The 263,632-nt window shown below is 44.7% G+C and overlaps 1 protein-coding gene, 1 non-coding gene and 1 pseudogene across 2 annotated transcripts; 2 read left to right on the top strand and 1 right to left on the bottom strand.

The window, feature by feature from the left end:
• Window positions 1–8,985: 8,985 nt before the first annotated feature.
• On the top strand, window positions 8,986–9,907 carry LOC128096880 (nucleophosmin-like; annotated as a pseudogene).
• A 31,512-nt stretch (window positions 9,908–41,419) lies between these two features.
• Window positions 41,420–225,942, bottom strand: Chd7 (chromodomain helicase DNA binding protein 7). Its single transcript, XM_052715424.1, is given in 39 exon segments — window positions 41,420–43,298; window positions 44,624–44,728; window positions 44,867–45,007; window positions 46,274–46,495; window positions 49,861–50,304; window positions 50,676–50,903; window positions 52,084–52,244; window positions 53,334–54,005; window positions 54,091–54,299; window positions 54,553–54,781; window positions 55,407–55,464; window positions 55,613–55,685; window positions 55,968–56,097; window positions 57,415–57,518; window positions 57,948–58,037; window positions 61,264–61,423; window positions 61,601–61,800; window positions 64,181–64,386; window positions 64,471–64,581; window positions 68,432–68,611; window positions 68,950–69,117; window positions 69,686–69,881; window positions 70,533–70,743; window positions 76,226–76,481; window positions 77,596–77,739; window positions 81,746–81,922; window positions 83,039–83,282; window positions 83,624–83,745; window positions 83,842–83,979; window positions 85,313–85,396; window positions 88,492–88,606; window positions 97,500–97,555; window positions 103,908–103,973; window positions 105,018–105,155; window positions 108,931–109,072; window positions 125,002–125,423; window positions 164,342–164,781; window positions 164,784–166,152; window positions 225,627–225,942. Coding segments are annotated over 38 exon segments (8,955 nt in total). The 5' UTR covers window positions 165,982–166,152; window positions 225,627–225,942; the 3' UTR covers window positions 41,420–42,383.
• A 9,547-nt stretch (window positions 225,943–235,489) lies between these two features.
• LOC128098111 (U1 spliceosomal RNA) lies at window positions 235,490–235,653 on the top strand. The gene has a single exon (XR_008214136.1). It is a non-coding gene; the product is annotated as a U1 spliceosomal RNA (small nuclear RNA).
• The last annotated feature ends 27,979 nt before the right edge of the window (window positions 235,654–263,632 follow it).

Genomic DNA, 263,632 nt, shown 5'->3' with positions numbered 1-263,632 from the left:
CTGAGGTCAGCTGCCCAGCGAGGTAACAGCTGGCACCTGTGTGTGAAATGCAGCGTGCGTTAGCGGCATCATTACTTAGCATTAGAGCATTACAAAGATAATTAGAGAAGCAGGGGACAGAAGGAACTGAAACCGCAGCCTCCTTGGCTTCTCAAACGCCCAGGTTACAAGTGTAATTTCAAGGATTTAGAGGGCCGCCTTGCACAGAGTAGCTGGTCTGTGACTTCAAGAGAACTCCAAAGAGACCCTGCAACCAAGGCCAGCGCTGGTAGAGGAGAGAGGCTTCTTTCCAGGCCTCATCTTGGCTCAAGAGTTAAATTAAGGTCACAGGTAATAGGTCAGAGATCTTTGTACTAGTTTCTAATATCCAAATTAATTCCACCTGGAACACCAGAAATTATTATTATTATTATTATTTTTCCAAGACAGGGTTTCTCCGTGTAGTTTTGGTGCCTGTCCTGGATCTCGCTCTGTAGCTTTTTTTTTTTTATTGCATTTGGTGTCTGATAATTGCCTCAACAGACAGCAGTTGCTACATTTGCACGTGTGGGACTGTGTGGTGGGGTCTTCGCTCAGGCCTTATAGGGTCATGTGACAAACGAGAGCACAGGCTCCCGAAGTCTGGGAAGTGCAACTATGGATTTCTCTGCATTTGTTTCCTTTTTTTTCCCCATCTGACTATTTTTCTTTTGCAGCACTAGAGGTGAACCTAGGGTGGGGCCTAAATTCTACCCCTGAGCCCCATCCCCAGCTCTGCTACCTGCTAGCCCTGGTCTAGTAAAGACTAGCTTCTTCTGTCTGGTGCCTGGAAGTTGAGGAAATGTCACCAAGACCTAAACACTAACAGGACAGCAAGGGGAAGAGAGTGGTGTCTTTTTGTTTTCTGTAGCCTGAGAATTCTGTGAATGCTGGCTTTCCAGACACACATTCTCTCTACGTGCGTGCTCATTTGTGTCAGCTGTGTTAGGTCAGGATGGGGGCAATTTGGAAATAAAAGAAATAGATAGATCCATCCAGAATCAGCATCGATCCTTTAATGAGAACTGAAGGATCTCCCGGAGGCCAGCCTGCAGAGGTGGATCAGGGGAACTAGGGGTTTCCAGGACAGGAAGGGGTGGGGATGGAAGTTCCACCTGCAGGGCAGTCCCTTTGCCTTCTCGGAGTGGTGGATGGCAGCAGAGGCATGCCTCCTGGATCCCCACAGCCACAGGTGTTGTCAGTGAAGTCAGCTTTCCTGTGTAGAGCTTCTCTGTCACCGAGGCTTTTCATCACTAACCTTCAAAATGTAGCTTTCACAAAAGTAAATACTGTTGTTTCAGGAAGATAATTCTGAGCAGTGCTTTCTTTAAGATCAGTATACTAATTTAATACTGAAAAAATTCACAAATTTGATCTGTGAAGTTTGTATGAAGACAATAAGATTTAACAGTAGGGAATTCAAATTAGCTTTAGATTCGAATCCTACCTAAGTCAATAAACTCACTTTCCTGATCCACTTTTCCCCACTTCTGACACTGTAGTAACTGAAATCAGAGATGACATTTAATTCCTGGTGTACACATTGCATTTATATAATGCAATCTGATTATAATGTTATGGTTCATTATTACTAACAAAAATCACTAACACAACTGGGCAAGTGTGTGTGTGTGTCCTGTGTCTTAGGAAATGTTAAGTATTCATTATCTCGTTCAGTCATTACAATGAACGCCCTGGCTTCTACACCTTCCTTTGCTCTGCACAGAAGCCAGGGAACCCTTGTCAAAGTCAACAAGGTCAAGTCTTGCTTAGTCAGCACTTCTGGTGGCCAGTGGTCCTGAGCCTGAGCACCTGCCCCACCAGTCCACAGTTCATCTCTCCAAGTCTGTGTTACTTGTGCAGTCTTGTTCGTCTTTCAAAATGGACCTCAGGGCCTTGGCACATCCTCCGCCTATATACTGTTCCTTCCATCCTTTAATTTAAGCATCTCTACTTCCTTTAAACTTCGTTCTTTTCCTTTAAAGTGCTTCTCATTTTGTCAACTCACTTTATCTTTGTTTGCATCCTGGTTCATTTTACCGTCTACAGCACAACAGCAGGGAGTCGGGGTACACCTTCAGTGCCGCTCCCACTATGTCCTCAGGACCTGAACTTCTGGGGACGTGCAATAATATTTGTTGAATGAATAAATAGATGCTTTCAGAGATAGATACTGCTATTATCCTCACTTTGTAACTGAGGCTCGGGCTAGTCAAGTGGGCCTAGAACGAGGTCATAACTATCTTGAATTGCTACTATTGATTGAAACCAAAAAACCATATGACAAACACATGATCCTGAAGAAATATCCAAATCTCGATTCTGCAGAAGGCCGGGGATATGGCTCAGTGGTAAAGCACATGCCTAACAAGCACAAGGACCTGGTTTCATCCCCAGCATTTAAAGGAAAAAGAGGAAGCAGAGGAGGAGGAAATGATAGTAATGATGATGATGTATTCAATGGAGAGTGAACACATCCTGTGAACCATTTCAGTTCATATCAAGACAGTGTCTCCAGATCTATTAGACTGCCACAGGCACATCTACTCCAGCCACACAGGTACCAGTGACATGTCTGCAGATGCTGGATCTCCTGAGAGTTCAGATTTTTTTTCCTTTGAATGTGTTTCTAAGCATCTGATCATAAACTGTTAGACTTTTCTTCTGGGAATGTAGCTCAGTGGTAGAGCATTTACTTAGCAAGTGCAAGACCAAGAGTTCATTAAGAAACAAAACAAAACAAATATCAGTTCTTTTTAAACAGTGGACAGGAGGCATGCATCCAGTCGTTTCTGCCATTACCTGCAGAACCAGGCAGAAAATGCTTTCTGTAGAGCACAGGAGCCCTCCAAAGCCACAGATGCAGGAAGCTGCTTGCTTCCCTCTGAATGTCGGCATCACTTGTGAGAAGTGCCACAGAGGAGAAGGTAAAATTGAAACAAAAGAAGGGTCACTGTAATCACTATGGTGTCTGCAAAGTCCTGGGAGCCCTGCTTCCCCAGACGCTGTGCAGATGGCGTTTTGGTAGCAAGGAGCTTGTCACTGGGTCTTATCTTGGTGCGGCTTTCACCACTCAGCTAAACCTGCAGGGCCTTATAGGGAAACACAGAAGGGTTTCCAGTAAGGGCTTGGAGGCTGCAGAAGTAGCTTTCCCTGCAGAGAACTAAAGCCTCTCATTTCCTTCCGGCAGGAACCAGAGGAAAATACAGGAATTGATTCACACAGAACACAAACCACCCTCCCCAGGAGGGAGGGGCTTTCCTGAAACACATGAGTGTCTCTGGTTTCACATGACGCTATGTATGGCTTATCCTTCACAAACCACAGGAGGCTGAAACGGTCATTTCCTGGCCCTCCAAAGGTGGTTTTCCAGTGAGGACTGCATTCTGACTAATCAATGTTGCTTTTTCCCCCTGTCTGAGTCTTTCTGCTACACACAGACACAAAGCTGGGTTATGCTTGGGGGTGGGGTGGGGTGGTGGTGAGGGGGGGCAATAGGAAGGTGGCTGCAGAGAGCAACTTTAAGTTGATCTTGGTATCAATCATCTCTGCCTGTTGTGAGAATTCAGGTCGCAAAGCCTCCCCACACAGCCAGTCTGGACAAGCATTCTCCGTGTGTTGTTAGGTATAAAGGAGATAGATTCTTAAGTATACTCAGTGTCCTAAGAAGTTTATAATACACACACTCAGTAGTGGGGACAGCACTCAGTAGAGAGTGTATGTTGTTTCAGTTTCCAATTCTCTTTTCCTCAGTTGACTTACTTTCTTATTCACCAATACACGCCCAATGGCACACATTTGTGTCGGGGGAGTTTTCCAATCTTGAGACCTCCCAACATATCTTTGCTGCGCTTGGAGGCTGACAGTTCAGCAGAGGTGGGCAAAGCAGAATTTCAGTTTGCTTTGCTGTCTAAGACACATCGATCATTTATTTAGGGCTGGAGAGTTGGTTCAGCAGTCAAGAGCACTCGTTGCTCTGGCAGAAGACCCATTTCAGTCCCCAGCACCCACATGGTGACTCACAACCATCCAGTGTCAGGGGATCCAGCACCCTCTTCTGACCTCCTCAGGCACCACGCACAAATGTGGTACACCTACATACATGCATGCAAAACACTCATACACATAAAAATAAGTAAATCTGAGAAACTGTAACTGTCCATTCTTGGAGGCACTAACACTAGTAGAGACCATTGAGACCTCGAAAAGTATCTCCCTGCACCCTGGGAACCCCTAGTGTGCTAGTCATAACCATCCACCTGCGGAAAAGGTGGTTTTAGGAATTGACAACAAGTGAATGGTTTACAGAAGCTGAAGGACCCCAGTTTTGCAAGACGATGGGTGAACATTCTCAGGAAGAAAATCCCGTCACTGAGTGGGCTCTGGTTGACATGGCCGGTAAACGTAAAGAGAGGTGGTCAGCATGGGGACATTGGGAAAGAGAGCTTGACCCCAAAATTGCCACACTCTCTCTCATATTTTGGAGGAGAGGGAAAAGAAGACAGTCCTACCTTGGGCTGAAATTGCTCAATGCTCTGGGATTTGCCTCCTTACAGGAAAGATAAACGCAGGGGATTCCTGAGGACAGACATCAGTAGCCATCAGCATTATACACACACATTGTCAATGGCGTGGTATATTTTACACTAAGAATAAATGAATTAGACTCCTAGTTCCCATGTCAATGTCTTGTGGTTTGGGTTAAGCAAGAGCCAGTGTTAAGCCAAATACCTCCAGGCACCCTAACAAATCATTTCTTGCACAGAAACGGGCTATAGACTCACTTCCCCTGAGAGACCAGACCAACAGGCCGAACAGCCCAGATGATACCCGAAGTTTCTCTCCGTCTGAAGTCAGCCAACCAACAAACTGAAGGAAGCCCCAGAGGGAAAGTGCTTGCTTCTCCCCATACGCATACCTGACTTGTAACACACCACACTGATATTTGGTTTTGATTAGTTGTGCTAATTAAGTTTACAACACAAAGGCCTGATATTTGTTATATAATTAATGAAAAAAGCAGTCTTTTTTTTTTTTCAATATAACCTGAAAGTAGATACCCTAAGTCAAAGTTTCTAAGGATTTTTTTCTCCAGGAATAAGTGTCTAAAGAAGAATAGTTATAGATATACCTGGTTCCAGCAGGACAAGAAGCCTGGACTATTTTCTGACAGAACTGAAGTTTACACCATGCTTATGACTAGGAGAGATGCTCACTAGGGGAGTCCGGTGTCTTAGGAAGTTGAGGAATGAAGAGATGCCTGCATGAATATGGTACCACTCAGAAAATCAGCAAATTCAGCCCTGCATGATTCCTTCATGGAGAATATTTGTTCACTATCCGTGGGATATTTTCTTCAGTGCTGGAAGGAAAGCCAGGCATGGTGTGGTCACATCAAATGACCTGATGACAGTTAACCCACATTTTCAGAGAGCATTCTGGTCCTGTCTAGGCTGGCATTTGCCTCGGAACCTTCCTCATCAGCGGGAGTCACTCAGGTGGTCCTTCAATCCACCTGAAGGCCTTAGACAAGTAATGTAAACCCTGGGAGAACGGGGCTCGTAACGAGATAAGTAACAAAACGCCGCAAGCCTATTAGAGGGGAAAATTGGAAAGGTTGCAGCCAATTATTAATAAGTCACAAGAACATGACATGTCTAGAGAATACCTGGATGATAGAGGAGACATCTCCTGTGTGACGATCAGAGGTGGCTTCCCGCCGCCGCCAGCCTTAGGGACAATTCCAGCCATGGTCCATGTTTGATTGTCCACAGAGACAGGGAAAAAAAAAAACCCAAAACAGTCAAACTAGACTGAATGAAAACAGGATTTAAAAAAAATTATTTAGAAAAACTTGCATTTTTTTTTTACCTTATCTTTCTTGCAGACAAATTAAATTCTTTATTTTAGCTTGAATCCATCAACCTAGGTCAGGAAGAAAATAATAAAATGATCATCTCATCTAAGGCACCAAAAGGCTCTTCGGGAAGTGAAGCCACCCATTCCTAATGGAGAGGCGAGGACTTTGGGTGTGGTGGTGCATGGCTGTCAATGCAGTCCTCCGAAGGCTGAGGCGGGACAGCGTGTCCAGACTACCAGAGCTGAGTGAGTGACAAAAGGCTGGACCTAACAAGAGGCAGCAGGTCCCAGGGTGCAGCATGTAAAAAGGCCTCAAGCTCAGGCTCCTGCTAGTACAGGCACTTGGGAAGGAAGGCCTCCTCAAATTTGATGCTAACCTCGCTCTACCTCAGCATGCTAGTTAAGATGCAGATAAAATAAAGACTCCTTTACTAATCAACATTAATTAAAGAAGTACTGGACTTCCTATTCTTGTTATAGTTTAGATATTTTATATTATACGTAACATATATATTTATATGTTGTATTGCAAGTCCCCTGAATTATAACACCCTGACTACAATGAAGCAGTCAGGCATCTATCTATCCCACAGTACTTCAAGAACAGACTCTCAGCCGGGCGTGCTGGCACACACCTTTAATCCTAGCACTTGGGAGGCAGATCTCTGTGAGTTTGAGGCCAGCCTGGTCTACAAATTGAGTTCCACGACAGCCAGGGCTACACAGAGAAAACCTGTCTCGAAAAACTGAATAATAAAAAAAAAAGAATATACTCTCAGAAGCCTTTAGAAGCTTCTCTCCATATTTCCATCTGTGGTTAATAAAGATACTTCTTGTTACTATTGAAAAGCCATTTCTCATGTTCTATACTTCCTGTAGGTATGGAACAACCAAGTGATGTCTTTACACTGTATATATGTATATATATATATATATATATATATATATATATACACACACACACACACACACACACACACATATATACACACACATACAAAACTATGTATATTATATAGTATATTTACTATATATGTGTAGTATACAAGTAAACATATATGCATGTATTATACTACACACATTATTTATATATAGTATAGTATATTATACTTGTCTAACATGTGCAAAGCCCTGGATTAGATTCTCAGCACAGTAACATATATACATATATGTATGTACTTCTTGCAGTGTTGAGAATCTAACCCAGGGCTTTACACATGCTAGACAAGTACTCAGCTGCTGAGCCTCAGCCCCTGCCCCAGCCTGAACAACGTCTTCTTCCTTTTTTTTTTTTTTTTTTTTTTTTTTCAGACAGGGTTTCTCTGTGTAGCTTTGACTGTTCTGGAACTCACTTTGTAGACCAGGTTGGCCTTGTACTCACAGAGATTTGCTTGCCTCTGCCTCCTGAGTGCTTCAATTAAAGGTGTGTGCCACCACCACCAAGCAAGCAATGTTTTTTTTTTAACCTTTCTTTTCCTGAAAGTATCCTGTGGTCCCCTTTAGTCCTTCTGAACCCCTTTCATCTTCTCTTATCAAACTCATTTCCCGTTAGTCATTAAGATGACTTGTTTCTGGACTTTCCATGAACCATCCACTTTAGAATCTAAGAAACACACGATCTCTACAAAGACCTTTCTTTCAGTAAGAATGGCTTTGGTTTCTGTGGCATTTTTAGGAAAACTACGAGAAACTTTAAGAAAAACACAAAACTTGGTTGTTTGGCCATGAAGCCTTGATTATTGTACTGTTTCAGTAGAGTTGCCAGAGCCTGCCCCTCCCACATAGATCCCCTGACTTCGGATGCTACGGTAGTCCTGCCTGACTATCTAGGCAAACGAGACTGATGGAAAGATCAACAGCTGGCCAGTGGCTGTGGGGTTTTCCATGGCTACACTGCTTAATGGGAACACGTTACAGGGAACACAGCAGACCCAGTGTTCCAGTCTGCTGTTCGCTGGTGTGAGAAACGCTGTATTAGTTGCCTTTCTGTTGCTGCCATAAAACAAGACAACTTATGGTAGAAGAAGAAGTTGATTTGGGCACGTGGTTCCAGAGGGATAAAAGTACGTCAGGGCAGGCAGGCAGGCATGACAGCGAGCGGCAGGCATGGCGGTGGGGGTAGGAGACTGAGTCTTCACTTCTTCAACCACAAGCAGTGAGCAGAGAGCAAAGTGGGAGTGGGGGCAAGCTACGGGCTCTCAAAGCCCACCTTCAACGACATGCTTCTCCCAGCAAAGCTGCACTTCTTAACTGTCCCCAAAGAGCTCATCGCCAAGTTTCCAAAGACTTGAGTCTATGGGGATGCTTGGCGTTCAAATCACTACAAATGCAGGGACCAGAAAGAACTTGAGGGAGAAAGGGTTTATTTCACCTTACATTTCCAGGTAACAGCGCAACACAGAGAAATCAAGGCAGGAATCTGAAGGTGGGAACTGAAGCAGAGATCATGGAGGAATCCTGCTCACTTGCTTGCTTGCTTCCTGGCTTCAGTTTAGCTAGCTTTCCTACACATCCCAGGACCACCTGCCCAGGGACAGCACTGACCCCAGCTGCTGGGCCTCCTATGTCAATTAGCAATCAAGAAAACTGCCAACAGACATAGTGTAAGCCAATCGGATGGAGTCAGAGGAGGGCACGATAAAAACTAACCAGAATTCCCCGTGAGACACACTCTAAGGGGTGTGAGAGTCAAGGGGAGCAAGGATGGAGCAGAAATGGTCCAGGTGGAGGAAAAAGCACACCACACTCAGAAAGACTTGGAGGTTGAGAAGTAGAAAAAGCCATGAGTTAACAGAGGAAGGAGACAGACAGACAGACAGACATTCCCTTTATCTATTGGGAAGTTGCAAGACATTGTGCAGAAGTATGAAACTTCAGATAGTACTTAATCCTTAGAAATTATGTTTTTCCCCTTTATATGAAGACACAGAAAAATGTTTAATTTATAAAATTGACACAGTAAGAGACCAACAACCATAGGTAAAAACAAAGTAGAATGACCTTAATGATATTCTGGAAAGAATGTTATTCAAAACCATGAAATGTCCCTGGCGTGATTCCGTCCTGCGTGTCTGTTCTGAGGAGCAGTAGGCAGTTTCCTCCGTCCGACTTCTCTCACACCGAAGTGCGCACCTCCACCTCATGGAAGACTCAATGGACATGGACATGAGCCCTCTCAGGCCTCGGAACTACCTTTTCGGTTGTGAACTAAAAGCTGACAAGGATTATCACTTTAAGGTGGATAATGATGAGAATGGGCACCAGTTATCACTAAGAACGGTTAGTTTAGGGGCAGGGGCAAAAGACGAATTACACATCGTAGAGGCAGAAGCAATGAACTATGAAGGCAGTCCAATTAAATAACCCTGGCAACTTTGAAAATGTCTGTACAACCAACAGTTTCTCTTGGGGGCTTTGAAATTACACCACCTGTGGTCTTAAGGTTGAAGTGTGGTTCAGGGCCTGTGCACATTAGTGGACAGCACCTAGTAGCTGTAGAGGAAGATGCAGAGTCAGAAGATGAAGATGAGGAGGATGTAAAACTCTTAAGTATGTCTGGAAAACGATCTGCTCCTGGGGGTGGTAACAAGGTTCCGCAGAAAAAAGTAAAACTTGACGAGGATGATGAGGATGACGACGAGGATGATGAGGATGACGACGAAGATGATGAGGATGATGAAGATGATGATGAGGATGATTTTGATGATGAGGAAGCTGAAGAAAAAGTTCCAGTGAAGAAATCGGTGTGAGATACCCCAGCCAAAAATGCACAAAAATCAAACCAAAATGGAAAAGACTTAAAACCATCAACACCAAGATCAAAGGGTCAAGAGTCTTTCAAAAAACAGGAAAAAACTCCTAAAACACCAAAAGGACCTAGTTCTGTAGAAGACATTAAGGCAAAAATGCAAGCAAGTATAGAAAAAGCGCATTGAACAGTCCTGGGCACTACTGGTAAATTAAGCCCAAAGATGGGGAAAGAGGAAAAGGAGAAACAAATATGGTACATACTGAGCACCATCAACAATCCAGACTGAAGTCTTCTATTTTAATCTCAATCCCCTTTCCTGATTGGCCATCCATTCCCCTCTCGCACGCTGGAAGCAATCTCTTATTTTCCTAAAGCATTTTTCTTTCACTCTTGTGATGCAGAGAACTTTACTGCTTTCTACACTTGTGCATATGCCTCATCTCTGACCATGTTTTAATACCTTTGTATCCTTAGCTGCTCAATAAATTTTTGAATGAATCAAAAAAAAAAAAAACTATGAAATGCTTAAGTCTGGAATATTCCAGAAATAAACTTTTGGACCACAGTTGCTAGCAGGTAAATACATTTTGGTAATACAAAACACGGATAAGGGAGACCACTATACACAGCTGTGGCAGCGTGACCTGAAAAGGTCTGAGGATCTGCTGTGGGCTGCTTCTGCTTATGGACACCTATTCTCCTGTCTTCAGGCAGCAGCTGCCAGCTGGCCCCAGGTTTTCTTCCCTCCTCTGATGCCCACTTGCTTATGCAAAAAGCCAGCCAGCCAGCATCATCTACATCCAGGCCTTAATGGCAAGTTCATAGATGGGTGTGTGATGCAATCTGTGTCAGCGAGAGCCAGTGGAGTAGCTTCCAGAACTCCTGCAAAGAGGAGTTCTTCTTGCTGCAGTTAAGAAATCACCAAGGAAGCTACTTGTAAAGAAAGTCAGCTCTAAAGTAAACCAGAGAAAATCAGAGATGAGAAGAAAGTGTAAGTCACCAATGTGAGGCCAATTCATAGACCCCTCTGAACCAGGAGGCCTTGGTATAGGGCAATGGCTGGGCCCTACTTAGATTAGAGGGAATAGCCATCATTCATATTTTCAACATATAAATCTGTGACAATGCATGTTGAAAGAAAGAAGCTTGCCTTTCAGGGAGCTATGAGTAAATGATATACCTCATTGTCATCTACCCTGGTTTGCTTTCTTTTCTGTGATAAAACACTGACCAAAGCCAACTTGGGGAGGAAAGTGTTTGCTTGGCTTACACGCCCTGCTTACAGTCCAACATTGAAGGAAGTCAGGGCAGGAGTCATGGAGGAAAGCTATTTTACTGGCTCCCTCTCCTCAGCTTGCTCAGCCACCTTTCTTATTCAGCCCAGGTAAACGTGTCCAGAAATAGCACCTCCCAAAGTGGGCTGGCCTCTCCTGCATCAATTAGCAATTAAGAAAATGCCTCATTGGATTGTCCAAAGAAGGAGAAATAGAATATATTGTTATGGAGAGGTGGAGGTGGGGGGAGACTGGAGTGGGAGGATTAAATGGAAAGGGGGATGGAAAAGAAGTGAGAGAGGGAATATGGGGAGGGACAACTAACACTACGGCAATTGGAAGGGCCATATGGAAACCTACTGTAGATGCTTCCTAAAATATATACATATATGAAAGGCATCTAAATGGAGTCACCAAATAATGGGGGAGATAATGCTCCAGCTAGACATCTTACACCACCAAGTGAAACCTCCAGTGTCAGGAATGGGTTACATCTTGTTGAGTCACTGGCCAAAGGGACTCCATGGAAACCCCCAAATATCACAAGTTATTGTGAAGGCTCGTGGTCGCCATCCACAAACTGATGGTAAGGCTCTAATGCGGCAGACAACGCCACATATCTCATCGAACATGTAGAAATCAAGCTGGTGCCTAGCTAGAGGCTTCGCCCCCATTGGCTAGTGTTCATGGTACTGGAAAGGTACTCTGCATGCTACAAAAAGTAATCATCAATGCAACTACAAACCCTGCGACTTACAATGGTGACCTACCTGCACTATATGCTGGTACAATGGGACACAAACGTTGTGGGAGTAACCAACCACCACATGATTGGATTGAAGGCCCACAAGGTGGAATCCATGCCTGAATCTGCTAGGGTAGCCAGGAGTCTGAAGCTGGACAGACCAGAGAGCTAGAGGAAAACCAAACACTGTTGTTGTGCTAAAGGAACAGAGCATGAAATGACTCTTAATGACATATTGTTACACCCGTAGATCAGTGCCTCACTCAGCCATCATCAGAGAAGCTGCTGCTGCTTCTTCTTGTAGCAGATCGGAATTAACACAGAGACTCATAATTGGACAATATCCAGAGAGTGAGACTCTGGAACACTTGGTCTTAAATGGGATGTCTTCTTCAAACCCCTCCCCTAAGGGCTCCTGGACCGAAGAGGAGGCAGAAAGATTCTAAGACCAGAGGGGATGATGGATGACTTCAACTACACTATCTTCCAAACACACAGGACTGATTCACATATGAACTCTGTTGGCACCATGCACAGGGCCTGAACAGGTTCAAGTCAGATGGGGTTTCAGGGATGAGAGATGGAAAGTGGACACGGGCTCCCATTCCTAACCAAGAAGCTGTCTAAAACTGATACCTGCTGCAAAGGAAAAGTTAGTTTTCTTCAGTGGAGTCTCAGTGGGTAGATAAACCACACTAGATGGCCAACACAAAACTAATTCAATGGTATTTCTGCAGACTTTTTGTCTCATTTTGCTTTGTTTGGGCATTTTATTTTTGTCATATTTGTCTTTTGCTTGTATATTTTGCTTTCTGTTTGGGAGGGATTGTATGTGTGTTTCTTCTTTTTTGTTGTTTGTTTTTTGTTTTGTTTGTTTGTCTTCTAAAAAGAATGAGCATGGAGTTGGGGATGTGGGGAGGATCTGTGAGGAGTTGGGGGAGGGGAAATCATGATCAGAGTATATTGTATGAAATTTTTTTTCAAATAAAAACAAATAAAAGAAAATGCCAGGTGATTCTAATTTATGTGAAGGTGACAAATACCAACTAGTACGTCATCACAAACAACACTATGGTCATCTTGATCATCACAGATCAGACTCTCAAATACCAACCAGTACATCATCACAAACAACACCATGGCCATCTTGATCATCACAGATCAGGCTCTCAAATACCAACCAGTACATCATCATAAACAACACCATGGTCATCATGACCATCACAGATCAGACTCTCAATACCAACCAGTACATCATCATAAACAAAACCATGGTCATCATCATCACAGATCAGACACCAAAGTAAAGTCCTAAAGTTTCAGAATCATTCTACAAATCAGTTAGGAAGGAGCCACCTGGAGATAGTCTCCCCAGAGTCTAACACATCTACTTTCCCCTCACAGCTGGTCAAGTTGCTGCCTCTCTAGCTCAGAACGAGCCAGTGTGGTTTGTTTAAATAGAGACTTGTGAAAAAGCCATCTCTTTAAAGGCAAGAGTCATTCTAAGGCACATGGGAACTGAGATCTCTCCAGAGAACACCAGACTTCCAACTCTCACCTCTACTTCCTAGAGGTGTTCATAGTGTAGCACTCAAATAGCAATTGCCAAGTAATTTCCATCTGGAACATAGCATCTGCCTGGGTTGTCTTTCCCTCAGCATGTGAGGGAAGCTCTAAGAAGGATTTGGGGATATAAACTCTGTGGTAATTCTAAAACAGCCTTTGATACTTTGAAGTGTAATTGCTTAGCAATGCAAAGATTTGGTGGTCCAAGAAAATAGTGAAATTCAATGATAAAACCAGCAGAGGTAACATTTCCCTATGATCATAGCAAACCTCATAAAATGAGCATTTTCATAACCCTGCCCAAGGGGAAAGAACACCATTACAATTTCCATCATCATGACACAGGAAGGAAAGTGTCCTTGGGACATGGATGAGTCATATCAAGGGAGGGAGCTGGATTCAGTTAGCACCCATTGTGCACACTGACTCCAGATGTGATAAAGATCTGATATGATTGACAGGGTGGAAGAGGACCCAGAAATACAGAGGTCATGGCACAAGGTGGTGTGGGGGTAAATAGGAGAAATAAGGATTAGCAACATTCTATCGACTTGACCCACATGTGCCATTCAGAAAAATTGAGAGTGGGGGGGGGCAGTGAATACAGCCAAGAAACACTCTTGATTAATCAAAAATAATCTGCCAAAAGCCCTGGGGTCCTGTTACCACCTGTCCCAGATCTCCCTCTCCCCCCCGTCTCCCCAAAGCAGGCTATTGCAATATTTCTAGATTGGAGTCACACATATCTATCTTTTGCTTGTCTGATCTTTATTTTTTGAGACAGGGTCTTGCTATGTAGCCCTGACTGCCTCGACCTCATAGCAAACTTCCTGCCTCAGCCTCCAAAGTGCTAGGATTACAGGTGTGAGTCACTACAATCTAATTCAAATCCCAGTTCTCTCAACTGGTAGTTCTGTGCTTCAGGGGTGCACTGTTCTGCTCTCTTTGCCTCAGTTTCCCCAACTCTGCAGGAAAGGCGGCAGGACTGTACTTGTCTGGGAGACTGGTCATGGGCATTAGGAAGAGGCAGAAGGACAAGGAACAGATGTGCAGTCAATACCAGTGGCTGCTGTGCTGTGCTTGCTCATCTGTAATCATTTATGCGGTGCCCGTGATAGTTGTGTGCTTAGATTGTTGAAAAGCTACTCTCCTCTGGGCACCCCAAAGCTGTATAGAATGCTTGGGGTGTCACTTTGATCTTGTATGTGTTTATAGTCAGCAGAAATTAATTTGCTACTAGGTTTGTTGGTTCCCATAGGCTTCTGGGTCTCACTTAGCAAAGACCTTGAGCAAAAGAAGAAAGACACAGTCGATGTCAGTAAGTGAATCTTAATGCTCGCCAGAGTGGGCTCAGATTCAAATGAGGTAGTCTGGTCTAAGCAACTCCTTGGAAAGGCCTGCCTCTGTAATCAGGTAGAGGTTTGACTCTTCACTTTCCAGAAAAGAAGTTGTGAGAACAGAGTTTGCAGGGACTGGAAATTCACACCAGAAAAAGAACACATGGACATCTCTACAACGAACTCCATCATACACAAATGCACCAGGAGGCCAGGCGGTGGTGGCACACGCCTTTAATCCCAGCACTCGGGCGGCAGAGGCAGGCAGATCTCTGTGAGTTCGAGGCCAGCCTGGTCTACAGAGCGAGATCCAGGAAAGGCGCAAAGCTACACAGAGAAACCCTGTCTCAAAAAAACAAAAAACAAACAAACAAACAAAACAAATGCACCGGGAAGCGCCTACTTGTCTTCCAAGTTTACATTTCTTAAAGGATGGTGGGCTTCCCCACACAGCCCTACCCAGGGACTTATTCTTGCTCCAGAATAATAATATAATATAGCAGCATCCTTTGATGATAGGAATATTACATCTATCTTCTGCTGAGCACTCAATAACTGTGATTTGCCAACCGGCAGCTTCAGAGTCATGAAATCATTCACTCATCTTTTGGAAAGTAAGCTGGTTCAGAAAATTGGCTCTGGTAGGATTCAGACAAGATCAGGCACATTCACGGTGATGTAGGCAGAGGTTCTGCTAATATTCAGCACACTTTCAAGCCCCTCCCCCTCTTTTTGCCATTTTCTCAGTCGTAATTAATTTTGTGGCTCAGGCACAGAAAGAGATGTAAAGTGATGTTTTAAAGTGAATTAGCCTCACCTTCATCTTATTTGCAGTTCTCCATTGTGAATACACTCAGTGTGTAATGGAGAGGCAATTTATGAGAGAGTTCTCTAGTGTCCTCGGTTCTGGAACCTCGAGGGGATTTATTATTTCAGTTGTGTTACTCCTCTGGGACAAGAGGACAGACCATATGGCTCCAAAATAGATAGCCGCTCTACCAATTTTTATTTCTTTAATTTTAAATTTTTTTTTTTTCGTTTTTCGAGACAGGGTTTCTCTGTGTAGCTTTGCGCCTTTCCTGGGACTCGCTTGGTAGCCCAGGCTGGCCTCGAACTCACAGAGATCCACCTGGCTCTGCCTCCCGAGTGCTGGGATTAAAGGCGTGCACCACCACCGCCCTAATTTTTAATTGTTTAATTTTATTTTATATGTGTGGGTGCTTTGCTAGTGTGTATTGTATGCCCTGGGATTGGAGTACAAATGGTTGTGAGTCACCATGTGGGTGCTGGGAATTGAACCCTGGTCCTCTGAAAGTGTTCTTAGGTGCTGAGCTATCTCTCCACTACCATCCCCACCCCCACCCCACCCCCACCCCACCCCCACCCCACTCCCACCCCAAACCCATCCATCCCCACCCCACCCCTACAATACACACACAATTTTCCTTTTTTTTTTTTAAGTTGAGGCTAGAGGTATGGCTCAGTGATACAGCCAGTGCTTAGCATGGATGAAGTTCTGAATTCAAACCCTGGCATCAAAAGGAAGACTTGTTCTTTTAACATGCTCTGGGGAGGTTCCACAGTGAGGGTAAACAGGAGCAGGGGGGTGGGGTGCAGCCATCAGTCACTCCTTCCTACACAGGGCTGGTGTGAAGGGCGTTGCAAATGTCATCTGCCTCCAGGTACATGAGGCTGCTTACAGCCCCACCGCCTGGACCACAGCCAGGGAGACCTGCCTCCATTTCTGCTTCTACCCATATCCCACCTTTCAACCTAGAAAATCACATGTTGCCTATGGTCTCCAACTCTCTATGGCCATATCAGCCTAAATGTGCCCAATCTCATCTTACTCATTTTAAAAGCTATGCTGCAGTTTAGATCTTGAATGTCTTCCCAGGATTCATATGTTCAAAGGCTTAGTTTCCAGGATGGTACTATTGGAAGGTGGAGGAAGCTTTGAAAGATGAAGCCAGTGAGATCTTTAGGTCAGTGGTTGTTCTTGCCTAAAAAACCAAAGGAAAGAAATCATATGCTGAGGTTGCTAAAATCTATAGTAAGAATGAATCTTCTGTGCCATCGTGAAAGAAAAAGAAATCCATGTTGGTTTTACTGTTTTACCCCAAACTGCAAGCAGTAAGGTCCCACTACATAGTAAGTCCTTAATTAAGACTGAAAAGATAGGCTGGAGGCATGGTTCAGTTAGGAAAGTGCTTGCCATGCAAGCATGGGGGCCTGACTTTGATCCGTAACCCCCACATAGAAAGATGGGCATGATAGTGATACCTGTAATTGAAGTTCTGAGAGGCAGAGACAGGTGGGTCCTCGGCGCTTGCTGGACAGCCAATCTATCCTAATCAGTAAGTCTCAGGTCCTAGAGAGAGAGCCTGTCTTGCAGTAATGTACACGTACACACACACACACACACACACACACACACACACACACACACACACACACGCACGCACATGCACGCGCACACTGAAAACAAAAAGAAAGGAAACAAGACATTGAATTGTAGTGTTTGGTACTATCCACAGTGGCAGGCACCTGTGGGGTCTTCCAGACATGGAAGTCCACATTTGAGTCAGCTCTGCTCAGTCGTTCCTCATGACATGGTATGCCTGGCTCCATTTCCCCCTCTTCCCTTGTCTCCTTCAGGCTCACTGACAACAGATTTCTGCCATTAGTTTCCTAATCTTGTCCCCGATCTTGCTTGATCTCTTTGTGCAGGACACTCCTCAAGGCCTCCTCCCTGGCACTCTATTTCTGCCAAGACGTCTCTCCTCCTTTTCCTCCACTCCCTGGGCCGTTCTCCTCTCCTTTTCCAGTCACAAACTGAGCTTTGCTGGACCTCAAGCTCTGTTCACGTCACTGTGCCTGTCTTCCCTGGCCGACCACTGTGGCTTTTGAGTCCTTAAAAACCTTCCATAAGCCTGTAAACCTCCACATCCACTGTCTATATTTTCAGGCTGGAGTTCTCTTCTGGCATCTCGACCCAATCTTCCAACGTGAATGCCTTTCATACCCTTAAACTGAGAAAATCCCAAACCAAACAGTGAACTCTCTCTTCTACCTGCTCTTCTTCTGTCAAAAACATTCAAGCTGAGCCACTCCGGAGAGAGTCATTACCATTATCTTAACCTACTCATTCTTTGACTATCTTAACCTGCTAGTTCATATCTGCATCATCACCCATGTAACCAGCACTCTCAGACCAGTCCCATCTGTTATGACAGCCAGGCCTTACATCTGACCCCTGGTGACAATGCCTGACTTTACTGGTTTTACATGTTAGGTTCTGTCAACTTGACACAGACCTAAACATGCCTGGGAAGGGAAAATCTTAGTTAAGAAGTATGCCTTCAGAGGCAAGTCTTAGAGAACTGTCGTGATTAATGCTTGATGTGCACAGGCCCCACCCACTGTAGGTGGTGCCATCCCTAGGCGGGAGGACCTGAAGTGTATGAGAGCAAGCATGAGGAGCAAGCCGTAAGCAGCACTCCTCCATGGCCTCTGCTTCAGTTCCTGCCTTGAATTCATGCTGTGATATGGAAGTGTAAGGGAACTAAACCCTTTCCTCCCCAAGTTGCTTTTGGTCATGTGTTTTATCACAGCAACAGAAACCCTAACTAAGACACTGCTCTTGGACTTTTCACCCTTAAAACCATTTTCCAAGGTGCTCATTGTGAAACAGGGGTTTCACCTGCTTCGTTCTCACTTCAATACTGGCTCCCTCAGAAGATAAGTATCTACTCTAGCCTTGAAGACCTTGAAACCTATTTGTAATCTCCTCCTTCAAGTTTGATTTGTTCTGCTAACTTTGGAAGGCTAGGGGTTTTCTGAATGTGCCACCGAGTTTAATAACTGTTACCATCCACCCGGCACTCTCACCACACACACCATTCCCACCTGTTAATTTTCCAAAACAAGTTGTACTTAGCGTTTAAGATGTGCTACAAGCTGGTCATGGTGGTGCATGCTTTTGATCTCAGCACTCAAGACACATCTCTACATTCAGGTGTGGCCTAGTATATATATTGAAATCTTGTCTCAAAACAAAAACACACAAAAAAGAAAGATGTGATACAAATATCATGCCTTCTAGAAGTCTTTCACAATTATCCCTGTCAGAATTAATCTTTCCATTCCCTGTTATCAGAGTCTTTATAAATATTGCTACTAGCATATGTTATTTATTTCATAGTTGCTGTAGTGTATTTCTCACACGAGAGTCCAACCTCTACAATTTTAGGGAGTTATTGTACTCACTGACCCATCCCTAATGTCCATCGTTACTCAACAAGGATTTCTTGAACTGCTGATCTACAGTGTGATCGGCAGTCTTGGGCTATCCCGACTGTGCTATAGTGGCATGGGGCACTGCTATTAGGGTGTAGTGGGAAGCTTAAGAGGAGGACCCAGCGGGGAATAATTCGGTCAATGGAGGCCCAGCTCTTGAAAGGAATTGATGATGCTCTCTTTCTCTTTTGCCACGTAGATTCTGGGGATTGAACTGAGGTCATCGGGTTTAACAGCAAGTACCTTCACCTGCTGAGCAATCTCATTGGCCCACATGGTATTTTTTAAAATGAGTTTTTATTTTCCCTAGGTCAATGACAGTAACTCTCTGCTGGTTGCAACTAAGAATATTCACAGAAGAGGAAACTGGAGCCAGCAGTAGTTACAAGTAAGAGATCACATAATGAGAAAATATGGCATTGGTTATTAAGCCTGCTTGGAGTGGATTTTTTTTTTTTTTTTTTGTTTTTCGAGACAGGGTTTCTTTGTGTAGCTTTGCGCCTTTCCTGGGACTCACTTGGTAGCCCAGGCTGGCCTCGAACTCACAGAGATCCGCCTGGCTCTGCCTCCCGAGTGCTGGGATTAAAGGCGTGCGCCACCACCGCCCGGCCTTGGAGTGGATTTTAAAAAAATGGAGAGGACATGGCACTCACAGGTCTTGTGGCATGCGAGCAAAATGGTATGCTCCAGGGATGGACATTTACGTGTGGGGTTAATGTTTATTAAGTGGTAAACTACTTAAAGAAAGTTCAAACATGTCCATTATTGGGATCAAAATATAGTCATTAAATTTGAGACTCTTAAAGTCTTTATTTCTTACATTGATAGGTCCGAGGTAAGCAAAGGTGGACTCGGCATTGGATCCTGCAAGATAATTAATTCAGTTTTACTAGATCACATATGTAACATGTAGCATATTGCTTAGAAGTCAAAGCTTTCCAATTCAAATGGCAATTTGGAAGATCCAGTGGATTCTGAGGGCCAGAACATTCTAGCTCCTCAAGTCTTCCCTGTGGCCAAGGAAGCCCGCCTGCCCTGCTCTGGTAGTCTATTGTGTTCCTATGGAAGATTCATTGTTTAAGCAATTTGGTATCATGCTTCATACCTATAGCCCTCTTAGACATCTAATTAGCTCTATAAGTAGGATCAGGCCCCAGGATGTTCTGGAATTGCTAGAGGATTATTATGTGATTAATAACATGGTTGATGGAATCGCCATTATCAAACTGGATATGGTCTCTCTCCACTGAAATAAACCAACTTAGCCATGGTACTTCTACAAAGATTCTTATCTCAAAAGCTTTATTTTCTCCATGATAATAAATAGAAATCATCAAAAGAAGTTTGTTTTGTCTGGCTGGGCACCAGTAACTCTTCATTATATTGTTTTGGGACTCTATGGAACATTGATTAACTCTCTTTCCAAAAGATATCACACTGGATTATTACATTAATAATATCACTGCGATGGGACTCTGTGAGCAAGAAATATTTGCTGCCATGGATATCTTGGTAAGAGACATATAGACTAATTCTTCAGCCACAAAGCCTTTACTCTACATTGTGGGAAGAGCCATGACAACTAGGTACATGTGCTGAGGGCTTGATCCCCTACCCATGGTGCTATGGGAGACGTAGACTCTTTAGGAGGCAGGCTTCATGCAGGGTGGTATCTTTAGATTGCTGGCAGTCTGTCCATTTGTGGGTTACTGGTCTTCTCCTTTTGTCAATGTTCGAGTTTCTGTCTCTTTCCAGTGGCTTTGTTCTTGTCACATTGCTGCTTTGCCATAAGCCCACAAAGCATAAACTGAGACCCCAGAACCCCCAGAACTGTGAACCAAATTAAACCCTTGCTTTTTACCTCTTTATTTTTAATGGCAACAGAAAGCTAATGCCTAGATCTTATTTTCATAGGAATCTGTATGTACCTCTGAGGGCATTGTAAGTTTCCTGGGAGGACCATGGTGTCTGAAGGCACATGTCCTTGAAAGAAAATAACTAGGGGCTGGAGAGATGGCTCAGAGATTAAGATCACTGGCTGCTCTTTCAGAGGACCTGAGTTCAATTCCCAGCACCCACATGGCAGTTCACAACTGTCTGTAACTCCAGTTCCAGGGGATCTGACACCCTTACATAGACACACATGCAGACAAAACACCAATGCATGTAAAAAAAAAAAGGAACTGTTTGTTGATCTAATAGCCCATAAGAAAGAACCTTTCTATGGTTTGGGGACAACATATACCAAATTTGGTAGTGTTGTCCTCTCGTGTCCCATGTGATGAAAAAACCTTTAAGTTGAGTTCCATTACTCTCCAACTGGCTGAGTTGGCAGAAACCATTCTTCTACCCAAACCTGACAAAGGTGTCCAATGGAACCCAAGAGTATCAAATATGATTACCAGTTCTCAAACAACACTGTAGCAGGACATAGACACTGACTATGGCATACAGACTAGGGGTAATTGCTTGGCCATGTGGCAAGGAACTAGTAAAGAATAAGAGTTAATATTTGGTGACCATACTTAGGAGAGACCATGGATTGACTCCTGAGGATAGTGCATAATGATCACCGAAAGTCTCTGATGGTGGAAAAGGCTCTTCTCAATAAGGTGGACATGAAGGTCTGCTCCCTATCACTGAGCCACTGTCTCCAGCACCCCAGCACTTGTTCAGCATGTTCATAAACTAAAATGCTACAGAGTGAGGCAGGGAGGTCATGCACAGCTCGGAAATGTGGACACGCCCTTATCTGACCAAGCCTCCAACTTCCTCACCGCAGTGACCAAGCCTGAAAGTCAACATGGCAGTGTGCCCAGCGGGAGAAGTCATCTTCATGGTAGCTGGCTGATTACATTAGACTCTTCATAATAAAACAAGTGGCAACTTGTTTTTCCTGGAATAAACACTCACTGTGGACCTAGGTTACATCTGCTTCCCTTCTTACCAAGCTTTTTTCCTGAACTGTGTGATCTTTATGGATGTATTATTGATCAGGATGGTACCACACTCACACAAAATGACTTCTACCACTGAGTGAAAGAAATCAGAAAACAGGCTGACTGTGAGATTCACCAATCTTATCATTTAGCCTGTCATGGTTAATACTGACTGTCGACTTGACAGAATCTAGAATTACCTAGGAGATGAACCTCTGGCATGCCTGTGCAGGATGTTCTAGATTGGGCTCACTGAAGTGGGAAGACACACCCTAACTTAGGCAGTACAAGTTCATGGGCATGGTTCCAGACTGAACGGGAAGGAGAAAGCTCTGACCAGCAGCATCCAATGTCTACTTCCTGACTACAGAAGCAATGGGACATCGCTTGATGTTCCTGCCTCCACGCCTTCCCTGCCATGATGGACTGTGGTCATTTGAGCTGTAAAGCAAAATAAACATTTCTTTCCTCTAGTAACCTTCACCAGAGCAATGATAAAGGTAACGTGCAGCTCACTCAGCTTCCCGTGAGAACAACAGAACGCCTGAACGAAGACCCACATCTCACAACAGTGAAAGGAGGCAAAAACCCCCTCAATTTTAAATGAAATCAAATGGTATTGCCCAGAATACTTTTTACCTTAAAAGAAAGGTACTTTTATGGTATTCTGGTGTATATGGAATGTGCTGAACTGGCAATCAGAGCGTGTTGTTTTCCCTGTGAAAAGCGATGGTCAGGGGCGTGGGATGACTCGGTGACAGCTGGCAGCCATTTCCTTTTGTGATCCTGTAGGTCTGGGTTTTGTTTGGAGGTCATAAGAAATGAGGAAGAATATTTCCACGTGGCAAAGGCAGACACTCTTCCATTGCATTGGGGTGTTTCGTGGTCCTCTTGCCCTGGGGAGAAGAGGCCAAAAAATAGGTGTATGGCTGGAGAGGTCAGCAGGTGTGTGGTGAGGAAGAAGTGGATTTGGTGTTCAGTATAGGACAGAGAGATACAAGGGGTTGACTGGTGGAACCCCACCCCCAGTCACCTCATACAGCTGCAGTATTCTTTCTTTAAAATTTTTTTATTCATTTTACATACCAACCACAGATTCCCCTCTCATCCCTCCTCCTTCTCCCCCAACCCCCGGCTAGCCCCACTCCTCATCCCCTCCTCCAAAAGGGTAAGTTCTCCCATTGGGGAACAGCAAAGCATAGTACGTTCAGTTGAGGCAGAACCAAGCCCCTGCCTGCTGCCTCAAGGGTGAGCAAGGCCTCCAACCATAGGTGATGGGATCCAGAAAGCCAGCTCATGCATCAGGGACAGATCCTGATCACACTGCGGGGGCCCCTCAAACGGACCCAGCTACACAACTGTCTTCCATATGCAGAGGACCTAGTCTGGTTCCATGCAGGTTCCACAGCTGTCGGTCTAAAGTTCGTGAGTTCCCAGGAGCTTGGTTCAGTTGTCTCTGTAGATTTCCCCGTCATGATTTGATCCCCCTTGCTCACAAAATCCCTCTTCCCTCTCTCCGACTGGACTCCCAGAGCTTAGCTTGGTGCTTGGTGGTGGGTCTCGCTGCAGTGTTCTTAAAACACAGAATCAGTGAGTTTCCCTGTCTCCTCTTCCTGATTAAAATGTTGACTTAATTTGTGATCAAGAACTCTGACACTTTGGGCTGCATCCTAGGTCTATTGTTACAGGGTGGAAGCAAGAAAACTGCTTCCACTCTACCCCGAGGAGCTGGGAAGAGAACCCAGGGCCTTGGGATGCTAGGCAAGCCCTTCACCACTAAGCCACACCCAGAGCCTTCTCTAAGAGTTCTAATCTGAGTGCTTTCTCCGACACTTCTCTGAAGTTACTTGACAGTCCCAACCCCAGTTTTCATCTATAAAATAGTAATGATAACCACATCCCATCAGAGGGTTTGGGTGGATTAAATGAGATAATCTGTATGCAATGCACACAGGAAGGCTCAATGGCAGCAGCTAACCTTGTTCGTGATCGATGGGAAAATACCCAAAGTTAGTTATTATTTGTGCTGTATCAGCTTCCTTCTTTTCCTCCCCAGGTTACCCTTTTCTTCAAGAGTTACTGTAGCAGCATCTTGCCTGTACAAAGGTCAGAGGAAGTATGCCTTTTTCACTGGTGGGAGGGGGACTGGGTGAGAGTCATTCAACACTGCTAGCGAGGAGCTGTGTGCTGGAGAGGGGAACATCCTGACTGTGATGTGAAGAGCTGGACTCCCTTTCCTTTGTTTTTTTTTGTTTTTGTTTTTTTTTTTTTCTAGACAGGGTTTCTCTGTGTAGCTTTGCGCCTTTCCTGGAACTCACTTGGTAGTCCAGGCTGGCCTCGAACTCACAGAGATCCGCCTGGCTCTGCCTCCCGAGTGCTGGGATTAAAGGCGTGCGCCACCACCGCCCGGCTTTCCTTTGGTTTTTTTCCCAGGGTCGGCATGGCTCAGTGGGCAAAAGTACTTCAGTGTAAGTATGAAGACCCAAGTTCGAATTCTCCAAACACATATGAAAGCCACACATGTAGTGTTAGAGTCTGCAGCCCAGTGTTCCTATGGGGAGATGGAGGTAGATACAGGAGAATCCCCAAAAGCTTACAGGTCTGGCATACAAAGAAGAAAAAACCAAAGAGACCATTTTATATGAGGTAGAAGTTGAGGACTGACATCTGAGTTTAACCTGTGACTTCTACAAGTCCTAATTCATACATGCACACTCACACCTTTCATTTAATTTTACATGTGTGTGTATGTGTGTGTGTGTGTGTGGGCTGTGTGTGTGTGTGTGTGTGTCTGTGTGTGTGTGTATGTGTGTGTGGCTGTGTGTGTGTATCTTTTGTTTGTGTGTATGTGTGTGTGTGTCAACAGAGGCCAGAAGAGGGTTCTGGATCCCCCGGAGCTGGAGTTAACAGTGGTTATGAGCTGCCTCAATGTGGGTGCTGGGAATCAAACTCAGGTTCTCTACAAGGGAACCTGCTCTTACCACTAAACCACCTCTCCAGCCCCCTAAAACATTTTTTAAAACATTGGTTCAAAGGATCAAACCTTCGAAATGAGTTACAAGATGGTAACTACTTAGCTCTACTGTGAGGCAACAGGTGAGCTAAGCTGTGGGGGTACATACTCCCTAGACACCGCAGCCCAGGAACTCTCCCAAGTTTCTTGTTTCCTTTAAGAAGCAGGATCCGACACTGACTGGAAAACCTGAGCCATGCTGCCTTTCATGTGAGAGGAGCTTCTGCTGCATTGAACTGACAGCTTGGGAGCAGGCTGCTGGGAGGTGGGGAGTTATTTCAGACATGATGTTATGGCAAGACATTTTATCATTAGCTCCGAGGAAGCCCTTCTGAATGTCATTCCTCTAACTGAACTTTAACACACTGTGTTTAAAAAGGCACTCAGAGGAGAAAGGCCCAGCAAGAAGGAGATACATGGTAATTTTTAGAAATTTTAACTTACAATCTTCAATTCTTCAGTCATCCTCATGGGTAGCACTGAAGTGGTAGAGAGCAGCCAGTACAAACATTTCCCAGTGTGGTGGTTTGAATGAGAATGGCCCCCATAGGCTCATATATTGGAATATTCATACTTGGTTGAAAGTTGATGGTACTGTTTGGCAAGGACTGGGAGGTGTGGCCTTGTTGGAGGGGGTGTGTCACTGGGAATGGGCTTTGAAGTTTTTTAAAGCCCATGCCATTCTCTCTCTCTCTCTCTCTCTCTCTCTCTCTCTCTCTCTCTCTCTCTCTCACATGGTTGTATCTTAAGATGTGAGCTCTTAGCTACTGCTCCAGCACCATACCCATCACTGCTGCCAATCTCCTCACTATAATCATCATTGAATTCTAACCCTCTGAAACTGTAATTCCCCACAAAATACTTTCTTTTATAAGTTGCTTTGGCCATGGTGTCTCATCACAGCAATAGAAAAGTAACTAACCCACATGTTAAGAAAAGTATAACTGTCTTCACAAAGGACTCTATATTATATAATATGCCTTTCACAGGATTTGGGGATAAATATTCCCTAAAGAAAAAACAAACAAAAAAACCCCCAAAACCTGGAATAGCATGCAGAAGAAAATAGACAATTTACCTAGAAAATGATAACAACAAGAAAGAGTTAGAACTAACTATCAGATCATGGGCCTATGTGTATAACTTACCAGAGAATACCTGCTTTTGTCTGCAAGGTCCTGGGTTCAATCCTCACGACTGAAGAAAGAAAGAAAAAGAAAGAAAGAAAGAAAGAAAGAAAGAAAGGAAGGAAGGAAGGAAGGAAGGAAGGAACTAGTTTTTTAAAGTACTTTAATTCATAATAGTGACAAAATCTATACAACATCTGAATGGACTAGGAACCCTGAAGTCTTCTTTTGGAAACACCAAATTTAATGAATATAGATGTTCTTAAAAATGGGGACATACATTATAGATATAGATATAGATAATTCATGATTTTAATACAAGCATAATCATGATTAGAAATCCAATTTTTTATGAGCCCCCATATGCAAAAATGATATACCTAAATCTACCTTTAAAATAGGAATATTTACAATAGGTAATAATGCATACCATAAGTCTGCAATAATAATGATAATAATAATAATAACAGATAAATGAAATAGTATACTCACCTATTCATAGAGGAACTTCATATAGAATAATTGTGGTATTACAAACCAACAAAGGCCAGAATTCTTAGTAGCTGATAATGGGAAAACTGGCTCACTCCATTTAGAAAAGTAGCATTGCATATTCCTATAATGGCAAATGCAACATTGACATCAGATAGATTGAAAACCCTATGTGAAAGATAAAACAATAAAGTAAAAATAACATAGGATAGAATATTTCACCTATCTATCTATCTATCTATCTATCTATCTATCTATCTATCTATCATCTATTTATTTTGTAGTGTTGAGGACTGAACTCAGGGTCTTGTGTGTGTTGGACAAGCTCTCTACCACTGAGTTTCATCTCCAGCTATGACCTCTTTGACAGAGGTCTAGAGACTGGCTTTTACCATAACATCAATTCATCCAGGAAAATTCATGCAGTAGAAAAATGGGCACAGGAGCTAAATAAGCAGTTTACAAAACCAAAGTAAAACAGGCTAACAACACGAAGAGAGACAAACTCACTGCTAATTAGAGACGTGAGAAATGAAACCCTAACTTTATATCTAGCCACAATGAAAAGGATGAGGCACTGCAAATTCTGGCTGGGAGGTGGAGACAGAACATTCATACTTGGCTTCTGGAAGTTGGGTTAGCCTTCCTGAAGAGCAACCGGTCACCCCCTTGCCACTATATTAGCCAACTCAACACTGTGACAAAATGCAGGAGACCAGCAATTGCCAGGAGAGACGGTTACCTTGGCCTCACAGTTTCTGAGGTTTCTGTCAATGGACAGACAACCTGCACAATCCATTTATGGCCAGAGATGAAGCAGAGTGGCATGATTACAAGGAGACAGTAAGGTGACATTGCTCCTCTCAAGGCAGCAGAGAAGCAGGGCTGAGGAACACCACCACCACATGCCAGGGAACTAGTTTCTCCAACAGGGCCCCACCTCCAGACATCCCATTCTTCAATAACTCTTCAGTAGATTAAGTTAAGGCTGCCACCGCGGCAGCCTCAGTCAGTCCTCACCAGCACTGCCAGCTGCAACCAGGCCTGAAACACACACGCCTTTTGGGGACTCATTGTCTTGTAGCCACAACAATAACTATAACCACACATCCGGGTTGTTCTTACAAATCCATTCCTGGCCACAAGTCCTAAGGAATTTGCACGGGTGTCCATAAGAAGACATCAAACAAGACTCTTCACCGTTGATTACTAGTAATCAGCACTTGGAGGCTGACACAGACGATTGTGGAGTAGCCAGGCATGGTGGCACACAACTTTAATCCCAGCGATGGAGAGGCAGAAGCAGGCAGATCACTGTGAATTTGAGGCCAGCCTGGTCTACAGAGTGAATTTCAGGCCAGCTGGGACTGTATAGTGAGACTGTCTCAATACCAAACAACAAAACCAAACCACGGTGATGCATATTGTAACTGCTAGTTCTTGGGTAGTGGAGGCCTGAAGACCAGGAGTTCAAGGCCAGCCAATGCTACATGAGACACTCAAACACACAAACACAAACAGCTATGAGATAGACTAAAATGATGATGTATATAACAATACCATTTACATAATTAAAGTGTATATACAGAGAAAACAACACACACTTTGTTAAAAAATATAGACATAGACACAAATATGTCTGTAATAAGCACATTAGGAACCATCTTCATGGGCTGAATGAGCAAGAGCTGAGACACTTAGTCTCATAAAAAGTAATGAAACAAGAGACTTGTACAGATAATGATAATGAGAGATCTGCTAAGAAAACATTTGAAAGTTTCTCTTTATTATATCAAAAAATTCCATTAGGTCCACAATATAAATCTCTAGTTTCAACTTAAAGGGGACATTTCAGAAATTTATATAAAACGGATGCAATAAGTCTGCCCCCAAAGAGAGACAAGTTACATGTCAGCACCCTTGGAGGTTGACTTGTGGCTTATGTGTGCCACATCTCTGAAAGTTCTTCTCGACATTTGGCTGGCGGCAGCATGCTCCGGTTCAGCCAGGGCATAATTAGCATGATGTTCGAGCAGCTCGTCAAGCACTCTGTGCAGACCCATTGCACAGATGTTTAAGTACCTTCAAGCTGTGTTTTCATATGCACAACTAATAATGAGTTTCTAGCTGTGTTTCCCTTTGAATAAAGCCAAAAGTAACCAGAAGGTATGCCTAGAAGAAAGGTTTCCTATGTAAAACATCGTTTATGTTTAGTTTATTACAAATGGGGGGGGCAGAAAATAATTAAAAGTGTGTGCTTCCTTCTCTCATGCTATCTTCACTAACTGAACTTCTAACCTGACATAAATCCATTGCATACTGTAACCTGTTTCTCCTGATTATTAACCTTGAGCATGGCAACCTATAAATCATGCTCGAAACAGCTGGCGCTCAGCGGCGCCCCAAAGGTGCATGATTACGATCGTTTTATATATATCTTGGTATGCAGACATGAAAAATTCATTGAAGAGGTTGGGATTGTAAGACTTATTATAATGAATTTTCTCAAAAACATAGATCATGCTTAAAATAGGTGTCTGCTTATTATAATGCAGCCATTTATATCCTACTGAATTACCTTGCCCATAGCTCAGCCATTTTCTTAAAGTCAAACAAGATGAGACCTAAACAGATTTACAGTCCCACTCTGTACTGTTTGAAAGTAGAAGTTGGTGATTCCTCTGCCCCCTTTTCTGTTTTCAGAACTGATAGCTGGAGTCCAAGGATGCAATTTTTGTTTTAAAGAAATCTGGTTGAAAGGCATCCTCCACTTGCTTGGGTTTGTCGGCCATGGGCACATAGAGAAACTCAAGAACTGTTACTTCCTTGTAACTCACCAGGATGTCCCACTGCTTCCTACAAGACGTGCCTCCTCATACCAGTATTCTTAAGAAAACTAATGTGTGGGCCAAGGAGATGCTTGCTCAGTTGGTAAAGTTCTTGCTGCACAAGCAGAGGACCTGACTTCGGTCCCCAGAATCCAGATGAAAAACCAGGGTGTGGTGGTGCATGCCTTAAGCCCAGTGCTGAGGAGAGAGACAGAGGAATCCCTGTAGGCTGACTGGCCCTCCAGCCTAGCTTAATTGTGAGCATCTGGATAAAGGAAGACCCCATCTCAAAAGAAAAAGATGGCTGTTGAGGAATGACCAACACCAGTGGTTGACTTTTGACCGGCACCACAAACATATATGTGCATGCACTCTTGCATACACATGAACACACTCCAGAAAGAATGCAAGGGAGAAAGGAAGAAAAAATTGGAGCAGGAAGCCACCAGCATCACTGAGGCCTGTGCACAGCTGTGTCACTGGCAGTGCAGGTGGTGGCTTTCTCCGTGTGTCTGGAAAGGATAATGTCCCGGGCTTGAACCCGTGTTTTGGGTCCCTAATAACCACATAACCACGTGCACTGTGCTTGTAAGTGCAGGTTCGCGACTCTGTGTGTGGCCTGGTGGAATCTTCACTGCCAGCTCCTGAGATGGTCAGTGAGATCACCACCACCACCATCACCATCATTCCAACTTGCGTCTTAATGTCCAGGGAGGTGAGGTAGCTTGCGCAGGGCACACAGAGCCTGCAGTTGGCTCAACTGTCAGAGTCCATTCTAACCATGGCACAATGCGGCCCTTCACTGCATGTGTGGTTTCTGACTTCCCTTTTCCAAGGTGGTTGGTCAGACTTGTCAACTGTATTAGACATAGGAATTCACGAAAGGCGCAGTGTCTGAACCTGCCAGGGCTGTCCTAGCAGAGCACTCTCGACTGGGCGGCTTCAGCAACAGAAATTTGTGTCCCCATTGTACAATAGGCTGGAAGTCCCAGACCAAAGAGACAGCAAGGTCTCTCCTGGGAGGGTCTGTTCCCCAGTGAAGACATGTTTGTCTTCTCTCGGTATTCCCGTGCTCTTCTCTCTGCCGTCTATGTCCTAACCGCTCCTTCTAAAACATGCCTCGGGTTGGATTGGTGCACTGACCAACTGGACAAGACTTCATCTACTTTTTTTTTTTTTTTTTTAAAGATTTATTTATTTATTATGTATATAGTGTCCTGCCTGCATGTATGCCTGCAGGCCAGAAGAGGGCACCAGATCTCATTACAGATGGTTGTGAGCCACCATATGGTTGCTGGGAATTGAACTCAGGACCTCTGGAAGAGCAGCCAGTGCTCTTAACCTCTGAGCCATCTCTCCAGCCCCGACTTCATCTACTTTTATCGTCTCTTTAGAAACCTCGCCTTTGAGTGCAGTCGTACTCAGAGACACTGAGAGCTACGACTTGGCTGGGTGAAAGGAAGACACAATTCAGCCCACGGTGGGCAGTGGGCCTTTGGTAGATGGAAAAGCTCCCTAGGAAAACATTTGATTAAAAACAAATAGGTCCGGTTGCTATAGGAGTTTATCCCTTTGCTCTCTGGGTTAAGTGTTCTGCTCATAGCCACACTCCCTAGCGCCTAGCCCTTCATTCCTTATCAGAGGTAAGCTGGTAAAACCAGAAGACTCTTTGTCATTGTGTCTCTTCACTTACCTTTTTACATTTATTGATTTAATGTGTGGGGGGTGGGGAATACACGTGACGTGGTGTACGGATGGGGGCCAAAGGATAACTTGCAGTTAGTTCTAACTAGCCTGAGGGTTCTGGGGACCTCGGGTTGTTAGGATTGGCAGCAAACACCCTGACAAGCTGACCGATTTAAACTGGGTTTTAGAGTCAGACATGGTCCGAGCTCTTGGCAGCCTAAGGCAGGAGGATGGAGAAATCAAAGCCAGGAAGGGGTACCTGTGAATGGAGATCCTGCCTCAAAATGATAAATAAATAAGATAAAATGACTGGGTTTGGTGAGTCCAAGTCAGTGCCTGGTGGCAGATGTCTGGGCATGCACTACATTCATCGTCTCTCCTGGAGGCCATAGCCCTCTCAACGCAGCTTGGATCTGCTCCCTCCACTCCATGGTGGCCAAGGGTGCTTCTGCCCTGGCCAGGAGGGGGTCTGGCATTCAGGAGCAAACAGAATGTTAGCATTTAGATCAGAAGGCAAGAATTCAGAGTGTCCAAATGGCAGGCAATTGGGATGGAAAAGCCTCTCTCTTTCACCTCAGCGCCCACACACAGGGAAGGCTAAGGGCAGCTCCCCGGAGCCTATCTTGTTTTGGTTTGGTTCGCTTTTCATACTGAAAGGACGAGTAGGAACAGGAGCTCTGCCCTGAGCATGCCAGGGCGGAGGGAGTGGTGACGTGGCTGTCGGGTGCCATCTGGCAGGGGCGGGCACACCTTGGGCACCTAGGAACCTGTGTTAGCTTGACAGAGCCACCATGCAGCTGCCAGAAGCCAGGCCGGTAAGAAAGGTCTTGTTTGTGTCTTGCAGTTCTGATTGAGTACTGACTGAGGGTAGAGGCTAGAGGCTTATTAGAGTGCTCGAATTTCTCCCAGTCTCAATGAGTGAGGAAAACCGTTCATTCCACCCAAAACAAACACACACTCACAAAGCACTGGACAGACACAATGGGGCAGGGTTCCCTCTGGTGCTGCCACCACACAGGCACGGCAGGCACAACAGTGGACATTGTGTATGTTGTGTGCCAGGGTGCCAAGCAGATCGAGCATGACCTCATTCAGTGCTTGCAGAAGGCTGGCACGTAGGGTGCTTCTGTGGTCCTCACTTTGGGATGGAGAACGAAGGTGTGCTCACTTCTCAGTGACACAATAGAGAACCGAGTCCGCAGCACAGGCGATGCATTTGGAGGGAAACATAGTTTGGCACGGTTTTACTTCTGCAGGACCTGACCGCGCCTCTCTTCCGTTTGTCCGATGACCTTGAAAGCAATCTCCACCACCTCCAAGCCCCTTTGCCAGATTGCTTTATTGTCAATAATACTATTTTGAGACAGGATCTCTCTGTGTAGTAGGCTTGCCTGGAACTCACGCCCTCTTGTCTTGGCCTCCTAGATCACGGTGAAATTACAAGCACGGGCCTCCATGCCTGTCACATCTCCCTCTTAGTGATGCTCTCAGAGAGAGAGGTAACAGACACTTGGAAGGCCAGATCAAGGTAGAAACCCTCTTGCTGTAAATGTACAAACACACAATTGCCCTTCTAAGGTCAGGGGATTTGGAGGCACTAACTTTAAATTTAAGGTAGAGAGCCTAGTTTTATGTGGGATGGTTCTAAGTCCAGGATGCCAATCATCATTACTTGGTCATACATAGTGTAGAGCTGTATGATATCCACTTCTTTATTGTAATAAAGTAGACAAAATGGGAATAGAAAAGCATGTATTAGAGGGAATAATCATATATTTTGTGAACTTTTAGTCATTTTTCATTGTGTGTGTATGTGTATGTGTGTGTGTGTGTGTGTGTGTATGCATGTGTGTGTGTGCATACATATGCTCCAGGGCACATATGTATGTCTGTGTATGTGTGTGTACACATATGCTCCAGGGCACATGTGTAGGTAGGTGTGTGTATGCGCGTGTGTGTGTGTGTGTGTGTGTGTGTGCGCGCGCGAGTGTGTGTGTGTGTGTGCACGTGTGCGTGTACGTGTGTGTGTGTGTGTGTATACATATGCTCTAGGGCACATGTGTATGTCTGTGTATGTGTGTGTACACATATGCTCCAGGGCACATGTGTAGGTAGGGGTGTGTGTGTGTGTGTGTGTGTGTGTGTGTGCTCGCATGTGTGGTACTGAGGACTGACTCCAGGCCCTCATTTACTCCACCACTGAGCTACACTCAGCCTTTTATGAAGCTTGAAAACATTCCTACCTAACTATAAATGTGCATGAGGCCCCAGTTAGCTATCCCTGCCCCTTGCTATGGCATGACAAAGCCTCTAGGCCAGGCTGGCTTCCTTTTCCAGGCTCAGAACTGACTTGGCATCTCAGCAGAGTGCCTGTCTTGCAGGACAGGTACCCATTCTATTTCTTTGAACAATCCTTACAGGTTTGAACACTCAGTCCCGTTTCTCACACCCAGTCCTGTTTCTCACACATTCTCCTGTGCCACTTTGAAGCTCATCAGATGGTGGTGGCTTTGAAGGTACCATTTAGTCAGTGCCAGTTCAGACACGTGACTTTGATAGTCCCATTTCTCATCCACATACCATAACACAAGGGAGGTATGAGCAGAATTCATTTGCTTTTTCCCACTAAACAAATGAGAAAGAGGACTCTGCGATGGGCCAAGTTCCTGTTCCCACTGTGTATAGTAGGAGTCACCTGGTTAGTTATAAGGTAATAGGAAGATAATACATGTGGTTTAGAGTTTTAGGACCAGCCTTCAAGATCCAACCAAGCCCAATACTAACCTTAAAACTGAACCTTAGAATCTTTTTAGTCTGAAAGTAATGAGTATTTTGCTGATTTCAAAGCTGCAAGCCTCAGTTGAGACAGTGCATGCACACATGCTCTCAAACCTCCACTAGCAAACAGGTGAAGCTACAGTCTTTTTCCTTAACCCCTACTTCCCAACATAAATATTTGGCAATATACCACTGCAGAAGGCTAAGAATGCTGCTTATTACCTTATCTGGCACAACATTTTTGGAAAATGTTTCCTTACTAAATACAGAAAAAGTCTTTATAGTATTTATTCCTGAAAAGAATTAATACATGAAGACCCAAAGCAAAATCTAAAAGGCTGCATTTAAATCACCAAAGATGTGTCCAGTTTTCTAGAATTGGGCAGTGGCGTTATTCTCAGTCTATCTCCAACATAGCATATGACCATAGTAATGCAAGATAGGTCAATGTGTAGGTCAATGTGTAAACAATGTGTAAAGTTTTAAACTTTAGTAGTGACTGTTTGGCTTTAATCCCAATCATTTAGGAGCCTCGATGGGCTTGCCTTAAAGCAAACTAGATGAGATCCAATTACAGGAAGCTAAGACCACTGATGAAGCCACAGGTCCCTCCTCAGATCTTTGGGCTTGGGAACTTCTTACGTAATTAAATACATTTAGCCATGACTAACAATCAAGGAGCTAGAGACATTTGCATTTATAACAGCTATTAAAACAGTGTTTGCCGCCGGGCGGTGGTGGCACACGCCTTTAATCCCAGCACTCGGGAGGCAGAGGCCGGCGGATCTCTGTGAGTTCGAGGCCAGCCTGGGCTACCAAGTGAGTTCCAGGAAAGGCGCAAAGCTACACAGAGAAACCCTGTCTCGAAAAACCAAAAAAAAAAAAAAACAAAAAAAAACAAAAAAAAACAAACAGTGTTTGCCTAACCTTCGAGTTCTGGCGGGTTTCAGTGACTCCTTGAGTGTGGCATGGCATCATTGGTAAAGATAAATGTATCACATTCATGAGCATTCTAATTTTCAGGGATATGTCCAGTGTCATGTGGCTTTACAATGGTCCATGTGTTCTTATCCTTTACAACTCTGGCTGCACCAAGCTAGCCAGTAGAATTGTAAATGGCTTTGTGAAACTTCCAGGTAATGTTTTTTGACATTGCATTCTCCCATGCCACTCATCATGGCAAATGGGGCACAGGGGTGCAGGTGGGGTGGGTAGGCTTTGGCTACGGGTGCATTTGAGCTCCAAATGCAAGGAGAAAGCCGTGATTAGCAAGGTGAGTTTTCTCCCCGCATAAAGTCCACACCATGCTTTCTCGGTCCCTTCGGCAAGCCACTGCTGGCTCATCTGGCCTGGTTTAAGTCTTAGAAAATAACTAAAGCTAGGCATGGCATGACACACCAGTAATCCCAGCACTCAGAGTCTAAGGCAGGGGAATTGAGAGTTCAAGGCCAGCCTGGGCCACACAGTGAGACTCTATCTCAAAAACCAAAACAAAAAAAACCCCAAAACAAGACAGAAAACAAGAAGGGAACATACAACATAAACACAAATTATTGTACCCCATGACTCAGGTGTTGGGGTCATGACCCCCAACAAGGGTTTTAATATATAATTAAAAATACATTGCTTTTTACATAGTGTGTTGGCTTGTGCAGGGAAATCGGAGGATAACTCGCAGGAGTTGTTTCTCTCCTTCTGTCATCTGTGTCCTGGGGACTGAACTCCAGTTGGCAGCCTTAGCAGCATCTTTACCCACTGAATCATCTCAAGGGCCTTAGCAAGACATAAACAGGAAAACCGACACCCACGCACTCCTATGGAAGTGTTTTGCCTGGCGTGTAAAAGAGTCCTCAGCTTTAGTTATGCCCCCTCCTTTGGCCACAGTCCTTCAGTCTAGAGTCCTTTACTCAAAGTGGACTAAAGGCAGAGAGTCCAAGCCAACCACTTCATCCCTGAGCTGTTATGACAGGGACAGTGTCCTTCTCAGATCTGACACATTGGCTCTATACAGAAGAGGACACAGATTGTCTATTCCTTTAGAGTTTGGAGAGAGAAGGGCAAAGGAAGACCTCAAGGATGGTTTTACAGGACCTCTTAGGCTACTGTGAGCTGGTCTAGCTGCCCCTCGGGAAGATGAAGGAGCAGACTGGGCAGAATAAGTCCATGGCAAGAGGTAGCAGCTGCCATCATTTTCCAGACCTCTCATGGTAAGGGGGAGAGGCCTGTGGAGTTGTCCTGGAGGGTTCCAGCCCTAGCAGAGGAAACTCCAGATGTGCAAACCATAGTGAGAGCTACAATAGCACAAAGTCATGTGGGAGAAATACAAAGACACAAGACACACCATTCCGGTGGGATGCTTTTCTGTCCTAACCGTGCTCCAGAATTCTCAAGTCAACTACTCTAAATTGGGACTGTTGTATCAACAGGTTAAAGGATAATATTAACTGTCCAGAAATCCTAGGGAGTGTGAGAAGAGGGGTGTGTGTGTGTGTGTGTGTGTGTGTGTGTGTGTGTGTGTGTGTCGGTAACAGTGCTAACCAAGCAAATCTTTCCACCTTTCCTCGAGCAGTACTCAATTCTCAGACCACGAGATATTCACCTGTAATCCCAATACTTCTAAGGGGAGAGAGGAAGTAGAAACAGGACAACCCATCAGCTTATGGGCTAGCTGGCCTGAATTAAGCACTATAACAGCACAAACATGAGAGATCTTAACTCAACAGAGAGAAGCTACTCTGAAGGCTGTGCTGGAAGCTCCAGATGCACCATGGCACTCACACACCTGTACCCACATGTGGGTGCGAGCACATGTGCATGCACACACAAAAATACAATTTTAAGAACTTTAGACTGTTAGTTGCATAGATTATGTCATAAAATAGCAGGAATATTAAGCATACTTGTAATTTCTTGGACACACATACACACATGACTTTGTTAGCCTTCATTAGTCAGTTTTGTCCTGTAGCAGCATATGATTCTAGAAACTTCTTTACAGTCTTCAGAGCTTACCACCAGTGATTAAGGAGTTATAAAAAATGGCTCAATCTATTTTAACTGTTAGTATTTTAAGACCACAGGTTAAATTAGTGTTGATGGTAGGTTTATAATTAAGACAGATGGTCAAGATAGGCATGGGAGATCACATTTCTCAGTCACCATACTTGTCTTACCACTTGGTTTTGGGCAAATGACCCCATTTCTCACACAAAGGGGTAGTAACCACAGCATGGGCCTAACTGACGGGGGTGCGGTGTGGATTAGCTCATGAATACATAGTAACAAACAAAATATGAAACCTACAAAGCAGAGCGTCCTGCCTCCCAGGGAGGCATGGTGAAACATGCTGAGCAGGAGTCATATGCCATTCTCAGATGCACGTGCCTTCCCCAACCCATTAACTGCACAGCCTGCTGAGGTTTCAGCCACCCAGCCCATGTCCAATCCAAAGTTTCTAGAACTGAAACTGACAGTTGTGAGAGAGTTTTGAGTTGCAAAGGATATGATGCCTGTGCATCACCTGGGTCCTGATCCTGTCAGGTTAGAGCATCAGGCTTCGCCAGTAATTCTGGAATTAAGTTTTCAGAGCACAATGTGGAGGGAGTGAAAGGACAGTGGAGGAAGTCATCTAGAATGAATCGTAAATGATGTTCTGAATAGATGCTTCTGTTTTACACATTAGAAATCTTATCAAGTTGTTGCTTAGTTACAACTCCAAATCCACATGATAGATTTCTCTCTGGGCCAGGACGGCCACGGGAAAAAGACTGCCCATAGTAAGCCTGAGGCAGCGAAGGCTCCGCTGCACTCCAGGGGCACACCCATGAGTGCACTGGCATGGGATGCTGCACTCCAGGGGCACACCCATGAGTGCACTGGCATGGGATGCTGCACTCCAGGGGCACACCCAGGAGTGCACTGGCATGGGATGCTGCACTCCAGGGGCACACCTATGAGTGCACTGGCATGGCATCCTGCACTCCAGGGGCACACCCAGGAGTGCACTGGCATGGGATCCTGCACTCCAGGGGCACACCCATGAATGCACTGGCATGGGATCCTGCACTCCAGGGGCACACCTATGAGTGCACTGGCATGGCATCCTGCACTCCAGGGGCACACCCATGAGTGCACTGGCATGGGATGCTGCACTCCAGGGGCACACCCAGGAGTGCACTGGCATGGGATCCTGCACTCCAGGGGCACACCCATGAGTGCACTGGCATGGGATCCTGCACTCCAGGGGCACACCCATGAGTGCACTGGCATGGGATCCTGCCGCTTTCGTTCCTGTGATGAAAGCTTCAGTCTGCTTAGGAGCCAGATAGATCATGCATCTTTAAATAGATGTCAGAAGTGAGGATACCGGAAATGATCACTGTCTTGTTCTATTTCATTTAAACCATACAGTAAAACGATGAAGGAGATCAAATTAAAATTCAGCTCTATGAAGGAAGATCCAAAGCCAGAGCAACAGATCCTTTAGGAGAGTTGGGACCACTGTCCTTAAGACTTAATTGGAATTATTTATGGAGCAGTTTGCTTAAACAGAATGCTTTAGTATTTCCCAAGGCCACTGCTGAGACCTGAGGCTGCTAGATCCACCTCCCAGCTAGAATTCTTCACTCCTTTTTGCAAGCCCTCATTTTTGTGCTACTGTTATGTTGATCTTTTTTTTTTTTTTAATGTACATTGATGTTTTACCTGTATGTATGTCTGTGTGAAGGTATTGGGTCCCCTGGACCAGGAGCTACAGACAGTTGTGAGTTGCCATGTGGTGCTGGGAATTAAACCCGGGTCCTCTGGAAGAGCAGCCAGTGCTCTTAGCCGCCGAGTCATCTCTCCAGGCCCCATATTTTTTTTTTTTTGATGTTGTTCGTTTGTTTTTTCTCGAGGCAGGGTTTCTCTGTGTAGCTTTGGTGCCTATCCTGAATCTTGCTCTGTAGACCAGGCTGGCCTCGAACTCACAGAGATCTGCCTGGCTCTGCCTCCCAAGTACTGGGATTAAAGGCATGTGCCATCCCTGCCCAGCTAAGGTTTTTTTTTTTTTTCTTCCCATATTGATCTTTTAAAGGCATAAATACCTCACTTTCCTGGATAGAGCCTTCCAATGATTTTCTTTAACACTTAGAATGAAACTCAACTGTCCACCAGGACCATCCAGGCCCTGTAAGTTCTGGTCCCAACTCTTCCAAGCAGACTTGCTATACTCCTTCCCTCTCCACAGCAGTCCAACTTTAAGGTGCCCACACCGGTTATTCCTTTTGCCTGGAAGATCGCACAGCCAAGTCCACCTACTGTGTCTCACAGCTCAGGTGAGTTTGGCTGTGTCCTCTGGAGACCTTCATCTTCACCTACGCATCACCTCATTTAAGAAGTCTGCCGAAACTTAACTCCACCAGTCTTTTCCCAACTAGAACGCCAGCACCACGACAGCAGGGGACAGATCTCTTGTTCCTTTTTTCATCGAAGTCCAGCACCAGTGTATGCCTTCTCTTGAGCCGTGGTTTCATTAGCACAGTCAGTGGTTAAGAGCCTGGGATTGGAGGGCAGGCCAAACTTGGTTTCAACACCAGGTTACATCTGGGTCAAGTTCATCTTTCTAAAACTTGGTTTCTTTATACAGTAGAAATACTTGTGGGACAACATACATTTCAAATTTAAACACACTCACTGGGACTCAAGTCTACTTGGTGAGTGTTTAGTTTCCAGCTCTAACTTCACAGGCTTGCTTTCCTGTGCAAGGCACACACCGATGACTCCAGCATTTGGGAGGCTGAGGCAGGAATGAGTGAGTGCATGGCCAGCCTGGGCTGCATACAGAGACCTTGTCTCAAAAAACGAACTTAAGAAAGCATTCCTCTAAGTCTCAGCCTCAACTATAACACGCAGTTGTGAAGAGGAAAATATAAAAATATAGTTAACACCAAAAATGTTAGATCATCCCTCTACCATTTTTCTTTCTGCAACCCAAGAATGCAGTACTTCAGGAGGGCAAGGTGAGCTCGCTCGGTCCAGACCATCCTCCAGAACCTAGTGTGAGCCAATTACTTCCATTAGCCATTTTGTTTCTCAGCTTTCCTCGCCAAGCTGCATGGCAACAACAGCTCGGGGACCTTGGTGCTTCACTTACACTGCAGGAACACTGGCTAGCACAAGCCTGGACCGCGAACATTTTCTAGATAGACTCAAGATGTAGTATCAGCACTTTATTCCATTGGAAGAAAAAAAAATGTATTTCCAATGTGGAAGTTTGAATGACTTTGAGTAATATAAAATGGATGTTGACTTCTAAGTTCAGAGTTCTTACTGCCTCCAAGCAATGGACACCTCTGCTCTGAAGATCCTCATCACTCAACCTTTGATGCTGACAGGGGCAGAGTCATGATCACATCTCCATTTACAGAAGCTAAGAAGAAACTTTCCAATAAATAAGGAATTTTCGGAACAGACCCTTTTATAATGCATTTTATTACACCAGCTCTCCCTATGAAAGCCTTTCAGTTAAATATTGAAGTCCCTCTGTTTTGTGCAGGTCTGGTTTTATTTTCATGTTCAAGAACCCATTTCAGAAGGCATTCCAAGACATTTCCTTCTTGAGCACAGGCTGCTTAACCTCAAGGATCAGCCATAATGGTAGCTTCAAGTTCTTCCTCTTCCAGTCAAGGGACCATACTTCCATCTTGGGCTACACAAGATGGAATCTCACTGTCCAAGAGGAATTTAGATAGGCTGTCCCATCATATGGAGAGGATAACCTGTGTGTGCACTGGTGTGGTGTGGTGTGGTGTGTGTGTGTGTATGTGTAGTGTGTGTATGTGTGTGTGCATGTGCGTGGTGTGTGTGTATGTGGTGTATGTGTGTGTATGTCTGTGTGTGTGTGTATGTATGAATGTATGTGTATGTGTAGTGTGTGTATGTGTGTGTATGTATGTGTGTGTGGTGTGTATATGTGTGTATATATGTATGTGTGTGTATGTCTGTGTGTGTGTGTGTGTGTAGGAAGATAAGAGACACACACAATCCCATCCTCATCACTTCTTTTTCAGATGGAGGGAAACAGGGTTTGCTCAAATGACATAGAAAATAGGTCTTATAATTTAAATTTTATTTTAAAAATAAAAGGTTCAATAAACTAGTAGCCCTTGAGACTGGGTGAATGTGTGTGCGTGCACACACTCACATGCTTAAGTGGGTCCATTTTAGTTCCACGTGTGTTTTTCCACACACCAGCTTCTGGTATCAAGCTCTGGTCGGCAGGACACCAGAATGCCTTTGTGTCCCTTGCTGACACGACGACATTGTGTTTTTCTCCCATTATCCAAGGATAAATGACCTAGATAGTATGCCTATTAAAGCCTCATTTTTCTTCTGCCCCTTTGTCTACAGTGTACCACATTATCACAGGCTGCACACATTTTCAGGATTCTTACTCTCAGATGCCCTTTCAGGGGAGCAATAAGAGGTTTTTGTGTGTGTGTCTGCTGAGATATCTGGTGTGGAATTACATAAAGGTAATTCAAGGTTTTCTCCCCATCTAGTCTTGAAGACAGTTAGTGTGGTACTAACAGCTAATCTAGCATAAGAGGATATAGCAAGCAACTGTACGAAAGCCAGAATGCTGGACTTGCATCTATTGCGGATACAAAAAAAACAGAGTGAACGAACACCAGTTCCCCTACACACTGCATTCTATAACTACATCTCTGCATATCATGAGTCACTTTTATTAAAAGCATCAGTACTACAGTTGGCAGCAATTTACATTTTATCTTACATGATAGCAGTTTTCAGAGAAAAAAATAAAAGGACATCACAACAAAGAAAAACATTTACAAAGTCCTGTCTGTAAACTTCAAGGCTAGTTTAGAGCTGAGGTAATGCTGTTTTAGCTTTGTGGCTAAAGTAACAAAGTCCTTTAATTTAAAAAAAAAAAAAAAAAAGGTACCTGATTCTCACTTCTCACTCTTTTATTTAATCTATTTATTTTGTTTATACCAGTGCATCACAAGACCACAAGCCAATGGAACTGCAGTTGTCTGGCAAGAACCCTCCCAGTAGGTTAATTTTCCAAAGGGACCCTTCACATTCAACAGCTGCCTTATTATTGCTGCACCTCGGGGTAGAGGCGTTCACACTAACGTGGAGATTGTCAGAGTGTATGGATGTGTGTGTATGCGCGATGTGGGAACCCCCATACAGTCAGAAAGGGAAACGAAGGGGCAAGTTATGATATGTATGGTAAATTTCATCTTGACCTTCACAGCAAAAAATTAAAATTAAAAAATTAAATATATAACTTCATACTTCCTTCGAGCAGCACTTCCTTCCACTAGTGCCGCTCTGTTACAAATTGCTCTTTATTATAATACCAGTGGTACCCAAAGAAAAACGCAGAGCATTATGTAAGTTTCCTTAAAAAGACATGATCACCTCTCAAATTTCATCTTTCCTAGGGATAATAAATAATGCACTGCACAATACTTAATGACCAAGATACCTTCGGACACACCTGCATAACATGACTTGGACTTTTTTTCCTTTTTTTTTCTTTTGCTACACTATGTTACAGAACAGCTTATAAAACTAGGTATGAACATTAACTGTGAGTGTAAACAGTAGGACTACCACCTGTCAACAGTTTTCAACACTTTCAGCGGAACTGCTGCTGTCACTCGGCATTTCCGTTGTTCTCCATCTCTTCCCCGCCTTCGAGGGAGTCCAGCTCTTCACCCTGTGCAACCTCGTCTTCCAAGATGGAGGACTCCGCCGTCTTGTCCAGGTTGTCCTCGGCATCGCTGCCTTCCAGGGTCTCTCCGTCTTTACAGGGGCCTCCCTCAGCCTTCTCAGCAGCCTTTTCCTCGCTGGCACCCACGGCGTTCTGGAGTCCCGCCAGGGCTGGGAAGCCAGGCAGTGTCAATCCCCCCAGTCCTGGAGGTAGAAACATGGATGGGTAGAAGAGGCCGGGGGCCATGGTGGACAGGAGGAAAGGGTTGAAGGCCAGCGGGTTGGAGGGCAACGCAGCCGGGGCAGTAGCAGCACCAACAGATCCGTTCGCAGAGTCAGCAGCCGACACGGCGTCTGTGCTTTTCTCAGAGTCTCGATTCTCTTCTCCGTTTCCGTTCCCTTTCTCTTCCGCTTTTGAAGTGCCGTCCTCCGGCTCTCCTTGCGCAGCAGTAGTGGCGTTTCCAGTAGCAGCTGAGAGAGGGTTGTTGAGCAGCCCGCCCAGGCCGAACACGTTGGGCAGGCCTGCCATCCCTGGCAGCATCAGGGGCAGCACGGCGGCAGGGTTCTTCGCGTCGCCTCCGGCGGTGGCAGCTGTGGCCAGTCCTGGAGGGAAGCCCATGAGCCCTGCCAGCTGGAGGGACTGGAGGTTCTGGAGATTCTGAAGGCTTGTCAGGTCCATCCCAGCAAACAGGCTGTTCACCAACAGAGGGTTGATCCCTGAAGTAGAGGCGACAGCAGCCGCCGCGGCGGCTGCTCGGGCGATCTCGCTCTTGGGCCTCCGTCCTCTCCGGCTGGCTCCTTCTCCCCGCACCACAGGTCCAGTGAGAAGACGGTCGAACATTGACTCGGGAACAAAACCCTGGAGGGCAGGGAAAGGCAGACAACAGCTGTAAAGGCCAGTGAAGAGCGATGAGCTTCACACCAACGTTCTAAATGTGTGAGCGATTGTTTCCATTCTAAAGGCTTAATGCAAGAACTTGGGAAAGCACAGGTTCTGTTTTTCACCGCTATGTTAGCTTGCTGAATTGTGCTGAGTTGCAGGGAAAAAGAAAAAAATTCAAGGCTACTCTAGCACTGAAGTAAATGCCCAGGTAGCCCGAATCCATAATTAACTTAAGGATCAACACACCAGCTAGCAGCTGATTGACCGTAATCAGTACCTGATGTGTACATGTGCATCACATGCCTCAAGTACAAACAACTTTTCATCTGTCAATTAATTGCCAGATAACTATCTGTCAATTTAAAAAGGGTTTATATGGAAGAAATATGATAAAATAGTTATCATGAAAGAGCATGCAAGACCACAAGCTATTCTATACACTGTGTGTACTGGATATTTCAACTATAGATAAGTGTAACAATGTGGGAAATTTAATAAGTTAGACTCACATGTTAGTATATACCCCAGAAAAATGAGAAGTTACACCAAAACCTGCATGTATATGTTTACTGCAGTTTTACTAATGGTTTCACAAATGTGGAAATCCCGGAGGTCTTTCCATGGGTGAAGGAACAACACGAGGTGGCCAAGCATGCAACAGCATGCTGTGCAGCAGCAAAGAGCAGATCTGGATACATACTCTAGCCTAGGCGACTGGGAAATACTCAGGGAAAGCCACAGTCTCAGCCAACATAGTTCTACTTCTACTTTATGCAGCTCCGAAAGACAAGACATTAGGAAGGGAGACTAGGTCAGCAGTCGGCAGGGATACAGAGGTGGACTCGGAAGTACAAGGACCCTACCACAGGAGATCAGGCAGGTACCAGTCCATAAAAACGGTTCATTACCACACAATGGCTAGAACGCTCCATCATGAGTCAATTTTAATTGTATTATTAAACAAACAAACCCAATAAGCATGCTATTAATCTGTCTTGAAAAGAAACTAATACTGATAAATTTTTATGCAGAATTGCTGTCTGTTTTAAAACTGGAAATCGCAGCTAATAATCTTACTGCTCCCAACCAATACACATTGCATCGCCCAGATGATGCTAACTAGGCTTATCTGGAACAAGTCCACCTCCAGGCCGGGAGTGGGTATGTCCACACAATATTTTTACATCAGAGCTGACCAATCAGTTCATTTGATGCCCTGACTCTGCTAAGATTAAGTTTCAACTGAGTAACTAATAGCCAAGAGGACAATAAACAGTTTGATATGTATCTCCAGTACTTACAGACTGCTTGACTATATCGGTCCAGTCTGGAGCAACTGCAAACTCAGGATTCTCCTCCAACCACCTGGGCAGGTCCTTCATTGGAGGGGCCATGGCTCCACCCATCTGGGAAAATGAATATAGTGAACTTCTGAACACTGCAGAGGCCTCCTTTCCTACTTCCCTCATCTCCCTCTTCCCAAACACACAGGTTCTAGAAGAAATGCAATTCTTCATCGTCACCAGCTCCTCCCTGGCATTTACCTTCTTCCCGTTCCGTTTGTTAACAACTGGGACCCTTTCCTCTCCTGTCAAAGTGTTTATATCCAACTTATTAGGATTCCGACACCTATGTCGCTTCTGTTTCGGTTTCTGAAACGAGGAAAACAGCACATCTGCATTCTTCTGCAAAAGAAAAGGGTTTATTTAATAAGGCTATATTTAGTACTGGCCCCTTCCTATAAATGCCTAAGAGAAGAGGTTCAAGCATTGTGGCGTTTTAACAGAAACTGTCTTTTCTGTGAAAGGATCTCCCAGCATTGACTGGCCCATCAAATAGGTACCGAGAATCTACTTAAAAATTTTTTTTAAGATTCATTTTTTTTTTTTATGCATGAGTATTTTTGTGGGTACCTGAGTTTAATTTAATCCTTGGCACCAAGAACAAAACAGGAGGAGGGTGAATATCTCCAAATATTTATGTAAATCATGCCATTTTAAAAGAGACTTCCTGTAGTACCTTTACTCATTTCTAGTCAATGACATAAATGAATCTAGAGATGATACCCTAAATAACTGGATGAGATTTTTGTCTTTGAGGTGTGATGGGTGGGGGCACTATTAGTAGCAGGAGATGAGATTGCCTGAACTTGGTTAAAAAAACAAAAAACAAAAAAACAAAAACATAACCATTAAGGCTACACAAAGAAACCCTGTCTCAAAAAAAGAAAAAGAATCACAAAAGCATAGAAGTAAGAGGTTTGTGTTGCCAGCCAGAAAGTGGACTACAGGACGCATCACAAGGAGCTACTGACTGAATGATGTGCAGTATAAAACAGAAGGGTTAGCGGCTTAAAAAGAAACCTCTGGAGACAAGAGCTTAATAGCTCTGAGTTGGTCACTTTGTCTGAAGCCCAAGGAAATGCACTCATGACTGTCAAGCCTAGACACCTAGCCCATGTGAGGAGAGCATGCTGGGGAGGAGCCGGGAGGAGCGGGGAGGAGCGGGGAGGAGCGGGGAGGAGCGGGGAGGAGCCGGGAGGAGAGGAACAGACGTCTTCAGGTAACGGTGAGGGCGTCCTTCAGTAGGACACACTGAACCAGTTTCTCCAATGTACAAGTTACAGCAGAAAACTGGGGCACGTGTGAACCTGGAGACACTCAAGCCAAAGGCAGAGGGTGCAGCTTGCTGTCAAAAACTCCCTCAGATGAGAAGCAATCAGGCAGGCCCAGCAAGGCTTCACAATCTCAGGTGGGAGCCAGAGGCAGGCGGATCTCTGAGTTTGAGGCCAGTCTGGTGTACAGAGTGAGTTCCAGGACAGCCAGAGCTACACAGAAAAACCCTGTCTTAAAGAAAAAAGAAAAAAAAAAAAAAAAAAAGGAAACCCCCAACCAACCAACCAACCAACCAACCAACCAACCAACCAACCAACCAGACCCTGCATTACTTACTGGTACATAACTGGGCATATCAACAGTGTAAGTAGGATGCAGCTTCAACCAGTCAACCAAGTCCTTGTTTTTAGGAGCGTCTTCTCCCACCAGCCTTGTCCCATCTTCAAGGTTTGTCACAGGGATCCGTGTGTCAGGGTCCAGCTGTCCAGGAGAAGGAATGTTTCGTATTGGTGGGGTCTCTATATCTTCTTCAAAAGCTTTGGTCACCTCAGCATCCTCCTACAGGAAGTGGACAGTGATCTGAATTGTTGAATGATGAGATTCTGAGGATGTTCTACCCCAGGAAAATCCTCTCCCAGCCCAATGACCTTTCATCAAAAAGGGAGAAGCTATCTGAAACAATGTCAGTTTTAGGATGACTTTTGAATTACAAGATGACACTTTTAGATTCCTCACATGGTAGGAATAGTACTTCTGTAGGAAATTCAAAGCCTAAGGGCCAAGCAAGCCATTAGGACTACACCAGCATGCTATGTGGCAGCCTGAGCTAGAGGTGTGAAAGGTGGGCTCACAGGGATCCTTGGATACCACTCCAACGAGCATCAGTTTATAAGTAACCAACTTATCGGCACTCTGATATAACTTGCGGTATAACTTCGTTGGCAGAGCACCATTTTGTGTTAGGCAGGTGTGGAAACACCAGAAATTAACACTCCACCCTCATTCTACCACTGGTCCTTAAATACTGTCCTTTCAACATTTAAACACCATCCTCATCCCCAGGGCTCCCCTTTCCCCCTGTATTATTACAACTTTCCTTGCTCTAGGTCCTAACACTCTTTAGTCCAATCTCCATGCTGCTATACCATACCGGGTTTTCTAAAATGAGTAATCTCTGCCTGGTCAAAAGCTGCCATTCAGTCATTCCCTTAGTGAGGCTACTTCAATAATTGGCTCCCTAATGCCTTCAGGACATCCCCGTGTTCTTCCACTTGGCACTCTGGGCTTTCCATAATCTGCACCTCATTTTATCACCATGGCCACATCTTCATAACTTCCTCATTGTGTTCACGCAAAATTCTCATGTCTCCAAGTCAGGCATGAGAAGAGCTCTCTTGCCCTGGAACTTCAGCTCCAACAAGATCTCCGAAACTTAACGACAGACAATATCTTCAGGAAAACGCCTATATGGGTTCCCCAATCTCCTTCTTGCACTCCAAGCCCTCCTTTGGGGCACCGCAAGCGTGCTGTGGTCCCAGCACACATACATAACTATGACAGATCACTGAAGTTTGGTCTCCTTACCCAAAAATACCTAAAACCAGGATGTACTGAATTTTGTATTTTTGAATATTTGTATAAACACTATCAGATATAATGGGGCTGGGATTCAAGTCTAAACATGAATTCATTTTGTTTATATACATCCTTACCACATAGCCTTAAGCAGTTTTTATGCAATTTGGGGGCGAGGGGTGAGGTGGTGTTTTGAGACAGAGTTTCTCTGCGTAGCCTTAGCTGTCCTTGGCTATCCTGGAACTAGCAGGCTGGCCTGGAACTCACAGAATTCCACCTGTCTCTGCCTCTCGAGTTCTGGAATTAAAAGCATGCACAACCACCACCACTTGGCTTCATGCAGTATTTTCAATATAACTATGTTTTTAACTTTTCCATTGATTCTATGTGTGCATGCATGGTTGATATGTGTGTGTGTGTGTGTGTGTGTGTGTGTGTGTGTGCGCAAATGTGCACATGTATGTACGATATGTATGTGGAAGTTAAAGGACAGCTTTGAGGAACTGCCTCTGTTCTTCCATCTATATGTACTTCTCTTACAGAATCAAAATGACGTCACCAGACTTGGGTGGCAAGTGCCTTTACCCACTGAGTCATTTTTCCTGCTCTACAGCTATGATTTGACTGTACCCTTCATTTGAAGTCAATTGTGGAATTTTCTATTAGTGTGTTCTGTTGGTGCCCAAAAGTTTGAGAATTTGGAGCACTTTGGATGTTTCAATTGGGGGACACTCAAAGCTACTTTTCTGTTATCTGACACCACCACTGACTTTTCTCTGAATGTCACATCAGTGCTTTTCTGACACAGCAAACAGCCAGCATTGGCGATGCCATGGGGCACCCTCCTCTCCTGGGACAGCAGTGGGAGCTGGAATGTGGAGACGAAACTGTGTTCGGTACACTGTACACTGATGATCTCCACACCCACGCCAACTCAGCCTTTTCCTTGTATTTTATTCATATATAAACCAGCCTCCATAATGAGGGAAATCCCAAACTTACAGAATCTAACAGTTAAAAATGTCTTTAAAAATATATTTTCTAACATTGATTGAGAGTTCCTGATGGGTGGTGATGGCACACATCTTTAATACTAGTCCTAGGGAGGCAGAGACAGGCAGATTTCTGAGTTCTAGACCAGCCTGTTCTATAGAGCAGGTTCCAGGACAGCCAGGGCTACTACACAGAAAAATTCTGTCTAAAAAACACAACACAACACAACAAAAAAGAGTTCTCTTAGATTTGAGTTGACATTAACGTTAGCTTTTAACCCACACGGACCCTTCCATTTATACCCCACTGCAGCTAAAACTTTTCAATGACTGCTGTTTTGTAACTTTTTCAAGCATGCCATTTCCTCCTTTTAAATTAGTAAGCCCCTCTCTAGGTCAAGTAACTAGGGCTGGGCATTGTGGCGCATGCCGTTAATCCCAGCACTCAGGGCAGCAGAAGCAGGTGATCTCTGTTGGGGCCAGCCTGGGATACAGTGAGATACTGTTTTACAGAAGGGGGTGGTGGTACAAATAACAGAGATGGAAGAAGAAAGCCAAGCCAGAAAGAACAACCAGTGCCTCTTATTTCAAATCACAGCTTTTTCAAAACTGCCCCACTGCCCATGGAAAGGCTCACAGTGGCCCAGCACAATGTGGCTTTACTGATTAGAGTTTCAAATCAATAGCTCAGGATATGAAGTCCTCAACCCTTCAAGGAGCACATGTAATGGAGTTCTTCAGGGTAAAATCCTTGTCATCAGAGAGTCAGAGGCCCCATTTTGGGATGATGTGGTTGAGAAAGTTTGGAGAAGAGAATTTATTATACTGCCCTTTATATCCTTCTAATTAAAAATCTACTGACTTGTCCTCCGACTAGCAATGATGTGTCTCAAATTTCTAAAACAACTAGTTACAGGGTGTGAGAGAGCACTCCAAGCCACTAGTTAGGCATATGAGTACATATCTAAGGCCTGGCACTAAGCATTTATACTAGTCTAACTGATGCCGGCCCCAACATCAGAATTTCTAAGAGCAGAACCTTCGCCTCCTCCTCAAGAACTCAGAAATAACAACTGTGTGCTCAGAAAAATATGTTTCTGCTTTGTGCTAATCTTTCTATAGCAATCAATATGTCAGAACCTCGGGAAGAACAAGTCCTCCTGCCGCCCTTGGCTCAGCCTGAATGATCTGCACCAGGAGCAACACAGTTTTCTGGCTCAGAACCACAGCTCCATCCACTGTAATTCTGTTTCTCTGGTGGAAGAAGCCATCTCCAACGTAATGTTGCTGAGAGAAGTGGGGTCAGCAGCCCAGGGCAGAAGGGGTACACACAGTGGGAGTCAACACCCAACTTACTGCACTGAACGCTGTCCGTTTGTGGCTCATGAAAAACAGGTCGAGGCCCTCCACGTTTTTCCTCCTGCCCCGTCTCCTCTTCATGGGGGGCTCTCCATCCATCAGGGAGCCATTGAGTAGATGCCTTGTGGGTGTGCGCGAAAGGCCTGCTTGTAGCAGTTCCATCTGAGTCTTAAAGGCATCAGACACTGGTGTAGACACGCTAGGCAAGATAAACTTTGAAGTAAGAGATGAAAACTTTGAGGTAGAACTTGTTGCCTCTCTTGAGGCCTTTGATAAGTCCACAACTTTTTCCTGTCCATTCTCTGAGGCCACCTGAGACTCTCGAAGCTGGGCGACCATCTCCATAAGATTTCGCCTCTTGGCGGCTCTTTCAGCCTCTATTTCAACTTTCCTCCTTCGCCGCCGCCGCTGGCGAGGGACAGACAGGTTAAGGGCATCATCCTATTGAAAGATTCCAACAGAACAGAGTTGCAATGAGCCAAACCTTTATCTGCTACAGGGGCTAACATCAGAAAAATTCGAGAGCACCAAAGAACTGGACATTCTGTACTGGAAGCTACAGCTATGGAAACAGCAATCATCTTGTTTTGAAGTCTGACTAGTCAGCTGGGTGTGGTAATGTGTGCCTGTGACTTCAGCTACTCAAGAGGCTGGGGCAGAAAGGCTGTTTGAGCCCAGGAATTTGGGGCTAATATGGCAACACAGTTAAACAGATACACAAAACCAAGCCAGACTAGTGCACACAAGCTCCCCAATCAGTTAAAATTCACAGACATTTCCTTTCAACACACAAGCAAACTGCTGTGGCTTACCTTGGACAGCTGAGGAGAAGTGGTGATGTCCTCACTCCCACTGATGCTGGCCTGGCTGACCATGGAGAGCTCGGCACAACCCCTCTTCTGCAGGGGACTATCCATGGTGGAAGGCGTGTAACCAGGGATGAGGCCCTGGAAATCAAACATCTGGCGCCGATTTACTGGCCATTTGCCCTTCAGTACAGCTTCACAGATGTTGTCTAATCGGTTTATCATTACTCTGTCCTGAAGGGGGAAGAGTCACAGGAAATTTCCAACAAAGACCTATTAAAAATTACTGGATAAATATGTCCTCCAAGATGCTGAAGAGCACAGAATGCTTAAAGGTCAATTACTGGGACTGAAGTAAAGAAGAAGTAAACCCACAAAATCCATCAAAATGGTTTGGTTCTGATGGAATGTTCTAACTGCTCTAAGAAAGAAAAAGAACTATTTTCAACTATGCACATTGGGGCACAAAACAGGAGGCACATCAAGTAAACAGCACCTTCAAAACAACCTCAAACTGTAACTCTTTCAAGAACCTCAGTGAGGGACAATGGAGCCTCTCACTTAGCATTTCAGTGGTCTGGCCCTTCAGATCCACAGGCCAGAGTGCAGGGTGTCCCAGGAAGGGGGACATCATTAGCGTCACTATTAATAAAGTTCAGCATTATGGAGTGGGCACCAACCTAGGAACACCTAATGAATGTCAATCTGTATTTCCCACCTATTATCGCTCCAAATTTCATTGAAGCGTGCACATTAAAATTTTCTAATTACAGCTCCTTAGACCACGTTTCCACAGATTCCATCACAGTACATATGGTGATTACTTCCTGCCTTAAGAAACACAGGCCCAAATGACACGGAGAACATTTTAAAGAATTATGCTTCCTAGCCAAAGATCAATTTTCCTTTGCCTTGAGTTATAGATAACTACATCTGGGATGACCTCATGATGAACGGGAGCAAAGGGGTCCACTACCACCCCTTCTCTGGAGTTAAGAACATAGAGGGTTTTCAAATACATTATTTCAAATCTAAAAGCATTACTTAATCTTTAAAAAGTTAAGAACATGGTTTCAAAGTTCTACACTTTTCATTTTGTCAAATCTACTGAAAAACCCACAGCTTCTATGACACAACACGACAGACTGAGGAGCCCTAAGGAGCGAAGAGGACCAGTGATTCTTATTCTACCACACAAGCTTTTTTTTTTTAAATCTTATTACAAAAATATTCTAAATGCTTCTTCATTTAGGTTCTTCCCAGTCATTCTTTTTAAAAAAAGGAAAATTTTGCAATTTTCATATGCTCGACAATGTTTACCTCAAATTACTTGAAAAAAATCAAGCTACAAAGGTTTTCTTCCTGCTCTTTTGTTCAGTCAACAAAGCAATCACAGTAAGAAAACTCTGCCAACCTTGGGCCAGAACGAAAAGGCGAACGTGCGTTCGTGAAGGAGCTGAGCCACCGAAGGATCTCCGTCCTCCATGTAGAATCCGTCTCGGGTTTCATCCCTGGCGGTGCTCATGGAAGCATTGCTTTCCTCATCAAAATTCTTTCCTCTAGAGACGGCCCCTGCTGAGAGAGGAGTTACGTGCAGCACTCACGGCCAGGACACTGAAGCTCACGCTTGGAAAGGACAGTGCCGAAAACAGGAGTGCCACCTGGCTCCGTTCTACTGAGTGCCTACTATACATCTAGAAAGACACGGGGTGCTTTTCAAGTCTGTGCTGTCCAAAGCTTACAACAGTCCATTAATGTATATGGTGCTCCTAGCCTGTCAGTGAAGCAGCCATGAAAATCTTCTCTTTGTGGTCACAGAGACAGGGTCTCATGTAGCTCAAGAGGTCCTCAGACTCACTATACAGTTGAGGCTGGGCTTGAACTTGTGATCCTTCTTGTTTTCCTACTCCCAGGTGCTAAAATTATGAGCATGCACCACTACAACGGGTAAATGTTATAGGTGCTGAAGACTAACCATGCTTCTGACCCAAGGGCTGCTGTTCTGTGACACAGGACAAGGCTGGGGTATCATCTGATAAGGAAGGGTCACTACAGAACCAAAGTCCAATGTGGTGCCTTGTTTCTACTTTGTGCTGGTTATAGCAATCTGTAACATGGAAAATGTGATAACCAATCATTTATTTTGAAATAATTCATATTTGCTAGTAACTCTCTTCTCTCACATTCATTTGTCCAAACTTACCATTACATGGAATTCTTAGCACACTTGACTATGAAGTTAACTTGTGTCTGTAAACCAGAAGTGAACTGATGTGTGCACAGCCACTGTGAATTTACCACTCTTTGAAATGTGTATACAGGTATAAACTACAAGGACAAACACATGTAACCGTAATTGGAACTATTCCTTCACAGACGAGCAGGGTCTCCTTGTGTACTTCTGGAGCTGAGTAAGCAGAACAAGCTGACACCATCTCCAAATGCTAGAAATAAAAGCGCAGGTACCACGCCTGGCCATCAATGACTTTTAAAAAATAAAGTGCTTGAAGCATCAGCATGGTGGCGCACGCTTTTAACCGCCGCCCCCTGGAAGCAGAAGCAGGTGAATCTCTGCAAGTGAGAGCCTAGATTTCACACCAAGGCTGTGCTCCACTGTTAGCAAGCTGCTGTGGGATCAGGGCAGTGGCAGGAGCCAGGCATTACCTTCTGGCTGCGACGACTCCTCCGACTTATCATCGTCCTCTAGCTTTTCTTCATCATCCTCTTCCGAGCCTTTCTCCGAGACGGACTTGGACCCAGGGTCTGCACTGCCTTCCACCCCTTTGAGTTCACTCTTCAGAGAGCCGGCCTCAGCCTCACAGTCCTGCTTGCTGTCCTTGGCCCCACCGCCAGCTTCTTCCTCCTCCTCTTTCCCATCCGACCTCTCTCTGGCCGGTGAGGGTTCAGACTCCTCTGCCTTGCCCTCGGCCTGCTCAATTACCTTCTCTTCGTGAGCATGAGCAGAGGAGATGGCTGCAGGAGCCTGGCCGAAGCCCACAGCCAGAGCATTCAAAGAAGAGACAGTACCGGCCCCACGGTTCTGAGCAAAGCTTTTATGCGCATCTAGGAAGGACAACTCGGGGTCATTGAGGATGTGGTAGTCTGTCCGGCTGACCCCGTGCTTAGCAGCGCCCACCAACAGGTCCCTGTCGTGCCGTCCACATTCCCACCACTCAGGCAGGTCTAGGCTGGGTTGGCAGAGCTTCAGCCTGTCACTCAGCTGCGGGTGGTGGAGGACTTGCTCTCGGATCTTGCGCAGCAGCTCAATGCGGTACAGGGTCCTAGATGCTCGTTCCTCGGTGATGGGCTCAATGAGGGAGGCCAGGTCAGGTGGTTCTACAACATGAAGCATGCTGGTTACTTGGGCAGGCCCCAGACCCACCCTGACCTGCTTGCATGGCCCTGACCGCCCAGTACCTACCATCCTCAGGTTTGGCGGGCATTCGACACACCCGCCTGCACATGGCCACAAAGCAGCTGAAGTACTTCTCCAAACTCTCATCAGATTTTTTGTCCAGTCTGGCAAAGGCGCGGAATTGGTTCCAGTCAAACTGCTGCTTCACAGGGTCAAAAATGACCCCAAAGGTGGATACCACACGGTAAAAGTCAGCTTCCTCTCTTCTAGTCCACCTGTGGGAAAGGAGACCTGGCTCACACCACGCTCGAGGAGGCGGGCATACAAGACACTGTCTTTTCTCTGCCCCCAGAGCATGTTTCCAGGACTTATTTAGGGTTGAGGGACAGACACCTTCCAGGCACAAAGCCTTTCTCTGTGGCCACTGTCTGGAGTGATCACTGCTTACTGTGGGCCTAGTAGAGAGGAGAAGAGAAGGCACCAGGGCTGGGGGGTGGTGATGTGCTGCAAGAGAGGTGAAGAACTCACTTTTGCCTTTTCTCAGATATAATAGCCTCCCTTTCCGCCTCCAGCGCTCTCACTTCCTCCCGAGGTCTCCGTCTGCGCCGGTCCGTCTTCATTAGGGCCTCTTGCCTCATTTGTTGCCTTTTATAGCTGCGCTGATAGGCAGTAATGAGCCGGCGCAGACGCGTCGTCAGGGTTGACGTGTTCGGCCAGTAAAGTTGACCTAACTCAGCATTGCTCTCGCTGTGCTTGCCTGGGGAAGTGGGAAAAGGAGTCTGCAACGTGTCCTGCATCCTCACAACACAGACAACTTCCCAACAAAAACAGATGACTCCTTAGCCTTCTGAGGATGGGTGGGAGAGGCCATCCTGGCACCCTCAGATTTTAAAACATAAACAGGCAGTAATAGCTGTAAAGAATTTATAAACGATTTACTTTTAACTCCTTCGAGGGAGGGGGGGAAAGTTTATCAGTCTTACACAAAGAAAACCAGTCTCCCCTATAAACGTACTTACAATGGTAATCTTGAACATAACAAGCATGTAATTATTGTCTCGTCATTTCATACTGGGTAGAGGGTCAATAGTCCACACAAATATTTCAGATTAAAACAAGTGCCTCCTCTCAATAAAAATGTTTTAAGGACTTTAAATTTTCCACTAACAATGACGATAAGCTGGTTAATTATCTTAACCAAAAAGTTCTATCCAAGAAATTTAATGCAATGAACCATAAGTAAGGATCAAAATTATTCCCAAGGGAAGGGTCCATGTGGAAGAGCACCCTATAGGATACAGTCATCATGTCATGACATAGGATCCTGCTGCTCGGACTGCCCAGCTCCTTTTCCCTGCTCGGCACCTGCCCAGAAGCCTCACCTGTGCCGTGCATTTCCATGGATTCTTCCTTGTCCTCTGGGGGAGAATTGGCAAATTCCTTGAAAGCAACACAAGAAACAGCTATTTTCAATTGGGGTTTGATTTTGTTTTCTCTTTTAATCAAAGGCCATTATCTATAAAGTTTAGCAAGTCTTATATGGGCACATAATATATTACTGGAACCATAAATACACTCAAGGTCTTACATCTATTTCATCTTTGAATGGCACTCTGGTTGGTTTATATTCTGGATCTTCATCTTCTCTATCAAATTCTCCACTGTGAAAAATTTAAAAAACAATTGTTTTAATCACATCAGTGAGTGAGGAGGTGAGAGGGAAAAGTACCAATCAACCTAGTAACTACTTTTAAGACCTACTATTACTTTTAAGTATTATATATATTATTTTGTTTAAAATAGTTATTATGCTATACAGACAGGATCTACTGGTGAGCATCAAGTTCAAACCAGACGTAACAGTGCAACAGTGAAGCATAAACCCTGCCAAGAGATGTAATACTGACATAAAGTTTATTAAAATTTTAGAATGTCCTTCTTACCCGTCACCACCATCTGCTAGCATGTCTGTCCCTCTTTGCTCTGCAGCGATGGCCTTGGCATCGGGCATGCCAACTCGTTCCAGAAAGCACAGTGCAGGGTCAGCTCGCATGGAATTGTACTTCTCATAGCCTGGACCGTGCCCATCGGCCCACAGAGGACACACAGAAACAAAGGAAGACCCCGTCACTGTTAGAAATCATAGCCCTGCCACAACACAGCCAGCGAAAACATAGATCATCATGTCTGGTGAGCCAAGCAGACCATGGCACGGAGCATACCAGAGAATGCTCATTCTAGGGAAGCTTTTGTGGGCCAACTTACTGAGAAGCTATTAGAGTGACCACAAATACAAACAGAAAAGGGTTCAGGGTAACTGCAGGATGCCGGAAGATTTCTGACCCTATTTTCCCCCCACATCTAATTTTGCTTGACACTTAAAAGGCTTCATAACATTTCTTTATGACCTCTGCGGGGGTTCTCCAAGTCCACTCCCATCCCCCACGAGTACGCTTGGTCCTGCAGGAGCTCACATGGCTGGCTGAAAAATCCCCATATACGTAAGGCCAGCGAACCTGTCTTATTAGGTTTAGGATGATGCATGTCAGTAAGATGACACTGTTCCCTCTATGGTTTTCAAACTGCAATTTGCTTTTTGACTGCCCAAGTTGACTAGATGGAAAATGGCAGATCCCAACAGTGCACTGCGGGAAAATGATTTTGAGGCCGAGCTCACAGAACACGGCTGGAGTACACAGGCAGAACAGCACAATTCAATTAGAATGTGTACTACAACACACCGCTCCTAACTGCTGTAGAGCCGCAAGCCAAACCGTAATCATGAAAGGGTTTATAAGCCATCATTCTCCCCTTTAGTCAGGCTGGGCTGCTGAGAATACCTCCACGACCTCCGGAGAATTGGGATTATAATCAGGAACCGCTCACTGTATATATCATGCCAGTTCGGCATCCCCAGCCTTTCAAAGTTAACAAGGCTGCATCCCACTCGGGGGAGCGGTGAGTCCTCAGCACTGACATTTGTGAAATATTGCTTGGAACAAAGCCCAGGAGGCACTTGTACAGATTAATAGCAGAGGTTAAGCCCACCGTCCACTCTGACACTGGCTGGCAGAGTTAGTGAGGGAAGCCGTTCTGGAAGCAAAGTTTCGGGAAAGCAATGGTACAACTTGGCTATTACTAAAACAAATATGGTTTCTGTTTACAGCCAAGAAAGAAATGTTTTCTTCTCAAATACTCAACAAACATTCAAAAACAGCATCTGATATTTACAGTTCATATTAGATTTTTAGTACAGAAAAATGGTAGACGCCAAGAGTCCTTTGGAATGAACCTCATTAGTATTATGACTTTGGAAAAGAGTATGCAAAGAGTTCTAAATAAAGATGAAGCCACACCGTCAAGATGCATTCAAACAGAAACACCCCTTACCATGTTTGAACACTCCAATTAAGAGGGATTTATCTGCTTCCCTATCCCACCAATCTGCAGGAACTTCAGCATGGAAAGGCTCAGGGATCCACACGTCCGCCTCACTGGAAAGACAGCCATTTAAGCACTTTTTAAATATGAGTACTTGAAATGACTCCTAGACCCATGTGGTCAACACACACTCATGTGCCCTCTCTTTCCCAATAAACATCTTACACTGTGGGGAAGAATTGGCAGAGGTAAAAACAAAAGGGCAGTGGTCAGTAGCCAGAAGGGAGCCTCACCATGCTACGGTATCCCACCTCAGATCGGCAGCCATTATTTCTCACCCTCTTAAACGCAAGCACACCCCAATGGCCTGCCCATGCTCTCATCAAATCCCCAAGCCCAGAGGACAAACAGTTGCACTAAAGACACAAAAAGGAGGTATGCTGCCGAGGCCGTGAGGGTTCTAGGCACGACCCCTGGAGTTTCCCACCCACCTGGGTTAGCTCGTGCAGGGCTAGCACAAACGCGCACTTGCACCAACCAACCTTGAGTCGGCACCCTCGAGGATCTTATCTGCTTGGTCGCCTATCACTTCTTGTCTTAGGTAGTACAGCATGCGGACACGCAGCAGGACCCTGGAGAGGAAGACAGAGGGGGGAAAAGTTCTTAACTTCAGTGCTGTTTGCCAACAGTGGCTTTTGGCAGCTGCTGCTGTTCATCCATCATCCTGCCAAGGCTGATTAGCCATGCTGTATGGTAGGCTTGAAGCGTGACAGATGGTGGCACATAATCACCTCTGTGTGGTGCTTTCTGCTGGCTTCCAACAGGCCTGCCTGGCAACCGCTCACGCTGCACAGAGAGGGAGCGAGCTCAGCCCAGCCCAGGCGCACTTCATTTAGTTCTACCTAGTGCAGCTTGTGAAGTTTAGACACGTACCCTACCACTGCCTCTGAAGTATTGAAGCAAGTTTGTAAACAACCGAGCAGATGGCTTTCAGTAACTGTTCTGCTTCATTATCTCATAAAATTTCCTCAGCTGCTGCCTTAATACCATTTTTGGAAGCACATCAGAAGTTGTAGGAATAAACGAGATATAAAATCTGGTTTTACTACCTTACAATAAACCCTCAATATGGAATGTCAGGTTTTTCAGATTATACAACTTTGCTTCCGAGAAAGGAAGATGGTGATGGGGGTGGGCAGGAGGTGGGTCCTCACCCCACTCAGGGAATAGCAAACATTTCTATTACTTTTAATTTATACTTTTAATTATCCAGGGACCTAAGCTGTGGTTTAAAAATAATAAACACTACCAGATTAAAATGTATCTAACTCACTGATACTCATTTTTAATAAATCAGAATTAAAAACCCTTGATGTTGTCAGGGTACCAGATTTTCTATCTTGCTTGTGTTTCCATGGCTAAAATGTGATTTTTTAAAAAAAATAACACTCACCTGGTATATCTCATAGGTCATCTCTCTCTACTCCAAACTCAGTCCTCAAGTAGACAGCACATCTGTGCATTTGGTACTGACACCTGAAGATGACCCTCTTGGTGAAGGTCGATCCTCCAGTGCTCCTTCCCTAGCTGAATAAGCCTGTCACCTATTTGCATAGAATCCCGTACCAACATTTCTCATTTGTATACACTGGCTCATTTGATCTTCCTAATAACCCTGTGATGAAGTGGAGCAAGTTCCCATTTCCACACCACAGATGTAAACACTGCTGGTAACAGCGACGAGTTAGAGATCCAAGGTCACAGAGACACCTTGAGCTCAAGCACTCAGAGCTAGGTCTCCCAAGATGTAGTGACCTGTTTCTAAAACATCAAAATGACAAGTGGGGGGAGGGAGGGGCAGTTTTACTAAAACAGACTACTCCTGACCAAGCATCAGTAGACACGCTGGGAACCACCCACCCCAAGAGTCCACTCATGGCCAACATGGGTTTGGGATGGGCTGCAAGGCTGCCAATACCCAAACGTACGTCAGGATGAGCAGTTGCTTTGGGGAATGCCTTTTTATTTTTCATCTCGTGCTAACATGTAAGCTCAAATACTGACTTTCCCATACTGAACCAGTAAGGAAGACGGACAGCATAGTTAGCAGTGTCTTCCTCCTGGTTACAGAATCTGCAGGCCGGTGTCTTCTTCCACCGGATGCTCAGAAAGGGTAGTTCCATCGGAAATCCCCTCGACCTGTGGCTGGACTCCTCACTTGACTTGCAGACAGGGAGCCTAATGCTTTCTTTTCCTTTTAGTAGAAAACACAGACTTCTGCTGCGGGGTTTGGTAGTGTGGAGCATTGTATGAACTGCTGTGAACATCTTTTTTCTCTAGAGGGAAAGCCAGGAAGAAAAGGATGGCCAGGACACAGCTCCCAGTCTCAAGGAGTTCACTCCATGATGGACGGACAAGGAGGCTAACAAGCCCCCAGGCTTTGTCCACGTTTTCTCCCACATCCTGTTAGTGAGCGTAGCCCAAGCCCCAGGACTGCACACAGTCCTTCATTACCAGCCCCCTCGGTCTCTTCACCTGTCTGCTCTCACAGTACTCAAGTCTGCGAAGAGCAGTTATTGTCCCTTCAACTGGGTCTTATTTTCTACCTACTGCCAATACATCCTTACTCTGACAAGACTTAATCTCAAGGCATAGTCTATAGACAAAGGACCAGGGGACACTCTCTCTGTTCCAGAGAAAAGCTAGAAGGTATCAACAGTGTTCTTCTGAGACTAAATGAAAGATACAAAGAACCCCAATTTTATCACACGTACTAACTGGGGACGGATCCCTATGGAAGCTTGCTACTGACAGGAGACACTGACAGCAGAATCAACAATCACCACAGCCTCACTGGGAAAAGGAGCCATTGTTCTCACATTAAACCATTTAACTTCCTCGGTTGAACCCAGAACTCAGAAGGCAACTAACCCAAAGTCACAGTAAACTACAAAGACAGACATTTTTGGAGAGTTATGATGATCGGGCTACAACAGTAACAAGTTTTGAAGACACCAAAGGCTTTGAAAGACCATTGGGAGCCTTTCCAGAGCCCCTAGGTGAAGAGGCAGACTCCATGGTCAGGTGGGCAAGGGACTGCAGAAGCGGGTCACTAATCCCACTCTGCTCTTAACGGAGAGTTCTCAGGTGAGTCACTCTGGCTGGGGACCTGCATCTTTCTCAGGTGGGGACAAAACAGAACAGCTGCCAAGAAGAGATGCGGAGGCCTGCAGTCGTAGCTACTCAGGGCGCTGAGGCAGGAGGCGCTCCGTGAGTTTGAGCCATCTGGGTCTACATTGCAAGAGTGATATAACTAAAGCACAAGCATTATGGAGATCCCCAGGGCTCCCAATGGGAGCGGTCAGTTACGGGTGGAGTCACATAAATGAACCCTATCTGTCTGTCTACACATGAGCCCCAAACTAGTCACCTGCAATCCCACGGCAACACTGCTTAGGACAGGTAAATGTGGAAACAACCCAAATGTCCATCCACGGATAAAGGATGAGCAAAATGGGACACACACATAATGGAATAGTATTCATCTGTCAGAACAATCCGGACACTACCCACAACAGGCACGAATCTTGAGCACAACAAATGAAGTCGCCAGATCCACGGGACAAATTCTGTGTGACTACCACCCTCAAAGCAGCTAGAATGGAATGGACCAGTGAATAGGACAGTGGCTGCTGAAGGCAGGGAAAGGAGCTCTTGCTTAAGAGGTACAGAGTGCCTGATGGGAGTGATGACAGTGTCTGGCTTAGATGGTGGTGATGAGTGCAGGGTACCACGATGCAACACACAGTTCACTTATAAATGTCTCAGCGCGCCTGTCTGCCTCTATGTGGTACCTACTTGTTGCAGTGGTGCTTCAGGTGCTTCTTGTAGCTGTCCTCCTGGAACAGGGCATCTGGGTTGCAGCTTGCCAGCCAGTCAGCATCCTGCACCACGGGCTGCGTGCTCTGGGCCTTCACCTTCTTCCCTTTCCGGCCCCTTGGCACAGGGGCCGACAGACCTAGAAGTACCAGGGTCACAGTCATGGATGCCTTGGCATTGGACAGTACGGTGTCAGGGGTGGATACTCTAAGGGGCAGAGGGGAAAACAGGGTCTGCACCGCCACGCTTTACCCATGGCAGTGTTTCTGGTAGCCTTTTGTGACCCAGAAGCACAAAGAATACAAGACCAACCTACCAGAATGATTGAGCAGGGCTCGAGTCTGGCCATCAGCTGTGGGTGTGATTAGGTCCCAGATAAAGCTCTTGATGTTCTCATCCCCTCTGTAGTGATTGAGACAGTACACCAGGATGGCTCTGCAGATGGTTTCTACGTCTTGCTCAGTGAGCTGACGTTTGTAGCGCCCGTGGGACAGGATGTCTGTCCAGCGGCCCCAGCTGGAAAGCAAAGAGGCAGCATGCAGATGGAGCCTGGTTGTAGATACGACCTCACCTTGACAGCCAGGCCCCAGTACTGGGAAATCCTGGACCCACACTGGCATCGGTAACCTCTGGAGATAGGAAAGGAATGCAGGAACGGGCACAAAACACCTCCTTACAGAGGGAACCACAAAGCCAGGAGCTGCGTGGCCACTAAACACCCATGTGGCTAATGGCTTTCCTGGGCTGTTGGTGGCTATGGCTGTCATTTTTAGGAAATGTAAGTAATCTGTGGAAGTGGAAATTGTTATACTGTGCTTCCTTTAACTATGATTTATATGTACCCATGGTGACCAAGCTTTTAAAATGAAAGATGGCTTGAAGTTGCAGTGATTACTAGCTATAACCCACCACAAATAGATACCATAATAACTAGTGAAGAGCTAAAAGCCATGTGGCTCCTTTGCAATGGGGAGTGGTCACTTCCAACTCAAGAGAAATGCTGACCAAGTCTCAGGTCCTCCCAGAGAAAGGACAGGAGGAAGAACTAAGCACAGCGAAACAAGTACACATGGTGCCACCATCACACAAACAGCAGCCGTACTGTACTGTCTTGGGAATATCTACTACACAATAAACAGGACGCAGAGGCTGCCTGAGCTGTGCCTCCTTGGGGCGGAGCCTCTCCGCTGCCCTCTGTGATAACTGAGAGTCCTGCTTTGAGAACAGAGAAAGCATCCCCTGCCACAGCCTGCTTCTCACTGAACCGCTGTTCTTCCTGGCTGTTTTGACCTTTCTCAGACCCGTTCCCAAGGCTGCCACTCACCTCCAGCCTTGGGCTTGCTGCTCCCTCCCATCCTCACCCCTGGTGGATCACTGATGCTCACCAGGGACAGAGTTCCTCTGTGACTCCTCCCAGCCCCAGAAGTGGGAATGACCCTCAGGTGCATGCTGGGCTTCTGTGCTCTGTGCCACATCATCTTGGCATACTGCCATTTCTGCTTGCTCACCTTCCTGCCTTGGGCTGCCTTACTCACGGTGGTAGTCCCGGTGCCCACAAGTGCCCGAGCCCAGTGCCCAACATGTGTTAGTTATACAATCCCTAACAGTAAAAGCAGAGGATTTGACTGAAAGACAATGCCCTGAGCATCCTTCTTAGAACTACGAGTTATTAGTATGTTCCAGTCCTAAGGTTTCCAACAAAATCCCAACTGTGACCATCAGGCAGAAACAGGGAAGCAGGTTCTGGGTGTCAAAGGCTGAGGCTAGCAGAGTGTCTGTTCTACATGGAGGCAGAAGAGCTGCCCAGTGTGCACAGAGTAGTGCCAACACAGTCGCTGGGGTATAGGCAGGTCTCGACTGGCATTGTGTGTTGCACACTAACATCCCTGCAGCACTGTGCTTCTGTGGTACTGCCTCATGCGCCCAGGATACAATGACTGGGAAGCCATCAAGAGAGACACTGGGATGATGAGACAGCAGGTCAGAGCGCTAAGGGGACCGCTGTGAGGAGTGCTGCAAGGGAGGCAGGCCTAAGGTCGGTCAAGCCTGTGGGTGGGGGCTTGGGGCCCGCGGCAGAACGGCCTGTGCACAGGCAGAGATGAGAAGGGCATGAGCGACAGGGCTGTGAGCAGAAGCAAAGTCCCAAAAGAGCTCGGGACCCCTGAGAAGGCATCCATGTGACAGACAACTCTGCAGGCCTCAGACACGTGCTTCCCTGGGTCTGTGTGAGCAGTGATGCGCTGGCAGAAACACCACAGGCAGGACAGCCTCAAACCAGTGGAAAGACACTTTGGTGGCGGTTTCTATTTTCATGGCATCTACAGCCACACAATCTGTGAGTGATTCTTATCGACTGATTCAGGTATTTACTGAGTATCCATCCTGCCACTCAAAGTGCTATGCGGTGCCATGCACATGAAACATGAAGCGGATGGAGGTCGTGACGGTTTGGGAGGCAGCCTGCAGCAAAGGGACCCCATGGACTCCTGAAGTTCTAGTGGCCCTTAGGCTTCAGATGAGTTGGAGAAAAGGTGCATGAGTGAGTCTCTGCCTTTGATAAGATTTTCTAGCAAAAAGCTATTAAAAGATAACTATGGTCTTAAAGTTTATGTGACAGTATATGGCCACAAGATTTTGCAATTCTACATCATTCTTAGTTTTTAATAATCTACAAGTAAATTGGAGTTGCCATAATTCCCAAGGTGCTAGCTAACACTCATACATTTCAGTGACTTCCCTTTCCACACCCCAGAGGACTGGAACTCAGTCATGACCACCTGAGAAAGTTAATGTGGAGGCATTTGCCTGGCTACACTAAGAGGAGATCCGGTTTTCCTATGACAACTGAGAATTCCAGCTGTAGGTAAAAAGACTTCATGTAGTGAGTCGGCCTTACCCGTAGACTAGCAGATTCTTCTCCACCCTGAAGCACTCGCTCCGGGCGTAGCCCTGGGACTTATCCTGGGGGCGCCGTGGCTTTGTGCAAGGCTTTTCTTCAGAATCGCTTTCCAGGTCAGAGAACTCCATCAGCTCATCTTCCTTCACTGCGCTGTATAGCCGGGTCTGCTTCCTGACTCTTGGAGTATCAATCACCAGGTTGTTCTAACAGAGGAGCAAATGCAGTGAGATCTCAGACCAACCTTTGGGTCATACCAGGCAGTAGTCTGGATGGGACTTCTCACTCACCCTCCCATTTAAGGCATCGATGTCCAGTTCAGCCTTCTTAGCCCACTTTTGCCAGAAATTTGGGTCATCCAAAGAAATGTCTGTCCTATTTCCAGATGCAACAAAACTGGCCTAGAAGGAAAACGTGTGCATTACTTTGAGATGTTTCTCAGAGTCAGGATGCGAGGGAGGCAGCCTGTTTCCACTGAATATGCATGTGTTCATCCTCTTGTGCAAGACAGTACAGTGGATGGGAGAGAGAGGAAAGACTGTCCTTCATATCCGTTTCACATCTGCTGTAGGTATGGGAAAGTACAAGCAATGGAGAAAGGCCTAAAATTGGCTCAAGCAAGGTACTGCTGAGAGCAGATCTTAAAAAAAAAATCTCCTCTAGAAGAAAATGCTTGGACCATGTTTTAGAGCACTTACAAAAGCAGAAAGGTTGCAGAAATGTTCAGGCAGAGCATGTGCCACGGCCCAGAGGAGAGGACCCAAGGATGAAGGGACTTAAGGAAGAGCAGCCATGGGCAAGTCGATGAGGGCAGATGCTGGAGCAAGGGCCCTGGTGTGTGCTGCCAGCAGTCCAGCCTCTATCCTGAGGGAGCAGGAACTACCTAAACACAGGGATCAACTCAAGACGGACATGACCATAGAGCTGCCTGCTGGAGAAGTTACAGCAACACCCTCCAGTGTGGAGGTTAGAGCACACTCTAGTACTTTATACAAGAAATGATGACTAAAATGAAGAAAACAAGACTCCCTAAAAAGACATTTTTCAAAAGGTAAGTTAGTTAATAGAGGTAAACATCAGGCAGACGTGAAGCACCAAAAGTGAAGAAGGCAAGAAAACTACCATATCCAAGTCTGGCATCTGCGCGTCACTCAGATGGACCGTGTGTGTGTGTGTGTGTGTGTGTGTGTGTGTGTGTGTGTGTGTGTGTGTGTGTGTGTGCGCGTCACTCAGATGGACCGTGTGTGTGTGTGTGTGTGTGTGTGTGTGTGTGTGTGTGTGTGCGCGCGCGCTACCATATCCAAGTCTGGCATCTGCGCGTCACTCAGATGGACTGTGTGTGTGTGTGTGTGTGTGTGTGCGCTACCATATCCAAGTCTGGCATCTGCGCGTCACTCAGATGGACCGTGTGTGTGCGCCAACATGCGCGAACTCGCACACACGTCACTCAGATGGACCGTGTGTGTGTGTGTGTGTGTGTGTGTGTGTGTGTGTGTGTGTGTGTGTGTGTGTGCCAACACATGTACACTCACATGCACGTCAGTCTCACACAGACTAAACTTACAGCGCGTGTAAGGACTGAGGAGAGGTCCTGCAAGAGACTGAAAGACGTGAGGGCCCAGAGCCCAGAGAAGAACCTCCACAAGCTGGGCCAACAGAGGAGCCCAACTCCCTCCCCACATCACACCAGAGGTTATATTTTTGGTTGTGAGCCTAGCCTTTAACGGCTGAGCCATCTCTCCAGCCCCACACCAGAGGTTATAAACGGTGTTGGTGAGGACATGGGAAACACAACTCTCATACACAGGTGTGGGAAGGCAACCGTGAACAGCCACTCTAGAAAACATTGGGGTTCAACAATTTTAGCCAACAGGGAAATGGAAATTAAACAATGACTGCTGTCCAGGAGGCGTGAAAGAGGAACTCGCCGTCGTCACTGCCAGTGGGAATGCAAACTCATGGAGCCACCATGGAAGTCAATGGAGGTTCCTCAAAATACTAAAAACCGAACTATGAAATACACAGCTACACCACTGGACTGTACTCCTGAAGGAAGAACTCTAAGTCAACACACCACAGAGACACTTGCACACCCATGTTTTGCAATAGCCAGGAAGTGGAATCAGCCTAGATGTCCAGCAACAGACAACTGATAAAGAAAACGCTCTATCTGTACAAAATGGAATTTTATTTAGCTGTAAAGACAAATGAAATCCTGACACTTGAAGGAGAGTGAGTGGATGGAGCTGGAAACCATCATGTTAAGCAAAATAAGGCAGGCTCAGAAAGACGCACAGGCATAGTTTTCTCTCACATATGAACCGTGTGTGCATGTACGTTTTGTGTGTGTGTGTACGCGCGCGCGCACACGCGCACACATCCTGTCATGAAACTACAGGAAGAGGTTTTTAGCAAAAGGGTAAAAAGAACAATGGAGCACATGTGGCATGAAGGCAGAAGGGCTACTGCAGAGTGGAGGGGGACCAGCAGAGGGATGCAGAGCAGTGGGGGAGGGTGGCAGTGTACAATGACATGAGTGATAACACCAGGATGAAACCCACTATCTCTAGGCTACTTAAATTTTTTCCAATTCCTTTAAAGGAAAAGAAAAACAGAAACAAACAAACCCAGTCTGTTAGTTCCTTAAATGATAAGCATGCATATGTGAGGCTTAGGTTTAATCCGGTTGTGGGGGGGCAGAGACAGCTAACATCACTCTCTAGCAGTTCCCTTCCTTGCATATGCTGAAAAGAAATGAAAATGTGTCCAAGCAAAAACTACTAAGAAAATGTTTGTTAAAAACCCCAAAGTAAGCTGGGTAGTGGCGGCACACACCTTTAATCCCAGCACCTGGGAGGCATAGGCAGGCAGATTTCTGAGTTCAAGGCTAACCTGGTCTACAGAGTGAATTCCAGAACAGCTAGAGCTACACAGAGAAACACGATCTAGGGAGAAAAAAAAATCCCTAGTAGAAATAACCCAAATTTCATTATCAATTAGCAATAAATAAATGATCTGAATACCCATTATCACCTTGTTACTGTATGATACCCATACAGTAGAACATTGTAAGCAATAAAAAGTAACATACAGACTACAAGATGAACCTCAAAAACATTATATAAGCATATAAAAGCATATACGAATGACCACACATGCTATATCTCCATTTATAATGGTGTGTCCAGGGGAGGTGAAGTTATAAAAAAAAGTACATGTGGTTTGCAGGCCCGGGTGAAGCAAGAGGGGTATACTCTGATTACTAATTTACTAGTGGGCATGAGGATTTTTTTTTTTTTTTTTTTTTTTTGGTTTTACGAGACAGGGTTTCTCTGTGTAGTTTTGGAGCCTGTCCTGGAACTCACTCTGTAGCCCAGGCTGGCCTCGAACTCACAGAGATCTGCCTGGCTCTGCCTCCCAAGTGCTGGGATTAAAGGCGTGCGCCACTACCGCCCGGCGGGCATGAAGATCTTTTTGAGGTACTAGGAACATTTTAAACTTAGGATTGTGCTAACAGTTGCACAAGCCTGTAATGTGTCAAAGGCGCTGAATTTCACACTTCATGGAAAGTAAACAGGAGTTTAGCAAAACTGAAAAGCAGAATGAGCCTCAGTGTGTGTGACTGGAATACGAGCAAGTGGCTGTTAGGTGATGTCAGGGCTCAGAGCATCCTTGGCCATGCAGGCTGGATACAGCAGGAAAGTACATGGGGCGAGTTGTGGGAAGCAGGCAGTGTCCAGTGCTGGAACAGAATGTGATGGGTGCGTTTTAGCTATGAGCAGAGTTATAGAGCTGTAGCTAGAGAGGAAAACAAGAAAGACTTAAATACAGAGTGATCTGATCATCCTCTCAGGTCATTCCAGGAATCAGGGTCTAGGAGAGAAGAGGATGATAGGAGAGCTAGATTCCTAAGAGGGAAGAATGGGCAAAGACACATAAGAACAAGACCATGTCCCCTCTCCCCCCGGAAAACCCAGCGCTGTGGCAGCACTTGGGAGGCAGAGGCAGGTGGATCTCTGTGAGTTCAAGGCCAGCCTGGTCTACAGAGTGAGTTCCAGGACCGCCAAGGTTACACAGAGAAACCCTGTCTCAAAAACAAACAACAAAAGAATACCTTAAGTGTTGGAGTTGCCAGGGAATTAGTAACTGGCCTGTAATTCATAACAAAAGCCACGGTTCTACTTCCTTTTTGTGATCCCTTCCTAAGTGCTCTTCAGAAGCTCTAGCATGCTTCTCTAGGTGGATTCGAACCTTAGCAAACGTGGAGCCTTTTCCTTCAGACTCTATGGTAATAGTGTGGGTTCGGCGAAGGAGAATCTGGTCAATATCCTCTTCACAGAACTTCGAGCCTTCATCTTCCTCCTCCATAAGTGCACCATACGCTCCCTTGCGTAGAAGGTCTTCTATCTCCTTCTTGGAAAGCTGCTGCACCTGTTTAGAGAAAGTTGAAGTATTCAGAGTCATTTAGAATTAAGACAGAAACTAACTGTCTTAAGAAGGTTTACTTGTAATAAAGGAAAATGCAATAAAATATGCTTAAATTTTGAGGTAAAAAAAATAGCCAGTAGAGTGTGGTGATGCATGGCTTTAATCCCAGAAATTGGGAGGCAGAGACACATGGACTGCTGTGAGTTCCAGCCAGAGATACATGGTGAGACCCTCTCTCAAGAAAACAAACAACAAAAAACAGATGCCAAATAATTTCTCACCATCGGCTTGATGCAGCCATGAGCCAGAATGCACACACGGCCTGGGCAGTGTCCGCTTACCCCGTTCGTGGCGTTCTCTCTTCCACTCATAGACTGCAGCACAGCTTTATCCAGGCCCAGCTTCAAACTAGCCTTGTCAAACATTTCCCTTTCATACGAGTTTCTCGTGATCAGCCTGTAGATTTTCACAGACTTGCTCTGCCCTATTCTGTGGCATCTAGCTTGAGCCTGGAAGAAAAAGAAAATCAATGGCTGCTGAAATGGAATACATAGTGGTGGCCTCCCGAAATTCAGATGCTGGAAAGCTGATCTCACTATGATTTACAAGTGGGAGCTTAAGAGGTAATTAGGTCATGAGGGTGGTGCCCTAATGAATGGGATTAGCGTCCTAAAGAAGAGGTGGGAGGGTGGGTGTGTGGGAGGAAGACGGCTGTCTGTGCAGCAGTTTCCTATCAACCATCTGATCTTGCTGGAATTCATACCTCACACTTCCAGCTCCAGAACCTGGAGAAAGGCGTGGGAATCGTTTAAGGTGCCCAGCCATGTTGTTTTGGTTATGGCAGCCAAAAGTGACCAACACAACTACTTAAACACATGGCTCTGGCCTGTTGTAAGACCGCATGTCCCAATCATTAAAGAGGTGAATACACTAAGGGTTTTCTCTCATACACTGCACTGGCTGATCACTAGGCAGGAGACCCAGGCTGGCAGTGACACCCTCGTGCCCTGGTGTGACTGATGAGTCTTTGTCACAGGAGAAGGAGAAGAGACACTGGAGCAGCCTGTCCCCACTCACCTGGAGGTCGTTCTGGGGATTCCAGTCTGAGTCGAAGATGATGCAGGTATCAGCAGCAGTGAGATTAATGCCTAGACCTCCTGCCCTCGTGCACAGGAGGAAAACAAACCTATCGGAATCGGGTTTGGAGAATCTGTCGATAGCTGCCTGGCGGAGGTTGCCTCTGACACGGCCATCGATCCGTTCATATGGATACCTGGAAATACAACAAGGACACCTGACAAACAGCTACCATTGCTCGCTCCTTTTTGCTTTCCAGTAAGTATTCCACTATGGAATATGCACTCACACAACAGAAGGATTTAACAAATAATTTCAGATCAGAGTTGTTTTTCCATACAACTGCCTGAACACTCAAAGATTTTTATTTTACTCTCTTCTAAGGAAATAGCTAAATTCTAAAATAGTTGATAACATACAGTTTTAATTTTAAGTAAGAACTTTTCTCCCCAAGTTGAATGAAATGAGGGAAAAATTGCCCACAAAAGTATGCAGTGTAAACAACAACACAACAACAACAAACAAAAACCCCCTACACACGGTGCACACCTTTAATCCCAGCACTCGGGAGGCAGAGGCGGGCGGATCTCTGAGTTTGAGGCCAGCCTGGGCTACAGAGCGAGATCCAGGACAGCCAGGGCTACAGAGGAACAAAACCAAACCAAACCAAACCAAACTGTATGCAATGGCCCCCTGCGGTCATCGTATAAGACACCCTGATGCACAACCGTGGTTTTAAAGGGATGTGATAGACTGTCTCCATCCACCACCTCTCCTGGAAATGTCCCTTCTAGGTGGCCCACTCTGAGTCCTGCTCTTTCTCTGTTGTTTTGTGCAGTGGCCTCACCGTCTCTGAATGAGATAGTCTTCCAGGATGTCCAAGCAGCGCACCATCTGGGAAAAGATAAGCACCCTGTGGCCACCAGCCTTCAGCTTTGGCAGCAGCTTGTCAATCAGCACCAGCTTGCCAGCAGCCTGGATCATTGCCTGGAGCTGAAAATCTGGAGACTCTGCATTGTGTGTTTCTTTAAACTCTTCCAAAATTTTCTCTTCAGCACCTGCAGAGATTGGATGGCATGACGTGAATACCGTAAAGGGTTTTTATTACTAAAAACAATGGATTTGCTTTCAAAACCCACAACAAACTGGCAAAATCAGAATGTCCCATTCACGCTTAAGAGCAGGAAGCCACCTGCTTACTCAAAGTTAGATCCACACACAACTACAGGCCTACAAAAGCGACCAGAGTTTTAGGTTCCATACACTGAGGCATCTGGGGAAGAGATCCATATTTTCCAACAACCAAATGTTTGCTGTCTATATCAAAAACAACACAAGACAAAAACAAACAAAAACACGCCCAAATTTCAACAACAGACTGGAGGTGGCAGAAACAAGCCAAGGGCCAGAAGCCCACAGAAAACCTAGAGCCTGAACTGCTGAGAAAGTGCCGCTTGCTGAGTAAACACAAACAGCAACTCTATTTTGAATGACCCAAACCTGGTGAAGCTCAAACCAGAACCAACTCTAAGGCTCCCTGCCTACCTTCCTTCTCCTTAGTTTCCTCACTGTGCAGAAACTTGCGTGTGCCAGGAGCCGAGAGAAGGAAGGGCATGCTCGACACTGAAGGCTCACCGCTACCTCCTCCACCCCTGGCGTGGGTTCAGGAAGCGGCAGCCTCTCGGCTGCTCAGGTAATTTGGCTGGAGTTAAGCAGAGGTGACCTGCCTCCTCCTTGGCCTCTTGGGCTCCCCAATAACAGCTGTGTACACTGCTCTCCCACCAGAGCTGCTCTTCAGAAAGGCACCAAATTTAACCACCTACAGGGGTCATTTCCTACCATTATACTGTGCCTCGAACCTAACCCTCCCTACCCGTTTGAAGCACGTAAACAGTGACACACGGGAGAGGGAGACAAACATCTCCCAAAGGCTTTTGAAGGTCGGCTCTGACAGGCCACTGCGATCAGTCGGATGGCACCTCCACAGGCAACACGCTGTGGCTCCAGCACTGCCCCGTTGCCATGAAAGGGGCTTGTGAGACTGTCCTTAGGAGGTCATATGCAGAACACTGTGTTAGTTAAGAATCACCAAGGACAGATTAAAGCCACTTGATGTCTGGCGCAAGTGCCAGGCCTTCCACAGAGCACATGACCTTTTCACAAAGGGAGCCTGGCAGAAAATGCCAACTCTTTTGGAACAGGGTAACCCTTACTCCCCTTCCACACGAACAAAAAGCTATGATTCAGATTTTTTTTGTGTGTGTGAGTGTGGAAGCAGACCAAGGAAAGATAAAGAACAAAACGCCACTTAAGACACTAGCAAAGTGTGTCTGATTGACGGTGATGGTGTTTCTCAAGCCCAGGCTCTAGATTCAGAAAGCTCTCCTGTGCAGGAAAGTAAATTATCACATTAGATCTTTAAGAAAGTTTATGTTTTGTATAATGCATCATAAGATGCTTACAACTTAGAAATGAATTTTTTACTTTTATGATGTTTGGGCATTCTTTGTCCATGAGGCATACAATCCAGAATCAAAATGAAATGTAATGTAATTTAAAATAAGTTAAGGATCAAGGAATAGTTTTCAAAAACGAGATTTTTACTTTGAGAAAGCAAATGTCAGATAAGCTGGAATTATTTTAGTAAAAAATTGAAATATAAATATTTCAAATAGAGAAATCTGAACTTACAATATAAAAATTTAAATTTATTAAGAATGAGTAAAATAACTCTTCTGCCTTTTCAATGCGGCCAATAATTTCTTATCCTTAAATTTTTAGAATTTATTTTAAAGTGAGTGTGTGTCTATGTGCATGTGAGTGCAGATGCCTGCGGAGGTCAGAGGCATCAGACCCCTCCAGAGACAGAGCTACAGATGGTTGTGAGCCACGTCCTGCAATGTGAGTGCTGGGAATCCAACTCGGGTCCCTGCTCCGAAGAAAGATGTGTTCTAGTCGCCAAGCATCTCTCCATAACCATGACCATTTCTCCAGTCCCCATGACTCCTTCTTTTATAAGAACAGTAAAAAGGGAGACAATGTAGTCTTTTGGGGGGGGCAAAATATGTGGAACCGATCCATTTTATTAGGAATTCAAGTTCTTCCAGGGTACTTTATATCAATAATCCTTCGTTATGTACAAATACACATCCTTTACAATTCTTTTTGTTGTTGGTGGGTTTTTTTTTTCAGGGGGTGGCGTGGGGTTTAGACAGGGTTTCTCTGTGAAACAGAGCACTGGCTATCTGGCTGTCCCAGAACTGGAACTCTCTCTGTAGCCCAGGCTGGCCCCAAACTCACAGAGATGCGCCTGCCTCTGCCTCTGCCTCCTAAGTGCTGGGATTAAAGGTGTGCACCACCACACCAGGACCCTTTACATTTCTTTTCATGCTATATTTATTATGGTACATGGAAAGAGAGGGTCGCTGTGGGAGAGGGCAGCAATTTCTGCCCTATGTATCACAGCCAAATTTTTAAAATTTGCAATTGAAGATTTCCTCTGATGTCAGACTTGAAAACATTAACTGGATATGGGTTATGATGAACCAAACTAGTGTGCTGGCACTGCCCTAAGTTACAGTGTGGCTGGTACCATGTTCATCAGGATGTGCACATCAAAGGCAGGTGGGGACGAGAATGGAGTTTCTTTAATCCAACAGAGAGCTGCTATGGGGTGGTGACTGGAATGCCATCTGTGCACAGTCATTAACGAACAGGAAAACATCTAGTTCTTGAAGGTTAATAAAAATAACATAACCTTTGTTTTCCCTCCCAAATACACTGCACTAGGTCAATCTCAATTTCTGTATCTCAAAGCACCCTATTTTCTTCACTCTTCCTACAATGAATTGTAACAAACGACGACTCCACGTCACCTCCAACTATTCTTGTTCTCAAGTCAGGAAACAAAATTCTATCCGAGCAATGCTTAGGTCAGTGCTAATAACTCAACTTAGGCTGTCCAGTTACCCGCCTTTTAGCAACATTGACTAAGCACCTGCTATATGCTGGACGCTCTTCAATTACACATGCCTTTGTATTTCTACCCCCTTCCAGCAGTTTCTCCCATTTGTTTATCTTACCATTTCCACTTATGCACAGAACTGGTGCTAAGACATGCCCTGTGGAATAGAAGTTTAGCTCAACTGGGGCACTTTCTCTGTCATGGCTAGAGTTCATAACAATTTAACAACTTCCTTAGGAATGCTAATTGTGTATACCAATGATTCCATGAGAGGTGACACTTTCAGATCCTGGATGAGAATGTGCAATTGGGTCCTGTCCCCCTCCTAAGTTCTCCTGGAGCTGAAAACCTAGTGTGTGTACCTGCATTTTTAAAAATTATACTTTGCAAAAACAAAAAAACAAAAAACAAAAAAAAACCCCAAAATAAACATCAACCCAGAGGCATCAGGACACCTGCTGAACAGATACTTTGACATTTACTCTAAGGACAGAAGGCTCACCTCAAGGTATGACAATTAGAACAAATACCTCAAGGAGTCCTAAGGGGCTCTGGAAGAAGAGCTATACAGGAGACCCTGGAGAAAAATCAGCCATGGAAAGACCCACCAGCTATGCTTTGTGGGGAAAACTTCGGCAATGCTTGATGCATATAATTAATCTGAGTGAGCATGGAGGACGCAGAGGCACTGGGGGGGCATCTCATCATAGTGCTGAGCGCCCTGAGTCCTTTGGGGGAATATCTCCTTTTCTCCTTTTTTTTCCTGTTGGAGACTGTTACTGTCTATTTTCTTTCTATAGGCTATGAATGGAAAAGTGTGTGTGCACACTCAGGTGTGGGCTCCACTCACACCAGTATTTTCTATAAGTCCCAACTCAATGACAGGCTGACTGACACCATGGCTTACCAACTCACAATGGCATGATTGGGGCTAGCATAATAAACATGTAATGATCACACATGGCACTCTCTTTAGAAAACAAAACCAAAACCACTACTTTCAAAAGGAGTTCACAGATGTCACTGCAGAGCAGTGGCCTCAGGCTCTATGTTCTGAGGCTACTGTCCAGGCAGACACCACTTTCTACACTAACAAGGGCATGCAGAGTACTGAACAGGTGTACACTGTAAGACAGGGAAAGGTGAGGCACTCTTTAGGTCAGCTGACCTCGACGCTCACAATTTACACGAAGAGGCTTTGCCCTCCCCAACTGCGCTGCTAGCCTATTAGAAACAGCCAGAAGAACCCCAAGTTAGCCTGCCATCACAGTATAAACAGATCACAGCCACAGACAGCCCTCCGGCTCATGTTTTTGCTTGCTTGTCTGTCTGTCCTTCCTCCCATCTATTTTATGATATTGGCTGTGATCAGAATCTCTACTGTTTTCATTTTTGAGGCAGGCTTTCATGAACAACACCCCCCCCCCCCCCCGCCCCGCCATTGATAGCCTCAAACCTGCTACATAATTGACAAGGACCCTGAACTTCTGATCCTCCTGCCTCTACCTCCTCAGTGCTGGGATTACAGGCATGTGTTACCATACTTGGCTTTATGCTGTGTGCTGGGATGGGACCCAGAGCTTTGAACAGGCTAAGGTGAGCACTCTTCCAACTGCAACACATCCTCAGCCCCACAGACACATTTCTAATCAGTGCTCAGCTAAACACCAGCCATGGTTTCCCTCCACCTGAAGTCTTGAGTGAAGGTAACATGTGACCTCATCTGAGGGCATCACGGCAAGGTCCAATGTGTCTAGATGGCTCAGTCTCTCTGTGTCTCACCCATTGCTGTACTTTGGGCAAGATCCCCCTTGTTCTTTCTTTGCATATGTTAGGACCTCAGCCTGGGCACTCTTTTTTTTTTCTAGTCCCGCCTGACAAAATCTTTGCTCATACATCATCTTCCTCTGAGACTTTCATTTCAGTTCCTCCACATCCTAGTAGCTCCCTCTAAGTCCATACTGGCTGTGCTTGTACAGGCATGGGACACTCATCTCCTTAACAATTTTTGGAAGTATATAAGGCATTTAACCCATAAAAATCGCATGTCACTATGGAGTAGAAAACAAAGTCTCTATCAGTAAAGGGACAATATAATGGACAAAACTTTAAGATTCCTTCCCATTTTCAGAAGACATGTGTTGAAAGCCTCCAGACTGCAAGGGACCGAAGGCCACTTTTCCAACAGATACCTGAAGTAGCTGGGCGTGCTGCCCACATGGGGATGCTCTTAAGTGCTTTGGAATCAAACACCCACCTCCTTTCTGAGAAGGCCTCACAGGGCTTCCCTGTCTCTAAGAGCCAGCTCCTCTTGACAACATCTACCCCTGGAGCAAACACCTGCTTTCAGATGAAGGGGATTATAAGAGGCAAGATGGTGTGGAGCTTCCAGGTCCATGGGAGCACGGGCCACTAACCTCAGCAATGACAAAAGAGGGCATCCCCCAGGAATAGACAGAGCTGTGATGAACATACACCATGAGAGCCTCAGCACAGGGGCAGAGGGAAACTGCTGAGGAGCGTACCACCCTCCATCTTAACAAGCTCCAGGCAGGCAGGCAGGCAGGCAGGCTTACCATTGATTAGATAGGGATGGTTGCAGCACTTTCTCAATTCCATCATAGTGTTTAAAAGGTTAGGTACGTTAGCTTGTCCACCACCTTTGGAAAGAAATGTAAAATTCTTCTCAAGGATGGCTCGGTAATATTTCTTCTGAATGTTTGTTAGCTCAACTTCAATAATAGTTTCTTCTTTGGGGGCCAAGTTCTTTTCTACATCCTCTTTGAGACGTCTCAACATCATTGGCTTTAGAATAGCCTGTAGTTTTTGCACCTAAAAAAGGACCTCATGTCAATACTGGCATCTCCATTTGCTTGGGGTTAAAACATTCTGGCATATTGTAAAAGGGAAGACTGTCTTATTTATTTAATATCCACTTTCAGTTTCCAAAGCCTAGGAAGAACGTAAAGGAGCTAACCTGCGTGTTGTCCTAAGAGAAACACAGGAAGGTTGGGTGGCTTATGTCAAAGAGAAAACTTCACCTATCCAGAATTGCTGAATAGGCAGAAGGGCTTGAAACACTGAGAGCAGGTGTTGGGGGAAGGGTGTTTATTTAGTTTTCAGGAGATGAACAGGAAGAGGGCAGGAGCAATGTCAGAGGCTCCATGCTTCTTTCATTGTGGAGAGAGATGAAGAATGAGAGTCAGGAAGCTGGGAGGTATCACTCTGCATCCATGACCAAACCGAGGAGGGACGCCGCCGTCCGGCTCTCTTTCCCACTGACTGGCACAATACTGTTAATTTACCGAGGGGAAACCAAACGGGGCACGATCTGAGCGGAACCAGGAGGTCTGAGCCAGTAAGCTGGAAAGGGGCAAATAACCAAGAGCTCCAGCTTATCAATGCATTTATTTCAAAATTAGTGAGGTGTAGTCTTTGCTGGTTCACTGACAGGAGACTCCACATGAATTACTATGCACATAACTCTTATAGTGCCTACAGCAACCAAGTATTCTTTACACACAAGCCCTTTGATTTCTCCCAGAAACCCAGTGGGCCAGTTTTACCTCCAATTTTGAAATGAAAATAAACAAACTGGAAGCAGTATGAGAGTAAGGACCCAAATCTCCAGTGGACAAGTATGCCTACAAACCCTGGGGCTGCGGACACGCCCCCTGGGGCCGTGGACACACCCCCTGGAAGGACACCCTGCAGCAGCACCAACCCACACAGCACAAAACTCTCGGAAAGTCGGGTTTGTAACGTAACCTGTCTACAAAAACTCAACAGGCTTTTGTGGGGGCTGAGGGACAAACAAGACCACCTTCCTAATGATGACTTGAAGTCCTAGAAGAGGGTGCATAAAGCTGTTTGCCATGGTGGCAAATACTGTGGCATAATCCTTACATCTTAAAATTCACAAAAGCCGAAGTGGAGGGTTAAGTACCTGCTCTTCCGTTTTCAGGTCACCGAATTCTTGCATAAAGGTTGTTTCTGAAGGGAAGCGACTCGGCTCCAAGAAGTGAAGCAGACTGAAGAGCTCTTCCACGGTGTTCTGCAATGGGGTCCCTGTCAGCAGCACTTTGTGCTCCTAGAAGAACATGAGGAAACAGCTTGCCTAACGGGACCAGAACCATTTCTTAGAGCTAACGCTTTCTCTCTGTGGCTACACTCCTCTCCTTCTGCTCACTGTGATGGGGTCAGCATGCACCATACACAAGGGCAGGACTTAGAACAAGGAGGAGGAAGAGACACAGGCACGCGTGGTTCCTGCTTCAGGTAAACGCAAACACACACCGCGGCAGACTCCCTCCACGTGCCCTGCCACTCTGTTTCTTCTGAGTTTTCTAGGTTGATATTTAAGGGAGACCGTTTCCAGAGGCCCCCAGTCTCAGATTTTTTTCCTCCACTGTAGTTAAATTTTTCCTAGACTCAGTTACACGCTCCCCTCTGCTCTCTGCATCAGCAGGACGCTCACCTTTCCATCTGCTTCCTGCATGACTCACTGTAGAGACAAAAGAAGTGCTTCTAAATGCAACAGCACATGAAAATGATTCTGTTCTGCAACAATTTCCCGCTAGCAAAGAGGTCGCCTTAGTTTTAAATACCAAAATCACTTAAAAAGAAAAAAAGCCAATGCTATTTCTAACTCTGTATCCTTGAAGCACATTAGGTCTTTCTTCAGCCAGTCTTCCAGCTTGTGAGCCCCACTCTCCCAGCTTGTGAGCCCCACTCTCCAGCTCTTTTTCTACATTCTAGATTGATCAGGATTAACAACGGTAAATTTAGTTTTTTAGTGTTTTTTGAGACTGGGTCTTGTGTGTCCCATGCTGGCCTTGAACTTATGATCCTCCTGCCTCCACCTTCCCGGTGCTGAAAGTGCAGCCACATATCACCATGCCAGGTTTTATGCAGTGCTTTGGGGGCTGGGTCAAACCAATGTAGGGTTCTGTGGATATTAGGCTCTCCCTACTGAGCTACACTCTTAGCCCCAAGCTTAAAAATTTTAAAAGTTGTAATAATTCCTTCCTTGTTTTGGTATTTGGTGCATAACACACAGAATTATTTTAGGAAGTGATTGTTTCAAAATTAAGATTTTCTGGTTTAGCTTGAAATGTGACCATGCAGAACATATGCTCACTAGACTCGAGTGAGATAATCTAAGGAAGGACAGCATCCATCAGGTCTATCTGTCAATCAAGTTCTTTAACAGCGAGGTGAGCAGTTCCATGTTTTTGCTCCTTTTTTCTTCCTCTCTCAGTAGAAGTCTCTGATTAAAGGAGATGGATGGGTCACCATCATCATCAGGCTCATAAAGTGCAAGCAATTTGCAAATGAATTCCAGGTCTTCTGACTGGTGAGTTGCAAGGGCCATGATCACTGATTTGCTAAAGTCCTGAATGACTTTATGCAAGAATGTTTGAAAGTGTAGTCACAGAGTAAGGGAGTCACTGTGGTGGAGGAAGGCAACTGACTGTCTTGAGCTTTCTCATACTCTTTCTTACCAGCTTAAGCTCTGAAACTTCATTTTAAAGTTAAAGACTTTTAAGTACATTCATTTCAAAGTAAACTTATTTGAAAAACAGGGAGCCCCATCTTGGGCTATTGGGCATTATCACCTCCAGTCTCAACGGAGAGGTAGAGATGCTTCTGCCTTGAAAACACGATTGCTCTCTTAAGTGCGCATAGAGGATGTGTACTTAATTTCATTTTAGCAACACAATTTTGTGTAGAGCTTCCTGTCAATGAATGAGGAGACAACAGAATCGATGAAGACCTCCAACAATCTCATGGCAGCCCCTTGTTGTTGAGGCTTCCTTCCCGAGTTCCTACGGAGGACTATGGTGACCATGACTACCCCGATACTTCTCCATTTCCTTTGCCATGGAGTAGAGGAAGATACCCAGAAATCTTCTTTTCTTCTCTGACTTGGAGATCATCTTCTTCAAGCTCATCCCAACTCAGTCTAGTGCAAGTGACGGCAATCCCTAAGATGTACAGCCCTGCCTGCACAGGGCTCCTTCTCACTATTTAACTATGGTAAGAGTATAGGTTCAAATGATGTTGAGTTAGGATTGAAGTACCAACCAATTAGCAATTCTGAACTGTATCAATACAAGTACATTTTGAATTGAACAACAATAATATTTTCTACTTTAAAAAAATTCTCTTCTGAGATAGGTCACTGGAAATTCCCAGTGCGTTAGACAAAATGTGTTACAGGCCCACTGGCTGAGATAGTCAGAACCTAGGATGTGTTACAGGCACACTGGCTGAGATAGTCAGAGCCTAGGATGTGTTACAGGTCCACTGGCTGAGATAGTCAGAACCTAGGATGTGTTACAGGCCCACTGGTTGCAATGGTCAGAGCCCTAGGATGTGTTACAGGCCCACTGGTTGCAATAGTCAGAACCCTAAGACTGGCCTCCCACTGCAAGGGGCAGCCTCCCCTGTCTGACTCAGCAAGGAAAATATTATTATTTCCCCTATGTTGCACTATTATGCATTAAAAAAATAAATATTTTGATATGTAACAGAAAAGTTATTTCTATTCCAGATTCTAATTCATTAATAAAATGTTAATTTCCAAAATATCTCAAAGGCAAGTAAATTTTTTGATGTTGTTAGAGGTAAATAAATGTCTCTCCCTAACAAAGGAGTGTTTGTTTTACAATGAGAATCTACTATTTTGAGACATGGGAATTAATAATAAAATATAACTTAAGCCAAACTCAGCCACATGACTTTAAGCCTTCAGAAAGGGACCATGAAGGCACATCCCTGCTCTGAAGATACAGTTAGAGAGGTCATGAACATCTGTGTTTCCCTGTAAAGAAAGGATTACCTCACTGCACCGCTGAAGTGTCACCTGGAGAAACCCAAGACAGCTAGGAGCTGTTCCTTCTAGAAAAATCCCACGTCAAGACCTTTCTGTTTCTAAATGCTCATGCTGCTTTGCAGACTGGTATACCAAAATTGGTGAAGAGTTTTACAAAAGACTTAGGACAATGTTAATAAATTGGTTACTTGACAGAAAAATGGGAAATGCTATTCTAAGTAGGAAAGATCAGTCAGACGTCTTCTTTTAAGCACAATTAGATTTCGTCTGTTTGTTGTGATTAAAAGGATGGCTGGTTAGTCCAGCCCCTTACAAAGCTCTGAGGCTCTTTTCAGCAGTTGAGGTCTTTAGCAAAATGTGTGTAGCCCCGAACACTCTCAGTAACAAGAGATCTACGGAAGTTCTTTAGTTTCTTGAAATTCATCAAATCTGCCAACACCATTTAAATGGTAACAACTTTCCTTTACAAGTGGACATCAGAAATTAGAAGCAGGGCTGGTGAGATGGTTCATCAGGTAACGGCAGCTGCTGCCAAACTGAACCCACGTGGTGGAGAGAACCAGTTATCCTCTCACTTCCATGGTACACTGATGGTCTGGGTGTACCCTCCACACACAAGTAAGTCAAGGCACCGGACGGGTAGAGAGGGAAAGGAACGGGCAGACTATGCTGCAAACTACAGAGTAAGAAGGAATTCAAAGACAAGAGAGCTTGTAACAGCTTCCGTCAGAGGAGCCTACGCACAGCAGCAGGCACAACAAATAACCAAATGCTGCTATTCTTACAATATGCTACTGGTAATGATTCCTATAGGACAGAAAAAAATCTGAGAACACCAAAGTGGGAAGACATGGCTACTCCTCTGGAAACCGGAAGAGTATACAATAAGCATGGTTTAAAAACCCAGAATCAATGTAAGTAAGGTCTTCAATATCCCAAACTTTTCAGCATCTGCACAAACTGAATGGGCGTCTTGGCCAACTGACAGTGTGCATACACAACCGGCCCCAGTGGAGAAAACCACATGCTTGGGAACACAGCTGGACTGTCACCACTGAGGCGAAGCTGATGCTAGTGAGAACATCACGGCTATACTCTGCTGTGATGCCAGCAAGGGGCAAGAGAGAAAATAACAGCAGCCTCCAAGCAGCCGAGGTCAGGAAACCAACGGGCTTTGCAGGTGCCCCTCAGAGGCAACACATTCACGCAGCGAAACTAAAGAGACAGCGCGGAGGTGGCGTCAGCAATGGTCACTAACCAAGTCCATCATCTTAAGTCCCTCCAGCAGCTTGCAGTTCCTGTTCTTCAGCCTGTGGGCCTCATCAATGACCACACAGCGCCAGGGAATATTACGCAGCTCAGGACAGTCAGTCAGAATCATCTCAAACGTAGTGATGATGGCATGAAACTTATAGGACCCCTTAATCACTCGACCCTACAAGAACAAGTCGGAATTATTACACACAAGTGACTGCATTAGTGTAGTTGAGGATAAATAAGCTGCTAAAATGCATGTATTTAACCCTTTGGAGACCCCTGTATTTTAGGTAGCACATTCTGCTTTCAAGTTATTTTTTTAGACTGGAGCTATTTTGGCTAACACAGGATTTTAAAACATTTCCTTTTTAAAAGAAAATAGAGAAGTGCTAGGGAAATTTGGGGTCAAATTTCCTTGATGACCACAGGTAGTAAAGTGCCATTAGGTGCAGGGGACCCACAGAACCTAAGAGCGGCAAGGCCAAGGGAACTGAGTGCCAAAGGAACTTTCATTTGTTTAGAAGTTTCTCTTACTTTTTTAACTTGTTTTATTAACATTTCTTGTAAAATGCCAAAACATTTGAAATTAAAAAAATTCAAAAATCCAAAGAGGATGAACCTTATAATTTCTCAAATCTAAAGATAAATACACATTTCAGTATTTTTCTCTTTTAACTGTAGGCCCCACTTTCTAAAGAGTCCATGTGTATAAAACAGCCTTATTTCCAACCACAGGACGGCATCTGTTGCTCAAAGCCTGCACATGTTTTAGCATGCACCATGCCCTACCATGGCATCCATAATGCTGTATTGCCAATATTAGGCAATAATTACAAGCAGTAACTACAACAAGACAACAATTAAAGCAATTCTTACAAGAGTCAAGGTATTAAAGTCTTCTTTGGTGTACCTGAATTTTTAAAATACTTAATATTTTTTCACTTCTGGTCATAGTACAAAATGTTCTCTCTGATCACATTTTAGTATCATTTTCTGTTTGGTATTGTCTTAGGGATACAAAATAAAACTAAACTACTAATATATTATGGAGTTTTGTGGTCACCAAATGTTAAGAAAGTTATTTCTTCTAATTAAATAATCAGAATGACAAGTGTTAAAGATATAAAAATCAATATTCACACATGTAGATTATGCAAACATGTAATGGATAAGAAATCTCAAGCAAGTTTTTCAAGTTAGCAAATCAAGGCATCCTCATATCACAGAGATTTGAGTCTTCAACCTCCCAAAATATATATGACATGCACAGAGGTCACACCCCAACAAATGTTACCTGGGGATCTTTGAAGTACATTTCATACAACTGAATGGTCCGACGACTAGCTTGACTCCCATGATACACAACCACGTTTAGCTCCGTCCAGGTTCGGAACTCCCTTTCCCAGTTGGGGATCGTGGACAGAGGGGCAATTACTAAGAAAGGGCCATGGATTCCTTTCAAATATATCTCATAGAGAAATGTAATGGACTGGATAGTCTTTCCCAAACCCATTTCATCTGCTAAAATGCAGTTTCGCCTTTAAGAAGGAAAGAAGACAGAAAAGCTTAATGAGTATAAGCTATTGTTCTCTTTTCCCAAAATATATACAACACAAATACATATCCCACATGACTGCAACTATTTTCTTAGTTCAACAAAATACATTTCAAAGGAAAGTCTCTAAGAAACAAATATTATCTCTACAAAGTTCTGTTAAACTATTTGATAAATAAATTAAGTGCATTCCAACAGTTGGATTTTAAAAATGTATTACAGCATTAAATATTACTTAAGATTTTTTAAAATTAACATTTTTAGTACTACAAAGGACAAGCGCTCTAGCATTTGTTAGAGTAAAGAGAAGCATGTTTGACATACATGTTGTACCAATTGAAAAGTAGCCAGTTCACTCCCTCCAACTGGTATTCCCTGAGTTTGTTATTGTTTCTATACTCCCTGGAACTCTCCGACTTCTTCCAGTCGTCAGCAGGAGGTCGCTCCTGTTCCAAACACAGTAAATCCCATTAGTGGTTTCTCCAAGACTGCACCATGATTCGACTTCCAAATTAAACCCTTCACCACAGGCCAATCCTCACCACACGCTCTGTTTCCGGCTCCCTGGACATGAGTTTTTCAAACTCTTCAATCTTTGCTTGATCTATGTCCTGCCTCAGCTCCCATGTGCTGTCTTCGTAAGGGAGTGAGCACCACTTCACCAAATAGTGAGTCACGGGCTGGACCGGGTTCAAAGAAATCAGAACTGGAGTCATTTGACCAGATATTATGTACTAAGGAGACACATGCACTCTGCTTTGTTTATCAGTATAACCCCCAACATCAGTGAGACGGAACTGCCCACATTTGGAAACTACAGCCACTGAAAGTTGTCTCCAGTGTACACTAAAAACTGTATTATTGGGTGTTAACAAAAAAAAATTACCTTTTTAAAATCTGAATCATTCATGACCAAAATATCAAGGAGTAGCTAATGAATAGCAAGGAGCCAAATCAAAGGCTCATTTTTAATCTGTCAATCACTCATCAAACCTATGATTTGTATTTCTGTAGTAAACCATCTTAGCACCTTTTTTATGTAACTGAATAGTTGCCTGAAGAGCGAAAAAAAGACAAATGTATTAGATAAGTGTATTTTGTCCTTCAGGGGAAAAAAATGACTGTTTGCACTCTGTTAAATTAAGATAATGAATCTGAGTTCTAGAAAAATGAAGGGCAGAATATTTTGGGTAATCTGTGTCAGCAGGAATTCTCCTCTTTGTCCCCTTTAGAAACACTTGAGTCTGGTGATCTTCCGTTCAAGATCAAGGTACACTGACTTGTCCAAGCTATCTGCTGACAACGCAGACCTGTTCTGAGATAGAGTTCGTGAGCGCTAAGTCAGGCGGCAAAGGCAAAGATGCATCGCAGACACGGCCTCTGGAATGCTGCAGGTTTCCCTACACAGGTAAAGAGGAAAGGGAGTGCTCTCCAGGCTCTCGGAGCTCAGCACTTCCATGGAGGGCCAGGAGTGCCGGACCTTGGCAGAGCGGCACGCGGTGACTGAGACAAGCTCGTTACCAGACTTTTCCTCGTCTTCACTTCCCTATTGGAAGTCTCAGAGGTTTATAAAACAATGCAAGATAACTGGGGCTGGGGTCCATTATCCTCGAGGCATCCCACTAAATGAAGTTCATCAGCTTCACTAAGGGTGCCCAGTGCTAACTACCATTAAACTCTGTTCTGCTACAAGGGTGTTGTCAATTTCACAGGGCAACTTTGTGTTTCATGATACATATGTACAAAATGTGCTGAGGTCTTTATTGATCAGCACAATTGTGAAATTTTTAACACAGTTCATACTGAAAATATTAAAAGTGAAACTTCATACTAAACAAAAAATATTTCTCACTATTAAGTCACAAAAAGTATTAACAAATCATTAAGTTTTAGTTAAACATAGACCAGGCACATGGTGATGGAGGCTCTGCAGGCCCAGGCCTGGATTCTGTGCCTTCTGTCAACACATGTGAGCTGTCTGAACCACCCTGTGTAACCCAGAAGATCTGTTACCTCGCCCCGGTCATCTGTGCTACGTGCAAAGTCCATTATCCGGTCAACTTCCACATAATCTGGATTAAAAAGATCATCCTCAATCTGTTCCAAAGGAGGAAAAGAGGTTAAAATGTTTATTCATTTCTTCAGAAAAACACTATTTCACTTTTCACTAGGCAATACTATTTTGGGTCCCAGCAACACAAACTTTGTATTTGACATATTCTAGTCTATTAATTGAAAGGCTACAATTTAACAAAATCACTACCCGTGAGGAAATCAAACTTCTCAGACTTTGTTAACTGGGTATTTTAATTACTGTGTGAAACCTTTTACTATGAAGGAATGTTTAAGAATATTTCAAATGAACTGTGAAATTACAATTCACTAATGAGCAATCCAAAAGGCTTATGGCATGCAATACATTTAGCATTCTTGAAAGTACAGGCTATAGCAAAGAGTCAGAGCCTACACGGTACGTGAGTGTGCATCTCAGAACCACTGAGTCTCCTGATGCTGTCAGCCACCATGGGCAGAAGGCCAGCATAAGCTACGAAGCCTGACTGGCAGGGTGCACATTTTACTGTGAACATGGGTAGGATGTTTGGAACGCTCGGCCAGCCAATATCAAGACTTCACTTAGAATATCAGTCTTCTGACTAATGTTAAACATTCCAATAATTTATTTGTATTGAACACTGGGTGTTTGGGTAAATGAATTCAAAGAACTGAAGCACAAGTAGGGTTACTTAACTCATATTCTAACAATATTTACAAAAGCAAAGCGATATGGCTTACTTAGAAAGAACACAAGAGTAGAATATGGTTCAAACACGTTATAGTCACATGTAAGGACACTGTGGCTTCCATGAAGTTACAGGTCATCTCATACTTTAAGAAGTCCACACCCGTGAAATTTCTGATCCGAATCAGAAACAAAAGCCACATCGTTATGTAGATTAGCTTGGTAACATTTTTTAAAAAATAACAAGCAAAAGGCAGCTTAGAAGTCAGTTAGGCCTCATTCTCAATCCCGTGGAAAAGTGAGCTGTCAGTCACATACTATGTTCAAGGAAGATACACACTCTGGGCTACTTGTACCCACTCAAAATGTCCAACTTGGGTGCTTCGATTACAAAATTATGAATTATGAAACAAAGAGCACAGATGCAAAACTGTGCTTCTGCCGCCGTGGGCGTTTGAGCAGGTGAGCAGTAAGGAAACAGAAAACACCACAGTGCTCACTTGATTAAAGTGTTAGACTGATGCATTTAGCTTGGCCGAAGCTTCTGGTCTCTGTAAGACCACTTCCTTTTCCACACAAGCTCCCATAGTCAATGCTCAGTTTACCTTCCCCTAAGCCCCTTCCCGTTGACGGAGTACTCTGTGGCATCATGCACATGATAAACTTCCTGGCCTAAGTGTTGTTTCTGAAGAGATTATAGATGTAGCAGAGTCAGGAAGCCTAGGTGTCAGCAAAGAACGCAAAAGCAGCCATAGCCAGGGATTGTGCAGGAACAGAGCTGAGGGACATGTGGAGCCATGATCACTGAGGGGTCTGCACGTGTGTAGAAGAGTAGACAGAGCTGAGGGACATATGGAGTCATGATCACTGAGGGGTCTGCACGTGTGTAGAAGGGTGGACAGACTTGCGTTCTTTTCTGCTAACTCTCCTTCAGGACAGAACGAAGATTTCTAGTTACCACCTCACCAGGAAGACAATGCTTTGCATCCTGGGTGCAAGTGACTCATACAGACAAGTTCAGACAAACAGGTTGTACATTAGGGCCAGGCACAATTCCCTGGGGAGTGTGTAACTACAGGAACCAGAATCCAAGTGAATTTAATAAACAGGACCATGATTTAAGGATGGGAAAAAGATCCCATTGTGTTTTCCCCTTTTCCCTCCTACGGAGCCTCAGGAAAGGTCAACAAGACATATGGTTCCCTTTCTAGTGATGCTGCTCACCCAGCATCTCAAAGTTTCAACTTCATTTTCATTAAGAAGGGCACAAGAAATCGAAACTCCCAGCTTTTTTTTGTTTTTTGTTTTTTCAGACCACTCTTTCAAAGAAAGAATCATCTTAATATTCTCCTAGGCCAGAGAAGAGTGTCACCTTCAGTAGTCGGATCCTCTCAGTGTCTGCTACCAAGGCAGAGGAGCAGGAGGGTGAGCCAGAGGATGCAGCAGCACCGTGGACTCCCCGCCTGCCTGCAGGTGTCCTGAAGACAGGCTCCAGGGAAGCACACTCAGCGCCAGGGGCTCTGGTGAGGATTCTATGGCATCAGAATACTGATGCTCTTCTTTCTCACCCTCCTCATCTCCACAAAGGGGTGAGCACGAAGGCAGCCATCCAGCGGCCAGCGTTTTACCACCCTGGTGTTCCTTGCAGCTCATATTCAGTTGTCTTAGTTATTTACAGTTTGCTTCTTGCCCCTGTGTCAATGCGAGGGAATTGAACCCAGAGTCTCACACTTGCGAGCAAGTGTTCTGGTACTTCCTTACATGCCTGGCCCTGGTTTAACTCTTACAGGACAGCAGCTAAGAAATCATCAAGTCATCTCTTTCAAAGTTAGAGAGCTGTTGATTTTTAAAATCTTCTTGTCTTGTATGTGAAGGTAACTTAGTGATCTAGAGTCCAGAATGCCGGCTAAGCAACTTGGGGAAGCATCCTTTAAAAGGTCACTAACTGTTAGGAGCCGGTCCTCTCCTCGATGCAGATTAGCTATCTCTGTCTATCTGTAACTGATAACTAGGGTAGGAGACACCGCCTCCCCTCTGCGCAACGGCACACAGCATCTGTTCAGTGACCTCTGTGAGAGGCACAAACTTCAACAGCAGCCATCTGCCACATACTACCCCAGTCAACCCTCCATACCTACTGAAGTTTTTGACCTGCTCTCAGCAGACTTCTGTCTGCTCACTTTGTTCATTTCTCAGCTGTGTGTTCACTGTAAAATATTAATCACACCATCACTGCTATTTCCCCATGTCATAAGAACCGTATTTTCTAGATGAAGCCAACAGGAAGAATGAGAAATTTCCTGTTTACAAATTTTAGCAATACCAGCTACCAATGTGCAAGTAACAGCACCCAATGAGGAAAACCAGTCTTTGTTCATAGTTTACTGACCTAAAACTCAAACTTTAGAGTATTTTAATACAACATTCCAAAGGTGAATCAGGCAGTCCATACCTCTGAAAGGAATTTGTTCTGGCCCTGTTTTGACTTAAATCTCTTTATCTTTTGCTGAATTCTCTTATCTTTTTCCAGATCTTCTACAGATGCCCATTGACAATGGAGATAAGAGCTGAAAGAATAAAACAGTATCCTTGAAACATAATTATTGCATTTATGTCTTCTTTTAAATTATCAAAAAAGATTGTTCACAAAAATCTCACTTCATTAATGATCACAGTGCCAAGCAACATTCAATATAGCCACCAATCTTTGAAAATAAGAGAAAATCAATAATGTAATAGTACTTAAAAGTTGCTATCTGCCAAGTTGTGTGACATGCTTTACCCACTACCCATAAATTTTTTTTAATTAAAATCAATCAACCAAACAAACAAAAGAACAGGAAAGAGCCCAATAGCAAGGTGTTCTCCTAAGTGAACAGATTACATGTCAGCATCAAACAACTAGAACTACTGGGTGGCCTTAATTAGGAAATATTTTGAGCCTTTTATCTTTGAGAAATAAAAGGTTTTTAATAAGGTTAGAAGAACTTAAGTTTAAAGCCTCAGTTCCTTGGGGATGGAGAGGGGAGAGGTATGTCCCTCATTCATCCAAGGCCTAAACACAGGCCCTGATTAGCCACCAGGAGCAAGGGTGCAGCTTGGCTCTGGCCCATGCCCCTCTGACAGAGCTCATCATTCCCGTGTTACTAGCTTGTGTTCTAGAAGCTTGAAACAATGTCCCTCAGGATTTGTCATTCAAACATACTCACCGGCTAATGTCTACTCTTACTGGTCAACTCCCATCTCTTTCAGACTCATCATCTGCCATGAGCACAGTTTTGCCTTTCTTAACCTGAACCTGAACATATTCTGAACCCTCCCTTCTCCTTCCAGAAGACTCAAAAGTACAATCAATACATTGTTCTAGTTGATATTTTGATATCATTTTGTAGCATCCTCCCATCATCTTATTTTTCTTTCTGTTGATGACATTAAAAAGCTGGTGCTGAGCACGGTGGTCCATGCCTAACATCAAAGCACCAGGGAGGCAGAGGGGAGATGAGAGCATGTTCAAGGTCAGTCTCAGTGATATAACAAAGCCCTGTCTTAAAAAACGAAGGGCCAGGAACGAAGTTCAGCAGCAGAGCAGGCACAAGTATGGGCAAGGCAGGGTTCCATCCCAGCATCATTAAACAGGAAGAGGGGAGATACTTGGATCTACCACTCTTCTAGCATCAAAATGCCGCTACATAGAAATGAAGTGGCAATTACAGAATCCTCAAAAAGGTTTTACATTGATATTTATGTCTTAATATGTCTTTTCAGATGTAGGGCTGATTAAATACTAAAGTCAGGTGAAAGAGGAAAATATTTTAAACAGAAGTGTCTTACATAGATATGAATTCATAAAAACCCCATACACACAGACACACACACACACACACACACACAGAGAAAATAGACCAAATGTGCATGCATCAAAATGTTAATAATTATTCTGAGTAGTAAGATAACAAATATTGTATTTTCTGCTTCCAACTTGTACAATTTTCTAGCAAATAATAAGCAATACAACTATAATCAGAAAACAGCAAATAGCCTACTCTTGTCTTTCTAGCTAACTGGTAGAAAAAGACGCATGGGTAGTTAAAATTCTTGCCTTGAGAAAGGAACAAAGATACACGAAGCCAGCAGGATGGCTCCGAGCTGGATGCAAGCACCTGGGCAGTGGAGCTGGCCCTGCTCTGCCACCTGCAACCTGAAGCCATCAGTCAGTGACCAGACACTGTCTACCCAGACATCGAAACCCACTGTGTCGGCTTACTCAGGAAAAAAGGAACAAAAGAAACCATGCCAAAGGCTGCCTACTGTCTCCTGGTGGGAAAAGGCAACAAAGCACCAAGTCTTTCTGACAGACTACCTAGCGCTGAAATCATGAGACAATGTTCACGGAGGAGTCAAATGTACGAAGAACAGACTAATCAACAATCTGAATGAAGGCTTACAGAGAACATGCCTCATGGTCACTTTGAAAAATATTCATTTCAAGACATAATCTTTCTTTACAAAATGAGTTAAATTATACTTATACCTAATGTTGACAAAGATGGTATAGAGGGAAAGTTATTTACCTATTTCTTCTATGTGTTGGTGGAGGGTCCTGAGTAAAATGTTAGCAAACACTCCCATACTACTTTAAGAAAACAAAAGATGAACCACTGAGAGAGCTCAGCCACCAAGAGATGCTTGCCACCAAGCCTGATGACCTTGGAACCCATAGGGTGGAAGAAAGAACCAACTCCTTCCTGCAAGTTGTCAACAGACAGACAGACAAGACAGACAGACAGTTCCCCACACTCCCAGACAGGGAAAAGAGAGGAAGAAAAACAAGGAAGTAAGATTTACTCCAGTAATGTAAGGTTAGATTACTGTTAGGAAATGTATTTTAAAATATACAACATTAATATATATCTAAGGAGAAAAATTACACAATTATTCTTATTGGTGTTGAACATTGCTTAACAAAATCCAACATTTACACTGACTGTTTTAAAATTCAAGAAACTAGGAATTGATTTCCTTAACATAAGTAAATATGTAGGCTTTAATCATAAAGCCAGGTCTTATTGATAGACAAGAGAAGCAACAAAGACTTCTCCACAAAGATCAGGAACGAGGATGGCATGGATAGTCACTATGCAATAGTGTATCTATCCAAGGTATTCGCCAATGCCATTAAATGAACTATCTCTATTCGCAGACTATATGATTATGCGGACACACACACACACACACACACACACACACACACACACACACACGCACGCACACCCCTCTACTGGATCAGTTAAAAAACTAAATCAAAGAATGAAGCAAAAGAATGCAGAAGGAAATAAAATTGGCATGTGAAAGTTAACAAGCAGACGTCATTCACAAAAATAGCCAATGAGGGAGCATTATGCTTTCAGAAAACTTTCATAATAGCAACCAAGACGAAAGATTTAGCAGTAAATATAACGGAGAATGTACAAATATGCACATGAACGTGTACACACTCTTAAAGGGACAGAAACATAATGCTGAACCAACTAAAGGGACTGTCGTGTTTCTATACAGTACAAAGTCAATGTCCTAAATCATAAATTTATGAGTGTAATACAATGTAGAGAAAAATATAAGTAAGCGTTCTTATGGAACTAGACAAATTCACACAAGATTGCCTATATAAGACTAAACACGCAACAAAATCCACAGGAACATTAAAAACAAGGGGCAACCAGGAAACATACCAGATATTAAAATATACCACACAGTCCCTAAGTAATACAGTGCTGACATGAAGAGACAAACTGACCCAAAGAGAAGTCTCCTAGCCCTGCACTCTCTTCTGAGTGGTTCATTAATTCGTTCATTTGTTTTGGTCAACCTAACAAAATCAAAATCATTTGGGAAGAGGGAACCTCAGTTAAGACTGACTTCTAGGCAACGCCGCACGCCGTTTGGTGATCTTGGGTGCTATAAGAAAGCAGGCTGAGCAAGCCATGAGGAACAGGCCAGTAAGCAGCACCCCTCCATGGCCTCTGCTTCAGTTCCTGCTTCGATGCTATTGCCTTGGCTTCCCTCAATGGATTGTAACCTGGGATATGAACTTTTTCCTCTCTGAGTTGCTTTTTGGTCATGATTTTACCATAGCAATCAATAGAAACCCTAACTAAGACAGAAATCAGTACCAAGAGTGGGGTGCTGCTGTAACAGACCTTACCATGTGTTTTGGAGGAGGACTGTGGTGATATGTGCACTCTGGGATGGAAAAGTCACAGAAAGTGCTCAAGAGTTCAGTGAGCTGTCCTATGGGAGCTGAGAAGGTAAGAATTCTGAGACCTGTGTAGATGACAGAGGCCTGGCTTGTGAAGTTTCAGGGAGAAGTTGGAGAGTCCCCTAAACACTACTGTACTGTTCAGTATTTGAATTAAGAATCTGTGGTTCTGGTCAGCTGGGACTGAAGAATTAGCTGTGATAAAGAAGAAACCAGCATCATTAAGGTGAAGTCTTCTGGGAAGTGTTTTTTCAGGGTCAGCACACAGAAGCTCTGTGGTCCACAGGGGACCAAGGCTGTATGCGATGCTGGCAGTAGAACTTGGTAGTATGTAAGAGTCTCTGATGTGGTACTGGTTTTGAAGCCAATGAAGGGGTCATGGAGAATGGCTGAGGCTGGGCACTGTGAGAAACCAGAAGAGGATATTAGTGAAGATGCAGCCTCAACTGCAGTAAAAGTCCCCAGAGTTGAAGGGCTCAAATGGAGCAAAAGTGAGACTTTGGCACCATGTGGCAGGGTCCGAGTCCCTGAAGAGAGTCTATTGGTAAAGGTATAACACAGCTGTAGAATAGACCCAGCATTTCGGAGATGTCAGTATTATGGGTGACCACCACACAGCTGTAGGTGTGGAGTGGAGCCAGGCTAAGTCTCTGAGACAAGCTGTGTACACTAGAGATGGTACAGCCAGAAGCAGAGCTGCTTAGGCCCTAGAGTCCAGAAGATCACAGAGCAACCGTTCTCAACCTGTGGATCACAACCCCACATGGGGAACCGGATTAAGTAGTCACAGCATTAGGAAGGTTGAGAGCCTCTGTCAGAGAGTGAATCCCAGATGTATGACACTGCGCTTATTATGCTGGGGGGCTTCAGTTTTGCTTTGATCTGATTGTAACTGTGCCCTGGCTCTTCCTTTTTGAAATATGTATGTAAGTTATTATTTATTATTATTTTTTAGGAGTCCACAGTTAAGAGACTTTGGAATTTTCTAGATTATGGATATTTTAGAGAAGCTTTTAGCTTTGAAAGAGACTCTGGATGTTCTAAAGCGACTGGACTTTTGAAGTTTGAATTTTTATAAACTGCGAGACTTTGTAAGTTGGGAGGTTTTATATTGTAATATCAGTATTAATATGAGATCTCAGAGATGAACAAGAAGGAAAAGGTTATAATTTAATGAGTTTTGTGTTTGTATATCAAGTTAAGATACTGTGTGGGGCTGGGTTTTTGTTATTGCTGTTTGTCAACTTGACACAAGCTAAAGTTATCTGAGACGAGGAACCTCACTTGAGAAAACACCTCCATGAGATGCCTGCAAGCAGGTCTGTAGTGGTTTTCTTGATTAGTGACTGATGTGGGAGGGCCCAGCCCACTGTGGGTTGGAGGTCCCCAGCGGCATAAGAAACCAGGTTGAGCAAACCATGAGAAGCAAGCAGGTCAACAGCCCTCCCCTGGCTTCTGCTGTGTCCCTACGCTGCTGGAGTTTCTGAGCTGACTTTCCTTATGTCTTTATCACAGCACTAGAAACCCTAACTAAGACCTTAGTGTTAGGAGTTTAGATTTCTAAAAACCACATAAATAAAGCTGGCCATGGGACCTGCCTGTAATTCCAGAGCTCACAAGGCAAAGCCTTGCCTGATAAGGGTAGCCAGAAAAGCTGTATTGATGAGTTCTGGGTTCAGTTGAGACCCTGACCCAATGACTATGGTAACCCGAGATTGAAGAAGAATCCCAGTGCTTCTCCATCCATGTACAGACATATACATGTATACCCATACATACGTGTGCCTAGATGCAAACACATGTGTACACACACATATAGGAGCAAAACAGAAGAGCATATAGATAGATACAAAACACAAATAAACATGTTAGCACACAATAATTACATCTCGAATCACCATGGAAAAGATGGACTTCTTAACTATGGTGCTACAATCATCCAGTTCATGAGTCAGCTAACATTTTGATTGACAGATCACATGTAAGGCAGATGGTGGTCCCGTAGTTTTATAAAAGACATAGAAAATTCCTATTGCCTGGTGATGTACATACACACTGTAATGCCGTAGGACCGTAAGTTACCCATGTGTTTGTGGTGACAAATGGAAACTTACTATACTGCCAATGGCATAAAACTGTAACACATACGATTAAATACAGGAAGAATAATGTTGACAACAACCATGGTCCTGGCTATGCATTTAGTACACAATCCTTACTATTTTTTTTTGTTTGTTTGTTTGTTTTTTTTTTTTTGTTTTTTGTTTTTCGAGACAGGGTTTCTCTGTGTAGCTTTGCGCCTTTCCTGGAACTCACTTGGAAGCCCAGGCTGGCCTCGAACTCACAGAGATCCGCCTGGCTCTGCCTCCCGAGTGCTGGGATTAAAGGCGTGCGCCACCGCCGCCCGGCTACAATCCTTACTATTATTTAGAGTGAACTTCTACAGTAGCAGCAGCAGCCTTAGACAGCTCATCTTTACCCTGCCTTTTGATTACATCAAAAGCATCATACCGACTGACTGACATATACTATCTAGGTCTGACTCAGGACATGCTATGACATCCACACAATGCGAGAATTAAATTATGGTGTGACTCTCGGAATGGGTTCCTGCTGCTGGAAAGGATGAACACCAAACACGTCACGGCTTTAAGTACAAAAAGCATGCACACACTAGAAACAAGTGTGGGCTCATTCCACTTGCGCAGACAGAAGGAAGGGCTTTCGAGTATGACTTAGGGCTCAGGTGGTGCACATGTGGAGGCCAGAGGAAACTGTCTGGTGCTGATGTTTCCCTGCCAACCTTGTGGGATCTGGGGCTCAAACTCAGGTTGTCAGGTTTGCACATGAGTGCTGAGCCATCGCACCAGTCACAAGCTTTAACACTTACACTACAATAAACACAGAAAGTTAGACACAAACTGAAACTGGGAAATCCAATGGTCTGTGAAATAAATACTATAATGATGGGGCCCTAGGAACTGGCCAAATTTTGAGTGAAGTATCTAACCTCTACTCTATCAAACTAAGTATAAAATATTCTAAACAAGGAAACAAAGACAGGCTTCTGATTCACACAATTCTCAGCCAGTAATTCTTAATTCACTTCCTGTATATTATAAGCCTGGTAAAATAAAAAATAAAAAAAAATGTAAAGACAGACAGTGAAGGGTTGAAGAGGGGAATTGCTAACACTGAAAGGACGAAGGGCAGAGGCCACCTTGTAGGGTGGGGGTCAGTGCTGGAATTACCGACTGAAGACAGCTGTTAGGTAGGCAGGCAGGTATACAGGTAGAGGCAAATACGTATGTAGAATAAACAAGTACATGTATTTGCAGATCCTGTGTGCATATGCATTTGCGGGTGTGCATGCAATCCTACAACATCTCCAGATTGCGACTTCTAGCAGCAATGAGCATGCTCACAGCCTACATTAAGCTCCTACACTTTCTCATCCAATGAAAACACCAAGACTCTCGAGAAAAAACAACTAATTCCACAACTGCAACTTGTTGAGTCAGGATGATGCGGGAACACACTCTGGCGTCAGTGCTCAGAAACAGATAAGGGAACAGCAAGGCCAACTTGACGGGACTTCCACTAGCTACATCTGGAGTGATGACAGCAAAATGAATACTACTACTTGGGGGAAGAACTTGAATCTCTTCAAATGAACCCGCAGGTTCACATGGCTGTAAATTAGCCACGGCAGAGAATTAAGGGCATCCTTAAGAACCCAAATATCCCACCTGGAAGGAATGATGAGCTGACTTAGAAAGCATCACCATATTTAACAATCTCAAAGTATTCCAGATATACAGTCATCACAATAAAAAAAATCCTTCCTATTATTTCTGCAATTTTTCTACAAATCTGAATTTGCATCAAAACAAGTTAACAAAAACGGCTATTGAAAGTTTAACTTCCCTGACATCTCCAAAGTGTCGCACATAAACTAGCTCTCAGGACTCCTTACACTGAGTTAGTGTCTGACAATGCTCCTCCCTCCGGACACCAGTGCCTGGTACGGGGCCTGCTCTCCTCTCTGGAACCTCCCTCAGGGGAATGAATGGAAGCACTTGGGTCCCACAGCCTCTGTCTCCGAGGCCTGCCCAGTGGTGCAATTCCATGTCAGTGAACACTTAACCTCAGTCCTCTGACCGGATACATCCAAGGGAATCCCCCTCCCGCTTATTTAGGTTACCTCCTCTTTGCCTATTGTTTCTCTCCTTAAGGATCCCCCTCCCAGGAAATCACGTCATAGGAACAGTTTGCGTAGACCTAAACTCACCATGAGGGCACAACAATGACGACAGCTAACATTTCCTGAGCATTTGAAACTACCAGACTCCATTTCACGGACTCTCATGATAAAACTGAGAGACACCTTCATCTTTTCACTAACGCTTGGCTTACAATCTTTCCAGAAGCTGCGTTTACACAATGCCGGCTAACAAGGGACAACAGCAGGCAAACATGGCACCCAGTGGTCTCACTCTTCCAGGGCCGGTCTTCGCAGCTACTCCGAAAATGCCCTCTTTAAAACCCAGGCCTGAGTCCCACAGGCCGCAGGGTCTGTCTTCAGACGGACAAAGCGGAGCATATGTGCAATCAATGAGGATCTTTGTCCTCAGCCGCTTGTCTGGTTAGGAAGGGCTCAGGCTTCTTCAGGAGAGTTAACGACCAATCCCGAAAGCACGCTGGCTGGCCAACAGGAGCACACAGATCCTAGAACAGAGCTCAGGGCAGCTGTGTTTTTCCACTCAGACTAAAAAAAATTGAACCCACTAAACAAATATGGAAACTAACCCACATAAAGCCATAGCTCAGTGCATTAAGGCCTGAGGGGTATCCTGGGCCTGTGGGGCTCTGCAGGACAATAGAATTCTCATCTCACAGATGAGGGAGCGGGAGCAAGAGCCACTCTTTAGAGGGCAGGCAACTTTATTTATCTCGCTATAATTACATCAGGTGTTTTTGTCTACAAAGACCCTCTTGGTTACGTAAGAAAGTTCATCAACTTTTACACAGTAAATATTTTCCAGGAAAAAACATCTACAAAGTACCAAAAATAACAAAGTTAGTAGGAAATAGCCTTCGGAGGCACCAAAGAAATCATATCGAAGGTTCCATGTTCACAATTATTAAAAACTCTATAGTCCCAGTATACCCCTCCCCATTGAAAACAGTCATAATTTACTTACAAGTTTTTGTATTTCACATAAAATTCCTCAACTTCTACCTCCTCTCCAGATTCTTTCTGCAACAAAAGAAATTGAGGCACACACTTAAAATTGTACGCTGGAATATTTCAAAAGCAGCCACACACTCTCACACGGGGACACGATGCCTGAGAAGGCCTTCCTGGAAAGATGAGCACGTGGGGAGCCTTGGCAGCCCATGCCATGGGGACTGACGCACTCAGGCACATGCACGCTGCTCCACTCAACGTGCTTGTGGTTCTACGGCATGAATCATTTTAACTCCTCCCTCGCCACATGCGGATTCATTCACAACAACCTGACCCCACAGCTGGCGGGCTGCCAAACCCACAGTGTTAAGTAGACGCCAAGTGTACCATTTTCTCAGGCAGCAGCCAATTAGCAACTGCTCTCCTGAATGCCATATGTATTATTTTTGGCTGCCTCATGGCAACTTTACATTGTGGGTTTTGTAATGTTTTAAAATATTTAAAAGACATTTATTTCTCCATATAGTTAATAACTCTAAACAAGAAACCATATAAAAGTAAACCTTGTTCTTATGGTGTAATTCAGTGCATCACTATTCATAGTTTGAGTTTTACTCAGTGGAACAATTAAAATCTCTCAGACAAGATGTCTCACACACACAGCAGCCAAATAAAATTAACACTTCCAATCCCACGTTTAGGTGGGTTAAAATTGCGATGCATGTCCTCCAAGTCAAGAGTTTCAGTGGTCAGACCGCCTCCAGAGGGTACCAAAGACAACGTCAACGCTATGGTCTAGACATCTCGCTTTTTTCCCTTTTTGCTTTTACTTCAGGCTGTTAAACGGTTCAGAATGTCACTTTCTTACAAATGTTTGCACAGATAAAGCAGAGATGTAAATCATAAACTTTTTTTTATCCACGTTCCAGCAAGCTCTCTTACGCTGCTACCGGAGCCCCCAAGCCTGCCTGCCTGCCTGAGGCTCATGAATGGGTGTCATGTGGCCTCCCAGATGTGTGAAGAAAATGAAGATGAGTAGGAACATGGTAGAGACTGAACAGAGGAGCAGGCGTGGAGGATGACATGCATCTTTCAAAGGCAATAGGGTTGGTCTCCATCTGTAATGTCAAACGGAAGTTAAAGACTATAATCTAATCAGAATCCCTCATAACTTTTATCAATTTCAATTAAACCTACATTTTAAACTGCTTCTTACCAATGAGAAGCCTAGATATTCTAGGGCGTGGTCAGCACCTATCAGCATCTGGTTGTACCTTAGCGTGCCTATGAAAGTCCTAACTATAAAGCAGCTTTCTAAATCAACATACTGTTTTTATTTATCCAAAATGAAAAGCAATGACTGCTCACACCTCAAGAGGAAGCACACGGACACAGGCCACTTCGTTCTTCTCTGCACTTGAACTGACAATCCATCTAGGACTTGACTCACCATTTCTAAGCCCAGTATTTTCTCATCCTACTCCCATTCAAGGTATATTACATTTATACAGAATCAGGGACTCTAATAGAAGATTAAAGATGAAAACAGATAGCCAGGGAAAGTGGGAGGTTTTACAGCATGTTGTTAAACTCAACCTCAACATGGATCTACAGTAACCATGCTCTTACAAACCTGAGGTGCAATCCATATTTCTTTAACATAATTTTTCAGAATGACACCTCTTCCAGGTGGGGTCAAACAAACCATCATTTATATGCACTATCATTTCCTCTGACTTCCTTCTTTCTAATCTTTCCATGCTGCCCTTTCTATCTTGTTCTTAATGGACTCAGGGTCCCATAAGTCTGGCTGGCATCGAAACACACAGGTCCAAACCTGCAGTGGAGATGGGTTTATTCTACCTCAGCTCTGCTTCCAAAAGCCATCTGTCTGCAACTCATCACTACCCACTGTCATGATCACCTGTTCTTGGAAGCACCCGCTGAAGCCCACCAGAGGATCTAGAGCTGTCTGGGAGAAGCAAAGGGGCTCTGAGACTCCAGTTACCATTAGAGCTGGTGAAGAACTGCCCTGGGGCCTCTGTCTTCTAAATGTCCCCAAGTAAACAAAACACGTTATCTGTTTATGTGACCACACATGTACCATGGCCATGTTCTTGCTCTAGAGCCACAACTACAGCTGTTACTTACGTTTCACATAAATATGTACAAGATGACTTCTTTTGCTTCCCTAATAGTGTAGGGATCCATAAGCCTCAGAAGCAGCACTCAAGAATTGACTAAAGACATCTACTTTGTCCAGCCTCCTGCACCCCACACTACCTGTGCAGAAACACTCCCATAATGTGCAGCCTCAGTGAAGGATGGGGTGGTAACTTACAGTTGCATGCATGCATAGACACGACACTGACGCTTACTCCTTACCAAGCATTTCCATGGGCTTAACAGAACATTTGAAAAATATGTATTCTGTTCATTTCCTCAGCGAGTGTAAGGAATCTTTTCAGTTTACATGAAACGATGTTTTACATGTATTAACCTATATGCCTCATTGTTCATTGACCAAGAACTTTCCATCAGGCAAGGAGCCTACTTCTCTAACCCGGCGTGAAACAGCCCATAATAATCCCACACCTGAAAAAAGGAACGGTCTTTCTAAATTAAATGGCTCCCCTACTCAAAACTATATTGTACCAAACAAAGGGAAAATACTATTAAATAATGAACAAAAGTTGAAAAAGTATCCCAACAAAAATAATAAAGTACAGGTATAAATCCCTTTCAATTTCTGGTCTAACCTACTTCATATTCCAACAAAAATAGAGAGCCACAGTCTACTTAGTAAGAAAATAAGGACATTCTAGGGAATGTGTCACCTTTATGGACAGGTATCCATGGATTAGAACAGGTAGTACCTCTTTCCATGAACAACCCCATGCAGCTTACCGTAGGCGTTAGAAGTCACTATAGATGTATATGAGGACCGAGCATTTACTGTGGTGGTTCTCAACCTTCCTGATGCTGCGACCCCTTCACACAGTTCCTCAGGTCAGGACTGTATTTCATTTTATAGTCTACTTTTGTATTGTTTGGTTCGATTCAGGAAAATTCAGACAAACATCTTGGAATTTAAACTTCTTATAGGGAAAATATATTATGTAAATAAATGTAAAAACATAAAAGAATTTTAGGGAATAGAATATAGTTCATTCAGAATTTGCCTCTATACTTCTCACCTTGTGATCCAAAAAGGACTTAAATTATTTTCACCAGATGAAGGCACATAGAAGCGCTGTGACTAAATGTGGGAAATTAAAGATCCTCTATTCACACATTCAAACTTACCTCAAAGTTTATATACAAGGCCCCTACCCTGGGTCTCAGGTATATTAATTTGTTTTTAAGACAATATATAATGCAAAGCCACACCCATTATCACGGTGTGCTAAGCTGAGGTGGCTGAGGTAACAGAATTCCTTCATAATGGATCTCCAGTCTTGTGAGGGTTCAGGAATGGAGGTGGTTGACTTTGGAACCCACTGAGTTCCTATTATGTTAGCACCCTCAGGACAGGCCTGAGAGGAAGTCACAGTTGGTTTCGATGGAACTGACAGACAGCCACACACAGTGACACACACACACACACACACACACACACACACACACACACACACACACACACACCCGTTCGAGGGAGGGAGAGGAGAGCGCGAGCACTCTTCTCACAGACAATTCTTAAATTATTCATGGTAATAGGAAGCAGACCAGCAAGCATCCCCAGAAGCTAGAATCCACAGGAAAAAAATCTCAAATTTCCTTCTGTTTCCATGTGCAACACTGTTTTTAAACTGAGGATTTAAAGCAATCTAGCAACCCTATGTTGAGAACATCAGCAGTTTAAAGTTAGTGCCTGTTTCTGTCCAGTCTCTTTCATGGGTTTTCACGATCCTCTGAGAGACAGCAGCAGCAGATGAGCAGTTGCGGACACTCTACTCTCCCTCACTTCAGTCAGTCCCCATCTTCCTGAGGACTTTTCCTGTTAGTTTTCTCCATTTGCGGATTCACCAAGCCAATAAATCAGTGGTTCTCTCAATCTGTGGGTCATGACCCTCTGGGGGGTCGGACAACCCTTCCAAAGGGTCACATATCAGATATCATGCATATCAGATATTTACACTAGGATTCATAACAGTAGCAAAATTACAGTTGTGAAGTACCAGCGAAAATGATGTCATGGTTGGGGGTCACCACAACACGAGGGCTGTATTAAAGGGTACCAGCATTAGGAAGGTGGAGAACCGCTGCAATAAATGCCCCGTCCTCATATACATCTGTAGTGACTTCTAACGCTTTATGGTAAGCTACATGGGGCTGTTCATAGAAAATGGTACTATCTATTTCTAATCTGTCGATACCGGTCCATAAAGGTGAGCAGAGGGAAAAGATAAGTGCTCCAAAGTGGGCAAAACAGAAAGAAAAGCCGTGTCATACACCAAGTATAATCTCATTAGCTATGAATAATGGATCTAATTATAATCTGCACCTCCACATCTGCTGAGAAAGGCTACTGAAGTATTATCAGTTTAACAGACATTACTGTACCCCACCCCAACAACATGCTAATTACTCAAACAAGTCACCTCAGGGAAGGGGACCTCTCCTTGAAGCATGCCAACTATTTAAATTTTACCATATATCTGTAACTCACAAATTACCAGTTTTAGAGTCACTAGGAAAAAGGCAACCTTTCTAATGAGGTGAGTGGGACTCATGTCTGTTTCAACAGGTGGCAAATCTGACTGAGTTTCTATCATGTAACTCACCAGGGCGAGGACCTGCAAATCCAAAGTCACTAAGAGTCTCCTGCTCACACCACTTTTAAACTCAATTTGAAAATATCTTGACTTGTTGCCCTGATAGCTTTCATATGAACACGTGATGTATAAGAAGTGCACATCCCGAATAACCTAAAAAAAGCAGACTAGAGTGGGAGGTAGAGACAAGTCCACTGTTGGCGCAACGGCATTTTAATAACCTCTTTTTTTTTTTTTTTTGCATGACAGGGGTTCTCTGTGTAACAGCCCTGACTGTCCTAGAACTTGGTTTGTAGACAAAGCTGACCTTGGACTTTGTCATGGACATAAACCTACCTCTGCCTCCTGAGCGCTGGGATTAAAGGCGTGCACTACCACACCTGGCTGACCTCTTCTTACTATTTTTTAAATAAGATTTACTTTCATTTACATGTCTATATGTGGATGTGAATGTAGGTGTCCTCTGAGGCCAGAAGAGTTAGAGTTATAGGTGCTTGTGAACAACAAGGGTGCTGGGAACTGAACTCTAGTCCTCTGGAAGAGCAGGAAGTATGCTTCACTGCCCAGTTTCCCTCTCCAATCCCAACAAATGACTTCTTAACAGACATCCTTGTGTAAGTGCCCAGGTCTCTGGCACCTGGTTGCTGCTGGTGGTGGTTTTGTCTGTCTACTTGGCTTGTTTTATTTTCCCTCATCTGACAGTTGATAAGCTTTGGGATAGCAATTTGAAGTCCCATAGTTCTGCCATTCTCCTCTTGGCTACTGGGAAACTGTACCTTGCATACATTTTACTGAAAGAAACCACATCTGCTCTACATATCAAAAACTGAAATTGTACTTTCATTCAATTTAAAGAAAAAGAACTAGGTTGGCTTAACTGACTGGCCTATATCCACAGTACGTGCTTTCCAGGGATACAGGCTCAGTGTCCCCCAAAGTAGGTAAGAAAAGCAACTGGCTGCAGCTGAGAACTTCCACTGGTTAGAAAAAACACTGGCGTTCATTCTAATGTCCCTCGGCCACCAGCTCACCGGCTGCCGCCACCTGCTCACCTGCTGCCCACTGGCAGGTACTGCTGTTCACCAACATCAACTTTGTAGTGGAAATAAAGATAGTCTGAACACATAGTTATATATGTAAAAAGTTGTAAGAGGTCTGATAAAACATCTTTGCCCCAGAAATAAACAGACCTTGCTGGGGGTCTTTCCAAAGAGGCCTCCCAAGCAACATCTTTTTATCAAAACTTTTTATGGAAAAGGTAGTCTACAATTATGTAAGTCTTAAACATTTCTTAGCAGTATTTGGGTTTCTTGCCTTCTCCAAATAGTGTTATAAAGGTTGATACATCTTAATTTCCTTGCTCAATGGAGTTCTGATTTCATTCTAGGTTAATTACCCAGCCTCCAACTTATATTGGCCTAGTATATTAGACAGGATCAGATATATCACCAGAAGTTTCATTTTACAATAATGCAATTACTGAGCTTTTCTTTGTTTTCTGAGAAATGGTAGAATAGGTTAGGCTTGAACTCCTGATCCTTTAGCACCTGCCACAGTACCCAGCTCCACAGTGGGACCCTAAAAGAGCAGCAAACCACCTGGAAGACCACACCCCGTGGGTATCCATCTTCGCACACAGTGCTCACCTGCTTTTTCACTGAACGACTGCTCATAATCTTCTCTACCACTGGGCCTTCTGCATCAACAGATTCCTGAAAGAGAAAGCGGTATCAATCGATCCAAATGGAAAACATGTGACCTGTGCTACACAAGCAAGCAGGAAATCACTCCCCTCTGCCCATGCTTCCACGCCCTTTAAATCACTTAGTCCAAAGTCACTAGTGGGAAACATTACTAAAAACAAGAAAAACCTCCTGCACAGAAAGGCAAAAGGAAGAGCTATGTTTATGACTTCCTGATTGTGTGGTTAATTATGGAGACTAGCACGGGCCCCTCAAGCCACAGAGCACTCGGTCTAGCTGCCAAGACAAAGTAATCAGTGCACGACAGCCACTTTTCTGCATCTGAAAAGCAACTTTTTAAAAAGCCACTTTTCTGCATCCGTACTCATGGAGTCAATACTCCCATCATTCTGTTACTGTATGCAGCTTTTATCTACAGAGTTTGTGTAAAACACCGTCCAACAATATAACAGAGAACCAATTGCCAACTAAGCACAAAGCTGCATATAACAGACCTTTCTTTCCACTGGCTACCAGTTTGTTAACTAAAGTTCAGTAAAAGCAAAATAATGAATAAATACAATCTTTACAATAATCAATTCTAAGTTACTTCTTGTGTTTCATACCAACTATTTTATCCATCATTTACATTGCACAGAGAATAAAGTGTGCCCTGCTGTGTACTCCGAGGCAGTAATTTCATAAAGGGGTTCTTACGGTGCTGAACAGCAGGAGGGAACGTCGGTGGTTTATTACCGTTCCTCTACAACACTGAGTTTCCAGAGTAAATTCAGTGCCTCATATTCTAGCTGAGACTCTTCCTCAGCAGAGACCATTAATTTTCCAAAATTGTGTCAAATTGCATATCATAGCCTTGCATAAAAATAAATGTGAGTGAGCAGGGCTTTTTAAGATACTACTAAACAAAGAATTTCCCACGGGATATCAGCCAATATTAGCAGAATATTCCACCGATCAAAGTCCACCTCTGCCACTGAACTGCTCAGATTCCAGGTACAGGATTCCAGTCCACCTTGAAAATCCATACGAAACCACACAAGCCTGGCTGCCAACCTGCTGCTCTGACTGTGAGGTGTTGGATGGAGAGTCTCTTCCAGCAGCATCTGCATCATCTGCCTCCTCGTCAGAAATCTTGAACTCCAAGTCTTCAGTGTATCGCTTCCGCTTCACCTGCCTGCTGGACCGCCTCTTCTAAAATGGAACCCAGCAAAGAGAGTTTAAAAGGCAACTTTGGAGGCTTCTTTATATGGCACATGGTGGTAATGCATTATTTTGTTTGTTTTTTCTTTTAATCTTAAAGAAAAACTGATGACTTTAATCTTGGAAGTCAAGTGAAAAGACCATTGTGGCAACCATAGTAATAAACTGGAGATCTAGGGTCCTGGGACCATGTCACTCTGCTGCTCCTGACAACAGTCCCTTCAACAAGGACACACAAACTACGGCAAACTGTGTTCCTCACTTGGCCAATCTCCATCAAGAGCAGTGGCCACACTGAGGTAGGTAGTGAATCTACGGGAGTCCAGCACACTCTTCTCTATTTTTGTATGACTGAAATTTCTAATGCAAAAAGTCCCCTAAAGTAGCACATTAGGAAATAATCTATAGGCTATAAAGGTCTATACAAATATTGTTATACTGTTATTTTCCAAGGTCCTCCAGTGCCCTTTAATTTTGGAGTGGAAAAAAAAAACCAGTTCAGGGCAGGGGATGCATGCCTCAGTGATAAAGCACTCACTTATCATTCACAAGACCCAGGGTTCAATCCCTAGTACTGGAGGAAGAAAGTGGAAAGAAATGGGAACTGAATGCACAATTCATAATGAGTGGCTATAAAAAGTACATTGGGTTTTTTGTTTGTTTGTTTGTTTGTTTTGAGACAGAGTCTTACTGTACAGACATGGCTGGTCCGGAATTCATGATTATACCAAGCTGGGCTCCAACTCACAGAGATCCACCTGCCTCTGTCTCCCAAATGCTGGGATGAAAAGTATGTGCCATACAACTTTTTACCATGCTCCTTAAAATTTAAAAGACCGGTAATAGCTAGCTAGCATTAGTGTGACTGTTAGCAAAATGCATGCTTTCACTTTGTGGTCAAAATATAACCCAGCATAGCCTTTGCAGGACAATGTAGTCATGTCTATCAACGTTTAAAACACACCAAACCCTTGACCTAGCAGTTCTACTTACAGTAAGATACAGAATACATTTGGAAATCTGTCCAAGGTAAACTGATGAACAAAAGCAAACCATGTAAGTAGCTTCAGATTCTACTTAATACAAATTCAAATTGTTCCTTTATTTGGATGTGCAGATGATCAATAACTTCAAGACAAAGAGAATGTACAACATCTTTACTTCTCTAGTCTCAATAAATACTCAGTAAGAAAATAAGTGTAGGTGCTTTTGCTAACAGAAAACAATCTGAAAAGAAATACAAATTGTTACTAGGTTCGGGGCTCTGAATAAAGAGTAAAGGAGCAAGGGAAGGCAGTGTATTTTAATTTCTATCCTAAAAGAAAAATCCTTTTAAAGTAATAAAGGGCTGAAAATCAAAATTCACAATGAAAGAATAAAGATACCACTGAGTAATACTGAGAATCGGTGCTTTTTAAAGACCTTCATGAATTTTACAGCCAAACACTAAGATGGGAAAGCAGCAAAATGCTCATCACACACTGGCAGGCATGGCGGACACCGCCATTTCTCAGGGCAAGACCGCACCCCCACACCATCTTGCAGTCTGAGATGATGCATTTTCGGCTGCTTTATAAAGATACTTTTGGTGACAAGAGCTGTGTATTGAAGAGAAATTTTAAGTGTGTTTCGATGGCCTTGCTGCAGTGGCACCTCTTGAATGATTCTGAGTTAGAGTCAGCATGTCATTTACTTTTGACAACCAACCAGGAAAGTCAAAATTTTTCATGCAAGTGCCTCACAGATGCACCACAGGAAAAAGCGTAATCAACAAGCAGTCTGCATCACTTCCTGTGTCAGACACCAGGAAGACAGCCTTCAGAGCAGGTCTCTGTGTGGCAGCCCGACTTGGCTGGTAAGCCAGAGCGGTTACCCTGAGACAAGCAGACAGAAAACACCGAGCTTGGCTTGAATTGCTAAGCTCTCTTTTGCACCTGAAATACAGAAGGAAAAGAAGCAGGAAGGGAGCAGAAGGGGAGGGGGGAGGGGGGAGGAGGGAGGGGGAGAGGGGAGAGGGGAGGAGGGGAAGGAAAGAACGCCACCCCCAACTGGAGAGTCCATTTTAGTCAGACTGCAGACTTTTAAAAAATAACAGCTGTGTTTGTGAAGCCATGATGGAATTTACTTAACTTGGGAAAAAACTCGTTTTGTTTTGTTTTGAGACAGGGTCTCTGTTTGTAACCTTGGCTGTCCTGAAACTTGCTATGTAGACCAGGCTAGCCTCAAATTCACAGAAATCTGTGCTAGGATTAAAGGTGTGCACCACTACATCCAGCCTGTGAGAATAATTCTTAATATTATCCAAATATTATTGTCATAAAGCTCCTACTTTAAGCACAAATTAAGACAAACCATCCTCAAGGATACAATGAATTTCACTAAAAATTTTTTGTTTCAAACTTCTTAACCAACTTTTAAGAGGTACCTATTAGGGCCAGAGAGGTCGTTCAGTGGTTCAGAGGACTTGTTACTCTTGCAGAGGACCAGAGTTCAATTCCTCAAACCCACATGGTGGACCACCACCATCTGGAACCATTCTACCCTCTTAGGTCCTTCTTTCAGTATGTTCTGTGACGTTACAGACACAAGTGCTGCTCAAGAAAAACACAACATCTCAGAGGAATTCTTTGTAAGTGGGCCACATTTTACAAATCCTTGGACCCTAGGCAGGAAGGCCTGGGAGCACACTAATGGTCAGAGGAAGCCCAACCAGGTCCTAAGGACCACTGCAATGGGACTCAACAGTAACTGCGCCCTGCTGACTCAGATGTCACTTGCACAAGCCACATTCCCAGCCATCCCAAAAGGCCAGAATGGAGTGTTTCTAGGAAACCTATCAAGGAAATAATTCTTAACTGTCAGGTGTACTTGTGAGTCCTCTCTCAGCCCCTCTCAGCCCAAATAGTGAAGACAGCAAACCACACATACAGGCACCCAAACTCAGTTGCCATTAGGAAATCATTGACTTGTTCACAGAAACTCTACCATGGATATATCTCATCTCTGATCATCTAATGTCAAGAAGATAAGCTACATAAGTATATTTTGGTTTTTATTATGAAAAGATTAATGAGGGCAAGATAGATCGCTCAGTCAGTCAAGTGCTTGCCACACAAGCATGAAGACTCGACTTGGATCCCTAGGACAACAGACAGGCACAGCCTGGGGTACAAGCTTACAGTTCCAGCCCTGGGGGGTGGAGACAGAACCTCTGGGGCTCATAGGCCGGTCAAGGCTAGCATACTTCCCAAACTCCAGGACAGTGAGAGATCCTGTCTCAGGAACAGAAAGTGGATGACTCCCAAAGAATGACACCTGGGGTGGCCGCTGGCTCCCACATGAATGTGCACATACATGTGCACGTGCCCCTACATGTGTGCGCACACACACGTGTGCGCATACACATATGCACACACAGAGAGAAATCAGCAAATAAAAATTGACAAGAAACTAAATTTTAGGAAAAAATTTAAATGTGAATGACACTTTAAATGAAGCAACATAATAGCAATGTTAAAAATAATTATGAGAGCATAAATAAACGTCAAAATATGGAAATGAAGGCAGCTTTTTGCTTTATTAATTTCAAAGCTCAGCAGCCCTGGAGTGAGCTGAGTTTCTGCTGGCCCCGGCTCTCTCACTATGGATCTAACGTTCCAGACAACAATAAGGACACCTGACAACAAAGCCGGGTAAACCTCCCATGCTTTCCACGTGGCTAAAGTTACCCCGCTCCCCACCCGGAGCGCAGGACAGAATGCATTACCTGAACACCTGGGTCTTCGTCCTCTTCAGGAGCAGGGGATGGTGGGGGTGTTTTGTCCAAGTCTGAATTTTCAGAACCTTCTGTTTTTCCTTTGTTGACCTTTTTCTTCAAAGCACTTGCTTCTGAATCTGGTTTCTTATTACTAGAATTAAAAGTACATCACTTAGAGTTCACTTTCAGTGTGGTTTCCCACATGCCCCAAACCTTCTCTCTCCACCCGCACTGGTGACGAGGGCTAGGTCGATGTGTGCTGGCCATTTTTCATTACTTGGTACTCCTAATTAATGTTTGACAGCAAAACTTATAATTGATGAACTTCCTCAAACTTTTCACCTATTAAAAGTGAATTCAATGTAAAACTTTGAATACTACAGAGTATTGCTTGTAGCCCCTGCTAATATACCAATCAATGATGAAAAACTGAGATGTTGCTTTTCTAAAAAGTAAGGCATACTCACCCTTTTTTAACTAAAGAAAAAATACAATCTAATGACCATATCCTTATTTCTCTGGCATAAGTTTTATACACTCCTTTAAAAATCCTATGGAAACCAGTAATAGTAGTTTTTCTTACATCCCACTCACAATTATTTAATAAAAATCCATTTCCTAGAAACGAATAATTTTATTTAATTGTCTTTTTGTTTACAAGCAAGTTTTGTTTTTTTGTTTGTTTTGGTGCTAAGCATTTGGGGGCAATAATCACAATTGGCCTTTATTTTCCCCTAGTGCTAGCAACTGAACCCAGGGCAAGTGTGCTACCACTGAGGACATCACTAGGCTCACAACTAGCATTTCTACCAAAAGCTAGGTCTCTGAAATTATATGTGTGTTTGTGTCTAACCAGTAACTAAAGCTCACTTTCCAAATGTTACTGAAAAACATCAGTAGCATTTGAATGCTACATCAAAACACATGAGTATACTCTGAGAGAAATAAAATTCTAGGGTTATCATCACCCCCAAACCCTTCCTCAGCATTGTGCCAGAGCAAACACTTAGTGCTCCCTTTAATCTACACTCTGGATCCAAGACTTCCAAACATCAGTTATCATTTGTTACATATACAACACAGCAAATAATCCAAAAATCTGCAAAGGTTTTTTTTTTCTCTTTCTAGGAGCCTCAAACTCTAAGTAGCTTAACAAACAAAAGATATATTTCAAAACCCTACATTTATTAAATTTTATAAAGTCCCAAAAAGCACACGAGAGAATACACTAAACAGCGTGTTGTCAGAGACACTGGGAAGAGGCTGTAGGAGCTGGTGATCCCGAGTGAAGATGTGTCACATTAAACACCCCCAAAGTATGTCAACAGTGTACCCAGCACACGCCTATGACAGGCTGTCCCACTAACAATGCTTTGAGCACCTTAAACCTGTTATTTTTATATACTGAGTTTATTTTGATATGTGAGCATTTTAGCATAGCAAACAGCTACATCAGGCAACAACTCAAAACAATTCAAGATTATCACAAACAGCAGTTTCATTTTGAACATTGATTTTATTTACAAAAAGGTGGTGTGACTCAGTCAAAGATCCACAGACAGCATAATATTTTTTAAATTAAAAAATTCATGCCGCATTTCCTGACGGGAGTGTCCTGGTGTTTACGCTACACACGGACAGAAGTCTCCCCTACCATGAGGCTCCATTTCCAGCATTTATTTCCGCTCTAACTGCCACAAATTATACAATACTACAGCTGAACACTGGGCCCCTTTCCTTTCATCTGCACGCCAAGAGCAATCAGATTACCCTGGTAACCAGCGGTCACATGACCAGCACCTGCTCTTTTGGCTGGATGCCACTGACTAAAGCCATCTGCTTCCCTCAATCAGCTTTCAAACATTCTCAACACCTGCGCTGCAGTGTTTTGTGGTTTCTTTTATCAAATCAGTGCAAAACTGCTTCCAAAACTTTACATATTTCTCGAATTTGTTTAAATCAGAGGTAGGTCTGTCAAAGAGTTGAACCATTGCCAGGTAAACTGAGCTGGCAGTGAGTACTTTCCATGGTGACCTCGCTCAACCAGAGCAAAGGATAGAGTTCACGTTGGTGGGGTTTCGGGCCCTGCAAGCACCAGCCTGCAGGAGTGAGAGGCTGACTGTCTGGACGCCACCCAGAGCCAGGTTTGAGGAGACATCTATTTGCTGGGGACAGAAGCACTAATGACTTTCCATCTGCTCTGTCCAAGGATGAGCTATACAGAACCTCCAAGATGGCTGAGAGTCAGACAGGACCTCCTCAAATGCTTAGACAAAAACCTCATGGCCCAACGAAGCACTTTCCAATCTGATACTGCAAGAGGCAAACTCATCAGACCTCACAATATTCATGTTGAGGAACAGCTAGGTTCTCCCACACAAGCACCCCAAGAAGGAAGGCTAAGAAATCTTCAGTGGCCACCCAAAGACTTTATAATCCAGGACAAAATTCAATTACTTACATTAAATTGTCCTTGTTGTGATTCTGGTATAATCTGGGTTCCTATGAAGTGTTGCATTCAAACTGCTTTAAGCTGAGTAAAACTGAAGTCCATTTTTTTTTCTGCCAGAAGTACTACAGAATGGTGCTTGCCATCAGCAAGAATCAGCCTGAGTTCTAACTGTCACATTTCCAACTGTGACTCCGACAAATCACTTAGGGTTTTCCTGCACCTCCGTTTCCTCATCTATAGCATGAGGTTAATATCTGCAACTGTTAGGGTTTCTATGAGTTTGAGATGAGAGAAGAAAGATGAGAAGTGCTGGAGAGAGACGGTCACACTCTGCACACCCTGGAAGATGAGGATCACATCCGAGAGAAGCACTCTGGCTGGGACTCTGACCCACCAGTGCCAACTCGGCTGAGGACCTCACAGAGAGGATGCCATGAGCATCAAGGCTCACTTCAACATGCATGATCAATTCCAGTCCCTAGCCTCAAGAACAAACAGCATCCACCCCATGCCCACTGCCACTACCTCAGCCACACACGTGTCATCCCAACCTAGACCACAACAATCATGGCCACATCACCCTCGTACTCCATGGGAAGGGTCCCCAGCATGAGACCAGTGGAAAAGGTCAGAGTCCACCTTCGGAATCATTCTGTATGTATCTGTGAGGTCCAAACACTTGTCTTTTCTGCCAAACTCCAAACCACACACACACACTCTTCTTCCAAACTATATTCGAAGCTTGAATATGCAAACAGACAGCTGCCCTGGTTGTAGGGAGCAGAACATTGTTAGGAGCATCCCTTAAGCCAGCACCACGACACTGACAATGAAGCCACTGAGCCGCGCTTGCAGACACAGAGCTTCGCTGTCCCTCCAGCAGTCACAGCGACGCCGACTCAGCTCCACGGCTTGTCACCCAGCAATCTAAACGTAGAGTCACTAGAAAAGCCAGGCCCGCACAGGCCACACTGTTTCCTCCCACTTCTCTCCTTAATCTGCTCTACTCCTGGATCAGCATCCTGCTGGAGCCGGAACACCATTAGCAAACTCACCTCCACAGGTGACTACAGGAAAACCCGCTAAGTGTTTAAACCCAAACTCCAGCATAGGATGTCTGCAAGTCTCCATGCTGGGGTCCTGGCCTTCTCCAACCTTTACAACTTACAGCAGTCGCTTCCTTTGTGCTCCTTACAGCTTCATTTTGCAGACTTACACAGCGAGCGCTAACCCCCTCTGGCCTCCGGGACCCTGAAATCTACCTACTTGTCTGCAAGACTTAGCTGACAGATCACTCAGTCCAAGAAACATTTTCAGAACACCACAGTAGCTGGATTGGGTAGGATTTCAAATTCCTACAGGTCACATGGCATACAAATACTGAAAGCAAAAAAAATCGTTGTTAACGTTACTAAGTTATATTAAAATTAACGCATTGTGTATCTTTCATCAACTATCCTGTGAGCTAAAAGAAAAACTATCTTTGTGTCCTAGTGCCTACTTAGATAGGCTGCTAGGTTTCTTTTCCTATTTATTAAACAGTTTAATAAGTACAGGGCTCTTTTTCTTTCTTTCTTCCTTTTCCCCCATGCAAGACGGGTTTCTCTGTGTAGCCCTGTCTGTCCTGGAACTCACTCTGTAGACCAGGCTGGCTTCAACCTCAGAGATCTGCCTGCCTCTGCCTCTTAAGTGCTGGGGTTCAAGGTGTGCACCATCACCACCCAGCTACAAAGCTTCTTCCTATTTTCCAGCACACATACACATCCCCACGCCCCACAATACTATAAAAATTCTAAACCACAAGACAGCAGCAGCAAGAGGGCTCAGTGGGTAGCAGTGCTCACCACACAGGCCTGGGACTCCGAGCTCGATCCTAAGAACTCACACCACGGTCTCCTCTGACCCCACACGCACGCTGCGGGGTGTGCTTGGATACACAAAAAAAAATAATAAATACTGTTAAAGGGTAAGCAAGAGCTGGAAGAGCATCTCTCTTCGTGATGAGCCATCCATAAAGCTCAGTGTCAACGGAGCCGAGAAGCTGGGTGAGCAGGCTCAGGCGGCAGAGGGGTGTCTAAGGTGTACGAGGCCCTGGTCCGCCCTCAGCAACTACCACAGAGGCACACACTCCCATTTCCAGAACTTGGGAGGCAGAAGCAGCAAAATCAGGATTTTAAGGGTAAACTGGGTTACCTGAGACCTTGTCTCAAAAAAGGAAAAGAAAGAAAGAAAAGAAAAAAAGAAAGGGAGGAGAGGAAAAATGAAATGAAACTAAATTGTTAACAAACTTGAGTAAAACAGGAATTTTTCAAAAGCAGTATAATAAATACCATTTATAAATACCACCCCCAAGTCAAAGCCCTTTCTTCTTCTATCTCCCCAATCTGCAATATGACAAAAATAAAAATGTAGCTCTATCCCACCCCCTACTCAGATGCAGAGCCTCCACTCACGCTAGCAAGCCCTGAAATCAAACATAAACCCAGTGATGTCCCTGGAAATGCGAGAGGCCACTGTTGCTTCTGCATTCTCCTGTTTCACACTTGATTATGAGAGCAGACTCACACTGGCCAGCACTGGGGTCCACAGGCAACAGCCAGGCTCATTAGTTCGTTTTTTTTTTTTTTTTTTTTTTTTTTTTTTGGTTTTTCGAAACAGGGTTTCTCTGTGTAGTTTTTGGTGCCTGTCCTGGATCTTGCTCTGTAGACCAGACTGGCCTTGAACTCACAGAGATCTGCCTGGCTCTCCCAAGTGCTGGGATTAAAGGCGTGCACCACCACCGCCCGGCCAAGCTCATTAGTTCTACAATTATCCCCAATCAAAGCATGCACTACCCTGAGGAGAACGTTTCTGTAGTTTCTGTACAATCCCTAAAACACAAACTCCATATTCAGGGTTGTGTTGTCCTGTGGCAGTGTTCTTGGGATTCCACACTTCTGGAAGGATTCCTATTTAGCTGAAGACACAGCTGTCCATAAACAGAGTGGGGGCTGTTGTCTAAGACAGGGCTGGTGGATCATAGTTGACCAACGCTTGTTTGAGGAATTGTAAGCTTTTTCAACAAGGCTTTATCCAAAGAGCCAGAACTTACTAGAAAGTCAGCGCTGGCCTGATTTACAGCAAAACAGAATGCAGTTAAACAGTCATTAGTGTCAACCTGTGAACATTCGTTCTCAGAAGAAACTTTAAAAAGGAGCCATATTATGAAACCAAATGTGATGAGGAATACGGTCAATTAATAAAGGTGACTGGACAGTAGGCGGGAGTTGGCAACCGAGCAGGCCCTTCAGATGAAGTAAGTTAATGAGGATCCTCATTGCAGTGGGAAAATCAACCCTGAGACTCAGGTCAGGACCATTAATCTCAGACATTATTAGGGACTCAAGCTTCTCCAAAATATTACACCATCTTCCTTAAGAAGAAGGGCATTGATATGCCGGAGGGGAGTGTGTGTGTGTGTGTGTGTGTGTGTGTGTGTGTGGCGTGCATGCACTTGAGTGCACATGTGTGCCGTGGGAGGGATCAATGTCAGGTCCCTCCCTGACCCGGAGCTCGGTGGCTAGGCTGACGGCCAGCAAGCTCGAGGGATACACCTGTTTTTTGCCTCCCCAGAGCTACAATTACAAGTCCATGCCATCACAAGCTTTTTATATAGGTATTGGCTATCCAAACTCAGGTTCCTATACTTGCACAGCAAGCAAGATCTCACTGTAGCCTAGACTGGCCTTGAACTTGTGTCTCAGCCTCCCAGACAGCTTGGACTAGGTGTGAAGTAACACATCCAACAACAACAAAAGACTTTCTAATAAAGTGAAGCTAACAGTTAAGAGAATGGCCACATAGGATGTGGAACAGAAGTCTGTGGTTTAGCAACTCTGGCTGCCATAATAGAATGCAGCCTGCTGTTGGACTCCAGGGCTTAATGTTGATTAAAAAGTGCAACCAGCACGCAAATCAAGAGCCCTTTAAGCCCTTATGTGCTGGCTAGTCTTCTGTCAATGTGACACAAGCTAGAGTTATTTTAAAAGAGGAAACCTCAACTGAGAAAATGCCTCCATAAGATCTGTCTGTTCTGTAAGGCATTTTCTTAATTAGCAATTGCTAGAGAAGGCCCAGCCTATTGTGGGTGGTGCCACCCCGGGCAGGTGGTCCTGGGTCCTATAAAAAAGCAGGCTGAGCAAATCATGGAGAACAAGTCAGTAGGCAGCACCCCTCCATGGCCTCTGCCTCAGCTCCTGCCTCCAGCTTCCCACCATGTTTGGTGCCTGTCCTGACTTCTTTTGGTGATAAGCAGTAATTTAGAAATGTAAGCAGAATAAACACTTTCATCCCCCCAACTTGCTTTTGGTGGTGGTTTTTAGTTGCAGCAACAGAAACCCTAACTAAGATACCTTACTACTTAGTGAGCTTTCTAAACAGTGAAAATTAGAAGTAACATTAAGAAACCAAACCAAAGAAACTAGTAAATTAACCTCAGCATAATAAAGGCTTTATCAAAAATCTACAGCCAATGTTCTACTAAAGGGGGCAACCTGAAAGACTGGCTCTTTCTTTTCTGGGGGGGCGGGTCTCACTATATAATTAGGGTTGGCCTGGTACTTGGGGTGATCTGCTTGCTTCTGTCTATTCATATGCTGCTTGAAGTCTTAGCTAGAGCAGTAAGGTAAAGAAACAAAGAAGAGTGATACAAATTATCTCTATTTGCACATGATACAATCCTGTCTTCAGAAGGCCTAAAGACACCACTGTAAAACTCTTAGACTGACACACACTTTCAACAAAGTAGCAGGATCCAAAATAGGCATACAAAAACCAGTAGCTTTTCTATGTATTAATAACAAATTTGCCAAGAAAGAATTGGAGGGGAGGAATCAAAATAGCTTTTAGAATATTGTAAGAAAATTTGGAAGTAGGAATGAACTCAACCAGTGCTATAAAAGACCTATTTGATGACAACTTTTTTGATGTTGAAGATGGTAAACAAGACATTCAAAGGAAAGATGTCACACGCTCATGGATAGCAGAATTAATGCTGTGAAAATCTGTGTATTACTGAAAGCAATCCCCATAAAAATTCCAATGATGTTCTACACAGAACAACAAAAAGAGTAATCTCAAAATCATACAGAAACACACACATACACCCCAAAAAACAAATAGTCAAAGCAATCCAGAGCAGAAAAAGCAATGCTGGAGTAACCACAATACCTGATCTCAAAATGTACTACAGAGCCATAGTAACAAAAACCAGTAAGGCATAAATATGTATCTAGAGCAATGGAATAGAACAGAGGACCCAGAAATGAACCCAGACAGCTACTGTACCTAATTTTTGACAAACATCTCAAAGACATACTCTGAGAAAAAGCCTCTTCAACAACTGATGCTGGGAACATGGAATATCCACCCTGCAAAAAATCTCAATTAAAAATGGATCAGAGACCTATTGCACTGGTTCTCAGCCTTCCTAATGCTGTGACCCTTTAATACCGTTCCTCATGTTGTGGTGACCCCAAACCATAAAATTATTTTCACTGCTACTTCATAAATGTAATTTTGCTACTGTTAAGACCTGAGACTCGGGGCTGGAGAGATGGTCAGAGGTTAAGAGGATTGAATGCTCTTCCAGAGGTCCCGAGTTCAATTCCCAGCAACCACATGGTGGCTCACAACCATCTGCAATGAGATCTGGCACCCTCTTCTGTATACATAATAAATAAATAAATCTTTAAAAAAAAAAAAAAAAAGACCTGAGACTCTGAAAGTTCCAGAGCCAAAACAAGATGCAGGTATAAACAAGGGCATTTGTTTTACAAGGACTACTATAGCTGAGGACATAATTTCAAAAATTGACATATAGGCACAAGTGCAATTAAAAATCTCTATACAGCAAAAGAAACAGTCAGCAGATCAAAGACAGCCAACAGAATGGAAGAAAATCTTTACCAACTATGTATCTGACAGAGATTAACATTTATAATCTATAACTCCAAACAAACATCTAATCAAATGAACAAAATGGACTGAACAGATAATTCTCCAAAGAAAAGCATGTAGGTGACATGAAATACATGAAAAAATGCTCATCATCCTTCACCATCAGGGAAATGTAAATTGAAACTGTCCTGAAATTTCATCTCACTTCTCAGGTAGCTGGATTCAAGAAAACCAACAATAATCAACGCTGGAGAGAATGTAGGCAAAGAGGAGCCCTAACCATTCCAGGCGGGAATGTAAAATGGGCAGCCACTGTGGAAATCAGTGTACAGGTTCCTCAAAAGACTAAAAATAGAACTTTTGTGACTCAGATCTATCCCTCCTGGATAGATGCCTGACCGAATCCAAGTCGGCACACCACAGAGAAACGTGCACATCCATGTTCACTGCAGCACTATTCACAATAGTCAGTGAATGGAAACAGGCTGAGATGCCTATATAGACAAAGAAAATATGGTATGTACATATGTGTGTGTACAGTCGTAAAGATGAATGAAATAACACCATTTGTAGAAAAATTAATAGATAACATCATGTTAAACAAAACAAGCCAGAGGCAGAACAACAAATAACTCACGTTTTCTCTCCCATGTGCAACCTAGATCCATGCATGCACGCACATGCACAAACACACATACACAACCAGAAGGGGCACTCTTTGGGGGAAAATGATGGATTGGGGAGGAACTGGGCAAATATGAACAAAGTACAATGACATGTCTATTAAAATACGATAATGAAACCCATTTTGTATGCAACTTAAAAGTTAATTTTAAAAAGTACAAAACTTTTGAAAGAATTAAATCAGCATAAAATGTGGTGCATCAAAAAGTAAAATCAGCCCTATAAAATAAAATAAAAAATTTAAAGCCCTACTATTACAATGCACCTAAAGGCATAACTAGTATGTAATAAACAGCAGACAGCAGAATAAACTAGTGAAAAGGAGGGCGGTACAAGTTGAATATCAGATAACACACAATCACACCAAGACAACCAGCCCTACTGTAGCAGAGGCCCTAATACCTGCCCTGGGACCAGGCAACCTAGTGCTTTGTGTTCTCACTTACCCTGAAGTGCCCACATGTTTGACGCCACACAGGAGCCTTGACACCCAGCTCACACACACTCCCTGACTCCGCACAGAGTTCTTGGGACTCTAGCTCACACACACTCTGACTCCACACAGAGTTCTTGAGACCCTAGCTCACACACACTCTGACTCCACACAGAGTTCTTGAGACCCTAGCTCACACACACTCCCTGACTCCACAAGAGAGCTTTGGGACTTAGCTACCACATCCCCATGGTTTCTTCACCTTACTCCTTTTGAGGAAGACAGAGAACTGTGAGAGGGAAACACAAAGAACTTGGGTTTACTACAAATAACACAGGATGTTAACAAAAACTTCTAGCACTAAGTTCTATGAAAGTCGCCGGGCAGTGGTGGTGCACGCCTTTAATCCCAGCACTCGGGAGGCAGAACCAGGCGGATCTCTGTGAGTTCGAGGCCAGCCTGGGCTACAGCGTGAGTTCCAGGACAGGCACAAAGCTACACAGAGAAACCCTGTCTTGAAAAACCAAAAAAAAAAAAAAAAAGCTCTATGAAAGTCACTATATAAAACACCCAGAAAAGAGCCCTTTCCATTTTTGCCTTAAAAGGTGTTGCTATTGCAAAAAAGGTATGTCCTTGGTACAGTAAATACTAGATTTTTAAGAAAGGAATAGCAAAGAAAACTGAAAAGATCTCAAAGCCTAATTTGACTTCATGTTTCAAATACATGTGTCATCTTTACATTCTACAATCAAACTTCCAGGCATGGCAGCCTAACCTGATGCAAACCTGCCTGGCCTCCTGTGGCGTGCTGGGTCTCAGCGAACTTTCCAGTAACGCCAGCTATGCTTGGTGTCGGCCTGGGTCATCTGAAGCCAACATCAGCACCCTGCCTAGAGTGTTGCTATAGTGTTGGTCATTTTCTAAAGGACATCTTATTCATTTGTTTGTTTACTTATTTAGGTGTGAGAACAACAGAAAACTTTCCTGAAAGAATTAAATTCTTAACAGTAGCACATTCTAAAGCAAAGAATTTTACCATGTAGTTAAGAATTAACACCGAAGATCTACATTGTTTTGTGGACTCAATTAGAAAGTAGAACATGGAGAGGAAGTACAGTCAGCTAAGATGACTTTTCCCCAAAGCCCAACATAGACATAAGCCACTTTTGCTATGTGGCACTGTCTGGACCTGCAATCCAGCACAAAGGATGAACTCAATTAGACATTCCGGTGCCGACCCAAAACAAAGCCTCCCAGTAGCCTCTCAGAGCACACCGTGAGTGCCACACTGAGGGATGCACACCTGACCACTTGTGCCATGTTCTAAGATGTCACTTTTATTTATGGACAGCACTCCGGAGGTCACTTTGGCACTCAGAATCCCATTCTCTGGGCTCACAATTATCTTCTCTGACCTGCCAGGGTGGCTAACACAAGGGAGACACGCTATCCATCCACATTTGAATCAGGTGCGATCGGCAGGATGAAAATTAGGCGGATCAACACAAAAGAGAAAAGCACCACCATCTAGCCAAACAGGGAAGGTAGACCACTGTGAACAACACTGTTCTCTCTAATTCAGGACCACAGTAAAATAAAACAAAATCATACTCTAGTAGATGCTTAAGGGTTTAATGCTTCTAACTTTTGAAGAACTAAAACTTTATTCCTTAATTCATAGCATTTCCTTATCTAACATTTCAGAGCTAAAGCCACATGCGGACAGAGAGGACAACAGGGAAGGTGTCTGGTTCTCTAAGCTGTGGCTTTGATATCCAGTGACTCCAGGAGGGCTTTGGCTAGGCTCAGGCAAACCTGCCAAACGTCTTTACACAACAGGAAACAAACATTGCCTTGTACAGATTTTCCTATTTTTCCAAAGCATAACAGCCTGCGATCGATCCTTTTTGTCCTTTTCTATCAGGAATAACATCAAAATCATGTCTACTATGGCAAAATACACTCCTCCCTAACATTCTGTTTATGAAAGACTGCAAAGAAGTCTCTAGAGAAGCCTCCATCTTCCATCCATGGCTGCTCGTGGCCTCCTTGCCCCCCACTGTCATTTGGTGGCACCGAGAGGTCAGAGGTAGGGCCACACCACCCTTTCCTGCAGAAACCAAAGCCGCAGCAGGTCCCTCTGTTCATTCCACTGTAGCTCTCTGCAGATATCCCCACCATGGGCCACTCCTGCCTGTACTCAGTGAACTAGAGAGGAAGGACCGCATTAGAGGCACTGAGATAGCGTGTGTATGTGTATGTGTGTGTGTGTGTGTGTGTGTGTGTGTGTGTGTGTGTGCAGCATGTGTGTGTATCCTCTTCCGCTGGCATGAGCCAAAACAATGTCTTTCTGATTTTCCAATGTTTTGAACCAAACTAAATTATAGCATGTGAGTGTTTTAAAGGGAAAAAAGGATCAAGAAGAAAGAAAAAGAAAAGAGGTGGGGACTTAATTCACAACTTACACACTCGCTGGGAAGACACCTGATGACATGTGTGTCTGGGCCCGTTTCATTCTTACTACCAAGGCTGGTTTAAAGATTGGCTTTTATTTGCGACCTCCATCAAGAAGAAGCTGTACAAATATGGAACATACTGAAAATATATTTTAGTTTACCAAGACACTGGGCTTGCTGACTGAGTAAGTATTTCTTGGGTAAAAACACCCTAACTCTGTAAGAGCATAACTGAGACAACGAAGTCCTCAGAAGGACACTGCTAAACAAATAGTAACTACTATTGTTAATGGTAATTACAGGAACTTGCAAAAAGCACTCCTCACGTGTTTTTTTTTTTTTTTTACTTTGTGTGGTTTTTAAAAAAATAAGAGTGGTATGTTTATTTTCTGGTTCACAATAAAATGCTATCTTCATTCAATTGAAAAATAACCTTTTCATTTCTGCTAAATTTAACACCGGGGGGTGGGGGAGAGAGCAAGGAACAAAATGTGTTCCTAGAAACCGCATCAGCAGCAGCCACACAGCTTCATTTAATTCAGGCTTCGGTAGTCAAGTCACAATCCTTGGCCAAGTTCCCCTCTTTCTGTACATTCAAAGAATCTTTATGTAGCTAAATGGACCACTAAATCCTTCAAGAATCAGTGAAAGGAAGCACTTCCTCCAAATTCTCTCTCACTTCACAGAGCCCATGCATGCACAACAGAAACCACCCTGAAAGAGGATGTAAATCCCCCGAGAATCCTTGCACATGCAAAATGCATCCTCTCCAGCCACAGAGGTCCTGGCTTTATTTCCAATATTAACAGCCAATATTTGAAAGCTATAAAGGCACCCAGGGAGAGCAATACAGGTACAGAAAAATACATTACAAGAAAAAAAAAAAGAAGACGGTTCCACTAGAGAAGAGGAGTGTGGCCCAGGGCGAGCCCATTTTTTCTTGTTGTTAGAATGCAAAGTGTCTTTATTCTAATATGCTAGACAGCTGTTTAACCTGTTTCTCCACCATTCGATGTAACTGCTTCAGCCGGATTATTTTAGTTTCTCTAGCATAGGAAAGACATGTGGAATCATCGTATTTTGGTTATCAAGGTGGGGGATGTCTACAAACTCAAGCTCCTCACTCTTCACAGAACCTAGTGGGCTCCAGGGGGCAAGGAGGCTGCACCAGGCCCCCTCCATGCCTCCTTCATTATGAAGGGTGTGAGGATGATGCAGACCAGCAGCAGGTCACTTCCTCCTCATCCACTCAAAGGACAGCATGTCTGAGGGCAGAGCCGCAGCAACCCCTTCCCCATAGGCTGCAGGGAGGGAGCGACGAGCTACTAGTTTAAATTTTCTTCTCACTTGTTTATTCCCTCTGTTGCAGCCCTCTGTAGGAAAATTATTTTCTGTATAAACAAATTCATCAAGTTAACTTATTCAAGAATGGAAATAACCGGTATCACATAGCATTTTGCAAAACAAAATTGCCACTGTTGTATTCCACTGCGTAGACACAAACTGCTCTGGCAATTCAGCCCCGGCACTAACACAACCCAAACCCCCTATTACCTTCATCACTGCATATTCAATTTACATAATTATTCTGCTATGCTACTCAGAATTTACATGGAGTCGTATGCATTCTCGTTATCCTTGATTCAAGGATGCTATTTCCTTGTAGACGTAACTGAACAAGGAGACCGCAATTGACATACTCAATTCATCTGACCAATAGCAACAATGTGGTTTGACAAAATAATGGTTTGGTTTGTTAATTTATTTAACATCTCATTGCAATTATCCTATGTTTGGACAGCCAATCCTGAAAGACCATCGACAGGAAAGCTTCTGGGGACGGTCCTTGCCACACTTCACTGTAAATCAGCCAGTGGTCACACACATGTTGAGGCCTATCCAAGCCAACAAAGGTGCTACCAACTCTCAATATGCCCCACCCCCCAACATCACCCCCAAACATGGCCTGCTAAGTCTCTGGCACACACCCCACCAGCTTTCTATCACTTGAATATCTCCACATACATCAATGTGTTCCGGTCAAAGATTCTCAAATGATTAATGCTAACAACAACTTTTACTTGTACAGCTCACAAGGAGACAGCTAGTGAGGACCAACAGCGAGAAGGAAAGAACTATACTTTCTTCCTGAGCGAAAATACCCTCCGGCTCCTACAAAAAGAGTACGTGCAGGCCCCATTCAGTAGCTGTGCTAAACACTTACAGAAACCCTAACTCATGCTCAGGATGACAGCTGCTGGCCCACCCTGGAGAAAGCCCTCTCTGAAGCTCTCTGGATGAACAGAGATCTGTAGCAGCCCCAAGGAAATGCTGCACACCCAGTGCTGATGCCCTGGCAGCCCACAGGTGTCAGGAAGTTGCTGCATGGGTCACTATTACACACAGCATTTCTGATTCTACCACCCAAGTACTCCACAGTGGGTAAGGGTGTGCTCAAGCAAACTGTAAACACAGGGCCTGCTGATCAGATTCGGGCTGAAGGGGGTGGCGGCAAATTTATGTCAGAATCCCAGAATGATTCTATCCAGTTCCACAATTAGGTTAGAAAGGAAAGAAAGAAAGATTGAGACAGAAAGAGAGATCAAAATAATTACAATGAAAACTGAAACCAAATTATCCTGGTACTGGAACTGTTGGTGATGCACTTCTAAAGTCCAGAAAGCCTCTTTGGTACACACCTTAAGAGGAAAAGACACTCTTCTTCACATGAGGATTTGATTGCTCTCCCTGGGAGACATAAGCATGTGCTTCCTCACACCCAAGCACAGTATTTATATCTGGGCAGTTACATACTTTAAAAACAAACTCATACTGTCAGACTAAAATTTTTAGCTGTATCTTACTTACTCACCATTATCATTCCAACACTTACCTACCAATAAGCATTTAATAAAATGTCTCTTTAATAAATGTAAAGGTTTTATAGTAAGTTGTAGGCTTAGAAAAATATTCATCAGGAGAAAAGGTGTTTTCAATAAAGAGACTAGATACTGAGGAATCAAAGCCCAACTGTAAATACAAAATTATCAGTAAGTTTGAATTATTGCATCTACCATGAAAGACATTCATGGAAAAAAATTAAATGATTATGATTTACATCATCAACACACAGCGTAACCACAGATTTGAGTTATCGTGCTGTTCCTATGGGGCACTGGAGAGGCCTGCCCGTTCGCTCGTCCGGCACAACCACCATCTCCTCTGTGTGCTGGTGTGCCTGTACACGTACACACAATAGCCCACCAGCAGAAGGGCCACAGCTAGTCATCACAGACAATGCAGGCAATGGCACAATTGAGTATGTGTGCACACAAATGTTTACATGCGCACACAGGACAGAGGGCGGAGCATGCTTTCTATCAGAGTGTGCAAACAGGCTCAGATTAACCAAGTCTGGCCATACTTCCATCTGGAAACTATATTTTCTAACATGAGCCATATTCTGAAAAATAGATTCAGATGTTTGGAACTGGTTCAGAACAGTTGTTAGAAATGTTCAGAACAAATGAAAAAAATTAGTCTTCAATGTCGTCTCTCAGATTTTCTTACTGAATAAATATGCCTTCTAGGGGGTCAGAGAGTTGGTGGGAGTACAGAGCAAAGAGGCTCTTTCCTGTTACCTAAAGTCCCCGCTGTTTGTCCTTGAAGCCACATCTAATGATGAGTGCTACTGGGTTTCTCCCACGCTGCCCACAAGGACTTCAACCTGCCGTGAAAGGCTTACCCTGCCAAGTAGACACAATTAATTCTCTTTCAGATTCTGGAGATGGCGCTGAGATGCTCAGAGCCTTCCAGAGGCCTTGCTTCCCCTGTGAACTTTCCTATCAGTTACCCAAAGAGCCAAGTAAAGTTCTGGCTTGTAAAATAATAAGTTGGTTGCTAAATAAAATTTTTTATCCAGTAAAGACTCTCAATCAACAGTTCGTAGCAGTGGAGTCCTAAAGTTTGGAATGCACAAAAACCTTCACATTTACTTCATTCTTGAGCGACAGGTACTCAAGAATAATACGAAAAGCAACAGCCATTCCACACCCCATACCGCCCACTGCAGCCTGGGGCTGCCTGGCCCTGTGGCCTTGTCTCTACCCACAGCCTACCTTGACTTTTTGCTGGATTTGGGTTTTGGTGTGACAGTTTTTACTTTCTTTTCCTTTGGCTCTTTGGGGATCTTCGGGGCTTTTGGGGTCTTGGGCTCTTTCTTCTCCTTCGGTTCCTTCAATTCCTTCGGATCTTTTTTGACTTTCGGCCTTTTCTTTTTCTTTTTTTCTTCTTGGGACCCATCCAGTGAGTTCCTGCTTAGTTCTTGGTTATCAACCCCACCAGGGAAGTCATCTTTACCAAAACTTTTACTGGGATCCCCTGCAACAATGTGGTTGTTTTTCTTTTTCTTCTTCTTCTGCTGTGGCTGCTGTTCTAACGACGGCAGGTAATCGTCGCTCTTCACGAGCTGAGCATTCTGTCCGCTGACCTGAGTCATATCCGGCACTGGCTTCTCTAGAAAGGGCTCCGATGGAGAATGCTGAGAAACACAAACGGGATTGAAATTAGCTTCTCGTTATTCAAAGTAAAGAAAGGAACTGAAAGTCAGTGACTGATGCTTCCAAAGTTCACCCTGTACTCAAGGAAGCGGACTTGTACAAAAATGGGATTTGCCATTTTCTTTCAGCCTGGAAATGTTTGTTTCTTTATGAGGAATGCTTTTAAGTAGGAAAATGTTAAATTTGTTATGGAGTTAGCTATTCTGCACCTTTCAACGGCAAGAACACAGGATGAGAAGTAAAGCATGGATTCCATATGCAGAGTTCTCGCCCATGTGAGAGGCGGTACTCAAAGATAGAGAATACAATTGCTTTAAAAAAGAACAAGTATATAAAACATCGAAAAATTCTAATATTAAAAGTGGGGGATAGAGTTAAGTAAACATAAATTTTACACAGTCATTTCTGACATCAAATTGTCTAGGTTAAAATGTCATGTGAAACAATGATTTTGCATTGGCTAACTTTCTTAAAGTAATATGACATGTGGACAATCTTTTCCCTAACTTCTTGAAGTCATTTATATAGATAGAAGAACTCAAACAGTTCAGTGTGGAGAAATCCTGAATGTACTAGGGAGGTGCCCAGAGCATCTTCTGCACATCAGGAAACGCTGACACACAGGACAAGATGCTGAGAAGCAGGCTGAGATCAGAGTAAATGACACCTGCAATGAGTGACCTCACAGCCCAGGACCCGAAAACAGGGCCGAGCAGGCACATCACCCACAGGGCAGACCATGGCATCTAAGGACTCTTTCCATCTCAACAAAATACCCAAGAACATCTGCAACTTTCAGTCATCTTCTGCCTTTTTCCTACATTCCTGTTAGATGAGTGATCATATGATGTGTCCAGCATGGGCTTCATGACCTTAACATCACCAAATACCCCAAGTCAGACCTTTGGACTAAGGCAATGAACCTTCTGATTTCACAGTTGGGGACAACGACATACTAATATAAAGCAACCTGTCCGAGGAAACACAGATCATAAAGAAATCGATGTCCAAGCTGATACACCTTAGACCTACAAAAGTAGAGCAGAGCGGAGGCCAGTCTGCCCCACACAGACTCAACACTGCACAGCAAAAGCTAAGCATTACTGTGGGCAAAGGAGGGAATCCCACATTTAAGTACAGGTAATAGAAACCACATCTCAATATCACACACTTATTGTATCCCAAGCCATATACTGAAGTTTGTATGTCCATTTACCTGAATCTACAAGAAAATCTTAGTAATTTATCTCTGTCTTTCAGAGAGAAACTTAAGAGTCCCAGAAGGTCACGTGGCTCCCCGGGGTCATAGAAGGGGACCTGAATGCAGCTTTCCTTCACCCAGTGTCTTCTGACTCGATCTAGCTTCTAAAAACCTTACACATAGGAATACTTCTAGGGAGGCAGTACAAGTTTCATCCCATCTCCCAGAGGCTCTGTGACCGTCCCCAAGACAACATTTTACAAACTGAAACACAGCTGGAGAAGAGGAGAGCTCACTGTTCCCACCAAAGTCAGCCCTGGCAACTCTAAAGACAATCACATTCAATTCTTGAGCCACACCAGGGGGGAAGAAGTGCCCCAGAACCCTGAGTTGAAACATTAGAACTCTAATCCAGGCCCCACCACCATGTTCTCTGGAGAAGACACTTCATTCAACCAAAGTTCAGCTTCTTCACCTGCTAAGTGAAGGATTTAGATCCCAAAGTTTCTTCCAGGATCTGGGAAAGCTGAGCATGTAGCTTAGTGGTACAGCACCTGCCTAATACACATAATGCCCTGGGTTTGATCCCCACCACTCCAAAAAAAACGACAGCAGCAACAACAACTTGGTATTAAGACAACACACACACACACACACACACACACACACACACACACACACACACACACAAACACACACAAACACACACACACATATATATATATACAATTTTTGCTGTTGTTTTCTGAGACAGGGCTTCTCTGTGCAGCCTTGGCTGTCCTGGATCTCGCTTTGTAGACCAGGCTGGCCTCGAAATCAGAGATCCACCTGCCTCTGCCTCCCAAGTGCTGGGATTAAAGGTGTGTGCCATCACCACCAGCAGACCAATCTTAAAATACATATTGCCCCTTCTTGGTCACAGCGATGAGGGAATCAAAAAGTAAAGGCACGTCAGAGGACAGAGAGGTGAGCACAGTGTGAGGAAGAGCATGCCGGTGCACACTCACATGCACCTCCTACACAGAGGAACAAAATGTGCCTATATTTACCCCATCTTTCAGACAGAAGTGTGAATTCTAGGATGCAATGTGGCTACCAGAAGCCACCTAAAGGAAAGAGATGAAATGTGGACCTAGGTTTCCTAAAGCTAGCACTCTTATGCCTCCACCCCTCTCCTCCTGAAGCCTTACACACAGGCATCTCTCCAGGAAGGAAAAACGTGAAACCAGAACAGAACTAAGCAAACACTGAAGTCACTGCTGGCCTCTACTTTCCCTCACAAATACCCTCATGTCCTAGTGACCTCAGCCTAGGCATTAGCTAAATATTAGTTGATCTGACTTCAACTTTTACTACATGCACACAGCTGAAGCTCAGTTAATTATTATATTGTTTAACGTAATTGACAAGGAAAAAGACATTGCTTTTCTGCATGGGGCATAAAAATCAAACTCCCCTGGGAGAATCTAGTATTCAAAAAATAGAAGAAAAGTTACTCCTTGAAAGCAAGGGAAAGTCAGAACAATGACTCCCATTTAGAGCAGTAAATTACTTATTATAGGACATGTATACCCATCTTCAACCTGCATGGCATCCACTCCAGGAACAGAATACCAGCGTCTCTTGAGAGCTTTCCCAGCACACATTTATGAATTAGAAAAAGCATTTCATGCACCACACAAAAAAGCTGAAAGTTCATCTACACGCTTTAGCATACAAATCATTTAGACGCTTCTTTTAGAAAGAAATGAGTCCATAAATTAGTGACTCAGTAAAAAATTTCATCTTCTATAAGGAGGGGGAAAAGTGAAGACTGAACACAAAAAAGTATTACTCTTGTTTGATATGCAGCAGAATTGTTTTGGTACTATCTGAAGGAGGGCGGAAAAGGTGCTCAGAGATATGAGTGTTTACCAGACCTACTTCTCCTTGAATCTTTTAGAGGGAAGCTGTTTTTGTAAACATTTAACAAAGAACAGATGGTCTGCCTTAATCATGTGGGGAAAAAAAACCTGGAGCTCCCAGTAATGCCCCGACAAAGTCTCTCAGGCCCAGCTTCCCCTGCTCCCCCACCAGGCGCGTGGTAAGGTCTTTTCTAATGCTATTTAATTTTACAGCGGACATTTTCCCATCAATCCCCACTGCCTGACAGGTAATCAATGCCATTAACATCTGATATTACCATATAGGCCATTCCTACAACCTCTCATTTATTAAAGCGAATGTGAAGGATTTTAGATACCAAGCATATTTCACATACTCCGTATGGGACTTTCTACATGACACAATTTTATCATAATTCCATATGCCTTTTGACATACTATGACGTCTGTAAGAAGTGTGTTGTGTACTCTGGGGACCTAGAACAGCTGACTGATACTTAAATAAGTAAAAATGGCCCAAAGTGTATGTTTTGTATGTAAAAACAAACAAACAAACAAACAAAAAAACAGTCATATTGTTTTTATCCTTAACTCTCCTGCTGAGAGCACAGTAATTAGGAAACCCAGGAAGAGGCTATCTTGGACAGAACTGGAGGGGCCAGATGCACTTATCAAAGGCGAGCCAACGGGGGAGCAAGAACAATTCCTCTGCTCCTATGCAAAGCTGACCCACGGTGCTCTGAAGTGTCAGAGAAGATGAGGAAGTGTGGTGGGAGAAAGTTCTAGCTGTCTGAAGCATGCTTTTCTTCCAGGGGTCTTCAGGCTTAAAAAGCTATCTTATCTTCTTGTCCACGTTTTGCCTTAACTATACTCCTTAAGTCTGAACCTGTAAGCAACATAGAGTAACAGGAGTGAACAAAATTCTATCACCAACATACAACACACACACTTTCTAAAGTTAACAGTATTTCACATACAGGACGCCTGTCGGTGAACACTTATTTGCAGACAAACATGCATTTACTTGTTTGAATTTACACATATGCAAACAAGTACAGATTCTGAATAATGCCTGACAAAAAGGGAGAGACGCTATCAACTGGGCCAGGAATACACTATTTCTACTGACTTTGCACCCAGCAAATTAGCTGCAGGGGGGCATAAAGAAGGGCCGCAGGAGCACTCCAAGAGAAGGCATCTGTGAAGAAAGAGGCCCACCAATGAGGCCTCAGGTAACAAGAAACATGGGCGTGCAACACAGCCAACTGCAATTTAGATGGTTTACAAATTACAATTTTAGTCACACAAGATGGAAATCACTTTATGATATTTCTTTTAAAAATGACTTTGGGCCGGGCGGTGGTGGTGCACGCCTTTAATCCCAGTACTCAGGAGGCAGAGCCAGGCGGATCTCTGTGAGTTCGAGGCCAGTCTGGACTACAGAGTGAGTTCCAGGAAAGGCGCAAAGCTACACAGAGAAACCCTGTCTCAAAAAGCCAAAAAAATAAAATAAATAAAAAAATAAAAATAAAAATAAAAAATGACTTTGGACACATTCCTATTACAGATATTCTGAACTTTTGCTTTTTGTTTTTCCAGTCAGTCCTGGGTCCGAGATCCTCTGCACTCTTTAAAAAGTAAGCCTGGTGAAAAACTGAGGTGTTCTGCCTTTGGTCAAAGCAGAATAAAGATTCAGAGCATTTAGTTTACTAAGTTTTACTAAGTTCTACTGAGACTTTCAGGATGGAACTACTTTTAACAAAAAAAGAAAAAAAAAAGATGCTGCTTGCTGCTGCTAACACTATCAGGAGTCTAATTTATTCATTCAACACATATTTGAGGAAGTAAGGGAACTGCTGGGATGCTGGGGAGGGAGAGCACAGAACACTTTACTCAAGCTGAGATATATGTCCCCATGGGGTGTGTGTGTGTGTGTGTGTGTGTGTGTGTGTGTGTGTGTGTGTGTGTGTGTGTGTGTGTCTTTTGTTTTGGGGACAAAGTCTTACAAATTGCCCAGGCTGGCCTTGAACTTGTGATCCATCTGCCTCAACCTTCTGGGTACCTGGGATTACAGGTGTGTGCTGCCATGCCTGAATCTAAATGTACATAGATTCACCATACAAACAACCCTTAAGAGCTACAAATTTTCAGCCAGCATGTTGAAGAAGTTTCCAATCAGATGCCCAATCTTGAGCCTCCTGAGTTAGGAGCAGGGTCAGGCCTAGGGAGCTAGCTAAGAGCAACTTTAGAGTGTAGTGTCTCTCCCATTAACTTGTCCTGAAGAACACAGCAGAGCCAGATGTGGGCAGCACTGAAGCTTCCTGGACACCCTGGGAGGGAGCCGGAGCAGCAGGGTCTTCATCCTCTGCTCTCTGGCTCTTATCCATCACCCAGAGCCCTTTGGTTTTCTTTACTTCATCTTCTCTGACCCTAACCAGAGCTGGATACTGTACTCCCCTGCAGCTGCGGGGGCCCCTGGGAGTCAGGAGCCCACAGCCCTCTCCTGGTGTTCAGCCAGCACTCCTGTGGTGATGGAGAGGGCACTATATGGACGGACACATCCTAGCATGGGGGGCCGGGGAGTGAACAGCAAGTTCTGAAGCTGTCCCAGGGCACTGCACTGAGTCGTTGCTCTTTCAACTATTTGCTGTCAGTTAATTAGACATGCTTCCAGCTCTCCTATGCCATTTCCATGTCGCCCCTCTTCAGCCTTGAAACGACCCAACAGCCCTGTGAGACTGGTGCAGTGGATGTTGTTACTGTTGCTTTGAACGGGGGAAACTGAAGCTTTACAATTAACTCACCGAAGTCATGGGGCTGGAAAATGATAAGGCTTTAATTTTAACACAGACGGAGCCACTGCATTTTGCCTAGCTTCCCCCGAGAAGCACTGAAGCATGCTGGTCACTGCCAAGATGGTGTTCCTCAGCTAGAAGGGTGGCTGAGCAGCCCAGCTCTGCTGTGGCCCCCGTCCAAACCTAAGCCATAAAGACTGTGCCTCTAAAACCGTAGCCCTGGCCTACAGGATGGGGTGGCTTGTATTCAATACAAATTTGAAATTTTTGCTTCAAAGGGTCAGGGGAGAACTCCAGTTTGGTTCTGAACCACAGCTTAGAGTATTATTGAGTATTACTAAGTTTTCACCCAAATGCAGAACTGCTGTTCTTACTGCATTTTGAAGTAAACAAACTCTTCCCAACATTGCTCCCAGATCTCCCTGCCGGACAGGAGTGCCATTCAACTTGGTAATGAGATGGAACATCCCGAAGACTATTTCAGTTCTGTAAGGACCAGGAAAAGACATTTGCTCCCCGTCTCCTCACCCTGCCTTGAAAACTCTCCCAAAACCCTAAAGAAGAGGCCTACATGTGTTTCATTCAATCTACTGCACTGGAAGGACTCTAAGCCCATTCCTCCCTCTACCTTGTCAGTCAATTGCTATTTCTTGGGGAAAACAGCAGATAAAATCCCAGGCTTACATTTAAGGACCACAGGGCTGAAACAGCCTGCTCATCTACACACACACACACACACACACACACACACACACACACACACACACACACCCCTAGAGTGCAAGGTAAATGAATGTTAGATTGAACAAGGTTTTGAGGTGTCTCCATCACTTCATAAATGCTTGGAAAAATTAGCTTAGTCGTCTATGTGAAACTTGAACGATGTTTTCTCACATGATGGCTGCTCAAAAATAGTGTGCAGATAACTGGAATTTCCGCATCTTGACCATCTCCTTCCCGGAAAGCACAGGAGGCCAACAGAGCGACCACTCTATCTCAGGGACGACACAATACAAACACTATTAAAGACCTATGGGAAAGCCCGGTTGTTTGCATCTTAACCAAAAATAACAGTAACAATTACTTTTTAAAGGCCTGTGTCACTAAGAGTGAATAATTCCTTGTGTTGCTTGGACCACAAGAGCAGGGAAGTCCCTAGTAACAGCAGGCGTGCCCAGTGTTCTATAAGAGTGACATCCTAGGAAAAAGTGGGGTCCACAACTGATCAAGGCACCGCTGGCCTCTCATAAGGAAACCAGAACAATGAACCCATTAGAGAACTCTGAGCTGGTACTGCTTTTAGTTCCTTATTCTGAATCTCTCAACTGCTTACAGTAGGAACACCAGGCGCTGTGATTCGGAGATGCTGTCTAGAAGGAAAACTGGCAAAAACAATTGTTTGTGGTGTCTTAGTGCTAACCCTGTGAAGCCGGCCCTCCTTCTCTTGTCCACTCTGCCCTCCCTTGACAAAGCTACCCTGTTAGCATCCCTGAGTGAGAATCCACACCTTCACCCTTCACTTCAGCACTAAAGCCCTCACTGTTCTCAAACCTGTGTCAAGAGCTAGAGTCTGAGCATGGACAAACACTTGCCCAAACTACCCCGGCTGCCAGGGGTCAAATGCAGTGAAACGCTCTTGTGTGTGTCTTCAACAACGCTTCCAGGTCAGTCAAACTGTTTCACACACAGAAGATCACGGAGGAATACTATTCACAGACAATGAAGGCAAAGGTCAAACTCACACACTTTTAAAAACGAAATTAATCCAGCTCAATAAATTCTGCCGTACACGGGACAATGTGCTTTACCAACACTGGTGCATTCAACAGCAAGTTTGATCTTTAAAGTGGAAAAGTATAGAGTTTGGTTCCAGAAAAGCAATTTACACTGCTAACATGTGTTATCTAAAAAGTAAAATATTAAAAGCAACTTACTCTGCTATTCTTATGGCTGTAAAAACTCAAACTTCAAAGACTGACAACAGGTCGCTCTCTAACACTGAGCAATCCCAGAAGTTTTGCAGAACTGGGACTAGAACAATCTTTGTAAGGGGGGAAATTAAAGGAATTTAGTGATAAAGTTAATTTATATACGTTAGGCAAGTTTTCCACGATTCAGAGACTGGGAATCTAGCCTAGTCAGTTCACAATAAATGCTTAATGATAGACTACCGTGGTCTATAAAAACTCCCTGGCATCTGTGGGAGGCAAGCTCTAAGCCTGCCCCTTTATCTCTGAGTGGGGCAGGACCTGCGACTTCCAGCCGAAGGTATAAGGGGATCACAGGTCTGATCAAGGTGGGAATCACTGGTTTAGGGTTCCCTCAAAGGGGCAATTATCCTAGGCAAGACTAGCTTGAATCAGGGAGGCTTGTAAAGAGAAGAGAAGACTCTGTTCCAGGCTGTGAAGAAGCCAGAGGCCATAGTGGAGAAGAAACCACAGACATGATGGGAGGCAGCCTCCAGGAGCCAAGGGTGTCCTCCAGTGACACCCAGAAAAGCTATACCAGGCAGCCCAAACCTGGAGATCAAGTTTCCAGAGAGACCTCAGCTCTACAGCCTGGAGAGCCCTGAGCAGTGGAGTGGTCTCAGCTGAACCATGCCTAGACTCCGATCTAACAAAATGTTGAGGAGGAACAGGATGTGGCTAGAAGCCATGAAGTTTGTGGTAACATGTCACACAGTAAAACACACACTGAAATAAATACCTACCTTCATATCTTCTTATTTCTAATGTGAATGGTTTGGGTGTCTTTCCCTTAGGATCCTTCTTCCCCTGTGAGAGCGCTGACACACTAACAACATGGTAGAGCTTCCCTGTATCTTTGTAAAGATGTCCTGCTGACAGTGTCACTGGGTACCATCCTCTGATTTACAAATGGGAAGAGCTAATGCATCCAGAGGAATAAAAATTTATCCCAAGTGTCTGTCTGTCTGTCTCTTTCTCTCAGCAGGCAGTCTCTACAAAGCCCACATTCTCAACCATAGTACCTAGCAATACATCGCTGTTGGTCATAAATCCCACTAGCTCCTCCAAGAGGCAAGGAGAGCAGGATGTAAGGACGACCCACACAGGGCTGGGGAGAGGACAGTGGTCCCCACCACACCACTTGCAGTGTCACAAGGAGATTCTTAAAGAAAATCTCCATTTTCCAAGTTCACACACACACACACACACACACACACACACACACACACACACACACACACACACACACACAAACACACACACACAAGTAAAGGCTCCTGACACTTATTTTTAAAGAAAGTTCACCGCACATTAGAAACAGTCTGTTAAACACTTACACTATGTCCCCATGACTCCTTCCAGCTGAAATTACACACAAACCAGAAGATACCAAAGCAATTAAGTATTTTATAAACACTGCTGAGGGGTCAAAAGGGGGGAGGTTCATTCACTGACTAATAATGCAGTAATAAACAAACAGCAATGTTATGCAACTGAGAAAATTATTATAATTGAATCTACACAGCTGGGCAAGTAGAGAGGCTGGCTGTGTAGCTCACAAATGTTTTGTGTGGGTGGGTTCGTACTTTAGAATTGTTTGGATTGAGTCCTTCTCAGAGTTAAGATTCTATTCTCTTCTCTGAATAAAATCCTGTAACTGCAAGAGCAGGCGAGAGTCACCTACCGAAATGTCCCACTAATTAGCTGCTATTTTTACAACAGAGAAATAAATGCGAGCATGAATGGGTAGGCAGCAAACCTCTGCTGAGATGCCCTCATTGCAGACCTGGAGAGGTGTCATCTTTGTGTACAGCAATATGAATAATGAATGACGGTGGTATGCTAGCACATTGGAAAAAAAGTTCAGAACAAACAGGCTATTCATATTTTCATATTTAGTTACATGGCATTTTTGAGTTTACATCATACTTTGAAGTTTCCTCATCATAAAATTTGTATTTTTGGCAACAAGAACCCACCAGCAGACAGGCAGAGTAAGCACCTCCAACTACCCATTTTAATTTAAGCGAATGTGGGGAGAGTAATCTGCGTCTGTCTCTCAAACTGCTGAAATCAGCATTTGAACTGGAATCACAGTACTCTTGGGTTCGAGGAACGGGGGGGACCCACAGGTGTTCCAGCAATTAAATGCAGTTTCCATGTGAGCCCCAACAGAAGTAAGGTTCATTGAGAAGATATTCCAGTGAGATGCTGTCCCGAGTACACTGGAATGTCTTCTTAATTAAAGGACTAACTTGGAACAAAATCTGTGATCTATGTCAGGTTCCCATTTGCATAAAACCTAACTAACTTCTAACTCAAACGGCTGATTAGCTAACTATGAGGGCAGAGGTACACATGTATCTTCAACAGGCACACATTTTACATCAATGATATCTATTTTTATGAGATAAAAGTACTAAAGCTTTAATGGTGGCAATTAAAACAGCCCAGAGTTTGAGTAGCTCGATGGCTGAGTCACAGACCTTTTACCTATAATGGGACCCATTATATCTCTGCACTCAGTTTGAGGGAGTAAAAGAGGAACAGATTTTTAAATACGGTTATAAAACAGCAGTACCCTCTGGGCCAAGCTGCTGGAGTTTAAACAGCTGTGAAGTTAGCCTGGCCTCAGGACCAGCATCCACTCAGCAACTTCCTTTAGATGGCTTAGATACTCGCGTCTACCTGAAAATACTTAACACTGAGCACTTTATTTCTATATTAATTTCATTACTATGTGTAAAATATATTACTTCAGGTGACTTCTGCCTAATATCAACACCCATGTTCTAATGTTCTCATTAAAGGGAGAAAGGAAAAGAAGATAATTGTTCTCATTAAAAAGGGTGTTCAGCAATATTTACACATATCTTAAGTAATACTTTCAAGGTAGTTTGGCATTGTTGGATTGAAGATGTTAAAGTAAGCATCTGTAAGATGGGGTGGGAGGAGTAAAGATAATTTCAGAGGAAAGGATTAGTGAAGTTTCTCAAATAAAAACAGTATTAATTTGAAGATCTATGGAGACTAGATTACCAGAACTGGAAATCAAATGAAACCATCCAATAAAATGTACTTTTTCCATTACAGAAGCAAAACTTGGCTGAGAAGGGGAGGGAGATATGTTCAGTGTACAGTATATACTTACATGGAAACGTCCTATATAACACAGTACCATGGACGATGAAAATTCAAAGGTGCAAAAGAACACTCGGAGAGGCACCCAAAGGCTATCAGTTCCTCCTGTGGGAACTTAACATCTCAGTCCAATGTGACGTGTCATAAAATGGTACCCATTAGCTACCTCACTATGTCCAGAACAATAATGCTTAGGAAGACAAAATTCATTCTGCTTGTGAACTGAAGTCCTATATCCCTAACAAACAAACCCCAGAGAGGGGAGGTGAAGCAGAAGGCACAGAACGCCTCCAGGTTGTCTGGCCTGAGCTGCAGCATAAGGAATCCAGTGCAATCAAGAGCCTGCAGTTAGGGAAGGTTCCCCGGGAGAAATTCTAGTGAGACCTTGGAGGCTGGATACTGGCCTTGGGAAATCATGATGGGGAAGCCTCCAGGGATCCGAATTCTTCCCAGTATACACAGAAGAGCCAGGAGTCAGGGGCCAGGGCACAGCAGCACTGATAAGCACCAGCAGGTGCCCAGAGCTTGGAAGTCTTAAACACAGCCAAGGAGGTCCCTATTCTGGCCTCTTCGACAGAGAACCCTCACAGCAACACTTTAAAGTGGTGGTTTAAAGTCTGCCTTGGGGAGTAATTTAGATACTATCTCCTCCAAACTGATTCACCAACTTCTTAATGTGCCCCTCGCATGGCCAGTCCTCCCCACCTGCTCCCCCTTCCACTGTGTGCTCACACTAACTGTGTCAGGTATTTACTGAGCCTCTTGACACATCTTCCTCCCACTCAGCCTGCTCCTCAGTTCCCCCTGAGAGAAGAGTCCTTGAAAGAGCAATGACATTTGCTGTCTTCACTTCCTCTCCCCCAGTGCTCTTCGTCTGCTGGAACCACATTAGTATTCCACAAAGCTGCTGGCACCAAGGTGACCCCACCCCCAGCGGCCGGTTCCTCAGCTCACCTGACCTACCAGCAACAGCCCACACAGCTGCTCACTGCTGCTTCCTCGGAGACATCAGGATGGCCCTTTCCCTCCTTCCTCGCACTTTCTGCCTGGCTTATCTTCCCCACCTGTCATTCAGCAGTGCTCCAGGCCTGAAGTCCTCTCCTCTCTACCCACGCTTCTAAATTAGCACTCCATCTCGGTGCTTCACAAAGTCCTTCCTCCAGCTCAAACCTCTCCCCTAAGCTGTGGGCCTCTCTATCCAACAGTCTAGTCCAATGTCCACTTGGACATGGCAACAGTCATCTCAGTCCTGATCCTTGATTCTCTACCCATCATACTGTTACTCAACCAGCAAGCCAAAAAGTTGGCATGATCCTTGTCCTTTTACCGAGTCTTGAGTTCTACACCTAGTCCGTCTATAACTGACTGACTCCATGTTCAGCATGGAGGAAACACACCCTAACTAACAGCCTCTCCAGGCCTGGAGAGTGGTCTAGCCTGAGGATGCGCCTCTTCAGCTTATCTCCTCTTCTAGTATTACCCTCTACCCTAGTCCATCTGCTATAGTCTCAGTAATCCTTTAAAGTTACAAATCAGATCGCGGCACATCTCTCTTGACCTCCATCTCATTTACAGTAAACTCTCAAGTCTTCATGAAGGCCCCAAGTGGTATGGCCTCCTGCCATGATGCTAATGTCTCCCATGATTCCCACCTTTTCTCTCTGCTCCAGTAAAATCTATTCCTTGTTTACCAACAAATACGGGCTAAAGGTCCTTCCACCTCAGGGTCTCTGCACAAGCTGCCTCTGTCCTAAGAGCTCTTTATGCCGCCTGTCACACTAGGCATGGTAATGTACTTTATAATCTCAGTATTTGGGAAGTGGAGGCAGAAGGGTAAGGAAGAGGCCAGCCTTGGCAACATATCAAGTTTGAGGCAAGCCTGGGTCACGAGACCCAGCCCCTCAAAATACATCTACACCCCCCCCCCCAGTTCTTTCTTTGCAGGAAACTAAGGCAGGACTACACTAACATGAATGTGGCAGAACGCCGACGTTGTTAGTTTTAGGTGAAAAGTTAGCAAGATGGTGTAGAAGTTCCTTTCCATGCTAACCTGACCATCCCTGGGTCCCACCAGGAAAGATGAGAACTGACATCCAAGAAGTTGTTTCACATGTGCACATCACACAGACCCACACTAATAAACTAATTAATTTTTAGAAGGGGCAGGGATGGCTCAGGAGGTAAAAATGTTTGTTATGCAAGCCTGATGGAACCCATAAAAACGTGAAATAGGAGAGTCAGCTCCACAAAGCTGTCTTCTGACTCGCATGTGTGTGAATGAGCACACACACACACACACACACACACACACACACACACCATGGATACATACACATAATAAGTAAGATGACTATTTGGTGCTTATTGTATTATTTTCCCAACATTTCTATAGATTTGAAAATCTTCAAAACCCAAAATGGGGGCCCGCATTGCTCCACTCTCCTCAGCTGTCTCCTGTCCCCAACCATCTTCCCTCACTCATCCTGTCTTGAATTTTTCTCTTTACTCTCTTAGGTTTTGACAGCACTCATGAGTTCATTCGCCACAGGGCAGAGCCAGGTGCTGGGATCCACCGGGGACTCCAGGCTTCCTGTTGGTGTCTCAAGAGGTGCATGCCAAAACTCAGCCACCTCCCTCAGCTAAGCTCCCAACTTTCCAACCTGGCTTATTATCTGGGTGCCTGACCCAGACAGAAATCTTCCTTCCTCACCCCTCCTGGCTACATCTAATAGCGGTTAACACTTGCCTTCTCCAATCCCACTGGTAGCCACATCTGCCATGTTTCTCCAGTCCGGGCCTGGACAGAACTGCTTCTCATTCCATCTTTTTTTGTTGTTGTTGTTGTTTTTTTGTTTTTTGTTTTTGTTTTTTTTTTTTTTGGTTTTTCGAGACAGGGTTTCTCTGTGTAGCTTTGCGCCTTTCCTGGGACTCACTTGGTAGCCCAGGCTGGCCTCGAACTCACAGAGATCCGCCTGGCTCTGCCTCCCGAGTGCTGGGATTAAAGGCGTGCGCCACCACCGCCCGGCTCATTCCATCTTTTTAAAGCCCCCTTGAATCTTCCCAAATGATCATTCTCAGTGTAAACGGACAACACTTTTGCACAATCCACCGAGTGCTCCCTGCCAGCTACACTGAAGACAGAATCCCTCGGCAAGAAGGGGTCAGGCCCTTCCCTGTGCCACCTTTCCAGCTGGCCTCCTGCCTCTTCAGCCCTCTCTGCGCTCTGCCATGCCCCACAACTGCAGTCCCACCAGGGCACTTTGCTCTTTCCCACTCTAGAGCTGGGTAAGATGACTCCATCTTTTCCTCTCCATTAATCCATACTCAGTCTTCAACACTCAGTTGCAGCATAGCTTCTTCATGGGGCTGTCCCTGATCTGTATAGGCAGAGGCAAGGACCTCTCAAGGCCAAGGACCTCTTACTAAACTGCCTGACCTTTGACATCCTCTAGTCCTCTGCCCCATGAAGGACAGGAGCATGGAGTGAGTGCACGTGTGCATGCAGGTGTGCTTGCTTCTCCATCTCTAACACCTAATGCAGGGACTGACCTATCCTTAGGCTCAGTGCTGAGAGTAGAACATCAAAGCCTCACCACACCTCAAATGTGAGCACGGATGTCCTTTCTCAGCCCTCATTCAGGGCCCCCAGCACCTCACATGCTCTCTCTGCCCCTCTGATGCCCGGCACAGTATAGTAAACCTTTAGCTGAGCAAATAGATGTGATATGTAAATGGAGACACGCTTTACCAGCTGGGACAAGGCCATGCTGCAACATCTGCTCTAGTCTGAGAGCGCATGCTCTGTCCTGTCTGCTAAGTTTCTGCAATGCCCCTTCTGCTTGGCTCAAGCATCACCTTTCTACCCAGCCCTGCAAATAATTTGGTTGCATATCAACATATCAATTCCTACATATGGCTGCATTTATTTTTTGTCATGGCAGACCAACTACTAAGTGTTAACTAAGATTTTTTTTTTAAGGAAAAAAAAAAGGCTTATTTCTGTACCCTTATTTCTGGCTCTTGTAAAGAGAATGGCACATTGTAAATGAGCAATTATGTTGGCTGGTGAATGAATAGATGGATAGAAATGGAACAGATGAGCACCCTGCATCAAAGACTTGACAGATAGATAACTCCCTACAGTAACCACAATCACCTCACTCCTGAAGAGACAAGGTGCCTGGACAGAGATCTGGAAATGTTCTCAGAATTTCATCTCCAAAAATAAGGTACAGACCTTTTCCCAGTGTAGCTGAACTGCAACGCACATACTTTTATTAATACAAAATTGGCTTGTGATTGACTTTACTGTACATGACTTTAAAATGAACTTTAAAAGGACCTAGGAGGGTACAGCTCAGTGATAGTGCACTTATCTAGCAAGTCCCAGGCTCCAGTCTCCAAAGAGCTCTGCACCTATCCCTCCCCCTCATGACTTGTGAACTGCAGAGCGTTTCCTTGATCTCTTCAGCAAAAGGGTAAGCGTGTGAGAATGACCACACGTGCTGCTGTCTTTGGCCACATCATCCCAGGGTGGGGGTGGGTTGATTACTTCCTGGAGCCCAGCAGCAGCATGCTCGAGGCAGAGCAGGGGCAGGAGCAGAACAGGACTGACTGGGAGGGACAGCCCAGAGGCCATGCTGGGTTCACAGCATATCAAATCCTTTCCCAGGCCTCAAGAGCTAAGATCCACACCCACAAAGCCCAGTGTCACACTTAAACCTCAAGGGCAGCTCATCAGCTCACCTCTGGCCCCTCCATTCCTGAAAACAAAGTTAAACCTTGGCCTTTTTCCCTGAAGTCCTCCAAACTACGTGCTAGTTACCACACAAAAAGCATGGCAGTTTTCCTGCCCCAGCTTTCTTTCTCTCCACCCTTACAGCCACTGTCTTTTGTGCCAAGGCTGGAGCCATTCAACACAGTGGCCACCAGCTGCCCGGGTTCCTGAGATAGACCAGCCCAAAGTAAAATGTGTCACAAGCCTAAAATCACATCAAAGACTCCGTATAAACAAGCAAACAGAAAAATCATTTTTGTACGAAACGTTATTTGTTGAAATGATAGTCAAATACTATACATTAAAAATATGTGGTATATATTTGGAAATAAACAAAATATACTACAATTCAATTTACCTGTCTAACATTGTGCTTTTAATGTGACTAGACAATTTCGTGTTTTGCATCCCGTTCCCACAGGACAGCAGTGCCCAAGACCACTCCATCTCCTGAGCTAGCCTCACCCAGTAGTCCCATCTCCTCCCACCCCTCTCCCAGAGGCTTCCATGCAGCTGCCTGTAGCCTTGGCTCTGGGTTCAACCCAGGCATTTAGAGATCAGCAGGGACCCTTCCTTGCAGCAGGACATCCCTGAAACCAATCTTTTCCAAAACACCTTGCTAATCAGCACATTGCACATCTGAGTACAGACAGACTCCACCTGTGACCATGATGGTGAAGACAGCAGGCACAGGTCCTGACCTCACTCCATTTAGAATACAGTGGCAGGGATACTAGCAGAAATATAGTTCAGTAGCAGGAGCAGCTGTAAAAATGCAGCATTAATTACAATGATAATTTACAGAGAGCGACCATACCATGAGCCAGGCACACTGCCTGCATAACTTTAATCCTCTAACAGCACTTTTAGGTAGGTCCATATACAATCCTCATTTTAGAGAGAGAAACCGAGACCCAGAAAAACTACATAGTTCTACCACAACTCACTGAGTGACACTCAGGGCTCCAACAACATGTTCTTCACCCCCTAACATGTTAATACTGCCATGCTTGGTGAACAGCAGGAAGTGGTCACTGCCCAGATAGTGCTGACTGATCCAGTCAACAGCCTCGATCTGCATTTGCTGGGAAGACGGACATAGCACTGCAGAGGGAGAAATTTCTAATTAGGGGTGCAAGCTCGGGACTGAAGGCTCTGGAGAGAGAAAACATTCTAAAAACAACTGGTTCGCCAGGCCAAGGAGACAGGGAAAGAGCAAGAGCTAGAGAAGGACCGGGCTTGGCTCATTCCTGATCCCAGCCAGCCCTACCTCAACATTAGCATCTCTGAGTGAAGGCATCAGTGCCCTGTCTCTCTGACAGGAACCCTCAGACAGAGGTGCACTGCCAGTGCAGGCTTAGGGCTTCTGACGGTTCTGCCTACTCACCTAATACATGCATACATCTAAATTTCAGAAAAATTATGAGATGAAAATGTGTAATAATTTATCTTCACTGTTACCTTGGCAGGACTTGGAGTCACCTAGGAGACATACCTCTGGGCATGTCTGTGAGAAGGGATGACACTCCCTGAATGTGGGCAGCACCATCCCACAGACTGAGACTAAATAAAAAATGCAAAAGTGAAAAAGTCAACAAAGCATTCATCTCTCTGCTTGTTGATTGTGGAGATTCTATAATCAACCACCTATGGCATCCACTGGTATATCTTCCCTGCCATGACACACTATATCCCTACCTTCCCTGCCATGACACTTTGTATCCCTACCTTCCCTGCCATGACTACTGTATCCCTACCTTCCCTGCCATGACACTTTGTATCCCTACCTTCCCTGCCATGACACATTGTATCCCTACCTTCCCTGCCATGACACATTGTATCCCTACCTTCCCTGCCATGATACATTGTATCCCTACCTTCCCTGCCATGACACATTGTATCCCGACCTTCCCTGCCATGACACATTGTATCCCGACCTTCCCTGCCATGATACACTGTATCTTTTCCTTCCCTACCATGATACATTGTATCCCTGCCTTCTCTGCCATGATACATTGTATCCCTACCTTCCCTGCCATGACACTTTGTATCCCTACCTTCTCTGCCATGACACACTGTATCCTTCCCTTCCCTGACACACTGTATCTCCTTCCAATCCTGAGCCAAAATAAACCCTTTTTGCCTTAGGCTACTTTGGTTAGTTATTTTATCACAGCACTAAGAAAAGTAACTAATGTGTAAAATGTTACAAAGCCCTGGCCTGAGCATCTCTATAAGAATATATGGGGGAGGGTGCACTTAGGGGGTGTCGTAGGGTCCAAGCATCAGAACTTTTATATCAGGACTTAGGGAAGGGAAGGGCTAGGCAAGCATGGTACACCAGTGAACTGCAAAACACCTTTGTCATAAAGATAAAATCTGAGATTTTTAAAACAAATTCTTATCTCACCAATTCATGTCATCATAACCTCCTTCTCTCCCTACCTCCACCTAAACAGCCCGGTCTATTCTTTACTTTGGTAGCCTGGCAAGAAAATGGGGCACACAAAGCACACACACTGGTCTGACCTCAAGCCCTGGCTGGGGCAATCGGGTTTTGCATCGTGACTGTGGGATTTCTCCTGCAGTACCTTGTAAGGAAGTGTGCTTTCTTGCTTTTCAAATGAACCACCCCTCATAAATACCTTCCAATGCTTTAAGACGGGGATTTCTTTTGCCTGGGCCTGAAGCTCTGAAGCTTGAGGCCAGCCTGGGCTAGACAGTGAGACCCTGGTTCAAAACAGAAACAGTGGGGATTGGGAGGCCAGAAAACTGGTTGATTTTATATGTGTAAAGACTGCTACAGTTGAAAGAAAGGAAATGGAGATGGAAAGTTGATGGTCTGTGTGCGTGTGACCTATACAAACGTGTGCAGATGGGCATGCCGGCAGAGACCAGAGCGGGACATTAGGTATCTTCACTGCTCTCTGTCTTACTGCCTGGAAAGCCACAACCTCTGGTTTTGACTAGGTGGGCTAGCCATTGAGCTCCCATGATCTGCTGTCTGTACCCCAATACTAGGGTTCCAGGCCCATGCAGTCATACCTAACTCTTTATAGGGGTGCAGGGGATTTAACCTCAGATCCTTAGGTTTACAGAGCAAGCCTTTTACTGATGCTAAGTCTTGGCTGTAATTCTGGTCATAACAATAACTAGCTGACATTGCTTTATCAAGAGCTTCTGCACAGAATTAATCATTAGCAATGCACTACAAATCTGGTACACATTCTCTTGTAAGACCACAAGCAGCTGGTAGTTCACAGGGCTGTTTGGACCTTTTCTTTTGAGACACGCACGGTCTCACTATGTACGCCAGATCAGCTGTGAATTTACATCCTTCTCCCTCAGCTTTACAAGTAATGGGATTACAGACAAGCAGCACCATGCTTGGTCTATAGGTGAACTGGCTAGCTCAGACTCAAAATTCTGCTACAGCTCAACAGCAGCAAGAAATAGAGAAGCAAGTAAGAACATGGAAGTGGCTGGCCTGTAAAACTAAACCTGCTAAGACCCAGTCTTCACCATAAAGGCAGAGACCACCTGATACAATCACGTGACCTCCAGCCTGGAAACCATGCGGCACTAAGGTTACCAGACACACACTTCCTTTGTTCCTCCCCACAAGGATTAGTCTCCTACATTCCTCTAATTTCTAGGACCATGAATGGCCAAGTACCAAAGAGCCTCTTTCTTAGACTGACCACATTCTCTACCTAAGCCATCCAGGCCCACAGCAAACACCATCTTCTTGATGACAGCTTGTGACTTCCTTCTCTAGCCCAACTTCCCTTTCAATTCCAAACCCTACAACCTAGCCACCCACCTGAAAGTTCCACTTCAGTCTAGAAAGCATCTGGAGATTAGCAAATAGAGCTTGATTTTTTTTTCAGCTGCAGTTTCCCACAATTTTCTCAATCTACTGACTACACAAGCCAAAATCCTAACCTTCCCCATTCTCCCAAACCTTGTCACCTACCTGTCAGCAAATGCTCTTTCCTGCTACCTTGAGACATCAGAGCACTTTGCCCACCCTAGACTAAGTTAACACGACCTCCATCAACTGAAGTAACAAACCTCCAATCTGCCCCCATGTGTACCTGCATCTGCCTTCCTATCCAGTCCTCAGAAAAAACAGCAGAGCCTGACACAGTGGGGTATGTCCACCTCAGAATTCAAGTCCCTGACCAGGACTCCCAGTGCCTTTCTTCACTTGATGTCCAGCTGTCGAGCACTTCTCCCGCCCATCGCTGCACCACAATGCAGCTTACTGGCTGCCCCTCAGACAAGCCTCACGTTCCAGGCTCAGGGTCCATGCATGGCTATTCTTTTCCAGACACTTCCGTGCTCATGCCCTAGACTTTATCCCGGGTTTCTGCTCACTGTTACCACCTAAAAAAAATTCTTTAAATCAACTTACTCAAATTAGCACCCTCTACATTTCTCTACTCCACTTCTCATCGCTGTGTTCACAACTCCTATCAGTGCTTCATAATACACACACACACACACACACACACACACACACACACCCCATTCATTTGTCTCCCTCGCTAGAATGCTAGCTCTATGATCATCGCTATACCTATGACAATTATTGGCACAGAAGGGGCAATCAGTAAGCATTTTGAGTGTCAGACAAGTATCTACTAAAGTACCTTATGATGAGGATGGTAAAAAGCTACTTGAGTTTTTAAAACTAAACCAAGAGCTGAGTGCACACAAGAAAAATGAAAAGTTGTACAATAATCAATCTTGTATAACCTGGTAAGAATGGATTAACAGGACGGGCATGGCTGGCTAGCAACCCCCAAAAACACTGCTTTAGTGATTTGGTCAGCAAGGTTTACGGGATGCATGGACTTAAAACAAAACAAAACAAAGACAAACGTTCTTCACAGCATTAATCCTTCTCTGTCTTGTGCTATGGAAACAATATCTTCCCCACCATGGCGGGTAGCATCCCTTTACATGCTATATGCCAAAATGAGCCCTTTCTTCTTCTGCTGCCTCTTACTAGACAGTCACACTAACAAGCAGAGTGAAACAGCATTTCATTCTACATACCACCATACTGTTAAGTTCTAAAGGGGAAAATAATCTCAAAATTTCCAGGAAAAATGGACTTAGAATATATGTTTTATGAAGTCACACAATCTCAGAAAGAAAGAAAGAAAAAAAACATGTTCTCCCTCATACGTGAATCCTAGCATATATGTAAACAAAATGTACATGCGGGTATAGTTTAACAGGTAGAAAGGAGAACAAAGAAGGTAAACAGTAGGTGATAATAAGGAACTGACTGAAGGTAATGGACAGACATAAGTCATGAATAAGGACAGAAAGCTAATTGGTTTTCTAATTTTACCTCTAGCATGGAATTTTCAGTTTTCAATGGTAGATAAGTACATAAAAAAATACATTTGAGCCTGGGCGGTGGTGATGCATGCCTTTAATCCAGCACTCAGGAGGCAAGGCAGGTTGATATCTATGTGTTGGAGGCCAGCCTGGTCTACAAAGCTAGTTCCAGGACAGTTAGCGCTACACAGAGAAACTCTGTCTCGAAAGATTAAAAAAAAAAAAAACCTGATAGTGAAAGCGTAAAATCCAGTATGAAGCTCCATAGTTTCAAAATGGCTGTTCTAACTGCCTAGAGATTCACTGAGATGCAGTCTTTGGGTCTGGTAAATTTTTCTGGATGGGGTTTTGCTTTTAATTTAATAATTTAATTTTAATTTAAATTTTTAATTTTAATTAACTTCTAAAATTAAGTTAGTTATAATAAAGTTCTAATAAAAATTGGGGGAAACCAACAAGAACAGCAACTAACAGAGAAAGCTCACAGCCAGAGTCACTGGGACAAAGCTGACTAACTTTTTAGGAACTAGTTTCCTAGGAGAAATGTGAGAGCTTTGAGCTGGGGACTAGAGACAGCCTACAAAGCTACAAGCAGAGACTAAGAGGTGGGAATTTTAAACAGCAGAATGTTGACCGAAATGTGGACAATGGATACCTTGACCCAAAAGGTTCCAGAAGAGACCAAGGAGTCTATTGGAAACTGGGCCAAAGCTCATTCATATCATCTTCTGGGCAAAGAACCTGGCTTTATTCTGCCTGTGTCTTGAGAACTTAGTTCATTACTTTTGAATTCAGTTTCACTTAAGTTGTTTGGTGGAGGAAATCCCACAGCAAGCGACACTCATGACCTAGTATGGTTACTGCTCACTGCTCTTACCCAGGTCTAAAGTGAGAGGTAGCAAGTGAAGCAGAAAGACACAGAAGACGTACGGTTTAGTGAGGGAAGAATGTGGCTGAGTTCAAAGCTGAAGACAAGGGGGTGGGGTGTACAGAGAAAGCAGCGATAACTGTAGAGAAATTAGTACTTAAAGAAAACCTGTGTGCTCTGAATTGGGACAACAGGAAAGAAACCTTGACGGTAACATCCCATACCAAAGGCTCCAGCTTTAAACAGTGCAAATGAGAATGCCACTGAAGGGGTTCAGGGTTCTACAGGCCATCTACGGGTCAGCTTTAAAGGCACACAGACGCCTGTAGTTATCTCCAAGGGTGGCCAGCAACATCTTGTGCTAGCAGCAGAATTGAACAGTATCGTACACTAGTTTTGCAGGCATGACAGAAATAAAGTGCAAGGACTAGAGACACAGAGACTTGAGACAATGTTCCAGAAAGCCAGTGAGATCAGGCAACCTGAGACATGGCCATATCCCCACAAGGAAGCCTTAAGAGCCACTTGACAGAACCTGGAAAATGGAACCTGCACTGTAATGGAGACAAGAGTATGGAGGTGTCAGGACTGTGGCATCTCCACCGAGAACGGTTGCAGGCCCAATGGAACTAGCCCAAGAGACCATCTACATTTGCTGCTGCAGCAGAGCCAGAATAGGACTTCTTCGGGCTGTTTAATCCCAGGTGATTCTATCACAAACCCAGATGCCAAACGTGCGTCTGCAGGTCTGGTGTCTGCATGGCTGGATTTCAGTCTTGCTTTGATTCAGTCTTGCCTGCTGTCGTCCCTCTCCTCCCTCTTGAAGTAGAAATGCATGTTCTTCATCACTGTATACTAAAATACTATAACTTATTCTTTTATTAGTTATAGGCTCACAGTTAAAACTGCCATGAGTCTCAGAAGAAACTCTGGATATGTGCGTATCATACACTTACTTGTGTGAGTGCACAAACGCCTTTAAGTACACATAGGACGTTGGAGACCAGGGAGTAGTGGTGGGTGTCCTCCTCGCTCTCTCCACTCTTTGCTTAGAGACAGTCACTCACTGAACCTTGAACTCACTGAACTCAGCTAGCCTGGCTGGCCAGTAAGCTCAGAGATTCTCCTGTCTCTCCATACTCTGCTCACTCCCCTATGCTGCTACAGACACACTCCACTGCAGCTGGTTTCTGTGTAGGTGCTGGGTCATCAAACTTAGGTCCTCGTGGATGCATGGCAGGCACTTTACAGAGGGAGGCATCTTCAGCCCCTAGGATCTGGACTTTTAAATAGTGTTGGGACTATTAAAGACTATGGGGAAGTTTTGAAATCAGAATGAGTGCATTTTGCATTATGAGATAGCCATGAGCCTCTGAGAGCCACAGGCTACGATTTAAAAGTGGTATGTTTAGGTGTCAAGTTGACAGGGGACTAGCTTGTAAATTATGATTGTTAACTTGATGGAGCTCAGAATCACCACAGAAACACTTATCTAGTTGTGTCTGCAGGGTTTCTCCAGAAAGGCTTAACAGAGGGAAGACCCACCATGAATGTGGGGGGCAACATCCCAGGGCTTAAGTCCCTGGCTGAATAACCAAGAAGGGAACCGAGCACCAGCATCCTCCCTCTTTGCTTCCTGACTGTGGACACCTCCCTCTGCTTTACCTTCCCACTTCCCAGATAAAAACACATTCCTGTCATCTGAGGAAAGCCACTTTCTGCGGAATTTCCAGTCAACCGGCAGTTCAATGTGTGGGTGGGCGAGACTTGGGGTCCCCAATATTCTTTCAGTGCATCTATAACAAAAAAGATTTCTTCATAATATACAAGAGCATGGCCTGACATCTCTGTTCACTTGTGCTAGCACTGACACAAGGATACATATGCACCAATGATGCCAGCACACTGCACTGGCATTCACCACCACCCCTGCAGCTACAAACTTGCACTAAGAAAAAGTGAAAAGACTTAAGAATGACCTTGACAAGACAGTAAAATTGATTTTTTTAATTATTATTCGTAATGCTTTTTGATCTTCTACATGAAAAAAAAAACGGAAGCCTGTGTGGGACAGAGCTGCTGCACACGTGAACAGGAGGGCTACAACCACCATGTGCTTGACCGTGCCTATCTGCAAGGGACATGACTGTAACTTGAAAGGACAAGAGACAAGCCACAGAGATTCAAGATCAGGTATCTGCCAGCCATCCTCTTGAAATAAAGTGAACTTCTCACTTCAAGGAAGTTAACTAATACTGTGTACTTATAATATGTAACTATGAACTTTCAAGCAAAAAAATCAGAATTTCTCAAACACCCATGGGCTTCACAGATTCCCACGCTTTGTTTATGATTTGAAACCTGGGTCTCTCTCTACTGGACTTCCTCGTGCTTTATCCTCCTCAGTGTTCTAACACATTGCCAGTCTGTAAATACTTCTGATAAACTACGATGATATAAACAAAAAATGACTTTTCAATATACCCTGAATTCAGAAGATAAACATAATTCAATAAACTAATACTTTCAAAATAATATTTGATGTTACAGAATCAAGGGTGGTTACAAAGCTATTCAGAGCAGGGGGTACAGATCCACATGTTCTAATTAACAGTCTTTAAATTTTAATTGGCATAGCTTTATCCCCCACATTCCCACTGACATTTAAGAGTCCAGGTGAGTCAACCACTTGTAGAGTTTTGGAATATCTATAATTATCTGCAAAGATATTATAATACTCCTCCTTCTTATAATTACGTGTGTGTAATGGCCAGTAACTTTCACGTATTTCAACCAAAACAACAGCCTGAAGAAGCAGACATAGGACCCAGCTGCCTCTAGCAAACAGGACATTAATCATTAGCAAAAATATTAAACAATGAGCCTCTCCAAGCCTGATACTTTGTTGAAAAACAGTTGTTTTTGTTTTTCAGATGTTAATTGCGTTAATATAATGGTTTCTTTTTAAGTAAATTAATGTTTTGTTTTCAATTTCCCAAGTTCTAATTTCTAGTGCAGCAAATAACAGATACAACTATCAAAAATACAAACGCTCTTTGGGATCTGCCAATGTTTATGAACATGAAGGTCCTTTAACTAAAACATCCAAAAAATGTTGCTTTAAACAAAACTCAAGTGTGAATGGATGAGACGTTTGTCTCGTGGATGGAATGTTCTAGAAGGACTGCACAGCTGTCTGAGAAGTGGGGAGATGCATGGTCTTGCTCATTTTCCTGCCATGTTTTATTATCGTAACGGCCTGGCAGAATGCATGCCCGAGCACACTCCTCCGGTCACCAGCAGCTAGTGCTGCTGTCTATCCTCTTAAAATGGAGGGGGACTCGGTGCTGATAAGCTCACATGGAAGTCAAGCCATTTTCTTGGTCTAGTTTCTACCGATTCATCTTACTGAAATGCACTAGGGTAGCTTCCCACTTCATAGAAAGATCCAAGTTCTCCACCTGCAGCCTGCCCTGAACTTCTCCAGGTCCCACCTGTGCGGGCACGCAGCAGCTCTTTCTGGCCACGGGTGCACGTCAGACTCTCCTGACCAGACGCTTCATCAACCGTCAGGGCCCACGCCAGCAGCTGGGGGACCTTTCTTTACAAGACACGTGGGTGTTGTGCCCCTTCTCTCTGATCTTCCAACCAGATAAGGAAAACACTAGAGGGGCCAAAGAGCATCCAGGAGACATGGCTCTGACCCTTTCTACTGCTGTTTTCTTCCCACAATCCTTATCTTCACCAAAATGTCCTTTCCTGTGTCCCCAGTTCACAGTCCCAGTATTAAAACCCTAGTTTCATCAGTCTCTTAAAAGAGCCAAGCAGAACTGCAGTTAAAACAGAAAATAGAAACAGGTTCACTTCATCCAGGCAACAAACCTGGCTGCCATGCAGGTGAATATATTATCTTAATATATTCATTAATATAGTGTTGCAAACATAAAGTCAGGATTTTAAAACTTTTCAAAAATTCTTTTGGCAGATAATAGTTTGAAGACTTTTGTTCTATCGATTCTGAGTCTTGGACCCTGGGCTGACACAAGTTAAGGCTGTTAGCACAATGGGCTGACTCAAGTTTAAACTGCTGAGTAGACTTCCAAATGCACTCCTTCAGTCATGCCTGTGCACCCCAAGTGCTTCCGAACAACAAGCAGCCTTGGGCTGCTGTGGTGGACCCTCCCAGAGCTGCTCCAGTATCCTGACAATAGAAAGAGCAACTAACTTTTCCATGGCGGAGACTGGGTTCAGCTAGTCATGCTACACCTGAGAGACCAGCAGGAAGGGGGGGCATATCATCCAGGTGGGAACAAATGTTAGGCCTTCACAGTATCGTTATCTGGTTTCCAAAGGGCTCTCCTCTCCAGCAATGAGATATAAATTAGTATTTTCAACTTTCTAAAAAATTAAGTTGAGATTCACACAACATAAAATCAAGCACTTTGCAATGAACTACATGTTCACATATAGTATGTTCACAAAAATGTTGGTCTCTTGATGACCTAAAGACCCGTCAAATTATTTTCTATTGACCCATGACCTAATTAGAAAACCAAAAATCCTGATGAGCAATGTACCTGCACCTGCCTTCATTTTTAAATGAATTATACTAAGCATGAGACTAAACCTCTTTAATAACCTTCCAAAGTATCACTCTCACCTTAAATTACGACGTTCTGTTCATTCTTCAAAAACATACTGTGTTTAACAAGTGACTAACATGCCAGCAAGATTAACTAGGTTATCCAAACACAACAAAACAAGTTGGACCCGCATGGCCATGCGCTGTTGGCTCTATGCTATCACTGCCCAACAGGGCCTACAGACATGAGCTTCTCTTTGTGTTCATTATAAACAAGTAAAACTGACAGTAGCTGTAATTTTTTTTTTTTTTTTAAGTTCTAGCGTTAACTGTGACCTACATCTTACTTTCTGGCAATTTAAAAAACTTGTCTTGTTTTGTTATACTTGACTGGTCCCTATGAGAAAGTGGACATTTAACACTAAACAAAGTGATTGTTTCAGGTCCTTGGTCTCTTTCAGCTTCAAGGGTACCAGCAGCCACATGTAGCATCCACCACACTCAGGATAGTAAATAAAGACCATGTCATCAGAAAGGTCTCTCAGGGGACTTGGCTACAAATTCATAACTAACTTGATATCAAAGAACAGGGCACACTCTTTCAAAACAACCTGGAAAACATGAGATACTTCTGGACAAATTTCAGTTCACAATATTACTTTACAATGTTTCCTTTTCTTAAAACTTAAACTCTGAATTCAGTAAAAGTACGTAACAGCCTGGACTGAAATCATTCTGTAGTATTTTTATAATATGAAGGGAAGATTGCATTTTATAGATGGATTGTATAAATGCATTTCAATAAAGCAGCACATGCAAATGTACAAAATTTTCAAAAACATCTCCATTAGATAGGTAACAGGATTTCTAATTTACTTTTTTCTCATACTTACAATGGCTGGGCGATGGTGACCCACTCCTTTAATCCCACCACTCGTGAGGCAGAGGCAGATAAGAGTTCAAGGCCAGCCTGGTCTACAAAGGGAGTTCCAGGGCAGCCAGGGCTACACAGAGAAACTTTTCCTCAAAAAGCCAAAAAAGAAAACAAACAAATGAAAAAAACTTACAATAAACAAAGACGCTATAAAATAATAGCGGCATATAAAGCTTGAAGATGATAAAGAAAAGGGTTTTTCCCTTCAGACCCGAGTAGGTCGAAGATGTAATTTATTGTTTCCTGACAAACAAAACACTGGACTCGGGCCCATTTCTAACACATATCCATCGTGTGTAGCAATGTTGGTATGAGTTGTATAAAAGCTATGTCCAAAAATTAAATCTCATATTTGGAAAATGTGAATTGCCTTCTTGGCAATTTTTAACTTTGCTACTATAATACAAGGTCCTCCTCTCCTTTCACACTTCTCTTGTTTCAGCATATGAAGTTACTTTTTAAGAAAAAAAAAGCATAGGCTACAGTAACATTAAAAAGATCTATAGTCGGGTGGCTTTCACTGAAGCCACAAGTATCCCTTAGTGCTCCTAGAAAGGAACTCATTCACTACACAAAGGTAGAATGTCATCCCAGGTTCCGGAGACATAGGAAGACACTGGAAACAACAGAAGACTGGAGTAGATCCTGGGCGTTAAGGCTGAGTGTAAACGTAGACTTAACAGTAAAGACTGTACTACTCAACTATATACAGCTACACTCTGACCCACATATGGTTCAGTGGGTTAACTTGCTGGAAGTGAGGAATGCCAGCAAGGCTCCCTAGCAATATGAAACAGGATGCCAACCTACTCTGTCACTTGAGGTTCTAAATGCAAAGGGGTGGCTTTCACCTTAAGTGAAACCAGGAAAATACGAGAAGACAAATGGTATTTTAAATACATTATGTTTCCTAAAATTTAATAAAAACAAAAGACACTAAACGTGATGGCAATTTTCACAGATACACACACACACACACACACACACACACACACACACACACACACATCAAAATCATGACTTTTCATTCACCTTATAAAAATATCTGAGGATTCTTAAAGCATCAGTAATGTCTTGGTTTTGAAAATAAAGTATTCACAATCTAAGGAACAAGGGACAAAACAAGGAAGAATGCCACGCGCCCCCTTCTACAGCCACTGCGGCAGCAGGGTGGAGGATAAGAGTATTTAACTCTCACTGCGCACTTACGGCAGGCCACACACTGTGCGGAAAAACTCCACAGACATCATCGCATTTAATTCTCGTAATAATCCTGGGAAATTGGTACATTTATTATCCTCAGGAAACTAGAGTTTAGTGAAGTAAGTACACTAAATGACTTAAGAAAAGGCTGAAGAGCCATGAAAATGCAGCTCTTGGTGCACATGAAGCCACTGTCCTCAAAGCTCCATGTTCCTGCCTCCATCAGCAACCTCTGCCAGGGATGAGAGACCTGATGGGACCACAGGCTGGGGCCATTACATGGAATAGCAGGGGTGTAAGGTGGCACAGCAAAGCAGCATGCTGGCATCTCTTCCACTCTTATTCTTAGACTTGAATTCACTTTTAACGGAATATCTACATTACCATCTAGGAGTCCACTCTAAAAAGCTGATTAAAACCAACCTATGAGTCTGCATCATTTTTATTTTATGACTCATCTCTGAACTGGTTTTTGGTTTACTTTTGTTTAATTCACCAATCATTCCCCAGCTTACGGACTTTATTTCTTTGTGACTAGTGATTTTTAACTCTGGTAAGAACTGAAGCTGTAACCTTGAAGCTTTGTTCTAAGTGCAGATCTTTTCAAACAAAAACTCTGAAATATTTCCTCACTGAACTAAGTAAGTCTTCAACTATAATTTCCAAGAAAGAGGAACAGCCTACTGTAACAGATGTCAAAGTAGCAAAGACACTAAACACAGGCAGTTCCACAGCACCTTGTGACGATGGCCGTGTTCCTTCACTATGACCCGCTGTCCCCACAAACCTATCTAAAGTGGAAGGGGAGAGAACAAGTGATGGCGTGAAAGGCTGCCCGGTGTGGTGCCTTACCACGCCATCAAACACTTCCCTGAAGATTCTGACTTGTCTCCTTCAGGAGGAGAGCCTCCGTGGCCTCCAGAAGTGCTCCTTCCCAGGAATGCCTCTGCAGCTTGCTCGCAGTGAGAACACAGTCGACTCTGGCATGGGTCAGTGTAAGCGCCCAGCTCTGTCCCTGTGTGTACTTAAAGGTGGCCTACAGGTCTGCTGCTTGAACTTCAGAGGATGGTGAGAGCAAGGTAAATGTTCCAACTTAGTTCTCCACTGCCCACTTCTAGGGACCTCCAAAGTTTAGTATCTCCTCACACAGACCAAAACTTTTAAATTGATGGGGAAATGCTGGAGAGATGGCTCAGAGGTGAGCATCCAGGTTCAGTTCCTAGCACCCATGTGATAACGATCTGTAATTCCAGTTCCAGGAACTATGATGCCCTCTTCCGATTTCTGCAGGCACCAGTCACACATGTGGTACATACACACACATGCAGAAAAAGAAAAAAGAAAAACAACAACGCTCATACATATAAATAAAAATAAACTATTTTAATTAAATTAATGGTGAAACAAATATGCCATAGTTAAGAATAATCCGACAAATTTTTGTTCGTTTTTTTTTTTAGATTAAAAAGAATGTTCAAGCCGGGCAGTGGTGGCGCACGCCTTTAAACCCAGCACTCAGGAGGCAGAGCCAGGCGGATCTCTGTGAGTTCGAGGCCAGCCTGGGCTACCAAGTGAGTTCCAGGAAAGGTGCAAAGCTACACAGAAAAACCCTGTCTCGAAAAACCAAAAAAAAAAAAAAAAAAAAAGAATGTTCAGGCTGTAAGAATATATCAAGAAACGCGATCCAAAAATTGTTTTTGCTGGGGCAGTGGTGGCACATGCCTTTAATCTCAGCACTTGGGAGGCAGAGGCAGGTGGATCTCTGTGAGTTTGAGGCAGTCTGGTCTACAGAGTGAGTTCCAGGACTGCCAGAACTACACAAATAGACCCTGTCTTGAAGGGGGCGGGCGGGCGGGGGGGCAGGGGTGAACTTTAATTCCAACATCCCTATATTCAGTAAGAATTTTAAGTCTATCTGCTCACCTTCACTGATGTGTGATCTAGTAGTCTAAAGTTCTTTGCCCCATCTTAGACCCATCACTACCAGGGAAACATAACTGCAATCTCCTAATCCCCTGAGCCAGGCTGCTAGAAGTCCAGAAAACCAGTGTGTGAGGACAGGATTCTGGGTGCCCTGGCCTACCAGGAGACAGGCTGATTGAGATTTCTGTTCCCAGAACTGCCTCAGGACAGTGTCCTTCAGAAACCACCCCCAGGTTTCCCAACATGCCTCCTTGCCCTACCACCTTATCCTCCACTCTTCACACCCTGTGGACCAAATAAACAAAACAAAAGCTCCTAGGATTAACAGCACTTGCTCATACCTTAAAGCACCAGCTTTTGCTTACATAATACTTACTAAGGTCTTAAGAATCTCCTGGAACCTATGATGCCAAATTACTTACAACTTAAAAACAAAACAAAACAAAAACAGAAAGGTATGGAGAACGGGTCAAGTAAAGTAGCTCAGAAACAGTACACTCTTCCTTAAGGACTCCAGAGAGTGTTTAGTTTACTGCCTGAGTCATGACCTTCATTCAAACATTAAAATGAGGCAAGGAACCACCTTGCAGCCTTGCCTGGCTGTCACTTTCATTGTATTGGAAACGGCCCAGAAAAAAAGCTGGAATGATGGTCCTCTGTATCCATGTCAACTCTGTGAAACTGTGTGTGTCAGCTTCTCTTAATTTTTCCTCCATGCTTAAGTGTAAAGAGGGGGAAAAATTACAGGAAAACATTCTAGGACTAAGTAAAGAAAAAACTGAAATAAAATGAGACCTCACTCTGGGTACTACCCCGAGAACTACACTAAGTAGGCTTTTTGTTTGCCAGGCAAAAGTACAAGCTACTCCCTGGCTTCTTCACTGATTCTAAATCACGGGGTGAGGGCTGCCTCAAGGGAAAACAAGGGCAATCTCTCTGTGGTTCCTAGAACCATGACAGATTTACAACTCCAACTAGGGAGCTTGCAGAGTAACATTAGGGCATCAAGACTTAAGGTAACTTCTCCAGGTCAGTGTTACTAAGGCGGTTTTCTCTAACTTCCTCCCAACCCACTTATTAATACTTTCCCAACCAACTATGTTCTACAATACTAGAGATTCCCCTTCTAAATGGTGGCTAAAATAAAGAATAAACAAGCAGAGAATGGAAGGTATAGATGGGCAAAAGATTTCTAGTCAAAATGAGGCTTTTCCCTACCCTTGGAGAACCACTTTCAAGAGGAAACAAGGAACAGACCCCATCAGGGAGCAGGCCTGTACCGATGGGGAAATTTAACTGCTCACGGCATCCATCCACCACTTCAACCTAAAATCTTGACAATGACTGGAAGCTTCCTTCCACACAGTCAGTTTTCCTACAAGATAGACACCACTAAGCCTTCCTAGAGTTCAAGCAAATGAAATCTCAGTGACCTACCTTTCAAGAACTAATGATGAGAACTCTCACACATTCAAGCCTTTCAATGACTTGATGCTCCCTAGCAACACAAATACTTGTTCATCCTTAGAAAGAATGGGCGCTCCTGTCCTGGAGACCTCCTACCATAATCACACTAACCACTCTGTAGCCTCTTTATAATGTGCATAAACTTACTGTACTGACTTTTTGAAGGCCTGGTTGGTTCCACAGTTGTTTAGTATGGTACTAAAAATCATCTATCTGCTGAGCCCCCAAAGCAGCGTTAGAGCAACTCCAACTACGAAAAATACAAGATCACAAATACATGTCACTAATTTTTAATAGTTAGAAATTATATTTGGAAAAAAAAATCTTAAAACTTTGGGTGAGTTAAACACATTATTAATGTTTTATTAATTTTAATTTGTCCACTAGAAAAATCTCAAATAGCACATTGTAAACAAGCAATTCCTGATATGTATCCACTGTAAAGCACTAATATAGAATAAAATAAATGCGTGAGAAATGTTGGCAGAATATTATATTCAAATAACAAAATTACCTACCCACCTAAATGGAAGCCTTTGCCTCCCCCTCCACCTAATGCCACACTGTCAATCACTGCCTTAATAAAGTGCTTGGGGAGAGCAAATGATAAATTTTCTAAAATGTAGTTAAACAGAGGCAGCCAAGATACAAGATGAGATTGCAGTATTTAACAATGGACTCTTTGCCAGGCATGAAGGCTCTATCAGCATTCAGGGTCTGAAGATAGATGATCATATATTTGAGGCTAGCCTGGGATACACACAGTGAGTTTGAAGCTAGTCTGACCTACAAAGCAAGACCCCGTCTCAAAAATATTTAAAACTTGGATACTATGGGTTTAGAGATATGGCTCAGTATTAAGAACACTTGCTGCTCTTGAGGAGGACCCAAGTTCAGTTCCCAACAACCCCATGGTGACTCACAACCTCCTATAACCCCCGTTAGAGGGAAATGACAGCCTCTTCTTGCAAGTGGTGCACATAAACTTACATAGGCACATACAGTTAATAAAAGTCAAATGGCTTCTTGGGACGTCTAGCAGTGGCCTAATATCCAACTTTAAAGATAACTGAAAAACTAAACCAGCAGTTCTCAACCTATGGGTCACAACCCCTTTGAGGATCAATTATCAGATATCCTGCATATCACATGTTCACATTACAATTCATAACAGTAGCAAAATTCGTTATGAAGTAGAATGAAATAATTTTATGGTTGGGAGTCACCACCACATGATGAGCTGCATTAAAGGGTGGCAGCATTAGGAAAGTTGGGAAGCACTGAACTTAATAAACTGTCAAATTTGACTGTCACAGAAAACAGTCCTTTTTCACAAAACAGAAGCCAGCTAAGAGACACAGCTGTCTCAGAGGCATGTGTGCTTTCAGCCTACAGGGCTTTCAGTCTACGCTTGGCACTGTCTATTTTGACTCACTAAAATTCTGACCTCTGAGGAAAAGCAGCTCTGGGGAGGAGGAAATATCAGGAGAGAAGACGGTGTTGGGAGATAGCTCATGAATCGGAAGTGTATGAAAAGCAGTCAGAAGAAGGACGTCATGAAAGTCACAAGGCTGCTACAGGCAAATGAAGGAAAAGGTGACACAGAGCTTTACCAATGGGTCATGAAGAAGCACCCAAATCCAGCAAGCCGGGAACGGTGCTTCGCACAGAGGGCCAGCTGCTCCACAGAGGCTTAACTGGAGACCTGTTCTCTGCAGGTGTGTGCACATGGAAACATCCCTAAATGCCGCTTACATTTGAAGCTGGCTTTATGCACAGCGACTGTAATTTCCCATCTTGCTCAGACAACTTTAAAGTTGTCAAAGCATGAGCAACATCATAGGCAGCAGTCACGGATGCACGTGCCTGTCACTAAAAAGGTTCTTTCTGTCTATTTTCTAACTACAACTCCAATACATATGGCTTGAACTGTATGGCCAACTTTTCCCACTGATTTACTAGATGGTTGCCAATGATTCTACCCACATTGGGTAAATGCAGATTGTCAAGAAAGGACTAACTCAAGCTTCCAGGAAAAGGATTTGCAAAAGGCTTTTAAAACTGCTCTTCAGTTACCACAGAAAGTCATTTTTAAAAAGTACCACTGATTCTTCTAGAGCTTTTATTTATTTCTAGAAATCTCGGGGGTGGGGGTAGGGAGCCACAGGAGCATTATTACCCACTGTCAAGCCCTTAACTTCTGTTCTCCTTTATGGTGAAAAAATTAAGGACCAAATTAAGGAAAGGAACATAAATACATCAACATTACACTGATCCCAGAACACAATGGTTCAGATCCTAAAAACTCCACCAGAACTTTCCACCTGGGAGAATAACCCAGGAACTGGAAATCGCAGGGACTGTGCAGCAGAAACCATTCAGCAGCCTGGACTTGCCTCTGACCTGATGGACAATCCATTTAGATAGGCTTCAAGTGAACAACACTCTCCTGGTGCACAGTGCACATCGGTCTATCCTGACTAGCCCTCCCTCGTTCTCCTCACATTTAGCATTGCCGTCTCCCATGCCATATCCACTCTGCAAACCTCCCAGGAACACAGAGTGTGTGTCCTGTGCCTCAGTGCTACACGTCAGGCCATGAGCTACGCAAGGCCTGTGCCATTCTGTCAGTTTTGTACTCACAGCTTTCTAACCCTTAAACTGTTCCCCACCGCCTCTATCCATCCTCATCCTCCCCTCAGCTCAGACTGGTCCTCCAAATCTCCACAAGGACAGTTACTTTCCCCGAGACACCTTTAGGATGGGTCTCTATCCTTTCCATGAAGTATCTTCACTTGGACTCTTAAGGCATAGAGGGTGCCTCCATTGCTTGAGAAATGTTCCCTGAACAAAGCAAAGTCAAACCACAACAATAATGTTTGACACTGAAATCAGTGAAGCTAATTGTAAACTTGGCAACAGGTAATCTTGAACACTTTTGACATGACAGTGTATTGTTTGGGGGTTCCACTGTGCGTTTACAAGATGTTACTGCTAATATTCCCGTGCTTCCAGGTAGGTAGAAAAATCCCACTCTTTAGATAATGAAATCAAGGCCCTGAGGCTAAGGAAGTTGCTCAAGGCAGGGGTATAAAAATTTGTGGCACTACCACCAAAAGCTCAGGCTCCAAGCCTATACTTCATACCATTATTTCTAAATACTATGGCAGGGGCCCCTGGAGAGTTTGGGATAGCAGCACTTACTTTTATAGGACACTGGGTGTATGCTTTCTCTCCATGCAAACAGGCAGTGGACTGGTCCAGGACTGTGATTCGCACAGATGGCACAGGGATGGGGGGGACGGAACCCGGGGACTTGCACATACCAAGTATCTGTTCTAGCTTTGAACTTGAGTCTGATTTCTAAGACAGTACATACCAATACAAATAACCCACATAATGTAAATTTTGTGGAGTTTACACGCCCCAATAATTTTAATAGATGTTCAGGAATCTGAAAGGGCTTCAAAACCATTTGTGTAAGCTACTGAAAAAGAAATGCAAGCTATAGTTTTCATTTCCCTATAAGTCTTACCAAATACCAAGTCTAGAGTTTCCAATAACGAATGTCAATAAACAATAATGTAGTTTTGTAAATTTTCAATCAATAAACCTTTTGATTCTAACTTTTATAACTAAGAATAAATAAAGGAATTTCTAGATATATTTAAGCATGCAATTCACAAAGGACCTAATCAGAACCTATAAAATAAGAAATACAACTTGCTTTTTAAAAGTGGAAAAATTTGCCAGGCGGTGGTGGCTCACACCTTTAATCCCACACTTGGGAGGCAGAGGCAGGCAAATCTCTGTGTGTTTGAGACCAGCGTGGTCTACAGAGCGAGTTCAAGTTCCAGGACACCCAGAGCTGTTACACAGAGAAACTGTTTCAAAAAATTGAAAAAAAAAAAAAAAGTGCAAAAACTCAATTCAACAAGTCTGTTCGAATGTGGTTGGCAAATTACATGCTTATTTCAAACTAATGGAATAGCTTCCCAGATTCCCAGCACAATCTGGAACTCCATCATATATGAAATTCAGTGTGGATTTAATGATGCTAAAGCAAAGCACAATTAGAAAGATATACTTGCTAGGGCCCAGGATGAGTCACCCAGGAAGAGAAAATTCTAGATCACATGAGAGCATTCTGAATTAAGCACACAATCAACCTCCTCACATCCAGCAACATGGGGGGTGCCTGGCTGCACAAATCAAACGTACTATTTTATGATTTAGGTGAAACCTAATTGTATTTTATCTGTTTAAGATAAAATTAATTATATATTTTATCCACACATACAATCACAACTATAAAAAGAAGCCTGAGTGTCAGAGGGTCATAACTACAACCTGGAGAAGCATGGACACAGCCAAGGGAGTTTGTAACCCCCACCTAATCCTAGCATTTGGGACTAGTACCATTTTTCTTGTGTTATGAAAGCATCGGGTTCAGGGAGGTTAAATCACTTGTCCAATACCACCAAGCTGCATAGGGGAGAGCAGAGATTCAAATACCCTTCTAACTTCATTTTCAGAACTACTGATTGCCCCAGAATCTGAAGAAGATCCAAAGTTAAACATAAATGTGAAGTAAATACCAAGAAAAATACGAACAAAACTGAACTCGCAAAGAAACACAGCTCAAACGTCTACAACCTTTCGAAAGTGCTGAGTTTGTCTTTTGAGATGCCTGCTTAGAGCGCAATGCCCTTGGGGTCCCCAGACCATATCACCTAGCACTGGCCTCCAGCTCAGAAGCCAGAGTATCTGTCCTCTGAATACCTCTGAAAGCCGGAAAAGAGCAACTTCATCTGGGGACCACGACCGTCTCCTCAGCGAACCCCTACAAACTGTGCTCACCTTTCAACTGCTGGGGTGAAAAGTCAGAAACCAGCACTCTAGAGATACCTTTTTTACTAAGAAAGCTTCCGCTTCCGGGTACTAAAACTACTTCCCCAAAGCTAAGTCGCATGTATTTCTGCCTTGGAGGTACCCAGTTTGACTCACTTCAGGACAGCACCATCGAGTGTTTGACCCCGAGTAGACAGGAAGGGAAAACCTCGGTGCTGGCCCTGAAGCTGGCTCTCCATCAGGACCTTCGGCTCTGAAGGCAGCTGCTCAGTTAATTGCCTTCCTATCTGGAATCTGAGGGCAGATTCCAGAATCCCTTTCCAGAGGGCTGCATTCTGTCCCACAGGAAGTCTGCTCTGCCCCGCGCTGGGTGAGTATGCTGTGCTACCTCGGCAGTGCTCCTGAGACACTGGATGTACCAGACTGGAGCAACTGACTGTACCTTCGCTCTGGCAGCCTGGTGAAAGGTTTCCAAACGCCGACACTAGGTTTCTCCTCCGATGCAATAAGGCAGAATTAAAAGTCCAGGTCTGATGAGCAAAGAACCCCCGGGTGACTCTCGGAGGTATAAAAAGCAGGAGAGGAAACACATGTGTCTTAAATACTCTGTGGGCGTGGTCTTGAGCATCTCCAGGGGAGGAGCCAATCCTTGGCGGGATTTTTTGAGGGGCGGGGTCTGAAATGGGAGGAGTGGGCCCCGCAGGGAAGATTCCCAACACCAGGGCGGGCTGAAGCCTCAGCACTTTACTGGCCTTAGTATTGAATTCACCATGAGGGCAGGCCCTTTACTTCAAACAGCTTCAACCTGTTCTGCTCCCAACTGTCTTTGCAAGCCTAGACAGGTGGTTTCCACTACCGGTCGCTCCCCCATCTGTCCTACAGTGGTATGATCACCACTACCAACTCCTCATTTAAGTTCAATTTCTTAAAACGGAATGCAAGATCCCAATAGCTCTCCCTGGCCAGAACCTTCCCACTGACCCATTTCTCCATGCAGAAAGCTCAACTCCAGGTGTATGTTTGGGGAATGACCTTAAAACCACACGAAGTGTCTTCAGGGATCACTTCCCTAAGGTAAGTTTGACTGGAATTTCAAGCACGCATCCTTTACTGGGATTTCCTCTTCCGGGACATCTGTCACATAAGCACCCGTGATCTTTCACTCTGTTTTGTTTTTCACCCACAGGTCACATTTTCCAATGATTAGGTCCATCAGGAAGAAGCAGTATGCCCTACAGCTCTGAAGTCACCCACAGTGCCCCCACCCCATGAAAACCTGCAGACTTGGGGGATGAATATGCACTCAGAAAAATCTGTTCATGAACACCACTTTTCACTGGTCAAGATCACGAAGACCAAAATACATACAGGGGAAAATGTCTTTGTAAATATAAATTGGGAAAGCTAACAACATCTTAACTTACAAAAACACTGTGGCCCTTCGATGCTGGTACACAAATCTCAAACCAAATCCTATCAATTACCAATCACTGTCATTTCCTATAACTTAAATCCACACTCTCAACCGTTGGTAAATGAAGTACTATAGAAACACCTACTTCACAGCTTCCCACAGAAGGGATGCTAACGCACAAACTTTTGCTGGAAATCAAGTTTCAGTGCATTTTTCAAGCAGAGAAAGAGGGAGGGAGAGAGAGGAGGAAACAGACGGCAACGAAAGAAAGAAATCTTTCTCTGATGAGTGGGCCTAGTCTCAGTCCACTACATTATCCACAGATTTAGCACCTAGTACAATTCCCAGGACATGGGGATTAAGGAATTCTTTAATGAATGAGCCCGTAAGTGAGTAAATAAAGTAAATAAAGGCAATAATGAGGGTGGAGGCAACCTACAAGCTAAAAACTCAAGGTGTTCATGAGGAAACAGTTTCCATGACACGTATTAGACAAGTTTCTCACACGGCGGTGCGGGCCGGCTCTGCGTCTCCTTACCTGATGCACAGGCACTTTCTGCGGGGTATTCTGGGGTGACGGGTGGAGTTGTGCCCAAGGCTGGTGATGAGGGTGAGGAGGGGAAGACTGGTGCAGGCCTGGGTGGGGCTGTAGTGGAGGACAGGTTGGCAACTGCTGAAAAGACGGCTGACCAGGATGCTGCTGGCCGGGCATCAGTCGCTCCTGGATTGCCTGTGGGTCTGCAAGGCCCACACCAGGACAACCATTCGGTCTCATGTGCCCGGTCAACTCCCTCGGTGCCGAGGACATGCCCATGAATGGTCGAGGCTGCTGCATGTTTCTGGAGCCTATGTTCCTCTGTCCGAGTCCTATGGCACCAGGGGGCTGGTGAGATGGCTGAGGGTGGGGCATATTTGGATAACTGCCAACATCCATTGGCATCCCAGCACTTCCGGGCCTGACCTGTGGCGGAGGCGTGCTGCTGGATTACTCATTGCTTTCATGGGTGACATGGGAGGTGGAGAGGCGTAAGTTCCCTGAGGCTGTGAAGGATGCATAGTTTGTGTGTTCATTTGGTTAAGTGAGCCGCTGGGGTGGATGGGCTGCTGGTGCATTAGTCCTTGACCACTGTTTGATGGGAACCCTACAGCGTTGGGGTATCTTGGTACGGACTGGTTCATTGGAGTATTGTTTGTAAGGCCTAAATTTTGACTCATCCCTGTACTGTTAACTAATCCCTGATTTAGGTTACTGTAAGGGTATCGAGAATACTGCCCTGAGTTGTTTACAGTAGGGGAGGGGGCCGTCTGGCTCCGAGAACTAAAGTTAAGGGTTTGTGGCCTGACAGTCCCTTGCTGAGGAGGATTTGGGGAGAATCTGGGACTGTGGGCAACGGATTCTCCGTGGAGAGCAGTCGGGGGGTGGTGGTGAAACTGCTGTACTGAGTGTCGCAGGGAAGGCGCCATGCTGGGACTCTGCTGGGGCATGTGCGACAAGTGGCCCGGTCCTGAGGTGGCAATGAAAGGATTTCCCTGATTGAGGCCCTCTTGACCTTGGGAAAACTGGCTCATCCTCTGCTGTGGCTGGCCATGCTGCTGCATGGAAAAATCCCCACGTGCCATATAGCTGCCCATCTGCTGCATGTGCTGAGGGTGGCCCTGTGCCGGTGGCCCCGAGGGAGCTGGCTGCGGTTGCTGTTGCTGGTAGGGGGCTCGTATCTGGTCTGGTACCTGAACAGCCCGAGGGCCCCACATGGAGCCACTGTCCACAAAAGATTGCCCATGCCTTTCATTCTGCATGCCAGGATAGACTCCCATCTGACTGCCGCCACTGCCTCCATGCGGCACCTGGGGAACAGGAGGGGTGTGATACTGTGAGTGTGGAGATGCCAAGCCGTTCCCAGGGGCACTGCCCATCATCCTGTTAGGCTGATCCATCAGGTGCATCTTTTGTTCGTACTGATTATAGTGATCAAAATGGGTCAACTTGGTTTGATTTTGATTCGTGGAAGGATGATGAAGGGGTGGCTGTAAGGAGGCGAAACCTTGGTCTATGGGCATCTGCTGACCCATGGGATTCACTGGGTTTTCAGGGTAGCCACATTCCCCAAGGCCTTCAAGGCCTTCACTGAATATATTCCCATCCTCGCCAAAAAGACTCATCATTCCTGGATCCGCCATCTTCTTCCAACACACGGCTCCCCCAAACACAGCTTGGGAGCTTGTCTGTGCTTCTTCACTGAGGTGCTTGTCCTCAAAGCCTATAATCCTTAACTAATCTTCTTCATGTCATTCTAAATTTCTTTAATTCTCTTGGACCCTGCAGTGTCAGGCGAAGTCTGGATATAGGTCCTAGAAGGGAGCGGGGGTAGGAAGAAAGAAAAAAGAAAACAAAGAATTAGGAACAAATGATAAAAACTGCCGGTATTTTACACATTTGAATTTAGTTTCCATCAACAATACTAAGCTAGGCCCCTTGCTGAGCTGTATTTTACAAATCTAGTTCACTTTAAGGGAAACTCATTAGCTTCTACCAGACGCATTATGATCGGTTACGTAGAAAGCCAGCAAAACACTAACCTTAACCTTAAATTAATCCATTCACTACACTTCCTCACATTCCGTTCTTGGATGGAACAGAACAAAAGAACACAACATGAAGCAGCAGCAGCTGCCACAGCAGGCAGGCAGATGTATGAATATAGCCAAGCAACCCATCTGCTGAACCAAAGCCCTGGAAATGCTCTGGTTACCACCAGCCGCCCTGAACCTCACTCCCCTGAGCAGCACAATCAGATGAGCGCGGTACCGAGGGCTGCGGAAAGCCCAACTTAGGGAAAGTGACTGGAGGATTATACAAAGACCAAAATCAGTCATTTTGTACAAATTAGATATTTACAGCCCACATACGACTGTCTAACAGCAACAGAGGCATCTAACAAGAAAGCGCCCATAATGAGGTTGAAAAGCAAGCTTGAGAGCAGCACAATAAATTCATAATTTCATTATGCTTAATAGCAGGAATAGACAAGATTCAGAGAGAGACTACAAGAAAAGCTTTCATTCTCCATGAGGACCAATTTGACTCATGGCTCTGGGCCCACCACGTTCCAGATTTGCGGGGCGGATGGTAGCAGGGTCCAGACACCAGCTTCATTATGCTCCACCACTGGCTCTGGTGAGGGCTAAGGACCCGAAAACTCAGGGAAACGAGCTGGTAACCGATGACTATTCTTGTTGGAAGAGACAGAGACCTCTTCAGAAACTAGCCAAAACTGGATGTTACTTTAACAGAAGAAAGTTAAAAATACCCATCAGACCTTTTCAAACCCTCGCAGGACAAAGCAGGACACAGCAGGAGGGAGTGGACTCACTGCCGCATCCCTCTGCCTCCTCTGCTAACAGTACAGCTACCGGTCCCTCTGCCTTCTCTGTAAACTCTTTCTGATAGATTTGGGGTCAGATTAAAATAACCAATTTCATTTGAAGAATGCTTCAACAACCAAAACAGAAAAGTGTTTTTGTTCACTGCTTATTGAATCAACAATCTAATAAAGAATGAATTCACATAAGAAAAATGCCTGAAATCTTAGACATCTTTGGAATTTAACTCATTGATTTCCTCGTAAGAGCACATTAAGCATTGTGTGATACTGACCCACTTGGGGCACGGAAGCAAACGGGGAAGACTTTCTAGCGATACTCTAAACAAACTCGGTCATGAATTCTACTACTATACACTTCTACAAGAATATCGAAAAAGCCAACTCCGCTGAGGAGTCCCGTCCCCCCGCCCCCTGTGAGACAGATAAAATCTGCTTCTACCTGCCCTATTCTAACATATTCACAACACAGAGGAAGCTCTGTTTATGGAAGTGTAAACAACATTCCTGCTCACTGTCAGCGCCACAGACATGACACCTGAGAGGGTCTCCAGGTCTGCAGCTTTCAGGTGGCAGCTGTCAGCTAACGCCAAAGGTCTCCTCTCTCTGCCACTAACTGCCATAAATTTTCTGATCTACTTTCTCCAAATACAGAGGTCAGACAAGGGAGACTCAGGCACACATGAAAGCCATTTTGCTGAAAATGTGCTGGTTTTCCACAGAACGACTAAAAATCCAGAGCAAGGAGTAGAAATCTCCAGTGCCAAATGCAACAAATACTGACAAATTGAATTTGGACCTAACCTGAAAAGCTTAAAAAGTCAGTCTTCATTTACTCGAAGCTCACCCTTAACTTCCTAGGAAATAAATAGTGCAGTGGACTTGCAAATAGCTTAAGCCTGCCATGCAGGCCACTCAGCACGTCCTCTTAAGGAAAGTAGTGTCACTTATATGTTCTGGGAGACCCTGTTTCATATCCCAACAGCTTCATCAGCTGGGGCCCACCAAGTGTCGGGGGGAAGTGCCACAGCCTGGGTAGATCCTGGCCCCCTCTGCCCGGGGCGAAGGGAGCACAGAGGCTCCTGGTACCTCTCCTGCAGGACCATGGAGCCCAGGGCATCGCAGAGCCAGCTTGGAGCAGCGGCAGTGGGGTCGGCACTTGCTTTTTATCAGCTAAGGGCCGAGCACAAGGGGAAAGGAAGTTGTGCAGGCGTGAGAAGAGACAACACAGAGCCTCGCTGAGAGTAATTATACCAGACACTTGGCTTTGTTCCCCTCCTTCCGGTTCCCTACTCATTCCCATTAAGAATCCACTCCCGGAGGCATCCAAAATGCCAGCATTATATGGTATCGTGAGCATGTCACCCACTGCAGCTGTGACCACACTCAGGTGTGCCCCAGGCAGAGAGGTTCAAACCTGTGGCTCTGCAGTCGATCAGCAGTAACTGCTAGCATTCAGGCCACCAACGCCACCTTGCTTCTGTTCTGACCCCTAGGACCAGCTGGCAACTGTGCCAGGAATCCATCTGGTAACTATGGTCCATACTTCTGACCAAGACCATCTGAATGCCCAGGTTGCAGCTGCAGTATATAATTTTCTGGTTTTATAAATGTTTAAAATAAAACTCCATTTTGAAGGCTTCACCCTTCTCTACACTCAATGTCTACATTGCCTATGGCTACACATCACTGTCAAGTGGGCCACGTCTAAGAGGCAGAGTCAGAAAAAATGTTCACTTTCTAGGAGCCATGCATTATAACTAGCCAGAGAGAGAGTGAAAAAAATTAATAATTTCCATTTAACCCTTATGAAACCTGGTATGAACCAAAAGAGAGTTCACAAAGATGCATGTGTTTGGAGGTGAGAAGGGGCACAAAACTGCCACCTACGAGAACTATCAGCACGGGCAGAAGTACACCACAATGCCAGTTACAGGCTGGCAAGCACTTTTGGGGCTTCTGCCCCAAGCTCCTCTTCACAGATGAAACACCCTTTTATAGGTTAACGGGACAGAGTGTCTTATAACGAACATTTTAATGACAAACAGAGTGACGAATGGATAAGACAGCTGCAGGTGAATAGGGGCAAAAGACTAAAGCCAATACTGGGTCTCCTTTATCCAGAGATGAGTCCAGAAGGAATGCATCTTCCAACAGAAGCAAATTAAACTCCTTTTGAGAAATTTTCCAGAAGTCTAACTTTTAAGAACAAAGCACACAAGAGAACCAAGCAGGGACTGCTGGTAACTTCCCCGGGAATAAACAGGCACACCTAAACAAGTAAAGAGCACAGAGAACCAACAATGAGCTGAGGGATGGCTGGGACTGCTTGCCCAGCACAGACAAAACCATGGGCTTACTGTCACAACATCTCTGAATTTTTTTAAATTAAAAAAAAAAAAAATCAGCAGTGTGAGCAACGAGTATACAAGAAGTCGACGAGAAGTTATAAATATTTAAGAATGTAAAAGGATTTCATTGTAGGTTAGTTTTTATTATCTAGTGTCACACTGATTCGTTAATGCAGTGACTTTCCAACCTCACAAAGTTAACCAATTCCTAATTACCCACAATTCTGAAAGCAGGACATCATCTGTGCACTTAGGCTTTTGGTTTGGGTTTGGGTTGTTTTGTTTTTTGAGACAGGGTTTGTCTGTGTAACAGCACCAGCTGTCCTGGAACTCGCTTTGTAGCCCAGGATGGCCTCGAACTCACAGAGATCCGCCTGCCTCTGCCTCCCGAGTGCTGGGATTAAAAGCGTGCGCCACCACAGCCCTTCTGCACACTTGAGTTTTAATGCAGTACCACAATGCTGCAGACTTTTCACAGGAATAGACCAGAAACCTAGCAAGGAAACAGGTAAATTCAAAACACCTTTCAGATCCAACTATGTCCTCTAGTTCAACCACGTGGGTGGCAGGGCTCTTCCGTGAGTGTCCAGCACACCTGGGCTAGTGTGAAGTCTTAGAGTAGTTGCTGAGATCCAGAGGACTTCTTGGCTGTTGCCAGCTTTGCTTGTGGCTCCTTCAACCTCTCTACCTCCAAAGGGCCTGAGAAGACGGGCAGAGACTCTGGACGGAGGGAAGCACAGACCAGAGTCTCCAAAGGCGTGTCCTGGGACACAGCACATCAGCACCGTCCACAACCCAGACAGAGGCCACTCGGTCACCAGGGGGACAGCACTGTTCAGAGAAGAACGAAATCCACATGATGATAGGTGGACACACAGAAGATAAAGGGCTCTCTGCTGAGCTTGAATTCAAACTGAAAGCCCTAAACAGAGCCTATGGGCAGCCATCTTCCTACCCCAACACAGCCTCCAACAGTCAGCTTGGAAAGAGGAAAGTCCAGTGGGGCCAATTCTTGCTGTTGAGAAGGACATCTATCCAACTGACAAGCATCCAGATGAAGGACTCAGGAAGTGCCTCCAAGCAGCATCAGAACATCAGTTCATCACCAGTCAGCTTCAGACCTGCCTTCTGGACCAAGCGGTGCCCTTCCGGAACTCTCTGGCCAAGACCACATTTTCTTCCTCATTTATTTGCTTGGGCACTGCTGACATGCTGTGATTGGACTGCCTAAGCCAGCAGCTACTAGCCACATGTTGCCATTTAAAATCATCAGAATTAAGTGAATTTTAAAATGCAGTCCTTACTCTTACAAACTGCATTCGAGTGTTCAAGAGCCATTCATCAGGCAGTGAACACAAAGAACACCTCCATCAGTGCAGAAAGCCCGGACAGCAAGGCTGCTCATTTCGTCCCGAAAGCCCTTTCCAGAAAGAGACCATATTGACTAGTACCCATTCTTGACCACAAAGGTTTATATTATTTCAAAGGCCAATACCATCCCTTGTGATACAATATGTGGTACTTTTTCCATATGTCCATTTTAACCACACTTCAACCTATAAAATCTCTCCTTCCTCTATTTCCTAACACAGATTTCCATTTTTGATCATTTTAGCCATGACAGGCATAATTCTTAACTATACAGAAAAGTATTTGAAAAGCTGAGAGTTCCTTCTGAAGGCCTGCATTAGTCCAAAGTACTAAAAATAAAACTGGGAGCTGGGCATGGTAGTGCACACCTCTAATCCCAGCACTCAGGAGGCAGAAGCAGACAGACCACTGTGAGTTCAAATCCATCCTGGTCTACATATCAAATTCCAAGGCAGTGCTACAGAGTGAGACCCTGTCTCAAAAACACCACCAAATGAATGAATGAGTGAAAGAATGAATAAACGAATACCATGGAACTGGTTATGGAACTCGCTTGGCAAGTATATAACCTTGGATTTGATCCCCAGAACCACAGAGTAAGTTTTAAACCATAATAAGTATTGCACTGATGGTTTTCACCAGATCGGAAGCAATCTTGATGATGTAAGATGGCAGACGTTCTCTGACACCCAGCACATACAATGCTAAGCAAAACAGTGTGGCCCCACCCTCAGGCAGCTTGCTGCTCTAGCAAATCCCCTCAAGTATTCTGAACTAGCTCAATTTGCTCACCCTGTCTCAGGTCCATGTGGACCTGAACCACCACTTCCTCTTCATCCTCCTCCTCCTCCTGCTACACGTGAGGCCTTTGTGGATCAGTGAAGGACATAAAATTGGAAGGTGACCTGGTCCTCCCAACCAAGAATGGCCAATCCTCTGTAGTACTATTGAGTCATTTCTTGCTTCTTGTGAAATCTTTAAAGGCCTTCCCTTGGCTTTCAGGATCCTGTGTAGATGTTTGAGTGAGGCTGGATGCATGCTGTCATCAGATGCCCAAATGCACCCCCATTCTGAGCTCCCCAAAGTCCTTCCTTCTGCTCTAACACTCCCTCTAAAGGATTAACAGCTACCCCTCTGCAACCTGTTTTTCTCTGGCCTCCTCATCCCCTCAAGTGCTGCCTGGCTTCTTTTCCATCTAGGGCTTCCAACCATCTGAAGATGCTTCAGGACTCCCTCCTGGAGGTGGTTTGGAGATCCTCCCTGGTAGGGTCACCTAGCCGAGGGTTACAAAGCACCACGCACTCTGCTTTGTGTTTCTTCGTGTTACTCTTCCTGGAGACAGTCTTGCCATGAGTTGGCTTCTGAGGACAACACTGGACCTCTGCCTGCTATGCAGAATACAGCCTCAGAGCACCCTGCCCCCACCCCTATCCCCACCCCCGCTATGGAATCTGCATATGAATGTTGGGACACCCTGCTCTCAGGCTGTGAGTTGTCCCTCCATCACAGTATGGAGGACCACTTAAAGTGAGAACCAACAATCCCAAGTGACACTTGTTTCAGGGAACCAAGCCAGTGATACAATGATGAGGCATTTAAAGGGGAAAAGGTCGTGCTGCATTTGCAGCTGACCAACAATACTGACTTCATCCAAAAACGTTCCACCAGTTCTTAGTGGTAAACCTGAATGTTTAACAGTCTGTAGGCAGTGGACACGTAAGAGTGTTTTACATTTAAAGATATGTTCATCTGCTTACCGATCATTTTGGTAAAGAAGAAAATTCAGTTAACAATAGTCCAGCGCTATGTTACATAATGTACTATTTCACAGGTTTCTTGCAGAAACCTTTCAGTTATTTCTACATAACCTTGAGATGCCTTTCAGATGAAAAGTCCCCCCACCCCATTAGCTGAGAACTAGTGTTTGCTTTAAAGACAACAAGGCAGTCAGCACTGAGTAACAACTTAGGACACTGAGGACACCCAATATTTTTTTCTAAATGACCAAAACGATCATATTGCCCCATCCCCAAGTTGTGCCACTCTGGTACAAAAAAAATCAGAAAGTACATCCTTCAGAGAAAGTCCTTCACACTGCAACTCAGCCTCAACTGTCAGCCCTGAAGCCAGTTCTTTGAAGACAGACCATGAGCAGGGATGCAGCACCCTGACCTTAGCCCAGAGGCAGCTCATCTCCTACCATAATAGTAAAACAAATTCAGCATGGTCTTCATGCTATATGCAACTTAGCATGGCTCCCCAAAAGACTGCCACACAGTCTAATAATGCCACAGCATTCAACCTTAGGCAGCGCGAGAGAACTGAGAACATACATGTCTGTACACACTATTATTGTACTGCATCCTTGCACATAAAATGTGTATCTACTCTCCTAACTCTTTAATGTTATCCTAAGTAACTTTAATACAGAAGATAGAAGAGCAAATGTAGAGGCAGATCCAAAAATATATAAACATATTAACTAACATATTTAAACCAGGCAGTGGTGGTATACTCCTTTAATCCCAGCACTTGGGAGGCAGAGGCAGGCGGATCTCTGTGAGTTCTAGGCCAGCCTGATCTACAGAGCAAGTTCTAGGACAGTCAAGGCTACACAGAGAAATCCTGTCTTGAAAAAAAAATCATATTTAAGTTGAAGAAAAATTAATTCTAGACTCAACCATCCTGCCAAAGACTGAAGGAAGACTAATTCTATAAAACTTCCTGATTGCTAATTTTACTAAATGTTATAAAATCCCTGAGACATTATAAAGGCTAACAACACCACATTTGTCAGTCTAATAAAAAAATAACATTAGAAAATATTTCTCTACTCATTTTTTATCAAGCTACTGGTCTGCTATACACACACCCATCTGAGTGTTAAGCTTGCTAACAAATTAGTGTAAAACAGAAGAACCAGGGAAGAGGTACCCTGGGGCCAAGCCCCATCCAGGTACCCAGGCATCACAGACTTCTGGAAGATGCCAGAGGCAGGACAGGACAACATGCTAAGGGCAGCCAAATGCTCCTGTGGGGAGTGTGCTTTGCTTCACTTCCTGCAGCTGAACCAGCCACCTGCAATGGCCATTTCCTATATTCTTTTACACTGAAAAGGTTCTCAAAAGCTGAAATGCATTTTTTCCATAATTCAGAGGGAGTTTAAAAGTGTATGCAACTGGGCTGGAGAGATGGCTGAATCAGTGTTAAGGCCACTGGCTGCTCTTCCAGAGGACCTGGCTTCAATTCCCAGCACCCACACAGGGCCTCATCACGGTCTATAACTTCAGTTCCAGAACATCTGAAACCCTCTTCTGGCCCCTGTGGGCACCACGAATGCATATAGTGCACAGACATATATACAAGCAAAATACCCATACACCTAAAATAATTTTTTAAAATGTAAATGTACTCAATATTACCTGATTTGAAAGGCATAATCAGGAGGCCATTAAAGGCAAGTTTCTGATATACTAATGTCTTAGTCAATGTTCAACTGCTGTGAGCATGACCAAAAAGCAAGTTGGGGAGGATTATTTGGCTTACACTGCAGTCCATCATTGAAAGAACCCAGGACAGGAACTCACACAGGGCAGGAACCTAAAGGCAGGAGCTGATGCAGAGACCATGGAAGGGTGCTGTTTACAGGCTTGCTCAGCCTGATTTCTTATATAATCTAGGACCACCAGGCCAAAGGCAGCACCACCCACAATGGGCTGGGTCCTCGCCCATCAATCACTACATAAGAAAATGCTCTAAAGGCTGGTCTACAGCCTGATCTTACGGAGGCATTTTCTCAATCAAGGTTTCCTCTTCTCACATGACCATAGTTTGCATCAAGTTGACATAATCTATCCAGCATAACTAAAAACATTCTTTTCCCTATTTAAAAAAACAAACTTTAGGCAACTCTACAGATGAAAGTAATTTGTTCTCTTTGCTAGATCAGCATATATGTGGTGGAAAGCCTTGTCTGTCATGAATAAACGTGAGCACAACTGCAAGCAAGTACCACAGGATAGAAAACAGGGGTCCCTCAACAAGGTGGAGGGCTTTCTAGGACCAATTGATGCCTTAGGCACCAGACTAATGCAAAAGAGAAATACATAGGAATCATTTAAGATCAGATTTCCAGAGAAGTGAGCAGTGTAACTGCAGACTGAATCATAAAGGTGGGTTGAGACATTTGAAGAACATCTAAGAAAGTGTTTTAGAAAACTGCAGGGAACCTCAGGAGGTTAGATCCACAGCAAGACCAGAGGAAAACATAGCTATGCATTCAATAAGTGAAGCACTCAATTCTTAATTCAAATAAATGGTGTTGACAAGTGAGAAGGAATTAAGGCTAGAATGCAAAGAGTTTCATACCCACTATTTCATAATCATTTCCAAATTTAACATAGCTGTAAAACATCTTTACACCTACATTTACTATATTCAAGTATGTTCTAGAATAATCAAAACTGTCAGTTTTATGCAGCTAAACCCACCTGATGTGTCTTTGGGCCAATTAAATGCTTTGCTCGCATTAGCATGTGATTAAAAAAGCTTTTCTCCACAAGCTCCATATATTTAAAACTTTATATTTTCTAGCATCTACAGGCAAGGCTCAACCACAAGTGCCCTCTCTCATCCCACAGAATTGTCCAGGTTTCCTCCCAAAACAGCTCTGTGCTGCAGGAAAACTAATTTGATAAAACATTTTTCATATCTAAGCAAATTCACTCATAAGCAAAATCTGACTTTTTATTACATTGCATTTTGTGACAAACTCTTACTCTTTTTCCACATCACCATGGTATTTTGAAAGCTGACTGTAATAACCTGATTCTACCTCTACCATCTTATTCCCCCTGAAAATCATCAAGCAAGCCACATCTGACTCTGCACTTTATGGGTGAGTGTACCAGATGACTGAAACTAGGCTGCTATTGTAACTTGTAGGCAAATCTTATGTTTCAGTTTGAAAAGAGCTCTTCTATCTCAAATGTCTACAATGTGTTCATTTTGATCACAGATTAACTTTTAAATACACCTTAAGTTGGCAAGATGGACAGACCTTACTGCAAGAAAAGTTTCATGCGGTGAGCTGAGCTGCCACCAGACACGGGAGAATAGCTGCAATGATTTAAGGCTGCTGGGAAGTTTCCTACCTTTATTTTATAATTGGTTTAATAAGAAGATTGCATGAAGAACCAGACGCTTATCCGACTTTAAAATACGGACTCCATTGAGACCTCAGAGAGCTGCACTCACCCATTTCTAAGATTTTATCAAACTTAACTATATGCATCAGCTGCTAATTAAGTTTTTGTACTAAAGATTTGTATTAAAATTCTAAGTTATTATCCTCAGTAATCATATTTATAGCATATCCTACCCAGCCACATTCCAAGTTCCCATTCCAATGTCTACCACATCTACAAATACATAGAATTCTCTACCTCATGCCCGTTTCTCAGAGGTAATTTCAAAAGGTTTCACCATAACACAACTCCAAAGAACCTAAAGTGTTCAGCTGGGTGTGGCGGCACCGACCTTAAATCCTCACTTAGGAGGCAGAGGAAGGAGGAGCTCTGAGCTCCAGAACAACCAGATCTATGTAGTAAGCCTGTCTCAGACAGACAGACGGGAAAAAATAAAAAGGAATGAATATATCTAAAGATTTCTCACTATTTACTTGGTTTCACGCCAATCAAAACCAGTGGCAAAAGCAAACATATCTCAGATGTTCTTCTGTTTGTTTTGTTTTGTGTTTTGAAACAGGGTTTCTCTGTGTAGCCCTGGCTGTCCTGGAACTCACTACCCTAAAGCAGCAAGACGCTTCTAGTAAAAATTCTCACATACTGCTTTGTACTTGAAATTGTCTGGACCACCAATGTCTAGTGACTTGTGCTCGCTACACGCAAATTCAGTGATTACTGCATTTAACCGAGCAGAATCGGGTACCACCCTGCAGATGAATTCAAGTTTTCTATTTCTTTCACTATGATGGAGTCCTGTTCGTTCTTCCCACTATTCTTTGGATAAATGCCCTTTTTGAAGGTTAAGCTGAGACATGGGCTGCATTTTGATATTTCTTTCATTGCAAACCATTTCAATATCCCCTGCTGTGCCTCTAAATATGCCCAACGCCTCCCCTGGGTGGGCACATTACGGAAGGGCTGGGCATACCAGAATCGGCCATCTTCTAATGTCTCACTGCATTCCAGGCACAAGAGCGCAGAAGCAGCCCGGGCTGTGCTGACTACCCAGGGCCTTTCCTCACACGGGGCAGGAACTGAAGAGGGAATTACAACACCACTGTTTCTGCTAATCCTATGCCGTTCTGAAGAAGAGCACACTCCACTACCTTCCTAACTTGTGTAATCCCTTAGCCTGGCCTTCCCAAACCTAGGGAGGAGAGGAAGCAGAGCTGGGGTGTTTCCCACCAATAGGGCCAAAGAACCCAGCAACCTTCTACCCACATTCTGAGACACCCGAAAGAGAAGTGCTGGGCAAGAACTCTCCAACTGAGCTATATCCCCAAGCTATTAAGGAAAAAAAATCTACAAACTCAAGTTCTTCTGCCACACTTGCTACAGCCAGAGCTTACCAGTCATGTGTCTACCACCACTGAATTAAGTGGAGAAAATACAGAAGTTTTCATCTGGGTGTAAAATTCACAGACAAGAGCTGTGGGGTTAAGGCATGTGTTCAGTGTGCAAAGCTCATGGTTCAGTGCTCAACACCAAAAGGTAACAAAAGAAACATTTCGGCAATGCCAGGCTAGAAGCCTACCTAAGCCCAAAGAGCAAGTAGGACGATGGCCACGGCAGAGAGCTGAGGAAGTCACCACTCTTCCCCATGGCTGAAAGGAGGAGAGCACACTCAGATGTCTGCCACACACACCAGGGAGGCTTCTGGGGGGGGGGGGGGGGGGAACGGGAGGGACTATAATCCTTCCTGAATTCAAGAAGCCATTGCCAAGGTCTTCAAGGTCTTGTGCTATGGCTGTAGAAAGACAAACTTCGGAAAAAATAACAGTACTAAGATGTGGAGCCCAGGTTAGGGGAAGTGGGGTTTAGTGTAAGGCAGGAGCCAGGAAGATCACCTTGGCACTGAAGAGGAGATGGGACAGCCACAACCATGCTCCCTGGCTTCTGGATGACTGGGATTCTGGCCTAGGTGAGTGAATGGTGAACATGACTCACTATAAACTGTGGAGCACAGAGGAGAGGCACGATTTGCGTGAGTAGGAAGAGAGATACCAGGCAAATGCACAGGGCCGTCCTGTAAACAGGGTAAGGTGAAGGTAAAATGCTAATCAGAGAAGGTGGAGCAGAAGACACTGCTCACGCTATCCACCATCAGACGGAAGGCAGGGTCTTAAAGGAGGAGACTGTCAGAATGTGTAGATGAGGGGAGGAAAAAGCCCAACAGTGTCCTGCCCTGCAGGTGAGGAGACAGCACGCAGGACAGAAGCTAACACAAGGATAAAGAGTTCTGCAGGCCCCAACAGCACCCAAAAGGGAAATGGGCGAGGCGGGGCTCTGGCCTTGCTGAGAATCGGTAACTATTCCGGGCAGTTAATACACAGTTGTGGGTGCAGAAGCTAGCTCAGGTTCCAGTGAAGAATAAAGATTGCTTCCAACAGCTGAGGAGGAGAGAAGGTTGATCAAGAACTAGCATTTGTCTACTCAAAAGGAAGACATGGAGCTGCGTTCAAACCAAAGCCACACATGACCCTGGGACGCTCCTTTGCCTTCTGTGGGCTTCAGTATAAATGGGACTGATAACAGTATTTACTTCAGAAGAATGAGGAGAACTGGGTGCATTAGTATTTGAAACACAACAATGCCCAGCTTTTGGTGGGTACTAAAAGCACTGTTAGGTAACACATGCCAGCACAGATGCCAAAGGCGGGCAGCAGCCACCAAAGAGGAAGGACAGGAAGGAAAGGCCTGAAGCCGAAGAGGACCAGCCGCAAGTCTGTCATACACAGTTGGCATGGTGAACTCAGAAAGAAGCAGCGGGGCTCTGTTTTAAGAGACTGCAGACCAGGCATGGTGGCACTTGTCTGTAATCCCAGCATTCAAGACAGACATGAGGATCTGGGTTCAAGGCCAGCCTCGGCGATATTCATGAGTTTGATACCCATTTGGGTTGAGAAGTTTTGTCTTGAAAAAGCAGGTGGAGGGAAGGGCCAACAAAGATGAGAGAGAAGAGGCAAGGAGACAGAACACTGAACCACACTGAAGGCACGTGACCAGACCTTCTAGGACCTTCTCTGGTTTCTTTTTTGGCTTTTTGAGACAGGATTTCTCTGTGTAGCTCTGGTGCTCACTTGGTAGCCCAGGCTGGCCTCGAACTCACAGAGATCCGCCTGCCTCTGCCTCCCGAGTGCTGGGATTAAAGGCATGCGTCACCACCACCCGGCTTCTTTGGTTTCTAAAGTGCTGTTAAACAGCCTGCCCCTAATTCTTGAGGAAGAAATCAGACTGTGTAAAAGACCTAACACAGAACCCGGTACATAATCAGCAGTCAGCATGAACAAATACTTCTGGGCTTTGACCTGAAAAGAAAATCAGTTTTTTAAAATGTATTTTTATTCTATGTACTTGGGTCTTCTGCCTGCACATATGCATACATGCACACCATGTGTGTGCAGCGCCCACTGCTTCCTCCACTGCGATTACAAACGGCGGTGAGCTGGAAGCTGGAACTAAACCAGGTCCCTTCTGCAAAAGCAGCCAGTGGTTGGTCTCTGCATCCCTAACCTGATAGCTGTAGAGAGGTGAAATGTGTCAATCTGGCTGGGGCCTTGATCCACTCTCACAGTCTCTCAGCCTCCAGGTCTCGTGGCCACCTGCAGAGGCAGAGAAAGGGCCACTCCGAAGACGCCAATGGGGGTTGGTTCCTTTAGTTGTTGTTTTGTTTGTTTGTTTGTAAAACAGGGTCTCACTGTGTAGCCCTGGCTGTCCTAGAACTCACTACACAGACCAGGCTGGCCTCAAACTCACAGAAATCTATCTGCCTCTGCCTGTGAAGTTCTGGGATTAGGATTAAAGGCATGCACCACCACTCCCAGCTAACCTGCCTGAGAGAGTCTGTGATGGAAATACTCTGACAGCAATGAAATGACTTCTAAAATTCACACTGCTAGACATTTTTTAAAGAAATAACTTCAAGAAACAATAGATAAACTGATAAAAAGTGACTATACAGACACATCAAATGCATATTATATCAGTTCAGTGAAGCTTCAGATAGTGGGGTTTGTGTGTGTGTGTGTGTGTGTGTGTGTGTGTGTGTGTGTGTGTGTGTGAGAGAGAGAGAGAGAGAGAGAGAGAGAGAGAGAGAGAGAGAGAGAGAGAGAGAGAGAGAGAGAGAGAGAGAGATCGTGTATGTATAAACACTGTGTGTGTGGATGCAGGCTGTGGCAATCAGGACAGAGGACTGAAGCCCCTGGAACTGGAAACTGTTAGCTGCCATGTGGGTTCCATTCCCCTGCAGGAGCAGTAAGCACTCCTTAACTGCTGAGCCACCTCCTCCAGCCCTGAAGCTTCAGTCAGTAAAATTACTAAACTACTACTAGTAATTCTGATGTAACTAGTCCTTCCTTCCTGAAAGTACATTAGCACCTAGTTTTTTACTAGGCAGATTGTGTACTTCTGGGGTTAAGTAAACTCCCTTCTCAGACTGCATTCTCTTAGGACCCTATGAAGAGACAGCGAAGGGACCCTGTACCTACAAAAAAGGAAGTAGGGCCACGGACACTTGCTGGCAGAGGAATTTGCAGGCCTCCTTTGTACGTGGCGCTTTCTGACCGAGCAGAGTGAACGCACTGGCAGCCGTGCCCCTTTCCTCCACAGTCACCAGAAACACAAGTGTTCCTGCACAGCTGCAGGCTGCACTCACGGTTCGGAGCACAACTACTCCACACTTCATGACGTTCCAAAAAGGATCATATCCCAAACACATTTTTCCCATTAATTGGCTAAAAATAACTTTACTGACAAGTGAACTCCACAGTTTCCATTTTGAATAAACAAAGTGGGTAGGGTGTCACCAGGGATGCTGTGAAGATGGGTTAGGCACTGTGGACACCTCCCCATAAAAATGTTCAGTACCATAGGGACAAGACATAAACAAATTTCTACCATCCACTGTGGTTGTCTAGATGGTCTACCTTGGGGCTCTTTGTTCCTCAGAATTCCTGACTGCGCAGGCGCTAGAGACAGCTCTCAGCAAGAGAACAGGAAATGCCATCCCCCAAACCACCCTGAGCATCAGCATCCACAACCTTACTGTCACGCGAGACTCTAACTGGTTCCTTGAACATCCCCATCCCTTAGAGCCCACCATCAGTGTGTTTCCCCACATCTGGAACCTAGGGCCTGCTGCTGGGGTCACATTTGCAGGGTCTGGGAACTGGAACCCACAGTCCCTTCCCTGGGAAGCCCAGGCTGTGGAGTCCCCTGTAGGGCAGCTCCTACCAGCTTTTATCCTCAGCACTTATTGTCAGTGACTAAGGTAAAGCAGGGTGAACATCCTGTCCAGGGAATAAAAAGTCACAGTCCACTAAGGTAAAGCAGAGTGAACATCCTGTCCAGGGAATAGAAAGTCACAGTCCACTAAGGTAAAGCAGGGTGAACATCCTGTCCAGGGAATAAAAAGTCACAGTCCGTGGTGCCGGAGGAGTGACTCATCAGTTAAGAGAACCAGGCTTCAGTTCCCAGCACACATGGTAGCTCACAACTATATGCAAGTCATGTTTAAGGGGATCTGACGCCCTGTTATGATTTATGTAGGCACCAGGTTCGTGTGTGGTACACATACATACACGCAGGCAAAACGCTCATGCACATAAAGTAAATCTTTAAAAGATAATAAATAGTCCTTTTCAACAAATAATTCACCAAAACTTGAGCTTCTAGCTTTTGAGACAGAAAGGCAAACAGGAAGTCATTCAGGGCCAGATCAGTACACCGTATCCTTTGTTTCTGAATCCATCCCAAGGCTGCGGCCAAGATGACTGCCATCATTTGACAGAGCTCAGAGCCATGAACCCCTTCCAACATGGGTCCATGACTTAACACCAGCATTTTCTCATCTTTGGTTTTTACTGACCATTGCCAAAAGTTTTAAGTGTATAAATGCTAAAGTTCATTTATGAAATCACTGCCTCTCAAAGATTAATGTTGTCCAATTGTGACATCTCATCGACACTTTAGAAGAGCTTAAAATAGTCACCAAGAGAAATGAAAACAGAGCTTTATCACAGCCTGTGGGGCTGGGAGACGGGCAGTACCCAGATCCCAGGGAGACCACGGAGATACTGCAAAGGCTCTGGCCCACACCAACTGATGAAGCTGCCCTGGGTCACAGCTAGCATTCCACTGCCTCTACAGAAGGGCTGCTTGGAAGAGACTTCACCAAACCGTCACAGCACCACTAACTGGCACCTTGCCCACAGCCGTCGTCCACAGATGTTCTCTCCCATCATGCACCAGCCTTACCACACTTGTTTGACAATGCTCACTCCCAGGTTAGCCCCATGAACACGCAGACTAAGCTATACAGGAGCCGGCAGCTCAGGAGATGCAAGTGTCTTTACCCATGATTAGACTCTTCTGATGCACCAAACACCAGGGCAGGAAGACAGCTCAGTCAGCAAAGTGTTTCACAAGAATGAGGACCTGGACTCAGTCCCCAGCACCCACATTTAAATAACAGAGAGAAAGAGAGAGAGAGAGACAGAGAAGAAAAGAAAAAGAAAAGAGGAGCCAGTGTGAGGTGGCTCCGAGGACAAAGGAGCTTGCCACCCTGATGACCTGAGTTTGATCCCTGGAGGTCACATGGTGCTGGTGCAAGGAGAAAACTGACTCCTCCAAGCTGTCCTCTGACCTCACACCCATGCTGTGGCAGGCATGGACACACACACACAAGTAAATAAATGGAAAAATTAAAACCTAGTGCTAAAGAGGCAGAGATGGGTGGGTGCCAGGAGCTCCCTGGATAACCAGCCCGGGCTGTTCTGAGTCTCAGGCCAACAAGAGACCCTGTCTCAAAAACAAGGCAAACAGATCCTGAAGAACAACACCTCTGGTGTCCTCTGGCCTCCATCTGCATGTACACAGATAAGCATGTGAACCCCAAAACACATGTCCACCCACATTCACGAAAGAATCAAACAGTAGGGCTGAGGGTGTAGTTCAACGATGGAACATTCATCTAGCATACAGGATGTATACATGAAGCATACAGGCTTCAAACTCCAGCCCTGAAGAAGGGGGTGGGGAGAGAGAGAAGAACCATACATGAAACATGATACTCTGCAAGAGCCTGGGTTAGCCAGAAGGGACAAGAAGCTTCAGGGTAAGATACACACACACACACACACACACACACACACACACACACACACACACACACACAACGAGAGCGAGAGAGCGAGAGAGAGAGAGAGAGAGAATCACTATCCCACTTGTGAAGGGGATCCAATTCTTCCCAAATCTGTGAACCACAGAACACGAGACTAAGAATTTATTGCATGACCTCCTGAAGATAAAGTGTGAAGGGAGGTGCTGTGTTCAAGGTCAGCCATCAGTCAGGAAATGAGCCCAATCCTGACTCAAGAGACCAGAGCTTGCTCCACACAGGGATGGATTCACTGTGATAATTTCCCTGAACATAAAGCATATGTCCACACAGTTGACAGTTTGGCAATCAGAGCCTCTCAGACTAAACAACTGTATTTATGCACAATCGCAAAATGGCTAACAGACATGTTGAGGCCATCCAATCTTGAAACAGTGTGTGGCAAGGCTCGCTCTGCTAAAGCCTCCAACTCAAGGGACACTGTGACAACCTTCTCCCCACTGGCAGGAGACTGCATGTGGGATCGTTTCTCCAAGGGCACTGGCTCCAAGAAACAGCATTCGTTCAAATAAGGCTGGTGTACCACGAGAATGTTCCTCTTTGACTCGCAATGCTCTCACGCCCTTGAGTAGCCTGTCCACACTCCAGACCTCCCCTCTTCTAGACCTGCAGTCTTCCAGTGGCTGTCAGGAGCCACTTGGTTCAAGCAGACTGAGAAGTAGACCGCACGACTGAAGGCAACCTTTTCTCTAAGAACACCATTGTCACTTGAAGACAAGTGACTGACAAACTATGGTTCTGCAGACTTAAGTATTTGGCAGGCGTTACAGAAACGAACGAAATAATCTGTCACTTCAAGCAAAACAATTGACAGCTTTGTTTGCCAATGATAAAATTTGAGCATTCAAGCAAAAATCAAAATTTTGGAAAGCCAGTATCTATTGCTATGAACCTGACAGTCTTCCAATAGCTTTTAAAAGACTTTTCTGGTTTTTAAAATACAGTGTAATGAAATGCCAGTGTTTGAATGGTTTATGGAATTCACTGAACCAGTATTTTCCAAACAACCAATGAATGATACTACAAACCAGAATGGATTTAAAAAACATGCACTCCGAAGGAGCTGGAGAGACAGATAGCTCAGTAGTTAAGAGCATGTGCTGCTCTTCCAGACGACACAGGTTTGCTTCTAAGCACTGACATGACAGTCTACAACTGTCTATAACTCCAGTTCCAAAGGATCCAATTTCCTCTTCTGACCTTCAGCAGCACAGGCATGCACATGGCACATATGCATATATGTAGGCAAAACACTCATACATGTAAAAAAAAAATTTAATACACATTCAAAATGCATGTGCCACTAAGGGTTAGTGAACCCAAGCTGAGAAATTACACTGATCAGATTTAGTTTTCAAATTGCAACTACCTTTAAGAAACTACCCACATGCGGGACTTGTTTTTTGGGGTTTTTGTTTGTTTGCTTGCTTGTTTGTATTTTCGAGACAGAGTTTCTCTGTGTAGCTTTGGAGCCTGTCCTGGAACTCACTCTGTAGACCAGGCTGGCCTTGAACTCACAGAGATCCACCTGCCTCTGCCTCCCAAGTGCTGGGGTTAAAAGCATGTGCCACCACTGCCCGACAGGTTTTGTTGTTGCTGTTGTTGTTGTTGTTTTGGCATAATATGAAATTATAGGTAAAGCCCACTAACTACTTCATTCCACTGGGCATGGGATGGCTAACTGAGCCAGGTAGATAATTGGAGCCCAGGACTTTAAGACCAGCCTGGGCAAAATCATGAGCTCTCTGCCTCAAAAACATGTTTTAAATCTTAAAAGTCCTTTCTTCTTCTTCTTCTTCTTCTTCTTCTTGTTCTTCTTCTTCTTCTTCTTCTTCTTCTTCTTCTTCTTCTTCTTCTTCTTCTTCCTCTTCCTCTTCCTCTTCCTATCCCCCCTCCCCCTCCTCCCCTCTCCCTCCCCCCACTTCCTCCTCCTCCTCCTTCTTCTTGTTTGTTTTTTGTTTTTCAGACAGGATCTCGCTGTATCACCCTGGCTGTCCTGGAACTCGATCTGTAGACCAGGCTGGCCTTAAACTCAGAGATTTGCCTGTCTAGCGTGGCTTTAAAAGTCCTTCCTTTTCAATTACATGTCCATATAAAGCCATACCTGGTTCACGTGCTTCAACCAAAACAACAGATGACAGCATACCAAATGCACAAGTGTCTCTGAGCTCCACTGCCTGAGCCAGGCATCAGAGAGATTTAAAAGAATATGAAGCAATCTATTTGTCTTCACTCAACTTTTGTTTTTGAAAACTATTATTTTTCACAAAATATTATTTGGGAAATCTACAATCTGATATGGTTATATTTACTTTGGAAAATAATTGCTTTTCTCAAGTTACTTCAATTAACAGTTAATGGAATTAAATGTTTTAAAATAAATAGTTGTTTGTAAAATTGCTAGGTTTAATGTGTAAAATAATAAATATCAACAGACAAGACTCACAAAAGCTCTTTGGGGCTTTAGGGTATACAGCAAGCTTGAGAGGCTCACTGAAGACTCAAAGTACTTGATGACCAGCATCGCTGACGGACACCATCACTGAAAATGCAGCGTGCCTCCAATTTTACTTGTCTAAGTATATATACGTGTGTGTATATGTATGTATGTGTGTGTGTGTGTACACACATACATGTATATATACACATGTATGTACATACACCTATATACATATATACACATACACAAACATATACATATATTTTAGGTGTGACAAAAAATAACAAACATTTTTTAGCACAATGCCTGTATAAAAGCAGGGCCTCACTTAGGTAACATTAGAGGCTCTGTAACTTCCATTGCACAGTCACAAAGACATTCAGACATCCCTGACAGAGGAGGATCCAAATATGGAGCCATTGGCTGTGATTCCGGCTGCCAAGCCAACATGTGTCCTTCCAAGAGAAGGTAAAAGAAGCTTGGAGTCCTACAGGCCAGTAAAGGAGACCCGGTGAAGGAAGGAAGGAGACAGCCAGACAGGACCCGGTGAAGGAAGAAAGGAGACAGCCAGACAGGACCCGGTGAAGGAAGGAAGGAGACAGCCAGACAGGACCCGGTGAAGGAAGGGAGGAGACAGCCAGACAGGACCCAGTGAAGGAAGGGAGGAGACAGCCAGACAGGACCCGGAAGGAAGGAAGGAGACATCCAGACAGGACCCGGTGAAGGAAGGAAGGAGACAGCCAGACAGGACCCGGTCAAGGAAGGGAGGAGACAGCCAGACAGGACCCAGTGAAGGAAGGGAGGAGACAGCCAGACAGGACCCGGTGAAGGAAGGAAGGGAGACAGCCAAACAGGACCCGGTAAAGGAAGGAAGGAGACAGCCAGACAGGACCAGTGGAGAAAGGAAGAGACGCCTTTTGCTTTGTGGTTTACACTAAAACACTTCAGTGCTCAAGCTCATTTTTTTCTTTCCTTTTGGCAAAAATAATGATGCATTCCCTGCCCCACCAGTCTGTTCTGTACAAAGAGCAAAGGAGGTCCAAATGGATTTCTTTGTGCATCTAATTTTAACAATCCTACGAGATAAACTGATAAATATTATCCCCATCTCACAGATGGTGAGACTGTGGCTCCTGGAGTGTAAGTCACTCCTGCAGCCAGTGGTAAATATGCCGCCATCTTCTGAGCTCTTGCCTGAAACCTCCTCAGCGTACTACCTGGCAAGGTGGTCTTCCACATGCCGTATGGCACCTGCAGCATCAGCACCAGTGGAGACTATTGGAACTGCGATGCCACACGCCCACTCAGACCGCCTCAATCTGAAACCCAGTCCGTGTCTGACGAAGGAGTCTGATGCCTGAACCACTGGCCTGGAAACAATAATGCTTGAGGCAGGCACCCATCTGCCCTGGTAGTATCTCCAACGAATCTCTGCCAGAGCTCCACACTCAGTCCCACACAGCGACTGGACCAGAAACTGCCTCTCACAGTTTTAGAGGCAGACTGGCTAGGGTCAAGGTGCTGATCGGGTCAGTTTCACTCTGAAGCAGCCATCTCACTGTGTGCTCATGTGGCCTCGTCTAAGCCAGGAGAAAAAAAACTCTGTTCTGCATATCTTAAAGGACACTGTCATCCTGGATCAGGACCCCATTCTTGTCTTCATTTTACTTTTAGTGCATTCCTAAGAGCCTCTCTCCAAACACAGCCACACTGGGGGCTAAGGCAACCTTTAGTATACGAAGCAGAAGGGATATACAATTGAATCCGTAATGCTAACCAGAAGTCTGTGTTCAGGCTACCTGCTAAGGCAGATGCTGCCAGTCCAGGACTTCACCTGCAGAGCCTGTGACGCAGAGGAACAAAGAGAAAGGCATCCTCTTTGCAGAGCAGCCAGAGAATCCCAGGGCTGAGAGACATCCAGTGCAATTAGACAGGACTCAGGAGAGCCACTGCAGTAGTGGTCACTGAGCAGTGATGATGTTCCAGGACCATCAAAAACACAAGCCCATTTACCCCTCATCCCCTCCATTACAGGAATGGAGACTGTGAAGTGTTGAGTAACCTGCCGAAATGCCACTGCTGATGAGCAAAGGTGTGGAATTCCCCACAAGACTGCTTTCAGAGGCAGAACCAGAATGTCTACCCTTCAGTCAGAGTGATTACCGAAGCTGGCACAGTGATGGAGAGGATGGGCCTTGGGAAGCATGAAAGGCGAGGAACACTTGGAACAATTCTCAGTGTCCCTAACAAACTGGTCAAGAGCACAGATGTTCAGAGTTGGTGGGTGCAGAAAACGGACAGGTTCTACACCACTTTCAGGAGTGTGAGCTGGTGAGGCCCTTTTCAGGGCCAATCCAAGCACTCAGTGTATACTCAGGATGAACACAGGCACACAGAAAAACATTAAGGCATTTCATAAGCAGCATTTTCAAGAGTGAACACTGGGTTGATTTAAACGGCCACTGACACGGACAGGTACACGAAGTCATATGGAGTAGTGTCCAGTCCTTTGACTACTTGAAAGAAAAACTGGCGCTCTCTGCATCAGTATGAAAAGATGAGACACAGGCCGGGCGGTGGTGGTGCACGCCTTTAATCCCAGTACTCGGGACGCAGAGCCAGGCGGATTTCTGTGAGTTCGAGGCCAGCCTGGTCTACAAAGTGAGTTCCAGGAAAGGCACAAAGCTACACAGAGAAACCCTGTCTCGAAAAACCAAAAAAAAAAAAAAAAGAAAGACAGAAAAGATGAGACACAGGATTCTGGTGGGAACAGTCAGTTAGGTACATACAAGAATAACATGCCATGGAGTGCGGTTCTCTCTGCCTACTCCAGACATGTTTTATGGCTGGGAACATTTGGGAGTAAGCTTACTTACAATCAGCCAGATGTCAGAGAAATAATGGATGACAACTTTTTTTTCCCATTTGAAACAGATGTGGCTTCGATCCAAGTCCTCCTGGTTGGCGACCCTGCCGGGCTCCCTGGTTCCCAGTAGGTGAGCAAGATTGCCTGCCGAGTTGGAGGGATCTGTGGGTACTCGGCTGTTCTCAGAAGGATCCTCTGCCTTCCCTTCATGTGACTCACCATGCACCCACACTATGCATGTTCTAAGGAGGGACCCCAGGGGTGGGTGTGTCCTAACAGAATCGAGCCCTTCCTTGTACCTTTAATGGCAAGGACCTCCACAAACAGCTACAAACAGCTGCTCCATTAATTGCCAGACAAGCAAACTAACCCCTAGCTTGTTTAATCAATACTAATAACAGGAAAATGTGTCCGTTCAAGGCTGATATGTACTTGACTTTCAAGGGAATTTGAGGGGAGAAAAAACAAACACCTCTGAATCTGCAAACATGCTCCAGATAAAGATACTCATCCACTCACCTCAACAACTGCGTTTGAAAAGAAGGGGGCCTCCAAGTTTTCCATACTCGTGCTTTGGAAGATCACAAAGTATTTTCAACCCAGTCACTGAAATAATCGACTTATTTGAACCAAAAAAAGGAAGCCTGTCACTGGCAAGCCCCTACCCCCAGGTGACATGTTCTTTACCATAATCAGTGTTAACGCCAACCAAACCACAGAGTGCTTGCCAGTCGTATAGAGTCTGCCGGACTCCATCAACCTTCAGGGCTACCAACTTCACACTTCTCACCTCATCCTACCCACCTCAGCCCTGCCACTTTAAGACTAAGTAGAAAGCAATGGTGAAGATGGCAAGACCCCTCTGTATCAAGTCTGTATTAGTTAGCGCTTGTCTTTACATGAGCAAAGTACACAGCACTGGAAATACTCCAAAATAATAACTGGGTTCTCAGAAAAGTTCTACACAAATATCTGGCCAAGTCTAATAACTAACCAAAGTAGTTACATTATTCTCAACAAGTGATCACGTGAAGCACCACAGTTGCACACTGTTTCCACACAAACCAGGGCAATCCCAGCTTGACCATGAACGAAGGAGAGATATATATGCTTTCCCCCAAGACAGAATGAATCTCCTTTGCCAAACCACCATGTGTACCCCCAGGAAGCAGGAGCAAGTGGTGTTATACCACCCGGCACTAAGCACTTTGGAAAAACATATCTTTGCTCAGTACGACTTAGCTAAAGAAAGGCTCAAGCTAAATCTAAACAAATGGGGGGTGCCTGATTTAATCATTAGGACTAAACTTGAGAGCAAATCACAAATTGGCCTTGAATCCTTTGTAACACAGCAGTATTTGCAAAGTTTTGTCATCAGCAATGTCAAAATACTGTCCATAGAAAAGAGCTCCAAAGGCTTCCCCCTCCACATACTTCTATACCAAGGGTATTTGCCAGCTACCTGCCAACCAACCCGATACTGCCATAGAACTGGGCACCCAGCAGGAAATACTGCAGACAAATCCCTCTTTATGAACTTCGATTACACCCTGGTAAAGAGCAAATACACAAGTAAAGTATCTAAGGAGGTAACCAAGAGGTGAGTAAAACACAAGGGGGTTAGGGCAAGGGCTGCAGTCTTAAACCGGATCTTGGAAGTCATCTGGGTGGGAAGATGACACCGAGCTATAGAGGGGAAGGAGATGAGGACAGTGTTCTGGAGGACAGATCAAGGGCAGGAACGTCCACAGGACAGTCAAGACTGCAGGAGGCTGGGGCAGAAGGTGTCCCATGATGCTAAGCGGTCTTACATGGGGGAGGGGGTCCTGGACATATTTTCAGCAGAAGGACAGGCTCTGCCTCAAGCTTTGATAGATGACTGCTATGCTGGAAAGAGAGGGGAGGCAGAGGCCAGTTCAGGAGCTACTGCTGAAGGACTGGCCAGAAGAAAGGCCATATGGTCCGTGGTAATCTAAGCGGCTAGAAGCCAGCAGGTCTACAATGTGGACTGGTACTGGGAACAAAGCAAGGGCCTGAGTGGGGGTGTGGCTCAGTGGTGGTGCACAGCGGCCTCGCATGCACAAGATTGTGGATTCTATCTCCCGTACCACGTGCATGGGGGTGAAAGCCTGGATTTCCCATCTCAAGGGGGTGTCTTCCCCTTACATCTTACGGCTGCCACTTTGTTTTGTTCATGTTTTGAAGCAGAGTATTGCCCCGGACAGAAAAGCAGCACTGGCTATGGCTATGTGCTTCAGAAAGGCTTGCTGTGTTACCAGGCTCGCTAACCTGGACTCGGTTGCTGCCCAGACAGAGAAGCCGTTCCTTTCACTAAATGAGAGGCAGACGTATTGAGGACCTCAGCATACTGGAACGTTCACTGATGGAGCTGGTGTCTGATTCCATGGATGCATGCAACTGGAAAGGCGGCAATGGCTCACCCATCCCCCCTATTAATCCAAAGTGCTCTACAAAGAGGCAGCTCCACACTGATCTCTCTTTGGAAGCAAATCATGTCACTTTGGTGCTGCTGGTCTTTACTAGGACCTGTGAAAAGCTGATTCTGCCTATTACACCTCTCACTAATCAGAGGAGCTGTGTTCCAGCTGCCCCACCAACTTTAGAAATGAATGATTCTGAATCTCTGCCTTGACTGGTAGCCAGCAGAATGTCACCTGAGGTCCCTTCCTGCCCTATCACAGGCCCTGAATCACCCCCAATGCCCCTGTTCTCTATGGAGCAGGTCCTGAGCAGAGCCATTGCCACCATCCCCCCCCCCCACCAGTCTCCATCTCCAGCTTTCCTGGCCCCTCCCCCACAAACATGCATAGAGCATGTGGTCACAAGTGCCCTGGGGGCTATGACAACTGACGCCCCACTGAGTCTGAGTGGCCTGTGAGCCTAACCAGGCCTTATAGCCTGGGAAAGTGATAAGGCTGAAGAGAGAAAGAGACAGCAGGGGAGGGATGGCAGATGGGCAGGACTCTGGGCACAGAACAGGCTCACAGTACAGCTGAGACCAAGACACAGCAGAGAGAGCACAGAACTAACTGCTCCAAGTCTCTTTCCCGATGCTAGGTGGTGTGGGCCTGGATGTCTCTGCCCACTATGCACTTTCCTAGGAATCTGAAGTTGGGGCAGGACAAAGGTTTCCTGTCCCCAACACCAATGCCATCCTGCCCACCCAATTACGCTATCCAATGGCTAGCATGGCCTTCCTTTCAGGGAACTCTGAGCTGACAAGGCTGAGCCCAGAGTAATACCACGCTGCTCTGGGATAAGGAGTCCCGCCACTGACAGCAACTGGCTGTGTAGGATACGTGGTCTACAGTGCAGCCAAGAGGAGGCATCCAGTGTGCTTCCCGTCCTCTGGCCCTCCTGTTAAGTTCTCTCCAGTCTTCAGTACCCATCCACTCAACCCCAGCCATGACTTTACTCGGAAAACCTCAGGGCACCACTATGGACATCCTATGAGCTTCCCTGGGCCCACTCCACCTTGGACTGTTCGGATTTGCCTCAAGTTTTAGCCAGGAACATCCCTAAGAGACAGAAATGAAGCCATGACTCCACTGCAGCTGGTTCTGAACTGAGTCAAGAAAGGGGGAGGGAAGAAGTCATACGGAAATCTCCAGCCTACACAAAGGCCATAGAGAAGCCAATACTCGTAGAAAAATGGTAGGAATCTGTTTTGGGGAAAGGTCACTTTAAAATGTAATGCTCAGTGGAGCATGGTGCCAATGACTTTAATCCCAGCACTCGAGAGGCAGAGGCAGGCAGATCTCTGTGAGTTCAAGGACAGACTGGTCTACAGAGCGAGTTCCAGAACAGCCAGGGCTGTTACACTGAGAAACCGTCTCAACACCTCCCACCCCCACCACCAAAAGTAATGTTCTTCTTTTTCGGTAATACATATTTTAAGTATTTTAAACTAAAATATGCTACCTGGGATTGGCTCCTGAGTGCCCCAGAACAATGAGACAGAAGCAAACATGAGGAGGACTGCAGAGGCATGGGGCTCCACTCTGCACCCTCTCTGTGAGGTGCCTCCCCTGTGTCTGAAACATCTGAGTCCTCAAATGCTGTGGAGTCCTTTTGCTCTGTGGCTGTTTCCTTTAAAAAGAATGCTGCTTTGAATGAAAGCACACATCACACTCAGATCACACCAGTCCTTCAGCCAACAAAGAACTCAAAAGTAAACGATAACTTTAAGCAATGTACTCAGTGAAGCTGTCAAAATCATTTCTTAGACTGTCCTGCCTGTCCTCTCCTTCAAGCAAAGTCACTTCAGGTCAACAATTCTGCATGGTGCTCACAGTGCTCTAGAGAGTCAGCTGATTTGGTTAAGAGCTGTTTTGGCACCTTCCAGTCGCCTTCTCATACTGATTATGTATTTTTCTATCATCTGTAATTCCCAATTCTACCTAGGAAGCATGTTCACTAAATGTGTCCTACCAGTACAAATCATTGACTTTTAGGAGTCATAAGAATATTCAAAGATCTCTCTGGCCAGCTGGCCAGTTGGTATTTTGTTCTTAGATTAGGATGTGGGGACTTAGTCATGTGATACTACACATGACAGACACCAAAGAAAAGAGAAAACCTGAGGGAAGTGAGCTTCCTCAGGCTGCGTAGGAGAATCACTTAATTACCAGTCCTCTTTAATATCCCACCGAAAGTAATTATCACTTTAGGAAACAAAATACTACTACTATTTCTATGTCACGCTATAGTTTCTATTGTTGGCACAAAGAACTTTTGTACATCTCCCCAGTACCATGCTTAGCATTCTGTGTTCAATCGCTGGAGCCTCCCCACAATTAGTAAGATGAGGAGCAACAGCATTTGCACTCCAAGCTCAACATTTAAGTCCAAGTCATCAAATAAGGAAATATTTCATTACCAGCCTGCACTGACAGAGACCCATATTAATTACTATTTGAATTAACCTCTGAGCCACGGTTTTCATCAGTACTCAGAAAAGACAGGGACAATTTCTAATTACATGCCACCTCGTTATAAGTCACTAGGCCGCCAGGAGTATCTGATGAGGCTGCCATCCTTTCCCTGGACTGGTTCTCATCTCTCATACCCATGAAGAAGACTCCATAGGCCTCAGGATTCCCCAGGTTTCTCCTTTTCCTTCCTTTAAAGCTGTAAAGTAAGACTGTATGAACCTCTTATTAGTAAAAGCATTTAAATACGAGCTGAACAGTTATTTATATTTTTATCGTATTATAAAGCTAGGTAGTCAAGAGTCAACTGTTAAAAGTTCCATGAGCCCACAGACAGGTAAGCGGCAGAGCTGCAGGGAGTCCTGAGATAACACACCACCATGTTCACCACACGTCACCTGGTCATGTCATAAAATAAATGTGACAAGGAAATCCACCAGAAGGAAAGAATTGCAATTTGAAAAATAAGCTTTTTTACCCTCTGCTGCTGCCACCCCTCGTCTCTGTCCCCTGTGCATCCCATCCTGCCTGCGCAGCTCCTGCAGATGTGTGAACGCACGTGTCAGGCACGTCAGGCAGGAATCCGGGCGATGGATGTCACACTGCTCCATCCACATCTCAGCACGCATGTTCCTTGGTGAAATTCACACTTCTTGTAGCCCACCACTTTCTGCAGTACACACTGAGTTGTTGTTCTTCTATTCTGCACAGCTGTAAGCCCGATGTTGCAGGTTGCCCTTCATGGCACAAATGTTCAAAATACTGCAAGACTAAGGCCTTAGGTATGGCATTACATGATCTCAAAAAAAAAAAAAAAGTCACAACAGTGGAAAGTAAAAATGGATCTATGTTCTCAAAAGACACTGAACTTCTCAATCATGACTATAGCTTAATTTTAATGTGGCAAAAATTATTTGTATGTCACAATAGTAATTTACCAAACTCAACAAAGTATTCACCTTCCTAAGGCAAAGGGACAGAACCAAATGGCACATCCCGCATGAGCCACTTCAGTATGAACTCACACAGTGCCTACGTGCCTGTCTTCTGTGGTGCTGCTTCCCAGGGCACATCCTACACGAGGCACCTCTAACTTAACATATGTAGCAGCCACGATGCACTGCAGTTTCCAGAGGAATGCTGTTTGGAGCTCTGGGAAGGATGTTATTGCTGAGACAAATGCCATCAGCAAAGCAAAGGGAGAAAAGTAAATGGTAAAGTCTACAGGAGAATTAGTCAATTAAGAATGTGTATTTTGACATCCAAAATTTCTTTCTGAGAACCTTCCCTGTTTATGAACAGAAAGTGTAAAGATGACTGGTACTAGAAAAATTATTTCTTCCAAAATTTTTGTAATCATTCCAAGAAGCATCATAATGAAGACTGCAGTTAAAAATCACTATGTCAGCCAGGCAGTGGTGACACACGCCTTTAATCCCAGCACTTGGGAAGCAGAGGCAGGTGGTCTCTGTGAGTTCGAGGTCAGCCTGGTCTACAGAGCAAGTTCCAGGACAGCAGGGCTATACAGAGAAACCCTGTCTCAAAAAACAAAACAAAATAAACAAAACAAAAACAAATTACTATGTTAAGTGAAATAAGCCATACAGAGACAATAAATATTTTTCTCTTAAATGCAGAATCTAGATTTAAAGTTATATATGCGTGTATATATATATAGCATGTATTTATATATGCGTACATATTTAAGTCATAAAACTAGAAAGCAGATTATGAGATGGGAGGAAGAGCTTGTAAGGGAGCAGGGGAAAGATATGGTAATAAATACATAAGAGCAGAAGAGGGCAGATTATCTGGAGGAAGAGAAGTCAGCCTGGAGGGGAAAGAGGGCAGGGAAGTAAGGGTGGGGAATAACTAGGAACAGAGCATAATGATGTATGAAAATGCGATATGAAACGCATTACTGTATGTATTAACCTAATGCTTTTTTTGAAGATGTAAAGATGAAACTGTACTGGGAAAATTATTTCTTCCAAATAATCAATATTTGCAGTCACCAAGAACTACTATCTCAATAACTACAGCTAGTTAAGAAAACAAGAAAACCATCAGAGCCCCAGCAATCCATAATTGCAACTATCTTAACTACCCCACCACCACTAACAAAGCCTAAACTTGAGGACACACACAAACTACAGCTGTATGTCATGTTAAATTCTGCTGTAAAACTGTTCTTTAACTGTCATTTTTAGAGCCAACAGGGTGGTGCACCCCTCCAGAACTGCTACTGCTACCAAGGAGGTTCAGACAGGAAGATCATTTGATGGGGGTGGGGGTCCATTTTGCTATTATCATTGCTATTACAGACAACAAGAAACTGAAGTTTATATTGCATATATTTAAGGCATGCAACATGATATTTTAATAAACATAGTTACAGGTTACATGATTACTATGGTCAAGAAAATTATCATAGCTATCTTTTTTTTTAATCTTACCCCCCCCCTTTTTTTTAGATAAAAATAAAGCACAACTAAGGCTTCCTTTCACCCTTAAATACAGTTTCAATTTCTATTTAAAGACTAAAATGCACACAGGATGTGTCAGACAGTGGTGAGGTGCTGTTCATAAAAAAAAAAAAAAAACACAAAATTCTTGATGAACTAAATGCACTCAAGAAAGCAAAATACAAAGTAACCATGACACGATGTAACATTGTAGTGATTTAGTGCCCCCGTAACTAACTTTTAGCTAAGAGTTTTTCATTTCATTTTCAATTACACTAAACCCTGTGTTGCTGTCTGCTGGGTGGATCTAAAAATCAAAGGAAGAGGCGTTGGGATTGCTGGAGTCATTCTGTAGCCACCTTCTTCTTGGCAGAGTTCTACTCATACACTCCCAGGATCCCCTCTTCAAGAGAGTTCACTGTTTAATCAACAAGTTCTCCAAAACATCTTGGTTACTTACTAGGTTATAAGTATTTTAGAAGTCAGACCCTAATCCTTAATAAGAAAAATACTACAAGAGAATACTAAAAGACACTAGGCTGCCTTCAGTGAACTTGTAACTTAAAAACATTGGTTATTAAATATGGAACCAAGCCAGGCATGGTGGCGCACACCTTTAATCCCAACACTCAGGAGGCAGAGGCAGGAGGATCTCTGAGTTTGAGGCCAGCCTGGTCTACAGAGTGAGTTTCAGGACAGCCAGGGCTACAGAGAGAAACTCTGTCTCGAAAAACCAAATAAATATGGACCCATATTAAAATTCTGCAAAGGAGCACTCCATGATTAGACAGAAGCACCGAAGACAGTGATGCGTCTCCGTGAAACAGGAGGTCAGAAAGTCCGCCCAGGGACACTAAGCCTGAGGACAGACATGTTGGAGAGTATTACTTTAAGGTCTGTTACTTTGTTTACGTTGCATTAGTTTAACTCTGTGAAGCTCTGTGCCTTTTTTACACACCTGATGGTCTAGTAAAGCACTGAATGGCCAATAGTGAGGCAGGAGAAAGACAGGCTGCAGGAACCCACCAACACTTTTAACTGCTATGTATGTATATTGGCCAACTTACTGCTTTGGAGAGCCAGACAGACACACAGGTTCAAACCACAGAACCTGGAACAAATCTGTATGAACCTGGAACAAATATCAAGTGAGTTATCTATTAATAGTCAGCCTATTCTAGTAATCCTTCCTTTATAACTGCGATTAAAATCCTTCAAAGAGGCCGGGCGGTGGTGGTGTACGCCTTTAATCCCAGCACTCGGGAGGCAGAGCCAGGCGGATCTCTGTGAGTTCGAGGCCAGCCTGGGCTACCAAGTGAGTTCCAGGAAAGGCGCAAAGCTACACAGAGAAACCCTGTCTCGAAACCAAAAAAAAAAAAAAAACAAAAATAAAATCCTTCAAAGAAAGTTCTTATAGAGAAGTAACATATAAACTATCTTCATTAACCCAACCAATTAATAGTAAGTGTGATGTCTGACACAGAAAGAGACATACTAAGTTGGGACTGAGGAAATAGGTCAGTCAGTAAAGCACTTGCATTGCAAGTGTAAGGACCTGAGTTCAATTCCCAGAACCCATGTTAAACAAACAAAGGCCAGCAGAGTGGCAGGAACAGACAGATCCCTGGGCTCACTAGTCAGCCAGCAATGCCCACTTGAGGAGTTCCAGGCCAGTGGAAAACAGTGGCTGATGACTTGGGAATAATACCCAAGGCTGTCCCCTGGCCTCCACAAAGGCACGTGCACACACACAAACACGCACAATGGGGAGGTCAAGCTAACTAAGTTACCCTATAATGGGACAATTCTCCTAGACACCATAGGAAGCTAGCAAAAAGCCCAGTGCCAGGAATGTTAACCTCTTTTAAAGTTGGGAGCCAGAGAGGTCCCACAGACCCCCAAACATCATAGTCTGTTGCCGTCGGCTCTTAGAACTTGGTGGTGAGATCAGCTTACTGAAGACACCGCACAGGAATCAAGCTGATACTGACCTAGAAGCTTCATCCTTACTGGCTGGTTTTCACGGCACTGGAAGGTGCTCTGCATGCTGCCAGAGGGGAAAAGCAATCACCAACCTTACTTACTCAGCTGTCAACACTGTGTGCTGTAACCACCACCGCCCGGCAGGCCCGACAGGCCCGACAGAGGCACAGGGCTATGGGAGTGACCAACCATTTTCTGATTGTATTGAAAGCCCACTCCAGAGCTGAAACCCATGCCTGCTGCCATTACCAGCTAAAACTGAAAGAGCTCGCAAGCCCCAGGGGGATAACCTACTACTGTTACTCTGCTAAAGCAATAGTTCTCAACTTGGGGGTCCAATAACCCTTTCATAGGGGTCGCCTAACACCATCCAAAAACACAAGACATTTACATTATGATTCAAAACAGTAGCAAAATTACAGTTCTGAAGTAGCAATGAAAACAATTTTATGGTTGGGGGGTCACCACAACATGAGGAACTGTATTAAGGGGCCGCTGCCTTAGGAAGGTTGAGAACCACTGTGCTAAATGGCCATAATATTAAACTGACTCCTGATGACTTATCCTTATACTCAGAGAAGCTTCTTTTTTGCAATAGATGGGTATTAACACAGGGACCCACTACTGGTCAACATGAGGAGAGTAAGAGACAACGCAGTGCCCGGGCCTAAATGGGCTATTATCATACTCCCTCCTCCCAAGGCTCAGGAATCATTACGGAACAACAGACAGAAAGATTGTAAGAGCCAGAAATGATGGATGACAACAGTACAACAGTGTTTCCACGACTCAGCAGGGCAGATGCACAGTTATGACAGCATGTGCAGGCCAGACAAAATCATATCATGATAGAAGGGAGGAGACAGAGTCCTATCCCCAACTGAGGAGGTATTGGCAACTGATGGGTACTGCAAGATGTAGTTTTCCTTAAGGATGTGGCCCCTGATAGGCTATCATGCTCTAACAAGATGGCCCTACACCCTGGCACACACTGGTAGTCTAGACATGAAATTGGAAGGGTTTAGTGGGAATATTTGGAAATGAGGAAATGGGAGATGGGCTTGGTCAAAACACATTATATACACACACACACACACACACACACACACACACACACACACACATATATATATATACACACATACACACATACATGTGTACACACACATACACATATATAAATATATATATATATATATATATATATATATATATATTAATTTTGAAACAGTACAAAATAAATTCTTAACACAATCAGTAAACTATTGCAGGTCATGATAATAGAGTATTATGCTGCAATTCGTTTTTATGTCCAAATATAATGAAGGAAATGCCAATGTTGCTTGGCAAACAGGTTCACTAGCAGGTTTCAAAACTCAATCATTAGCCTAATCATATTTCCGGGGGGGGGGGGGGGGGGGGGAGAACCAGGCAGTGGCAGCACACACCTTTAATCCCAGCACTCATGAAGCAAACGCAGATGGATCTCAGTTTCAAGGCCAGCCTGGTATACAGAGTGAGTTCCAGTACAGCCTAGGCTACACAGAAAGACCTTGTCTCAGAAAAGAAAAAGAAAAATAGATAGGTAGATTAGATAGATGGATGGATGGATGGATGGATGGATGGATGGATGGATGGATGGATAGATAGATAGATAGATAGATAGATAGATAGATAGATAGATAGATAGATGGATGGGTGGGTGGGGGATAGATGAATGGGTGGATGGATGATGGATGGATGATAGATGGTTGGATGATGGATGGATGGATGATGGATGGATGGATGATAGATGGATGCATGGATGGATGGATGGATGATGGATGGATGGATGGATGATAGATGGATGCATGGATGGATAAAAGTGAGACAGACAGAACAAGGCTACAGGGAAGGAAGGAAAGGGTAGAATTAGCAACAACTGGTGCTTTGCTCTTGATTTTGAGACAGTTTCACTATGTAGCTCATGTCCCACTTGAGATCTTCCCACCTCCACCTCCAGGAAGCTTCTGGCATGTGCCACTATGCCCTTACTGCATATTCACAGCAGTCTAATAGAGTGACTATATCTGCCTGTGAGATGAAAAATGCATTCTTCTTGTAAAAGTAATTTTTATCAGCCATATGCAAAATTCTGGTCAAGCACAAAAATGTTCCCTGGAACCATAAACTATTAATACCACGTGTGAAAAAATATTAAATATCAGAAAAGTGTGCCATATAAATTATTCCTACTTCCTGAATGCTGCCAACTTAACCAGTCATAGTTCAACCTATTTGACTCCAAATTCAAACTTGAGACATTAAAAAAAAATATTTTGCACATGTGCAATAAAAAAATGTATTAATCAGAAAACTTACTAACTTACTATATCACCCCACAGATCAAACAAGCAAACTCAACACAGTATGATGAAAGGGAGGGGCTCCATCAGACTGTCCACATTACCAGAGCTGTACTGTAAGGGCTGCAAGGGAACAGAAGGTTTCATCTCACAGGGTGTTTGCGACACTTAACGTATCTCCCCGTCTTCTATGAGCATGGCCTTGGGGTTCTGTCTCTTTCCCATACAGCCTGCAACCTGCTGCATATTAAAGCACACGGCAAGAACTACAACAGCTCGTTCACTTTACAGATGATGGTGATCTGTGCATGGCACTGAGGAGCTCTCCCTCCACGGCTCGGCTTTCCGCTCCTTCTGCTACAAGTGTCACAAGTATCTTTCCACTTAAGGTGGGTGCTATACATTCCTCTAAAGTCCAGGAACCCAACATGTACTTCCTGTCATTAGTACTTTGTGAGATTTACTGATCTTTATTATATTATGAATAAAATCAATAACATTCAAGTAGTAGTTAGGAATAATGTTGTATGGTACGTATTTACTGTGTTTATTATTTTTTCAAACTTGACAGAATTAGTGAGCTATGTTTTAGATGTAATTCATACTTCCAGGGCTGGGAATGGGAATCGGTGGTAGATCACTCACCCAGATGCACAAGGCCCGGTTTAACACCAACCGTGCCCCCTGCCCCCGCACCAGGGGGCAGACACCACATTTAGCCTCAATTAGTAAATCTAAGTTTTCAACAAGTCCAATTTTTCAATAAGACCATGTAACTATCAACTATCGCTGTGAAATAACAATTGTGTGTATTTATACAGGCATGCCTCCTTGTTCCCAATTAATTTATACTCTGAAGAGGCAAGGCAAACAAGTGGTCTCACTTTCTACTTTGCAGGGGAAAGAGGAGCCTCTTCAATAGCTAAGAATGCAAATTCCTAGGAGCCAATTCACAGGCCCACTAACCTGTGAGCGTTGCTTCTGCTGCCTCCCTGTGAGCACACGGCAGCCGCACTCTTTCTGGTTAAGGCCCATTCCTCCTTTTGGGTCTCTACACTTTCTGACTTCAGAGCTCTTACCCCCCACGTACTTCCCTTCCTAGTCTGCACTTCATAGCCCAATCTTGAACGCACCCTTCCCACTTGCTTTTGCACACTCAAGCCCTGCCATTTGTTTGGTTTGGTTTGTTGTTTTTAGGAGACAAATCTCACCTAGTTTAGAGAGGGAAAGAGAAAGCAATCTAGCGAGCCTGCACCTGGGCACCTGGGCTGCATCCACTGTAGTTCAGTGCATAATCAGATAGCCCTGTCCATGCATAAGGACTAGAAGAAAATGGGTGTCAAAACCCAGCCAATACTCATTAGCGAGGCCATGTACCTGGACAGAGTCCCTCTTGCTAATTCTCAGAGACACCACAGTGCTAGGGGTAGCCCCATGAACATCAGCCCCTGGCTAGCCATCTAGGCAAAACAGCCAGCTAGAAGTCATCCAAAACACCCTCTTCCCTCTACAGTGCCTACAGGTTTTGTGCTATTGTTGTTGCTGCATGTGCAAAGTGTTTTTACCTGCATTTAAATGTGCCACACGCATGCCTTGTGCCTGTGGAGGCCAGAAGAGGGTATTAGATACCCTGGAACTAGAGTTACAGACAATTGTTTACTGCCATGTGGGAGCTAAGAATCTAATGCAGGCCCTCTGTAAGAGCAGCCAGTGCTCTCAACCCTTGAGCCATCTCTCTGGCCCCTTATGGGGCATCCACATTTAATCCAACCACACTATCAAACCACCATGCTTCTCACCTGGACTTCACCAGGATGCACAAGGCCCTGGGTTCAATCTCAAGGACTATCCTCTCCAGGCCTCTCCAACCTATGCATATGGTCCAGCCAGAGTAACTTCTTCCCATGGTCTTGGGGTTCAGATCAAGAGCCCCATGCAGCCACAGCAGCTTTGGGAAGGGCCTCAGCTCCAACTCAGTCCTCTGGGTGGTCCCTAGGTGGTCCTTCTGCAAGTCCCAATCCTCCATTCCCGCCGCACCATCGACTGCTCCTTTGGCTCAGCTGGTCAGGGCACTTGACTAAGAGCCTGAGTTCAATTCCTCAGAGCCCACATGGTGGAAAGAGAGCACGGATTCCCATGGATTGTCCTCTGACCTCCATGGGTATGCTGTGGCACTGGTGTACAGCCACACACCCCATACACGTATGCACACCTACATACACGTAGGCACCATAAATGTAACATCATATGTTTTTAAAGAAGACATGAAGGTGCTAAAGAGACGGCTCAGTGGTTTAAGACACTGTTCTTCCATCGGATCTGAGTTCAATTCCAGCACTCACAGTGCACGGCTCACAACCATTGATAACTCCAGCTCGAGGGAGATCCACTACCCTCTGGAGACCTCCGTGGCTTACATACACGCCACATGGACGCCCGTGCGCGCGCGCGCGCACGCACACCCACACACAACATATATGCATACCCATAAGCAACAATACGTCTTTAGAAAAGCAGTCACGAGGCTCTGGGTTTTTGGCCCGTAAGCTTTGAGCCCTTGGTCCTGTCTTTCTCATCTCTGCACCCCCAACACTCAGCACTCAGAATGGCGCCCAGCCCAGGGACATTCCTAAGCAACCTGTGGGTCCATTAATAAACATGAAAGGGCTACTTCTGTTGCTTTTGGGAGAAAGTTGAGAAAAAAAATCCAACCACACTATCAAACCACCATGCTTCTCACCTGGACTTCACCAGGATGCACAAGGCCCTGAGTTCAATCTCAAGGACTATCCTCTCCAGGATACAAAATACATGATCAAGCACAGCTGTGCTGAGGGAAGTTTTCAAAGGGGGAATTTTCTCTGAATGGGAGGGAAGTTTGCTGCATACAGGAAAAGGGCAACCGGTTCCAGAGAAAATCCTGTGATACAACCCCAGGAACGGCTTGTGTGAGCTGGTGTGCTGGAGCTGGTGGCCATGCTGGAGGAAAGAGAGACAGGGGAGCGCATGAGCAGAGGAGGACAAAGCGAGAGCGGTGCTGTGACCAGGTGACACGGCAGCTGAGGACCAGGAGGCATGAGCTGCCGCCCAGATAAGCACAAGAGTAGCCCAGGCTTGACAGCCCAGGAGGGTGGAGAAGGAAAGTCGTGGAGGTGGAGGAGGGTCCGAGGCAGCTGCGCAAGACAGTGGCCTGGAGGCCAGCCTGTTGGTAGGACAGTCCTTCCGGGAGCTCGGAGCAGTCCTGTCCAGGTACACTCTCTCGGGCAGGGGTCTAAAGGAAATGAGTGGCTCTCACTACTGAAACACTGTGACTATTCATTCACCTCAGAGGGGAGTAGAATGTAGATAATTAGTCACTGATAGAATGGTAGCCTATGATTTCAAGAATGTACACTAAACAGATTTCCAAAATTAAAATTCATAATGAAGAAGACCAAAGAAAGCCCAAATAGCATCCTTTCCTTGTTTTTCTCTTTCATTTCCTGCCGTAACCAGTGAGAGGAAGCGAACACAGCAAATTCTAACACATTCTCCCCTGGGCCACTCATGTCAATGCTATGACCCATCACTGGCCAAAGGCATGTTACGTGTGGGCAAGAGGAAGTAGGGCATTATTGTGTAATGAATGTCAGTTTTACAAGGCCAAGAAGATGGAACTGGGTGGTGGTGACAGAGAAGCACTGGTCCAGAGCCAGAGAGTCAAAGGCATTAAGACGGTGAATTGTGTGTTTCCCACCATAAAAACTGGGAGTGACGGAAAAGGACACGCACTGTGAAAGACAGTGTCATGACAGTCTAGCACATCCAACACCCCAGGTCATGCCTCCCTCCCATGCCACTTGTCCATGTGACATGCTCGACCCAGACATGGAGGCCCTAGACTGACCTCCACCTGCCACCATGTGAGTCAACCTGGACTGGTCTAGTGAAACAGAAGAGACACACACACTTTAGTGAGATCATTAACTGCCAGCTGACCACAGACATAGGTGGAATCCAGCTGAGATCAGTACAAACTGACAACTCACAGACTGCAAGCTGACAAGATGGCTACTGTTTAAAGTGCTGAGCTTAAGGACCATTTGTAACATGGAGCAACAAATAACTGCAAGATTCACTAGGAAAACTGAGGTCCTTACAATAGAAGCCAATCCTCTGTCACGTCTGTGCCCCATTCAACAGCAACTGAAAAGCTCAGTGTAAAACCAAAATCGGTCTCTACACTCTCAGAACTCAAGCTAGAGGGTCTTGGCATAAGGAGCCCAAAGAGCTCAATGGAGTCCAGTTCTTCTAAGTGGAAGGGAGGGACACATAAGAAGCCTAACTTCAATAGCTGTGCCCACTAAGTAAGTTAGAAAAGATGCTTAAACTCAGTAAAAAAGTGAAACATGATTGTTTTAAACATCTTTATTTTCCCACTCTTGAGCCCACAATATGTATGAAAAACCTAACACTAAAGAAAAAGAGAAAAAGGTTGAAAATATTTCCCAGGTTCACATCCAGCTATACAGAGAAGCTACAATCTCTAGAAAATTTCACTCATTCCCAACTAAGAATGCTCCGCTTAACTGTAAAACTTACTTTGGGAAATAAAAGATACAAAGACTGTAGGGGCTTCGTACAGGTACATAAAACCATCACTGCGAAAGACCAGCACGACAGTCAGAATCCATCCCACCACAGTCCCCGCTTCTCCAGTCTCTAGCTAACTGGCCCGTGGGCATTTCACACGCTCTCACAGCTAGTGACTTGTCCAGTGCTGCAACTTCATTCACATTCATATTCATTCACTCATCTATTCATCCTTTCTCACCCCCCAGCCCAATTTTACCTGCAGTCTGCTGATTTATTTGAATTGTTGCTAGCTACTGTAGATGGCATTCTGAATTACTCCAATTTCATGTTGGAAAACAATACATTGTGTTCACCTTCCATTAGATTATTTTTAGCCTAAACATATGCACACAACTTACTCTCATCAAACACTACGATGTAATTCAGACAGACTGCTGTAAATCTGTGAAGCCAGGCACCATTTCTGAAAAGTCTGGTGTACTAAGGCAATGCCAAGTGACCAGAGCTGCACCACCGCTGTCTTGGCTGTCCTTTAGAATACACATACAGGCACCAGTGCCCTCTTCAGGGACAAGGCAGCTTTCCCAAGGTCACAAAAGAAGGACCAGGTTCTAACACAGAGCCCGTGGTCTTAAACGTGCAGTGTGCCGCCTCAGAAAGCATCCACCACTGGGCTCCAAGGCCTGTTGGGTAATGCATGTCAACCCAGTAAGATGCCCAAGGCAGAGAGCCCAGCAGACCTAGACACAAACTGCCAAGGTGAGAAGCTGTCAGTCAGTAAGGTCTTCCTGAGCTCCCTCCCCCCTCCACAAGCCATTGTCCAAGTGTTAACTAATCTTTTGAAATGTAAAATATTTCCATAGAAACAACTGGAAGCTATCAAACAACTGCAATCAAAGAAAATTGCCCACTTCACTAGCCCATTATGCGCTAAGAAAGTACTTCAAGAGGGCTGATCCCTCAACTCGGGAGTTTAGGGACAGGAGATGAGGACAGGTCCTTGAGGTTTTTGCCTTGCTTTTTGCTCTAATTCCCTGTGTCCTCTCCAGGGCCACATGACAGCACAGAGGCTCCAGGAGGGAAGGAGGGGACGCACATACCCCACAGCAATAAGATACAGAGCTGGTTACAGCTGAGGTCAAGCCCACGCAAAAAGAGTGACTGCTGTTGGGCAGTGGGAGAACACACCTTTAATCCCAGCATTCGGGAGGCAGAGGCAGGAAGATCTTTGTGAGTTTGAGGCCAGCCTGGTCTGCAGAGCAAGTTCTAGGACACCCAGAGCTACACAGAGAAACCCTGTCTCAAAAAATAAAATAAAATAAATAAAAATAAAAATCAGTGTGTGTCTTAGAAAGGGTTCTAGGTAACCAGAAACAATAGTTAAGACATCAAGGTGTAAGGCGGGATGTGTTGCCACAAGCTTTTAATCCAAGCACTCAGCAGACAGAGGAAGGTGGATCTCTGAGTTCAAGGACAGCCTGATTCATATAGTGAGTTCCAGGCCAGCCAGAGCAACGTAGGAGACCTTGTCTCCATGCCCCCAACAAAAGGTATCAGTGTGCACAATTCTGAAATTACTTCAAAATTCTGAGTTCATCTGAGTGGTCACATGCTTGGGGGTGGCATCAAGTATTTGGTTTGTACAATGTATGAATCTGAGGTGGAGGAAGACCTCGTACATTTCACACAGTTCTTCTGGTTAGTGTTGAGCACATTCAATATTTCACCAGACAAAAAGGGAACCGAAAAGGACTCTGACCAAGATGTTAGCAGTAAGGTGTCCTACGGGTGATTAGCACAAACTCACTCTCATGATTCTCTTCAAGAACACTGACGTCCAGTTCCTCTCACTGTACACTGCTCATTTCAGTGCCTCAGAGGCAGAACCTGCCATCTTTACCAGAAAGTTCCAGGCTTCCCAAGGACACTGAAGCCCAACAATCCTCCCCCTTCACTGAGCATGCTCTGGTCACTGACAGCCAAGGCAGCAGTCAGAGCACTGATCCCTAGCATCGGTCTAGCGTATACACTCAGTGTACGCCAGGCTACTAGAGGAAGGCACTACTCACTACCCTGTTCATAAGCAAGCAAACGGCAGCACCGAAAGACACTGGCCCGATCCCCAGGCAGAAGGAATCGACCCTGTGCGTTGAGCCCAGGCAGCCTGCAGCTCCAGCACTTATGCCATGCTTCCTCTTACACCCTCTAACGAGACAGTCTCAACTTTTTGAAATGACGGTCATTTTACATGAACTCATTCTCTATGGCTGCTGGGGGAGGAATATCTAACATTACTACCGTAGGTCCACACATTAAGTCTGTAGGAAATGATCTACCTATATTCATTTTCCTTGTCCGGGAGGGACGTGTTAGAGCCCATGTGCCCTTTGAGACAGTGTCTTCCTCTATTACTGTCTCCTCTGCCTTTCCACGGGGTCTCTCTCTAACCACGTGTTAGCTAGGCTGGCTAGCCACTGAGATCTTGGAACCGGTCTTCCCTTATAAGCATGAACAGCCATGCCTGGTTTTTCACATGGATGCTGAGGATTAAAACCAGGCCCTCACGCTGCCATGTCTTGATCCTACACTAACCTAACGCACAGACCTCTCAGATTATCCAAGATACAAAAGTGACGGGGTCCCTTCTTGCTTTGTATTCCTGAGTAGTTGACTTTAAACTTACAGACAGGAACTGTTTTCCTGCTTTATGTAAATGTAGGTACTGCCTAGTGCTGAAGCTCCACTCTACACTCAGATACCCGACTCATGGTGGCTAACAGTGTATTTCCTGCTTTACTGTTAACTTTGATAGAGTTTGGCATCACTCTTGCAAACAACCTTGGCGATACTGTTTTATGGCATCCGGGGTATTGGCAGCACCTGGCAGAGCGGCGCTATGAAGAAGAGCTGCTCACTAAGCAGGGCCATGCAGAAGCAAGTCCATCTGTGCCACTCTGTGTGCTGTGCGCTGTGGACCGTGGGCTGCGTCTGACAGGAGCTACAGGGTAAGAAGCCGTACCAGGAGAGATTAAAGGGACAGAACTTTTGGCTTAAGTTTCAATTTCAAATCAAATAAGTTTTCTTTTACTCCATGAGCAAAAATGTAAAATAAAGTGATTGCAAACTAGGAAGTCATTACTAAAAAGAAAAAAGAAAAGCATTTTTGTTTGTTGTTTATAAATATAGCAGAAAGGACACATCTGGCAGTTGACGCCTTCTTTTTTTTTTTTTTTTTTTTTTTTTTTTTGGTTTTTCGAGACAAGGTTTCTCTGTGTAGCTTTGCACCTTTCCTGGAACTCACTTGGTAACCCAGGCTGGCCTCGAACTCAGAGATCCGCCTGTCTCTGCCTCCCGAGTGCTGGGATTAAAGGCGTGCGCCACCACCGCCCAGCAGTTGACGCCTTCTTTACAGAAATAAAACAGCTGCTTATGTTCAGATTCTGTGGCCTGGGCTTTGTGCGACCACTGGCCCAGTTACTGGTGATGAACTCAGGGCTATGTCACCTTGTCACTGCTTCCCTCTTCTCACAGCCCTGTTTGCCCCGAAGATAACAGAGACCACACAAGAGAGAACTAAAGGTAGCATTCTGAAGGGGACAAAATCCCTGAAGCTACTTTAAGAGAAAAGCTGTTGCCCTCGAGTAGGGAAAAAGACTCTGTGTGTGTGTGTGTGTGTGTGTGTGTGTGTGTGTGTGTGTGTGTGTGTGTGTGTGTGTGTTTTGCCCTGAAAAGTGTCCCCAGACTGTGTGCTCAAATGTGTTTCTCCAGTACAGAAGACTCAATTCCAAGATCCAAGAACCTTCCCTTACGGCCTACACAACTCCCACCAGGACACAGTAAACCTTTTAACTCTAAGGTACTGCTGTCACCAAAGGCTGCTCCATCTCCAAGATCATGCTTCCATATTTAAAGTTAGTCAGACATACAGAAGCCAGTATTAAATAGGCCTGAAACCTGAGTGCTAAATGCAGTTAATATTACAGATTCAGATCTCATCTACAGAAACTTAAAAAGGCAATGCTTGGTTTTGCTTTTGTTTTTATTTTTTGATTGTCAAATATGGGCGGGGGTCTTTTAAATTCAGTTGCCAACAGAAGGAAATTTCTTTCAGTAAGAAAAATATTTCAAATACTGTCAACTAATCTAAGGTGGGAAAAGGAGAACCTTAAGGCAAAGTTGAATTTATTTTTCAGGTCTATAATCTGTTAAATTTATTTTTAAAACACAAAAGATTCCCTGTCTATACACAAAAGTGATGAAAAACTACGAATTCTTCCATAGAGTGTCATTTGGCTTCTCTGATTTTACAATCCTCTCAGTATAACATTTCCTAAGTATAAAGAGTGAGAAAATAAATAGTAAATGAAAACTACCCACAGCTCAGTTAATGTATTAAGTGCTAACACTGCAGGAGGCAGAGCAGGGTGTGTAGATGAACTACTGGATTAATCCCCATTCACACAGGTGAAGAAATGGAGTCCTAAGTGATGTAACTTGTCCCTGCTCAGGGGAACTAATCAGTCATTTGTCCAAAGCCACAGCTTATAGACAGCTTGGTAGGGATTCAAACCAGAGCTGGTCAACTTCAGAATCACAGCTCTTAACTAAGTGAAACCAGCAGTCCTTAAAACTATCCATTTTTCAAACTGATGTACTTTTCCTTGGCTTTTCCTACAATGATGACCTAACTATACTTAACATACTGTTCTGTGCTCTACTCTTTGAAGCCTTCCATTTCCTCGAAGCATGATCTGCAATGTCTACATGATATTCTAACATAATACGGCATAAATTTAACCACCCTTTACTTCTCAGTGTGGCTGCTCTCTTGGAACAGCTGACAGGCCTCCTGACTGCTTCTTGGGACAGGTGACTGACACACTGCTGTGGCCATATATAAACATCTTTATACATACATGGCCTTCCTAAAGATTTGTATTTTTTAAACTTCTGGCAATAATAAGGTAATAGGTCTCATCACACTCCGGAAAAAAAAAAATTTTAAATGTTCACAATTTGATAAGAGGTGGGTTTTCACTAATAATTTGGAGGTTTTTGTTTTAAGAATGCATGTGTCTTGCAATGTAGCCCGAGCTAGGCTCTAACATAATGGTGACCCTCCTGCCTAGCCTCCAAGCGTTGTAGTTACAGATAAGTACTATGGAGCCTAGCATAAATTATGCCCATAATTTACATGTTTTGGTGTTTGGTAATGGACTATGTTCTCCCCGTCTATACCACTGATGTTCCCTTCCTGTTTTCCTAGGAGGCTGAACTCTCAGAGTACACTCTAAGGCAGTCCTGAGTCACAGGTTACCCCCACACACTCACCACTGCAGATATCTACTTCGTTTTCCCTGCCCTCAAAGCTCCACTACCTCCTGGCTGGGCTATTTCAACAGCCTCTGACTTTTTGCCTCTAGTCTCTCTCCAAGTGCAATCCATCACACATTGCCAAACTAACCTTTCATCTCCATTTCCATCATGTAACCTCACTGAGGACCTCGCCCAGGCTGACCTTCCAATTGCACCCCAGCCAACCCTCTCCTACCTCTCCAACCTGCTGCCCCTCTCCTGGCCAGCACTCCCTGCCTCACAAAGCGGCTCCTGGGACTGAAGCCTGAGCGGAGGAGGAGCAGGCAGCGGTGGGGGCCAGTGCTGTGTTCCTCATCAACGGTCACAGCTGCAGGCAAGCCACCCTTAGGAGAGGCCACCGGGACACAAAGCCCTGCCCTGGCCCCTGCAGGTTGTTCTGGGTGGGCTATCTGGTTCCTACCAGGGCCTTTGGCTGATGGCCACTCATTACTTTGTTCACATCACTACTACCTCTCCATTCTATCAGGAGAGGCCCAGTCACCCTCCTGACTCAGTCTTCACTGCTAGCACACTGACCATACCTCAATTACTCTCCTCGCACTTCACACCTGGCACCCTCATCACCCATGTGGCCACATGTCAACCTGCACTTCCAAGCAAAGGGAAACATTTCCAGTAGCTCCCAGAGATTAGCACAGCCATAACTTTACACCAGCATGCCTTCAACAACAGTAAAGTCAGACCAAAAGGTCAGCAAGAACATCCTACATCTCTGCATAGAATTCTGGAAGCTCATAAAATCGGCTTCCACCAGGCATATTCATGCTTCCGAGTGCCAAAAAGATCATGCTGTAAGTCCACACAGAAATTGTCCATTGCCCTGCAAAGACATATATCTGAAGACATGGGAGTCTTCCCCTGGTCTTAATGGCCATATCTCTGGGTTCATTCACTCTCTTCTTAGAACTGACAGGGCCATGGACCTCTCTGCAGAAATTCACATTTGTGAAAATTTAGACAGGCTTGGCTTTCTGAAGCTCATTCCTAAAATTCTGTCGGCAAAGCAAGTTCTCTGGCTCACTGTGGGCCTTAGCCAAAGGGACCACAGCCCTAACATGTCTCTGTACAGTCCAGTTCCTGGAAACAATTCACATCAGCACCTGGCTCTTCCCCAGATCTTCCATGAATGGTTTTCCGGTTTCCTGTTAACACCATGTTAAAATACGGCAGTGTAGTGACGATCCACAGGTCACTAGATTAACCCACAGCATACTGTAAGAACCAAATGCTAGCAATGTTCTAATCAGATGCCAGGAATGCGGTAATGGGGCCACAATAACTTACCTCCTCTTCCCTACCCACATTCTGAACCAGCTGGGAGAGGGCCACGTAGGGTCCACCTCCCAGTGCCTACAATAAGGAACTTCTCCATGAAACTACCTGACCCAACAGCACTTAGAGCCTTTTCCATGTCAAAGGCCCCCTAAGCCTTTCCTGGAGGAGCAGAACTGAAGCCAGTCCTCTCTCTGTGGTTACAGGAGCACACAGGGCCCTTTTCCACAACTGCACAGCCACGACAGCAGGTCTCCAGGACACAGGTATGAGGGAGGGAGTCGCCCTCCACAGGAGCAAGCAAGAAGCAAGGGAGGTTCCCCCAAACAGGTCCTCTCCCAGGGCAGAGAGTAGTGATGATAACATCTAAACAGCCTGCAACTATGCTCTCAAAGGCCCACGGTGCCAAGGGAAAACACAAGGACCCAGCACACAGAACATGGAGTGCTGCAGATGTTATGTCCCAGCTACGCAGCTGCCTGTGCCTGGCAGCCACGGTGGGTGCAGGGAAAGATCCAGAACAAGAGCCAAGAGTGAACTTTTGTTATAGTTCTAGAAAAAGGAAGAGGGGGTCGTGCCGTTTCATAGGTTCGAATCCTAAAGATGGTGTCTTTAGTGTAGTACTGAAAATAATAGTTTTGGGGTCACATTGGAAACAGCTGAAGCTGTGATCCTGAAGCAGACGTATAGAAGGTCAGGGGTAAAACACCTCGTAGAGGAAGAAAAGGAATGCCGACAGAGGCCGCAGGAGGAAGGCTCAGGACCCCAACGGCCTGCTCATCAAGGTCCAAAAGAAGTACCAGAGATGGGTGAGCAATAAACCCAAGACTGAAAGGAAACTGCTTCTCTTCTACCTGAACCTAAGCATCTGGCCCTAGCAGCTTCACACTAACAAGCCCCACACTACCCACTCACTGGACTACCTCAAACAGCTTTTTCAAATACATAGAAATCATGCTGGCTTACAGTGAGTCAATTGTTCCCAATAGAAGCTGCCGCTTATCAATTTCTCTATGCATACATCTACCACACATCAGAACTACCCCAGAAACAAGTTCCTAATTAGGCGTGGCAGAAATAAGAATAAAAGGTATCAATAAATACAAAGTTACTTATCCTGGAAGGCCATGGTTTTAATAGCACTTTACCTGGCTACTCACTTTCTGCTTATATGTTAACTGGCTTGCCAAAGAATGGCTACAAATTACCCACTTTGAAGTAAGAAAGGAACATCCCTCCCAACATCTCCAATACATTGTAACAATTTATATAGGATCCATTTTCTGAATCCTTTCAGTTTCCAAAGTATACACACTGGAAAAAACAAACCATCTTCTAGAGTGTTTTGGGGGTTACAAATGGCAACAAGAGCTGACACTATGAACATGAACCGACCATAAAAAGGCCACAGGCAAACCCCAGTATACAGGAAGGTGCAGGAAGAAAGATGTAGCCAGAGGCAGGATGGGAGAAAACTCAGGGCCCCAAGGGACTCCTCACCATGGCCTGGATAACAGCAGTTAGGAAAAGGGGAGGATCAGGAGCATATCAGAAACAATCAGCAAACACCAGACTCCAGAAAACACAGCTGACTTGCCAAGGAAGAGTCTGCATTTTCTGTGAGAAATACACAGGCAACTTTTACAAGAATTTGAACTCCGGCCTTAAGTGCCTCGAAACGTATCTTCTCAGGACCCTCTCCGTCCTGATTAAGGGTGAAACAAATCCAATCAATGACCAGATGCAACAGTGGGCCAGAGTGGACAGTTACTCTACCTGGTCTGCCTGATCTAGGTATGACCAGTGCAAGTACTGTGTTATGATCCACACACAGTGAACCCCATGATGGGAGCTCATCTCTGAGTTCTGAAATACTGAGCAATGGAGAAAGACAGTCAACTGTCAGCCACTCTCCGAGGTGTAAACAAGCCTGAAATACTGTGATGCCCCCACAAACTAGCCAGCCCTCCTTCACCATCAAAGCCTGTGGTCATCCAAAGGCTAGGGCAAAGACTTTCCAGCTGAATGAAGCAAGGCAGCAGAGCGGAGCCCCTACCTGTGTGCTCGAAAGTTAAGAAATTACCTGTTGCAGTCAGCTTTGTCCTTATTAATCCATTTGACAATACAAAGTTTTCCTTTTTCTGCTGGGCACTCACAACTGAAAAGAATGACTCTTAACATCCCAGTCTATCCTCAGAGTTCCTCACAAACTAGATATGTGCTTCATGCAGAAGCTTATTTTTTTATAGATTTGTTTTTATTTTTTGTATATGCATGTTTTGCCTGCATGTGTATAAGCCACCTCCATGCTTGGTACCCACAAAGCCAGAAGAGGTCACCGGGTCCCCTAGAACTAGAGTTAAGGACAATTGTGAGTTGTCATTTGGTGGGAACTGAATTGGGGTCCTCCCTGAGAACGGCCAGTGCCCTTAACTGCTGAGCTATCTCTCTCCAGCCCCTATTTGCTTTGTTTTTTAATAAGTGGAAAAGTGGTAACAATAAATAGTAATTCAGATAAATGGAACTCTGAAGGTCAACACTCCTGAAACAAGGATTAAATTTTAAGGGTATCAAAAATCTATGTTTCCACTAGGAACTCTATGTATTTGAGCTTATAACAGTGTATTCAATCCTCACAGACAGTACTATAAATGTACAAAAGCCAGAAATACACTATGAGAGGTATTTTTACAACTTTTTACGTGTGTGTGTGTGTGTGTGTGTGTGTGTGTACATGGCACACAGATGTGGGGATAAGAGGACAACCTGAAGGATTCTAGCTTCTCTTTCCACCATGTGGTTCGCAGGACATGAACTCAGGCCACCAGGTTGGGCAGCAAGTAGCTTTACACTCTCACCAGCCCTGTAAAACATTATTTCTATTTGGGAAAATAGTATCGCCACTCAAGATTGTATCACTCCTTTCAAAAATCTGCGGGCTAGCTGGGCAGTGGTAGCACATGCCTTTAATCCCAGCACTCGGGAGACAGAGGCAGGCGGATCTCTGTGAGTTCAAGGCCAGCCTGGTCTACAGAGTGAGGTTCATCCAGGACAGGCTCCAAAGTTACAGAGAAACCCTGTCAATAAGTAAATAAATAAATGAATAAATAAATAAATAAAATGAAAATTTGTGGGCAAGGAAAACACCCAATGACAGACAGGTCCAGATTTACACATGTAACTCTCTATACACCTATGCAAGTGTCACTGAAGGACGGGGATAAATTCTGAGAGCTGCTTCCTTGGATGATGGTATTTTGTGAGCAGCCTAAGGTATACTTATGAAAAGATGGCTATGATATCACTGGGTAAAATGATGCACTATATAAGCAATCCTTCACAGATCGAATGTCATTATGTGGCAGGTGACTGTTCGACTGTGTGTAAGGTGGTGGAGATGGTCTGTTGTCCTGTGTAAGCAGAAGCAGCCTACAAGTATTTTAGAGGCTCCATACTCACAAGTCAGTGTTCGTACCAAGGACCAGAACGATAGAGTGTCAGCACTGCAAGCCTTGAAGTATCCTGAGCAACTCTGCCAGAGGCAGTGAGAAAAAGATGCCCAGCGAATCATGCCTTGGATAAGTACTGGGGAGAAACTTCAAGAAAACCAGTTCTGTAATAAGCTAAATAATTCAGCACTAACTGTGCCTTAGACTGAGCGCTGAGGACAAGGCTAGCACACAGCACGTTTTGTGATGAGCCTGTGTCTTTCAGGTTGAAGTGTCTGCAACTGATAAGATATGACATCTGAGGAGAGGGGCCTCACAGACTAAAATCCGTTAAGAGGCAACTTTCAGCCTCTCAGTTTCTGTCCAGGAACTAGTCTAAAAAGCACAGGTGTACAAGAACTCGGTCTGTTCTTCATATCCTTCTAAGATCTAGGCTGTTCTGATAGGACATCCAAAGGTCTTTCTACAGAGGAAGTTGACGGTGCCACAGGCTGGCAAGTGTACCTGTTCTGACTCCAGTCAGCTACACCTACCTATTAAATACTGTGAACGGGGGAAATTATATCAAACAATCTCTGAAACTACATTTCATCCCCATATAAAATGACAATTACTATTCCTACCTCAGCATTCTCCCTAATCCTACCTCAGGACCCAGTGAGAATTGATTGTGTAGACAGCTTAGTAAAATGCTAACGCACCAAGTCCATGTTCCATAAATGTCAGCTATTTGGATCAATCCCGTGGACCACTAGTCTTCTTTTAAGAACTTTCATTTTCTGTCCCAGTCTAGGAAGCAGGATTATTCTCTGGGAGCTTCACTAAGTCTTCTCTTTCCTGAAAATGAAGCTCCCTCATGTTCTAGCTGCCATTCACATCCCAAACTCCAGCCCCAAACTTCCTCTATGTCTAACCCCTTCCTTATGCAATAATCAGAAGTCTGGAAATGAGGAGTAAGTCCTTTGCTCTGAGTCTGGAGGACCTGGATCTCCTGGAGACTTGGGTCTCTGACAGAATCAGACATTTACACTTCAGAACTAGCTGAACCTGCCTGCCCAGGCTGCTGGCCAGAAGGGATAATGTCACCTACTATTCAAAGAAGATCAGGCCTAGGAGAAAGGAGGAACAGCTAGTTTCTAGAAAGACAGCCATAACTCAACGCAGAGAGCATTGTGAAGCTGGGGAAAACCAACTACTCCTCGACACTGTCACTTTCAGAACCAGAGACTTGGGAGTCACTTCTGTGGAACCAACAGCAGCAGGATCGGGTAACTGCCATCTGGTCATCCTGCTGGATGACGGTGCGTGCAAGTATGAACTTTCAAATGTCTAGTCTGAGGAAAACTGTGTAGCCCATCACCACTGCAGGCCACACACTCTCGTCTACTCATCAAGACCAGTCCAGGGAACCTTTTGAATTAAAAACAAAATCAAAGACTGGCAACATGGCTCGGAAAGTATAGACATTAGCTGCCAGATTCGATGACTGTTTGAATCTCCAGGACTCACATGATGGAAAAAGAGAACCAACCTCCAAAAGTTGTTCTCAGACCTCCACAGGCACACTGTGGCATGTGCATGCATGCACACATGCATGCCCCCCCACACACACATACTGAATAAACGTAATAATTTTTAAACTTAAGACACATGGCTTCATGGGTTCAGTGACTAAAGGTCGGCTGATAAAAATAACAGCTGCTCACCCGATAGGCCATATTGCTTTACCACGTGCTTCTGGCACAGTGAGCAGTACCCTTGATCCCACCATATCCTTGGGTGGATGGCTGTATCAGAATCTCCATTTTTATGATTCATATCTAGTCTTCCTCGCCTCAGAGTTCAAGTTTCCAGTCACCACAGAGCATGTGTGCATGTCCTCCACAAGCGTTTTCTTCTCTACTGAAGAGGAAGGAAGCATCCTGAGGGTGAAAGGCACAGACTCTGAACACTGTGTGCCAAAGCATCACAAGATGCCACAAATATACCAAGTGCAAATAGGCAGCAGAGACAGAAACAGCCCCAGCTGGCAAGACTCAGCAAAAGGATATGCTATGTGGTTGTAGGGTGTTGTTCATACTTTTAAAGCACCTGTTCTTATTCCATGCAAGTGAAGGTGGTCTGGGGGGCCACATTAGCTCAAATGCTAGAATCTAGCCAATCAGGATTCAAGTTCCTCCACCACAGACTGCACTGGGATAGCTCCAGGGAGCTTAAACTCTCAAGCCTCAGTCTCCTCAGCTGCAAAATAGAGGTAATTCTACCTAATACCTGGAGTTGCTCTAGATGAGTCATTAAAAGACCCATTAAAACACTCAGCACAGGCTATAAGGTGTAACTCAATGGTACAGCCTATGTTTACCATGCGAGGTCCTGGACTCAATGCCTGACTCCTATGGGTTGTTCTCTGATCTCTACACACATGCTTTTGGCACAGTCACATGTGTGCACAACACACGCACATGCGCGCGCGCGCGCACATATTTATGATTATTGTTATCTTTTTTTTTTCTTTTCTTTTTTTTTTCGAGACAGGGTTTCTCTGTGTAGCTTTGTGCCTTTCCTGGAACTCACTTGGTAGCCCAGGCTGGCCTCAAACTCACAGAGATCCGCCTGGCTCTGCCTCCCAAGTGCTGGGATTAAAGGCGTGCGCCACCACCGCCCGGCTATTGTTATCTTTTAAGAACCTGTTCTTTGTTTTTCTTCAATGCTCGACACACAATTTAAACAAGACTTTGAAACTTTCAAGAGGTTGGCATGCTTTTTCTGATATGATCTACATATCTGCAATTGATTAAAGCAAAAAATTCAAACACAAACAAAGTCAAGTCCATAAGAATATATAAACTACCACAATGGAGGCTTTTAAGTTCCTTCTAAAGATCAATGGTTAACAGTTCACAGGCCCCACCCATACATAAAGTAATCCATCAGGCCCAAACACTATAAAATGCATCAGATATTAAGGCATATTCTCGTTGTAGAGCTATGCCGAAACTGGCTGTGTTACTCACCTAGAACACTAGCAGGCACTGCCTGGGAAGCTGAATGTACGCTTATTATTCTTGAAGGGATATCTCATTGTTTACCTGCTCATGTTAAACATACTTAATGGTTTTTAGGTGTGTTTAAATAATATGCACACCTGTAATTGTTTTAAATATCAACAAAACAGATTTCTATGGTGTCCCAGTCTCTCAGAAAAAATGAATAGGAGGCATAGTGCACTCCTTTAAAGGTCAGTAGTCCCCTAACCTGCTGCAGAACCAGGAAAAAACAATTGCCAAGGTATCTACCGCCTTCGTCAGATGCACTGCCAACCTGTTAAAGACGACGTTCCCAAGAAGCAGCTACACACCAATGCTAGCACACGCCTGATCCTAGCTGTTTCCCACACAAAGGCTGGCATGGACGTGCACGTCACCTGCAGTCCCTCTCAGTGGCAGCAGCTCTATGCCTGACGCTGTATTGATAAAATAAACACATGGTGTAAAACTCAAACCCACCATATGACCTCTGCTGCCTCCTCAGTCGCTGCTGAAGCCAAGAGGAGAGACAGCCCCCAAGCACTCACTTCATGAGCCCACCACGCCACAGGAGGCGAGGTGGCAAGCACCTTTCCACTGCCCTACAGCTCAGGTGGAAATGACCTCTCAAACCTCCAAAACACACTACTGACTAAATCAAACAAAAGAAGATATCTTAATGGAGTTTTTAAAAAGGTGAAACAAGGAAGTGGAAGAAACAGTACCAGAAATACACTCCCACTAAAGAGCTGGTCCAGGGCATCTGAAATGTCAGTCAGAGCACCGAGGTTTTATATTAAGAAACCCTCAAACAAAGATACTAAGTTCCAGGGAAGACATCTTCATTTGCAGACAATAACTAAATAAAATAATATACAAAACCAACACAAAACAATTAGCAACAAAAAGTTTGTTTTACGGCTAATATTCAGGATTTTCATAATTTGTTAGCTCATATATTATTAAAAGCCACTATTCAGAAGCTTTTCTGGATTTGTCAATTGCCATCTCTCCTCTGCCACTAGCAACCATGTTGTATATAATCCAATTTCTACAACTGAACAAAGTGTCTTTGAAGACAATTTACATATTAAACTGGTTTATACATACTCCACTAAACACCAGGTAAGCATTCAGGCCAAGGCTGTTATTTTTCCCCAGTTATTTAAATAATATACTCATTTCTACAACACCCACGTAGGACACAATTAACCCCGTCCACGTGAGAAGCACAGCCCTGAAAGCACATGGCACCCATGAGCTATCTTCTGGAGGCCCAAGGACCTTGTCTGAATACATAACAAGCAACTGAAAAGAGCTTCCAGAAGAGAAGACACAGAAGGGCAAACGTGGCCAAGTCTGGTTACCACAGGATTCGTGCTCAGCCTCTGATGACCAAACTCCTACAAAGTGTCCATGTTAGGTTAGTAACACAGAAATGCTACACATCAGGCCAGCTGCAATGGTTACCACTCCCTTCCCATCACCCTGAGCCTTACCCCAATGGGCCTACCATACGTCTTTGAGGGGAAGGCAGTAATGATGCCTGAGAAGTCTGGAATACCATTAACAATGGAAAGAAGGTTACAACAGCAGCTACCCAATCCACAGTCAGGATCAGTGATCTCAGTCATATGCTCAAAGAACTCATGGACTTCTTCCTCGCATGCCATCCTCATCAGGTGCCCACTGCCTCCATGAATAGCATCACCAGCCAGCCAAGCGGGCGATGTGCTAGAAACTGACATCCCCAGAGACCTCTCTTCCAGGACACGTCCATCTATCTTCAGATCTGATTCACTGGAACTCCTACAAATATCACACATCTGTCCATTGCTCTCCACCCGCAAGGACACCAATCTAGTCTACACTGGCATTAATCCCAACAAAAGCAGACAGGATATTGCCTACATTTCTAGTCTCCTTCCACCCACCCACTCACTTCATCCCAAAGACAATTCTGTTCATGTCAATAATGCTTAATACTCAGTATTTTCTTAAAAAATCCCAAATTCCACATCTTGTCAATGCTGCCCAAGCTGGATGCCACCTGTCCCTACGGTCTCATCTCAAAGCTCCATGATGGCTTAAAACTGCAACCTCCCCCAGGTCAGAGGACACTACTGCCTGTCACGTCCTCACTTTTCTCGACACCAAGACATGCAATGCTAAAGCCATTTCTCAGTGGTTAAGCCCACAGAATGGTAGCATTCTGGAGTGAAACCTGTCTTGCCAGTGTCTACAGCACCTGACCTCACAGCAGCTTGGTTTTCTGAAACTCTACCAAGCCTCTCATGTCACCACTGTATTCCCAATCTGTACTACCTTTGGGTACCTGTGGTAGGTACCCAAAAAACAGCTGAATCAAAACCAAACAACAGAAAAACCTAACAAGAGTCCAGAAAGCCATGCCTATTGCCTATACAGGCAACGTGAGGCTCAAACGGCCACTAAGAAAGTATCTACTTAATTCAACATCAACAGCCACCAACACACCCAACAACCAATCAACCTTTACCCACCAAAGTATGTTTCTTAATTTCAAAGTAAAAACAAAACAAGACTTCTCTGAGAGAACACTCATGTTTGCAATGCCTGACAAGTAAAACGTACAGCATCTAGTTAGGGTGATGAACACATAATCCTACACTGAAAAAGGTAATCAAATGTTGGAATAATTATCTCAGCTTTTTTCAAAATAGATAATCATAGGGGTGGGGGGATTCTAAGACAGTGGAGGAAACTACCACTGATTTTAGAGAGCCTTTAGGAGCCTGGTTCTCACGTGCCTCAGAACTCCAAAGACAGAGGGTACTCTTAAGTCATTCATGAAGCAGAGCCCACCTCTCCTAGTGCCAAGTCGGTTGTCCAGCAGATGCGCTCACGCCTCTCCCACACAGCACACCATAGTAGGCACTAGACCCGGGAGCTGCAGGAACTGGGTGGCCAGCTAGCAGCAGCTCGTTTCATTCATCCCTCGGCCCTACTTTCCTCATCTACAAAGTCAGAACGTTCAGCAGGCTCTCTAAGGTCCTCACACTCCAAATATCCGAAGGCTCAAGTGACTGTAACATTAAATTCTGTAGGACAGTATCTTTATGACTGGTGCTTTCCATTACAACACAGCTGATTTCACTTAAAAATGTAAGCTATTGATAAAAGACACAATCAGTGTTTTTAATTACCATTCCTGCTTTTGCCCTCCACCATAATCTCTGACCTTCAGCCATCCCTGCAACGAGTGATACCCACTGAAGTAAGCCATTATATCTTTGAATTTTATAGAAAAAAAAATGTTTACTCCCAGTTTTTGAATTTTAAACACCACCAATTGTCTTCAATTGTCAAAGATTCTTGGAAGACTAAGCACAGTTTTCTTAAGAGGACTGGGGCTGGAGAGATGGCTCTGCAGTTAAGAGCACTGGCTGTTCTTCCAGAGGACCAGGGTTCAATTCCCAGCACCCAAATGGCAGCTCACAACTGTCTGGAACTCCAGTTCCAGAAGATCCGACACCCTCACACAGACATACATGCAGGCAAAACACCAAAAAAGAAATAAAAATTTTGTAAAAAGAAGATGACTATTTTATCTTACAACTAATAGTTGAAATGGCTTTAGAAACCAGTGAAGAAACAAGAAGGTTAAGTTCTACTTTTTAAATGGCATAAAAGAATAACTCTTGTAAATGACACACAAATGTGTCTGTGAGTGAGACAGTTCAGAGTCACAGAGGACCAGCATGTTCCTTCAGTCATAGCTTTACCTCTGAAATGCACTTCCCGATCCTTTCAAGTGTATTTAGCTAGGCCTGTGTGTATGCATGTCTTCCATGTAGAAATCACCTGAATTTGGGGAGCAATCATTTCTTTAAGAACAACTTTCACATGCCATTCTTCCTAGCTGCACACTTTGCTCAGCCCTGAGTACCTTCATTGTGATGCCTGATTTACAGGAGCTGCTTATGAGACGGCCAGTGTCTGCTATGAAACCAAAAGGCCCTATTTGGATAATGAAGAAAGAAAGAGAACTACCACCTCCATGGTTCACCTTGGAGTCAAGACAAGCAAAATGAAGTTTCTCTGCTGCTAGAGAATAAACTCCCAGAGGGAAAGTCCTGCCTCTTACACGGAGTTCCACAGTGGAAGGCTTGCATAGACAGAAGGAAAATTAACCAAATGGAAGGTATCTGAATGGGCAAGCAAACTTGATCATGCACGGCGAATAAAATATAATCCCAGGTTTGAAAGAACTGTCCCAAACCTGACTCCCGCACTGCACTACGGGCCGGTCACACAGCAGATGCACAGGCAGGCATATCCGTTTCCTGCTGAGAAGCTGGAAGTACTTACTTAGCTTCTGACTTTGCATCGGTGTGCAGAAAAGGTGGCAATGTGTCCTCCATGTTTAAAATCACACAGGAACTTACCGTGCCCACCTCTCAGTAAAACCAAGGCTAACAGAGACCACTTCCTTCAGAGAAAGTATTGGAAATATTCCATAAGTCAAACTGGTAAAAAACTAGACCAAGCCTAGATGAATTCACTAAAGCCCTATTTTAACACCGAGTTTCTGACTGCATTTATGCTGGCATTTACATTTTCAAACTGGGCTGGTGGGTAACTAGTTTATTTTTTTCCTTGAAAGAGAAAAATAAAAGTTGAGATTTAACTATCATCTACATACCATTTCTCTATTCTGTCCTCTGTGTTAAAGAGGTAGAAAGGGAATCAGTTTTAAAACTGAAGTCAAAATAATTCCACTGACTAAGCCAGTTTAACCAGAGCTTGGAATTCACATAAGATTTTAAGTTAACTTGTTTTTTTTATCTAGAAACTCTTTGAATTTTGAAAGCATAAATATGGGATAAAATTTATAAACTTCAAACTTACTAATCTGTCCAGTTTTGGAGGTTTTTCAGGGTAGGGGGCAGAATGCTGAGAGAATATAAATAATCCAAATACAGACTCCTAGGAAACAACCTCAAATCTTGAGTGTCACACTGAGGAAATTCACCTGTTACAAGCCTGTCAAAAATCCATTATGTCCCTTAATCAGCAGATTACCAGAAAGAGGGTAGGAAAATGCCATATTCACTCAGTGGACAAAAAGAAAAAAAATCATTTTAAATAGCTCCTAAAAATCGTTGATCAAGTCTTTTTCCATTTCCAGTATTTCCTTTTACTCTGTTCTTTTTTTTTTTCTTGCAGTTTTTCAGGGAAAATAAACTTTTCATAAGCAAACTGGAAGACTTAAAATGTCTCCTACTTATCACCTAGAAAGGCAATCCGAGTCCTGTGAGTCCTCTGTGCCCCGAGCATCTAGCTTTCAGCCTCTTTATTATCGTTGTCAATGAATGGGCCCCAGTCAAATGAAAGCTGCCATTTTAGGGGAAAGACTGGAGGGCTTTCTGTTGTGCAACAGCAGACAAAAACACTGCGCGACAGATGTACTCTGGGGGCTGGGGAGGATGCAACTTCATAAAACCACTGCTCAAGTTATTTCTTAGACATTACTGTAATCGAAACGTAATTATAACTGGAATAAATCAGGTACCGAGCTGCTGGGTCATCGCCACTAAGATTTTTTTGTCATCGTTAGAAGAGATCTGTGAGGAAATAAAGAGATGTATTTTTCTCCTGCTGATTATCACACGTATGAAGAGTATTCTCCCTCTTACTGAAAGAGAATTAGGGGAAAGTAACAGTGGACCCCTTAGGAAGGTGTCGCCCACTGCAAAGACGGCTACAATTTAAAATGAAAAAATAAAAATAAAAGCCAGGGCTCTCACAAATTATTTAAAAATAATTATTTAATATATTCCAGAGATCCAGCTCAGAGGACAGACACAGTTTAAGTAAGTTATTTAAATCGATTGCTAGATAATATACAACGGCAAACTAAAAAGTATACTTAGCAAGTGGAGAGCTGGATAGTGTATCTAATTCTAGCAATTCAAAGGAAACTCTCCATGTGGGTTGCTACTTTTCTTTTGTCCATTGTCTGTTCAGAAGAGGGAAGAAGAAAAAAAAAAAACTAGTTTAAAACCGAGGCGTGAACAGTCTCTAAAAGTGACCTCCTGGGAGAACCGTACTGCCCGGCCGCAGCACTCCCCGCGCCGCCCGCTCCACGGGGGCGCTCACAAAGCGGGCTGCCGGGCTGGAGTTTGGGGTGCGCTCCCACGGCGCGGGGCTCCTCGAGGCAGAGCCATCCGGAGAAAGGCTGCTCGGGAATGATGGCTGCTCGGAGCCGGCCGCTCCTTCCCCGGAGCCTCCTGACCAGTCCCCTGCCCCCGCCAGCCGGCCGCCCCCTCCCCGTACCGCTCGCCCCGCGCCGCCTCGCCCACCCCGCACCGCGCCCCGTCGCGCCCCGCCCGCGCCCCGCGCCCCCAGCGAGCCCCGTCCCCGGTGCGAAGCAAACAAACAACGCGTCCCCCGCCGCCCTCCTTCCTCTCCCGCTGACCGCTCGGCCTCCAGCCACCTCGGCCGCTGGCGCTCGGAGCCGGCTCTCCGCGGGGGCACCGCGCAACCCCGCCGCTCCGGGGCCACCTGGCGACCCCCGCCCCCGCCCGGACCCCCGACAGGCTGGGGGGAGGGGAGCGGGGACGCGAGTTGGGATCGCGGATTAAAGTCGCTATTATGCCGCCGCCTGCGGCCGGGCCAGCTCGGCAAGGTGGGGTCCCCCGGTCGCCCGCCCGCGCTCGCCCCGGCCCGGCTCCCTTTCTTCTCGTCCTCCCGCACTTGGGAGCCGCCGGGGAGCCCCGGGAGCCCCGGGCTGCGGGCTCGGAACTCCGCGGCCGCCGCCGGCTGGGCTTGGGACGCCCCCCGCGCCGCGTGTTCGCGCCGCCCCCGCCCCCGCCCCACGCGGCGCCCCGCGCACTTTCCCTGCCACCGACCCACCTCGCCCGTGGCCGTCCCCGCGCGGGCTGGCGCCGCCGCGCCCGCAGGGACGCACTTTGTTCGCGCCGGTGCGGCCGCCGCTCCCGGCGAGCGCGGCGTGGTCGGGCCGGAGCGGGGGGCGGGGGCGAGGCGGGGGGCGCCGCCGTCCCCGAGCCCCGCGCTCAGCGCCCCGCGCCCGCGCGCCCGCCGCCGCTCGCGCCGGAGTTGGAGCCCAACTTTTTCCTCCTTCCCTTTTCTCTCGAACGCAGCCGGCAACTCGTGCTCGGTGCCGGCGGGAGGAAACGCGCTCGCGCTCCCCAGCGCGCAGACACGCTCCCTCCTGTCCCCGTCCCCCCCGACGCCGGCAACACAACAAAAAGCCATTTACATGCGAGGAAGTGACCCTCGGCCGCCCCGCGCGCCCCCGCCGCCGCCGGCCCCGCGGACGCAGGCAAAAGTTGGGGCACCGGGCGGCGCTGGGACCGCGGGTTCGGGCCCCGCGGGCGACCGGGCGGGTGGCGCTGCGCTCCAGCCGACCGCGGCCCCCGCGCGCCTCTCCCCGCGCCCCGCACACGCCCAACTCCCCGCTCGCAACTCCGCGCGGCCGCGGCCCGGCCCGGCGCGGTTTCCTGCCGCCGCCCCTCCCGGGGGCGCCGGGGAAGTCTGCGCTCACCGGCTCGCTCGTTCGCTCGGGCTGGTCCGCCGCCGCGCGCCGTGGGGAACAAAACGCAGAGCGGCTCCGGAGTTGGCTCGGCGGCCGCGGCCGGGGGCTGATCCACGGACGCGGAGTTGGCCGCGCGCGGACGGGGCTCTGGCGAGTTGCTGGGTCTCCGGGTCCCCGGGCCGCCTCCTCCGCGGCGCTCCTTTGTGTAATTCCACTCGATTCAAGTTTAATCCGATAGTTCCCGAGCACGAGCGCGTCCGCACCACCACGGCTCAACCCCCGCGCCGCCGCCGCCACCGCTGCTACCGCCGCCGCCGCCGCCGCCGCCGCCGCCGCGGCCCCAGCACGCCAGCGCCTGCGCGCGCCCTGCACGCCACGCGCACGAGCCTCCGGGGCCGCGCGCGCGCCCGCGGCCGGCTCCCTCCGCGCCGTGCCCGCGCCCGCGCGCCGCCACCTGACGTCAGGCGCGCCTGGCATAATTTATGCAAGAATTCGGCCGGGGTGGCGGAGGCCGCGGAGAGGCCGAGAGAAGGGGGCGGCGCGGCGCGGGCGGCCGCCCCTTCCCGTCCTGCCGGGCGCCGGCGCAGCGGGCGAGTGTCGGTCCCGGTGCGCGGCCGCCCCAGCCTCTCCGGCCCGCTGCCGCAAGCGCTCGGGCGCGGGTGCAGACGGTGCCACGTTTCCGCGGAACACCTTCCCGGAGCCGCGCTCCGCCGCCCTGGGGCAGGAAGCCGAAGCCCGTAGCCCGTAGTGAGCCCCGGCCACCGCGAGGGGTGTCCAGCGCCGTGCGGACGGAGGAGGCTGGAGGTGTTTGGGTGTCTCTTCTGTAATTATCCTTCAACTTGATTGAGATGGTTTTCCCACACGAAATACCTAGGATGGATGCCTTTCCTTTCAAATAGATCCATCCTTGCTTCACCAATTTGCTTTTGCCGACGTACTCAGTGATAGGACAGCCGGATCCGACACTAAATCAAAAAGTTGAACTACATGACATTGATTTGGGCTGAATTTGTTAGCATGCCAAAAAAAGAAGGGATAGCGCAGTGGTTATGAAACAAAGAAATAGGATGTGTGCCCATTTTTAAACGTGTCAGAACTTGAGTGTTTTCATCATTCCTTAGCCAATGTGGCACTAAATATGATCTCCTAGCTTTAACTATCCGACCTTCTTGCCCATTTATCTTTCCGATATAGGATGAATATTAACCTTGAAGAAATTTTTTAATTAATTTCCCCCTTGTGTAATAGATATTTACACATTTACTAAACACCTTTTGTTTCCAAAACACTCAACAATTGTAAACTCTAAGATGGTTTCATTAGGTTAAGGATTGCACTTACTTTTAAATAAAGAAGGAGGTTCTACAGCTAGCTATGACAGATTTGGTACTATTGAACTCAAAAATCGTAGAGAAAGTGAGAAGCATGCTCCTCTCACCCAGTGATGGTGGTACTGCTACTGAGCCTGGAATCACAGTGTTTCATTTGGACAAATGATTTGCCCAAACTATTTCATTTATACTGTATATTATACTATATTTCATTTATACTTAATCTTTTAAACATTTATTCTCTAATAGTAATAATTCTATAAATATTTTATTTTTTTAATATTTTACAATCTGTTGCTTTTTTAAAGTGCATTGCTTCTGGCTTTCTTTTACTATAAGTTGAATTTTAAAAGAAACATGTTCATCAAATAGTTTACAGGTAATCAGCAAAAAATATATTAATACCACAGAAAAATCTGACATTGAAAACTAAAAATTATAAGAATCTACTTTTTTATAGCCCCAGTATCATAAGCTAAAAAAAAAATCACAATTCTGACATTAACTTTTTATTTGCACTTATATCCCTCAAAGTAAGACTGTAATAGATATTTTAGGGGGAAACTCACTAGTCAGATATGCATCTATTTCAAGGTAATTTACAAGCTAAAAATACGACCTCTACATTTAAAGAAAGTATGATGTTTCCGCTGTGTGATCAACAAACAGCTCTGAGTGACTGTGAGGAGGTTCCCTACAGTGTCCTTGTATATTTCACTAGAAAGTTGGGACACTTTCTTTTGTAATATGCCAAAGATAAACACAGCCAGTGTGGAGAAAACATCAGCCACATATCCCCTCTCTGACTTAATCTCCTCCTTATCCCGTCCTGAGAGTGGCGTGAGAAGTCCAGGCTTTCAGGAGTTCTGCTGATGCAGAACTGGAGGGCCTTAAAAAAACAAAAACCCTCAGGCACAGATCTAGGCAACTTTGTCTTTCCTAAGCCCAAAAGTTAGCGCCCACCCGCCTCACTACCCTAAGCCTGGAACGTTCTTCTCTCCATTTGCTCCAGTTGAAGTTTTCCCAAAGAGAATTATTTGCATTCACAAGCTTTAGCTTTAAGTATGCAAATACCTTAGGGCCACATAAGGGTCATTCACAGACAAATGTAAACTCCTGCAGTGGGTTGCTTTTTTCTCCAACACCCAGCTGAAACTAACCCATCAGGAGATTTTTACATTCTTTTTACATTCAGTGCCTAAGAGGTTCCAGGCTTGGTTCTAGGTGTGTGGAGAAAAACTAACAAGGTCCCTCCCTTCTTGGGGTCTTGTTGAGATTCAGTGAGCAGAAAGGGAGTCTGCACCCTTGAGGAATTAGGGCTAACTTGCCCAAATTGCTCATATCCTGAGGGCAGTGAGAAGGTGCTAGAGACCCAGAGGTGGGGCACTAACAGATGGAGTGGGAGCCTGTAGATAGCACTTAGGAAAACACAAACACAAGTACCTGTGGTGAAAGGAGGTTCCAGGCACTTGAAGGAAACAGGGAACCCACTTCCAATAACTCAGAGGGGTGGAACGCACCCATAGTAAGGCTGAACTACTTACTGCTTGGACATAAGTTTTTCTGTACTGGGGGAAAATAACCCATAATGGGCCAGACTACAGAACTTGGGAGCAGAGGGTCATTTGCATATACAAAATGACTGAAAAGCACCCAAACTTCTAGAACATCAACTGAAACTTTAGCTCTGTCAGTCTCTCAAATACTTTCAACTCTAAAGTATAATATGAAGCACACTAATTCCAGTAGAGAGGAAATGCTCTGTGAATTTTTTTAAACTTTTTTCAGAGTCAATGTGCAAGCCCTAGGAAGAAGAAAGTATTGCTCTGTGTCCTCGTTTACAAAATTTATATTCCTCAGGCAGTGGTGGCTCACACCTTTAATCCCAGCACTCAGGAGGCAGAGGCAGGAGAATCTCTGTTAGATCGAGGCCAACCTAGTCTACAGAGTGATTTCCAGAACAGCAATTTCCAGTTACGCAGAGAAACCCTGTCTTGAAAAACAACAACAACAAGCATTTACATTCCTTTCTCTAATCGAGTCATTTGTGTTAAATTATGATTCAGTACAACCATTGAAAATATGTAGACAAATAAAGGCATACATAGGAAGAAGGTTATAAATGCTGAAACACCAAAAACAAATAAAAAATACCTTTTCTGCCTTGTGTAGTAATGGCATAATTTTTTTCTGTAATTTTTTTCGGTGGAAGAACTCAATTGGAAATATAAGTGATGATGGAATGGTCTGGCACTCAGTCCACCCCTTTACAGTAAAAATGACCATCGTATGTAGTCCAAAACTGCAGGTTCCCACTGGCGACACTGACCTTTTCTTCCTTAGGTATCAGCTTTACAGTTACTGCTAGTCTGCATTATGCCAATTAAAGTGAACTTGACTTTGGTTCCTCTGCCTAAAAACTAACTTCTTTGTTAAGTGAGTTCTCCTGGATTTTTAACATAGCTCATACAAAAATATGAATTGGTCCAATTATGCTTCTGCAAATTATTTTTTTAAGTTATTTTTGTGGTACTCTTCCAGTGCTTTTTAATTTATTGAGGACATGTGGTGTGAAATGTTTAGCAATAAGTCCACAGTATCCTTTAAGTAAACAGATAGGATGTTGGTTTTAAAATCATTAGATAAAATTCCCGTCCCATCTCCATTAGCCCAGAATACTGTAGGACCCCCCCACCCCCCGCTGGCAACTGTCAGAAGTGATAAGACTGAGCTCTCAGTGGGGGGGGGGAGGGGGAAGAGTGAGGATGAGAGTCTCTCCCAGATAGTCAGTTAATTGACATTTGAGCCATACTTTCAGAAAACTTTTGTTGAATGTTTACTGTACACCATACCCTCTCTTAGTCTTCAGGACATGGTCCCTTTTGGCAGCTTAAGAACAGAGCTTCCTTGGGGCAGGGCTGTTGCTAGAGGTAGAGCAGCAAACTACGGAATGAAAACCTAGGTTGGATCCTCAGCACCACTGAGGAGAAAGAAATGAAATAAAATAAAGGTGTGGTTCTTGCTGCCTGGGACAGGACAATATGTTTCCTAGGATATGAGGCCTTCAACGATATGTTCAATAGACCCAGGAACTCATCAGGACAGGAAGGGTCTTCAGACCAAGGTCATAAAAGGCACTGCCCCGAACTAGGAGTGCCATGGCCTCCAGGCCCCTGAGTCCAGGCTTCTGCCAGTGAGCCTGGAGCCACTTTCCTTTGGTGTTCTCTGAAATTCCACTCCCAACTCCTAATGCACTGCCTGTCCTTCCTTTGACCTCTGAAAGATGCCATCTCCACCAGTGCATATATGTGTCAAATTATAACTCGTTCTTTCTCCATCTCCTCACTGGGTGAGCAATGGCTGGGTCTTTCTATTGGCACCCCAGTTATGACAGACTTTCCCTAGGTGGTGGGAATATAGAGGGAGGAAACTGGACAAAAGAAGTAGAAAGGGGGGGCTGGAGAGATGGCTCAGAGGTTAAGAGCACCGACTGTTCTTCCAGAGGTCCTGAGTTCAATTCCCAGCAACCACATGGTGGCTTACAACCATCTGTAACAAGATCTGCTGCCCTCTTCTGGCCTGCAGTCATACATGCTGTATATATAATAAATAAATAAATAAATAAATCTTAAAAACAAACAAACAAACAAAAAAAAGAAGTAGAAAGGGGGGCTGAAGAGATGGCTCAGAGGTTAAGAGCACCGAATGCTCTCCCCAGAGGACCTGGGTTCAATTCCCAGCACCCACACGGCAGCTCACAACTGTCTGTAACTCCAGTTCTGTGGCAAAACTTCAATGCACATAAATAAATAAATAAATAAATAAATAAATAAATAAATAAATAAATAAATTTTAAGAAAAGAAGTAGAAAAGGCTGTGGACATCTCTAGTCTCCATCTTAAAGTTATAGTCTGTCTCTGAAGAGTTTTCAGCAAGGGGACCAAGCCAGACCTTCACTTAGAAAGATCGGTCTAGTGCCCAGGAAGATGACTGATCAGATGAAGGCGCTTGCGTTGCAAGCCTAATAGCCTGAGTTCAATTCCTGGAGCCCATATAAAGGGGAAAGGAAAGGAGAGATTGGACTTCACAAAGTTGTAATCCGACTTGCACACGTATGCACACACGCACACACGTACACACGCGCGAGCGCGCACGCACACACACACACACACACACACACACACACACACACACACACTGAAATTTAAACAGAACGAATGAGTATGAAGAAGGGGAATGTGCAAAACTAGAGCAAAGAAGGAGAAAGCTATGGAGGGATGCTTAGGACAAGAACAGGGACAGTGTAAAGTAACTGTCAACGTCGACACACTGCCTCCACCCAACTGACATTAACGTTGGTAATGCAGACAGCAAATGAATGAGGAAGAGAGATGGGAGTGAAGAGCCTTTCACCCTATGCTACAGGGAGGCAATAGGTTGTCTGGCAGAAGCCACAAGGACTGTAAAGTGCAATGGTCCACAGTGCAGCTTCACCAGCTTGCACTTTGTCACACCGCTACCACGTCTCCCCCCAGTTACCAGCTCCACTAACCCAGTGTACTAATACTGACCAAGAGTGAGCATCCCCCTAAAGCATATCATTGTTTCCACTTCTAGCCTAATACATGGAAGTTCCTAGTACTAACTTAGCGATAAGGAACTTTTACAAAAATATTCTAAATGGGAAAAGTACTCCATATTATTTCCAAACAGTTACTAGGCCCTTGCGGAGTACCACACACTGTGTTGGGCACTGCAAACACAAAAATAAGCAAACCCCTATTCGGAGGGGGTTCCCAAACACTTTGGAGTTGTGGGAAGGACATTTAAGCATATTGTTGTAATCAAAAGTGTGCAATGGGGGTACAATCTGGGCTAGTGATGACTCCGAAGAGACTCCTTTTGCGTCTGCCCAGATAGGCAGAAGAGGCAGCACAGGAGATGTGACATTTAAACCAAGACTTGCCGGACGCTGCAGATGGCAGGGGATGGAGAACCCACCAGGCAGAAAAAAACTGGCTGATAATGCCTGAGGCAGATGGCCTGTGTCAGGACCGCAAGTAATTTGGCTCAGTTAGAGCATAGCACACACAGGGAAGGAAGTGCAGCTAGAAATAAATGTAGGCCAGATCAGAAAGGGTTTATAGCACACTGAGAATTTTTTTTTTGAGCTGAGTGTAGTGGCACAACCCTGTAGGAAGTGGAAGCAAGAGCATTGTAAGTTCAAAGCCAACCTAGCTATATAACAAGACCCTGTTTCAAAAAACAAAAGGCTCTGAGTATAATTCAGTAGTTGAATGTTTGCCTGGCATGCAGAAGACCACACAGTTCAGTTTTCAATGCTGAAAAAAAAAAATATGGGGCTGGGATGTAGCAGGTTTGGCAGCATGTTTTCCTAGCTTGCAGGAAGCCTGGTTTCTATCCTCAGCACTGCATAAACTCTGTGCAGTGGCTCATGCCTGTAATCCTAGCACTCAGGAGCTCAATGCCATTGTTAACAACATAATGAGTTTAAGGCCAGCCTGGGCTACTCTAGACCCTGTCTCAAACAAACAAAAACTGCTAAAGAGGATACCTTGAGTGAATGGGTATCTACTTACATCATGAACCAAGATAAAGAGCAGCAATTGCGAATAGTTTGCAAAGGCATGCAAGGCTTTGTGTGAGTTCAAGGTCCCTTGTGGGATTCTCAAGTGGGGATGCCATTAAGTAGGAGTCGGGAACTGAAGTCGGTATGAGTGACACTGTCAGATGAGAAGGACTTTACCCAGTTATCTACTGCAAATCAAATTGCTATGAACTTAGTGTCTTAGAAACTATAATTCATCTGGTTGGCTGTGTGGGGGTTGGGCTTACCTGGAAAAGGTTGGGAATCTACATCTTCATGACCTCTGTGACTTGTCTGTCTCTGAGGAGTTTCTAAGAAGGCAAATCCCAATGCAGAAGTCCATGTCAGGACTTCTGAGCTGATGATCCATGGCCAAATGGAGTCCCATTATTGGTCAAGCTTATAGTCAGTGTGGCAGGAAATAACATACAAAGAGGTACCAGTCATTGAGAAATGCTACCCCTGCAAAGGCATGCGCAGGAGAAAGACAATGTGAGGACACGCACACACAAATAACAAAGGGAGATACACTAAAAGTGGCTGAAGAAAAGTCACGAAGATCATCCACCTGAAAGGGTAACGTCAGTTAAGGGAGAGGAGTCTGCAGGAGGGAAGGGGCGACAGCATGCAGAGTCACAGACCAAGTGGAGAAGGCGGAAAGTCTGTGCTGAGTTTGCTCACTAGAGTCGAGGGTAGATTGCAGAGGGCGTGAAATCAATGGGAGCTGAGGAAGAGGCAACCAGTCCAGACTCCAGTCTTACAAAAAGATTGCTTAGGGAACAGAGGCAGTTACAAAACAGAAATCACAAGCCAGGTGAGAACTCAAAGCCGGGCGTGGTAGCACAGGCCTGTCATCCTGGTACTTGGAAGGTGGAGGCAGGAGGATTCAAAGTTCAAGGTCATCTTTGACTATACAAGGAGTTCGAGGCCAGCCTGGGTTACATAAGGCTCTGTCTAAGTAAAAGAATAAAAATAAGCCAGGTGGTGGTGGCACACGCCTTTAATCCCAGCACTTGGGAGGCAGAGCCAGGCAGATCTTTTTGAGTTCAAGGCCAGCCTGGTCTACAGAGCAAGATCCAGGAAAAGCACCAAAACTACAAAAGACAGAGAAACCTTGTCTCGAAAAAAACAAAAAAATAAAATAAAATAAAATAAATAAACAAACCTAAACTTTAAAAGACCTGAGCTCCACTCCCAGTGCCCAGTTACAGGCTCATAGCAGCCTTTAACTCCAGTTCCATAGGATCCAGTGCTCTCTTCCAACCTCTGTGGGCACCAGGCACACATGTGGTGTACATACACATGTGTAGGCCAAACACTCATGCACATAAAATAAAGTAAATACATTTTCAAAAGGAGTTTAGAAGCAAGATTGAACAGCTTGTTTTCTCACTTTAGTGCTACTGTGGTAAGCCTTGTTTTCAAGAAAGAGGGGAGCTGGGAGTGGACCGGCAACTGCACAAAAGAGTCAAGGCTTGGGAGAATCAAGCTCAGGGAGGCTTGAGTGCTAACATTAGTTTTTCTGAAACCAAAGGAAGACTGGTAGAAAAGCAATACATTCTTCAAGGAAGATGGCGGAGCTTTAAGCAAAGGCATCCGGGATGCTCATATGCTCCTAAGTCACTCAATGGATGATTAGCTGCAGCAACTGAAATGTTTGTGAATAGTCAGGACATGGGAGGACCATGTTCGAGTTTGGGGGAAGGAAGGTATGAAAGGAAGTTCTGAGGTAGAGCATAGTGGTACTCTATGTAGCTTTCTTTGGAGAGGTTAACTCCTGAGGAGAAGTGCAAATACAGTGAGCCACCAGATTCACTCAAGAGAGCCACTCCTGTCTTCTGAAACCTGGTGACATTATTGGCTACATAATCAGTACCAAAGTAGAGTCTGAGGTCCAGGAAGCAGCCATAGTCATCGGTCTGTGTGTGTGTGTGTGTGTGTGTGTGTGTGTGTGTGTGTGTGTGTGTGTGTGTGTGTATGTATATATACATATATATGTATATACAACATAAGTTGTATGTGAATATACATACTATAGACTGGTCATATTAACTCCTTTTATTTTGAAGTAGATGTGGTAACCACAAAGAATAAATAACTGAACTGTCTTTCTTCTATCCCATCAAGTCCCCAAATGTCTGGTAGGCTTATTTAGTTAGACTATGCTCTGTGTTCACAAAGCCAAGAACTCTGTGCTTTTTTGCTCTGATAATGTCAGCAGCGTCCAATATCATAGGATGGGGACAGCATGTTATCACTTCAAGTGCTTGGATAATGGTAGGACAAACTATGCTGGCCTTTGATCTGTAAAATGAGGATGGGTCACAATTTAAAGTTGCTTCATGTCAGTTATCAGACTTCAAGATCTCCCAACGTTTAGGCACTTGCCAGTAACTTCTGCAGGCTTAAGAAACTGCAGCCTTCCTCTTCCTCATCAGTGTCCCTTGGAGCCAGGATACTGACTGTGTACATACAATCTACATTTACCAGGGAGAAGAATGAGGTTCAAAGGGATAGCCAAGGTCATCCTGCTGTGTGTGACAAAGTTGCAATCCAAATCATAGTCTTCATACACGCATGTGAGTATGTGTGCACGTGCATGGGTTGTACATGGACGGGAGAAGTCGATGTCTGTTTGAAGGGCTCTAGCAGGCCCGAACACGGCAAACATGGCGCCGACAGGTTTTGCCTTTTGCCCTTCCTTTTCCTTTGCTGAACCGTTAGATTACATTCCTGAAGCTAGCCCCCAAAGTCCATTCCCTTATCTGGCCACCGTCTCATTCCTGAGACTGAGCACCAAGGTTTAACTATCAAAACATCCAACTCCAACAATCAAAATTCATTATTTGGCTACACTGGCTAACCTGTCCAATCAGGATTTACCAACTCACCCTAGCACAGGCTCCCCTTTTTCTCCTTAAAAGCCCACTCCTATACTTACCTGGCAGGGGAGATACCATGATCACGAAGGTGGTTTTCCCAGGGCGAGGCTTATCCATTGCACTCCGGATGTGCTGACCCCTGCAATTTCCCCAAATGCGGGAAACTCGACTGCATAATTTGTGGTAGTGGGGGACTATGTTCGCGCTCTCCCCTGAAAAGTAGAAAAAAAACCCACTCCTGCAAAAAAAAAACATCTGCTGCCTGCTGTCCATCTTTGTCCGGACTAGAGGCAAACCCCCCCACCCCCGCTTGCCCCTCCTGGGTAATAAATCTCCTCTATGCTGAGAACTTGGTGTCCACGTGTGTCCTGGACCCTACTCGAGGGACCCCAACCCCTACACCCTTGTCATCCTCAGCTGCTCTCCATCTTATTTTTTGAGACAGGTTCTCTTACTGACCATGGAGCTCACCAATTGGCAAAACTGTCCAGCCAGTAAATTCTGGGATCTCCCTGCTTGGCTTCCTTAGTGCTGGGAATCTGAACTCAGGCCTCATGCTTGTGTGGCAAACATTTTACCACTGAGCCGTCTCCCCGGTTTGTTTGTTTGTTCACTTGAGACAGGGTCTCATTACATAGCTCAGGTTTACCTTGAACTTGTGACAATCCTACTGCCTCAGCCTCCCAAGTGCTGGGGTTACAGGCTCAAACCAATGTCCATCTCAGACCCATGTGTTCTAACCACCTGGCTAATGCTGAAATCCGACCACTGCCAGAAGGCTGCTTGCCTTTCTCATAATCCATTGTCAACGTGAGCTGCTTTGCGTCTGTTCATGTTTCCTCTGCACTTTCTCTAGTGCTAAGGATCAAAGACTTCCTTCATGGTAGGCCACTGTTCGTTCACCAAGCCACGTTCTCAGGCCTTAGGGTGTTTTTTGTTTGTGTGTTGTTTTGTTTTGGAGACAGCATTTCACTATGCAGCCCAGGCTCACCTCCAGCTAGAAATGCTGATCCTCCTGTCTTCATATCCTGAGTGCTGAGATTACAGGCGCACACCACCATGCCAAGCTTGTCCTCTGCATTAAGGGGAAAAGTCTCATGTGGTAAACTACACCGTAATTCCCATAAGAGTCTGCCGTAGGCTGCAACTCTGGATAAGCCTGACTGGAGGATTATGCAATCATGAATAAGCCCTCTCTTGGTAGAAACCTCCCTCATCCATGTTGAAATATGGCAGTCACGCACACCCACACAGATTTGCCAGAGGTTGGCCAGTGCCAGCACCTGGCATACAGGGGCAATACAAACGCTCACAGAGCGCATGTGGCACCCACGTTCCAGGATGACTGGAAACATAAAGGCGACAGCCACATTCAAAAAATATTCCACAAACTGGAGTCTGGAAGTGGAAACATTCCTAATTTTATCTTAATTTGTATTTTGATACAGTTAACTTCCTCCAAAGTAATTACTTTTTAATATGTTTATAATGTGTTTATAATATGATTGAGCTGCTAGACTGGGGTGTTTCATTTAGAAAGCTAGCAAGACATCGCAATAGATGATTTTCTCAGTACCTCTGTGGAGATTCTCTGGGTGTTCGGTGCTGCTTCGAAGCCCAGCTCACTGGATTAGCTTCACAGGGTCAAAAAGGCAGACACTGACCTGAAGCCAAGCTGGGAACCACCCTCCATCCAGCCCTCACCCATCTCCACAGCCTCGGACTTGGGACCCTCCCAAGCCACGGTCCTCACCCATCTCTTATGTCACCTGAGTCTAAGTAGATTAAGTATCATTTCCAGTGTTTGACGGACAGCCTATTCGTTTATCGCCTCTCTCTGGAAAGGTAAATGTAATACTGCCGGCGTGAGTCACAGAGGCAGACTAGTGTATGGAGACATCGCAGCCGTCCAGGCAGTGGAGCCCGGAGGCTGGGGGCCGACGGTGCTGACTTCTTCACTCATGGCTCCTAATTTTTCTCTCTCTCTATTTTTCTTTATTTTTTTCTTCCCTTTTTTTTTTTTCATGTATGTGGGTGCTAGGAACAAAACCTAGGTCCTCTGCTAAAAAATAAGTGTTTTTTCCTGCCCCTTTCTTCCCATTTGTTTGAAAAAAGCCTCACTATATAGTCCAAGCTGGTCTTGAACTACTAAACCTCTTTCCTTCATCTCCTGGGTGCTGGAATTACAGTTGTTTGCCACAAGGCCCAGCTTAACCCAAGCCTTTGTTGTGGTTGTATATGTGTGCACATATACATTCCACATATACCATGCCAATGGTGTTTTAACTGTCCAAGTCAGCGGCATTAATCACATTCATCATTATTAAATGCAATATCACCATTATCCATCTCCAGAAACTTCCGTCACCCTAGGAAGAAATTCTGCACTCCTGGAAAACAGTTCTCCATTCCCTTCTTCCCAGCACTGGCGACTTCCCCGTGTCTCTATGAATTTGACTTTTCTTTTCTTTTTTTTTTTTTTTTGGTTTTTTCGAGACAGGGTTTCTTTGTGTAGCTTTGTGCCTTTCCTGGATCTCACTCTGTATCCCAGGCTGGCCTCGAACTCACAGAGATCCGCCTGCCTCTGCCTCCCGAGTGCTGGGATTAAAGGCGTGCGCCACCACCGCCCGGCAAATTTGACTTTTCTAGAGACCTAATAGAAATGGAATCACCCAGTATGTGACCTTCACAGTGGTTGGTTTATTTCAGTTCAGATTTTGCTCTGATCATATGTCAATGCTGTTGAGTGTGCTAGGATTTCCTTCCTGTTGGGGGCTGAACAGCACCCCAATGGGTAGAGCACATTCTAGTATCCATTCACCTGTTGAATGACACACGGGGTATTACCACCTTTTAACTACTGCTCTTAAGCTGCTCTAGACAAAGATGTAGCCTTGTGCCTCTTTGGGATTGAGCCTGGCACTGAGGCTGCACTATATGTCTCCTCTGAGAGCCACTGTTTTACACCAGGTCCCTCATCCAGGTGCTTGGTGTTTACTCTCTGAGGTGTTAAAACTCGGAACACTTCAAGCTGGGTGGTGGTGGTAGCACACATCTTTAATTCCAGGACCCTGGAGGCAAAGGTGGGCAGATCTCCGTGAGTTTGAGGCCAGCCTGGTTTACAGAGTGAGCTAAAGGATACCCAGGGTTACACAGAGAAACCCTCTCTCAAAAACAAACAAACGAATGAACAAACAAACAAACAAAAAACAAAATTAAAAAAAAACTGCCGGGCGGTGGTGGCGCACGCCTTTAATCCCAGCACTCGGGAGGCAGAGCCAGGCGGATCTCTGTGAGTTCGAGGCCAGCCTGGTCTACACAGGGAGATCCAGGACAGGCACCATAACTACACAGAGAAACCCTGTCTCGAAAAACCAAAAGAAAGAACAAAAAAAAAAAAAAAAAAAAAAACTTTTGAACACTTCAGGATGAAGCTTCCAGAATATTCCCTAGATAGTAACAATTGTATATTATAACATGGGTTATTTTTGATGAAAGATACTAATGGTTGACTGAATAATGCTGTAAGATTTCCTCAAATTATTCCTAAATACTATTAAATAGAATCACTTACTGCTATGCTATTTGCTGATAAAACCATATAATATGTTATTTATTGAGATTTTCCTGTGTGGAAGACACTAAACTAAATTCATGGCCAGTGCACTAACATATTCCTTCCATTTCCCTTGGAAAGACTATATTTAACCAGACAGACAAAGATCAATATGGCGTAACTAACCAAATAAATCACGGCTTATATTTATAACAGAAATTACAAGGCATTGGAAGAATGAGAATCAGGCATGGTGCCCTGGGTTCAACCCTGAGTACAGAAAGGAAGGAAGGAAGAAGAAAGGCTGGAGAGATGGCTCAGGAGGTAAAGGCACTTGCCACACAACTTCAGTTTAATTCCCAGCATCCACATAGTGGAAGGAAAGGGCTGATTCTCACAAGCTGTCTTCTTACCTCGACATACATGCTGTGCCATGTGCACACCCTCACACGTGTGTGTGTGTGTGTGTGTGTGTGTGTGTGTGTGTGTGTGTGTGTGTGTGTTTTAAAGAGAAATACGCCAAGTGTGGTGGTGCATGACTTTAATCTCAGCACTCAAGGAAGCAAAGGCAGAGGATTTTGGTGAGTTCAAGGCCAGCCTAGTCTACATAAGTGAGTTCCAGGACAGCCAGGATTTTGTAGACAGACCCTGTCTCAGACATGCAGGGAGCAGGAGAAAGGAGGGGGAGGGTGGGAGGAGAAGGAGGAAGGAAGTATGGAAAAAAGAAAGACTTACAAGCTGATCTTCAAACTAGACTATATGGGAAAAAAATCTGGATTCACAGGGATGTACATGGTATGTTCTTTTTTGTTTGTTTTTTTAAACAGGGTTTCTCTGTAGCCCTGGCTGTCCTAGATCTTGCTTTGTAGACCATGCTGGCCTTGAACTCAGAGACCTGCCTGTCTCTGCCTCCCAAGGCCTGGAATTAAAGGCATGCACTACCATGCTCAGTTTACATAGTATGTTCTTGATTGTGGAAGAAAGGAAAGATCACGCTCACACTTACTCATATCTGTATGCTTTACGTATATACATGTCTTTATATGTGCAAATCTATGAGTACATAGATTATGTGTGGAATTTTATGTTCACAGTATTGGTTGCCTGTAGGGTGAAGGGTTGTAGATGAGAGACATTTTCCAGAACATCTCCTTTTACACAGCTTAAATTTTCTTTGCCCGGGAATATAGGGAGTGTTTGAGGGGAGAGAGTGGGAGGTGAATTTGATTGGAACACATTACAAGCATGTATGAACTTCTTAAACAATAAAAAGCAAAATAAAATCCTAAATTCATTAAAAAAATTTTCTGTGTCCGCATACTACTTTCTAATTTTATAAATATATATATATATGAGATGGTTCTGTGTCTTAGCTGGTAGAGTGCTTGCCTAGCACATCCAAGCCCTAGGTCTGATCCCCAGCACTGCATAAAATAGACATGGTGGCACATGCATGTAATCCCAGCACTCAGGATGTGGAGGCCAGAGGCTCCAACATTGAAGATCAGCCTTTTCTACAAAGCCACATTCAAGGAAGAAAATGGGGGGGGCTGCTGAATCATGACCTAAACAAAAATATAAAATTTCTAACCAAACCTCATGACTGTAGCTTGATGGGTCATAGAGGACAAAGGGGATTCTTCAAATGAGCTGTACATAGTGGACAGGATTTGAGGACCAAGAAAAATGGTCAAAGAGGAGGGAAGGCCACCAGTCTAATGGGGAGGCCAGACAGTATGCAAATTGAGGTAATCGAGGGAATGTGGGGGATTATACTCACTGTGCATACCAGCTCATCCTTAAATGAATCTAAGGAGTTTGTAAGGGTTATAGCAATACTAAGTTGTAACAGGAGAAACAGAAGGGTGGGGTGGGGTAGGGAGTGGGAGGCAGCTAAGTGGATAAAGCACTGGCCTTGTAAGTACTTCTGACCTCCAACATCCACATAAAAAGATGGATGGGTGGGGTGACCTACCAGGAACTCAGCTTGGCCCAGGGACCCTCTATCTCTGGTGCTTGAAGCTCTTCTAGGATGCAGTATCCACTGCTCTAGCAAAGTCCCTCAGAAGACTGAATCAAGAAAGCATCCCGTCTCCTGGAGCAGTTTCCCCAGCTTACTGTCTAGTTGGCAGTTCTTCATGTTGTTGGGTGTCTGCATGTGTGGTTTATAATGAGAGGTTGAGAGCAGGTGTTATGAGAACAGAGCTGGCTGGCCAGCATTGCACGTTTCTGGTCCAAGGCAGGTCACATCGTATAAACCAGACAAACAGGTATATGTGTGAGCAATCTATTACGAAAGTCCAAAAGCCAGCAACCAGTGTTGTGCCAGAGTGACAACTTCACTGTTGCCTAGTGTCCCTTGAAATAAATCCAGCGTTATTCTCAACAAGAATTTTAGGCCAGGACTAGAGAGACAGCTCCACAGTTAAGAACTGTTGCAGCTGGGCAGTGGTGGCTCACGTCTTTACCCCCAGCACTTGGGAGGCAGAGGCAAGTGGATCTGAGTTCAAGGCCAGCCTGGTCTACAGAGCTAGTTCCGGGACAGCCAGGGCTATACAGAGAAAACCTGTCTCAAAACAACAACCAAAACCAACCAAACAAAACAAACCCCACAAACAAACAACAACAACAAAATACTTGTTGCTCTTTCAGAGGACCCAGGTTTGAATCCTAGTAGCCATGTGGTGATTCACCACCATCCTTAACTCAAGTTCCAGAGGATCTGGTGTCCTCTTCTAACCTCCCTGAGCACCAGACGTGCACATAATACATGTAGGAAAAACACTCACTCATGTGAAATAAAATATATCTTTTAAAAAAGAAGTTTCAGTCTTATTCCAGCACTTGAGTTGGATGCCCATTGGACGGCTAGTGTTGAATACTACCATAGGGGGTCAGGTATTATGTTGGCTTAAACACAGTCCTATCAGTTGATTCCCATGGCTAAGGGAAAGATCATCTAATGGTGAATAATAAGACCTGTGGAGACATGGGTTGGGACTAAATGGTGTTTAGTCTCATTAGTTCACATGTTCTCTGAGGTAGTAAGGAGTCACTGAAGGTTTGTGAGTAAAGAGTAGATAAAAAATGCATAGGATGCTATTGGTGTGTCTTAGTTAGTTTTATTGCTATGAAGAGACACCATGACCAGGACAACTTTTATAAAGAAAACATTTAATTGAGGGTGGCTCGCTTACAGTTTCAGAGGTTCAGTTCATTATGATCATGAAGGGGAGCATGGCAGTGTACAGGCAGACATGGTGCTGGCTACATCTTGACCAGAAGGCAGCAGGAAGTCGACTGACACACTGGGTGGTATCCTAGTATATGAAACCTCAAAGCCCGCCCCCACAGTGACACACTTCCTCCAACAAGGCCACACCCACTCCAACAAAGCCACACCTCCTAATAGTGCCACTCCCTATGAGACTATGGGATTATGGGATCATGGGGGCCAATTACATTCAAACTACCACACAGTGATTGACCAAGTAGCAGTTTGTGGGGTGGAACTGAGGTAGTGGGATTAGAGCTGGTCCTGGGGTAGTGGGTTAGAGAATCAAGAGGAGGGAATGGCGGCACATTACTGCAGATGAGTGTCTGGAAGGTTTGCAGTTGGGGTAGCTGACGTAGTCCCACATGTCTGGAGTCCCAGCTGCCTAAGGGGCTGAGGCAGTGGGATCACTTGGCAAAAAAAAATGATCATGGACCTAATTTTACTTATGTTAACTTTGAGATGATAGCTGGATATTTAAGTGAAATGGTCTAGAAGTTAGCCACAAATAAAAGATTCAAGCATGGGGTATACGCCTATAATCTCAGCTCTGGGGAAGTGATGGAAATGGCTTATTAATTTATCTATGCAATTCTCTGGCCAAAAACCAAACATGAATCAGATCCAGACTTTTGATTCCACTCCTGGTTTGCTGGCTTTGTGGGTGAGGAGGGGCACAAACATAAGGAACAACATGGGGGGGGGGGCAATAAGAATAATGACCCCCTGGAGTGTGAGCCATTTCACAGGAACAGGGGTCTGGCGTTCTCAGTAGACTGATGGCAAGGTGCAGAGAACATAGAGAGTAATAGATACTTAAAGAGCTACATCTTAAGAAATGTATGGATTTTATGTGGGCCCAAACCTGAAGAAAACGGATAAGAAAAAGATTATGAGAGGCCAGCAAGACGACTCTATGGGTAAAGGGATTTGCTGTGATGTCTCACGACCTGAGTTCCATCTATTGAACCCATACGAAGGAAGGAGTGAAATCTCCCCCTTGTCTTCTGACCTCCATACATGTGCATAGACCGACAGACAGACAGACAGACAGACACACACACACACACACACACACACACACACACACAAATGACAAATATTTTGTTTGTTTTGTTTCAGGGGTTTTTGTTTTGTTTTTTGTTTGTTTGTTTGTTTGTTTGTTTGAGACAGGGTTTCTCTGTGTAACAGTCCTGGATGTCCTGAAACTTGATTTTTAGACCAGGCTGGCCTCAAACTCATAGAAATCTGCCTGCGTCTGCCTCTTGAGTGCTGAGATTAAAGGTGAGAGCCACCATGGCCTGGCTTTTTTTTTTTTTATAACAAATTTTTTTTTAAAAAATTTTCATTTGACTTTATTTTATGTGCATTGGTATGAGGGTGTTGGATCCCCTGGGACTGGATTCCAGACAGTTGTGAGCTGCTTTGTGGGTGCTGGAAACTGAACCTGGGTCCTCTAGAAGAGCAGCTAGTGCACTAAACCGCTGAGCCATCTCTCCAGCCCCATAACAAAAATTTTACCTCACGAGACAATTGAATAAATTTGATCTCATGGGATATTTTATAACAAATATATTAGTTTAATTCCTAAGCATATTAATGGTTTTGTGGTTAAAGTTTTTAACTGACTCTTTTTTTTTTTTTGAGACAGGGTCTAGAACTTAATATGTAGACAGTGCCGGCTTTGAACTTGTAATCCTCCTGCCTCCATTTCTTCTGAATATCCTACCACCATGTACCACCATGGCCAGCTTTAAAGGGAAACTAGAGAGACAGGTTTTGACAATGTAAGTGCTGAGAACTGAACTCGCACATTGGAAGATGAGAAAGCACCTTTAACAGTCTCTCTCCAGACTGAGTCCTAGTGTGTGGGTTTGTTGTTGCTGCTTGTGGTTTGGTTTGGTTTTTAATTTTTTTGAGACAGGGTTTCTCTGTGCAGCCCTGGATGTCCTGGAACTCACTCTGTAGACCTGGCTAGCCTCGAACTTAGAGATCCACCTGTCTCTGTTTCCCGAGTGCTGGGATTAAAGTTGTGGGCCACCACCGCCCATTGGGTTTGCTGCTTTTTAAACTTTTATCAGCATTGATTAATTGTACAAGCCAATGCATTTCATTATGACATTTCATATTTGTATATAATATACTTTGATCGTAAGATCCAAAGGATTAGGACGTCTGCTACGAGATAGTGTTCTCTATATATGACAGGGAAGCTGTACCCTTGTACCCTCAACAAGATGGTAGCCTAAGCAAGTCTTGAACAATGACACCACCGGTTGACATGCCAGGGTGGATGGAGGAAATCTCACAAGGCCCCACCCATAGATGAAGAACTGCAGGCAATTAGTGATTGCTGAGAAAGGGAGACTCAGCCTTCCCAGTGAGGAGCCCTGAGTCCTGTTTTTTAAGATGTGTACTGACATACAGTCATTGCTGCTTATGTGCCAGGAAGATAGCCTGAGAAGAACATCATTACACAATCTGTCATCGGTGAACCTCACAGCTGGTAGACACAGCGACCTAGAGGGTCTAAGTCTGTCATCCAGCACAGCCTCTTGATGCAACTAACAGGCGTGGTCATCGGGAGAAGTGGGAGGCTGCTGCTGACTCCTCACATGCTGCTTCACACTAGCTTTCCTCCTTGAGTGCGAGCATGTACTAAATCAACACTAGAAAGCCAACACACAGATCAGTAACAATGGCTGATTACTATAACCAAGTGTTTATGTCCTGACCATAACTGTAGATGCTAAGCTATTTTTTGAGACAGAATCCCCCTATGAAGCCTGCACAGGTCTTGAACTTGAGCTCTCCCTTCACTATTACTCCTAGTATATCTCTCTATCCTTCCTTCCCTCCCTCCCTCTTCTTTCCAGTGCTGGGGATCAAACCCAGGACCCTGCACAGGCTAGGCAAGTGCTCTGCCACTGAACTACGTCCCACCCCTTCCTGTACTGGCAGAACAGTAGATACATTTGCATCAGCATCACCACAACACTTAAGCAATACATTGTACTATGACATCCTAGGTAGCAGGCTTCTCTCAGCTCTATTCTGATCTCATGAGACCATGCACATATGTGCTGTTTGGTGATGGCTGGGTTGTCATGCCACACATGACTGTACTTAGAGCTGAGCTGGTGTGACCCTGGGGTTTGCTTTAACATAGTCCAGCATGGGTGTGGAAGGGGAATGGTGGGGCCCAGATGAAAGAGAGACCATACATTGATGTTAGTTGGGTTATAATACCTAGGGAGGGTGTCAACATTACACATTCCTTTCTACTTCTGTGTGTGTTTTGTTTCATTATAAAAAGTGAGTGAGGCCATTTGAAAGTCAAGCACTTCCCTGTGGAAGTAAAGTGTAGAGACAGTGCAGACATGGAGCCTGAGAAAGGCTCCTAACGCAGCTAAAGTCCAGAGCAGACAAACCTCAGTTGTCTGGAAGAGGAATGGGAAGCTCTGCTGATGAAACATTGATGTGCTGGATTTGAGTCTAGCTGTGGCCTACTGGCTTTGTCAGCCTGAGCTCATCTCTTACCTCCAAACATCTCCAAGGCCCCGTGTCCTTACTTACCTGTGAAGCAGAGAGGGTTGTTGCATCACCCATACTGAACTCATGAATGGCTAAATGAAGCCATGCACAAAAATCACCACTTTCTGCCCCAAACAAATCAAGTGTTCAATGGCAGTGTGGATGTTTCATTTCTGAAAAGAATGGTCACAAGAAACAGAACTAGGGTGTGAAGTGTGACAGAAGGCAACAGAAAACTGATGGACGTGGTAATGGTGCCATGATGGAATTGAGGAAACTGATGCCTTCATCGGCCTAGGTTATCTGGAGGTCATGATGACATCATTGTGTTCGACTCATGAAGATGTGCAGAATGCAACCAGACGACAGCGAATTAAGCTAGAAGCACTAGTGGCAAGGGGAACAGTGGAAGCTGTGTCTTTCCTTATTTGGTGATGAAAGGGACTGGGCGGCCCTTTTGCAGGAGGATGGGAGCTGAGGGGCCGGAGACACTGTCCTCAGCCAAGGTAGAGCGGGGGAGTTGGTCCTGCAGCGGGCTCCGAAACTGCTGGAAATTGATTTACAGTGAAAAGGCTCGACAGATAAAACCCGGAGAAAGTTATGGAAGGAATCTGGGTTTCTGAGGACTTGGTGGACGGGTGTTTGAGCACAGGACATGATGTTACACTGTGGCTGATCCAACAACGGTGGACAGAGCAGGTCCTGAGGAGCACAGGATGGGTTCCCCTAGTGTCAGACAGGCAAGCAGGTGGCAGTCTCTCCTCTGTCCTGCTGAGGAGAATCTTCTGTGGCCTTTGAAGTCACCTCCTTTTATGTGACAGGAAAAAGGTGTGAATTAATCTGCTCCCTGTGGGCCGTGGTGGAATAGAGCCCCCCAGCCGCTGGAGGTGGAACTGCAGATGTCTGATATTTGCAGAGCTAGAAGGAGCCCTGCCCCCAAAGCCGAGGGGAGACACAGTTCAAAGAAAATGCAGCCAGCGGCATGCAGAGGCCATGATGAAGTGTTCAAAGGGAAGCACTTTTGTAATCACCGTTCTCTTCTCTCTCCTCAACTCTTCTATTTCCATTCAGCCTCACACCGCGTCTGAGTTTCATCGTAATGTTAAGGCCAAAGTGCTGGTTAAGGCAGGGAAACCGCAATCTGGAAAGGTATTCACTTCTTTGTGTTAAAAATACTCCAGACTTCACAGCTTCTGGTAAGGGTAAGAGCTGGGAAGAATACATTGAAATCTACTTTTGTCTAGATTATTCTCTGTATCTCTCTGTCTCTGTCTCTCTGCCTGCCCCTAAACCCTCCCCTCCCCTGAAAAGACAGCAAATGGCCTTACACATGCAAAGAGAACCCTCCAAACTACATCTCCAACTCTTTTTACTTCTTAAAATTTTGAGACGACATCTCACTAAGTTGCCAAGGCAGGTCTTGAATTTTGATTTCTACTGCTGTAGCTCCCCAAGTAGCACAGATCACAAATCTGCACCACCATGCCCAACTTCAGATCTCTTTGAAAACAAAAGCATGGCTTACCTACGCTTTTGTTCCTAAATATTCATGCACCTCCCCTGGATAGAATGCTTGGCTGGGGACATAAGGACTGTATACCCCAGTCTCTCATAACTAGTTAGGACTGATGTAAGAAAAAATAATGATTCTGAGCTTCTGGGGGGACTTTCTGGAAAGACAGTGTATACCTTGTTCTAATCTACTGTCTAGAATTTGAGTCTAGCCTTCATCTGGGCCACAAGGACAGCGGCCAACGTTGGGATAAGACAGTGAGGCTGTAATTAAGACATGGCATAGAGACACATCTGAGCGGCACTCTCTAGCCTTGAATTTGTATGGGACGAGGATAGACTTTTTTGCCAGCTGTTTGGGAGGCTGAGGCAGGAGAACCACTTGAGCCCATAAATTGGAGACTAACCTGGGCAACAGAGTGAAAACAATTTCATAAAACAAAATCAGCAATAAAAACATTTTTCTTTCTTCCTTCCTTCCTTCCTTTCTTTCTTTCTTTCTTTCTTTCTTTCTTTCTTTCTTTCTTTCTTTCTTTCTTTCTTTCTTCCTTTCTTCCTTCCTTTCTTTCTTTCTTTTTTTACAGACAGTATTTCTCTGAGTTGCCCTAGCTGTCCTGGAACTCACTCTGTACACCAGGCTGGCCTCAAACTAAAGGTGTGTGCCACCACCCCCTGCCTCAAAATGCTCTATTTTTATGCTAATATTGTTTCAGGATTGCAGCCAACCTTACTCTAATTGGTATATTAAGTATTAAATTAACTACTTATTGGGGAGCTTAAAAAGGTAGCGATATTAGTAAGAACATAATAGACTTGAAGAACCAACATTTTAGCTAAATTATCGCCAATTAGACCAAACCTATAAAAATATCTAATTTTTTTTTGGATACAGGGTCTTCCTACATAGTCCTAGCTGGCCAAGAACTCACTATGTAAGCCAGGCTAACCTAGAATTTGCGGAGACCCACCTGCCTCTGCTTCCCAAGTGCTGAAATTAAAGACAAGTGACACTCACGCCGCCCATCCCTAAACTAGAAGCTGGATCCAGTGGATAAGCACTTGCAAAGCAAAAATTATTCTTGTACAATGGAGTCTCGCTAGGTATACAAACCACTCTTAAGGACAACTCCCATGCCCAGCAGTAGAGGGTCAACGTAAAATGAACTCGATGGCATTTTTGTAAGTTTGTTGTCCCATAATGCTTTGTCTGAGCATTAATTTTTTTCTCTTTTCCTTACAGGTCTTTTGCAGATACATCAGATTCTGCTGTTGTGTTTTTGCAGGATGTCTGTGTGTGCAAACCTGTGTGCTGCATCTCTGTGCTTCTTGTGCTTTTTCTTTGGCTCTTTTTCTTCTCTTTGTTTTATTCTGTTCTGGTTTGTTTGTTTTTATTTTATCTGATTGTATTATTATTATTACTATTTGTAGATGCCTGTTTGTATTCTAATGAAGGAAAGAGAAAAAAAGGTGTGGAGTTGGGGGGATCTGGGAGGACTTGGGAGAGGGGAAACCATCATCAGAATATATTGTCTGAAAAAAATTTATTTTCAATTAAAAAAAAGATATGTGCTACTATGCCTGGAAAAAAAATGTCTTCTTATTCAACCAATATTTGCTGTGTTGGGCTCTGTGTCTAAGGATGCACAAACTAATGTGAGCTCCCTGATACCACAAGTCTCATAGGGTAGACCTAGAGAGGGCTATGACAATATCTCCTCACAAGGCCAGAATGAGAGCCAGGGAATACGACCTCAGAGCTGAGGTTTCCGTGGAGACTAGAAGAACAAATGGAAGTTTGTCAGACAGAAAGAGAAGAGGTTGTGGTGACGCTCAGTGGTCACATCTGCCCTTAGCACTCACAGGCCCTGGGTTCCATCCTTAACACAGAAGGGGAAAGGAAGAAGGGGAGGGGAAGGGAGGAGGGAAGAGGAAAGAGAGGAGAGCATTCTAGACAGTGGATCTGCTAGAATGGAAACTTGGAACAGAGGGACCCTTAGCAATTTTGTTCACATAGAACCATGCTAGAATATGACAAATTGTCTTCTTCCATGTGGTGTGGCTCTAGGACATTGGTCATAAACCTGCAGGTCATGACCCTTTGGGGCTGAACGATCCTTTTACAGGGGTTGCCTAAGACTATCAGAAAACACAGATATTTACTTACAATTCATAACAGCAGCAAAATTACAGTTATGAAGTAGCAACAAAAATAATTTTGTGGTTGGGGGTCACCACAACACGAGGAATTGTATTAAAGGGTCACAGCATTAGGAAGGTTGGGAACCACTGCTCTGAGAGCTACCTGAGGTGCAGTGGAATGAAGAGCCAGGAGAGCCAAGCTTAGACGAGTAGATGAGAATGTCCCCAAAGAAGGTGCAGGCAAGGACCAAGGAGTCTCATGTCGTGTGGCCGATCATGAGATTGCACTGTGTTGTGACATTGCTACAATGTTCAAGAGCTTACGAGACAGAGAGAATGGATGGAGAAGGGAGAGGACCATGGTGAGGCATCAGGATGGGCAGCCACTGCAGGAGAAGCTGAGAAAATAGTTTCCACAAAGTCCAAAGGCAGCAGTAATACAATCAGAGGTATTTGGTGAAGACAGGAAGCTGTGGTCACAGCTGCCAATAATAGCTTTTCAGAAATGGGATAGGTCCAGGTGATGCCATCTGTGGGCATAGGAGATGGGTGCGGGGTTGGAACATCAGCTCCCAAGTGGTCAGAAAGACATGGCAGAGCTTTTCTTGGGCCATGCTGGAGCCATGCAGATACCAGAAAAGGTCCAAAATGTGCTGGAGGCCCAATGAGAACCATTCCTGGGAAGCACTATGGCAGGGGTTCAATGTCTGAGGAGTGACTAAGATTGGATGGATGTCACACTATCCCTCAGCAAGGGCGGGGCGAAGCCTTAGGCGGGCCTACTGTGTGCTCCACACTTGTTTAACACTTTTCAGTACAATCAAGCATACATCACACATTTGCCACTTTTAGCTACACCAAGTGTTGGGTTCCGTGGCATTAATTATACCCATTATTGTATAAACTGTCATCACTATTCATTTCCATAACATTTTCATTATCTCTAACTAAATAAATTCATTATCTTCACCCACTAAAAGAAAAGTTCCCATTTCCCCCCTCTTTGTGCTCCCTAGTCATCATATTTTCATTCCTATCTCTGAATTTTCCCTTTCCAGGTACCTTATCTATGTGGAACCACACAAAATGGTGCGTGTGTGTGTGTGTGTGTGTGTGTGTGTGTGTGTGTGTGTGTGTGTGTGTGAGAGAGAGAGAGAGAGAGAGAAAGAGAGAGAGAGAGAGAGGACTGAACCCATGGCCTTATGCATGTCATATAAAAATTCTCCCACTGAGCTATATCCCTAGCCCAATCTACCCTTTGAGTGTGGCTTATTTCACTTCTCTTGATCTCCTCAAGGTTTGCCCATATTATCAGCACATGAGAATGTCACTTCATTCTAAAGCTGACAAATGTTTCCCTGTATGGACATAGTGAATCTCACCTATCCATTCATCCACGCATGGACATCTGGGTTATTTCCATGTTTGAAGGCTACAGAATTTGTGTCCACTTATTAATTACAGTGAATGAGGAGCAGACTGGGGAGGAAATCAGCAGGGGAGGAAGAAGCCCAGGGTTTGGAGGGTGTCACCCATCATCTTCTGGAAAAAACATGGAAAATGAAGTCTGTTGAAGATGTGAGTGGCTCAAAGATTCAGAGAACTCAAGTCTTTTGACTTCATATCTCCTTTTCTTTCTAGTACCCATGCTTACCCCCTAGGCAGCATGGGCACTGCTAAGCTCCACAGGAGGCGGCGGGAATGAGGACAGTACTGGGGGAACACATCCCAGAAGCGAGACAGAGGGGCCTGCAAGCATAAAGTCCGAGTGGTGTGGCAGTCGTTGAAAGGGGCTAATGCCAAGTAAGGCTGTCACGTTGTCCTTAGGCCACCTCTCTGTGTCACTGAGCCATTCTGTACCTGCTCCATTGCTGTTTGCAGTCCCTCCCCTATGTGTACATCTTAGTGCATTTCTTGGTCTCTCCAGGGTGATAGCAGTCTCTGCTATCTACCCCCTCCTAAGGAGATTTGCATTCGAAGAGGTTAGAAAACAGAAAACTGGTCAGGCATAGTGGCTGGCGCAGGCCTTTAATCCCAGCACTTGGGAGGCAGAAGCATGTGAGTTCCAGGTCAGCCTGGTCTACATAGTGAGTTCCAGGACAGCCAGAACTACACAGTGAGACCCTGTCTTGAAAGAAAAATAAACAAAGCAAAAACCAAACCAAAATGAAACAGAAGAAAACAAGAAAACTGAAAACTCTGGAACAGTAAAGGATGAGACTAGAATTGTGGAGAGCAGGTGAGGTGGTGATGGGCAGGCAGGAGTCCTCCACTGCTTGCTGACAGAGCCTGTTGGAAACGGCACAATGAAGCAGTCGGGGAGAGTGCCCACTCAGCTCTCCTTTCCTTGCAAAAATAGCTCAGCACCAGGGAGTGGCTCCCACCGGCAACCCCAGCACTGAGGCAGAATCCAAGGCCAGCCAGGGCTACCTAGAAAGCCTGGGGACCGTTTGGGCAAGACCTTGTCTCAAAACAGTCAGACGAATTAATAGGAAATAACAACAAAAGAATCAAAGTTCGCCGGGCGGTGGTAGCGCACGCCTTTAATCCCAGCACTCGGGAGGCAGAGCCAGGCAGATCTCTGGGCTACAGAGTGAGCTCTAGGAAAGGTGCAAAGCTACACAGAGAAACCCTGTCTCAAAACAACAACAACAAAAAAAAAACCCCAAAAAAAGAAAAAAAAAAGAATCAAAGTTCAAAGTTCACAGATGTGCTCGGGCTTGCTGTTGCTGTTGCTGTTGCTTGGTTTTCTTTTTCACAACTCTATTTTGCTTCCTTTAGAAAATACATCTTAGCCTAGTGTAGTGGCATGCCACACCTTTAATCCCAGCACTCAGGAGGCAGAGGCAGGCAGGTCTCTGTGAATTTAAGGCCAGCTTTGTCAACACAGTGAGTTCCAGGACAGCCAGAGCTGTGTAGAAAGACCTGTTTAAAAAAAAAAAAACTGCCGGGCGGTGGTGGCGCACGCCTTTAATCCCAGCATTTGGGAGGCAGAGGCAGGCGGATCTTTGTGAGTTCAAGGCCAGCCTGGTCTAGATGAGCGAGATCCAGGAAAGGCGCAAAGCTGCACAGAGAAACCCTGTCTCGAAAAACCTAAAAAAAAAAAACAAAAAACAAAAAAAACTAAGAAAATAATATATATTTACTTCACTATGTATATAGTGTATATATAGTGTGTACATATGTATATACATATCCATATATACAGAGCACAGCACAGCACTTGGAGGATTAGCTGCTGGCTAAAGATTTCCAACTTGGGTGCAGGGCTAAGGAGAGCAGAGGTACTGCCTTCACAGCTGCTTTGCTCCTGTCCCCCTGTTTACCACAGGTCAGGGGCAGCCCGTGGACACTGTCAATGAGGCCATCTTCCCTTCCTAGCCTTTGGTGGCGAACACTGGACGAGTCAGACTTCACTAACATTTGTCCCCTCACACATACAATCATGCTCTCGCTCTTGTAGACTACTAAGAGCACCACAAAATCAAGACTCTCAGAGTTCTCTGGACACTTACTGAAATGATTTGGGGAGTAGAGTACCCCAATTCCTTTAGCACCAGTTATCATCTATGAGGGAGCACAACTCTGGTTCAAGATCTTGGTTGGGGAAAGGTAATTCATTTATTTCCTTAGAATACTTTCTGCTTTGCTCCTAGATAGTATAGGTGTCCAGTCATGGGTCCCTCTGTGACAGCAGCACTCTGATATTCATTGTTGAGTGATTTTGTCCTTATGTGAGTGTCATAGAGTATGCTTACACAGGCTAAGAAAGCGACCACACTGCTATGCGATACAGACTACCGGACCACCACTGAATTACACATGATCTTCTGTAGACTAAAACACCACTGTTTGGTGAGTAATATGGACACGCGTATATTTATATGTTCATTGCTTTCATTGCTCCTGTGAAATACAAATGTCCCTAAGTCCAAAGTGGGATGTGCAGAGTGCCAGTGGCTGGTATTTCTCCAGATGCTGAGGTGTACAGTGTTCATTACCCTCAGTGGATTGTCAACTTAGTACTGTGAGACAATCCAGAAGGCAGAAAGATGAAGACTGTTATTATTTATGTCGATTTCACACAAACTAGAGTCACCTGGAAAAGGAAACTTCACTTGAGGAACTGCTTCCACCAGACTGACCTGTGGACATGTCTGTGGGACATATTCTCTCTCTCTCTCTCTCTCTCTCTCTCTCTCTCTCTCTCTCTCCCTCTCTCTCTCTCTCCCTCTCTCTCCCTCTCTTTCCATATCTCTCTCTCTCTCTCTCTCTCTCTCTCTCTCTCTCTCTCTCTCTCCCTCCCTCCCTCCCTCCCTCCCTCCCTCCCTCCCTCTCTCTCTCTCTCTCTCTCTCTCTCTCTCTCTCTCTCTCTCTTTCTGGAACAGGGTTTCTCTGTGTAACCCTGGCTGTCCTGGAACTTGCTCTGTAGACAAGGCTAGCCTCAAACTCAGGGATCTTCCAGTCTCTGTCCCCTGAGTGCTGGACTAAAGGCTTGTACCACAACCCCTGGCTCTCTGCAGGTATCTCTTGAATGATGATTGATGCCCAGCCTACTATGGATTGTGATTTCCTTGGCCAGGTGGTCCTAGAGTGTATAAGAAAGCGCCAGGCGGTGGTGGCGCACGCCTTTAATCCCAGCACTCGGGAGGCAGAGGCAGGCGGATCTCTGTGAGTTCGAGGCCAGCCTGGTCTACAGCGCGAGATCCAGGAAAGGCACAAAGCTACACAGAGAAACCCTGTCTCGAAAAAACAAAACAAAACAAAACAAAAAACAAAAAAAAAAAAAAAAAAAAAAAGAAAGCATGATGGCCAGGTGGTGGTGGTGCACACCTTTGATCCTAGCATTCAGGAAGCAGAGACAGGTGGGTTTCTGAGTTTAAGGCCAGACCGGTCTACAGACTGAGTTCTTCAGGACAGCTCGAGAGTGCTACACAGAGGAACCTTGTCTCAAAAAAAAATAAAATAAAAAATAAAAACCAAGCAAATGAAAAAAAGAAAAGAAAAAGAAGGAAGGAAGAAGGAAGGAAGGAAGGAAGGATGAGCATGGGAAGCAAGCCAGTAAGTGGCATTCTTCAGTGTCTCTAGTTTGTCTCCATGTTCCTGCCTTGGCTTTCCTTGGCAACGGACTGTAATCTAAAAGCCAACTAAACTCTTTCCTGCCCAGGCTGCTTTTGGTCAAGGGGGTTTTCACAGTAACAGGAAAAGTAACCAGGACAAAGAACACGAATGGAGCTGGCTACCTCAGACCCCAGATAGTTTCAGTTACTCTGTGGGTGCTGGGAATTGAACCAGGGTCCTCTGGAACAGCAGTCAGTGCTTTTAACCACTGAACCATCTCTCCAGCCCAAGAAGCCATTTTTTAGGCATCATTTTGCTTGTATCATCTATTTATAGCAATCATTTAGAATGTTCTGTATGACCAGATAAGATACATACTTGAATTTTTTTCTGTAGAAGTAGTAAATAATCATAATGCATAGTTCTGCTTTAAATGTTGCTTTTAACTATAACATTTAAATAAGTGAGGCCATAGACGATCTTAAAGCTGTAATAGCTTGTGAGCATGGAAACATTCACTTCTTTGTACTTTTTCCAAGCTTAAATTACATTACCACTTGACTTTTGATTCTCATGTCTCCTGTGCTTATTATTTTTTGTAACAAACGCTCTCCCTTCTTTTTCACCTGTATTTTCAAACTAAAAAGTCTATTCTTTGCACGAAAGTGTAACAAAGTCAACAAGTTAGTTGAACTACTAAGAGAAAGTCATTTGGGGGCCAAGGAACAATCAGCAGTGCTAATGTCTTATTCCCTTACCTTCTCAGAGGTCCTCAACCTTTCTAACACTGAGACCCTTTAATACAGTTCCTCATGTTGTAGCGACCCCCAACCATAAAATTATTTTCGTTGCTACTTCATAACTGTAACTTTGCTACTGTTATGAGTCATAATGTAAATATCTGTGTTTCCCGATGGTCTTAGGCAACCCCTGTTGAAAAGGTCGTTTGATCCGGGGGTCGTGACCCACAGGTTGAGAATCACTGCTTATAAATATTCCATTGCTCAACAAAGAATTCTTGTTTAGCTTTACTGGAAAATGAGTAGCAGGGCCATATTTAAAGATACTACAGTGTTGCAGGCAGGTATGTCAGCATGGCTACCTGAGAGAGCACAGGAAAACGAGAGCTTCAACTTGTTACACTGACATTTCATACTAAGCGGAAATTTTAAAGGGTACCTGAATATTTTTTCAAATGCAATGCTAAGGCAATTTCTTAACATATTGGTAGTTGTTGCACCAAGCAATCACAAACAAAGAACTAGAACTCGCAGCTCGACACTTCTCTTCCATTCCTTCCCTGAGTCATTACTGGAGCATAAGTTTCAGCTGAATTTTAAACTTTCAATCCGAGCTTAAAATGAGCATTTCTCCCCATCGGCATGGACCATCAAGCTTCAGCCCGGAAATTTATTTTATGAACCACACACATCGTTGCTAAGAGATTTACAATTTCGATATAATTTGTTTTAAAACTTGTATCATGTTACATAAAATTTCTTATAAACTTGTAATCTAGCACTCCAAAAAGAAAAATACAGCAATATATAAATATATTGACGACCCACAATATCTAAGGCAGTTTGCTGGTTTCCCGTGCTCATCAGTGTGTATGCTAATAGGGTTATTATCCTCTGACCAAACACTGCCAAGATCATCCTAGAAACTGGGAACAATGGTGAGCAGGCAGCTGCGATGGGCTGGAGTTGGATAAAGCAGCCAGAGGGGAGGTCCGGACCCTGCAGTACTGAGGGGCTAAGGGCAGGGCTGCGTTGGAAATCCCTAGTCTTCATTTGGGGTAAGAGAAGGAAGCCACCACTCTAGACCAGAAGACAGTGAGGTACGGCAGCAGCAGGAGCGTCGTACCGAAACGGAAAGCAATTTCAGGTTGGCTGCAATAGGAGGAAGATTAGAACCAAACCTCGGCTAAAACACCCAGCAGATAGAACATTAGGTGCAGCTTGTAAAGCTAATTTTAAGAGAAGGGACTTTATCCTGAGGGCCACAGGGATTTCTTTAAAAGATTTAAAACGAGAGGGAAGCGATCGGATGAAAATGAACGCATTCATTTAGCCCACTGTGGCGGTGAGAAAGAGGTAAAGACGCAGGCCGCGCGCAGTGGGCAGGTAACTGCGGGGATCCGGGTGGAAACGCCAGGGGCGCGCACCGGAGCCGCGGGAGCCACGAGCAGACGTGCGGACGAAACGGATTCCGGGGCTGGATGAGTTGGCGCGAAGGGCTGATGACCGGGCAGGAAAGAGGCCATGGCTGAGGTGCGAAACGTGGGAGGTCTGAAGACAGGTGCTGAGCTCCGGGTAAAAGACATTTCCAGCCTCCACGTGAAATCGCTTGGATTTCAGGACAGGTGGTCTGGAAGCAGGAGGGCGCATTGCGCGTGGACCAGACCTTCGAGAGAGCCGCCAGCAAAGCCGGGCCGCACTTATTTTCCTTTTCTTCAAAAATACCCGGAATCCCAAGACCTGCAGTGAGATAGGTAGGGGGTCCCAGCGCTCTGATTTGGGGAGGGGAAATGAGATTTCGGGGTAGGGAGCTGTTTACCATTACCTCACCGCGAATCCTGGAAATAACCCTTCAACCCACACCCCCCGGTGTCGCCCACAAATTAACTCAGTGCATCCGAGTGTTGATACAGAATCTTGATCTTTTCTTTCCTGGAACAGTATTTCATAGAAATGGGTTTGGTTTTAAAATGTGCCGTGCTCCTTTCTCCCAACTCCTGTATTTAAACATTAGGGTGACCAACTTTCAATTTTAATAAATATCGCACTAAAAATACGCAACCACTTTCAAAACACCGGAACGGGAGACGGCCATACTCCACCAGAGCGTGCAAACTTTCCAAATTTTTGACCGTGGCAGGTTATTGGCCTCGCCTACGAACTCCGCGAGCGTCCCTAGTTTGCCAAGCCAGGGACGGAGACAGCACGTCCTCACCGCACCACCGGCTCCGCCCCCGACCAACGCTAGCAGGTCCCCCCCATGCCACGCCCCTGGCCCCGCCCACTCCAGAACTCGGGGGGCGGGCACGGGATGCCCTACGCTGATTGGCTGGCTCCTCATAGCCCCGCCCCAGAGCGCGCGCAGGAAGTTGGGCGGGCGCGCGCTGCGCGGTGACCCTCGTTCGGGCCCCGGCCGAGGCGCCCTTGAGCTGCTTCGGGACAACCTCGGTCCCGAGGCCCCTCCTGTCCCATTCCCAGCCTCGCGGGCCGCCGGGCAATGGCCGAGGACGCCGCCCGCGGTGCCCGGATGTCGCAGTCCGGGGAACGCGGGCTTAAAGGACCTGCGCTCCCCGCGACCGTCCTGGGCGGCCTGAGGCCCGGCTTCCGCAGCCGGCCGGTCCCTGTGATTGGCGGAGGCGCAGAGAATGCTGGACGTCGTTGGTCCCGCCCTTCCCGGGTCAAAATGGTGCGGGCGAGGCCCTGCCCCGGACGGCCCCTGCCCTTCGAGCTGGGGACCCCAGAGAGAGAACGCTAACTTGTTTGAGATCGCGGACTGGGGCCATGGCGTCGAGGTGCAGTTTAAAAATACGCACTCGTCTTCAACAAGGCAATAAAATTATTGTGTTCAACATAAAGGTTTCCTTTAAAATAGGTATTAAGGGAAATCAAAGGAGCCAACTTGTAAAAACAACTCGTTTTGTCTTTACAATTAGGTAGAACCTGTGACAGTTCATTTGATTAGGCAAAATTAACTAGTCTATAAAAAAAGGTGTGTGTGTGTGTGTGAGTGCATAGATGTAGAGGTAGGTATATCTCCTTGTCTTGATAATACAGATTTTCTACTCGGGTAAAACTAAAACTAGGCTGAATAGCTTTCTGAGTTTGTTTCCACTGTTAAAATACCCGGATTCTGATTCTAGACTTAAATTTATGATGTGCTTTTGTTTCTCAAATTCTTAGGATAGGTGAGACCTTTTAAAAATCCCCTAAAATTACATTACTTGGATTGTTTTTGGAGAACATATGGAAATTGTTTTAAGTGTGTTTCTAATCATCTGAGTCTCGTGTCGGAGTAAAGGGAAACTAGAAAGTACCAAAGTACCATTAGTGGGCAATGAGAAAGGATTTTCTTTTTCCCTGAACAACATTTTCTAGGTACTGGAACAATAAGATAAAGGATAGTCTGGGGAGAACACTGACCAATGACAGTATGGGTATGTATGTATGAAATGCCATAGTGAAACTCAACATTGTGTGTGCTAACTTTAAAAATTAATAAAAATGACTGATCTTTCTATTTAATTCCAAATATCAAATTAGTCGATTTTGTTTAAAATGAAGGAGTGGAAAGATAATGAAGAAATGAAGAAGAGAAACTCAGGGGATAAGAGACAGACAAATGGGAAATGTTCAGAGAACTTTGAATAAGCTCAGTATTTCCTTGTTAAGAAAGAGGATAGAGGATAAATCATTGGAGAGTTAAAAACAGGCTTGTATTGATACAGTTTTTACCTTCAGCTTCAGGCCTCCTTCAAAAGCATAAAATAACATGATTTCACTTAATTGAATACACAAGAATTAAAGACTTGGACATGACAAAGGCAGGAACAGAAAGAAGCCTCCAGAAAAGAAGATGAAGTTAATGACATGCTTCATTCTAAGAGACATGAGCTCATTTCCTGTTAGATTCCTACCAAATGAGATTTGATGCTAAATAAATTTATCTTACAGACCCTTCCTTAAATCTGTGCTGGCATGTGGGGGCAGGCATGGAAAATGGAAGAGGTAAGAGGTGTAAGGGAAAACTTAAAACGTTGTGTGGTTTCCTCGAATAGCGGTCTTGGTCTCCTCATCCTCAGCCGTTATACTATGGGGATGAACAAAAAGGCAGAAGTGGACAGTGGAGATGGCTCAGTGCCGGAAGGCACCTGCCGTTCCGCCTGATGATCTGAGTCTGACCCATGGGACTCTCAGGTTGGAAGAGAAAATGACCCCTGTGAAATTGTCCTGTCTCTTCCTCATGCTCACCATGGCGTGGGCACGCACACACACACTTCCTAATTTTTTTATTTTTGGTTTTTCGAGACAGGGTTTCTCTGTGTAGCTTTGCACCTTTCCTGGAGCTCACTCTGTAGCCCAGGCTGGCCTCGAACTCACAGAGATTTGCCTGGCTCTGCCTCCCGAGTGCTGGGATTAAAGGCGTGAGCTACCACCGCCTGGCCCTAAATTTTTTTTTTAATACTTATTTTTTAAACTTATGAGTATCTGTGAACCATGCACATGCTTGGTACCTGAAGAGGTCAGAAAAAGGTGTCTGGAACTGGAGTTACAGACATCTTGTGAATCACCACGTGGGTGCTGGGAATTGAACCTGGGTTCTCTGGAAGAGCAGCCCAACTTCCCAAATAAATAATGTTTAAAAGTCAGTTGGTAGCCGCCGGGCAGTGGTGGTACACGCCTTTAACCCCAGCACTTGGGAGGCAGAGGCAGTCAGATCTCTGTGAGTTTGAAGCCAGCCTGGGCCACAGAGCGAGTTCCAGGATAGCCAGGACTATACAAAAAAAACCCTGTCTCAAAAAAAAATTTTTTTTCTTCGTATTAAAAAAAAAAATCAATAGAGTGTGGTGGCTGACACTTGTAATAACCCAAAAATAAACCGCAAAAGGTCGTAGTTATCCCTGGGAGTGAAACTTGAGTAATTATGAATGGAGCAAATTTATGAAAATGTGTAGCATTTAAATTATTAGTTTTTGTAATTAAGCTCTTTGTGAGCTGTTGAGAAATGATTGACATGTAGAGCTTAACGTGAATGAAGTAAAAACCATTAGTACAGGCAGCAGCTGACAGGCTACAGTCTACAGCGTGCCCTGCAAGTAAGTCTGGACTTTGCCCAGGAGCTTTGCCTTGGCAGCTGACCCATAGTCACGAGTTTATCTATAGTAACATTATGTATGGAAACTTCGCTGTGTGCCACACACTGAGCTGAGCGTCCTTTTCAGTTTCCTCGAACATTTGAGGGTGTACAAAGGATTACTACTATGTCTATTTCAAAGACGTGGATACTGGAGTGACTCATTTGAAAAGCTCTAGCAGGCAGCTGTGTGGGTGAAGAGCTGGACTCCTGTCCCAGGCCCCCTCTCTAACTATATGTTCAGTCACTCGCTAAGCAGACATACTGTTGGAAGGGAGGATTTATTTCTCAGTTTAAAGGTTAGTCAATTTTTTAGTTTGGTTTTTATGCTGGAGGTGAACTCAGAGCCTGCCCTTGATGACTCTCCTACTGATCCACTCTCCCAGCCAGTTACATTTCAACTGGACCTATTGGATGGCTGGTTTACTTTTCATTAACCCTTTCGTCTTGACTTAATTTTATTGCCATCTGCATTTTCTACAGAAAGTCAAGCTTCTGTATTTTTTGTTGTATTTTAAATCTCCCTGTGTGTGTGAGGGTGCTAATGCCAAAGCTCATTTGTGGGGGTCAGAGGTCATCTTTGTGGAGTGGATTCTCTCCGTACACCCTGGGTTCTGGCAATTAAACTCATGTTATCAACTTCTGTAGCAACTGATTTTTATCTGCTGAGCCATTTTGCAAGTCCCTGTTTGTTTGTTTGTTTGTTTACTTATTTATTTATTTTGAGACAGGGTCTTTCTTACTCTGTGGCCCATCCTGACCTGAAACTCTAATCCAAGCTAGCCTTAACCTTGAGGGAGTTTTTCTACATCAACCGCCTTAGTTCTATGATTAAGGAACGTGCCACCACCCTTGGCCCTTAGTCATCCATGTTTTCTATTTTGCTGTCTGTTTGTTTTGAGATTGTTTTTATTTTTTAGGTGTGTGTGTGTTTGGGTGTGCACACACTTGTGGAGGCCAGCAGATAGTGTCAGAACTCCTGAAGTTACAGATGATTGTAATCCATCTAGTATGAGTGCTGGGGTCCAAACTTACATGCTCTGTGAGAGCAGCAAGTGCTCACAACCGATGAATTTTATCTCCTGTCCTGTTGTGTGCGTGTGTGCGTGTGCATGTGTGTGTGTGCGTGTGTGTTTGTTTGAGGTAGGGTTTCAGGTATCCCATGCTGACTTCAAAATCTATGTAGCTAAGATGGCATTGCTCTGGAGACCAAGGGTTACAAGCATACACTACCTTCAGCCCTCAAGCATCCGTATAATTTTGTGTACAGAAATTCCCTTCAGATCTGAATTTTCTTTGGTCTCACACATAGATCATTGGCATGAACAGAGGCACAGAGTAATTCTTCTGATATCTGCTCACTTTCCCACCCTCTTCCTGAAGACTTCCTAGAGGACTACTCTGTGGATACCTGTTTCTCCAGGTCATGCTGAGGCAGCTGGTTGAACCCTATCATCCAGGTGTAGACCAGTGCTGAGTCAACCTTTCAGAAGATGGAGAACGGAGGAAGAAGAGCTAAGGTTGCTGGGCAGAAGTTGGGGATCAATTGCATTAGCAGACATAACAACCATAAAATACTTAGGCTGACACAGGATTGTGCTGGTGAGATTTTTGTATTGTTTGTTTTTGAGACAGAGTCTCCTGGTCTCAGGCTGGCCTGGAACTCACCATATGGTTCAAGCTGGCCTTGAAATTTCTATTCTCCTACCTCAGTCTCCTAAGTACAAGGATAACAGACTCGTGCCACCAGGCCTAGCACATTTTTTTGTGGTTTTCTTGTGCTTTTCAGGGTGTCCCTTTGACTAAGTGGCACATCCCTGGGGACCAAGCTGGCAGCAGCTGTGCCTGTATTTCTTTTGGTCTGCAGGGATCATTGGAAGCTCTGCCAAAGATGGAGTGGACGAGGCAGTCTCAAATCTATCGTAGCAGTTGTATGTTTACAGGATGTAAAGAGGCCTCAGAAACTAGAAATAACATTGTTCTGGGGGAGTTGTGAATTCATGGACTCTTATGAACACTAGAAGAGGAGCTCTCTGTTTAACTTTTGTGTTTTCATTTCCTTACCCATAGCTATGATAAAGTCCCTCAACAAAAGGAACTTAGAGGAGAAGGAATTTCTTTTAGCTCACAATTTCATGTTATAGATCATCATTGCAGAGAAGTCAAGGCAAGGAGAACTTGAAACAACTAATCTCCCATCAAGAGCAGATAGTGAATGAAAACATGCTCACTCATGCTCAGTCTCTTTATTTTTTTTTTTAATGTGCATTTGTGTTTTTACTGTAGGTATCAGGTGCCCTGGAACTGCAGTTACAAACAGTTGTGAGCTGCCACGTGGGTGCTGGGAACTGAACCCAGGTCCTCTGGAAGAGCAGTCAGTACTCTTAACCACTGAGCCATCCCTCCAGTCTCTCTACTCTTAATACAGCACAGGATCCTCCACTTAGGGAATGGTCCACCTACATAGGATGGGTCTTCTCACTTTAATTAGTAAGACAGTCTCCCACAGGCCACCTGATCTAGACCGTCCCTCATTGAGACTCTCTTTTCAGGTGATTGAAGATAGTATCAAATTGATAATTAAAACTAACCATCACAACTCTACACCTTGTCAATGTGTCACACAAATATGTTACTTTAATCCATAAACCGCTTCCACTCTCCTATCCCTGAAGTTTCATGTTTATCTCATAATGTAAAATACAGTCCAACTTTAAAAGTCCCATAGTCTTTAAAAATTCTAGCACCTTAAAATTATAAAATCTTGGAGCCTAGAGAGATAGCTCAGTGTTAAGAGCCTTGCTGCTCTTACAAGGGACCAGAGTTTGGTTCCCAACATCCATCTTGCGTGGTCCACAACCACATGCAACTCCAGCTCCAGGGTGTTTGCCTGACTCCCTCTTCTGGCCTCTGAGGGTACCTGCAGCTACTCAGACACATACATGCACATAAATAAAAATAAATATTTTAATGGTACAAGGACCTATAAAATAAAAACTAAGTGACACAATTTCAACGTATAAGTGTAGAGAGCCGTGCACGACCACACCTCAAAGATGGCGCCGGCGTCCAGCTTCCGCCTTCCCGATGGCAGGTGTTCTCTGGGATAAACAACTCCTTATTTGGCTTGGGTGTGGAATCTGGCTTGCTTGCATATGTCTGACCCTATCAGCATTGTCCACGTGGCACTATGGGGTTGGTTGCCCAGTGGCTATAAAGGGCGTGGGCTGGCTTTCCCTGGAGTCAG

The sequence above is a fragment of the Peromyscus californicus genome, unplaced genomic scaffold (genome assembly GCF_007827085.1).
Source record: "Peromyscus californicus insignis strain IS unplaced genomic scaffold, ASM782708v3 Scaffold_5__1_contigs__length_169319896, whole genome shotgun sequence".
In the NCBI taxonomy this organism is placed as follows: domain Eukaryota; kingdom Metazoa; phylum Chordata; class Mammalia; order Rodentia; family Cricetidae; genus Peromyscus; species Peromyscus californicus.
Note: the sequence above shows the minus strand (reverse complement) of the source record. Positions and strands in the feature narration are given on the sequence as shown.